This window comes from Sphaerodactylus townsendi, linkage group LG04, assembly GCF_021028975.2.
Source record: "Sphaerodactylus townsendi isolate TG3544 linkage group LG04, MPM_Stown_v2.3, whole genome shotgun sequence".
In the NCBI taxonomy this organism is placed as follows: Eukaryota; Metazoa; Chordata; class Lepidosauria; order Squamata; family Sphaerodactylidae; genus Sphaerodactylus; species Sphaerodactylus townsendi.
Genome location: NC_059428.1, coordinates 13,948,235 through 14,235,158, shown reverse-complemented (window position 1 = coordinate 14,235,158; position 286,924 = coordinate 13,948,235). Strand labels below are relative to the sequence as shown.

At 46.3% G+C, this 286,924-nt stretch overlaps 6 protein-coding genes across 16 annotated transcripts in view; 2 read left to right on the top strand and 4 right to left on the bottom strand.

Moving 5' to 3' along the window:
- Positions 1-9,722, top strand: part of ME3 (malic enzyme 3) — a 148,321-nt gene extending 138,599 nt beyond the window's left edge. Inside the window, 5 exon segments of the mRNA XM_048493278.1 lie at positions 382-487; positions 2,413-2,555; positions 5,466-5,639; positions 7,076-7,174; positions 9,037-9,722. Of these exon segments, the coding sequence (XP_048349235.1) occupies positions 382-487; positions 2,413-2,555; positions 5,466-5,639; positions 7,076-7,174; positions 9,037-9,198 (684 nt within the window). The 3' untranslated portion in view covers positions 9,199-9,722.
- A 22,583-nt stretch (positions 9,723-32,305) lies between these two features.
- Positions 32,306-70,579, bottom strand: CCDC81 (coiled-coil domain containing 81). 3 transcript variants are annotated; one of them, XM_048493263.1, is made up of 15 exons: positions 70,240-70,579; positions 66,916-66,977; positions 65,495-65,651; positions 60,810-61,066; positions 60,161-60,240; positions 59,078-59,169; positions 55,720-55,834; positions 51,459-51,567; positions 47,675-47,821; positions 39,750-39,857; positions 38,750-38,919; positions 38,021-38,099; positions 36,690-36,913; positions 33,854-33,979; positions 32,306-32,639 (listed from the first exon to the last, which is right to left on the bottom strand). In XM_048493263.1, the coding sequence occupies exons 1-15, from the start codon at positions 70,319-70,321 to the stop codon at positions 32,498-32,500; spliced, it is 1,950 nt and encodes a 649-aa protein (XP_048349220.1). In that variant the 5' UTR covers positions 70,322-70,579; the 3' UTR covers positions 32,306-32,497. The 3 variants fall into 3 exon arrangements, 2 of the variants coding, with proteins under 2 accessions (XP_048349220.1, XP_048349219.1); XM_048493262.1 differs by lacking the exon at positions 65,495-65,651 and adding an exon at positions 64,023-64,179; XR_007244249.1 differs by lacking the exon at positions 65,495-65,651 and adding an exon at positions 64,023-64,179 and having other exon boundaries at positions 32,502-32,639; positions 36,701-36,913.
- Positions 70,580-73,206: 2,627 nt separating this feature from the next.
- On the bottom strand, positions 73,207-81,857 carry HIKESHI (heat shock protein nuclear import factor hikeshi). The gene is made up of 5 exons (XM_048493276.1): positions 81,617-81,857; positions 79,046-79,283; positions 74,954-75,105; positions 74,281-74,399; positions 73,207-73,540 (listed from the first exon to the last, which is right to left on the bottom strand). The coding sequence occupies exons 1-5, from the start codon at positions 81,644-81,646 to the stop codon at positions 73,486-73,488; spliced, it is 594 nt and encodes a 197-aa protein (XP_048349233.1). The 5' UTR covers positions 81,647-81,857; the 3' UTR covers positions 73,207-73,485.
- Positions 81,858-83,445: 1,588 nt separating this feature from the next.
- EED (embryonic ectoderm development) lies at positions 83,446-99,309 on the bottom strand. The gene is made up of 12 exons (XM_048493264.1): positions 99,111-99,309; positions 94,711-94,863; positions 92,495-92,590; positions 91,347-91,412; positions 89,609-89,734; positions 89,439-89,520; positions 87,963-88,054; positions 86,632-86,765; positions 85,798-85,903; positions 85,358-85,516; positions 84,861-84,934; positions 83,446-83,799 (listed from the first exon to the last, which is right to left on the bottom strand). The coding sequence occupies exons 1-12, from the start codon at positions 99,282-99,284 to the stop codon at positions 83,673-83,675; spliced, it is 1,389 nt and encodes a 462-aa protein (XP_048349221.1). The 5' UTR covers positions 99,285-99,309; the 3' UTR covers positions 83,446-83,672.
- Positions 99,310-137,596: 38,287 nt separating this feature from the next.
- PICALM (phosphatidylinositol binding clathrin assembly protein) lies at positions 137,597-239,635 on the top strand. Of its 9 annotated transcripts, XM_048493256.1 has the most exons (23): positions 137,597-137,930; positions 175,965-176,107; positions 182,855-182,930; positions 183,482-183,584; positions 187,749-187,842; positions 188,325-188,436; positions 191,715-191,821; positions 195,082-195,123; positions 195,979-196,064; positions 200,149-200,272; positions 201,654-201,790; positions 203,683-203,783; positions 212,692-212,835; positions 215,160-215,243; positions 215,541-215,621; positions 218,816-218,923; positions 219,446-219,577; positions 219,683-219,713; positions 221,267-221,366; positions 226,257-226,316; positions 228,225-228,329; positions 235,545-235,648; positions 238,040-239,635. In XM_048493256.1, the coding sequence occupies exons 1-22, from the start codon at positions 137,801-137,803 to the stop codon at positions 235,635-235,637; spliced, it is 2,193 nt and encodes a 730-aa protein (XP_048349213.1). In that variant the 5' UTR covers positions 137,597-137,800; the 3' UTR covers positions 235,638-235,648; positions 238,040-239,635. The 9 variants fall into 9 exon arrangements, 5 of the variants coding, with proteins under 5 accessions (XP_048349213.1, XP_048349215.1, XP_048349214.1 ...); XR_007244245.1 differs by lacking the exons at positions 235,545-235,648; positions 238,040-239,635 and adding an exon at positions 222,930-222,944 and having other exon boundaries at positions 226,248-226,316; positions 228,225-228,289; XM_048493258.1 differs by lacking the exon at positions 215,160-215,243 and having other exon boundaries at positions 137,598-137,930.
- Positions 239,636-243,321: 3,686 nt separating this feature from the next.
- On the bottom strand, positions 243,322-267,804 carry CCDC83 (coiled-coil domain containing 83). The gene is made up of 11 exons (XM_048493265.1): positions 267,749-267,804; positions 265,126-265,279; positions 262,975-263,059; positions 260,849-261,017; positions 259,626-259,793; positions 256,627-256,718; positions 255,387-255,455; positions 251,110-251,231; positions 249,901-249,980; positions 246,495-246,739; positions 243,322-243,623 (listed from the first exon to the last, which is right to left on the bottom strand). Exons 2-11 carry the CDS (start codon positions 265,248-265,250, stop codon positions 243,447-243,449), a joined length of 1,332 nt encoding a protein of 443 aa, XP_048349222.1. The 5' UTR covers positions 265,251-265,279; positions 267,749-267,804; the 3' UTR covers positions 243,322-243,446.
- Between the last annotated feature and the right edge of the window lie 19,120 nt (positions 267,805-286,924).

Here is a 286,924-nt window from a genome sequence, read left to right as displayed (position 1 = left end):
TACGGCCCACGGGCCACATCCGGCCCACTGGATGACCCTGACTGGCCCCCCTGCCGTGCTGGGGAGCGCCTTTGAAAGCCCCGCAGAAGCCAGTTGCCTTGGCTGCCGGCTTCTGTGGGGCTTTCAAAAGCGCCTCGCCCCCCTGCCTTTTGGCCCGGCCCTCCACAATATTTTCTGTTTCTTATGCGGCCCCATGGAAAAAATAATTGCCCACCCCTGTTATAGAGCCATCGGGGGGGTGGGAGGTTTAAACATTTTAACAGCAAAGATCTATTGCTGGAGGAATGGACTCTTTAAATCCAGTGAAATAATGCTAGACAAAAGATGGGAAACAAAAAAAAGGTCCAAAAAGTACTTGCCTGCATTTTGTGTTTCTCGCAGGGCAGGAGTCACCTGAACCACGAGAAGGAGACGTTTGCCCACGACCACCCCAGCGTGAAAACCCTCGGAGAAGTGGTGCAGAAAATCAAACCGACAGCTCTGATTGGTAACTGTCCTTTCCTTCATTATCATTCTTGCGCCTTCCCTGTGATCCTTAGGCATGCTTTGGTTCAGTGACCGAACTTCTGGCTTGCATGCAGGAAGTCCCCGGTTCAATCCCCAACATCTCCAGTTAAAATGGTCAGGTGGTAGCTGATGCAGGAAGTCCCTGTTAGAAACTCTGGAGAGCCGTTCGCTAGTTAGATTGTTTCAGGTGAGTAGCTGTATTAGAAGAAGAAGAGTTTGGATCTATACCCTACTTTTTTCTCCTGTAAGGAGACTCAAGGTGGCTTACAAGCTCCTTTCCCTTCCTCTTTCCACAACAGACACCTTAAGAACATAAGAACAAGCCAGCTGGATCAGACCAGAGTCCATCTAGTCCAGCTCTCTGCTACTCGCAGTGGCCCACCAGGTGCCTTTGGGAGCTCACATGCAGGAGGTGAAAGCAATGGCCTTCTGCTGCTGTTGCTCCCGATCACCTGGTCTGTTAAGGCATTTGCAATCTCAGATCAAAGAGGATCAAGATTGGTAGCCATAAATTGACTTCTCCTCCATAAATCTGTCCAAGCCCCTTTTAAAGCTATCCAGGTTAGTGGCCATCACCACCTCCTGTGGCAGCATATTCCAAACACCAATCACACGTTGCGTGAAGAAGTGTTTCCTTTTATTAGTCCTAATTCTTCCCCCCAGCATTTTCAATGGATGCCCCCTGGTTCTAGTATTGTGAGAAAGAGAGAAAAATTTCTCTCTGTCAACATTTTCTACCCCATGCATAATTTTATAGACTTCAATCATATCCCCCCTCAGCCGTCTCCTCTCCAAACTAAAGAGTCCTTGTGAGGGGCTGAGAGTGTTCAGAGAAAGCTGTGACTAGCCCAAGGTCACACAGCAGGAATGTAGGAGTGCAGAAACACATCTGGTTCACCAGATAAGCCTCTGCCACTCAGGTGGAGCAATGGGGAATCAAACCTGGTTCTCCAGATTGGAATCCACCTGCTCTTAACCACTACACCACGCCGGCTCTCTTAATATGTAGTAGTACAGCAAGCCTGGAGTCCAAATACCCAGATATGAGGTAGAGCAAAGTGTACCTTAGCTCATAAAAGCTTATATGTTGGGAAATCGGGTTGGTCTTTAAGAAGCTACCAGACTCAGATTTTGTTCTGTTTGTCGGAGCAGACGACTGTGAATAGACCGAGGGTCAAAATAAAGCAGCCTCGTTCTGTTCCTGACAGTGGCAAAATGTTCAGTTCATTTTTCTGAAGAAGAAGAAGAGTTTGGATTTATATCCCCCCTTTCTCTCCTGTAGGAGACTCAAAGGGGCTTACAATCTCCTTGCCCTTCCCCCCTCACAACAAACACCCTGTGAGGTGGGTGGGGCTGAGAGAGCTCCGAGAAGCTGTGACTAGCCCAAGGTCACCCAGCTGGCAAGTGTGGGAGTGTACAGGCTAATCTGAATTCCCCAGATAAGCCTCCACAGCTCAGGCGGCAGAGCTGGGAATCAAACCCGGTTCCTTCAGATTAGATACACGAGCTCTTAACCTCCTATGCCACTGCTGCTCAGAGTACAAATTTCCTCATTCAGCTCAGAGTACAAATTTCCTCCTTCAGCTGAGGTTCTGGTGACCCATCCAATCATTACCGCCAAGACCAAGCAAACATCGGCAGGGAGAGGTCCCAGGAGTAGCGGTCAGAGTAGCAGACTAGAACCTGGGGCAGTTGCGTTCGGATCTCTGCTGTGCCAGGAAAGCTTGCCAGTTGACCTAGGATCTGTCAAAAATTGCTCAACCTCATCGGGTTCTCGTTGTGAGGATAAGACAGAGGAAGGGGGAATGATACGAGATGTCGGATTGCTCAAGGCCGTTATAGAAGCTGTTCTCTTGCAAACAGAAGATAGACTTCGACCATTTTGTCTACTTTGAATTGGAACAGGTGTCGCTGCCATTGGAGGAGCGTTCACCGACCAGATTTTGAAGGACATGGCAACGTTCAACAAGCGGCCCATCATTTTTGCTCTGAGTAACCCCACAAGCAAAGCGGAGTGCACCGCGGAGCAGTGCTACCACTTGACAGAGGTAAGGAAGGTGATATCCAATATGTGCCTCTTTCTGGTTCCACAGCTACAAAGACCTGCAAGTTGCTTCATACTCCCCTTAGTTTCTTATCACTCAGTTCTAATTTGCTGATATCTCCTTTGCCGTCAATATTCATGGCACAGAGATGGCAGAGAGATGGGTCCCAACCAGTGGTGGGATCCAAAAATTTTAGTAACAGGTTCCCATGGGGGTGGGATTCAAACTGTGGCGTAGCGCCAATGGGGCTTGGCGGAGCATGACAGGGCGTACGTGGGCATTCCTGGCTGGCTGGCAAGGACGCCGGGCCAACCGTCCTGGGTGGAAATCCACGCATGCAGGCTAGGCTGCCACGCATGCCGGTGCACCTCCTGCTAGACTGCTTCAAGTTCTCCGCGCTACTGCTGAGAGGAGGGGCGTAACTAAGGCAAAAATCACGTGGCAAAATCACCAATTAGTAACCCCCTCTCGGCACACACAAATAATTAGTAACCTACTCTCGGGAACCTGTGAGAACCTGCTGGATCCCACCTCTGGTCCAAACCCCAAGGAGCTTATAATGTAAATTTGAACAATGGGAAAGGCTTACAGAGAGGCACGGGATTGTGGAAATGAGCAAAGAAGTGGTTGAAGAGTTTGGATTTATATCTACCCTTTCTCTCCTGTAAGGAGACTCAAAGGGGCTTACAATCTCCTTTCCCTTCCCCCCTCACAACAAACACCCTGTGAGGTGGGTGGGGCTGAGAGAGCACAGAAGAACTGTGACTAGCCCAAGGTCACCCAGCTGGCATGTGTTAGAGTGCACAGACTAATCTGAATTCCCCAGATAAGCCTCCACAGCTCAAGTGGCAGAGCGGGGAATCAAACCCGGTTCCTCCAGATTAGAATGAACCTGCTCTTAACCAACACACCAGTGCTGCTCCTGCACTATGGGATCCACATGAGCACAACCAAAACCCTTTCTGCACAAATCCTTGAGAACGTTTCTACATCCTTTTCCACTGAAAGAACTAAGTGCAGTCAGCCGTGGTTTGGTGGAAGTGTCATTAGCGTGGTTAATTCTGAATACGGAATTGGGGGAAGGGGAGGACAAGGCAGGCATTAGGACCCCGCGGAGCAGTCTGCTACAAATAATGTCCAGGAAGAAGTGGCGGATGGATTTACAATTCTACTTACATCTTTCGGTGGGGGGAAAAGTATAAAATGTTATCAGTCCCCAACCCCCTTTGCAACAATTTGTGTCCGCATTCATCTTCTTCAAACGATTCCAGGCCACCATTTTGTGATTTTTGCCTTTTATTTTGAGTTTGTCGTGTGGAATTGCTGCTTCAGTGCTTCACAGCGGGGTGCTGCAATTCTCTGCACTTTCTACACTACCTCCTTCAAAATTATCCCCCCAAAACTGAAGAAACTCTGCCAAATGCTCCAAAAACAGGCGAGCGGCAAGGAGTGAGCTCACAAAATGGCGCCGATCAGGAAGTATAGGGAAGGTACAGAGGCATGGGAGACATCTTAAAGGGACCTCTCACGCAAAGGAAGACTTTTCAAAGACGTTTCAGCCGGAGAATCGTTTTAAAAGTGGATTCATTTAAAATATTTTGAGGCTGCAAATAAAACGTTTTGGGGTGAAAATAATGCAGGACTCCACAGAGGCACTTTTTATTTCCTGCCTTGAAACTTTTTGTTTATTTATGTATTTATTTATTGAATTTATACCCCACCCATCCCCGAAGGGCTCAGGGTGGCTAAACAACAATAAAATAGGATACATTTAAAAGCACAATAAATATTTTAAAAGACATCAAAACAACAACTTCAGCAATATCATTCATGATGGCGACTTAACCCCGACTATCCCCTGGGAGGCCAGTAATAATAGATGTTAGTAGATGTTAGCCCAGCCAGCTCTTTAAAAAATGCCCGGTGGAAGAGCTCCATCTTACAGACTCTGCAGAAAGAACTCAGATCGTGCAGGGCCCTGATCTCGCTTTGGAGCCCATTTCACCGGGGGGGGTGTGTGTGTGTGGGCAGGACCGAAAAGGCCCCGGCCCTTGTTGAGGTCAGCCAGACATTCTTCAGGCCGGGGATTACCAGCAGATTCTCCTCTGAAGAACGGAGGGACCTGATTGGGTGATACGGGGAAAGGCGGTCCCTAAGGTATGTGGTTTTAAAGTGTCAGTGCAGAAAGGGCCCAAGTTAGTTGAGGAGCCGTTTCATTAGGTACAGCTTCTGTTTACTTAGTACATTTTTACCAACCCTTCCTCCTGGGAGCTTAGGGTGACATCCTCTCTGTCATTTTATCCTCATGTGAGGTATGTTAGGCTGAGGAAGTCTGACCAGTCCAGAGTCACCCAGGAAGCTTATTTAGCAAAGATTTGCTTGCCACGGAGAGAGTGGAAAGTGAAAGCGGGGCTGGAGGAAATACTTCTGTACAAGAAAACTCGTTGCAGCAGACATTCGCCTCCACCACGCAGCAAATACTTTGTGCGTAATCGGCCTTTAAGAGCTATACCATGCCGGTTCTGGAGTGAAAAAGACGCTGTATGTTTACAGACAGGCAGAGTTTGAAATGGAGAGTTAGGTACCAGGTTTCATAAGTCCACCCCAATCCATTTATAACTTGATGCATTTTGATCTCATGTTCTTCTTGCTTCCATGATATTACAAAAGCATTGAACAGTGTGGCCGGATCACCTGAGTCCAGGTAATGAGAGAGCTGGCAAATCGGATGCAATTGAGAGAAAATGCTCATGGGCACTGTGCCAGCCTGCCGAACTCTTAACCTACTGTGAAAAAGCCAATGTCATTTCTTCTAGGTCTAGGACAAATGGATTCATACACACAATACACACACATGACTCACTAAAAAAAGTCTTCCTGATGCAAGCTGAATCTTCCTTGTTCTGCTGACAGGGCCGCGGTATATTTGCAAGTGGGAGCCCGTTCCCGAAAGTGACCCTGCCAAATGGGCAGACCTTCTTTCCTGGGCAAGGCAACAACGCCTACATCTTCCCCGGCGTCGCTCTGGGAGTCATCGCCTGTGGAGTCCGACACATCTCGGACGACATCTTTCTCCTCACCGCACAGGTTTGGGATTTTATATTCAGTGGCAGATTTTAGTGTGTAGTGAGTGGACATTGTCAACAACTGTGGTGTCTCAATGTCCTAGCAGTTCTTCCCAGAACACCTACTTGGTGCTTTCTCCCTTTTTCCCTTCCAATCTGAATCCAAAATCTTCTGTAAAAAGAGAGATCAGCTTAAATTCTAAGAGGCCATTTCACATGCTGCGCAAAGGCAAACCCAGGTTTATCATGGACCCAGGTTTATAAACCCAGGTTTATCACTTGTTAGAAAACTGTAGACAATCGGAGGGCAATTATACACTGCTGTTCTGGCCTGTGCTGAAGTGTGATTCTTTTCAGGGCAGAGCTTCTGTTATGGACGCCTTTTCCCCCCTCTCACACTCACTGCGCAGCAGATCTCATAATTATCGCTGTTTGTGAGAATGGGCAAAGAGTGGCCTTCTCCCCTGCTTTGCAGAAAAGATAAAATAAATAGCCCTGCATTGTTCTTTACTTAGAGTTTTTTGGCTCTGCCCTGCCTCTCTGATTCTACTTCCACCCTCCCCAATGATCCAGAGAGCTTTTAAAACTTTATTTCAACTTCAAGTATTTGTACCATATTAAATCTGTTGAAATAATAATAGATCTAATACAGGAATGCAGAAATACAAAGGAATATTGAAATAACAAGCCTCTCATTCCTCCCACAGCAACAGCAGCAGCTGTATATGTGTGTGTGGGTGCAGAATATCAGTTCAAGGACATGATCCCCTTCTTCAGCTGAGTGTATTCCAGGAAATTGCTTTGCCTCTTTCATTTGAGGAGGATTATTTTTGGAAAGGGGTTACAATATTGACACAATAGCAATTTAAAGGGCTTTAACAAAGTCAGCAATCTGGTAGCTACCAGGTGTGATGAGATGTGTGTCTTTAAGAGTGAGTTGATGGGCGGAGTTAAGAGAACCAGGAAAAGCAGTTAGAATTGAGAACACAGAAAGTTCAGCAGGCAAGCCTGCATCAAGCAGTGGGGTGCATCCTTGCATATAGACAGAGAAAACATGAGGATCCCCCACTACAGCTCCACTGCACAGCAAACAACCCCGAGGAAAGCATTCCATGGATTAGGGGCCAAAACTCCCTATGGCATTCACACTTTCTGTGTTGATGTTTAAAACTTCTTAGAAGGATACCTAAAATGTACACCTGTGAAGTAGCCCTCAGTTAAGGACAGGAGTTCTTATGTGAGGAGGGAGTCAAGATGTAACTGTGAATTTCACTGTAAAAAGATCAGCAAGAAATGGGAATACAGTGGTTAAGTGACAACGGTGCTAAAGAGTTTGAATGCGGAAGGTTTCAGAGTTATCCTACAAGCAGGGCCTGATACACATTCTTCCCAAAGAGAACCTTGATACTTCAGAAGGGCATCATCAATCAAGACGCTTTCTTTTCTCCCCACCTCTAGTCAATTGCTGAAGAGGTCACCAAAGAGAACCTTGCTGAAGGAAGATTGTATCCCCCATTGAGCACCATCCGAGATGTCTCCTTCAAAATTGCCGTTAAAGTAAGGATTCTTGGTTTTGGTAACCATTGTTAACAGACGTGTTCATAGAATCATAGAATCAGAAGGAGATGTAGAGGTGTGGTGTAGGGTTAGGGTTAAGTGGATTCTAATCTGGAGAACTGGGTTTGATTCCCCACTCCTCCACCTAAGTGGCAGAGGTTTATCTGGTGAATCGGATGTGTTTCCAAACTCCTATATTCCTGCTGGGTGACCTTGGGCTAGTCACAGTTCTTCGGAACTCTCCCAGCCCCACCTACCTCACAGCATGTATGTTGTGGGGAGAGGAAGGGAAAGGATTTTGTAAGCCACCTTGAGTCTCCTTACAGCAGAGAAAGGTGGGGTATAAATCCAAACTACTACTGCTCCTTCTTCTCACTTTATCTGGTGGGTATTGTAATTCCAAGAATCCATAATGCAGATCTTTCAGATTTGAGTCCTGTCCATGGAACTAAAGCAAAGGCAGTTACCCGAGGTAAGAAATCATGAGCTGAACTTGGAGCGGTAGCTGAAAGCATGCTGTTATGTACAGCAGTCAGTGGCTTTCCAGAGTGCTTAAATTTATTTTTTTTATCAGAGCCATTTATTTTTATCAGAGCCATCCTAATTTTATATTTATATTGTATTTTAATTGATTGTGCTCTTTATATTGTTCACCGCCCTGAGCCCTCCGGGGGAGGGCGGTCTATAAACCTAATTAATTAATTAATTAATTAATTAACTAATTAATTAATTAATTAATAGATAAATAAATAAATAAATATAAGCCAATGGCTGTACACTGCTATCCAGAAAACGGACCAAATAACACAACAGGCCAGTTGTTTGAACAGCTACATAACTACATGATGGAGAAAGGAGGGCAATTAGAAATGTGCATTTGGTAAAGCTGAAACAAACAAACAAACAAAAAAGGCTTTTTAAGCTGTAGCTAAAAGGCCCAAAATAAGTGTTCCATGAGTAACAGGCCCTTGGTTTCTTGTTACCAAAGCAGACTAGCTATTCTAGAAGCTTCTATAGCCCAGATTAAGCCCTGGAATGCTGGAGGAAAAGGTTCTCCAGTAACAAGGTCTCCGGGAAACTATATTTCTCTTGGGAGTCTTGAGTATCTTCTGTGCCACTGAAATCTTTCTCACGATGGCCGTACTGGGAGTTGCTAGGATCCTCTCATCCCTGCCAGGAGGGAGGGGAAGAAGTGGCTGCAGTGTAGAGAGGGATGGAGGTGAGGCCTGGGCTAAACTGGACCATGATTCAAAGAGGTTTGGGTTCAGCTCATAATTAGGCCCGACATTCCGACCTAGTCAAGTTCATCCTCCAAACTCCCCAGTTTCAAATTCATGTCGAATTACAAGTCTAAGCCCAGGGCTCTTGAAAGACAACAGGTATATTTAGAATATATAATCCTGTCAAGCAAAGTAACGAGCAGAAATGTGGATTGTATCTTTCAATAGTTATCTTTCAAAAGACCAGCCGTTTTACCTCAGAAGTTCGTAAACATAAGGAGAACTTTACTTTAACTGAGAGAGAAAACATATACAGTATATACATATCAACAAAGTATCACATATATATAGTTGCATGCATGGCTCATAGTTTGTTACAGTTTGGTTGCGATACAATATCTTTGTCAGAGCATATTTACATAGTATTTGGTTTACATCCGTACAGAGAACATCACTTTTTGCTTAGTCAGGCAGGCAGGCAGGCAGTGAGGCAGTGAGGGAACAGAACACTACCAACGGTTTTTAACTGTCACCTTTAGAATGTTCATGCAGCTTCCCAGAATTCCCTGCTGCTTCTGCTGCCACTGCATGCAAACAAGGCTGAATATTCCAACAACCACTGTCTTCTCCATCTCGTTTCAGATAGTTGACTATGCCTACAAACACGACTTGGCCTCCTGGTACCCAGAACCGGACGACAAAGAAGCCTTTGTTAGATCCCTCATTTACAGCCCTGATTACGACTCCTTTGCTATCGATAATTACAGGTGGCCCCAAGAAGCCATGGAGACTCAAAACATCTAAGGTTCTTTCCCCTTCCCCTTCGTCTTAAAGAAACTCTTCCGACGCTCACGTTTTGACCAGCGTGGGTGTAGACGAATCTTCAAGATTATAGACATAAACGGAGGGGTGAGCAAGAGCCCATCTTTCCTTTGCGTAGCTGCCTTTTTACCGATATGAGCCGGAGAACAGCACAAAATTGAACGGGGCCATTTGCTTTCCAAGGTAATGGAAAGACAGGCCTGGGCGTTGGGGGATCCCATTTTCAGCTTAAGCACTCCCACAAGTACTCTGCACTTCCGAAGAAGTTTTCCTTTACCCTTCCACCAGCCTGTCTCCCTCTCCAAAGGGACCACAGGCTGCCGAGCCCCTGCAAGTCTCCAGAAATATTGGGAAACCCCACGACCGATTGGCTGTGTAACAACACGTGACGACGTCTGCCGTTGTAGTCTGAAAGAAAGCAAGGCGAAATGCAGATGGTGCAGTGGGAAAGGAAAATGTATTAACCATTATGTGATTAAATGTATTAAAGTGCTAGTTTTCTTTTACTAGCCTCATAGTCAATTTTTACTTTCCCACTGCAGTACTGGCATTTGGCCTTTCACCTGGTGCAGCCCTCTGGTTTTTCCTGGAACTGTTGCCTAAGCCAGGGAATGAAGCATCCTGAGCAGCAGTGGCATAGGAGGTTAAGAGCTCGTGTATCTAATCTGGAGGAACCGGATTTGATTCCCAGCTCTGCCGCCTGAGCTGCGGAGGCTTATCTGGGGAATTCAGATTAGCCTGTGCACTCCCACACACGCCAGCTGGGTGACCTTGGGCTAGTCACACCTTCTCGGAGCTCTCTCAGCCCCACCCACCTCACAGGGTGTTTGTTGTGAGGGGAAAAAGGGCAAGGAGATTGTAAGCCTCTTTGAGTCTCCTGCAGGAGAGAAAGGGGGGATATAAATCCAACTCTTCTTCTTCTTCTTCTTCTTCTTCTTCTTCTTCTTCATCCTTGCTGGGGATTTTGCAATGGTTCACACCTGTCGTAGCAAATTTAGTGCTTCTTGGGTGACAGATGCACTGTGCAATCGCCACACCATGGATATTTGTAGGGTTTGCCTGGACTGGGGGGGGGGGGGGGCTGCCCTCCCACGAGTCCTGGGCTGTTGACCGCGGAGGGCCGGATGTCTGGCTCCTCGCTGGGTTTGTTTCCACCCCAGATGCTGGCAGTTTCGGTCGCCACTGGTCGGGCCACTCCGGCTGCTCTGATGACGTAACATCAGCTACCGGTGTCCACCAGGCCCTCTTGAACATATATCCCTTCTATGGCGAAGCCCAGGTATGGGCTGGAGCTCCCCGATAGGCGCCCCCACCGCTGCTATGCTGGTGGTGTGGACTGCCCCATGTTACTGCTGGGCCTGTAGCCTTATTGGGTCGGCAGCTGGCAAACGATGGGGCAAGAGAACTTCAACTGAGCGCAGCTGGCTCCGCAGGCAATTCCTGTGGGATGTTTTGTCCAGACCTGGAGATGTATGGGTCCCTTGCGCGGAGTCGGACACTGGGACGGCGCGAACAGTCCCTGTTCAGCGGGCAGAGGCATGGCAACACTAGCCCAATAGTCCCAGTAGGGATGGGCTCGCCACTGGGTTGGGGCGACAAGAACCCCGTGGGGGAACTTCTTAAAGGAGATAATAAGTGCATGCAGCGAAAGATGCCACGAGAGGGGGGGGGGTGGTTCTGGCAGGGCCTTGGTGTTTGGTCTGCTCTAGTACTCTCCTCCTTGAACCTGGTTGGGGAGAGATGCCCGGCGGGAGTTTCCCATCGGCAAAGTCAAGCTTTCTCCAGTGGAAGCCCTTCTGGCATCAGGGCACCGGGTCTTGGGCTGCCTCCTGGGGACCTCCTCCATCGGGTTGCAGGCCCCCCCTCACTGGCTGCCTGCACCCCGAAGTGTCCCGGACCCGCCGTGAAGCAAGCAACTCTGGGCTGTCCCCCGGTGGTGGAGAGTGCCGCGGCGAGGGAGGTTAGCTTGGTGAGCCGGGACCATGTCCCGGCAAGCTTTAAGCATGTCGCCAGTTCAGGATCCTTGCCTGCTGCACCTTCAGTGCGGAGGCATGCCTCTCTTTAGCGAAGCGCATGAGGAGCCTCCGCTCTGGCCCCTTCGCTTACCTGCCTTTGAGAGCTTCCTGAAGCCTGGGTTCACAACCGGCGTAGGGCTCTGGGTTTTCGGCCGGATGGTGGAGAAACTTGGGTTGGCTGGCCGGCATTGGGGACTTTGATAAATGCCTTATAGGCGCACTCAGAGGCGCAATCGTAAGGGTGACTTCTGGTGGTACAATCTGATCGCTGGGTTTGGCGAAGCATCGGCCGTAGTTGAGTTGCTGTGTAGGCTACCAGAGGCGGCTCCCCTGCTGGATGCATTGGTTGGCGAACTCGCTCTAGATCACAAATTGTGCAGGGCCTGAGCATGCTAAAGGTGGTCTTCCAGTCGCCCGGCAACCATAGGGTGATTCCCTTCAAGGGATTGCCTCCAGTACGCCTCACGTAATAGTATCCCACCGCCCGCATGGCTTTGGCGGATTCGGTGGAGGAGGCCAGCTCATAAGGTACTGAACCATCCATGCCATCCCTCCCGCTGCATCTGTGAAGTGGACGGGCACAACGCGGATATCGGCATCGCTCTCTCCCGCCAGGGTTTCCTTCTTAGCAGATCGCGATTAATATGCCTATGGTTTTGAAACCCGCATTACGTATTGGACGGAGGTGCGGTGGCTTCGGAAAATGAAGGCGGAGCAGTGGGGAGGGGGGCTACGGTCACGGGAGAATTTGAAGGAGGCGGAGCAGGAGCAGTAGCGGAAGGAGGACAGGAAGGCCCAATTTAGTGGATGAGAAAATTCCGGGCTGAAATTGAAGGTGAAAGATCGAAGGGAGGGCGCCCATAGCAAGGGAGCCATGGGTCTGCAGGCTGGATGGCTTACATAGCACCTGTTCCACGCTGGGGCAGTGACATCGGGCGCGCCATGCAGGCTCTGCAGCGCTAAGAGTGCCTGATGTTTTCCCCTAATCCTTGGTGATTCACCGTCTCCCTCGGGTACCATGGCCACCTGAGCTTCAATCTCTCAACCAGTTTGCGAGGCTCCCTCTTTACGGAGACTCCTGGCCGTGATTTCGCTAACGCCAGCTCAACGCAAGGTTTGTCATAAGCCCTGCTTTTGCAAGCTCCCATACCACCGTGTTCCGCTGGACGAGTCCTAGGACGCGAAGTTCTCTGGATGCGCTCGATCCAGAGGACAGGCGACACCAAACGGTGGTCCCTGGATGCGCCATCCAGCGACTTCGGGTACCGCTGCCCCTTTCCCAGCGACGGTGAGCAGGGTGAGGTCTGAGATTCCTCTGGTTTCGCACCAGCTTCAGGTCGCTGTCAGCGCAAGAACGGTGACGGTGACGCTGGAGATAACATCTGGTGGAGATCGCCAGCAGCTGGAGCTGGAGGTCCTGTTCCTGGCGAAGTCTCCGCTGGTTCCTGGGGTAACTTTATTGTGATTCTCATGGGGCGCAGTAGAGGGCGGGACGGGAGAGTCCGGGAGAGCGGGAGAGCTGAGAGCCGGGAGATCATCATGTGATGCATGACCTCACCCGGGCTGCTACTGCATGGAGAAGAGCGTAAGCGCCTGGGCCTAACTCCTCACCTGGGGCAGACTCACGGTCCCTTTGTCTGGGACGCCCGTGACTGAGCCAGGATAGTTCAAGACCCGTGACTCATATGGGGCTGAGGAGTAAAAGCGGTGCACTAGAAGGTCAGAGGGTCCGCTGGTCTCTCCAACGCTCTACTCACGGGTGCTGCTGGGTCAGTAGCAATACTACAACGTGTGAGGTGTGGGTGTAGTGGTTATATAAGTGGATTCTAATCTGGAGAACTGGGTTTGATTCCCCACTCCTCCACCTGCCAGAGGTTTATCTGGTGAATCAGATGTGTTTCCACATACCTATATTCCTGCTGGGTGACCTTGAGCTAGTCACAGTTCTTCGGAACTCTCTCGGCCCCACCTACCTCACAGAATGTATGTTGTGGGGAGAGGAAGGGAAAGGATTTTGTAAGCCACCTTGAGTTTCCTTACAGGAGAGAAAGGTGGGGTATAAATCCAAACTCCTCCTCCTTCTTACTTTATCTGGTGGGTATTGTAATCCCAAGAATCCATAATGCAAATATTTCAGATTTGAGTCCTGTCCAAGGAACTAAAAGAAAGGCAGTTACCCTAGCTGTAGGCAAGAAATCATGAGCTGAACTTGGAGTGGTAGCTGAAAGCATGCTGTTATGTATAGCAGTCAGTGACTTTCCAGAATGCTTAAATATAAGCCAATGGCTGTACACTGCTATCCAGAAAATAGACCAAATAACACAACAGGCCAGTTGTTTGAACAGCTACATAACTACATGATGGAGAAAGGAGGGTAATTAGAAATGTGCATTTGGTAAAGCTGAAACAAACAAACAAAAAAGGCTTTTTAAGCTGTAGCTAAAAGGCCCAAAATAAGTGTTCCATGAGTAACAGGCCCTTGGTTTCTTGTTACCAAAGCAGACTAGCTATTCTAGAAGCTTCTATGGCCCAGATTAAGCCCTGGAATGCTGGAGGAAAAGGTTCTCCAGTAACAAGGTCCCCAGGAAACTATATTTCTCTTGGGGGTCTTGAGTATCTGCTGTGCCACTGAAATCTTTCTCACGATGGCCGTACTGGGAGTTGCTAGGATCCTCTCATCCCTGCCATGAGGGAGGGGAAGAAGTGGCTGCAGTGTAGAGAGGGATGGAGGTGAGGCCTGGGCTAAACTGGACCATGATTCAAAGAGGTTTGGGTTCAGCTCATAATTAGGCCCGACATTCCAACCTAGTCAAGTTCATCCTCCAAACTCCCCAGTTTCAAACTCATGTCAAATTATGAGTCTAAGCCCAGGGCTCTTGAAGGGCAACAGGTATATTTAAAATATATAATCCTGCCAAGCAAAGTAACGAGCAGAAATGTGGATTGTGCGGCACGTCGAATTAGAATAGTTATCTTTCAAAAGACCAGCCATTTTACCTCAGAAGTTCATAAACATGAGGAGAACTTTAACTGAGAGAGAAAACATATACAGTATATACATATCAACAAAGTATCACATATATATAGTTGCATGCATGGCTCATCGTTTGTTACAGTTTGGTTGCGATACAATATCTTTGTCAGAGCATATTTACATAGTATTTGGTTTACATCAGTACAGAGAACATCTCTTCTTGCTTAGTCAGGCAGGCAGGCAGGCAGTGAGGCAGTGAGGGAACAGAACACTACCAACGGTTTTTAACTGTCAGCTTTAGAATGTTCATGCAGCTTCCCAGAATTCCCTGCTGCTTCTGCTGCCACTGCATGCAAACAAGGCTGAATATTCCAACAACCACTGTCTTCTCCATCTCGTTTCAGATAGTTGACTATGCCTACAAACACGACTTGGCCTCCTGGTACCCAGAACCGGACGACAAAGAAGCCTTTGTTAGATCCCTCATTTACAGCCCAGCCCTGATTACTTACCTCTTTGCTATCGATATAATTACAGGTGGCCCCAAAGAAGCCATGGAGACTCAAAACATCTACAGGTTCTTTCCCCTTCCCTTCTGGCCTTTAAAGAAACTCTTCCGACGGTTTCACGCTTCTTTGACCAGCGCGGGTGTAGGACGAATCTTCAAGATTATAGACATAAACGGAGGGGTGAGCAAGAGCCCATCTTTCCTTTGCGTGAAGCTGCCTCTTTACTACCGAGCGATATGAGCCGAGGAGAACAGCACAAAATTGAACAGGGGCCATTTGCTTTCCAAGGTAATGGAAAGACAGGCCTGGGCGTTGGGGGATCCCATTTTCAGCTTAAGCACTCCCAGCAAGTACTCTGCACTTCCGAAGAAGTTTTCCTTTACCCTTCCACCAGCCTGTCTTCCTCTCCAAAGGGGCCACAGGCTGCCGAGCCCCTGCCGTCTCCAGAAATACTGGGAAACCCCTCGACCGATTGGCTGTGTAACAACACGTGACAATGTCTGCCGTTATAGTCTGAAAGGCGAAATGCAGATGGTGCAGTGGGAAAGGAAAATTTATTAACCATTATGTGATTAAATGTGTTAAAGTGCTAGTTTTCTTTTACTAGCCTCATCGTCAATTTTTACTTTCCCACTGCAGTACAGGCGTTTGGCCTTTCACCTGGTGCAGCCCTCTGGTTTTTCCTGGGACTGTCGCCTAAGCCAGGGAACGAAGCATCCTTGCTGGGGATTTTGCAATGGTTCACACCTGTCATAGCAAATTTAGTGCTTCTTGGGTGACAAATGCACTGTGCAATCTCCAGACCATGCATATTTGTAGGGTTTGCCTGGATTTGGGGTGGGGGGTGGGGGGGGGGGCGGACAGCACTCCACCATGCTGTGTTTTATAGCAGGGTTTCAGATAAGTTTCTTACCTACAGTAGCAATCTAGCTATCCAAACCATCGTTATCATTCTAAATTACTGGTGTTCGCTGCACTTAGTTTATACTTCCAGTTTGTCATAAACTTAGGGGAGTCCTGTCTGATTTATATCCCCCAGTGTTTATCGGAGCTGGCAAGGTGCTCAAAGAATTATGTATAGAGCTCCACAAACTCACACCACGCATTCATCCAGGATAGCAGTTTGGGTGTGTGCAAATAGCACTCCTGATTTTATTATTTATTATTCATTACATTGTGAGACACTTTTCCCCATGAGGGCTCAGGGCAACGCACAACATAAAAACATAATGAATATGTTACAATCACATAAAAATTCGTATAATGAATAATACGGCACCATAACCATTTAAGGGGGGGACTGACAAAAACGATGCGCACAAACTCTGGACAGGAAAGGAAGGAAAGGGAAGACATTGTATTATCAAAGGATTTTTCTGACGCACTTGAATTATCGAAGACTTATTCTGAAGCACTGTATTAGTGAAGGCTTTCACGGGCAGAATCAACCGATTGTTGTGGGTTTTCCATGTTATGTGGCCATGGCCTAGTAGTTTTTGATCCTAATGTTTCGCCTGCATCTATGGCTGGTATCTTCAGAGGCATGTCACAGTGAGATGTGCCATGGAGAGAAACTCATCTTACCATGACATGCCTCTGACATACCAGCCATGGATGCGGGTGAAACTTTGGTAGCAAAAACTGCTAGATCTTGGCACCCAGCCTGGAAAACCCACAACAGGCAGTTTCTGAAGCATTCTTGATTCAGATAATTTTAGACGTTCGTTAGGTCATCTGAATACATGCAGGGAGGAGGGGGGCATGGCTCAATAGTGGAGTGCTTGGCATGCAGGAGGCTCCAAGTTCTATCCCCAGTAACTCCAGTTGAAAAGATTGGGTAGTAAGTGGCGTGAAAGATTTCTGCCTGAGACGTGGGAGAATCGTTGAATGGCCTACTACGCTGTCCTTGATGGACCAAGATCTCACACAGTATTAGGCAGCCTCAAGAGCAAAAAAAAAATGTGCTGTTTACTTGAATCTGGTTTTTAAAAATACAGGTGGTATTTATAATAAAATGTTCAGTTGGAACTAGTGATCCATCGGTGAAACTTGATGATGGTCATATGATGATGGAAGCCACGTGAACAAAGAATGTTGTGGGCGAGATGGCAGCAGTGAGAGGAGAAATTGCCCCTCCCAGAGGTGTAGCGAGGGGAATGGTGCCCTGGGCTAAAGGAGCAGCCTGGCAGGAAGGGGCTGAGGGGAGGGGTATGGCCAGCTGGTGTGCACCCAGGGACATGTGACCCCACGTGTCCCCATGAGCTCTCTGCCCCCGGCCCCTCCTCCTTCTTCCATCACTAGACCAGCATTACCAGAAGAAGGAGCAACTGCAGACACGGCTGTTGGTCCACTTTGGTTCTGTGATCCCAGGAATCAACTCCCTGGGAGTCAGAAAGGACAGCTGGGCGAAAGCAAACATGAAAAAAACAACCCACAAATGGATTGCTGGATCCTGCCAATCAATTTCAGTTTCAGGATACTGAAGAGCAAACTCCCTGCAATTCTCGTTACAATTGGGTTAAATTCTACCCTGTTTCCCCGAATATAAGACATCCCCTGAAAATAAGACGTAGTAGAGGTTTTGCTGAAGTGTGAAATATAAGGCATCCCCCGAAAGTAAGACGTAGCCAAGTTTTTGTTTGGAAGCATGCCCGACGAACAGAACACAGAAAAATAAGACATCCCCTGAAAATAAGACATCCCCTGAAAATAAGACATAGCGCATCTTTGGGAGCAAAAATTAATATAAGACACTGTCTTATTTTCGGGGAAACACGGTAGCAGCATCTGTGAAAGTGCAGGAGGGAGTCTTTTTTTTATTACGCACATTTATTACGCACATTTTTGTTGTGTTGTGTGGGTTTGCTATTTTTTGAGTTCTCACGCAGCAACGAGAGTGCGAAGGAAGGCAGCCGATGGCAGATGTTACAAAGTTTGGGATAGCAAAAGCCTTCGAAAACACATTCAGTTTATGCATTTTCCTCCCTGCCTGCAAGATTAATAGTTGCCTTGGATGACATGCAAAATTATGTAAATGGTTGGGATTTGTTTGTTTGTTTGCTCCGGACTCTCTGTGTATGAAATTGATATGCCAGAAATCAGTTACAGTAGACTGCATGAGCAAGTGGGCTAGTTAACATTCTTGAGGATTGGAGCCTTCTGTAAAGTTTTTTGACAGGGTGCAGTTATGTCCTAGTCCAGTGGTGGCGAACCTATGGCCAGAGGTGGCACTCAGAATCCTCTCTGTGGGCAGGCGCGCACAGAGTTCGTCATGTGGAGGGGTGGGGCGCGAAGAACTAAAACGCGATCCTTTACCTGGGAGTAAGCTTGGCTGCTGGCAATGGGGCTTGCTTCTGAGTAAACCCTCCTAGGGTCGTGATTCACCCATTCGAAGCATTGCACGGTTGCTTCACCAAGCTTACTCCCGAGTAACGCGCGCCTCAAAGCCAACCGTTTTTTTCTAAACTAGAACCTCGGTATTCGGTTAAATTGCTGTGTTAGCACTTTGTGAAAAATAAGTGGGTTTTGGGTTGCAATTTGGGCACTCGGTTTCGAAAAGGTTCACCATCACTGTCATAGTCTAAAATGTATTCAGACATATGACTGACATTGTAATCTGAAGGACCGCAGTTTTTTCTTACTGCCGCTTAGTTTTCTGGATAAAAGGCAACTCCCAAAGTATTTATTGCAGTGGTGGGATCCAAAAATTTTAGTAACAGGTTCCCATGGTGGTGGGATTCAAACTGTGGCGTAGCGCCAATGGGGCCAAAGGGCACTCTGGGGCGGCATTCCTGGCTGGGCTGTGGCAAGGACGCAGCCGCCAAGCTGCCGGTCCTTGGCAAGGGAACTAATGCACGCAGGCGCAGGCTGCCACGCACGCCGGTGCACCTCCTGCTAGACTGCTTCAAGTTCTGCGCGCTACTGCTGAGAGGAGGGGCGCAACTAAGGCAAAAATCACGTGGCAAAATCACCAATTAGTAACCCCTTCTCAGCACACACAAATAATTAGTAACCTACTCTCGGGAACCTGTGAGAACCTGCTGGATCCCACCTCTGATTTATTGACTTCATTTATACTCTCCTCAGTGGCTTACATGGTTCCCCAGGCCTACATTTATCCTTACAACAAGTCTGTGAGGTAGGTTATGCCAAGAATTTATTACTGGTCCGGAGTCACCCAGCGAGCTTCCATAGCAGAGTTGGGATTCAAACCTTCACATCCCATATGCTAGTCTTATATTCTAACCATTATATCACACTGCCCCCAAAGTGTGAGCATATATGCAAAATGTGAACTCTAAGGGCCTTTCCCTAGGCCAAATGTAGTCAGTCAGGCTACATTTAATACTGCTAATCCGTTCATCCACACAGACATTCAAAGACTATTGCAAAATCAGCATTCGCCATGAATATGTGATTGCATTAAACCAAATTCCACCAGTGACTTTTATCCTCTTTATTGCTGTGTATGTGGTAAATTGCTGACTCCATAATTTCATGATCGTGGAACCACAGGAGAATGCCATTTATCCAATTCTGCCAGTAAAAAAGTTTCCATCATTAATAAGGTTATTAATTCGTTCCAACAGAGAGTTGGACCAGACATTTCTACCTCGTATCCTTATAGATCATAGGTATCAAACTCGCGGTCCTCCAGATGTTATGGACTACAGTTCCCATCATCCCCTGCCAGCATGATGCTGCCAGCATGATGCTGGCAGGGGATGATGGGAACTGTAGTCCATAACATCTGGAGGGCTGTGACACCTGTGTTATAGATAAAGACACACCAATAATATTTGTAGGGAGTGCACCAGATGCCTGGGATACTAACTACTACCTGTATAGAGCTGTTTTGTTTTCTTTTTAATTGGATTTTCAGTTCAGGAAATCACATTCACAGTTCCCTTCTCAGATGCCAGTTCTCCCGTTGGCAAATGTCCTCTGGGCAGAAGGGTTCTGCTGCCACAGAAATAATAAAGGCAGCGAAGTGGAGATAGAGTCAAACTGTAGGCTGTAAAAGAAAAAAAAACCATCCATTTCCTTCTTCATGAACTCGAAAGCAGTCTGCGACCGATGAAATGGGAAAAATTGACAGCAAGCATCAGTTGCGTCATGATGAAGCTGACAAGCAAATCCTCACTGAAATTGTTTCTTGACAGGATACATGCTGGTGTTTCTTAAGTTTTGAGCAGTACTTATGGCCTGCTGCAGACTGAGGGAGCCAAAGGCAGTGGTGGAGGTGGTGGGACCCTACGCTGGCGGAATTTTGCCCCACCCCCCAGGTCATTCACCCTGGCGGGGGGTCAAATCCACCTGTGGGCAGCCAACATGGCCTCCTGGGACAATGCTGGCACAGTGGGGCGTTCTGGAGGCATGTTGAGGGAGCCAATGCTAGTCAGTTTCCACCCTGACACTGCCTCCTGGGACACTGGCACCTTTTGGGTGGCGCAAGCCAACGGGAGGGGGCTTTTGGCAGCAGCGAGGCTTTGTTTTTTGCCTTCCCTGCCGGTGAAAAGCCCTCTGGAGTTGGCAGGGCGCCGCCGTCCCTGATCACTCCAGGGCTCTGGATTGAGCTATTAGCAACTGTATATGCAGTGGCGTAGGAGGTTAAGAGCTCGTGTATCTAATCTGGAGGAACCGGGTTTGATTCCCAGCTCTGCCGCCTGAGCTGTGGAGGCTTATCTGGGGAATTCAGATTAGCCTGTGCACTCCCACACACGCCAGCTGGGTGACCTTGGGCTAATCACAGCTTCTCGGAGCTCTCTCAGCCCCACCTACCTCACAGGGTGTTTGTTGTGAGGGGGGAAGGGCAAGGAGATTGCAAGCCCCTTTGAGTCTCCTGCAGGAGAGAAAGGGGGGATATAAATCCAAACTCCTCCTCCTCCTCCTCCTCTTCTTCTTCTTCTTCTTCTTCTTCTTCTTCTTCTTCTTCTTCTTCTTCTTCTTCCTCCTCCTCTTCTTGGCATTTCAGAAAGTCAGTAATTTTTTACAAATAACCTGCCTGTGAACTATGAAACCTGATACTAATTCCAGCTTCAAGAAGGGCTCCCCACCCCGTTCCTGGCATACCTACTTGAAAGCCCCAAGAGTCATGCCGGTATGAGAATGGAAATGATCCGAACAACAATACCGCATTTCTGATATTTAATACAACCAATCTATAGCTACGCCCATCGGTTTGTGGCAAACAAATGTGACTGAGTTCTCAGTGGGAGTCTTTGCTGTCTAGGTCCTCTAGGACTATTATTTGGTTACTCACAACCTGTCGTGAAGTCTGTCTAAAATAATTGCATTTCCCTGACCCATATATGTTCAACTGTGTCTTTGCAGTACCTTATTATCAGCGGTGAGCATGAAAGGTATTTGCTTTGCAAAAGTGGGTCTTGGTCATCAGTCGTGTAACAGCACAAATTCACCAAACCTAGATCTTTCAAGATTACCCCAGATAAGAACATAAGAAAGATCAGACCAGAGTCCATCTAGTCCAGCACTCTGCTACTTGCAGTGGCCCACCAGATGCCTTCGGGAGCTCACATAGAGGATGTGAAAGCAGTGGCCTTCTGCTGCTGCTGCTCCCAAGCAATTGGTCTGCTAAGGCATTTGCAATCTCAGATCAAGGAGGATCAAGATTGGTAGCCATAGATCGACTTCTCCTCCATAAATCTGTCCAAGCCCCTTTTCAAGCTATCCAGGTTAGTGGCCATCAACCAGATCACTGTGGCTTGTGGAAATATCATAACCTCAGAGTCAGGGTTAGTTGTGTTATCTTGCTCATCTGAGCAGCAACCCACTGAAAGGGAAAATGGCGGTCGGAGGAAGAAGACTTGTTCTTCCGCTTGTCTACATGAGCCCTTTCAGTTGTTATATTATCGGTTCTCCAATCTTGCACAACCATAGACAGTGCCATACCCACTAGTCTTTCGATACATGCAGTCAGCGTTTTGTGTGAAAAGGGCAACATACATATTGACTACACATGAGCCCAAACCCTCAAGTAATCTGGGCTTCTGGGCTTATAAACCAAAAGTGAAGAACATATCTCTGGTTCACTCAAAATGGTGTCTGCGCATCTTGCGTGGCTCACACATCTTGCGTGGCTCACCGAAATGTTAAAGACTGACAAGGGCTCTGGTTTCAATATTTCCACAGCGCTGGGACAGAACCACTGTTCTCTGACAGCTAGGTCTGTGAAGGAAACATGAATCGTATGCATTTTGCTTCCATGCGCAGCTGAGTTGATTCTCTTTTGTTGCTCAAGCATGACTTGGCTGCAGTCACCGTTCACCTCTGGGCTACAGTGAGTTTTTTTCCCTTTAACATTTACCTCAGTGGAAGTAGAAAGATTTATTAGTCCGAACCATAAATCATTCATCCCACGTACTGTTGACTACGTCATACATTGCTTTGTTCTTGTGCCTTTAACAGCAGCCAGACATTCAACAATTAAATAATTGAACTTTTCTGCCATATTTTGATCTCCCTGCCAGGAAAATCTTTCCTTGTTCAGCACTAGGAAAGAAACACAGCCCTAAAATCACTCTCTGCAATTTAAAAAAAAATGGAGGTAAAGCTCACAATCACATTAACCTTTATTGGCATTAGGTATTAGACAGTGGTTATACACTATTATTAAATTGTTAAGTTTAAAATCATATATTACATCGATGGATTTTGCTTTCCAACTTGACAGTTCATTTATAAAGATATAAAACGGATTAAAAGGGTTTAGCCATTCAATTCTAAGACAAATTTGTAAAACAGATACCATATGACTAGATTTAAGATTCAACGCCAGGAAATATCTGGCACTTCCCGATTTAGTGCTATTTGCTAAAAGGATATATCCACTCCTCAGGCTCTGGAGAATTACTAGTTAAAACAACAGGATAATTAGATTTTCATAATATTGAAATAAATAAATAAATAACATTGAGCCTTTACATATACATTTTATAATAAACCCGAAGTGCCATGGCTGAAGAATATTACTCCTTTAAATATAGTTTATATTTGCATAATAACTGGTTTCATTCAACTTTGCGTTCAGTATCTTTGGCTAAGAAAAATTATCATATTATTGAATTTCAATACAAAAAGTTCCATTCATAAAGTTACACATCTCTTAGGTACATGACCTCCAACAAATAGCTGGCTAATCTCCCAAGCATATCAGGATCATTACTATTTAGTGATTTTATGGAGGTAAAGCTCCATCTTCTGGAACTATAGTATATCTCTAGTTGGCTTCATAATGAACTAAGTGCCTGCTTAAACTGAGCCACTCATTCTCCTCTACCAGGGCCAAACTAAATTTGATGGTGTCCTCACGGCCGGCACGAACATGCGGTTGCCACTTGAACATCATTTGAAAATGCTATGGGGTGCGCCTGACTCCATCCCCCCACAAAATGAAGTGCTGAAACGGATGCACACCACAAGCATTTCAATCCCTGAAAAGACATGACACGGGATCGAGGGGGACAAGACTGCTGCCCCCATGGTGTTTTTAAATGACTTTCAAAATGGCAGCAACGTGCTCACAGTAGTCCTGAGGATGTCGTGGCGTCAAATTTGGTCTGGAGCGAGCAGATAGTTGAGTTCAGTGGACACCATTGAGAGACTAGCGCGTGCATATGTGTGTTTTTATGCCGTAGCTGTAGTGGTTAAGAGCAGGTGACTAATCTGGAGAACCAGGTTTAATTCCCCACTCCATCTGAGTGGCGGACTCTTATCTGGTGAACTAGATTTGTTTCCCCATTCCTCCACATGAAGCCTGCTGGAGTTCCACATTGTTTTCCTCCCTTTGAGGTCCAAAAATATTTTATTTCCAGCCTGGAAGCTTTTTTTATTTGAAAACCCTTTTACAATTATTCATTCGTATGAAACGTTTTCAAAATGTTTTCCCCAGCTGCGCAGGCATATTTAAAACATTTTATCTTTCCAGCTGTGTTTTCCATGCCTCCATGCCGTCACTGAACTTTCCCCTCGCATCTCTGAGCTCACTCTGCCCCCCCTCTTCCTCTTTATTTTTTGTCAGTTTTGTGCTTTTTATTTAATTTTTGGTTAAATCTTCGACGTTTCGACTACACACAGCAACAGAGAATCATGCATCAAGTCTTCAAAGCATAGATTCTACAATTAACCAAAAAAAGAGAGAGAGAAATGGCAGCTGTGAAACGTTTCGAGAGGTGACTGCAGACAAACCGGGGGGATCAAAAACGTTTTGCAAATGTTCTGCAAATGTTTTAGGTGTCTTGTGCAAAAAGGACCCAGATCTTAAAACAGCATCCTTCTGTGTAGATGTGCGGAAGGTTGGTATCTTTCAGCTGTTAACAAAGGGAGCATTGCCGTGATAACCACAAGAGAACCTGCAGGCCCCTTTTAAGAGCTGGAGTCAGAAGGTTTCCCAAATAACACCCTTTCTAGCTGCTACCCAGAGCCTTGTGATCCAAGAAGACATAACTGAACATCACAATCAATCATTTCATATTTTTCCAGTGGTGGGATCCAAAAATTTTAGTAACGGGTTCCCATGGTGGTGGGATTTAAACTGTGGCGTAGCGCCAACGGGGCTGGGCAGGGCATGACGGGAGCATGGCCGGGCATTCTGGGGTGGGGCATTCCTGGGCGGGGCTGTGGCAAGGACGCAGCCGCTGCGCCGGTCCTTGGGCGGGAAACGAATGCACGCAGACGCAGGCTGCCACACACGCCGGTGCACCTCCTGCTCGACTGCTTCAAGTTCTGCGCGCTACTGCTGAGAGGAGGGGCGTAACTAAGGCAAAAATCACGTGGCAAAATCACCAATTAGTAACCCCCTCTCAGCACACACAAATAACTAGTAACCTACTCTCGGGAACCTGTGAGAACCTGCTGGATCCCACCTCTGTATTTTTCCTGAGTGGTCTTGACAGATGGCGTTTGCAACAGCGTAGGTTTTGCAAAGTCTGACCACAGTGAATGTATTGGCTGTTTTTTTACTGACTGGGGTAAAGGACACAAATGTCTGTAACACAATAGCACTGTGTACTTAGTATGTCTTTTTAGACTTGTTTGTGTGTGTAAATAAGTCTATTAAAATTCTGATGATAAAAATGCAATTATATTTTTTAAATGTTTATACCTTGGTTTCTTCCCTAATAGGGACTCGAAAAGACTTACAACAGCATTACGATCCCTTCATTTTAACCTGGTGATCCGCAAAGACATATCTGGACATCGCACAGGCATAGCTGCAACAGGGACATGTGGGGACATTTGCTCTGGGTGGCCCTTATTGCGTCACATGGGAGTGGAAAATTGCCCCCCACACTTCCGGGAAGGAACATAAGAACATAAGAACTAGCCTGCTGGATCAGACCAGAGTCCATCTAGTCCAGCATTCTGCTACTCGCAGTGGCCCACCAGGTGCCTTTGGGAGCTTACATGCAGGAGGTGAAAGCAATGGCCTTCTGCTGCTGCTGCTGCTCCTGAGCACCTGGTCTGCTAAGGCATTTGCAATCTGAGATCAAGGAGGATCAAGATTGGTAGCCATAGATTGACTTCTCCTCCATAAATCTGTCCAAGCCCTTTTTAAAGCTATCCAGGTTAGTGGCCATCACCACCTCCTGTGGCAGCATATTCCAAACACCAATCACACGCTATGGAAGAAGTGTTTCCTTTTATTAGTCCTAATTCCCCCCAGCATTTTCAATGTATGCCCCTGGTTCTAGTATTAGGAGAAGAGAGAAAAATTTCTCTCTGTCAACATTTTCTACCCCATGCATAATTTTATAGGCTTCAATCATATCCCCTCCCTCAGACGTTCCCTCTCCAAACTAAAGAGTCCCAAACGCTGCAGCCTCTCCTCATAAGGAAGGTGCTCCAACTCTTCAATCATCCTCGCTCAAGGTTCTCTCTCTGCACTTTTTTTTTTCTATCTCTTCGATATCCTTTTTTGAGATGTGGCTACCAGAACTGAACACAGTACTCCAAGGCGCGGTCGCATGCACTACTGCTTTTATACAAGGGCATGACAACCCTTGCAGTTTTTTTATCAACTCCTTTCCTAATCTTCCCCAGCATAGGGTTGGCCTTTTTTCACAGCTGCCATGCATTGAGTTGACATTCCCATGGAACTATCAACTAAGACTTCAAATCCCTTTCCTGGTCTGTGACTGATAGCACTGACCCCTGTAGCGCAGTATGTGAAGTTTGGATTTTTTGCCCCTATGTGCATCACTTTACATTTAGCTACATTGAACTGCATTTGCCATTTCTAGCCCACTCACCTAATTTATCAAGGTCCACTTGGAGCTCTTCGCAATCTTTTGTGGTTCTTACCACCCTACATAATTTGGTATCATCTGCAAACTTAGCCACCACACTACCCACCCCTACTTCCAGGTCATTTATGAATAAGTTAAAGAGCACTGGTCCCAAAACGCACCCATAGAGACCCCCTTTCCCTACATCTCTCCATTGTGAGAACTTCCCATTTATACCCACCCTTTGTTTCCTGTTCCTCAACCAGTTTTACTCCATAGGAGGTCTCCCCTCTTATTCCTTCATTGCTCAGTTTTCTCAACAGTCTCTGGTGAGGAACTTTGTCAAAAGCCTTTTGGAAATCCAAGTAGACAAGGTCCACTGGTTCCCCCTTATCCACATGTCTGTTTACACCCTCAAAGAACTCTAGTAAGTTTGTAAAGACAGGACTTTGCCTCTACAAAAGCCATGCTGACTCTTCCTCAGCAGGTCTTGCTTTTCTACATGTTTAATAATTTTATCTTTAATGATAGATTCTACTAATTTACCAGGAACAGATGTCAAACTGACTGGCCTGTAATTTCCTGGGTCCCCTAGACCCTTTCTTAAAGATTGGTGTGACATTGGCCATCTTCCAGTCTTCAGGGATGGAGGCAGATTTCAGGGATAAGTTGCATATTAATGTGAGAACATCAGCAATTTCATGTTTGAGCTCTTTAAGAACTCTTTGGATGAATGCAATCTGGGCCAGGGATTTGGTAGCATTTAGTTTATCAATGGCTGCCAGAACTTCTTCCTTGTCTACCACTATCTTCGCTTAGTTCCTCGGATTCACCTCCTAAGAAGCTTGGTTCAGGTGCAGGAATGTTCCTCACCTCCTCTTGGGTGAAGACAGATGCAAAGAATTCATTCAGCTTCTCTGCAATCTCCCTGTCATCTTTTAGCACACCTTTTGTTCCTTCATCATCTAACGGGCCTACTGCTTCCCTAGCTGGCATCCTGCTTTGATGTACTTTGAAGAACTGTTTGTTGCTAGTTTTGATGTTCGCAGCCATGCTCCTCATAATCCTTTTTTTTTGCCTCCCTTACAGCTAACTTGCTTCTCTTTGCCACCATTTGTGTTCTCTCTGGTATTCTTCATCAGTTAAGTTGGACTTCCATTTTCTAAAAGACATCTTTTTTTTCCTAATAATTTCCTCAACCTCCCTTGTTAACCATGGTGGCTTTCTTTTGACTGGGCTGCCTTTCCTAACCTCCAAGGAACACATTCCAGCTGAGCTTTTAAGACTGTGTTTTTTAAATAACCTCCAAGCACCTTGGACATTTTTGACTCTCTTGATTTTCCCTTTCAGCTTCCTGCGCACTATCCCCCCTCATCTTTGAGAAATTTCCCTTTCTGAAGGCGAATGTAATTACATTAATAGTTGTCACTTGTTCGCATGCAGAGATACTGAATCTGACAGCATTGTGGTTGCTGTTCCCTATAGGCTCAACAACACTGACTTCCCGCACCAGGTCCTGGGTCCCACATAGAATTAGATCTAGGATCACCTCTCCCCTGGTTGGTTCCACAACCATCTGCTCTAAGCCACAGTCATTTAGCATATCCAGGAATGTTCTCTCCTTACTATGACCTGAACATGCATTTTTCCAGTTTATGTGGGGATAGTTAAAATCGCCCATTACCACTATGTTTTTGCTTTTGTTGGCCTCTCTAATTTCTTTTTCCATCTCAGAATCCTTTTGTGCACTTTGGTCAGGGGGACGATAATATATTCCTACTGTTAAACTATGCTTCACCCCTGGTATTGATATCCACAGTGCTTCTGTAGAGGAATCAGCTCCCCCTGCATAGTCTATTTTATGTGACACTATGCTCTCTTTGATGTAGAGGGCCACCCCACCCCCAATTGGCCCTGTCCTATCCTTCCTGTAGAGCCTGTAACCTGGGATAACAGCATCCCACTGGTTCTCCTCATTCCACCATGTCTCTGTGATACCCACTATATCAATGTCCTCCTTCAAAACTCTGTACTCCAGCTCCCCCATTTTAGGTCGATGTTCCCTACTATTAGCATAGAGACACTTGTATACTCTGTCTCTGTCCCTAACCTGGGATTTATGTGTTTTGCCCTCTAGCCTTTTGTAGACACTATCACTTATCACATTGCTATGCTCCTCGCTTGTATGTGGTTGATTTAGAAAAACCTCCCTCTCTGTCTGCATCCCCATGGACTCTGTATTCCGAACCGAAGTCACCTCAGCTCCTGTCGGCTTTCCCCCAAAAGGAGGAGGGGCATGGCTGAGCCTGGGCCCGACGTGTGCACGCTGCCTGGGACGAGGACTGCACCCGTTGGCCAGCCTGGTGGGACGAGGACTGCACCCGTTGGCCGCCCTGGAGAGCGTTCCCCAGGCCGGCCGATGTCATGCCCAAACCCAGCCACACGCCTCCTCCTTCCCCCCTCCCCCCCAGGCCCAGCCACCAACTAAGGTAACTTGGGAGTGGGTGGGGCAGGGAGGCCATGGGGGGGGTGGAACATTTGGAATCTGCCCCAGGTTCCATTTTCCATAGCAATGCCACTGGGACATCGTGATCACAACGACCCTGTGAGGTAGGTTAGGTTGCAACTAACTGCTTGGTCCAAAGTCAGCTGGCAAGCTTTCTTGACTGAATGAGGAGTTGAACTGGGTTTCCCAGATTCTAGTCCAACATTGTATTTCCTACACCATGCTGCCACTTATGTCCGCTTCCAATGATCCTGTGCCTGTCGACCATCTTTGCACCAGCTTTTTTCAATGAATATATTGTTTAAAATTATTTTTTTAATATGCAGCCAGCTTACTTTCAGTCTTGCAGTGAAGATCCCTGTGCTTTGATGGCAGCTGCTGATGTTTTTAAAGAGCTGCACATTTTTAAAGAGCTGCATAGCCAATCAGATCTCCAGTAGCCAATCAGAAGCCTTGCTGGAAGGAAGTCCCGTCTGGCCCTGCCTACTTCCTGAAAACACTTGATGCCCAGAGAGGAATAAGCTGGCACCATGGTGCCCATATTGGGAACCGCTGCTCTGTGAACTGCTCCATTCCCTTCCCCGTAGCCACAAATCCCAGCTAGGTGACTTTGGGCAGTTACTCTCTTGCCTTAACCGACCTCACAGGGTCGTGGTGATACTAAAAGCAAGATGTGTGCTTAGTTCTGAGTTCCTTAGTTTTAAAAAATTGGAATGAATGAACCTGGACTTGCAAGCCTACAGCCCCTTCCGCACGTGCAGACTAATGCCCATTCAATCCACTTTTCACAATCGTTTGAAAGTGGATTTTGCTATTCCGCACAGTAATATCCAGCTTCAAAGTGGATTGAACGTGCATTATTCTGCACGTGCGGAAGGGGCCTGTTAGGGGATTACGCTTCTTTAGAAAGAGACGGCTAATATGTTTCTGCAGCCAGTTGGCACAAGCGACTGGATTTGTGCCTAATTAACCCATTTCTCTTCTTGCTGTGACTTTTTTTTTGGTCTGGAATTCCTGCACTCCCCGTCCCCTCCCTCTGTTAAGAGGCACGTCGTTTCTCTTTTCACGCCACTGTTTTCAAGCCCGGTCAACCCCTCTAGCTGGCCAGCTGCCGGCCGGGCCCGTTTCCAGGCTTTGCATTCAAGGAGCAGACAGCGCGGGCTGTTTTGCAGGATTGTGGAATGTTGTGATCGGTTTTCAATACAGGCCCATAAGGCTCTTTGTTTACTTCATGGCTCCCAATACCGGGAGGGCCACGCCACACAGCACGGGGTGGGATGAGAGAAGGAATGATAATAAGCAAACTGATTATGGATTGCAGATTAATTCTGGTCTTTGGATCTGCTCATTTCACCCCCTAAGAATGCATAAAGATTCCCCCATGCAATATCTATCTACCCTACCCCCAAAAATAAGTCCTAGCATGATTTTTTGGGATTTTTGGAGGATACTTGAAATATAAGCCCTACTCCAAAAATAAGCCCTAGTGATAGATTCCCTGGCGCAGCTGATCTGGTCACGTGGGGGGCACAAAATCATGGAAAAAAGATAAGACATCCCCTGAAAATAAGCCCAAACACATTTTTTGGAGCAAAAATTAATATAAGACCCTGTCTTATTTTCGGGGAAACACGGTATCTATCTATCTATCTATCTATCTATCTATCTATCTATCTATCTATCTATCTATCTATCTATCTATCTATCTATCTATCTATCTATCTATCTATCTATCTATCTATCTCTATGATACACACACACACATATTTCCTATATGCACACACATACCGCACATGATGGATCTATCCAAAGATTTCTGCTTGTTCCTTCCTGAGAAGGGGCAGGTGAGACGGATTGGATAGGCTCCATGTGGGTTTAATGTGGGAAGTCGTGGGAAGTTGACTGCCCGGGTAGTAGAGTTCAGAAGGTAGCTTGTTTCCATCTGTTTTCAAGAGGCTGGCCACCTCCAGTTGGTGGCTGGAGATCTGTGTTTGCAACTGATCTTCATGAACTAAATGAGCCCCCACCTTCCAGAATGCTAAGGCAGCCATATAAGTCTCCCAACATATCTCCAACAACTCCTTTGTTGTTTTAGAATCTGCTACTACAGAGGGTGCTTCTCCACCTCAAATTGACCCAGCAAGAAAGACGCATCAAGGCCCTTGTAATCCATTGCTCAGCGAACAAGCAGGTAACAGAGCTAGACTGGAAACATCAAAGAACATCCTAAACCAGCCCATGCTAATATGCTCTGCTGCCCCGGCTCTAAAATCTTTAGCTTGCAACGAAGCAAACAAGGGTGAAAACACTATAGCTCTTGACAACCAGACTTCGGGGTCAATAAACAACTGATCTTCAGGTTCCACCTGGAGAAAATGGCCATTTTGGAAGGTGACTTCTATGGCATTACACCCCATTCAAGCCCCTCCCCAAACCCCATCTTCAGGCTCCATCCCCCCCCCCCCCAAATGTCCAGGTGTTTCCTAACCTGGAGCTGCCAACCCTAGTCTCAGCAGTTAAGGTGAAACCAGCCGCAGTACGTGCCTTAAGGACAAAGGACGGGTGATAAATTTTTACCTGTCAGTAGAAATAACTGTCCTATGCATGCAGCAAGGATAACCACACAACCAAAACTGGTTCATCGGCACCTTATTTAAAAATCTTTTGGCTTGAAGGAAAGGCAAAAGACATTCATTAAGTGGGCCTTCACATAATTTGCATACAAGGATAATACGTAGCATCGAAAGGTCAGCCTGACCCGCAAGGGTATATATAGCCTCTCATCTATTTTTCACTGTTGGCTTCATTTACAAGTATGATTGTCAAAAGTTGATTCTTATTCTCTTTGAATTGTTCACCACCATGATGGCTCAAATGGGGGGGGGGGGGAGGTAGCATATAAATATTTAAAATAAATAAATAAAAAGTCTGTTTCTATAGAACAGGGGTCCTCAAACTGTGGCCCTCCAGATGTACATAGACTACAATTCCCATGAGCCCTACCACTTGGCCATGCTGGCAGGGGCTGATGGGAATTGTAGTCCATGAACATCTGGAGGGCCATAGTTTGAAGACCCCTGCTATAGAATAACAGTCTACCAATAAGATAAGGCACTGGTGTCAAACTCGCGGCCCTCCAGATGTTATGGACTACAGTTCCCAGCATCCCCTGCCAGCATGATGCCGGCAGGGGATGATGGGAACTATAGTCCATAACATCTGGAGGGCCGCGAGTTTGACACCTATGAATAAGGTAACAGAATTCATCTAGGGTTGCCTGTATTCATCTGGGGGTGTTGTCTGGAGAGGGCAGTGTTTGGGAGAGAAAAGAACCTAGAAATGATACAACACGATAGAGTCCACACTTTGAAGTTTTCCTCCAGGGGAACTGAGATCAGATAATTCCAGAATTTAAGATTCCACCTTGAAGATAGCAAGCCTACTTGTCTCCTTTATTAGACCAACCCCTAACCCTCCTCAAAAGCAGTGGTGTAGGAGGTTAAGAGCTTGTGTATCTAATCTGGAGGAACCGGGTTTGATTCCCAGCTCTGCCACCTGAGCTGTGGAGGCTTATCTGGGGAACTCAGATTAGCCTGTGCACTCCCACACACGCCAGCTGGGTGACCTTGGGCTAGTCACTGCTTCTCAGAGCTCTCTCAGCCCCACAGGGTGTTTGTTGTGAGGGGGGAGGGGCAAGGAGATTGTAAGCCCCTTTGAGTCTCCTGCAGGAGAGAAAGGGGGGATATAAATCCAAACTCTTCTTCTTCTTCTTCTTTAAACCATCTGTAATTTAATTTCATATTTAGCACCGAAGCAAACAACAAAGGTCATTCCCAGAGAACTTCCATTTTTTTTAATTCAACATAATTCTCCATAAAAATCTACCAAAAACAGAAGGACAAAAAAAAATCTTAAACCAGAAAGCGGCCAAAATGGCTACGGTGTGTCACAAGGGTCCAAACTGTAAGGACATCGTCCAGTTTTTGCAGGCTGAAAGGAGGCCGGACAGGAAGCAGGCAGGCAAATTTTCTTCAAACTACTAACCGGGCGCCGGGGATATATTTATTGTCGATCCATTCGTTGCCATCCCCGCTGTTGCCCAGACTCCTCTTGCATTGGTAGCAACGGCGAAACCTTGCGCATTGATCGAGTAGAAAGAGCTTGTCCCCGGCCCTGAAGTTTAAAGGGGCGAAAGGTTAAATGACCACAGGAATAAAAATATCAATGATATTTATCTCCCAATCCAGAAGTACCCATGACACCCGACGAGAATGGGGGGAAAGCTGTGGCTCAGTGGCTCTGTTTTGCATGCAAAAGGTGCCAGGTTAGATTCCCATCATTTAGGACTGGCATCCAAAAGCAAACCCCGGGGTCAAGAAGCTTTGGCTTGGTCGGGGGGGAGGGGTTGTGGATTTCCAGCCGCCGGTGTGGGAGGGGGTCACATTGGCGCCGACCTCCTCCGTCCACAGCCTGGGGGTCCACCTGGATTCGTCTCTTTCAATGGAGACCCAGTTGGCCCATATAACCCGGGTTGCATTTTTCCATTTTCGACAGGCCTGACGGTTGGCTCCCTTCCTCTCTAACACTGTCCTAGCCACGGTGATCCATGCAACGGTCACCTCCAGGCTAGACTACTGTAACTCGCTCTACACGGGCCTTCCCTTGCGTTTGATCCGTAAATTAAAACTGGTCCAACATGCGGCGGCTCGTCTGCTCACAGGGGGCGCCTTTCGAGAGCATATTCAACCTGTGTTGCGCCACCTGCATTGGCTCCCAGTTGAATTCCGAATCATCTTCAAGGTGTGGGTGTTGACCTTTAAGGCCTGGCGCGGCCTGGGACCCTCGTACCTTCGGAACCCCATTACCCCATATGTCCCAACTCGACCTCTGCGCTCAGCAGAGGCCAACTTACTGGAGGTCCCCGGCCCGTCAATGATGCAGCTGACCTCCACTCGAGCCAGTGCCTTTATGGCTCTGGCACTGGCCTGGTGGAACACTCTCCCTCCAGCTGTCCGGGCCCTGCGGGACCTTGGGGATTTCCTCAGGGCCTGTAAGACTGAGTTGTTCCACCGGGCCTTTGGAGAGACCGGCCGCTGAAGGTACCCCAGCCTCCCTCCTCCCCATGGGCCCAATACCATCAGGACCCATATTTTTCATTAGGAGGGCTTCGTAAGGGATCCGTGGGGCGATGTTTTAAGATGACTGTTGTTTTAAACTATATGTATGTTTTTAGTTGATGTTTTATTGTACACCGCCCTGAGCCCTCTGGGGATAGGGCAGTATATTAAATTAAATTAATAATAACAACAACAACAACAACAACAACAACAACAACAACAACAACAACAACAATAATAATATAGGGGGGGCTCTTCACTGTTCTTTACCGCTGAAAGAGTTTCTCTTCATAGTCCCGTTGCCTTTTCAGCCCTGCGCTCTTCCTCCAATCCTCCTTCATCGCTAAATTCATCTGGAAGATTTTCTCAAGCCGGGCTCCTTTTTCAGCAATCCACCTAGAAAAAGATTTGGGGGAGACGGGGAGAAGTTCAGATTCTGGCCGGCATCACTTTCCACAAGTAGATTCTTCCTTGGCACGTTATTTAAGAAAAAAACAGTTATGAGGGGACTCTCAAAGGTAACCATATTTAAGCATCCCATTTGTTCACTCCTCCTTCACTTCTGACACATACTTGTAGTGATGGGATCTTTTCTGCTAATTTGGTCCAAACCGGATAGAGGGCAGATGCGTTTATTTATGTGCCCTGCTTGTGAGATTGGAGGTTTCTTTTATACCAGTGGGGCAGGAATAAACAATGGAAGACATGAACTCTCATTCGTTGTTCACATTTCTATCCCAAATGTCCTCCAAGGCACACAGGGTGGGATCTAGGGATGAGAACATCTCATGAGAATGGCCATTTGACCCCACCAAAATAGAAAGTGATAACAAATCTGGGGTGCTGTGTGGTTTCCGGGCTGTATGGCCGTGTTCTAGCAGCATTCTCTCCTGCATCTGTGGCTCCACACAAACAAAGGATGACAATAAACAATCAAAAGGAACAAAGGCCAGACTACTTCTATTCAGATGCCTTCACCTATTGACCTTGCTATCTCAATTGTTACTCAAATGCTACACATCATTGTTACTCGCTTGCCAGGCCACTCCTATTCAGATGCCCTCACCTATTGACCTTGACTCACAGGTATATATGTCTTAACTTGCTTTCCTACTATCAAGATCCTCTCACCGAAGCATGCCAGCCACAGATGGCAGGCTTAAAGCGAAGCGTCAAGGGAGAGAATAAATGCTGCTAGAACACGGCCATACAGCCCAGAAACCACACAGCACCCCAGTGATTCCAGCCGTGAAAGCCTTCGACAATACATTGATAACTTGGAAAAAATATAAGGGCATTTTAAAGGTGGCCGATGCTCATAAAGAGGAAACAAGCACCTTGTGAGGTAGGGGGGATGAGAGAGTTCAGAGAGAACTGTGACCATCCCAAGATCACCCAGCAGGCTCCATGAGGGGGAGTGGGGAATCAAACCTGGTTATCCAGATTAGAGCCTTAACCACTACACCACGCTGGCTCTCGCAACACAACCCTTTAATCGTTCTACCACACTGCCTCCACCGCGCTTATCTACTCACAGCATCAGAACCAGAGGTGGGATCCAACCAGTTCTCACCACTTCTCTAGATGCCCTCACCCACTTCTCTAGAAGTGGTTAATACTAATTTTTCATTGAGGTGCGAGGAAGGGGATTTAGCTACTAAAGCAACCTCCCCTGCCCAAATGGGGACTGAGGAAGTGCGTGAGTCAAATGTGACAAGCGCCACTGTTTGAACTTCCCCACCTGACCGGAACCTGTTATTAAAATTTTTGGATCCCACCACTGATCAGAACCCAACAGGGAGAAAACTGCTTGGCCAAAACAGATCATAGGGAGTTAAGAGAGCAGAAGGCTCATTTCCCCTCACCTGAGCATGTCTTTTAACATCACACACATACCTTATTTTATACATGAATGAAACAAACTTCTGAACAACAAACGTGATTTCCCTACCCCTACCATATTTCATTGGGCCCATTGATCTGATCTAGGGGTCTGCAACCTGCGGCTCTTCAGATGTTATTTATTTATTTATTGTTTCGATTTATAAACTGCCCTATCCCCTGGGGGCTCTGGGCGGTGTACAACATTCACATATATAATTAATTAAATCGATAACAACAATAAATTACTAAAATCCATTAAAAGCTACTTAAAACCGTGGTTAATAGCACAACAAGGTGCCCTAATCCAATTCAATTAAGATCATCCCAGTAAAAAAGAAAGGAGGCCAGTTCAGGCTCCTTCTAGGAGGATAATAAGGTGGTAAAGTGCATCAGATGGTATGTGCAAAAAAAGCAGGGGAGGAAGGAGAGGGGAGGGGAAGGGGGGCCCCACTCAGCTGACTGGACACTCCAAAGTCCGCCCTCGGGCGGAACAACCTCGGTCTTACAGGCCCCATGGAAACTCACTCTAGGGTCCCAAGAGGGCCCGGACAGGGCTGGAGGAAGAGTGTTCCACCGGTGGCTGGGGCCAGGGCCGTAGAAGGTCCTGGCCTGGGTCTGCAGGAGGCCAGCCGCGATCATCGAGGGGCCAGGGAACCACCAGTAGTCTGGCCTCTGCTGGATCGCAGAGAGGCTTCTAGTAAGAGGGGGCATATGGGGTAATTCGGTCTCTCAGGATACGAGGGTCCCAGGTCGCTGTAGAAGGCCTTGAAGCAGTTAAACCCACACCTTTGAAGATGATCTCGGGAAATTCCACTGGGAGCCAATGCAGCTGGCTTAAATACACAGGTTGGATATGATCACAGAAGGCGCCCCCTGTGAGCAGACGCACCGCTGCATGTTGGACCAGTTTCAGTTTCCGAATCAGGCGCAAGGGAAGGCCCGTGTAGAGCGAGTTACAATAGTCAAGCCTGGAGGTGACCGTTGCATGTATCACAGTGGCCAGGTCTGCCTGAGAGAGGAAGGGGCCATGCTGGCAGGGGCTGATGGGGATTGTAGTCCATGAACATCTGGAGAGCCGCAGGTTGCAGACCCCTGATCTAGATACTATATTCCTAACCATCCCTCGCTTTCATTAGCAGACATTTTCCATGGTATCCAACCCCAGGTGACCTGCATATCTGCTAGAAAGAGCCCAGGTCAGCACAGTAAGTTCAATTCCTACTGTTTCCTTGCCCTCTCGATCATATCTGCTGCCTTCCTCTGATCTATCAGCTGGCTGAGGATCGCGGTCCGCTTGCGATGCGCTGCAGCCTGCAGCTGATGTCTGGAAAACTCCAGAGATCGCTTCCTTCTTTCCTCCATTTTCTCTTCGCTGTCGTACTTCCCGAAGACGGTCTCGCTCGAATTCGGCTCACAGCGGGGCAACTGCACCGGCTTCATCTTGACCTGTGTCCACATCCAGGAGAAAGTTTCAATCAGCAAGTCGCAGCATTGTGCACGAATTTTATGTCAGCAGTGGAACAAAGACGGTGGGAGATGTCCATCCGTGTCTTCCATTTCGTGCGAAGATTGAACATTTCGCCATATGCGTGTGGACTTGGAACCCAATCATGGCTTCTCAGCGTGTGCACACACAGTACATATGACACATATGCAGAGGTGGGATCCAGCAGGTTCTCACCAGTTCCCGAGAGTGGGTTACTAATTATTTGTGTGTGCCGAGAGGGGGTTACTAATTGGGTCCACTTTTCCATCTCCACGCCCTCGCCTCCCCGAGAGGCATCCTGCCTTTGAACGGGAAGATTCCATATAGCAATTGCGACTAATAATGTAACTCCCTGAACTGGGTGAATCCCTTTCAAGTGCTGCAATTCATTGATTCTCAGCCTTTCGTACCTTTTATCTCACCAGTCTCTACCAAAGAACGTGTGTGTTTCACCATTGCTGTGTTCAGATTTGTGAGTTGGGGCATTTTCTATAATGTGATGATGATTTAGCAATGACCTGGTGCAAAAAAATTTTTTGGGGTCAGTGGTGGGGTGGCACTGCCCATGGGGAGGCATCCAACCTAGGTTTTGCTCCAGGAGCTCCTTGCTTCTGCCTCTGCTGCCCTTTGCTGAGGGGGGGGTGGCTACGGTAACCCTGTTACTAAAATTTTTGGATCCCACCACTGCACATAGGTACATTGGAAAGTGTAAGTAGAGCAGTCGTAGAATTGCCTACTGGCCCCACCACCTTGAGGTTGCTCATTCATCAGGCATGGACATAGGTTTCACTCCTATGAATGGGAACACTAGAAAACCATGGTTCCCAATCACAGAGATGGATGTCGCTTCTGCAAGGCAACATTTTCCCATACATCAAGTGAGATATCTGCTAGCTTTGAATACAAATTGGGAGGAAACGGCAAACCTAATGTTTTCTTCCGTTCTTTTACCACTGAGAGAAGAGCCAGCCTTATAAACTAAATACCAACCCTCTGCCCCAATTAACCTGCAGTGGAAACATGCATCAAACAGCTGACTAATTACCCCCCACATCCTAAATTTTTACCTGCAAATCCAGGGCCTTCTTATAAGAATGCATTTCGGCCATCCTGTCCTTGATATACTTTGTTCTTTGGGCAGCTAACCTAGAAAATTAAAAGCACACCTTGTAGAGTGCTCAGCCACTCATTTCTGAGAAAACTGACTTCTGGTTGGTGTGAATACAGGAGGAGTTATCTTATTACTGAATAATCAGTTTGCTGACTGTTTCATACATTTCATCAGTATTTGCCAATAAAAATGCCAAATTAGTTTGCAGCTCAGAGAAGGATATATGTGCTTGGGTGCTGTGTGGTTTCCGGGCTGTATAGCCGTGTTCTCACAGCATTCTCTCCTGACGTTTCGCCTGCATCTGTGGCTGGCATCTTCAGAGGATCTGATCTCATCAGATCCTCTGAAGGCATACCAACCACCATAAATACCAGTAAAATGCTCCACAGTCTAATAAACCCCAGTGATTCCGGCCGTGAAAACCTTCGATAATATATGTGCTTGCTTGCATGAAAACATTCCTTCCTGTTGTGTGAACCTCCTTTGACTGCAGTTTAGAACGAAACAAAAATGCTGACATCTGGACACAAAGTCTTCATGCCGGCATGTTTCTCTGGAACGTAATGGTCACTCGTGTTCCCAAGGGCATCATCAGCCCTTAAAAGGTTGCATTCTTAACACTTTGAGAAGAGACGCATACAGGAACCACCAATCTCAGTTATCATCTTTCAAGTGTAAGACTTACTCTTCGGCTAACTGAACTTGCTCCAGGCGGTCCATGAGTTCCTGATCTTGCTTTCGCCTGGATTCTCTTGTGGTCTTCTGTGCCAATTGTTTCGCCAACTGTTGGGAATATTCCTCTTGCTTTTGTTGAGTGGTTGCACTAGATGGCCTGTGTTCAAAAATGTAGGATCTCTACAAGGCAAAAAATTGCCATGTTAAGTTAGTTGCAATGAACACAAGAAACTGGTTGTTGTGGGTTTTCCAGGCTGTGTGGCCGTGGTCCGGTAGATCTTTTTCCTAACATTTCACCTGCATCTGTGGCCGGTTTCACAGGGAAGTGTGTTACACACTGTGTCAGTGAGAAGGGAATGTTGAGTGGGGTATATATTGCCTACTCCTTTTATGTTCCATCCCAGTCTGAGGACAAAACAGCTCCCTAAAGTAATCAAAATGGACAAGACGACTCCACTTTAGTCAAGCACATGAAGTAAAAATTCTCAATCAGCAGATATACAGGAATAAAATAATAATAAAATAGTTTGTGCAAGCCCAAAGTATACATGTTGAACATGGTAACCATTGACAGTAGACAATTTATGCTAAGTCCGGAGTGTTTTGAAGGCAAGAGACGAACAGAAAGGGGTTTTCCATTGCCTGCCTCTGCCAACCTTGGAATTTCATGTTGGTCTCCCATCCAAGTACTAACCAGGGTAGATCCTGCTTAGCTTCTGAGAGCTGACGGCTATCCTGGCCCATCTAGCTCCAAGCTCTTCCTCCTAATAGTAAGCTAATTCAACACTGGCAGTGGGTGAAAAATGCATTCTCCCTGTTCAAGCCCTGGGTAATAGCACTAAATTTATCAATAAATTCTAATTCAGCAATTTCCCAAACGTCTCCACTGCTGTGTAGATGCAAGAGAGAGAGTGGAACTGAGCATTTTCCCATCTGTGGTAGAAACAAACAATCGGCTCTGCCTGGAAAAAATTGGAGCAGTCGGAATCTTGTGAAGCGCAAGACCTTACGCAAGCTTCTGGAGCTTTTTCATTCTTCCTGCTTCTTAGAGCTTCGGCAACCCCTAGATTAAACGCAGCGATTTCTTGGTCCTGCTCTCTTTTCGCCAAGGCTCTTAACTGTCATGAGAAATGGGAGAGAAAGTCAGTAAATGGGGTGTTGTGGATTTTCCGGGTTGTATGGCCGCGTTCCAGTACCATTTTCTCCTGACGTTTCGCCTGCATCTGTGGCCATACAGTGATTCTGGCCGTGAAAGCCTTCAACAATACAAAGTCAATAAATGTTTCAAAAACTTCAGGCATAAAAGGGTAAATTATTTGGATGAGCAATACAATTCTGCCCTATCCCAGGCTGAGTGGTCGTGTCCGCAGTGTAAGACAACATTCTCTTTAGCGACAGAATGAGTGTTGTGGTCTATGAGGGGAATACTGGGATTTTAAAAATTAATATGTGGATGCCCTTTTCCATTTTTCACCATATAGGTAGCTTTCAGTTCTTGGTTGTATGTCTTTAATGCATTTTTCAGCACCAGGGACCAGTAAGGATGACAATCACTGGAGCCCAGACCGTTTGTGACACCTCAAATAGACCCAATACTCCCCATCTAGCTATTGTAGTCGACCCACGTGGTCAGCGTAAGAACGAGACGAGACGCGGAGATAACATCTGGTGGAGATCGCCAGCAGCGGGAGCCCGGAGGTCCGTGTTCCTAGCGAGTCTCTCGTCTGCCGGTTCCTGGCACCTTTTATTGTTATTCTATCAGTGATAATAGGAGGAGGACGAGGGGAGTTCGGGGAGAGAGGCGGAGGCTGAGTGGAGATCATCATGTGCGATGCATGATCTCTCATCTGGCTTCACGTCTTGAGGAGAAGGAAGGCGTAAGCGTCTGAGACTAATCCTCACCTGGGGGCAAGACCATTGTCCCTGGGCCCGGTGATTAGACCAGGCAGTTCATGACCGGCGTGACTCATGTAGGGGGGGATGAGGAGTGGGGAGTCGCGACCAGCAAGGCCGTAGGTCCGTTGGCGTCCCAACGTTCTACCACGGTGCTGCTGGATCAACGGTGCGGCGGCTCGCTACATCTCCTCGCTTTTTTACATTTTAGAAAGAGGGGGACCGAAGATACTAAAGAAGCGATTCAAAGGGGCCAGCTTGTCTCCTCCGCCCGTCTGGTCAAAGCTGACCAAGCTGCTTAATGTAACATTAGAACTTGGCTGCGGGGTAAGGGGAAATTCGAAGGGGCTTCTTACACACGTTACAGGCAATATTAGACACGCGTGGAAGCGAAACAAAGATCCGATAACGAGGCACACAATTAAATAATGCAGAGCTGTACAATAGCACTCAACCATCCTCCCGGCAGCCAGCTCCAGAGAGCTGACCACCAATGGGGCAAAAACATCATACTTCAGATTAGATACAACTTCTTGCAGCTCACGTACTTTCATATGAATCAATTGGGAATTGTCAGAGAGGTTAAAAGCAACACATAATATTATGTACATTCTCACAACCTTGGTGATGCAACAACAGCAAATTAATCAATAGCGACACGATTATCTAAGGTAAACTGATGAAGTTCCTGCTGCTTTCGGAGGCCAGGGCATCCAGAGCGGTGGAGGTAGAGTTAGTAGATTTCGCCAGGACACAGGCCAAGAGCGACCGATAGTCTTAGTGTTACATGAAACAAGTCCAGGGACTCCCACAAGGGGAGTCGCAAGGGAAACATACTCCGCCTTGGCTAAGAGCAGCTGCGTCGCTCCGGCAAAGGGGAGTCGAGGGGAGGGGCGGAGCGGCACCCGGTACTTGGGCTCCCGAGGTGAAGCCACGGTGCAGAAGCAATGGTGAGGCGAGCAGTAGAGAGTCCCGGCAGGCAGATGAAGGCGGGAATGCAACAGCAACAAATCACGATAACCTACAAAATTAAGGCATGCAATGCTTCAATAATCAGTCGAGGGTCATGGTACTCAACAATTCCCTTGAATTAAACCAATGGGCATAAAGGGGCAAGGCATCAGACGTTGCGTGGAAGCGGCAATTATATACAAGACATGCATGTTTGGCAGATAGGCGACATCATATAAATGAAAACAATAAACATAGCTAAACGGTACATAGGCTAGATGTAAGGAAGGAAGGCAACCCGTGGTTGCATAATTGTCCAATGCATGGCTCTTGCTGTTTGACCTTCTACCAAAGCTACAGAGGCGATGGCGTTTGAGTCCATAGGTTTCTCAAAATGTAGGGAGAGCTACTGATAGTCTTTAGCATTGCAGGTTCGAAGTGACTCTCACGAGCAAGGTTGTGAGAAGAAGGCGTGTTCCAACAATTATTCAAGCGGCTGAAAACGAAAGCGGAGGAGAGTTCCAAGGGTTAATCTATCCAGGAATGTTCCTGGCTGCAATTCCAAGTTTCAGCCAGGGCTGACAGAGAGGGAGAGAGAATGGCGGCTGTAGATGAGGGAGCAGCGACACACAGCGTCAACCTTTGAGCCATAGCTGGCCCAGGCTGCCATTCCCCAGGGGGGGGGCAGCGAGATTCTGCGATCTCCGTGGAAGAATGGAGTACTGGTTCCAGAGAGGAGTCCCTCCCATCTTGGCCCAGGCTGGGGGGTGATCGGGCTCTCTCTCAACAGAGGCGTGAGGGTCCGAGGATCCTCCAGGGAGGCCCAGCTCCATCTCCGGGATAGGGCTGGCCTGGCATGGCAAGCTGGACTCCTGTATAGAAGAGAAAAAAACAAGCGGCAGCTTTTCCCCCAGGGGTTTTACTGAGTGCTAGCTGAGTTAATGGAAAGCTCGAGCCCCTGAGTGGAAGCCCGGGCAATTTTTTGATAGAGAATAGAGAAGAGTACTTTGGATATGGTCTGCTGGATGAGACCTTGATTGGGCAAAGAGGGGGGGGGAACTACTCCCCTTTCTTCCGTTTGTTTTGGCCAAGCTTTAAGTTGAGGCGCAGTTGGCCCATTCCGACTAACCATCACTTGCAACATTCAAGGCGTTAAGAGATACAAGGCAGAGAATTGCCCGAAGGCTTAGGAGAAGGGAGAGGTCATATCCAGGTGGGATGTTTGTTTTGTAAAACAATCCCAATCACCGTCTAAGGTGTGGGTTTTACTGCAAAACAGCTTGAACAGTGCACAATTATAGTCATATCGTATGCATAGCATCCTATAGGGAAAAGATATAGAGAAGATGCAAAGAAAACAGTTCCTGGGCTTGAGGTTTGATCACAGGAGCAAATTGAGAGGGGTTTGCAAAAAACCCGCTATCAGATCCTAGATCTAGAATTGGTAGCGTCAGCCCATTAGAAAGAGGGAGGGTGTGCAGAAAGGAAGGCGGGGGGGGGAAGGGTTTGGAGAGTCGGCTCTACAGCTACACCTCCATTAAGGGGACTTTGGCCGGTTTGGGCTTCGCTTCCTACCTTCACAGCGGAGGCTGTATGTAAGATAGAGTGTGGCTGAGAGACCCCCCCCTTGGCACTGTAATGACCTTTAGCCAGGGAGCGCTCAGCAGAAGAATGTGGGAGCATGAAAATGATTTTGGCTTCATATGTAAACTTGCGCCCGCGCCAATGTGGCGAGTGTAGGCTCAGATAGACCCGAGAAGGAAAAGGTTCTCAAGGAGAGGTTTGAAGAAAAGTTTTGAAGGTTTAAACTAAGATGGAAGCGGCAGAAGCGGAGTCCCATCGTTATTCTGGGAGATTTCTCCCTTGCGAGCTGTGTCCCGTTTAAAGCGGATGCTGTAATGAAGTGAAACCTTTCAAGGCATTGGCACACATAATCAGAAGGAGAAAAACTTTAGTTGAAGCACAAGAGCATAGCTTAGAAGCAATGGAAAAAAATCCCCCCTATGAGGGGAAAACTTTAGAGGTCTCTTGAAAGGGGGCAAGACGCCTGCAAGAACATACATGGGCATACAGAGCACATATATAAAATAGCGAGGGAGGATTGCAACTCTGATTTGAGATTTTGCTCTCTCTGAAGGTGCTGGCTTGATTTTCTTGCTGCCAACAGGAGGACTTTGAGCTTAGGGCTTTGCACAGGCTCAGAGGCTATGAGATCTGGTTTGAACCTTACAGCTGGAGAGGGCCAAGGGGGCTTCTTCTTCACGAAGGACTTTTGAGGCTTAAGGCCATTGTCGCGAGAACTATCTTCCCCTTTCCATGCCTCATTGTCCTGTAGATTGGCTATGGGGGGCATTCTGAGGAGGAGTTCAAAAGCGGCAGTCCTCTTCCGTCAGCATTTCTTTCTGTTGCAGTCCAGTGACTGTGGACTCTGCAGAGATTTTGAAATGGGTGCCATTCACAAGGAGCACTGGTGGAGGCATGAGAGTGACTTTGGAAGCAAGAAAGGGTTAGCAGAGCAGGAGAGTATAGAGCGTAGGAGGGGAGCAAGCTGGCAAGACCAGCCCCATGGTCTCCGTAGGGATGGGATCACTATACTGAGCTGGGGCAGCCCGAAGATCTCATGGGGGAGCTCCGGGGGAAGAGGTTTGAGGAGTCTTGGATCTTGGTTCTGGAGCTGCAGGGAGATGCCGAGGCGTGAGCCTCCCCAGCAGACGTTGAGAGCGCCCGGTCTTGGAGCTTTCCTGGGGTTTTAAGCCCTCTGGGGAGAGAGCCCTCCTCCGTCAGGGTTGTAGGCCCCGCCGCCGGGCAGCCTGCAATTCCTCCGGAGAATGTCCTGGCTTGCCTTAGTTGAGACACTTCGTCTCGGGGCTGTCTCACTTCTTGTGAGAGGCCCCGGCGGCTAGAAGGCTGGCTTTGATGAAGCGAAAGACCCGATATCCTGGCAAGCTTTGAGCATGTTGGCAGCCCAGCTCGGGGTTCCTTCCTAGGCCTGTGATAAGCCTTGCGGCACTCTCGGAGGCGTTCTCCTTGGCAAGGCGCTTAAGGAGTTCGCCCTGGGCCTCCCCTGCGTTGTCAACCTGCCTCTTGAGGGCCTCCTGGAGCCTGTTCACAAACTCAGCATAGAGACTCTTGAGGCTTCTGCAGATGCTAGAAAAACTTTGGGTTGGCTGTCCGGTATTAGGGACTTTCAAAAACGCATTGTAAAGAGAGCATTCAGAAGGCGACCGTGGGGTGGCCACCGGCAGGACAGTATCTGATTGTTGGGGTTACTGGAAGGCATCGAAGCCGTAAAGCTGTCTTGGCCCGGTGTAGGCGCGGGCTGAGGCGGCTGCCCTGCTAAAGCATTGCTGGTGGAACTTCGCTCTCCCAGATCACAAATTGTGCAGGGCTCAGGAGCATCACCCGGAGGTTGTTCTTCGATGCGTCCGGAACCGTGGTGATTCCTCGCGACCCGCCTCTAGCATGCCTCTCACATAGGGCCTGAGTGACTCCCACGTCCCGCGCCGGCTTTGCGGAGCTCGAGTGAGGATATTTATAGCAAAGAGGCGGTGCTTCGACAACCAGCTGATGCGCCACCCTCCCCTCAGTATCTGTGAAATGGGCCGGGGCACAATGCAAGAATCTACGAGCATCGTCTTCCGTCCAGGAGTTTCTTTTCTTCTGCAGATGGAAGTGGCTACAATGCGGCTCTGAGTTTTGAAACCAGCGCCATTCACGATGGCTAATGGCGGAGGAATGCAGTGGCTTCGGGAAAATGAAGAAGCGGAGCAGGGGGAGAGGGCGGCTGAGCGGCGGGAGAGTTTAGAAATGGAGTGGAAGGAGCAAAGGGGGGGGGCAGAAGGAGGACAAAGGCGTCCAATTTAGTGGATAGAAAATTCCGGGGTTGAAAGGGGTTGAAGGTGAAAGATCGAGAAAGGAGGGCGGCCTACAGCAAGGGAATACCATAGGTCTACTGCAGGCTGATGGCGACATAACATTGTCTCCACGTCAGTAGCAGTGACATCGGCTGGCGAGGCTCTGTCGCGAGAGAGTCGCCCGATGTTTTCCCAGTCCTTAAAGATTCCAATGTCCCCCCCTCCCCTGCAGGTACCATGGACACTGAGCTTCAAACTCCTCAACCAATTTAGCGCCCGGCTCCCTTCTCTTCACTGGGGGGACCCTGCCGCATTTTAAGCTAAGCGGCTTTCAGTTAGATCAAGCGTGCTTGTCATAAGCCCTGCTTTTGCAAGCTCCCATACTCACCACCACCCGGTGTTCCGTCCGGACCCGAGAGAGTGTCCTAGAGACAGGCGTGTCTCTGGATGCGCCCGATCCAGAGGACAAGGCCGATACGAAGCAGTGGTCCACTGGATCGCCGATCCAGCGGACTTCGGTTATCATGGCCCTTCCCAGGCTGACGGTGAGCAGGGGTGGAGGTTCGAGGATTCCCGAGGTTGCGGCGCACCAGCTTCATGATGCGACCCGCGTGGTCAGCGTAAGAAGCGAAGGCGAGAAGACGGAGATAACATCTGGTGGAGGGGGATAAGCCAGCAGGCGGGAGGAACCCGGAGGTCCGTGTTCCTAGCGAGTCTCGTCTGCCCGGTTCCTGGCTTTTACCTTTTATTGTTATTCTATCGGCTCCAGTGTAGGAGGGAGGGACGGGGAGTTCCGGAAGGCGGGGAGGCGGGAGATGGGAGGAGATCATCATGTGATGCATGATCTCTCATCTGGCCTACGTCTTGAGGAGGAGGGCGTGGCGTCTGGAGCCTAATCCTCACCTGGGGGCAAGACCATTGTCCCTAAGCCCGGTTGATTGAGCCAGGCAGATTCATGACCCGTGACTCATAAGGATGGGGGATGAGCAGTGGGGAGTGCCCGGGTGCGACCAGCAAGGCCGTAGGTCCGTTGGCGTCCCAACGTTCTACCACGGTGCTGCTGGGTCAGCAGTGCATTACTACAAGCTATCAAGTACATCTTGATCAACCTCCAAGGACATTTTCTGCATAAACATTATCTGGAAGGACAGGATAGATTGTAGGTACCTGAGGAGAACTTTGAGAGGAAGTCTGGTAAAAGGTCTGGAATCCATGCCCTGCGAGGAGAGACTTAGGGAGCTGAGGATGTTTAGTTTGGTGAAGAGAAGGTTAAGAGGTGGCATGATAGCCACGTTGAGATATTTGAAGGGATGTCATGTTGGTAAGGGAGCAAGAACTGAAAGAACTGAAAGGAAGCAAGACACAGTGGACTTTCTTGAAAGCAACCAAGAGAAGACACAGTCTACAGCAGTGATGGTGAACCTATGGCAAGGGTGCCAAAGGTGGCACTCGGAGCCCTCTCTGTGGACACGCACACATAGAGTTCGTCATGTGGGGGTGGAAAATCAGCCCCCCCCACCACACACACACACACCCATCTAGGCTGGCCTGGGCCACTGAGCACGGCGTTAATGCGCGCCGCGGTGATGAAGCAGGGAAGGGACTTAGCTGTGCAGGCTGGAGTGCCACCTGTGCTCCGGGTGCTCGGGTGGCGCTGCTGCCTGGGGGGGACGGGGCAGAGGGGCAGAAGATGCTAGAAGGCACCTGAAGGCGGATCGCTGCGCGTGGGACTTGCTGGATCCTACAGCAGGCTGGCCCCTGCTCGAGCGGGTGGGGCAGAAGAAGAGAGAGCTAACCAGTTTTTTTCTAAACTAAAACCTCGGCATTCAGGTTAAATTGCCGGGTTGGCACTATGCAATAAATAAGTGGGGTTTGGGTTGCAATTTGGGCACTCGGTCTCAAAAAGGTTCGCCATCACTGGTCGACAGCTGCAAACCTGCTCAAGACAAGCAAGTACTCTGACTTAGATAGACCCAAGGGAGGAGTTAGGGTCTTGATTCTCTCCAGTAATAAACCTACTGTAAGAACTGTTGAACCTGGTTTGTGTCTCCCCCACTCTGTCCTAGCCAAGGACAGGGCACCAAAACCAGATTCAGTTGGGGGGCAGAACATCTATCATCTGGAGATCAGAGGTAATCCCAGGAGATCTCCAGTCACCACCTGGAGATTGGCAACCCTAATGTCCATGATAGAAAAGGGTGGGATATAAATATATAGCTACTTCCCAATGCTAATACCTGCTCTTTCCGAAGAGAATCTTCACCTTTCAAAGCTTGATACTTTGCAAGGATCCTTTCCTCCTCTTTCTCTTTCCTCCTGTTCTCTTCCGTCAAGTAAAGAGGGATGTTCCTTTGCGCGCGCTGTAGGCACAGGTAGCACATTTCCTGAAAGCACATAGCACAGGAGACCCAGAGTTTGTGTTGGCAGTGGGAACAGACTGGATAGTTGCCAGGGCTGGCCTTATCATAAGAAAGCGCTTGCTCTCTCAGCCTTTAGGGGCAAAGTTAAAAAGTAGTCAACTTTTGTTTTCTTATGGTATTTTTACAACAATAAGCCATAAGAACATAAGAACTAGCCTGCTGGATCAGACCAGAGTCCATCTAGTCCAGCACTCTGCTACTCACAGTGGCCCACCAGGTGCCTTTGGGAGCTCACGGGCAGGATGTGAAAGCAATGGCCTTCTGCGGCTGTTGCTCCCGAGTACCTGGACTGTTAAGGCATTTGCAATCTCAGATCAAGGAGGATCAAGATTGGTAGCCATGAATCGACTTCTCCTCCATAAATCTGTCCAAGCCCTTTTTAAAGCTATCCAGGTTAGTGGCCATCACCACCTCCTGTGGCAGCATATTCCAAACACCAATCACACGTTGCGTGAAGAAGTGTTTCCTTTTATTAGTCCTAATTCTTCCCCCCAGTATTTTCAATTAATGCCCCTGGTTCTAGTATTGTGAGAAAGAGAGAAAAATTTCTCTCTGTCCACATTTTCTACCCCATGCATAATTTTATAGACTTCAATCATATCCCCCCTCAGACGTCTCCTCTCCAAACTAAAGAGTCCCAAATGCTGCAGCCTCTCCTCATAAGGAAGGTGCGCCAATCCTTCAATCATCCTCATTGCCCTTCTCTGCACTCTTTCTATCTCTTCAATATCCTTTTTGAGATGTGGCGACCAGAACTGAACACAGTACTCCAAGTGTGGTCGCACCACTGCTTTATATAAGGGCATGGCAATCCTTGCAGTTTTATTATTTATTCATTCATTCATTCATTCATTCATTCATTCATTCATTCATTCATTCATTCATTCATTCATTTATTTATTTTACTGCATTTGTATACCGCCCTCCCCGAAGGCTCAGGGCGGTTTCCAACAAAATAAAAATTTAAAACATCATATATATAAGTTAATTAAAATACATAAAATATTAGACTAGAGATGGCTTCAGCTATTCTATTCCCCCTTTTATGAACCCACGGGAGGCCAGATGTTCGCTTTTTATTGCAGTTGATATCATCCCAGCTGGCCAAATGCCTGGCGGAACAGGTCCGTTTTACAGGCCCTGCGGAAACTTTGTAAATCCACATGAGACCCTGATCTCACCTGGAAGCCTGTTCCACCAGGTAGTGAGGGCCAAGAGCCAGTAAAGCCCTGGCCCTTGTAGAGGCCAGCCCGGCGGATAAACCTTGGGGCCAGGGATCACCAGTAGGTCCACCTCCGATGAACGGAGGGGCCTAGAAGGGCGATATAGGGAGAGACAGTCCCTTAGATATGCAGGGCCAAGGCGCGAATGGCTTCAAAGGTCAAAACCAAAACTTTAAACATGACCCGGTACTCGATCGGCAGCCAGTGCAGTTGGTATAGGACTGGACTAATCCGGTCCCTTGCTGTTGCTCCGGAAAGGAGTCTGGCTGCCGCATTCTGTACGAATTCTGTACGAATTATCAACTCCTTTCCTAATTATCCCCAGCATAGTTTGCCAGAGTTAATTTGGGGGTACCGATGTGGATTTTCTGACACAAACATCAAAAGGTTTCAGGCCACCAGTGCTACTTGTGTTCTAATTAGGCCAGAAGCATAGCAAGGGGGGAAACGCCCGGTGAACCAGTGTGCCTCTGCCCCCGTCCCACCCCGGAACGCCCCCATCGCACCCCCGCCGCGCCCTCACCACACCCTTACAGGGGCGTGCACCTGGTGTGTCACGCACAACCACCACCCCGCCTCTTGGAGCTACACCTCTGAGTTAGGCCTTTGTGCCCCTTTGTGTAAACTGTGCCCACCTTTATAAAGCTGATGCTTTCGAAGTGAAATCTTTTGAATGGAAAAAGCCATCAAGGTGCAGTTGACAACGCACAGATGGGATCTGCCATTTCCTGCCTCGGCATAGTGACCCTGGGCTTCCTTGATGGTCTCCCATCCAAATACTAACCAGGGATAACCCTCTTAGCTTTCAGAGCCTGTTGAGGCCGGGGCCCTTGAGCTATCCAGGGGCTTTTCAGCACTCTCGTTTTCTTGCTTCTAACTTCCTGTTTCTTTGGGAGGTTTTCAGTTCCACACATGCTTTGCTCCCTCTACTGGTTGCTTCAATCTCCCACAGGTTAAAGACCAGCATATCTACTTGCAGATTTAAACAGCAGGCTATTATGCTTGATATAAACCAGCATATCAAATCAACCACTAGAGGGAGCAAAACATGAACTGGAAACCTCATCCGACAGGAACTTAAATGTCAGAAAAATGAACATTACTTTCCCTTCCTCTCCCCATAACAGAAACCTTGTGAGGTAGGTGGGGCTGAGAGAGTTCAGAGGGGACTGTGACTAGCCTAAGGTCACCCAACAGACTTCATGCGGAGGAGCGAGGAAACAAATCCAGTTCACTAGATAAGAGTCCACTGCTCATGTGGAGGAGTGGGGAATCAAACCCAGTTCTCCAGATTGGAGTCCACCTGCTCTTAACTACTACACCACGCCGGCTCTGTTAACACTATCCATTAAACAACAGAGGGGGGGGAAAATCCTGAGAAATAAACGCTTTTCTTTTTAAAAAGCCTAGAGCTGAACATTTCAAAATCTTTTCCTGGGCCTTCTAGAGACACGAGCAGCTCCCAACTGCTCCGGTTTAGAACTCCTATTCTGCAAATTTGTCCTCTCTTCTGGTGCCAACAACAGAGAGAGCAGTTGGGTACTTTTTATTCCCTAGAAGACAGCAGGACAGAGGTGGGCCCAGCAGTGCTGATTTGCAAATATGGCCCACGGACTGCCTGCCATCCAGTGGAATGGTCACCCCTGCAGCCACCAATATTCCCACATTTTTAAAAAATATCTTTATTCGATTAAAACAAAAAAAACATATTAACATATAACCAGTGGTGGGATCCAAAAATTTTAGTAACAGGTTCCCATGGTGGTGGGATTCAAACAGTGGCGTAGAACCAATGGAGCTGGGCGGGGCACAATGGGGGTGTGGCCTGGCATTCCGGGGCGGGGCATTCCTAGGCGGGGCTGTGGCAAGGACGCAGCCGTTGCACCGGTCCTTGGGCGGGAAACGAATGCACGCAGGTGCTGGCTGCCACGCACGCCGGTGCACCTCCTGCTGGACTGCTTCAAGTTCTGCGCGCTACTGCTGAGAGGAGGGGCGTAACTAAGGCAAAAATCATGTGGCAAAATCACCAATTAGTAACCCCCTCTCGGCACACACAAATAATTAGTAACCCACTCTCAGGAACCTTGTGAGAACCTGCTGGATCCCACCTCTGCATATAACAAACTTAAACATGTATTTATGGATCTCACATCAACTGAAGAATAATTGAAAAACTCCTATCTTATGTTGGTCTTCTGTCTTCTTTATCATATCTAAATGTGCTTTCTTCTATTCTCTCTGCACTTTTATCCACAAATTATTATCTTAACGACTTCCCCTCCATGGGCTGCCTGCCATCCAGCGGAACGGTCACCCCTGCAGCCACCATTATTCCCACATAAGTTGCTGGAAAATGAAAAAGAGCTACATAGTTATACCTGTCCTGCCCTACCATGATCTTGGCAAAGCGAGGAGGGAATCCGAGGTTGGAAGGCAGGAACGTGGGCTTCTTGTTCTGGCTTTAAATCGGAAACGGGTTCTGCTGTCCTAGAAAACAAAAAATGTGACCAGTGTGAGCGTATGGACCTCTAAAATAGTTTTAAGATAGTCTGACCTGGTGACACATTGGCAGAGAAAACAGCTGCTAAAGCTGCTGATTGGCTGGGAGCTAGGGGTGGCCGTTCTGGGTTGGGAAATAACTGGATAGTTTTGGGGCAGAGCCTGAGAGTGGGTTTGGGAATGAGAAGGCGGACCTTAATCTGGAGAGCCAGGTTTGTTCCCCCTCTCCTCTACACGAAACCTGCTGGGAGACCTTGGACTAGTCACAGTTCTCTCAGGACTCTCTCAGCCCCACGTACCTCACAAGGTACCTGTTGTGGAGGGAGGAAGAGAAAGGAGCTTGTAAGCCACTTTGAGACTCCTCACGATTGAGAAAAGCGGGGTATAAATTCAAACTCTCCTCTCTCTTCCAAGTGAACTGAATAATATCACCTGGTTACAAGTTGTAACAGCCGGAGATCTCCAGTCACCAACTGGAGATTGGTAACCCTACTGGGGGCTATCCATCGGAGAAAGACAGGCACCTTTCTCTCCTATGAGAACAGGAAGAAACCAGAGGTGGGATCCAAAAATTTTAGTAACAGGTTCCCATGGTGGTGGGATTCAAACTGTGGCGTAGCGCCAATGGGGCTGGGCGGGGCACGAGGGGGGCGGGGCATTCCTGGGTGGGGCTGTGGCAAGGACGCAGCTGCTGCGCCGGTCCTTGGGCGGGAAATGAATGCAGGCAGGCCGCCACGCTCGCCGGTGCACCTCCTGCTAGACTGCTTCAAGTTCTGCGCGCTACTGCTGAGAGGAGGGGCGTAACTAAGGCAAAAATCACGTGGCAAAATCACCAATTAGTAACCCCTTCTCGGCACACACAAATAATTAGTAACCTACTCTCGGGAACCTGTGAGAACCTGCTGGATCCCACCTCTGGAAGAAACTTGGGCTAACTACTAAAACAATGCAGATTTTATGATGGGGACATGGACAGGTGGGCAGAGATGGTGAAAGGTGGATGCCCAGAGTTTAGCAGAGGAACACGTACTTGGCACAGAAAAGGTCTCAGTTTCAATTTCTAGCCCAGGCAACCCCAGCCGTTTTGATCCCGCAGACACCTTTGGAATTATGATTCAGTGTGGTAGACAACTGGTAGCCACAGCCACAAAATGGTTGTTATGTAGGGAAGCTGTGGTAGTTTGCCATTGCCTTCCTCTGCAGACTCTTCCTTGGGGTTCTCCCCACCAAGCGCCTAGCTTTCAAGATCTGATGAGCTCAGAGTATGCCTCACCATTCCACATCCTGAGTCTAGTTGGAATTATACATCATTATTTCTGAGAACTTTTCCTGATGTTTCATTCCTCTTTCTCTTGTAACTGAAAGCACCTTTCCAGGAGATATTGACCTATCTCCCCCTGACCCATTTTCCCTCTGAAAACCACCACCTGCAAGTTGCTTTTACTTTCATTGGGAAAAGAGATTTTTAGCAAGCAAAGGAAAAGGAGAAAAGATACTGGCACAATTATTGCAAGAGCAACATCAGCTCTGGTGCCCAGTCGTCCAAAAGAAACTTGACTCCATGATACAACGTTGGGTCTCTCATCACTCGGGGAGGCCAAAGACGCATAAGGAGATCATTTCAATACAGAGAACGCCAAGTGATCAGCGCCAGTAATTGTATCTCCTAGTCTATCTTTGCCTGTCTATAGTGGATGCCATTCGGATGGGCTTCCTTTCAAATGAGGAAGCCTCGAATTTAACTCGGAATTGTCCCCATGGGTCCATCTCCTCCAGTTTCCCCTTCGTCTTACACAAAGGGACCCTTCCAATCAGAATAGAAGGCACTCCTCCATGCCTCTTTATATGCAACTCAGTTTTCTAGCCGCGTATGTCAGTCAGCACACTCCAAGAGGATAATGGCTGGTGTCCCATGCATCCCCAGCTAAGCCCTTAAAACATTTAAAAACTCATTTAGCAGAGAGGACGGTGACAGCTACTTGTCATCCGGAGGCAGGATCAAGTTCACTTGAATGGAGAACAAGAATTCCGCACCACACAAATACAACCAGAGACCAAAAAGAGCAACTGATACAAGAATGGACAATTGCAGGTCAACCACAAAATTCAGAACTGAAAGACGTGGGAAGGGCATTGCCCAAGAAACAATAGAGGAAATCTCAAAAGAAATAAGGAAAAGAAGACAAAACGAGGAGGAGATGCGACAGTTTGCACACAAAACGGAGAAGATGAAAATAATTTCTGCAAATCTGAATGGCCTAAACTCACCCTCTAAGTGCACAAGAATTTTTAAGCATTTTAAAAAGAAAAAAAATGTGTGTACAAGAAACTCATATTTAATAAGAACATGAACATATATTGGCATGTAAAAAGCTAGGGGTATGTGTATGTATCTTCTGCTCAAAATTGTGAAAAGAAGTTGCCAAATCTATATCTATCTATGCACGTATCTATATATAAGTAATTTGAGCTTGGAAGTATTTTGAGAATTAAAAGATCAGAAAAACAGATAAGATATTTGGTACTGAAGATCATTTTGCAGAAGGGCAAACACGTACATTGGCATCAATGTATGCTTCCTATTATGCAAAAGCTGTGTGTGTGTGAGGGGGGGTTAAAGCATTTTTTTCAAGTAGTAATAGATTTCAAGGAAGCAATATTAGATTAGATTTCAAGTATTATTAGATTTTGATCTTTGGAAATACGAATGGAGTTTTAGACCTGAAAAGGACAAATCTAAAAATGTTGAAAAGGGCAAACTCCCTAAAATTTATTTCAGTACATGGAAATGTTACAGCTAAAGAATGCCTGGAGGATATTACATCTACTTCACACGTGTTTCAGACAGACATCACTCTTATACAAGAATTGTACTGTGCTGGATTTCAAAAGCATTAATTACAGGTGTAGAAAAAGTAAAAAATCCTGACAAGGACCTCAGCAGATAATCCAATTGAACGAAATTGGAAAATGGGGGGATGGTAAAAAGAAGGCGGAGAATCATGATTTAGCCAAGAAGGACCCCTTCTTTGGCCTCCAGAGATGTATCAACTGTAACTCAATGAACAGGGTTTGACAGACCATTGATCTGTTAAGAAGCCACAGCAGTACTGCTTAGCACTATCACCACCCCCAAAAAACTACTGGTGTGAAGGAATGAACCAGTAGCACAAGGGGATTGGGTCTTCAGTTCTGCTCAAATGTTGTTTTGCAATATTCCTTCACCTAGGGTGGGAAAGTGTCACGTCAGCTGCATCTAAGTGGTTGTAGGGGCTAAATAATGCTTCTGTGACAGCTAAACTTGAGCAGTATCGAAAAAATTCGGGAAAATTCTGATTCAGATTGATTTGGCTATAAAATTATCTATATGACTGAATTAGCAGAATCCCCTTGGGGGGCTTGGATGTAAAGGGACCCTCTGGGGGTCCACCAGGGCCAGGGCTTTTACGCCTCCACCAGGGCCAGGGCTTTTATGGCCCTGGCCCCTGCCTGGTGGAATGCTCTCCCTCCAGCTGTCCGGGCCCTGCGGGACCTTAATGAGTTCCGCAGGGCCTGTAAGACTGAGCTATTCCACCGGGCCTTTGGGGAGACCAGCTGCTGATGTGGGTGCCCAAAATATTCTGAGAAACACTCTGAGACCCACTGTCCCTCTTTCTAAGAAGAGTTTTAATAGCTGGATGCCATCTATTTTAAATCTGAATTAGTTTTGATAATTGAATGCTGCATTTTAAGTCTTAATTTAATTTTGTATTTCGTTTTTATGGTTTGTTGATGTTGTACACCGCCCTGAGCCCTTCGGGGGAGGGCGGTATAAAAATGAAATAATAAACAAACAAACAAACAAACACTCATGAATCCATTTGAATGCCCGAATCGCAATTTGAATTCGGGCATTCAAATGGATTCGGTTCGGCTTGCATTCGGGGAGCTTGAATTTGGCCTGAATACAAGCCGAATTTGCCTAATTGGGCAATTCGGCTGTTTTGGCAATTCGGCTGTTTTGGCAATTCGGCCATGACCAACCTTCCACAAAGTCAATCACACCATGAAGCTCTCCACTGCCTCCTGAGGACCTGAGATGGATCACATGGGGTTAGACTAGGAAAAGGTTTACAGATGCCCTCAAAGGCACAGTCTCACCTCGGAGGGGATGTTTTGCCAAGGTTCTTCTCAAGCTCGTCTGTCAAACTGACCCCTGCCACTTTGGCTGGGGAAAGGGCTTGGCGGCAGAGGAGGCGCTTCGGTGAAAGGTTTTCTGTACAAAATAGAGAATAGGTTTTGTGAGAAATCCTCAAGGGAAGAGCAACCAATCAAGAGTTTTTGTCTAGCCCAGGGGTAGGGAACCTTTAACACTCAAAGAGCCATTTGGACCCGTTTTCCACAGGAAAAGAAAACACTTGGAGCCGCAAATAATTTTCGACATTTAAAATAAAGATAACACTGTATATATTGGGTTTTTTTTACCTTTTACTCCACTCATTCTAAAATGGATCGCCGCCCTGCCTTCGGCGGCCCCTACTGTGACGGCTTGCTTTGCCCCGCCAGCCCCCTCATAAACGCTCCACCCACCCCGGCTCACTTGCCATAAACACCTGCTTGGCTTGCCAGCCGACTCACTTGCCACGCCCGCTTACCTGCTTGCCCTGCCATACTCCTTGCCGCCAGCTTACCTGCTTGCCCTGCCAGCCAGCTCCTTGCCCGTAGCTTACCTGCTTGCCCCCGATCACTTGCCCGCCAGCTTACCGCCAGCACTTGCCCCTGATCACTTGCCAGCCAGCTTACCTGCTTGCCCTGCCGCCCGTACTTGCCAGCCAGCTTACCTGTCTCATGCCTTGCCAGCCGCTCCATTGCCGGCTTACCTGTACCTTGCCCAGCTCCTTAACTGCTTTGCCTTGGCTCAACGCCGTAACCAACTGCTTGCCCTGCCGCGGCTCAACGCCAGCTTACCTGCTTGCCCGTGCCCCTGTCCGGCTCGCGCCAGCCAGCTTACCTGCTTTTATTGCCCCGATCCTTGCCGCTCGGCACCTGCTTGCCCTGATCACTTGCCGTAAACATAGCGCTGCCGGCCGGCTCGCGCCCATTTCCATCCACCCTTACCTGCTTGCCACCTTGCCAGCCAGCTCGCGCCGCCCGGCTTCCACCTGCTTGCCTTGCCCCACTTGCCGTAACACCTGCCTTGCCCTGCCTTCCGCTCACTTGCCTGCTTACCTGCTTGCCTTACCCACCACATACCTGCTTGCCTGCCGCCCGGCTCACTTGCCCGCCAGCTTACCTGCTTTTCGCCCGGCTCACTTGCCGCCATATACCGCTTGCCCTGCCCATGCCTTCACATGCCGTAAACACCTGCTTCCGGCCTGCCCGCCATGCTCACTTGCCAGCCAGCTTACCTGTTTGCCTTGCCCCGCTCACTTGCCGTACATTACCTGTGCCCTGCCAGGCCAGACCTCTTGCCGGCCGACACCTGCTTGCCCTGCCTGCCCGCTCGCTTGCCGACACCTTGCCCTGCCCGGCTCACTTGCGTACCTGCGCCTGCCGACCGGCTCGCTTGCCCGCCAGCTTACCTGCTTGCCCTGCCGACTCCTTGTAGCCATTACCTTAACGCCCGGCTCCACTGTGCCCACCTGTACCTGTCTTCCGGCCGACTCTTGGCGCTTATTTCGCCATTACGACTCATATGCCCCATCGCCGGCTTACCTGCTTTGCCTTGCCCGACTCATATCTGCCATTTCGACGCTGTCACTTGTCACCCACCCATATTTCGGCGATTAAGCCCGTATTGCCGTGGCTGATTCGGCGCGCCTCGACACCCGATCGTATCGCCTTCATCCCCATATTTCGACTCTGTTTTCATTTCATTATATCGTTGCTGGTTTCTGGACTTGCCGGATCAACGGATATCGATCGGTCGGGTTCCGATTGGTCTAATATCAAATTAGCTCAAAGTTGTGAGGACAATCACCGAACGCGATGCCCTATTGATTGAAGGCGTTCTGGGATGGGGATTGAGATCTGGTGATTGGAATTAACGAGACGGAAGGACGTGGATGCTTTCCCCATGCCTCTGTCTGGATCATCCTGTACTACGTATCTAAAACAGCGCGCTTAATCGGCTGATGATGTCAGATGATTACATAGGCTCAAAGAAGAACTGAGAGTTAGCAATGATATTCTTTACTGAAGCTCTATGCAGGAATTTTGGCCCACAGGAATCCCACACACACTAATATATTCTAGTCTTTATGATCACAATAACCTGCTGATCTTCACCTTGCCCAGTTGCACAAAGACTGAACGCACCTCTCAGATTTAGAACAGAAAGCAAAAAGGTACGTTCAGCTATTGGAAATTCAGGAATTGCTCTGATAAATATATATGTTCTACAAAAGTATTGACTGCTAGGATTGCCAAGCACCGAGGAGTGGCTGGGGATCTCCCCACTACTGCAACGGATCCCCAGGCGACACCTGGAGAAAATGACTGTTTTGGGAAGTGGACTCTGCCGAAGAGAAGGAAATCCCTATAGAGAAGAAGCTGAAGGTCACAACATTCCTCCGTACTGATGGATCCTATTTTCAGTTTCCTTCCTAGATCTGGTTGAAGAGGCTTTTTGGAATCCCTGGGGACACATCCCAGAAAAACAGGATTGCCAATCTCCAAGGGGCACCTGGGGATTTCCCCACTACTACGACTGATATCCAGATGACAGAAATCTGTCCTCCTAGAAAAAATGGCTGCTTTGGAAAATGGACTCTATGGCCTTATATTCTGCTGAGGTCCCTTCCCTCTCTAAATCCCGCCCTCCCTCAGCTCCACCCCTAAAATTCCCATTTATTTATTTATTTATTTGTTTGTTTGTTTGTTTGTTTGTTTATTATATTTATTTATATACCGCCCTATCCTCTGAGGGCTCTGGGAAGTGAACATCAAATTAATATTACATAAGCAATATATAATTAATATAAATAACATCATTAAAAGCATAAAATTACAGCGTTCTACAAAAACCACTCTGCGTCCAGTATTAAAACTATAAATAAAACCCCTCCCAGAGAGGGGGACGGTAGATCCAGGTGTCACAGCTCCCAGAATGCTAAAAATGGAGAGGCAAAGAGGGCGCTCACCATCAATGGCTGGCCTCCCCAAAAGCTCTCCAAGATCCCGCAGGGCCCAGACAGTTGGAGGAAGAGTGTTCCACCAGGCAGGGGACAGGGCCGTAAAAGCCCTGGCCCGGGTGGAGGCCAGCCGTATCATTGAGGGGCTGGGAACCACCAGTAAATTGGCCTCTGCCGAACGCAGAGGCCGTGTAGGGACATATGGGGTAAGGCAGTCCCGAAGCTACGAGGGCCCCAGGCCATGCAAGGCCTTAAAGGTTAATACCATGTATTTCCCAACACACAGCTGGCAGCCCTACAGAAAAACCACTGATACAGGCCTACTTTTACCGCCCACTGATTACAGAACCACCAAAGAGCTTATGAAAACACAACTCCTGCATTACCTTTTTTGCTGTTCTCTTTATCTGTCCGCTCCTTTTCTTTGCTGGGCTTCTCGCCTTCTTCAGCAATCTTTTCCATCTCCTTCATCTCCATCCTGCCCCCAAAATAAACAAGGCAGAAATACTGAATGGCCTTTCATACAACACTGGAGACCGTGGAGCGACAGGGGGGCTGCCTTCAAAAATGGTTCAGCTGAATCCAAAATGCAGCGACCAACTCTGCCCTGAAAGCTGTGCACTAGGTACCCAAGAACAGGTGTTTCCCTTTAAGGTCTTATATGGTTTATGACATCCCAAATCAATACAGACTGTACTGTCGAACGCTTTCACGGCCAGATTCAACTGGTTGTGGTGGGTTTTCTAGGCTGTGTGGCCGGGGTCTGGTGGATCTTGTGGATCTTCCTAACATTTCGCTTGCATCTGTGGCTGGCATCTTCAGAGGTGTATCACAGTGGACACAGCGTGTAACAGACTTCCCTCTGTGACACACCTCTGAAGATGCCAGCCACAGATGCTGGCGAAACGTTAGGAACAAGATCCACCAGACCACGGCCACACTGCCCGGAAAACCCACCACAACCAATACAGACTGTTTTTTCATGTATTTGTTTACTGCTGCTGAAAGGACACTGTATGTGCAGAAATGGAAAGAATAAAAAATCCCAACAAAGGAAGATCAGATACAGAAAGCCAGATCATTCAGTAACAGCAAAATTAATGGGGCAGTTCCATTAAAGGGACAGTAATACGGAGAAATTTGCAGAAAACTGGAAGCCTTTTGCAGACTATCTATTGAAAAAATACAGTAGAAGAGAACGAATTGAAGGATCTGGGATTTAAAAGAAAACAGCAGATTTAAATCAAATTTATATAATTAATTAAAGATTTGCATTTTCCTGCATTTTTAATAGCTTGAGGGGCTTTTTTTGCTGTATATTTGTCATTTTAAGCTGCCTCGAATACGGCCTTGACGAGGCAGCCTAGAAATATTTTAAATAAATAAGATCCTGGCCGTATACACAACAGTTAACGCTTGCCCTTTTCCCACCATGCGAGAGATTCAAGCAATCTGACAAACACACTCACCTTGGAAACATGATGACATTTCGGGGAAACGGAACTGAAGCCTCCCTGCTCGATACCACCGAATCTCCCGTCCCTGGCCTCTACATGCAGAAAAAAAACACAAATCTCTTAGTGTGTATTCACTTACGGTGTTCACCCCTACAAAATTGTGGATAGTTTAGAGGACTTTAGAAGGAAATCTGACCAATCTATGGAGGAGAGGTTCTCCAACAGACTTTAGCCACCACGGCAAATCGTTCGGAGGTAGTGCCAGTATATTTTCAAATGGCAGAAGTTGAGCAGTCATTTAGCCCCCATGCCTTTCTTCTAGGCTTTCCAGATGCATCTGGTTGGTCTCTGTGTGAAACTGAGCAAATTGACTTTGGTGTGATCTGGCAAGACACCTTGCCTATGAGAGCCAGCGGGGTGTAGTGGTTCAAAGCAGGTGGATTTTAATCTGGAGAACCGAGTTTGATTCCCCACTCCTCCAACCTGAGTGGCGGAGGCTTATCTGGTGAACCAGATGTGTTTCCACACTCTTACATTCCTCTAAACACTTTACATTCCTCTAAACTCTAAACACTTTTATATGGTATATAAAACTTTGCCATGTCAGCAGCACAGATTTTGCGGTGTTCCCACACACCCAGGAGGAAAGGCACAAACTTACGTTGGAAAGCGCTTTGAGCAAATTCCCACTCCCATCTATGGCCTGAAGGAAGTCTTTGTAGAACTTCATTTTCACTCTGTTGTCCCGGATAACGAGGACGCCGATCCCCTTGAAAGTGAACTCCACGTTCTGCTTGTTGGCGATGGAACGCGAGAAAAACAAGAGGGTTTCGCGCACACATCCTTCCACGATCTCCCTGCTGAAGAGGCTCTCCAGGGATAGCACGATGAAATTCAGCTGTACAACTGGGATATCACCTGATGTTGAGGGTGGGAGGAAAAGACAAACAGTGGGGATAAATTATTTGTCTGGGACCCAGGACCTGATAGGAACACATTATGAAGATTCCAGTCCTGATAATAGAGTCCTCAACAACTCACATTTTGGTCAATGGACACCTTCGCCCAGAGGTGGGACCCAGCAGGTTCTCACAGGTTCCCGAGAGTAGGTTACTAATTATTTGTGTGTGCCGAGAGGGGGTTACTAATGGGTGATTTTGCCACGTGATTTTTGCCTTAGTTACGCCCCTCCTCCCAGCAGTGTAGGCGTACAGAACTGGCAAGCAGCTCTAGCAGGGCGTGGTAGTTTCTCCGCGCTTCTGCGTGCGATTCTGTTTCAGCCCAAGAACCGAAGCGCGCAGTGGCTCGGCGTCCTTGCCACAGCCCCGCTGCTCCAGGAATGCCCCAGCCCGGAATGCTGCCCGCCACGCCCACGTCCTGTCCCGTCCTCCTGAACTCCCATTGGCGCTATGCCACAGTTTGAATCCCACCACCATGGGAACCTGTTACTAAAATTTTTGGATCCCACCACTGCCTTAGCCTTGTTTTCAAGCTTTTTTTTTTTTTTTTTTTTTTGACTATTTTTTTTTTTTTTTTTTTTTTTTTTTTTTTTTCTTTGGAAATGCCCAGCTCACACCTGCTTCTACCATGAAGGCAGTGAAGTGGTTAAATGGGCAAGTGTTATTGGGACAACCCCAGGTTTCCCTCCCCCAGACATGCAGCAAACTGTTCTCCCATAGGTCTTGTTCACAAGTGCAGAAGAATGAGGTGGTGGAATAGACTGCACCATCGGAGGTCATGAAGGAATGCTCCCATACATACAAAACTAGCACAGCGAGAAAAGGAAGAAGGGCGTAAAACCTCTTGTTCATGGGGTGCTAGCTTTCTGCTTGCAAGAAAGGGAATATTATGCAAAGGAACACTGCCAATCTCTTAGTGGGGCCCTGCGGTTCTCCCAGAAACGCAATTGATCTCCAAACTACAAAGGACCATTCCCCTGGAGGAAACAGCAGCTTTGGACAGGGTGGATAAAAATCAAAGATTATTTTTTAAAAATTAATTTTTTAAAAATTAAATCAGATTGCTTGATTTAAATCGGATTTTTAAAAATAGAAGGCCTTTTGAGGGGGGGAAATCTATCTAAAGGTAGTTGAAATAGTTTTCTATTTAAGATACAATATAGTCCAAAGTTTATTCATCATGAAATAAGGATTAATTTTTAATTATGTAGCATGAGATTCATGCAGTGTTTAAGTCTGTTTTGGTAAATGAATTCCTTTAAACCAGCCACAATGACATGCACTTCCAGCGGTTTCTGTAAGATTATTTTCGGCAATTTTTCCATCTAGATTAGAAGATATCATCACACATGCTTGGTTTTGCAGTTTCAAATCTGTGAATTTGTGTCTGTAGAGATAAGATGCCTCTTCTTCACAGTGAAAACGTTATAAAATAAACATACGGAGTTGCAAAGAAGACCTTAATCCCTACCTTTTAAGTGGTAAACGTTACAAGCTCCTTTCCCTTCCTTTCCCCACCTTGAGTCCTCTTATAGGAGAGAAAGGTGGGGTATAAATCCAAACTCTTCTTCTATTACAACTGATCTCCAGGCAACAGAAACCAGTTCTCTTGGAGAAAATGGCGGCTTTGGAAGGCGGACTCCATGCCATTATAATCCACTGAAGTGCCTCCCCTCTCCAAATCCCACCTCCCTCAGGCTTCACCCCAGATCTCCAGGTATTTCCCAACCTAGAGCTCAGAACCTTAGAGTCATTTTGCTAAGACCAAGCCCACTTGCCCCGCTAGATGTCTATCATGGGCTGTGGACCTTTACATTCATATTTCTGCCTACTCTTCCCCAGAGTCCTATCTTGCCGTAGTCATTATTGCCTGGCTAATGTCTCATCTTATCCTTCTCCCTATAATGCCATCAATTCAAAGATTTAAAAACTAATAGAAGCTTTGGACATGCTCAGTCTCTCAGGTATTTCTGGTATTCTCACAATTTTCAGGTGATCAGCCATCCATATCATCCACAAAACTACATACAGGAAAGCTGAGCAATGTCTAGTCCCCTGCCGCTGCTAGACGACATGGAGGAAGTCAAATGCTGGTGAGTTGCCAAGAGCAACCCCCAGGTTTTGGCCTTTCCTTCAGGTATCAGACTGATTTGGGGGAAAAAACACAGAACATTTATGGGTAGACATTCATTTTCATACTTCCACCCTGGCAAAAAGAATAAATCAAAAGCATATAAAAAGTGGCATAGGAGGTTAAGAGCTCGTGTATCCAATCTGGAGGAACCGGGTTTGATTCCCAGCTCTGCTGCCTGAGCTGTGGAGGCTTATCTGGGGAATTCAGATTAGCCTGTGCACTCCCACACATGCCAGCTGAGTGACCTTAGGCTAGTCACAGTTTCTCGGAGCTCGCTCAGCCCCACCCACCTCACAGGGTGTTTGTTGTGAGGGGGGGAAGGGCAAGGAGATTGTAAGCCCCTTTGAGTCTCCTACAGGAGAGAAAGGGGGGATATAAATCCAAACTCTTCTTCTTCTATAAAAGGTTTGCATTTGTAGGTGTTGTTGACGACACAGGTACTGGTCAGTACGTGTTCATCACTGCTTTTTCCTGACTGAGCCTGAACCATGGCAGGCTCAGAACCATTTTGTTTGGTAGAACCGAGACCACAATAAAAAAAAAAGTATCATTCCTTTTAAAAGCATTCCCACCCACTGGCTATCTTTCCAATGATCAGTCTTTGTTCTGAGATCCAGCCATTCACGCAACTCTCGGTTGCCACCCTCAGTACCCACAAACCTCAGCCCTACAAAAACAGTTTTGCCCTTGTGTGTCTCGATGGTTGCTTAGCGATTCAAAGCATGCAGATAGCCAAACGTTCGCTGCAGACTTGGTCAGAGAGGAAAGCCAGACTTCTTACCAGGAGTGTGTATGTTGTTGTACTTCAATCCATGAGTCTGCGCAAGTTTTTCAGACAGGAGGAACACAGGCCTTTGGACGAGGATGTGCTTATTGGACCTGGTGTCAAGCTTTTGCCTTAAAAAGGAGAACGTCCCCAACCCCGGTATTGAGACACCCTGGAAAAGAGGATAATGTCAGATGGGGAACCCTGTTAGTTCTGAGCAGTAAATTAAAATAGGATCCCAATGGCAGAGTGTTGGTTCCAGGTTTTGAAGGACTCTGGGCAGAAAGTCCCTGGGCAGCTAAGGTTGCCAGCGTAGTGTAGTGGTTAAGAGCAGGTGGGTTCTAAATACCTGGAGATTTTGGGGGTGTGGCCTGAAGTGGGTGTGGTTTGGGGAGTGGCGGGATTTCAATGGGGTACATAAAGTTCACCTTCAAAGCATTCATTTTCTTCAGGGAATTGATCTCTGTTGTGCACTGGGTGACTTTGAGTCAGTCGCTTTTTCAGTCTCACTTGAGAGGATAAATTGGGCCCTGGTTTGCTGCTCTGAGCTCCTTGAAGGTAGGGTGAGACTCGGGGTTTTTAAGAAGATAGTAGTAAATATGGGATCCAGATTAACAAATTGTAAAAGATTTTTAAACACTAAGAATTAATAACTCCCGCGTTATAGCAAGGAAGTTAATTCAACGAATTATGCATGGGGTAGAAAATGTTGACAGAGAGAAATTTTTCTCTCTTTCTCACAATACTAGAACCAGGGGGCATTCATTGAAAATGCTGGGGGGAAGAATTAGGACTAATAAAAGGAAACACTTCTTCACGCAACGTGTGATTGGTGTTTTGGAATATGCTGCCACAGGAGGTGGTGATGGCCACTAACCTGGATAGCTTTAAAAGGGGCTTGGACAGATTTATGGAGGAGAAGTCGATTTATGGCTACCAATCTTGATCCTCTTTGATCTGAGATTGCAAATGCCTTAACAGACCAGGTGATTGGGAGCAACAGCCGCAGAAGGCCATTGCGTTCACATCCTACATGTGAGCTCCCAAAGGCACCTGGTGGGCCACTGCGAGTAGCAGAGAGCTGGACTAGATGGACTTTGGTCTGATCCAGCTGGCTTGTTCGTATGTTCTTATGTTCTTAACGAAAATTAAAACCAATGTAATATGGTAATGCGATGACTGTAAATGGTTTCATCCATGGTATGGAGTATATGGTTGTGTTATACTTATATGTACATATTAATAAAAAATTTAAATAATAATAAAAAGCATTCCCACCCACTGGCTATCTTTCCAATGATCAGTCTTTGTTCTGAGATCCAGCCATTCACGCAACTCTCGGTTGCCACCCTCATGGCCAACAAACCTCAGCCCTACAAAAACAGTTTTGCCCTTGTGTGTCTCGATGGTTGCTTAGCGATTCAAAGCTTGCAGATAGCCAAACGTTCGCCGCAGACTCGGTCAGAGAGGAAAGCCAGACTTCTTACCGGGAGTGTGTATGTTGTTATACTTCAATCCATGAGTCTGCGCAAGTTTTTCAGACAGGAGAAACACAGGCCTTTGGACGAGGATGTGCTTATTGGACCTGGTGTCAAGCTTTTGCCTTAAAAAGGAGAACGTCCCCAACCCTGGTATTGAGACACCCTGGAAAAGATCACAATGTCAGATGGGGAACCATGTTAGTTCAGAGTAGCAAATTAAAATAGGATCCCAATGGCAGAGTGTTGGTGCCAGGTTTTGAAGGACTCTGGGCGGAAAGTCCCTGGAGGCAGCTAAAGGTTATAGCAGTAAGAGTAGTGGTTAAAATTTGGTGGGTTCTAAATACCTGGAGATTTTGGGGGTGTGGCCTGAAGTGGGCGTGGTTTGGGGAGGGGAGGGGTTTCAATGGGGTACATAAAGTTCACCTTCAAAGCATTCATTTTCTTCAGGGAATTGATCTCTGGCACTTGATGCGCACCGGGTGACCTTGAGTCAGTCGCTTTTTCAGCATCACTTGAGAGGATAAATTGGACCCTGGTTTGCTGCCCTGAGCTCCTTGAAGGTATGGTGAGACTCAGGGTTTGCTGCCCTGAGCTCCTTGAAGGTAGGGTGAGACTCAGGGTTTGCTGCTCTGAGCTCCTTGAAGGTAGGGTGAGACTCAGGGTTTGCTGCCCTGAGCTCCTTGAAGGTAGGGTGAGACTCAGGGTTTGCTGCCCTGAGCTCCTTGAAGGTAGGGTGAGACTCAGGGTTTGCTGCCCTGAGCTCCTTGAAGGTAGGGTGAGACTCAGGGTTTGCTGCCCTGAGCTCCTTGAAGGTAAGGTGAGACTCAGGGTTTGCTTCCCTGAGCTCCTTGAAGGTAGGGTGAGACTCAGGGTTTGCTGCCCTGAGCTCCTTGAAGGTAGGGTGAGACTCAGGGTTTGCTGCTCTGAGCTCCTTGAAGGTAGGGTGAGACTCAGGGTTTGCTGCTCTGAGCTCCTTGAAGGTAGGGTGAGACTCAGGGTTTGCTGCTCTGAGCTCCTTGAAGGTAGGGTGAGACTCAGGGTTTGCTGCCTAGGCTCCCTTGAAATGAGGTGCTTGAGGACGCTCAGGGTTTGCTGCTCTGAGCTCCTTGAAGGTAGGGTGAGACTCAGGGTTTGCTGCTCTGAGCTCCTTGAAGGTAGGGTGAGACTCAGGGTTTGCTGCTCTGAGCTCCTTGAAGGTAGGGTGAGACTCAGGGGCATAGCTAGGGAAAATGGAGCCCCGGGCAGACTCCGAGTTTTCCACCCCACCCCATCTGCTGGGCCTAGTGGGGCGGGGCAAGGGGGGAAGGAGGAGGGGTGTGGACCACCCAGGGGATCTATCCCAACCCCGCCCCATGGAAGCTATGCCACTGGCGAGACTTTGAAATCTAATAAATAAAAAGGCAAGCAACGGGATGCACAAGTCTCACCCTATTCATGGAGAGTTGCTTTTCAACAAACTCAGAAACGGCATTCCAAATGTTAAAGACCTCTGAAACAGAAAAGGCATTCGGGTTTTATCAAGCATTACAGAACATCTTGTTCCTGTAAAAAGAGATGGAATTACTGTCTAGGACGGTGTTATCAGGAACCACTCTCTGCCTCTCCCCACGTATCTGATATCAGACTAATATTTTAGGAAATGGGGTTGATCCACCTCAATATCTAGGGTGTTGTGGGTTTTCTGGGTTGTATGGCCGTGTTCCAGTAGCATTTTCTCCTGACGTTTCGCCTGCATCTGTGGTTGGCATCTTCAGAGGATCTGATGGTAGTAAAGCAAGTGGAGTATATATACCTGTGGAATGTTCAGGGTGAGAGATAGAACCATTTGCATGGGTTAAGTGGAATCAGCCCATCCTCTGAAGATGCCAGCCACAGTTGCAGACGAAACATCAAGGGAAAACGCTACTGGAACACGGCTATACAACCTGGAAAATCCCACAACACCCTAGCGATTCCGGCCATGAAAGCCTTCAACAATACACCTCAATATCATTTTTTAAAATTTGATTTAGGGACATCCGAGTTTCGCCGAGCAAAATTGCACCTAATGCTTCCAGGCGCGCTTATTTTCGCCCAGATTTCGTGAACCACATGATTATAGGCACCTGAGTAATAGACTGCAAGAGCTGAGCTGCTCAGACAACTGAGATTGAAAACTGAAATAAGCAAGATAAACTTTGCAAGAGATTAGGCGTGACTCAAACAAGAACAGCGTTTACAAAGAATAGTGTATATGTCTAAGAAAGGGCTCCTCGGGTTACATCAGATTCCCCATTTAGCCATGCCAGTATCGGCGTGCTTATACATGAGCTGGGTTGTCAGAGATCTACGCCAGGACACTCCTAAATATGAGCTGGGAAAACTCACAGCTCCATTTTCTCGAGAGCCAGCATGGCGTGGGGTTTGAGAGTGGCGGACTCCACTCTTAACAGGATTGGATTCGCCACTTCTCCACCTGACCAGAGGACTCTGATCTGGTGAACGGGATTTGCCTCCCCCTTCTCCACATGAAGCCTGCTGGGTGACCTTGGGCTAGTCACAGTTCTCTCAGAACTCTCTTGGCCCCACCTACCCACAAGGTGTCTGTTGTGGGGAGAGAAAGGGAAGGGGTTTGTCAACCACTTTGAGGCTCCTTACGGCTGAGAAAAGCGGGTTATAAATCCAAACTCTCCTCTTCTTCTCTCTGTTCCAGGTGAATGGATCTCTGTTGCCTGGGGATTCATTGTAATAGCAAGCAAACTACAGCCACCACCTGGAGATTGGCAACCCTATTGGGGACTATGCAGGCACCTTTCTCTCCTATCAGAACAGGAAGAAACTTGTGCTAACTGCTTAAACAGGGCTGATCTCAGTTGCCTTTATCAAGATGGGGACAAGGATACATGGGCAGAGATAGAGCAAGACCAGGACCCATGGCTTAGCAGTAAAACACACACTACTGGTTTGATTCCCCACTTCCTCACATGAGCAGTGGACTCTAATCTGGTGAGCCATGTTTGTTTCCCTGCTCTTCCACATGTAGCCTGCTGGGTGACCTTGGGCTAGTCACAGTTCTTTGGAACTCTCTCAGCCCCACCTGCCTCACAAGGTGTCTGTTGTGAGGAGAGGAAGGGAAAGGAGCTTGTCAGCCCCCTTGAGTCTCTTTACCGGAGAGAAAGGTGGGGTATAAATCCAAACTTTTCTTTAAACTCTTCTTCATTGAATTAATACGATTTGAAAGGAATTCACTTCAGTTGGATTGTGCCCAAGGCAATCAGAATTCTTTGAGGGCAAGAGCTATGTGGCAACGAGGCATTTTTCTATTGAAAAACACACACACACATAGTTATCTTACCTCTTTTGGGGAGTCGGAGGATACTGGTGAATTTTGCCCAGTGGGGCTATAAGCAGCTGGGTAGAATTTTTCAGCAGAAAAAAAGTAGTCGAGAAGGGGGTTAAAGAGCTCACCTTCATGCTAAAAGCACCCTCAAATAGCTGCATTTGGAGAAGAAGAAATAGATGCAGAAAAGAAACCCAGAGTGGGGAGGGGGATTTCTCTAAGGACCCTTACGGTGGGCCTCACATCAACGACCCTCATTATTCCTACTTTTGGAAACTGAGACCTTTAAAAAGCAAGCGTAAAGATACACTCCTTTTCACTCAACATACCTTCAAAGCATTTCATGCTGTTAAGTATCTTTCTTTATCTTTATCTTTATTAACCTTTAATAGGCATAAAGCTGTTAAGTATCATTATGGACACGATCGTGAATGCCACTTTGCAGAGCAGAAAGAGGCAGATCTCTGCCCCAAGCAGCTTCCAAACTAAATGTCCTCCAGGACTAAAAGATCATGGAGAGGCGAAGGGCTGGCAGGAAGAGCACAGGGGCTACATGGCAAATGCTATAATGCGTCTCAGAGCATCATGACCATTTATTGCCAGTTCCTTTTTCAGAGCAGGGAAGCACAGGTTTGTAGCGCTACACATCACAAGACAGTACGGAAAGTAGGCCAGTGCTTGCCAGGAAAGCCACATTATCATAGCATCGATTACCTGGAAGTCTGCCCGGGGTCGTGCCGAGAGAACAGCTATCATTTGTATATAGCACAAAAGTAGCTCAGGGGAGAAGAAATGCAAAGATACGCTTGCAAACTCCCATTAAACAGAGTGAAATGATGGGCAGGCCAGGGAAGAGAGCGGCAACTTGGCATTCAGACTCTATTAGGAGCAGCAGTGGCGTAGGAGGTTAAGAGCTATATCTAATCTGGAAGAACCGGGTTTGATTCCCAGCTCTGCCGCCTGAGCTGTGGAGGCTTATCTGGGGAATTCAGATTAGCCTGTGCGCTCCCACACACGCCAGCTGGGTGACCTTGGGCTAGTCACAGCTTCTCGGAGCTCTCTCAGCCCCACCTACCTCACAGGGTGTTTGGTGTGAGGGGGGAAGGGCAAGGAGATTGTAAGCCCCTTTGAGTCTCCTGCAGGAGAGAAAGGGGGGATATAAATCCAAACTCTTCTTCTATTAGGGCACACCCTGCTTCCGAAAATGATTCCACCCATTCTCCCTCAGTGCCCTTCGTTCCATCCCGGGACCCCTACACAATGCCGTCCCTCTCCCTGTCCCCCCTGCTATTTTCCCTGGGCAGAAACATCTTGGTTTCCCCCTCTATGCTCTTTAAAGTACCATGTATATTAACGGTACTCTACAATAATCATTGCTGCTGCCTGGTTCGACCCCTGTTGTGAAGATGCAAACCTGCCTGGGATTGCTTACCTTCTGACGTGAGCTTGGAGAGGGTGAGAAACAGGCGCTTGCTACCTTCCTCTAGGATTGCAGTGTGGATGGTGTCCAGCATTTTCGCATCCTCGCCCTTCCCAGAGCATAAACCGGCGTTTTGCAGGAAGACTGCACTGCGTCAGGGAGGCTCGCCCAAGGAGAGAGGCTGCCTGTCACATCCCCGTGCCCGTTCACCTGGCTTTCAAGCACAGCTGGGGCAAAGCGCCCCCCATTGCCTTTGCCCCCTTTTTCTGCCCCTCCTCATCAATACCCAAAACGCACAGAAAGGGAAGGAAATGCGGCAATGCAGCAATCATTCAGAATGCAGACTCAAGCGGAGGGGCGGGGCCGTAAAGGGGAGGGGCGGGGCGTCTCTGGGACGCCGAACTCCCTCACAGTTACTAGGAGAGACGTCATAATAGGATCAACCCGCCCCTTCATGCTGGAATGCCCCGGAGGGCAGAAGCTCATTGGCTGGCATGGTGGGAAGAGATCAAAAACAGTGGGTGATTGGGAGGAGCAACAGCAAATCAGGAGGCGGCCCCAGCCGGGTTTGATGCTTTTGTTTTGAAGTCTTCGGAAGAGAGACGGCTGCTTAGATCAGATAGGAGAATCGTTCGCCTGCTCCATTCAACAAATAGTAAACAGACAAAGAAACGAGCAGAGGCGTGTAAGTGACATGACAAAATAGTAATGCTAATTAATAGTAGTTAATAATTAATTAATAATTAATAATGGTTATTAATAGCAACCTCTGGGCATCCTCTGCAGCATGGATGATGTGCATTTGCCCCAGAGGTTGCAGCAAGAGCAAAACTACTGGTATGCGGCCGGCTTGTTGCCGCATAAAGGAACGCAGCACTTTTCCACTGGACCCTGCAAGCAGATGGGCAGAGCTGAGCCTGGTTCAAATTATTTGCAGGTTGGTCTGTACAGGAAACAGGGCCTGCCTGCTTTGATGCGTTGGTGCATCTGGTCCTCTGTGGCAATGACAACCGCACAGTTATGTAGCTGTGCTGCAGAATGATTCTACTACAGGTTGCCATCCTCCAGGTAGGGGCTGGAGGGCTTCTGGGATTGCAACTATTATCCAGGTCCCAGAGAGATCTGTTCACTTAGAGCATAGGTGTCATATTCGCGGCCCTCCAGATGTTATGAACTACAGTTCCCATCATTCCCTGCCAGCATCGTGCTGGCAGAGGATTATGAGAACTGTAGTCCATAACATCTGGAGGGGGGGCGTGAGTTTGACACCTGTGACTTAGAGAATAGCCACTTGGATGGACTCTATAGCAGCGGTTCCCAATCTGGGGTATGTGTACCCGCAGGGGTATGTGCCAGAGCATTTGGGGGTATGTGAGAAAAAATGTTTGCTAATACGGAGGTACAATACAGAGCACATGGTTCCCACTACGCTATCTTCTGAGGTCTCTCGCCTCCCCAAACTCCTCCCGCCTCAGGCTCTGCCCCCAAAATCTCCAACCCAGAACTAGCAACTCTAATTTTATTACAGCCACGCGTACAAGTTACAGTGAATGAATGTAGTGTGTACGCTTGACAGTTCTTTGTGTGCTGAGAAAGCCTCGTGTTATATTCAACGCATGCCAAGCTGAATGCGTGATTCAGACCCCACATTTAGCCAAATACTGGTCCCTGGTTTCATTCCGAAAGTGAGCAAGTGTCAGCTCTCCAAAAAATAGATGGATGCATGTGCAGATAGGACACGTGTGTTAACAGATGCATGAGAACTAGGCTTGTAATGCACTGGATAGAGATGCTCTTGAAGACAGAAGGCCAAGCTACAGTTGGTGGAAATGTACAAAATGCATACATTTGTTGTTAGATGAGATACACTGCAGTAGCACCTTACAGACCAACAGGATTTGAGGGGTATAAGCTCAGGAAGGCCAGCAGGGAACTTTGACTCCTGAAAGGTCACACCCCAAAATCTGATAGGAGTTTGGATTCATACCCCACCTTTCTCTCCTGTAAGGAGACTCAAGGTGGCTTACAACCTCCTTCCTCTCCTCACAACAGACCCCTTGTGAGGTAGATACGGCTGAGAGAGTTTTGAGAGAACTGCGACTAGCCCAAGGTTGCCCAGCAGGAATGTAGGAGTGCGGAAACACATCTGGTTCAACAGAGAAGCCTCTGCCACTCAGGTTCTCCGGATTAGAATCCACCTGCTCTTAACCACTACACCACGCTGGCTCTCAAAGTGCTACTGGATTCAAATCTGGCTGTCCTGCAGACCAGCACAACTGCTCTTTGAAATTATCTTGTTACTAAGTTCTGAGCCTTACAACCATGAAAATAGATTCACCGGCCAATGCAATTCTGGGCTGTATCAATAGGAGCATAGTATCTAGATCGAGGGATGGAATTGTACCTCTCTATTCTGCATTGGTTAGATCTCACTTCCTGCTGCCCCAGAGATTAGGACACGGAGTAATGGATTCAAGGTGAAGGAAAAGAGATTCCACCTAAACATGAGGAAAAACCTCCTGACAATAGTAAGGTGCGGCCGCTCACGACAGTGGGAATGCACTACCTGGAGAGTGGTGGGAGTCTCCCTTTCTTTGGAGGTTTTGAAAGAGAGGCTGGATGGCCATCTGACAGGAGTGCTTTGATTGTGTGTTCCTGCATTGCAGGGGGTTGGACTTGATGACCCTTGGAGTCTCTTCTAACTCTATGATTCTATCTGATGAGATCAGGATGGCCTGAGACATCCATAAATTATTCCCACATAATTCAGGGGATGGTAGAAGCAAGCCACCAAGAATATCTGGCAAGCCAACCCCATCAACTAAGCTAAAACCAAAGTAACTACTAAACACCATGCTTTTTTTCCCCAAAGACACAGGCTTCTAACAAAATTTTATTTGCAAATTGTATACACATAATTCAGACCCAAAGGAATCAAAGAAGGCTTAAACAAGGAGCTTTCTTGTTTGTTTGTTTTCGGCCTTGAGGGCGCAACAGCAAAACTTTTATGTATGCCAAAAAATCCAATTGTTCTTGTCGCAGCTCAGCATTTTTAACAATAACAAAAGCTCCAACCTATAACAACCCACTTTCAAGCCCTTTAATTTTAAATGAAGTCCCAAAGGTGTGACAAAAACTGCATTTTCCAATCCGCTTGGGCTCGCGGGACGCCATCCAAGTTTTCTTAGTCAGTTCATTCCGTTTGATCTTTAGGACTCAATTGTTCTTACGGTGCGTGTCAAGCAGCTCAACTTAAGATTATGTTTTCCAAAAGAAAGGATTCTCAGTCAGTCGTCTTTGGAAATTCTCGTACCTGAAAGAATGAGGGGACACGGCTTAAGTTTTACTGTGCATCGCGCACTTTAAGCTTCCAGTTATGGTCAGATTTGGGGAGCAAACAACAAATCACACGTTATGGGCATGATCTTTCCCTTTCTGCTTGCACAGAGGGCATCTCCATAGGCTAGTTTTGCTGAGCCCCGAAAAACAGCAGCACTCTCTCCTTCCTGTTGTTTTGAATTTGCAGTAGACCTAATACCAAGCAAGAGGTGTGTGTTCATAAGTGTGTTTGTGGGAGGGGGCGCACGAGGGATGTGAAGAAGAGAAGGAGGAGTTTGGATTTATATCCCCCCTTTCTCTCCTGTAAGGAGACTCAAGGTGGCTTACAACCTCCTTTCCCTCCCTCCACCCACAACAGACACCTTGTGAGGAAGGTGGGGTGGAGAGAGTTGTGAGAGAACTGTGACTAGCCCAAGGTCACCCAGCAGGAATGCGGGAGTGCGGAAACACATCTGGTTCATCAGTTAAGCCTCTGCCACTCATGTGGAGGAGTGGGGAATCAGATCCGGTTCTCCAGGTTAGAATCCATCTGCTCTTAACCACACCACGCTGGCTCTCACTGGGAGCCAAGAGGGCAGTAGCCTGAAAAAGTCTGGGACCCGCTGATTTAGCATAAGATAAGATTTCTCTTTTTTTAACCAGTGAGTGCGGTTACTGTTCAGCCTTCCAGGAGACTCTGAATTGCTCACAATAACACATCTTTCTTTCCCTTACCACTTCAGAACTACTTTGGCAGGGATGAAAGCTTCAGAGGGGTTTGGAGTCATCTGGGCCTGCGTGACGGCAAACGACGAAGCAAAGTTATAAAAATTGTCTAGCATCTTTTGGGTGAACTGAAATGGAAAAAAGAAGAAGAGAAGTCACTGATTAGTGCGTGTGCAGCCGTCTCCGATGGTTTAAAAAAAGCATTTACATAAAAGTGGGGACCAACAATATAGTGAAGAGGCACTTCTTTGGAAAAAAAGCGAAGCATCGTTTTGATAGCTAAAGATGTGTTCCAAGCTGGTAAGGTGATTTCAGGAGCTCTGATAAGGTAGCAGGTTATTAATCAGACAGATAAACACAAAGAAAAAGCCAAGATATTAACAAGAGAGAGAAGATGTGTTCAGGCATCGTGGTAACTGAGGTTTGCATCAAACCTCAGTTACTTGTGAAATCTGAACAAAGACAATCCAACAAACTAGGGTCTGCCATTAAGCACCAAAGCGGGATGTCACACTAGTGTCTGGTTTTTTACTCTGTCTGATGACAAAATGAAGGAGGCGAGAATGATATTGTCAGCTGCTTTGAGTCCCACCCCTGGAAACAAGGGACGATTTTTAAAATCTAGGTCAACAAAGAGGCTGCTTTGCCAGCACTGGCCAAAAACAAAGGGTTTCCCAATTACCGCGGTGAACGAATCAACTGATGACACAGCAGCATTCGCCACGGGGGTTTGCTGAGCCAAGAGATCCAGCAGTTCCACGGAAATCCCAATCTGGGCTACTGAGGGCGTCTGAGGGAGATTCATGGTTCCAAAAGGATGCTGGCTGCCCTTCCCTAAAAAAAAAGAAGACGACACCACAGGTGTAATGTCTCTTAGTCGCAGCCAACACAGCAATCCCCAGACATGCTTGTAGGACGGCACAGAGTTTAATAAAAGCCTGGAGACACAAAGTCTCTAAACACAGGCAGAGAACAGGAACTACAAGAGAGCAACAACCAGCTCATAATAAAACACCAGGCTTAATAAACATCAGGGGGGCCAGGGGAAGAATCCTATTTAAAGGAACATACGTCACAACAGGTGGTTCTAATGCACCAACCCCGTCTCTTTAGTGCAGGCGTCTGCAACCTGCGGCTCTCCAGATGTTCACGGACTACAAACCCCATCAGCCCCTGCCAGCATGGCCAATTAAGACACCCGGGAAAGCCAACTGGGACACCCGGGAAAGCTCCTACTATCAGCACCGAAGGTGCCAAGGACTCAGTAAAAATCAGCGTCATGTAGCCATCACAATGTCAGGCTAAGATCTGGGTTATTCCAAGTTCAAATCCCCACTCTGCCATAGGAGCTTTCCCAATTGGCCATGCTGGCAGGGGCTGATGGGAATTGTAGTCCATGAACATCTGGAGAGCGGTAGGTTGCAGACTCCTGTTTTAGTGGAAGACCAGTCCTGAATGCATCCTAATAACACTAAACAGCAACTTTTAAAAAAATCACAACATTTCAAAACCACAATCTTTAGCAACAGTCAAAGGGGAAGCAGTAGAAGGAAAGAATGAAGGTGGCTTGGAGAAAGGAACTAAAATGTGCGAATGGAAACAGAAGAATGTGAGCAGTGGAAGGGGGCTCAGTGGAAGAGCTTCCGCTTTGCATGCAGAAGGCTCCAGGTTCAATCTCCGGCATCTCTATTTAAAGGACCAGGCAGTAAAGCAGTAGTGGCGAACCTATGGCACGGGTGCCAGAGGTGGCACTCAGAGCCTTCTCTGTGGGCACGCGCAGAGTTCGTCATGTGGGGGGGAAATCACCCCCCTATCAAGGCTGGCCTCGGCCGCTGGGCTTGATTATTAGCATTAAACCTAGTTTTGGGGAAGCAGTGTAGGTAACCCTGCTAAGTGCTGTTAAACCCCACTGATTTTCATGCAAAACACTAAAGCGTGATCCTTTACCTGGGAGTAAGCTCGGTTGCTGGCAATGGGGCTTGCTTACTGAGCCGAAACCCCTCATGGGGCCGTGATTCACACTTACATCCAAAGAGTTGCATGGTTGCTTCACAAAGCCAAAGCCCTCACGGTGACAGTGGTAGCAGAGCTTGTTTGGCACTCCAGATGTTATGGACTACAGGTTTACATCAGCCCCTACAATTGGCCATGCTGTCAGGGGCTGATGGGAGATATCAGAAATCCATCTTATCTGATGGGATGCTCCTGCCAGAATCAACGACTACCACCAAAGCTTACCTCCTGAGTAACGCATGCCTCGGAGCCAACCATTTTTTCTAAACTAAAACCTCAGTATTCAGGTTAAATTGCCGTGTTGGCACTTTGCGATAAATCAGCGGGGTTTGGGTTGCAATTTGGGCACTCGGTCTCAAAAAGGTTCGCCATCACTGCAGTAAAGGATGTGAAAGCCCCTCTAGCTGAGACTTTAGAGATCCCATAAGTCTGAGTAGAGTAGATAATACTGATATAATGGACGATCATTATAAGGCAGCCCTCTGTGTTCATGTGGTTTTAAAAGCTTCGTGTATTTGAGGCAAGTACAAATAATTTCTAAACACTAAATATCCCGGAAGGGCTTCAAGCAGCCAGAACGTTTTGTTCTGTAAACGCACACCCAATGGAATGTTTAGAAATTATTTGCTCTTGCTTCAAGTCCACAAACATTTGCTCCTCCTAGCTTAGCGCGGTCCTCTCAATTCCGAAGCAGCTCTCCAGGCCTGAGGCAAAGAAAGGTCTTTCCTGATACTATCAGCACTGAAGGTGCCAAGGACTCAGTAAAAATCAGCGTCACGTAGCCATCACAATGTCAGGCTAAGATCTGGGTTATTCCAAGTTCAAATCCCCACTCTGCCATAGGAGCTTTCCCGGGTGTCCTTAGGCCAGTCACACACTCTCAGGTCCCTTCCGCAGAATAATGCACTTTCAATCCACTTCCAATGCACTTTGCAGTTGGATTTTATTGTGCGGAATAGCAAAATCCACTTGCAAACAATTGTGAAAGTGGATTGAAAGTGCATTATTCTGCATGTGCGGAAGGGGCCTCAGACTAACCTACTTGGTGGCGTTGTTGTGAGGATGACACGTGAAGGTGAGGAGAATGTTGTCAGCCTCTTTGGGTCCTCACAAATCAAAGCGTGTGCTCTGCCGCTGAGAACCGTAGTCCCTCCCACTGAGAGTGAATGGACGCCATCGGAAGCCACAGAGCCAAGTATTTGGGCTGTAATAATTTAATCACATAATACACCATCAGCACACACCTTTGTCACGAGTTGCAACTTGCAGAACTGGGGAAACACAATTTTTGATGGCGTAATAGCATGTGTTTTACAGGACTCAATGTGACGGCGGAAAACCTCAAGGGATCCCCTTCTCTAAACGGTTCTGCAACTGCAAATCAGGATGCCTAGATACCATTTGGCATTTCTTTATTGACGGTAAGAAATGCGGCTCAAGAGAAACGCATTATTAAATATATCCAAAAGTGGAGCCCTGCTACAAAACAAGATTCTGTGGCCAGATTATGAGCAGCTACTGATCCAAGCGTGACTTTGGCAGTTGCAAAAAAAATTTTCTATGGCATTTAACGACACTGTTTCTTAGATTTTAATTGTTCAGAGTATATTTATCATTGTATATAAGTTTTATGAAACTGTAATTTTTATTGGGTATTCTGCCACAGATATTATGTTGTTTCTAAATGTACCTTTTCCCTTTTGCTAGTGACTTGTTGGTCTACAAGCACTGAATTTAAAATATGCAAATAAAATCAGGTGGAACATTTTTTTTGATTAACTGAAAGTTTAGTTAAACAGTACTGCCATATTTGTTGCTCCTTTGATTAGTAGTTTGGAGATAACTTTCCAATAAGTTTTGGGTGATTTCCGCAGGGCCTGCAAGACTGAGTTGTTCCACCGGGCCTTTGGAGAAACCAGCCGCTGAGTGTGCCCCCCCCCCCCCCGTTCCATATGGGTCTTTGTTCCATGTAAGTCCCTAATATCATCAGGTTTTATCATCCCCCCCTCTCCTTTTTTTTTCTTGGGAGGGATTTAGTTTATGACTAAGCACTGACTTTCGTGGGATGCCTAGGTTAGGAATTATTCGCTGTTTTAAATGATATGATAACTATATTTTAATGATTTTATGTATATTGTTTATGTTGTACACCGCCCAGAGCCCTCTGGGGATGGGGCGGTATATTAAATCGAATGAATGAATGAATGAATGAATGAATGAATGAATGAATTTTTAAAAGCCCAAAAGATTAGCAAGGAGAACTTAATTTCTATTTAGATAAAACATTTCCAGTAAGATTTAGGGTAAGCGATTGAGGCAAAGGTTTGGGCAAAGGATGGAAGTCTATGTTAATTAAAAGTGTCAATGTATGTAATGGTGCCTTATTTGTTAATTCATATGGATGTAAATAGGAATTCAAAACTGTTTTAATTTTAATTATTCAATAAGAGATTTGCTTTCAAAAAATATGGAAATAAAAATGTGTATGACTGCAGAGAAGGCGATCCCAGGCTACTGGTTTTTCTTGGAAGCACGTCATTGTGGCCATAGAATAGCACCTGCCTCTTTAATACCACGGCGAAAGCACACCAGGTCAATCACCCAAACCAAACCACCTTTTCCCCCCTATGTGTTTGAACAGATGTGTAAAAAAGACCAAACTACTTCCAAGGTTCCAACTCCTAAAACAAAGCATAGCTCTCTCTGAGAAAGGAGCAGTAGAACGGAATGGCAAAAGAGAATGATCCGCCCCCGCTCTTACCAGATTTCAGGTTGGAAATTTTGAAGATGGCACTCGGTTTCTCATTTGTAACAAATCCCAGCAGCTGCCACACGGCCACCCCGGTCTCGTCGGGGTAGCAGAAGTAGACCGACCCGCCCATGCCCTTGGGAAAAGGCACGGTCCCCAGCATGAAGACCACCACATGGTTGATGCTTTCGTAGTTGGGCAAATCGAAGACAAACTTGTCTTGTGCTACCTGCTGAGCAGCTGTTTGCACCTACAAAAGGAAAGGTGGTCATTGTCCGTGAGCTTCTGCCACATTCACAAGCCAAATCACAATCTTTTCCAGACAGTTGAGCAAAAGAGATGAAAAGTACATCTCGAGGTGCACATGCTGCCAAGCACTCACCACGGAAAATGAAGACATCTGGGAAGTCCTCATATCCTCATTCTAATCGGACTCAAAGCTATAATTCTGGAATATTTTGCTATCACTCAGCGACAGAGTTACCAGCCCCTCCCCTCACTGGACTGACCATGTCAGACAGGGCTAAAATGCTGTGCAGAAGGCCACTAAAAAGGCTTGGGGTTGGCAACATGGCTAGCACTGCTCTAAACACAGAAATATGTTTTTTAAAAATAAAGTATGACTGTGATACATTGCAAAGGGTGGGTCACACAGCCATTCCTCCCCAATTTATGGACTAGGTCTATAATAAATTGCATGCATTCAACAAAAACAGAGCAACAGTTAAAACGAACATGCTACTTTTGAGCTACCTTGCTCTGCACATGATCCCACCCTGCCATTTAAAAAACACACAGTAATCCAGTTTGAAACGTCAGCCCAGTCTGAATATGCCATTTTGCAAGGGATGAGCGAAAATACCAGCAGTGACCAGACTACAGTATTAAAAACTGGGTGCTAAAAATCCAGATGTGCAGCTATGGTAGTGGGTAATCTAAATCAAAGTCACATGTATCAAATGGAATAAGTTCATGTATGACTGGTGGCAGTGGTGGGATCCAAAAATTTTAGTAACAGGTTCCCATGGTGGTGGGATTCAAACTGTGGCGTAGCGCCAATGGAGCTGGGTGGGCATGACGGGGCCTTGCCGGGCATTCTGGGGATGGGGCATTCCTGGAAGGGCAAGACTCCATTGCCGTGCCGGTCCCTGGCGGGAAACTAATGTTAACGAAGCACAGGCTGCCACACATCGCCGATGCACCTCCTGCTAGGACTGTTTCCAAGTTCTGGCGCTACTACCGGGTTGAGAGAGGGAATACGTACTGGCAAAAAAAAATCACGTGGCAAAATCACCCATTAGTAACCCCCTCTCGGCACACACAAATAATTAGTAACCTACTCTCGGGAACCTGTGAGAACCTGCTGGATCCCACCTCTGGCTGGAGGGGATCAAATATATTAGCAGCCCAGTGTCAGTCTAGCACTCTATGCTCTCTCCCGTGAGAAAAGAATGTTCCCATGAATGAAAGGCACCACATGTAGGCTTTGCCTGAATCATCTGTCTACCAAGACACAGAAATAAGCAGCCTTTGACTTGCCTCTCACATACAGCTAGGGTTGCCAGGTCTCCCCGACTCTGGCAAGTATGGGAAAGTATGGTGGTCGGACCCAGTTTAGGAAACATGTGTAATGTATCATTGAAGGTCTTCATTGGCAGAACCAACTAGCTGTTGTGGGTTTTCCGGGCTGTGTGGCTGTGGTGTGGTAGCATTTGCTCCTAATGTTTCACCATGTCATGGTGAAATGTGCCATGGAGAGAAGCACATCTCACTGTGACATGCCTCTGAAGACGCCAGCCATAAATATGGACGAAACGTTAAAAGCAAAAAACCACCAGACCACGAACACACTGTCCAGAAAGCCAACAACACCAAACTCGCGGAAATTTGGGGACGGAGCCTGGGGAGGTTTGGCACCTCGGTGGGTCACAATACCAAGGAATCCATGAATTGATATTGGTAACGTGGAGATGAACTGCAATTTCAGGGGAGGCCAGCATCCCTACTGCATGCCCAGTCCGACGTTAAAAACAGTGCATCATGCTCCAGTGGGAATGTTGTGCAAAGCCGAGGGGCGGCTCCCGTCCCCAAAATCTTGCTGGCCTCTGAGGTGTTGTTGGACAAAACTCTGGCTCTTCCATCACAGACCGACACGGCTCCCCTCTGAAAGTGGCTTTGCTGCGGAACAGCTGACAGAAATGCGGATTACAAAAACCACATTGTGCGTTTGGGATGTTTTTGGCTGCTTTTCTCCTGGACCTCACAGGAACTTCTAGATTTAAAATTGGGGTCCGCAACCTGCGGCTCTCCAGATGTTCATGGACTACAATTCATGGCCATGCTGGCAGGGGCTGATGGGAATTGTAGTCCATGAACACCTGCAGAGCCGCAGGTTGCAGACCCGTATGAATCTAGAACAACCCACCCCTCCCCAAAGAAGGTCCCCCCCTCGACCCTTACAGGCTGCCATGGGAACCCCCTCTTCTTCTCCCTCTGCAGCCACCAACGGTTTCCAAGGACCCGGGCGCTCTCGTTTCCAAGGAGACCACCCACCCACCCGTTCGGTCCTCTGCGGCCACTCACCAGCCGCCCAGCCACCAAGCAGCCAAACATGGCACCGCCCCCTCAAGGACCCTCGCGGGCGCTTCTCCCCGGTAGCCTCCGACCCCTCGCCCAGGCGAGCCCCTTCGCACCCTCCCTCACCCCGCCCCTCTCCCAGAAATACATCCGGGGCAGGCGGAGGAAAGGGATCGCCACGGCCGGGCGGGCTTTTTGTAAAGGGCTCCGGCCTATATCGCGGGAGAAGACGGCACATCCCAGAATGCACCGCGGCCCCAGCCCCGCAACCACCTTACACTTCCGGTCTCAAACGAAGGCTTTCCCCTGCATCATAGAGACTGTGCTAGAGTGGCACGCAAATAAAACTCTCTCGCACCATCATTCATAATACCTCCTTGGCTGTTTGTTAACAAGTGACAAATTTCAGCAGTCTAATCTTTTGTTATGACTAAAAAAAACACACACCAGGAAAAGCAGCGTTTTGGTCCTCAGAAGATTAAAAATTTTATTGAAGCATCAGCTTTCATAAGTTACATATGGCGAAGTTAACTCCAGCCCACATACTCAGTCCTTACAGAACAATCTGAAGGCACGTTAGAATATCCCACTGTCAACATTAGACATCAGGCAACCAGATGATACATCATACCCTTCACCTCAAGTAAGGATGCTTGTTACAAATGTTCAATAAGCTGAATCTCATAAAGTTTTTCTTAACCAGGTTCAACTATGAAATCCTTCTGCACGCAACACTTACTGTGGGAGTGGACAAGCAAGGAGAGGGATTGTATGGAGTGTGCGTACTGCACAATTGCTTGTTTCCCTTATTGTCCTCCACTGCACAGATATGCCCTCAAAACAGCTCTAATCGTAGCTAGAACCACCAGAGCTGTTTATACAACAAAGCTGCTTTAAAATGGTTTTGTCAGAGTAGGTAGTTCAATAGGGTGAGCTATTATGCGTGCAGTTCTGGAGCCTCCATTCTTTCAAGGATGGTATACAAAAATGTAACCTCATTGATCCACAGGAGAGGGTCTTTGGGATAACTTTCTGAGATTCAAATCCTAACATAGGAAATTTGTTGTAAATTGAAATTCACAAGGGTTGGGCTATATTATGATTACCAGTTACCATATATACATGATATTTATATATATTTGCTTATTTCAGGAGGGGCCTTGGAAGGCTATACGAGGTTAATCAAAAATCCGGCAGGTTAACTAAAAGAAGAAGAGTTTGGATTTATATCCCCCCTTTCTCTCCTGTAGGAAACTCAAAGGGGCCTTGCCCTTCCCCCCTCACAACAAACACCCTGTGAGGTGGGTGGGGCTGAGAGAGCTCCGAAAAGCTGTGACTAGCCCAAGGTCACCCAGCTGGCGTGTTTGGGGGGCGGGTGCACAGGCTAATCTGAATTCCCCAGATAAGCCTCCACAGCTCAAGTGGCTGAGCGGGGAATCAAACCCGGTTCCTCCAGATTGGAATGCACCTGCTCTTAACCACTACGCCACTGCCCCACCTTACTTTTTTGCAACTTTGAATTGCTTGTAACTAAAATTTGTTTATGTAAAATCATGTACTTATTTCTGATTTGATATAATGTTGGATGAAGAAATGCATTTATGAAGTGTATGAAAACACATGATTTACTGTAAACTTTCAATTACAAATTGATTATTTTGTTAACATATACCACGTGGTTGTGGTGATAGCCTTTTGGATACTAACTGCAATTTTACTCGGTATCTCTGCAGTCGCCCCAAAAGGACATGGTGATAACAAAACATCACAAAGGGAAAAAACTCTACAGATTGCCAAGGATTCGCGCTGAATTTAAAATGGACAAGAAACCAAACTTTTACAAAAATATTTTTATTAAAAAGCAGCAGATTCCAAACAGGACGATTCTACCAAAACCAAAATGTAAACATGGCTAGTTTCAGGGGATCAGCGGGCAGGGGGAGACTACTGAAAGCAGTTACGGCACTAGCGAGACAACTAACATTCTTGACACAAAAAGCAATATATATATATTTATAAATATATATATAGACTCGTTTTGTACTTTGCAGTTCCAAGTCGGTCACCGCAGCCTGTCCCAGCGCCAGATACTGGCATCGTCACACACAGCTATGAGGATACTGCTGTCTCTGCTGAAGCTGGTTTGTCGGATTGCAGCAGCGCACTTTGGATGGGTGAGAGTTGTACACCTGTAGCAAAAATTAAGACTGAAAATTAGGTCTGTATTTCTCATCATTCACCCTCTCGGTTAACAGCATAGTTACAGGAAAGGTGGGCAGTACAGGACACTACAGGCACAGGCCAGAGCTTCACCAGGTATCTGTGTATTGTCCAGAGATGGACTTTTCTCACCTGCTTTTCACAAGTCTGAATTTTTAACCTGCTAGTACATAACTCTCATTTTTCCCAGCTACACAAAGGCACAGTTCAGATACCACGAAAAACCATGACCTGCTTTAAAATATGGCTACCTTGTAACTCCCTAGAGGCTCAATGACTAAAGTTAAACTGAGGCTGTTGTACTCTGGTCATATTACAAGTCGCTAGAAAAGACAATAATGCTAGGAAAAGTTGAAGACAGTAGAAAGAAGACCCAACATGGGATTAATTTACTCGATCAAGGAAGCCACAGCCCTCAAGTTAGCAAGAACTGAAAAAGGCTGTTAATAACAGGACATTTTGGAGGTCATTAATTCATAGGGTCACCTTGTCAGAAGCGATTTGACAGAACTTCATATGAACACACATAGAGAGCTTGTAAAACTAGGATTCAGCTCACAATCAGACAAATTGTGGTTGGCCAGTGAGGGGGAGCTCACCACCTCCCTAGGCAGCCAATTCCACAGCTAAACTATATTTTTCCTGAAGGCCAGCAGTACCTTTCTACCTGCAATTTATACCCATTATCATGAGAGTCCTATCCTCTGCTACCAACAGGAACAGCTCCCTGCCCTCCTCTAAGTGACAGCCTTTCAAATAGGACTACTCAGCTTCCAGTAGAGGCTACAGAAAAACCGCAATAATTGAATGAAAGGAAGAAGAAATCACTGCTTGGGAGATTTGCATCTGTCTGTCCATTCTCCGAGTTAAATGAAAAACTAGTTTATGCAAACTAAGCTTCTGAGTGACTCATACTCCCTTACACAGTGGGTTCTTCGGGGGGGAGGAGCTGTGAACTTTTTTCAATATACCTTTGCCTATTAGGGTCTTTGCCATGCCCTGCACAAGAGCAAACTAGTCAAATACTCACTTGGCCTTATGAGGATCTTCTATTTCTAAGTCCCAAACGTAAAGTTTGCCAACTTGATTGCCCAGTGCCAGCATCTGTAGTTGTACAAAAGACAAGCTGACACACTTAAGTGGAAAACAGGAGCATTTAGACAATCTAAAAATTAAATTTGTAACATCATACGCTGCATGCACACAGAGGTGTTATCAATACTCTTCCTCCTCAGGAAAACTTTTTAAAATAATTATTTAAATTTTAAACAATTCCAGTGGATAGCCGTGTTGTTCGGAAACAGCAGGCTGAGTCCAGTGCACCTTTTAAGACCAACTAAGTTTTATTCCAATTTTAAAATTATTCACAGTACGCGATAACAAGTACGTTCGCCAAATTGGTGGGGGGGAAAAGAAGGAATTAAATATGAAGCAAGACTTGTGTCCTTACATTGACATTATTTACCCTACTCAGAACCCCTTCTTGCCTAGGGCAGGTCTGACAGAAACAAATGCCCAGTCTCTTACCTTTTGCCAAAAGTCCATCGAAAACCTCATATACCAAATATCGCACTGACTGTAATCAAATCGGCCTAAAATGGTCACATTAGATTCACTGGCCTTAATTTTATCTATATTGTCTTCCATTTTGCCAGGCTTCCAACACACAATGGCGTTTTCGCAGGACTGTGGACAAACGAGAGGGGAAAAAACGCTGTACAATCCATGAAACACTCAAACTTATCAATCCTGTAAACCACAAAGAAACATTTGTGATATATGGACTGCTGGGTTCATCAGACAATCAATCACATTTTGAGAAAAACAGTAAAAAGCAGTAGAAAGAGGCCATCCCATCCATTCCCCAAATGCTCTTGCCCTACCAGTTAAATGGCTTTTTTTGGCTTTTTTCTTCTATAAAACAAAGAAATGTAAACAACACTGTTCAAAAACTGAAGTCATCGTACCTTGGAAAGTATCAGATCCCCCAACCATCGTACACAGTCTACATAATTCCTATGTATATCTCTGGTAGAAAAGTCAGGAAAATGGATTTTTTGAGACACAAACGGCCTGTGGAGAAGAAAATTGCAAATCCGATCAGCAAAAACAGGGAGGGAACAACTGCTATGCCTTGAGATGCAACAACAGGCCAAATAAACATAAGTCTCCCAGTAACAGACTGTCTTTAAGTAGCTATTCTGTTTCAGATACATCAGAACTATGCTGCAGTTTTTTAAAAATATCCCAATGAATTGGCTGAATGGTGCTGCCTACTTTCACCAGCCTCTCTGTGCCAAACTTAAAAATCAGAGGTTCCTCCTTCCCAAGACACACGAACCACCCAACCATGGATTTTGCTATTCCGCACAGCTTCAAAGAGCACTGAAAGCAGTTTGAAAGTGCATTATTCTGCATGTGCAGAATGAGCCATAGTGCCAGAAGAAATCCACCAGTTCAGTCTGCTAATCAGAAATCATTTGCCCCATCCTATAATCCTCCAGGATATAATCCACTGAATATCTAAGGAAGGAGATTCCCTGCCCACTAACAGCACTCTGTCCAACTGTTGAGCTGACTTTATAGTTCAAATAAATCAGAAAACCTCTTGTGGCATTTAGAGACCATACTTCCCGTGATCTAGCTAGATCCATCCCCTTTTCTCGCCCTCACCTTTAAAAGGGATTATTTTAAAAAAGAAAATCAAAGACAATTTCAGATAATATTGACATCCAATTTCAGTAAACATCAGGAAATATTGGGGGGAACACAACATCGTATTAGGACAACACTGCCCAAACCTGTTGGTTTTATTGGGGTTGTACTCATAGGATTCCTTGATTGCATTCATCATTCTCTTTGAGTTGATTCGCCAGAGCTTGAGGGAGTGGTCCATACCACAAGACATGATTTTCTCACCAAGGAGATCGTAATCCTACGTATAAGAGCACACACAAACAATATGGTTGGAATGTTTTGCATCCAAATTTAAAAATGTAACCAACACCTGGCATGGCCATGGTGATCCATGTAATGGTCACCTCCAGGTTAGATTACTGTAACCCGCTCTAAGCAGGCCTGCCCTTGAGACTGATTTGGAAACTGAAACTGGTCCAGAACGCAAGGACAACCGTGAGAGAGTATATAACACGGGCTGCCAGTTGAATTCTGAGTCATGTTCAAGGTTTTGGTTTTGACCTCTACGGCCTTGAGAGGTCTGGGGCTCTTGTATCTTTGGAACTGCATCACTCCATATTGCCTGTGGAGGACACTCCGGTCCTCTGACAGCAATCTTGTGGTGGTCCCTGGCCCCAAGGATGTTAGGTGGGTCACAACCAGAGCCAGGACCATTTCTGCCTGGTGGAACTCTCTGTCAGCTGACATCAAGGCGCTGCGAAACCTCAAACAGTTCCACAGGGCCTGTAGTGCAGAGATGTTCCACCAAGCTTTCAGTTGAGGCCACCCGCTAGTCTGATGCCGCCTGCCAGCCTCCCAACTATGAAGCACCAACGCGCATATTAAATTTGCATTTCTCCCCTCTTTCTATGCTCCCCCAAGCTCGGACAGTTTCAATCAAGATGGGGAGGATGTGTCATCAGGATATTCTGCTATTTTATCCACCAGTCTATGACAGTCTACTTATTATATACTTAATGTTTTAAATATGTATGTATGCTGCCTGGAGCTCGACCCTGGTGGAGAAGGGTGGGATATAAATTTATTTATTTATTTATTTATTTATTTAATGGGTTTTATACCCAGCTTCAACCCCTAAGGGCTCTGCACTGCATAGTTACATCTACAAACTCCATACAAACAACAAAACCCTTGCTAAAATTAAAACACAGCGATAAAACTGACAGAGACGGCGTCACGCAATAAAACCCAATTAAAACCCTCCCAAAGAGGGGGGAGCAGAATGAAGAATTAATTAAATTACATTAAAATAAAATAAAACACTGAGCCCTTTCCTCCCTTCTCAACTACATCTGGAATAAACTGTACAATTACACAAAGAGGAATGTGTTTACTGGACTTTACATATTTTGTTTCTGGTCATATATAATTCTTTCGGCAAGTCATGGGGAGTGAAATAAATGTTTTTAAACTGCTGGGACAGTTTCCGACTTACTGCGCTCAAAACTTCATCCCGGTGCCCTTCTACTCCTCCAAATATTGCAACCAGCGTATCAGTCTGGATGTTCCACAGTCGCAGCGCATGATCTAGCAAAAACAAACAAACTAGATTTCAGTGTTTCTTTATGCCCTGAAACTAAAGTAATAACCAACAGAAAAAGCCCATGCTACCATGACCTATTAGTTTACCCTATAACAAAAAAACAAGATATGTCAGGGAGAGACACAACATGTGAAAATGTATCATACTGTGTCCAGTTCTGGTCGCCGCATCTCAAAAAGGATATTGAGGAGATAGAAAAAAAGAGGGAGTGCTCCAGAGAAGGGAACCTTGAGGATGATCTAGAGGGACCCTGGAGCACCTTCCCTATGAGGAGAGGCTGCAGCGTTTGGGACTCTTTAGTTTGGAGAGGAGACGGCTGAGGGGGGATATGATTGAAGTCTATAACATTATGCATGGGGTAGAACATGTGGACAGAGATAAATTTTTCTCTCTTTCTCACAATACTAGAACCAGGGGGCATTCGTTGAAAACGCTGGGGGGAAGAATTAGGACTAATAAAAGGAAACACTTCTTCACGCAACGTGTGATTGGTGTTTGGAATATGCTGCCACAGGAGGTGGTGATGGACACTAACCTGGATAGCTTTAAAAGGGGCTTGGACAGATTTATGGAGGAGAAGTCGATGGATGGCTACCAATCCTGATCCTCTTTGATTTGAGATTGCAAATGCCTTAACAGTCCAGGTGCTCGGGAGCAACAGCTGCAGAAGGCCATTGCTTTCACATTCTGCATGTGGGCTCCCAAAGGCACCTGATGGGCCACTGCGAGTAGCAGAGAGCTGTACTAGATGGACTCTGGTCTGATCCAGCTGGCTTGTTCTTATGTTCTAATGTTCTTTATAGGACAGGAAATGCCTTCTGCAAGAGAGCAAGTCGTCACAAGACAGCAAGGTGTCACAAGGTGTCTGCTGAGGGAACAGGAAGGGAAGGAGTTCATAAGCTCCTTTCGAGTCTCCTTACAGGAAGGAAAGGGGGGTATAAATCCAAACAAGTTTTTTTTTTTAATTTATGTTGTCATAGCCCACCTTCCTCACAAGGACTCAAGGTAAATTACAGATAATGTCGGTACAATCGACAAAATGGGACACACAAAGGCATTAGGATTTTAGAAGTCTGGAACCACCAGAAAAAAACTAACAAATAGTGTACATATTAACATCCCTTGGTCTCGATTGTTGTTAGAATGAGCCAGACAAATTACTTCACCAACTAGAACAGCCATGCACCACCACCCACATAATTGAGAAAAAGCTATCAATTCGCCAATTTTTTTTACCTGAAATGTGTGGCTTGGAGTACTTTCTGCAATACTTTTTTGCAACAATATTCATGGTTTTTACCCACCCTCTGGGTTTTGAACAGAGTTCAACCATCTATGGAATATCACAAAAGAAACCATTTCTCATACCTTTGCTTACAGACAGAAGAAGATTTGGATCCCTTGGGTGAAATTTCAGTTCATTGATAGCATTTCCGTGGCCCACGTAGTGCTGCAATAGAATTGAGAGACAAGGGGTTTACTCTCAATGTGTTTTTAGTTTAAAAAAATCCGCTCCCCTGTAAGCCAGTCAAACTCACCTTTATGCACTGCATCGTTATAGGATTAATTATTCTAATAATGCCTCTGGAGCCAGCCACAGACAGCAGCGGATGGCTTGTGTTGCTATCGTAGGTCCACGCACAAGTATAAAAGTTTTCATCTGCCTGATGCGTAAAGTCAAGGACTATACAAACAGCTGGAAACTTCCTGTCGGCCAATCAAGCGTTTAACATTTTTGAATTTGCTGGTGTACGGGAGAAAAGTCATAATTCAATACAAGTAATCATCTCAAATAAATTCCACAAGTAATTCTGCATGTGTCACAAAAAGGAAAAAAAAATAAGCCAGCTAAGAGAGATGAATGGGGAGTACATCAAAGTATTTATTTACTAGGTTTCAATCCTGCCCTTCTCCAGCACAAATCTATATGTGGTCCTGGACATTCTGGAGCTCAAAATAGAGACCCTACAACTGTGAAATAGAAAGAAAGCCAAGAGGGCTGTGAGTGACTATTATGGGTCAGGCAAACAGGATGGGTGTGACAGCTAACCTGATGTAAGGAATCAGCAAGGACCAGACTTAAAGTAACTTTAGCAGTTCTTTAATTCTTAAACTTCCATGATGCACAATACAGGAAGATACGGGTCTGACCTTCCCCAGATATGTAGCTAGCTTTTAAAGGGCTGCTATACTTCTCCCAAAAGCATAAAGATGAACGAAATCCCAGAACAAAACGTTGGTTCTCATAGGGACAGAAAGCAAGATTTCACACAGACAGAAAGCAAAGTTAACGATAACAGCAGTCCTGGGCACACAGCCCAGCCAGAGGAATCCTCCCAAGGTCGAGCTGCTTGACTGAAATTAAAACACAACCTTACACCTGACAAGAAATGTGGTGCAGGTACAAATCAGAAATTAGAAAATTAAGAGATAATTTCTGCTAGTCAGAGGAGCTATGGCTGTGCCCTTGGAAATATTCCCTTGCTTATCCTATCCTTTCTCTTGTGCTTTCTCTCTCTCTAAAGTGCAAAAAGGGCAGGCAAGATACCCTAAGCACAGTCCTCAATCACCTGTGAGCCTGGACAAAGACCAGAGCCCCTCCTGTATGCAGGTCTTCCCTTGCCAACTCAGGAGCACCAAAGCCTCCAAGGAGAACTCTGGAGAACATCATAGCATTCAACTAGGTAGCTCCATCTAAAGGTACATCTTCCCTTCATTGGTTGATGGCCTGGCTTTTTTAACAACATTCTCATATAAAAGAGAGAAGTACTAGAAAAGGTAAGCGTAAGAATACAGATAAAATAAAGGTAAGCTAAGGATTAGGGAAGAACATGATAGTATAAGGGAACTTGTAGGCTAAGTTCAGGCAAGGTATATTAAATCAAGGTTGCCTGTTACAGAAATTCTGTTCTCAAATTCTTTATTACCAATCTGATAAACTCTAAATGAAACCTAAACTCTTCTCCACTGCCCAACTGAAGAGGAATACAAAATATTTCACTAGGGTATGCAGATGTAATGGCGACTGCCCAAGTAGATAATAATCTATACAAAAACAACTGGAACATTTAAAGAAGATTTCAACTTTAAGAAGAATGCTACTACAGGTCGTTACTTCTAACCACAACTGTTAACGAATGACCAAAATGGGCCTGCTGGGATCTGAAAGACAACATCTGGTATGCAAGAACAAGTTTTATTAAGAAACCATCAAGCAAAGAAATTGCCGAATCCCTTCAGAAACCAGTCCCAGAGGTATGTTAGAAAAAAAGATACATCAGCATCTACGTAAGACTGCAGCAATCGGATCTCTCCTTGGGAATGACATTCATATAATGTAACCTGAAGGAGGAGAATACAAAAGAGGTTAGATTCATATACTGGACACAGGTCGGCTATAGGTGCCAGGTACAAAACATGGCCAGTCTAAAGGACAGCCACACTGGCAGAGGGGCCAAAGGCAGCTGAGGAAACATCCATCACCGAACAGAGACATACTCTCTCCAGCCACTCAGACCTGGATGTAAGGCACCACTCACTGCATGGCTACACTGGTGTCTAAGCAGACGTGGGCATGAAGAAGTGGGAGGGGCTGGGACATTCTTGGGGATGGAGCCAACTTTAATTGACTTCCACCTGGACTTGAGAGCCAGGAATGCAGCAGCGCAGGCCTCGGACTCATGCTGCCCAGAAGAGTGGGGTAACTCCATTCAGCACTATGGAAGGCTTTTCAGGCGGCCAGGGTTTTGGTTTTTTTACCTCCTCCATGCACCACCTGGAGGTCCTCTGTAAGTGGCCTGGCAGCATGGTAGCAGCATTGTCCCCAACTATCAGAGCCCTGTGGATTGGGCTGCCTGTCACTTTAAATCAATACTTTGTAGACTACAGCACAATATGGCTCTAGAAGGAAGGAATTAATGTACCCTCATCGACTGGAAGATTATCTTGGTCAGCTCTAAGAGCAAACTCTCTCTTCAGTAAGGTTTAACCTGATGCCAACTGCTGTTTCGGAAGGCACGTTTACTAACATCCCCTACGCTGCACAATTTTGTCACTGTGGTACAAAATCCCAATTGAAAAACACACACATTCTTTTCACACAACAGTTAAGAATAAAACCCTTTCCCACTCTGATTTTCAAAAGTTTGGCTATTTATTGTTTCTTAAGGGCCAGAATGTTCTATCATTCTCAAACTCTGACATCATCATTTTATTTTATTTTATTTTATTTTATGTGACTGCCCGAATTTTCCTGCCCTGTCTGTTCCTCGTGTTACGCCCAATGGCTGATGGAAACCAACTTTAAACAAAAATATCCAATAACAACATAATATTTTTAAACATTACGGCAAGGCTATACGTCCTTAGAAAGCAAACAAATGGCTTGGGAATGAAAGAGGGTGGAGTTTTAATACACCACTCACCCTGTTGCTGCCCACCGTGGCAAACACAAGAGGGTCCCCTTCCTTGCTGTGCCAATTGAACTGAACTCCAAACAACAGCGCTGACCAGTGAAATTCCTATGGGAAAGGGAAAGCATAACTGAGATGAAGATTCACATCACAAGCAAAGTATGACCAGCATTAAGCAATTCCAGGAACAAAAATTTCCCAAAGTCTCTGTAACTCTTTATGGATTGGACCGTGGAGGCTGGATGATGACAAGGAAAAGGGACCACTGCTGAAAACAGATTTCTTGTATCAAATTCTCTGCCTCTCATGGTGATCACATGCAGTGACATGTTTTGTTTTTCAAACAGTATAATGCCCCCCCCCCAACCTATATTCTTAAAATAAAAAGAGCGAGGCTGCTTTAGAAGCTGTAAACAATATAACCCCAACCACCACCACTCATGCATCCTTTCCAGGAAAGAACAAACATCTCTCACAGATCTTAAGGCAGGGAACTTCCAAACTTTCCCCAGCAATCTTTTTCAAATAACATGAAGTTATTGTTAATCATCAAGTAAGAATCCTTATTGTTAATCATCAAGTAAGAATCCTTATCCAAAGATATACTTTGCCCTCCTGAGTGGCTACATACAGGGATCATACAGGGATCCATATTTTAGTTTTTCTATATTGGTGGTTACCTTTTTTGGAAGTCTGAAGCTAAAAAAACAAAGGCTCCACACCCTTCAATTTCCTGTTAACTGTGAAAATATATAATCCTATTTCTTTCCTGTTACATAAACTCTTTGAAATAATAACTCCATCAAGGCACATTTTAAACAGGTATTTCGGTAATCAATTTATGACCAACCAGACATGCTCCTTAAAAGGAGCACTCTTCCTTAAAGCAGTGGTTCTCAACCTTCCTAATGCTGCAACCCTTTAATACAGTTCCTCATGTTGTGGTGACCCCCAACCCTAACATTTATCCATTTTACATATGAAGAACACTGATGCAGAGAGTCTTAGGTGACCCTTGTGAAAGGGTCATTCGATTCCCAAAGAACCAGGGGGCATTCATTGAAAAATGCTAAAGGAATTAGGACTAAAAGGAAATACTCTTCTGCCAATAAGGCGGATTGGTGTGTGGAATATTGGTGTTTGGAATATGCTGCCACAGGAGGTGGTGATGGCCACTAACCTGGATAGCTTGAAAAAGGGCTTGGACAGATTTATGGAGGAGAAGTCGATCTATGGCTACCAATCTTGATCCTCCTTGATCTCAGACTGCAAATGCCTTAGCAGACCAGGTGCTCAGGAGCAGCAGCAGCAGCAGGCCATTGCTTTCACATCCTGCAGGTGAGCTCCCAAAGGCACCCAGGGCCACTGCGAGTAGCAGAGTGCTGGACGAGATGGACTCTGGTCTGATCCAGCAGGCTAGTTCTTATGGGTCCTGACCCACAGGTTGAGAACCACTGCCTTAAAGCAAGACCAACACAACATGTTCTATTTCAAGTTCTGTGACTGCCTCCAAGCTTTGGAACAATCTCCCCTCAGAGATTCACTGGTCCCCACCTTTAAGGGCTTAGGTTAACTAATAAAGACTCTCGGCACCCAGGCATTTGATTAGTCTTCCTGGATGCTTCCTCTGTGATGGTGCTTGTTGGGGTGGGGGGCAGGGTTGGGATTTTAACTTTTGTATGCTGCAGGGTTTTAATGGGGATGTTTTAATGTTGCAGCCGCCCGCAGATCTTGCATTTAATAAATAAATATGTAGTGGGACGTGAAAAACCTTTATTCCAAACATTAATGACTCAAATTTCTTCTAACAAGTTACTGCTTTTCTCCCGCACACCTCCAAAATGTACTTAAGATGTGGACACAGCAACTTGTCCGGGTAAAATAATTGGGCATGGCTATTGATGCATATGTGTGAAAATCTGTTACGGTCACAGCGCTCCACCCCCTGTTTCAGAGTTATGCCCCTCCTCAATAGAAGCTTCTGGCCACCACCACTTTCTTAAAGCCCGGCTTCAGAATGATCACAGCCATCTAATGGGCTGCTGCAAGAAACAAAATGGGGAACTCGATGCATTCTGGGTCTGATCTGATCTAGCACATCTCTAGTACATCACAGAATACGAACAAAAATCTACCAGCCTTTTTCAAAAAACAGTAGTAAAACCCTTTTCTTTCAAACACTGATACACAAAAGCAGAGGTCTCGTGGATTTTCACAGTACAAATTACCTTGAGGCTGTTGACACACTTAAAGGAATATTTGCATTTTTTCGATTTCCATTTTCCCTTTCCCCAGCTTTTCCTTCCTGGAGCATTGGGGGTGTTCGTGGGGGTGTCGGGGCGTTCCGTGTTAGTACCACTCTCGATACTAACAGCATCATCCTAAGAACACACATACAGTTAACAGAAGACTCAGATTAAAAACAAACTCCGGCACAGAAGAATTTCCCCACTTATTGGAAACTAGTTCATTATAAAGTGTTACAGGAAGTTAAAAGAGTATTCTATTGATGCGGAGTGCCATGTCAAGTGGCTACAAAGCTACTAGGATTAGACGATTCAAATTCCTGTAATAAGGAGCCAATTTCAGGTTCTCACAATCTCACAAACTTTCATACACAGCTAAGAATCTGCTGATGTCTTCTAAAACCAAAGGAAATACGTTGTGAAACGCTTCAAAAAATTGTGGTCCACTCAAAGAGGCCATCTAAAGAACATGCAGAGAGAAGACATAATAGCAGGGTAGTGGCATTTCTAGACAGAGCACAAAGGTTCTAACCACAGAAAGAGGCTATCACACTACAGAAAACCGTGCCCCTTCAGTGTTCACACAATCTTTCTTGCACCTCATTACTGACCAGCTAAATACATAAGTTAACATGAGCTCGGGGGCAGTCTTCTTTTTATCTAGTACGTTTGTATCCCTCCATCCCATAAAGGAGTTCAGAGAAGTGTACAGGCTTCGTTCATTCCATTGTATCTACCTGCAAAGGAGGCTACGCTGACAAGAGGAAAGCTGAATGGCTGAAGGTCATCCACTGAGAATCATGGCAGAGTGGGGATCCTGAGTCCAAGATTCTGATTACTATACTGTGTCAAATTTACCTTCAAAATATCCTAAGGCAAGCGCACCCCAGAAAAGGCACTGCCAGCCCCTTATGAATGCATACGACTGCCTATTTAGTCAGGGACCTTTTTATGATAAAGAATTATGCACACAAAATCCAACACACAAAAATCAAGGCACAAATGTATGCATCATTAATCCCTCCAATCTATTACTTGTAACTCTGAAAAAACGTACCATTTTTTAATCCTAATATTTACTTCCTCATAATTTTGCCGGATTGGGAGTTGATACATATCATCTTGTAATGTATTATTTTTGACACTAGAGCAATTTCCCAAATCTTTTTAAAAAACATTCTGCTAATACTTATGCATGCTCTTTCTTCCAGTAAACAGCAGTACAAATTATACGGGCAACTCTGCCAGGTAGAGGCCAGCACAGAAAACAAAGAGCTGTGTTTTTATCCGATACTGATCTAATTTGATAGCAAGATGGGACTTTTGCCCCCTTGGGGACCCAGAGTTGGATGGAGAGGTGGACAGAAATGTTTCAAATAAATAAAATTTGCAGGCGACACAGAGCGGTCTCAATGGGCATAAGAAGTGGTCCAGAAGGGACTGTTTCACAGTCTGCCACAGGAGGTGGTGATGGCCACTAACCTGGATAGCTTCAAAAAGGGCTTGGACAGATTTATGGAGAAGTCGATCTATGGCTACCAGTCTTGATCCTCCTTGATCTCAGATTGCAAATACCTTAGCAGACCAGGTGGTCAGGAGCAGCAGCAGCAGAAGGCCATTGCTTTCACATCCTGCCTGTGAGCTCCCAAAGGCAGCTGGTGGGCCACTGCGAGTAGCAGAGTGCTGGACTAGATGGACTCTGGTCTGATCCAGCAGGGTAGTTCTTATGTTCACATGACCACTGGGGAATTGAAATCTGGATGTCCTTTTCTGATCTGAGTACTTGCTTGGAAGTCCCACCATATTCAATGTCGCTTACTTTCAAATGGACAAGTTAAAATCTGACCCGCGACCACCCCAAGTTCAAATCCCTAGAAAGTTCAGAGTGACCTGAGAGCAGCCATCTTCTCCAAGCCTAAACTACCTCATAGGATGGCTGTGAAGCCAGAACCCTATGTGCTAGTCCTGAAATCACTTGGGGAAAGCACAAGTAAAAATGGTATTTATATTTTATATATATACACACACAGTGGTGGGATTATTATTAATTAGGTTTGTATTTCTCTCCGATGGGGCCCCAAAGCAGCACACAACTTTCTCCTCTCTTCCACTTTATCCTCACAACAACTTTGTGAGGGCAGTTGGCAAAGGAAGAACCATATAAGCCTGCCAGCCCTGAACTCCTTGGAGCAAGAGGGTGGTGAAAAAAACCCCAAAGATAAATCTAGCTACACCAGAAGTCGCAAGCAAGAAATCAGAAGGAGACTGAGACTGGAAAGACAATACTGTTAGGAAACACTGAATGCAGCAAGAAAAGAGGAAGGCCCAACATGAGGTAGAGTGACTCAATAAAGCAAGACATAGCCCACAGTTCGCAAAACCTGAGCAAGGCTGTCAATTATAAAACGTATTAAGGTTGCTAATTCATATGCTGGAAACCACTTCACAGCACGTGGCACACGCACACAGAAGAAATCAAATCTGATATCTCTATAGAACAGTGTTTCCCAACCTTTTCGACATCGTGGTACCCTTGACCTCGCTCTTCATATCTCAGGGTACCCTGAGGTTCATTTGATTTTCTTGCATTTTTAGGGTTTTTTTCCCGCTTTTTTGCCCAGGTGGGGAGTGGCAAGCAGGGGGAGGGGAGGGAAAGCAGAATTGACAGTCAAGGATGTTTGTTTGCCCAAATTCTAAATGGATTGGGGGGACAAAAGGAGAGCCCGGCTTAAATCTACCCCCCCCCCAATCCACAATCAATTTAGGCAAATAAACAATGTTGTTTTCAGTGTTGTTTAAAGGGGATCACTAGAAGTCGTCCCCCCCCTTCTCAAAAAAATCCATTTGTTCCGTGGCAGCCGTAGCATTGTCATGGTACCCCTGGGACGTGCTCATGGTACCCCAGGGTACCACGGAACCCTGGTTGAGAATCACTGCTCTAGAAGCTAAAATTATTCAACCAAGGCTATTGGTCACAAAATGACAAGACATGAGTCCCTGGAAAAGACAATAAAGCTGGGAAAAGTTGAAGGAAGCAGGAAAAGAGGAAGACCCAACATCAGATGGATGGACTCTATAAAGGAAGCCATGGTCCTCAGTTTGCAAGACCTGAGCAACGTTTTGGAGGACATGGGTTCACAGGGTTGCCATAAGTCGGAAGGCACTTAATGGCACTTCGGCACAGAGATCAAATCCAGCCTGAAGCTAAAATGCCTAAACTGAGACAAGATGGGCAGACATTATTCAGGAAGCCACAGCTCTGTCTGCAATAAGGCAGCAGGGAAAGACGAAGACTCGTGAGATTAATTGAATCAATCAAGGAAGCTACGGCCCTAATTCTGAAAGACCTGAGGGTGGCTGTTAACAAGAGGATGTTTTGGAGGACACTGATTCATAGGGTCGCCATGAGTCGGAAGCCACCTGACCAAGGTTCCCACAAAGAGACCAAATCCAGCCTGAATGGTCCCCAGAAACTAAAATGCCTAAATTGAGGTTATCATTCTTTGTTCATGTTATAAGAACACAATAATTCTAGGAAAAGGCAGTGGCAGGCAGAGGGCGGGCAAATAGGCGGTGGGAAGACCCGATGTGAGATGGGTGGACTCTATTCAGGAAGCTACAACCAGCGCTAGGTAGTGGTTAAGAGTAGGTGGATTCTAACCTGGAGAACCAGGTTGATCACCTCCATGTGTCAGAGGCGATCTGGTGAACTAGATGTTTGACTCACATTCCCGTTGGGTGACCATGTAATAATAGTAATCTCAGACCCACCGCCTGGCCAAGTTATCTATTGTGGGGAGAGAAGGGGGAATGAGCTTGTAAGCCCCCTTGAGTCTCCTTGCAGGAGGGAAAGGTGGGGCATGAATCCAAATTCTTATTCTTCTTCAATCTGCAATAAGACAGAAGGAAAAGAGGAAGACCCAACATGAGATGGACTGACTCTATGAAGGAAGCCACGGCCCTCAGTTTGCAAGACCTGAGCAACGTTTTGGAGGACATGGGTTCGTAAGATCGCCATAAGTCGGAAGCCACTTGACGGCACTTCACATAGAGAGATCGAATCCAGCCTGAAGCTAAAACGCCTGAACTGAACTATCATAAAACAATAAATGATTGTGGGGACCAAGACAAGTAAATGGGTGGGCTCTATCCAGGAAGCTCTCAGACTGCAAGACCGACGGGCGTTGCGGAGGACATGAACCCACAAAGCCGCCCTGAGGTCCCAAGAGAGGCAAGCGAGGTGTCCTCATAACCGCCCATGAACTTCATCTTCTTCTCCTCCCGCCAAGCGAGAGGCCTCCCAGGCAGCCCCGCCCACCCGTTGCTAGGCGACGCGCTAGGCCCGAAGCCTGCCCTCCACTTCCCCTCAGCGGCCTCCTCACATTCTCGTCCCCCGATAGGTCCCCGGGGTTGCTGTTCTCGTCGCTGCTCAGCTTCTGCTTCTTGGCCGGCATCTCCGCAGCGGCGGCGGCCTCTCCGCGGCCTCCTCTTCTCCGCTCAGACATCTTCCCCACCCCCCATCCCCGGGCGCTGCCGTAAAGCGCCGGACGCGGCATGGAGGAGACTCACGAAGCCGCTCGTCCGGCGAGGCGCATGCGTGGAACCGGGCAACAGGGCGGGGCGGTTCTGCTGCCTCTTTAGCCACACCGCCGTGAAGTGCGACCGGGCGGTGTCGTAAAACGAAGCCACGCTGCTGAAAAACGAAGAAAAGGGCTGCATTTGGCGGAATGATGTTGTTCCGCCGTTAGGGGGCGGACGTTGCTGGGGGATGTTGGGGGGTCGGGATGGACGTTTTGCACGCGAGGAAGCCCTATTGAATTCCTTGTGCTTACTCTCCCAGTAAACAAGCTTGGGTTTACATTGCTTATACCTAGGATTCTGGACACCCTTACTAGGGAGTAAAACACATTGTTCTTAGTGGGATTTACTACTGAGTATAATCCACATACGGCTGGCCAGTAGCAACAAAACGAGCCTAGTGGCTCTCTGGCTTTTATTTTTAAAAATAATTTTTAAATTAATTTTAACAATATATTTAACAGACATAGAAAAAAAGATACAAACCGAAAAGAATTCAAAACAGATAGAAACAGAGCAAAAAATAAACACGGTACATCTACCCAAGACTGCCCAAGAATGTCACATTGGGATCCATTATTAATGCGTTAATAAAATGATCACCTAATGGATCCCAATGTGACATTCTAATATTATCACATTCTAATAACCGTCAGGAAATCTTTAAATCAGTGTCTTCTGTCCACCAGCTCTAAATCGCCTTTACTGGCCCATCTCTTCTATCTGAATCACCATCAAATTAATAATCCTCAAATTGTTTTTATTTTTACATGATAGATTCAGCATCATATAAGAAGTCAAGTTCCCATCTCTTGTCAAATTCATGTTTTGCTATCTACTTACTAGATTTGTTAGTTTGGCCATTATAGCATATTCTCTAATTTTATCTTCCCAAATTTCCATAGTAAGATCTTTATCGGATTTCCAACAGGATGCAGTTGATACTCTTGCTGTAGTTAGTAAGTAAGAGCCAATATAATTCATTAAGCTTCTTAGGAAAGTTTTCCAGTAAGATACCCAATAACATTGTTTTTGCAATAAAGGGGAAATTTATTTTATTTTATTTATTATTTGATTTTCAGATAAATCACCTCTTATCCCAAAATGCTCCAGGGCGGAACAATATAAAAGCATATATAAACATAAATATATAAAAGTTTAAAATTTTCATTCTAAAACAGTATCCCACGAACCCATATGCAACCCTCCCAAGAAGAGTGATGGGTCCCGATGATGTTAGGGACCCTATACAGCAGGGGGAGGATGAAAGCAGGGCACCCTCATTTAAATGTAATTACTTTTTCTATTTTCATATGTACCTCTATCCAACACTTTTTTAAAAATTTACAGGTCCACCACATATGGAAAAAGGACCCGACCTCTTCTAGCTTTTAAAAAATTGATCCTGCGTAAACTGGAGAATCAAAAACTAATTTATGAAGTATTGTCGAAGGCTTTCACGGCCGGATTCAACTGGTTCTGGTGGGAGTTGTGGAAGTTGCTGGTTCAGGATCTTGTTCCTACTGATTAAGCTTGTATTCGTGGCTGGCATCTTCAGAGGTGTATCACAGAGGGAATGTGTGTAACAGACTTCCCTCTGTGATACACCTCTGAAGATGCCAGCCACAGATGCTGGCAAAACGTTAGGAACAAGATCCACCAGACCACGGCCACACAGCCTGGAAAGCCCATCAGAACTAATTTATGAAATGTTACCTCCACCGTGCTGATGAATTCCTAGTATAGGCTGCCCACAATAAAAAGGTTGGGAGATGTAACAAAGGGTTAAAGCAAAATGTCATCAAAACCAAAGTGGGTGAGGACGACTCTCAAAGCTGTGGTTATAAGAGGCAAAACAGGACTAGCATTAAATCCCATTGTGGAAAGCAGATCCAGTTACAAAGTTATAGGAGTGTAGCTGAACTTCGTGCGGGCGGGGAGGGGTGGCATATTAAATCTAACAAAATAAAACTAAATCTCTGAAATCATTAATTCTCTTACCAACGTTCATTGGTTTCTGATATGCCCAATTTCTGCTTGCAGGGAGTCTTCCTGCAAACGAATGGAAACTGGAATCCACCACCTGAAGCCTGAGTCAGTACGGTTAATTCTGCCAGCTCAACTTCTTGCATGAATGGACAAAGGTTATAGATAAGGTGTTGAGAGGGGGAAGTTAGTATCATAATTAGGATTGCTGATATCCAGATGGCACCTGAAAATCTCTCGCTTTTACAGTCTACCGTCTCCTTTGGAGAAAATGGCTGGTTCGAAGGATGAACTTTATGGCATTGTACTATGCTTTCTTTCCAAACACTGCCCTTCCCAGGCTACACTTATGAACTCTCCAAATACTTCCCCACCCACATAATGTTGGTCATAACAACTGAGAGGGCAAAAAATGTATTTGACAGACTATAATTGTATGTTGTTTAATTATGTTGTTCACCGCCCTGAGCCCTTTGGGGGTAGGGCGGTATAAAAAACTCAAAAATAAATAAATAAATAAATATAAAAGGGGGATGTTGTTCACAACTTTGTTTTTTAATGCTCACCCTAAGGCAGTGGTGGGATCCAAAAATTTTAACAACAGGTTCCGATGGTGGTGGGATTCAAACAGTGGCGCCGCCGCACACTCGCACCTCCAGTCCCTATCGGGCAGGGAGGTTGCTTTAGTAACCCCTTCTCGGCACTCAGAAAAAATTAGTAACCACTTCTAGAGAAGTGGTGAGAACTGGTAGGATCCCACCTCTGACCTAAGGCCTGTGTCTTCCACACATGCAGAATAATGCACTTTCAATCCACTTTCAATCCACTTTGAAGCTGTATTTTGTGTGGAATAGCAAAATCCACTTTGAAACAATTGTGAAAGTGGACTGAATGTGTATTATTCTGCATGCGCAGAAGGGTCCATCACCACCACCAAAAAACCCTCCCTCTTCTAAGGACATACCCAGAACAGACTGAAACTGTAGCACAACAGAACTGGAATTAGCAAACTGAACTGTGCCAGGTGCGTGCCAACGTTTAAAGTGAACCCATGTCATAAACATTATAATGACCTAGCTGTAACCACACAGAATATTGGCACACCCTTCTCTGAATTATCATCTTTCATTTTACAAAAATGTATACTTCCAATCTTTTTGGTTATGAAGAGATACGAGGAAAGGAACAGGCAATATTCTACCCATGACAAACATATGGAATTTATTAATGTATTTATTTTGGATTGCAGTCAGCTTGGCGGGAGGGGGGAGCTTAGTAGTTATTTTTGTTTCTTATGAAAATTGGATTTGATTGTATTAGTGGTCGTAATAAATTTAGGCAGCCTATGTGTTGGTTTTCTGTTTTGCATTAACTTCCCATGCTTTCTGCCCTGTATTTATTTGTTTGTGATTTCTTTAGCTTATAGCCCACCTTTCTCACCAAGTCTCAAGGAGGATTACAGGGTAAAGAAAGAAGTGAAAAATGTAATCATACAACATAAGACATCCAGTGAATTATGCAATAGAACGGGGAATCCAAAAATACAAACAACTGTGAACTGCCTATGGCAGGGTATTCTGTGAGCAACGCAGAATATGGGATTACAAGGTATAAAACAATGAACTAAAAGGTAGATAATGGATTATAACAGTAGATGATACCAATACTGATAGATGATACCAACAGGAATTACTACGGGGGACTACTGATTTATTCCCATATGAAGATGTCCTTCCAGACTACTACTACTACTACTACTACTACTACTACTATTATCATCATCATCATCATCATCATCATCATCATCATCATCATCATCAATCAATCAATCAATCAATTAATTAAATTTAGTATACCGCCCTATCCCCGAAGGGCTCAGGGCGGTGTACAGATAAAACATCAGCTAAAAACATACATATAATTAAAACAACAGTCATCTCTTAAAGCATCGCCCGCGCCCTTATGAAACTCTCCTAATGCGAAATAATGGGTCCTGATGGTATTAGGGCCCATGGGGGTAAAGAGGAGGGGGCAGGGCACCCTCAGCAGCCAGTCTCTCCAAAGGCCTGGTGGAACAACTCAGTCTTACAGGCCCTGTGGAAATCCCCAAGGTCCCGCAGGGCCCTGACAGCTGGAGGGAGTATTCCATCTGAGTACAGTTATGATTCCACTATAAGAACCATCTTGAAGATTTTAGGCCTTTGGGTCTCTTCCTGACCTCTGTCAGGCCATTCCACAAGGTGGGGGCCTCCACAGAGAATGCATATGAATGGGCAGCTGCTGATTTACCCATTTGCAAGGCAAAAACTTCACAAGATTTCTGTTGTGGTGGAGCGTGATAGAAGAGACAGTTCCACAAGTATGAGCGTGCCTGGGCATAAAGAGCTTTCTGTGTAAAAATCAATATCTTCAATCGAACCCAGTAACTGACTGGCACCCAGTGGACCTATCGCAAGATGGGCATGACATGGGTGTTCTCTAGAACATGATAGAAACTGAGCTGCCGCTGGAGATTTCCAGCCTCCAAGCAGAGTCTGGGAATGTCTTAGAATTACAACTGATCTCCAGACTACCGAGGCCAATGCCTTTGGAGGAAAAAGCTGAGTTGGGGGATAGACCCCGTGGCATCATGCCCCGCTGAAGTCTCCATGTAGGCTCCACCCCGACATCTGCAGGAATTTCCCACCATGGAGTTCAGCATAAATTAAGCACTGTCAACTCCTATATGAACTCATGCTTTGCTTCTGTTGCCCCGGATGGGTAGCACTTCAAAAAAGGGCCTTCTTGGTCCTGGCACCAAAATTTGGGAACTTCTTCTCTGGGAAAAGCTGTCTTTCTCCATCTATCCTGGGCCATTTATGGGCCATTTATGTGCTCGTGGTTCCCTTCACATTGAGCGTACTTTCCCTTTGAGTTGGATTCTCGGTTACACACGTTTCCCCCTCTCCAGAAATCACTCGCCTTCAGGTTTAGAGAATCCCTGCAGTTTCTGAATGCTCTGTAAAATGTGACTTTACCTCACTCTTCGCAGGGAAAGCGAAGGAGATCAGCATGTATTTAGCTTCCTTTGAGTTTTTTTCGCTCCTCCCTGCCTTCCACCGCCAATCCCACAGGAGTTCCTTTTCAGGCCACCGTTTCGGAAGGATCGAAAGGGCTTAATTTTTTTTAAAATCATGCAAAATTTTCAAGAAATTGACACGGTCTAGCAAACTAACCCTAGATCAGTGATGGAGAATCTTTTAGAAACCGAGTGCCAGGGACGGAGCAAGGGGAAACAGCACCCGGGGGCCCTGCCATGCCCCTGTCTGCCCTGCCCTGTCTTGGAATACTGCAGGAATGCCCTGAAACACTGCCACCATGCCCCCAGAATGCCCTTGCCACGCCCCCACAGGGGTGCGCTCCCAGTGGATCGTTCACCCCTCAAGTGCACGAGCAGCAGTGGCGTAGGAGGTTAAGAGCTCGTGTATCTAATCTGGAGGAACCAGGTTTGATTCTCCGCTCTGCTGCTTGAGCTGTGGAGGCTTATCTGGGGAATTCAGATTAGCCTGTGCACTCCCACACATGCCAGCTGGGTGACCTTGGGCTAGTCACAGCTTCTCGGAGCTCTCTCAGCCCCACCTACCTCACAGGGTGTTTGTTGTGAGGGGGGAAGGGCAAGGAGATTGTAAGCCCCTTTGAGTCTCCTTCAGGAGAGAAAGGGGGGATATAAATCCAAACTACTCCTCCTCCTCCTCCTCCGCCTCCCTCCCTCCCTCCTCCTCCTCCCCCTCCCTCCCTCCTCCTCCTCCTCTTCTTCTTCTTCTTCTTCTTCTTCTTCTTCTTCTTCTTCTTCTTCTTCTTCTTCTTCTTCTTCTTCTTCTTCTTCTTCTTCTTCTTCTTCTTCACCCCTTTGGTGCAATGTCACTGCCAAGTGCCCAAACTGGGGTGTGCCCACAAAGAGGGCTTTGAGTGCTACCTCTGGCACGCGTGCCATAGATTCGCCACCACTGCCCTAGACCAAAGACCAAAGATGATGGGGTGGGAGGGGGAGGCAGCAGGAAACCTCCCTAAATGGAGGTTGCGTGGAAACAACAAGAAAGCAGCAGGGGGACAATCAAAAGTTCAGCTTGGGACACTTCACAGGAGGAGAATCTCTGTGTAAACAGAAAAGCACAGGGAAACCCCACTGTGACGCAAACAGCCACGGGGTAACTGGTGCATGCATAAAGGGCCCTGGTCTTCTAGCTGCAGGTGAAGACTTTTTAATTTTGTTTGGCAACCCCCACACTAACTGTTATTGCCTTTCTCCCTGGTTGTTTTGCTACATGTGTCCATATGTTTTATCAAATTGTTTAAATATTTTATAAACACTTATCATTTTAAGAGCTGTTTTAACGTCTTCTCTTTTTTTTAAAGTTCTGATGTTCACTGCCTAGGGGGCTCTACCTGGGCAGAAAGGCGGCGCAGGCAGGTTTGACATCATTAATTCATTAAAGAATGCTCGTTTGTGGTTGGGACTACCTTTCCAGATCCTAATCTGAAACTTCTATTTGGATTTTTTAAAAATCTTTTTTTTTTTAAAGAGCAGTCTGAAGTTGCCAGGAAAAATACCCTCCGGCTGCAAAGGAAGAGGCATATATGCCTTAAATAGGAATTTTTTTTTTCACATCTTGAATGAGTAATTTTGGAAACATCTGGACACTTAAAAAAAATCATCGTTGATGTTTCCTTTTTTTCGCTCCAGGCACATTATAACACCCACACACTTTCCTAACGGGATATGAATGCTACTGGTTAGGAGTCAGTGCTTTTAACCACAAAGCTCTTTGTGTTCTGCGGCTCCCTTGCAAAAGCTTTTAAACAGGAACAAAACGATGGGGGTTCCCTGTCCGTTCAGATCAAAGCGGCTGCCCTGTACCAAATGCGACGGATTCGATCCTGTCCGCTGAGGGTGACCCGATTTGGACCTCTCGTTCAAGATTCTGAGAACTCCACAGCATTTCAAAATACAGATTTTGCTATCGACCAATTTGGTGAAATGGACCCAACTGCGTTCCAAGGAGCTTGGCTGCATTTTTGTAGCGTGCATCTCCCTAGCACGCCATACTCAGAGACCCAAAGGAATTTTAATTTGCAGATATAAAAGCTGAAGCCACTGTTCAGTCACACTTGGGTATGACCAAGGATGCATCTACGTTGGAGCATAAAAATGCATCCCAGTTAAGCCTGGGGCGTAAAAATGCATCCCAGTTAAGCTAGGTAGGGTCTGAAGATCTCCTACAATTAAAGCTGAGTGTAAAAATGCATCCCAGTTAAGGGAATAAAAATGCATCCCAGTTAAGCCCGGGGTGTAAGAATGCATCCCAGTGAAGCTAGGTAGGATCTCCTACAATTAAAGATCTCCTACAATTAAAGCCGAGTGTAAAAATGCATCCCAGTTAAGCCCGGGGCGTAAAAATGCATCCCAGTTAAGCTAGGTAAGGTCTGAAGATCTCCTACAATTAAAGCTGAGTGTAAAAATGCATCCCAGTTAAGCTTGCCAACCTTCTACATCAGCGATTCTCAACATGGGGGTCGAACGACCCTTTCACAGGGGTCGCCTAAGACTCTCTGCAACAGTGTTCTCCATCTGTAAAATGGATAAATGTTAGGGTTGAGGGCAGAGGTGGGATCCAACCAGTTCTCACCACTTCTCTAGAAATGGTTACTAATTTTTTCCGAGAAGGGGTTACTAAAGCAACCTCCCTGCCCAATAGGGACTGGAGTGTGTGCGGCGGCACCAGTGTGTGCGGCGGCGCCACTGTTTGAATCCCACCACCATCAGAACCTGTTATTAAAAATTTTGGATCCCACCACTGGGTTGGGGGGTCACCACAACATGAGGAACTGTATTAAAGGGTCGCGGCATTAGGAAGGTTGAGAACTGTTCTAGGTAGGGTCTGAAGATCTCCTACAATTACAGCTTATCTCCAGACTACAGAGATTCGTTTCCCTAAAGGACACGGCAGCTTTGGCAGGTGGACTTTATGGTATACTATAGAGTTTAGGAAAAACTGAAATCCCAGAGGTACATCACATCCCTGCTGAGCTCCTCCCCCTAACTCTAGCCTCCCCAGACTCCACCCCCAAGTCTCCAGGAATTTCCCAACCTGCAGTTGGCAACCTTAACCCCAGTCATACTAGGAGATTGAAGCATGGAGGGACAGGTGGAAATAGCTTTCATAAACTATGGTTGCAAAACTTCCAGTGAGGCCTTAGAAATCAGTCCATGTTGGGGGGAAAATGACAGCTTTGGAGGGTAGATCCTATGGCAGTGGTGGCGAACCTTTGGCACTCCAGATGTTATGGACTACAATTCCCAATTGGCCATGCTGGCAGGGGCTGATAGGAATTGTAGTTCATAACATCTGGAGTGCCAAAGGTTCGCCACCACGGTCCTATGGCATTATAACCCAAAGAGATTCCTCCTCACCCCAAAGCCCACCCTCCGCCAGCTCTACAATCAAAATCACCCAGAATTTTCCAACACAGAGTTGGCAACTTTGCCACAATCCCCTGTTCTTGCTTTGTTCATGGCTTCTATCACTGGCCTTTATCCCACCTCACCCCGTCTACACCATTGACAGTGATTTTGGCATGCCTTGCTGTTTCCTGGCCCTTCTTTTCCTAGCGGAGCTGTCCAGCTTTATAAAGAAGCTTTTTATGATATGGAGGCAAAGAACATCATCAGGTAAATAAAATCCCAGACACGGTAAGACACGGCAAGACACCTTTCCACACAGACACTTTAAAACGTTTTCAGGAAATAAAACGTTTCCTCCAAGGAGTTCCACGTAGTTTTTACCCAAAATGTTTTATTTCCAGTCTGAAAACATTTTAAATGCATCCTCTTTTCTAGCCATTCCTTTGCTGAAACATATTGGCCCCTTCTGCACATGCAAAATAATGCGTTTTCAAACCACTTTCACAAATGTTTGCAAGTGGATTTTGCTATTCCTCACAGCTTCAAAGAGCACTGAAAGCAGTTTGAAATGCATTATTCTGCATGTGCGGAATGAGCCATTCAGAATGTTTTGACTGGCTGTGTGATCGCTTTAAAACATTTCCCATATATCTCTGCAATCCTTGGACTTCCTCCTTGGCCCCATTTTCTGAACTCGCTCCATTCCATCTCGCCTGTTTATTTTTGTCAGTTCCGAGTTTTTTGGGGGGGAGGATGAAATCTACAAAGCATCGAGCCATGGCGAATTGCAGAATGAAGGGTTGAAATATAGAAACGTCAAATCGACAAAGAATTTTAAAAGATCAGAAAAATCACAAAATGGCACAAAATGTGTAGACAAATTGCGGGGGGGGGGGAGTTTTGTAAACATTTTGGTGACTTGTGTGGGACGTAAGATTGTCTATTTGGAGTTCTTCAGTGCCATCTATGTGTCTCTGGAAAGCCGTTATTTGTTCACCACCATAAGAAGTTTATATGAAATGATAGGAGAGACTGATGTACCTGCTGAGAACGGCTGGGAAAGAAGTTAGCGGCCTGAATCATCTGAGAAAATGATGCAACCCAAATCAAGAAAAGACCAGCTTCCTGTCTTTGCAACGTTTGCCTGCTTTTCACAGAAACTCACAAAGCCTTGCGGGGACAATCAAAAGGGAGTTTGCTGCTGTAACACTTCCTGTGGTTCCAAAGTATTTGGACAATGCTGGGGGGAAAATGCTGCTGTTAATAACAGTGAAACGGCACCCAGCAAACAACACAGGGATTTCTTTTGAGTGCTCGCAGATGGAGGGTTGTGGCGAACATGGGATGGTTTGATTCGGCATAACGAACAGTTGCAAGCTATGGAGTCAATGATGAGCCCTCTGTGGATCACTGCTAGCCATGTTTATTGGGGTCAGAACTGAGTCAGGCAAAAGGATGACTGCTTGTCTAGGCTTTGCATTGTATAGTGTTGCTGAGCTTAGATGTCTGGTGCCTGCTATACTCTGCCTCAGAAAAAGATGCCAGTATGTATGGTCAGTTGAAGTGAACAGTCAAGAAAATTGTATGCTTCCGCACTAGAATATAGTCCCGGGCTAATATGAGAATTATTCATTTTCACATGCTGCCTTTGTCAAACCCACTATTTTGTGCATTATTGAACATTCATTCATTCATTCATTCATTCATTCATTCATTCATTCATTCATTCATTCATTCATTCATTCACTTACTTACTTACTTACTTACTTACTTACTTATTCTTAAGCTTTTATACCGCCCTATCCCCGAGGGGCTCTGGGCGGTGTACAGCATATAAATGTAATACAGTATAGGATAGTTAAAACATTTAAAAGCAGCGATAAAAACAATGAAAATTAACTCTAATAAATATGCAATAAATACTAATAAAAATATGAATGGCATTCAGCATTCTGTTTTCAAAATCCTCTCCCCAAAAGGGGGGATGGCGAGTCTCATTGGATGGCAAACGGCCCAGGTGTCGGGGGCCGAGAGAAGGGGGGCACCATCAGCGGCTGGCTCCTCCAAAGGCCCGGCGGAACAGCTCCGTCTTACAGGCCATGCGGAACTCACCAAGGTCCCGCAGGGCCCGGACAGTTGGAGGGAGAGCGTTCCACGAGGCCGGGCCAGAGCTGTAAAGCTGTAAACATGGTACTTTGATAATTAAACTAAATGCCAAACTGTATTTTTTACTTTCAACCGCATGCAGAATGTTCCCCAAGAAACATGATTTGAAAAAAAAACACACAGAGAGAATAACCATAATTTGTCTAATTTGGTACCATTTTGATCGCAACACGATTTTCAACTATGTTTCAGATTAGTTTCATCTCCTTTGAAACAGTGGGAACAAAGTCTGGGGCAGAGGCGGAGGTGGAGCACTCATGGGGACATGTGGTGTCACATGTCCCTGGGCGCACGCTAGCAGGTCACTTGGGGGGTGGAGAATTGTCCCCATACCCCTCCTCTCGGCCCTGCCAGGCTGCTCCTTCAACCGACAGAGCCTCTGCTGGCCAAAGGAGAAACCTGGCTGGGCCTCCACCAGACACCCCTCAGCCCTGCCCTACCAGGCTTTTCCTTCAGCCGGCAGACCCTCCACTGACCAAAGGAGCAGCCTGACTGGGTGACTGCTGGAGCAGCTAAGCAAGATGCAAGGGTGCGGGGCAGTGGGGGGGGGCACCTGGAGCCTGTGTTGCCCTGGGTCAGAGGCATAGCAAGGGGGGAAAGTGCCCAGTGCACTGGTGCGTCCTCCGCCCCTGCCACGCCAACATCTGCCCCATCCCCAACCCGGAATGCCCCCGCCACACCCCCACAGGGCTGCACGCCCGGTGTATCATGTGCCCCCTGTCCCCTTGGAGCTACGCCTCTGCCCTGGGAGTTCTTCCCCGCCACCGTGTCTCTGGTCTGAGACCTATAGAAGAGAATATTAATAAAATAACTTAGCTCAGTGGTGGCGAACCTTTGGCACTCCAGATGTTATGGACTACAATTCCCATCAGCCCCTGCCAGCATGGCCAATTGGCAGGGGCTGATGGGAAAGGTTCGCCACCACGGACTTAGCTAATACAGTGGCATAAGTTGAATAAACGCATCCAAAATAGAGCTAGATGGAAAAATTACGCGGGATGGTGGAATTTGGCAAAGGCTTTTTTATTTTACTGTTAGCTTTGGTGGAAATGACCCAGCTGGGCAGCTGATTCCTTGCTTCGTTCATAATTTAGTGCCGTTGAAATCATCATCGGAGGGCTCCAGAAGACTCAGCCGCTTGAACACAAAGGTGCAATACTAATCAAAAACGATTCCCTTTAAAGTACACTGAAGTCGATGTGCTTAGAAGGGTGTTACTCCGGACTGCCCTGTAAATCTGGCACACGTGAGTGTTATCCCTCAGATCCTGCGCCAAGAAGTAATTATCATCGTTTACATTTTTATGCAACCATTGAAGCACAATGTGGCATACATTGGTTCCCAGGCACTGACCAGCTCTAGATACACTTATGCAACCCTCAGGAACTAAATTAAGGACTTTTATCACCTTGTATGAGGTAATTTAAATGTGTTGTGCGTGAAATGTCAATTGGAAAGGGAGAAGTAAATTTAGTTTGACTGGCATGGTTACTGAAATCATTTAGGGCTGTCAGACCCCAGTGAGAGCGTGGGATCTCTGGATCCAGGGAGCCTCCCTCTGGTGCCGATCAACTGACAAGCAAAGAACTTACAATCGGGAAAATTAGGCCTAGTTCTATGTTGCCGACAATCCAGCAGTATCAATTCTGGTATGGACCAGAAGTCATGTCACTGTGGTATCGCTGACTGAGGGATGCTTTGGTAGTTGGGTAAAAATTCTATGGTTTAAAAAATGACGTTTATTATCATAGAGTTTTTGCCCAAATGCTAGGGGGTCTCCATGTTGCTGGTGATGTGATGACATCACTTCTGGTACATCACCAGAAGTGATGTCACTGTATTGACAGAAACGCAGGCCTAGACCTAGTTTTCCTGCCTGTGAATTCTTCTTCTTCTTCTTCTTCTTCTTCTTCTTCTTCTTCTTCTTCTTCTTCTTCTTCTTCTTCTTCTTCTTCTTCTTCTTCTTCTTCTTCTTCTTCTTCTTCCTCTTCCTCTTCCTCTTCCTCTTCCTCTTCCTCTTCCTCTTCTCCTTCTCCTCCTCCTCCTCCTCCTCCTCCTCCTTCTCCTTCTCCTTCTCCTTCTCCTTCTCACCAGTTCCCGAGAGTGGGTTACTAATTATTTGTGTGTTCCGAGAGGGGGTTACTAATTGGGTCTGCTTTTCCGTTAGAAATTTCACTAGCTCCAAAAATCATAAAGTCCTGTTGTTTCCTATGTGGCTGGTTAGCGAAGGTAGAAAACAGGATAATTCTCCCCATTGGGCTGTTTTAAAAACATGTTTTAGAAATATGGTCAAGTTCCTTGTTTAAGGAAAGTATCCTTCTTTTGATTTCTAGAAACAAAATTAAGTATTTGAAAGTATTAAGTATTTGACAGCCAGTCAATTAGAGGAGAAGTAGTTGTTTCTGTTGGCAGTAGAAGATAGGACTTGCTATAATGAGTTTAAATTAAGGACAGAAAGATACCAGCTGGAAATTAGGAACTTTTAAAGAGTTTTTTACAGTAACAGAGAAATTATTAATGCCCCGCCCCCGGAATGCCCACCCCCGCCCCCATCGTGCCCCACCCAGCCCCATTGGCACTACGCCACTGTTTGAATCCCCCCACCATGGGAACCTGTTACTAAAATTTTTTGGATCCCACCACTGCCTGGACCTCTCGTATACCATAGCGTTTGACCTCCAAAGTGTCATTTCCTCCAGAGGAATGGGTCTCTGTTGCCAGGTGACCAACTTTAATTCAGGCCCCACCTGGAGGCTCACACTCCTGCGAAGCTGTGACCCCATCTTACAAGCATCCCCTGCGAAACACAGGCCGACAGTTTGAGTCACCCTTTTAGGGATTTGGTGCATTTAACAGCCCAACAGGATAATAACAACAGCATAATAGTTGCAAAGGACTTGGCAGCACACCACAAAGCTCCGCGATGGACCATGAAGCACAGATGTGGTTATCGTAGCTGAGCTCCACCAAACCACAAAGTCTGACTGCTCAAACTAGCCGTGTTCTGACTTAAGGCAGTGGGCCCTGACGGTATTCCTGGATCTTTAAATATGGGTCGCCAGGCCTACTTATCAAACATTAGTCTCACTAAACACAGTAAACATAAACTTGACTGTGAAGGGGAAATTTTACCAGATGTAGCCATCAGGCCTGAAGAAAAAAGTCCCATTTCTTTAAGAGACTTCGCAGGATGTTATCTACCAGGGGATGGTATTCCTCCTCCTCCTCCTCCTCCTCCTCCTCCTCCTCCACTTCTCTCGATCGAGTGCAATGTCTGGTTGCAGGCCTGTAACTTTCAGAACCGCATTGATGGTATCTTGCCATTGTTGCTTTGTTCGTCCACGTGGCTGCTGACCAGCAACCTCAATGTGATAGACGATGCTGGTGACAGTGTCCAGGGCTGCTCGCTAGACATGGCCGAACCAGTGCAGGCGCCTCTCTCTCATTTTTGCCTTGATGGGCGTGATGAAGAAAAAAGTCCCATTTCTTTAAGAGACTTCACGGGATGTTATCTACCAGGGGATGGTATTTACCGCCATTCTCTAAAAAACTTCAGATGCCAATTCTACATATATGAAGCCTCTCTTAAAGGGATGGAACATTCCCTCCCTCTCTTTAAATCCAGCCTCTCTTTAAATACCTCCAAAGAAGGAGATTCCACCACACTCCGAGGTAGTGCATTCCACTGTCGAACAGCCCTGACAGTCAGGAAGTTCTTCCTAATGTTTAGATGGAATCTCTTTTCCTTCATCTTGAACCCGTTACTCCTGATCCTAGCCTCTGGAGCGGCAGAAAATGTACTTATTAGCTAAGCTACGTTACTAATATTCTCTTCTATGGGCCTCAGACTTTGTTCCCACTGTTTCCAAGAAGATGAAACTCATCTGAAACGTAGGTGAAAATCATGTTGCAATCAAAATGGTACCAGATTAGACAAATTATAATTATCCTCTCTCTCTGGGTGTGCTTTTTTCAAAATCATGTTTCTTAGGGGGACATTCTGCATACAGTTGCTAACTCTGGGTTGGGAGATTTGGTTTGCTAGTAAACCATCACAGGAGAAAGTGGCAAAGGCACGGGAGTTGTCTTGAGGTCCAAAAGTGGTATGGTTCTTCTGCCATCCTCCCTGCCAGAAACCTGGAGTGATTTATGTGCTTCGATGTTAAGAGCAGTTTGCCCAGCGCTGGAATGCAGCTATTCCTGTGGAAGGAAGCATGACAGACGTCCTGTGCATGCCAATAATATTGCACAACTGTATTTGGGAAGGGAAACTGAGAATACTTTATCTGGTTAAAGCTACAGAACAAAACAAAAAAAAGAAGGGGGAGCAACCCAGGGATTAAAAACAAAACCCACCTCTATTGCAAGCTAAAAGAAACTCCTCTGACGTGGTTTTGTAAGGGCCATCACCAGCAGAAATCCCCGTAGCAACCTATCCTTCTTAATTTCGAAAAGGACGATGGAAATCAAGCCAATCATAGCTCAAAAAATTCAGCACAGCATCGCTTATTGCTAAAATGTCAAATGGGAGAAGGGGGTACAGGCACATGGTCACAGGAGCAGTGATCAATTCAAGAAACCCCTAGGACAGGGGTCCCCAATGTGTAGATGTAACCCCCATGCTCAGAATGGGTTGACCCAGTAAGGGGTGGAGACTGCAAGAGGCTGCAGAGCTCATGTAGTTTGGAGGAGACAAGGCTACCAGACTCGGACCTTGAATTGTATAAGCCCTTAACACCTTGTTAAGGGGTTTTTTTATGTTTGTAATGGGTGAGAATTCTCCTGGAAACCTTCATCATGTTGAATGAATCCTGTTCATCAAGCCCTTGGAGTCTTCAGGAGCCAACCCACTTGCAGGAAGAAATGGACTTGGCATGACAAGACTGTAACTAGAAGGATTTGAAATGAAACCTGAACAGGACCTTGAAGTGTGATGTTAAATGTTGATGTTTGATGTTATATGTTAAGAAGTAAACCATTTTGTTTTGTTTTTTAAATTGGTTGTTGCAAACTCATTCCAAGTTCTGCCCCACAGAACCTACAGATATAGGTTACATAGACTTGTCCACATCTGCAAGGTGTGCAGTAAACTCCTGCAGAAATGGGGGAATTCCACTTAACACATGCAAACTACACTTGCAAACTTCGCCTTTAACACTTTTAACAATTCGCAAACGGTTCTTTCTCCCACCCTGGGTATTTCACAGGTATATATACTCTACTTGCTTTACTACCACCACCAGATCCTCTGAAGATGCCAGCCACAAATGCAGGCGAAACGTCAGGAGACAATACTACTGGAACAGAGCCGTACAACCTGGAAAATCCACAACGTCCTAAGCACAATTTGGCTCCTCCTACTTTTCCCGCCTGGCAGCTGGAATCCCAACAGCCCAATGAAATTCAAAACTTTCCCCCAAGGTTCAATTGTAGCCTAGACTAGGGGTGTCAATCTCCAAGTAGGACCTAGAGGTCCCCTGAGATCAGAGGTGGGATACAACCAGTTCTCATCACTTCTCTAGAAGTGGTTACTTAAGCAACCTCCCTGCCCAATAGGGACTGGAGGTGCGTGTGTGTGGCGGCGCCACTGTTTGAATCCCACCACCATCGGAAACTGTTATTAAAATTTTTGGATCCCACCACTGCCTGAGATTATAGTTCACCCCAGACTACAGAGATTATGCACAGGCCTCTACTTTACAGCAAGGGTGAATGTACGTAAAGGCAAAACATTTTTATAGAGATATTTCCCCAAGCCCCGCTTTCATGTTCCAGTTTCCCTGTGCCAAGCAACACCACTTTAAGCACAAGTTTAATTTCCTTTGCCACCAGAGCAGTGGTGATTTGCCAATGAGCACAACTTTGCCCTAGATATCTTTCCTCCGCTCATCTGGTTCCCCCACAAAACGCACCATTTCTAAAACTGGCAGAGGGTTACATCTCTCCTGCCCCTCTACAATGACATGTATAGATGTTTTCAGTCTGAGGTTCCAGGGACATGGCTATTCTTAGCAGCTCCAATGTTTTGCCCCAGTGCCTTTGATCTCAGACTGTGAGAAAGCAATGACTCCCCCCCCCCCCAATTCTCCAAAGGAAAAAAATATCATGTGAACATATTTGCGATCCCCGTCTGGGTCATTTTTCTTTCTTACTAATGAAAGCACAGCTAAGAGTAACTCATTTCTGAATGACAGATTTAAAGGTGCCTCCTCTAAAAGTAAGCCCTGAAAAGACTGTGGGTAAAATTTTATAAATGACACCCTTGCCTGCACAGTACACCCTAGATATCAGTAGGAGCACTTTATATTCAGGACTTATCGTTCCCCGCCAGCATGCACAATTGGTCATGCTGAAGGCCAATGGGAATTGTAGTCCATAACATTCGATAAAGGTCTCGGCCACCACTGCCCTAGATCTTGAGTGTGACAGAAATGAGGGGGCCGGGAATAATCACCTACCTAGACTCTCCCCACTCATCTGTTATTCTTCAAGGTGATGCAGAATAACCTCGTATAGCCTTTGAACCAAATGCAGCCCATGAAAAGATTTGCTCTGTTGTGTGCAGGACAGTCCCCGACACATCTGTGCCTATATCAAGAGAGAATAACATGCCGTCAAATTGCAACTGACCTTGGGCCAATCACAGTTCTCTCAGAACTCTCTCAGCCCCACCTACCTCACAAGGCGTCCATTGTGGGGAGAGGAAGGGAAGGAATTGCTTTGAGATTCCTTAAGGTTGAGAAAACCAGGGTACAAATGGCATACATTGAAAATGCTGGGGGGTGGGGGGGGGGAGAATTAGGACTAATAAAAGGAAACATTTCTTCACGCAACGTGTGATTGGTGTTTGGAATGTGCTGCCACAGGAGGTGGTGATGGCCACTCACCTGGATAGCTTTAAAAAGGGCTTGGGCAGATTTATGGAGGAGAAGTCGATCTATGGCTACCAATCTTGATCCTCCTTGATCTGAGATTGCAAATGCCTTAGCAGACCAGGTGCTTGGGAGCAACAGCCGCAGAAGGCCCTTGCTTTCACCTCCTGCATGTGAGCTCCCAAAGGCACCTGGTGGGCCACTGCGAGTAGCAGAATGCTGGACTAGATGGACTCTGGTCTGATCCAGCAGGCTCGTTCTTATGTTCTTATGTTCTTAAAGCTCTTCTTCTTCTAGTTTTCCAACTCCTCAGGCCAGCCCTGTTGTGTTCTAAACTAGGCACGTCTCCACCTTCCAACCATGTCTATTAGAAAAAGATGACTTAACAATTGAGAACCGACATCTCGGCATGTGCAGAAATCGAAAGAGACAGTCACAGTGTCTGGCTGCCTCCCTCAGGTACATGCCACCCAGGTTTCCATTCCCAAAAGTCAAGTGTTCAAACAGGCAACAGATCAGCTTAGCTAAGCAAAGTAGATTAGCACGTCTCTCTCTTCAGCCTCGGAAATTAAAGTTGCTTCATCCTGAAAGGTGAGTGTTCCAAAAACCCATGGATTTGTTAGGCCTCAGCTAATACCACCCTAGCTCTAAAGCAGACAGACAATTTAGGAATGGAGGGGCTTGGAATTAGGTTTTTTGGTGTGTGTTTAATGATAGAGTTGCATGTTGCTGGAAGCCGAACAAGAGGGGAGCTGCAAGCCTAGGCATACTGATTTGGAATTAAACTCTGCTGAAACCAGTGGGATTTGCATCTGAGTCGGCTGCAAAGTCGCAGCCGGATTCATGCTTAGTGGAGGGTAAATCCCATTAACTCATTAGAGGGTTGGTGGTGGCGGGAAGGGGCGGTTGTCAAGTTGCAAGCCGCCTATGGCCACCCTGTAGGGGTTTCAGGCAAGAGACGTTCAGGGGTGGTTAGCAATGATTTGCCTCTGCGTAGCAACCTAGTGACGGTCTCCCATCCAAGTATTAATCTGGACTGACCCTGCTTTGCTTCCGAGATCTGACAAGGGCCATTTACACACTCGTGGTCTCCTTCTCGTTGAACGTATGTTCCCTCTGAGTTAGATTCTCCATAATGCACATATTTTTCCCTTCTCCGGAACTCATTACGCCTCAGATAAGAGAATCTCCATGGTTTCCCAAACCTTTGAAAACTCAACTTTTCCCCTCTCTTCACAGGAAAGCCAAGGGGGATGGCATGCATTTGGCTTGCGCAGAGTTTTCTTGCTTCTCCCTGTCTCGTGCTAACAAGGGCCACCTCTTCCGGCTAAGAGTGGAGTTCTGCAGGGCCTGTAAGACTGAGCTGTTCCGCCGGGCCTTTGGGGAGGCTGGCCGCTCATGGCCCCCCCTCCTTTATAACATCAGTGGATCCTGCCGTCTCCCTTCCCCCTTTTTCTTTTAGGGGATCTGATTGTAGGTGCCATCTGTTATACTGATTTAGTGTGCTGCGTTTTAATGGGGTGGGGTTTATTTTATATAGAGCCAAATTAATTAATATTTAACTGATTTTAGCCCTTGATTTTATTGTGCTCTATTTATGTTTGTTGTTCACCGCCCTGAGCCCTTCGGGGGAGGGCGGTATATAAATATAATTAATTAATTAATAAGATTAAGAATTAAAGAGGAGAAAAAACACACTCAAAAGGAGGAAAGAAAATAAAAGGTGGGGGAGAAAAAGCGTTCCGCAGGATACAGTTTCAGCCCCACCCAACTCTCTGTATCTTCTCAGTTGGTAAAGCCTCCACCCGCTTACACAGACAGGGAGGAACGTAGAAGCAAAATAAACTAAAGCATTAATATCTTGAAAATGAAAATGAAACAAGTCAAACTGAAACAAAGCAATTCCCTTGCAGCCGAGCACTCCTTGCAGAAGCCTGTGCCCCCTCCACGGGAGCCAGAACTGCCCCCTCTTCCAGAAAATTAATGAATTCAAGAAAGAGAAGATTAAAAGAACAACAAACATTAAAGAAATGCACACAGAAGGGGGAAAAAGACCCCCTTTCCCCCCACAGGGGCAGGGGTCCCCCTTCTTCTCTTATTCTGTTTGGAAGGCAGGGCTAGCACAGTGCAAGAATGGGATAAGTGGAGAAAAAAGAGACTTAGGAGCTCTATCCCAGCAGAGGGAAACTCCAGAAGAGGCTAGGCTGGGACAGAGGTGTAGCTCCAAGGGAACAGGGGCACGACGCACCGGGCAAGCACCCCTGAGGGGGCGTGGCGAGGGCTTCCAAGGGCGTTCTGGGGTGGGGGCGTCCAGGGCGGGGTGGGCTTGGGCGTGGCAGGGGTGGAGGACGCACCAGTGTACCGGGTGCTTTCCCACTTTGCTACACCTCTGGGCTGGGAGGAAGGGACTTGGGGGAGTGTAAACAGGAACCTGCAGTGACAGAGGGAGGAGAGCCAACAGTTTTAATGTCGCCCCCTCTCTGCCTGCTGCTTGGGGCAGCTGCCCTTCTAGATTTAACCCCGCTGACTCCACTGCTGAACTACTCTTATTGTAAATGTTTTCCCCCAATGCCCAGCTGGTATCTTTCCACATGTAATTTAAACCGATTAGTGCAAGTCCCGTCCTTCAGTTCTGCTGGTGTAACCCCCATGCTCAGAATGGGTTGACCCAGAAAGGGGTGGCGACTCAAAGCAGCAAGAGGCTGCAGAGCTCATGTAGTTTGGAGGAGACGAGGCTATCAGACTCGGACCTTGGTTTGTATAAGCCTTTAACACCTTGTTAAGGGTTTTTGTGGTTGTAATGGGTGAGAGTTCTCCTGGAAACCTTCATCCTGTTGAAGCCTGTTCACCAAGCCCCTGGAGTCTTCAGGAGCCAACCCACTTGCAAAGAAGAATTTGGACTTGGCAATATCAGTAGACTGTAAATATAAGGACTTGAAAATGCAACCTGAACAGGACCTTGACGTGTGATATTCAATGTTGATGTTATATGTTAAGAAAGTAAACCATTTTGTTTTTTTAAAAAAATTTGTTGTTGCAAACTCATTCCAAGTTCTGCCCCACCGGACCCACAGATAGAGGTTACACTGGCAGAGTGGTCCAAATCCTTGCTGGGTTTCCCTGTGCTTGTTTGTGATCCAGGCAGTTTCCCAGCAGAAAAAGGCCCATTATTGTGGCATCCGGGGAAGTGTTTAGCAGCCTTCTTCATCCGTACCTTAAAATCCATTGTTCCCTTCTGGCAGTGACGTCAGTGTACCAATGTATCTATATATCAATGTCTCAATATATCAGTGAATCAATGGACCTGGGATGCTGGGTGGTTTCCGAAGATCTGAAGATGCCAGCCACAGATGCAGGCGAAACGTCGGGAGAGAATGCTGCTAGAACACGGCCAGACAGCCCGGAAACCACGCAGCACCCCAGTGATTCCGGCCGTGAAGGCCTTCGACAATACAAATCAATAGATCAATGTTACGTTTATTTAAAATATGTTGAGTAAGTTTTGTGCCCCCCCCCCCGCCCCCCCAAGCCCACCAAGCAGGCTTTAGGTAAAGAGCACTAGAGGTCATATGTGAGGGAAGGAAGGGGCACATATTTATATTTATATTTTATTAAATTTATGTCCCACCCTTCCCAACCAATGTCAGGCTTAGGGCGGCATGTGCCGCAGGACACTGATCCATGCAGAACAGTACAACTTCTCCACGTTAATTACCCATGCAAATTTTGTAGGCGTGAAAACACCCACAAGCAACACGTCATGGCAACAGTACAAACCCAGGTGCAATTGGTATCTGCTGAGAGCCAGCGTGGTGTAGTGGTTCAGAGCAGGTGGATTCTAGTCTGGAGAACCAGGTTTGATTCCCCACTCCTCCACCTGAGTGGCAGAGGCTGATCTGGTGAACCAGATGTGTTTCCATACTCCTACATTCCTGCTAGGTGACCTTGGGCCAGTCAAAGTTCTCTCACAACTCTCTCGGCCCCACCTACCTCACAAGGTGTCTGTTGTGGGGAGAGGAAGGGAAAGGAGCTTGTAAGCCACCTTGAGTCTCTTTACAGGGGAGAAAGTTGGGTTATAAATCCAAACGTCTGCTGCTACTCCCTGCCTCCTGCTCCTGCTCCTGCTCCTGCTCCTGCTCCTGCTCCTGCTCCTCCTCTTCTTCTTCTTCTTCTTCTTCTTCTTCTTCTTCTTCTTCTTCTTCTTCTTCTTCTTCTTCTTCTTCTTCTTCTTCTTCTTCTTCTTCTTCTTCTTCTTCTTCTTCTTCTTCTTCTTCTTCTTCTTCTCTTCTTCTTCTTCTTCTTCTTCTTCTTCTTCTTCTTCTTCTTCTTCTTCTTCTTCTTCTTCTTCTTCTTCTGCTGCTGCTGCTTCTTCTTCTTCTTCTTCTTCTGCTTCTGCTTCTGCTTCTGCTTCTTCTTCTGCTTCTTCCTCTTTCTCTTCTTCTTCCTCTTCCTCTTCTCCTTCTCCTCCTCCTCCTCCTCCTCTAATAATGTATAAAAAACCAACAGTTACCCCCAATCTTTCTCTCCTTCCTCCATGTTTAATTCTACTCTGTAAGGCCAGGATTATACATTCTGCTTTGGGGCTCTGTAGTGGTGTACAGGAATGGTGTCATTGATTTATTGGCCTCTTAAGGGAAATGCTTCATGCCAAGATTGCTAACAGCAATTGACATTATATACTGTACAACCTTGTAAAGATCATGTGCAGGTTCAATAGCACAGCATTTTTTCAAACTGTAACTTCCCAGGGATTTGCAAGTGTGACAATGATGAATATCGTGGTTTTCGCTGTTGTCGTAGTTGTATGTTTTGCTGAAGCGAGCTCTCCAGATAATAGTTTCTGCAAGACTTACATTCCCAGCTCCATCACTGTCAAGACTAGTGATGTACAAACAGCTCTGGAGGAGAGACAGAGGAAGGAAACCAGCAGAGGCAAGATAGACTCACCTGGAAAACAGCATGGTATGGGGGTTAGAGCAGGGCTGCCAAACATGATCCAACCTCTTGAAAAGGCTTATCTGGCCCACAAGCCAGCTCAACCACCCACCCACCGTGCTCCAAATCTGGATTGGCAAGGCTGTTGTGGGCTGGCCATTCCAGGCATCCCCAAACTGCCAGCAGAGGTAGCTCCCCACTCCAAGAGTTAATCTGAGTCGGGGAGGTCTCTCTTTGCTCACAAATCCAGACATGCTCCCGTTCCAGTTTGTCAATATCCTTCTTGAATTGCAGTGCCCAGGACTGTACACCATGTTCCAGGTGAGGTCTAATCAATTCAGAATAGAGAGATACAATTACATCCCTTGATCTAGTCCCTGTACTCTTATTTATGCAGCCCAGAATCGCATTGGCTTTCTTGGCCGCCGCATCACACTGCTGGCTGCAATGCCGTACGGAGGTATGATCAGTGGTGGGATTCAGCAGATTCGCACCATTTTGGCAGAACCGGTTGTTAAAATGGTGCTTGTAAACAATGAGTTGCTAAATTATTTGAATCCTGCCACCAGAACCAGTTGTTAAATTACTTGAATCCCACCACTGGGTATGATGCCGGAGAACCCTCCCTCCAAAGTATCCATTTTCTTCAGGGGGACTGATCTCTGTAGACTAGAGATAGATGGGCTATAATTCTAGGGGATCTCCAGGTCCTACTAGTGGCTTATGTTTCTGTCTCTGATCACTGACCTACTCAATGAATTCTAGGTGAGCCAACCAGCTGCAGAAAGCATGCAGTGTCACAGGAAACTGCCCCAACCATTGGGCACTTTGCAGCCCTGTCTCCTTTAGTCTGTGGTGGGATCCAAAAATTTTAGTAACAGGTTCCCATGGTGGTGGGATTCAAACTGTGGCATAGCGCCAATGGGGCTGGGCGGGGCACGACGAGGGAGTGGCCGGGCATTCCGGGGGCAGGGCATTCCTGGGCGGGACTGTGGCAAGGACGCAGCCGCTGCGCCGGTCCTTGGGCGGGAAATGAATGCACGCAGGTGCAGGCTGCCACGCATGCCGGTGCACCTCCTGCTAGACTGCTTCAAGTTCTGCGTGCTATTGCTGAGAGGAGGGGCGTAACTAAGGCAAAAATCACGTGGCAAAATCACCAATTAGTAACCCCCTCTCGGCACACACAAATAATTAGTAACCTACTCTTGGGAACCTGTGAGAACCTGCTGGATCCCACCTCTGCCTTTAGTGGAAGTGAGTGATGTGTTGCTTTGCATCTGGAAGGTTATAGAGTATTATGCTCCTAACACCTTCTGGAAAAATGAAATCATGAAGCGAGCAAAAAATACGGAAAGAAAGGAGAAAACCAGTGATCAAAGTGGAAAACCAAGTCCATCTGTTCCACCCTAACCACCTTAGGGGATAGTCTAAGGCAGTGATGGCGAACCTTTTCGAGACCAAGTGCCCAAATTGCAACCCCAAACCCACTTATTTATCGCAAAGTGCCAACATGGCAATTTAACTTGAATACTGAGGTTTTAGTTTTGAAAAAACGGTTGGCTCCGAGGTGTGTGTTACTCAGGAGTAAGCTTGGTGGTAGTCGGTGGCTTTGCTTTGAAGCAATCATGCAACTCTTCCAACGGGTGAATCACGACCCTAGGAGGGTTTACTCAGAAGCAAGCCCCATTGCCAGCAACTGAGCTTCCTCCCAGGTAAAGGATCGTGCTTTAGTTCTTCACATGAAAATCAGTGAAGTTTAACAGCGCTTAACAGGGTTACCTACACTGCTTCCCCAAAACTAGGTCTTAGGTTTAATACTAATAATCGAGCCCAGAGGCCCAGGCCAGGCTAGATGTGTGGGGGCGGGGGGCACTCTGTGCGTACCCACAGAGAGGGCTCTGAGTGCCACCTCTGGCTCCCGTGCCATAGGTTCGCCACCACTGGTCTAAGGTCTGCAGGGAGGCTGTGAGGATGCCCGGGGAAGGGAAAACCTTGCTTTCCCCCCAGAACTCTCTCCCTATTCAGTGTCCTTGCATCTATTCCTCCCTTCGATTTCTTCTGGCTCCTTTCCTTTTTTCCTCTCTTGGCTCTCCTGGCCTCTCTCTTTCCTCTTCTTCCCAAATCTGCCTTACCGTCCCTCCAAATTTGGGCCGCGCATTGTCAGATTGGAACAGCAACTCAAAATGCCATCCATGGGATGGCTGTAAATAAGCAAACATTTTATTTTCCCTCCTCCTCTTTCCTGATCGTTATTATTTTTATTTTTAAAAAGTCTGGCGTGGCAACCTTGTTATGCAGATTGCGGTTTATGAAATTCTGGTCAGTTTTTTAAATGTTTCAACGTGAGTTCAGGAGCCGACACCACTTTTCCACTCTCTCTCATTTTATTTTAATTTTAGAGGATTTTATGCATCTCCACCCTCAACTTTATAAAAAAAACACCCCTTACTGTACTTGGCCCTAAAGTACAGATCTTTTGATTTGCACTCAGCAGCCCATGTTCAGAATTATATATAAGGTAAGTAGATAAACACTCTAATATTCTTTTTTGAGCTACAAAAAGAAACCAGCTAAGAACTAGATGAGAAACTGAATAACTGTGGTCATATTTTTTTTCTGACTCGTAAACTTCTTTTAATAGCTGTCACAATGGGTGGAGATTAGGAACATTTTACTGGATAAGAACTGTTTCCTCTGTTCGCAATCCTGTCGGGGAAAACGGGCAGAGGAAGGGATCAGACGCCTTTCCCCTATCACTGCTATTCTGATTCAGAACATACACGCACAGCACTTGTTAACAAAATCTTAAAATACTTTGGAGACTCGCTTTTGGATCCCCAACATCTTATCTAGTGTGATCCCATGCTGGCACATAGGAAACATGATAGAGGTTCATAAAATGGTGAGTGTTAGGCAGACAAAGGGACCTTTTTCTTCATCTCTCACAAGACTTAAAGCTGGAGGTTATGCAATTAAACTGGCAGGTAGCCTCAGGAAAGACACACAAATATTTTTCCCTATCCAGTGAGCAATTGCCTTGCAGAACTGGCTCTCACCAAATGTGGCTGTTGGCTCAATGGGCATTTCTGCATGCGCTACTTATCCTGTGGCCGTTTGCTTTGCAGTTGAATTTCCACGTGGTCTTTTGCTTGCATAGCGAATTTTGATCCTTCGAAGTGTCCCTAGTCGAACTACTCCTCCAACAATTCCCCCTCTCACCACTTCCTTGTTGTTTCCAGGCAACTTCCATTTGGGGAGGTCGTCTGACACCTTGAGCCTGAGCCTGAGCTTCCCTTGAAGTTCCATCCACAAGGAAAACATTGAAGTGGCTTTTTGCTTTATGCTCTACATTATCCTGAAAACGTGCTTGAAATGTGCTTGGGAAACGTTTCAGAAAGGGCAGGGTGCCACACCGGTCGGAAGCCCAGCAGAAATAAAACTGATACGACATCCCAGTGTGCACCGCCCAATGAGGGGTGGCATGCAAGGGAGGGGAGGGGGCCCGGCATCTGGACATGGCCCACCCACCCTAGCGGAGGGAGAGGAAGGGGAGGGAGTGAGGGGTGTCATGCAAGGGAGGGGAGGGAAGGGGCATCTGGACATGGCCCACCCACCTTAACAGAGGGAGGGGGAGGAGAAGAAGTGAGGGGTGTCATGCAAGGGGAGGGAGTGAGGGATGTCTTGCAAGGGAGGGGAGGGGGCCCACCATCTGGACATGGCCCACCCACCCTAGCGGAGGGAGGGGGAGGGGAAGGAGTGAGGGGTGTCATGCAAGGGAAGGGGAGGGAGTGAGGGGTGGCATGCAAGGGAGGGGAGGGAAGGGGAGAGGGTCCGCCATCTGGACATGGCCCACCCACCCTAGGGGAGGAAGGGGAAGGGAGTGAGGGGTGTCATGCAAGGGAGGGGAGGGGAGGGGGTCCGCCATCTGGACATGGCCCACCCACCCTAGCGGAGGGAGGGGGAGGGGAAGGAGTGAGGGGTGTCATGCAAGGGAAGGGGAGGGAGTGAGGGAGGTTATCTGACTTTTTTTGGGTTGCTGTCTTTGGTCTGGCATTACTTTACTAAACCGTGTCATTTCATGTCAGTTTCAAGGATCTATCGCTGCAGAGCTAGACTTTCAGCATTAGAAAAAAGCCCTTCTGATTGTTCTGAAATAGTGACTTGAACAGTAGAAAGAACTGCTGGAGTGAGGGTGGGGGAAGCTGGGGAGAATCGAGAAAACAACAGCAAAAACACAATACCCCTGTCTGGCTCTAATATCGAGAAAACCCCAAGATAGTTTCATGCATATGGATCTTCTTTGCTTTCCCTGCAAGGGGCAAGAAACAGTCGCACTTCCAGAGCTTTCGCAAACCGTGGGGATTCTCTGATCTGAGAACGCGGTGCGTTCTGGAGAGAGGGAAACATGTGCATAACGGAGAACCCAACCCAAAGGGAATGTATGCTCAATGTGAAAGGAACCACAAGTGTGTAAATGGCCATTAATTCAAGTCCAAATTGCACAAGATGTTGCAACTGTATGTTTGGAACTCCATATGTGTTATTTGGCCTTTGAAAAGCAGGGGCAAAACAGGAGTGAGTGGTCAAGGCGACATCTCTAGCAGAAGGGTTAATTCTACTCCCACTCCCACCCTTTTTGCTTCTTGAAAAAGTCCTGTCTCCCTGCTGCACAAAGTTCTGTTGGGAAAAAAGACAGACATCTCCACCAGACAGACATAGAACCAGGGGGCATATATTGAAAATGCTGGGGGGAAGAATTAGGACTAGGAGGTGGTGATGGCTACTAACCTAGATAGCTTTAAAAGGGGCTTGGACAGATTTATGGAGGAGAAGTCGATCTATGGCTACCAATCTTGATCCTCCTTGATCTGAGGTTGCAAATGCCTTAGCAGACCAGGTGCTCGGGAACAGCAGCCGCAGAAGGCCATTGCTTTCACATCCTGCCTGTGAGCTCCCAAAGGCACCTGGTGGGCCACTGTGAGTAGCAGAGTGCTGGACTAGATGGACTCTGGTCTGATCCAGCTGGCTTGTTCTTATGTTCTTATCTGGAGTGGAGCCTGTCCCTTTTTTTTTCTAATTGAGATTAAAAGCAGTCATTTTGTTGCTTTCAGGAGAGTTAACCCTGTGTTACACCAGCATTGTTGCCTCAATCCATATAATCTCTGCCCCATTCCTCATCCAGCCCCCCTCCACCACAAGCTGCTTTTTGAAGCTGAATTAACAAGTTTGGAGTTCTGATCTCAGAACTGGCTCTCAGTTAAAAACAGATTAGACAAATTCACAGAGGACCGGTGTGTCAAAAGCGCTGAAAGCGACAAACTGCAGACAGAAGATGGCTTCTCTTCAAATCAGAATTCTGGCCTTTTGGTCTGATCGGATAGGTTTTGGGGGCTCCCCCCCCCATTTGAACAAGTTTATTAACGTCATGTGTTTCACTATCGTTTTACTGTGATCCAACTGGTCTGTTTTGAAGGAATGCTCCGTTTACCCTGTGACAAGGCCAAAGTACTCAGTTATGTCGGTTCTATTTTTCAAAAATGGTTTTGGTTAAAATTTCTTTCATCTGCCAATAATTATATTGTTTTAATGTTCTCTTTCCCATGAACTTGGGACACTTTGTACGTCTGCTGATGACCAAGACAGCCTGGCCTGTCTTCAGTTATGTCAGTTGGAATAAAGAAGACCTTTGGCAACACTGTTTTTAATCTCTTTATAATACACTGTAGAAGATTCAGAACCAGTAAGTAAATCTATAGCATCGAACTAGCCAAGCTTTGGAAAACACCGAATCTACCTTCTCTTACGGATTGGTATTCAAAATTATGGATTTATATGGACTTAGATATATTAACTGGACAACTGCAACACAAAGACACTCAAAATCATTGGAAACCAGTGAAGGACTTTTTTGAGACAAACTTTCAAGAAAACTAGAAGATCAGCGTCAAATGGTTTTGTTGTGTGTATATATGTTTATTCCTTTCCTGCATTACCAATTTGGTACAAGGCATGTAAATAAAGAAAAAAATTAATTAGTTATAAGAATTAACAAGTTATGATAAGATAGGCTAGTATTGAGTATATGATTTAACTTAGAGAAATATATCAACGATCGGACGAAGTTCAAGTCTAAAGGTTGTAAGTAAGGTTTGTAGATTAAGACAATTCCCAAGTAGGGGAATATATTATAAATTTTTTCTTAACTGTTTATTTTAAACAACACTGTAACCGTAGATGCTGATGTAAAATTTGTAAACTCAATAAATATTATTTTTTTAAAAAAGAAGATTTATCTTTGGTCATCATAGTGGTGAACCATAGTAATGAACCATACTATGCCATCTTTGCTCTGTGGTAGTCATAACTTATCAGAGAATAAAAGTACAAGCCTCAAAACTATCTACTGGCTTCAAAACAATAGTTGGGAGTTGCAGTGAAGAAGAGTTTGGATTTATATCCTGCCTTTCCCTCCTATCAGGAGACTCAAGGCAGCTTACGAACTATTTTCCCTTCCTCTCCCCACAACAGACTCCTTGTGAAGTACATGGGGCTGAGAGAGTTCAGAGAGAACTGTGACTAGCCCAAGGTCACCCAGCAGGAATGTAGAAGTGCAGAGACAAATCCAGTTCACCAGATAAGTGTCCTCGTTCTCCAGACTAGAATCTACCTGCTCTTAATCACTACACCTCGCTGGCTCTCAAAAATGTGTCAAAAATGAAGGGAATGTCCAGGCTTACGTTGGGTCCAAAAACCCATCCAGTATTCTACAAACAATGTAATCTAAGGTTGCTTATGGCAGGTGCAGCTCATCAAGAAATGAAGACAGGAGTCCCAAAACTGGCCACCCTCCTCAGGATGAAGATGGGACAAAGGCATTGCACAGATAGGGAGAGTGGAAAATATACCCCTCCTTTATGACCAAAAAGGGGATTAAGAACTTCCTTATGCTATCAGAGTCTTCCGCACATGCAAAATAATGCATTTTCAAACCACTTTCACATCTGTTTGCAAGCGGATTTTGCTATTCCGCACAGCTTCAGAGAGCACTGAAAGCAGTTTGAAAGTGCATTATTCTGCATGTGCGGAATGAGACAGAGTGTTGGTGTTTATTTTGCCATCAAGTCACAGCTTCTAGTGGGGTTTTCAAGGCAAGAAACACACAGTGATGGCTTGCCATTGCCTGCCTCTGCTTAGTCACCTCGGACTTCCCCTGTGAGGTGGGTGGGGCTGAGAGAGCTCCGAAGAACTGTGACTAGCCCAAGGTCACCCAGCTGGCATGTGTTGGAGTGCACAAGCTAATCTGGTTCCCCAGAGAAGCCTCCCCAGCTCAAACTCAGTTCTCCAGATTAGTGCGCACCTGTTCTTAACCACTACACCAGGTTGGCTCTCAAAGCATCCATTCTCTCCAGGAAACTGATGTTTGGAGTCTGGAAATCAGCTGAAATTTTGCCCCATGTGGAGGGACTCTAACTGGAGGTGAAACGGCTTTTCTGGAGGTGAAATGGCTCTAGCTCAAATGTACAGGCAACTTACAAAAGAAATATTTGTTCTGATGGGGCATATAGCATTTAGCCCTCTTTCCCTGTACCCTGGTCTTGATCCAAAGCCAAGCTCTGCGTTGCTATTTAGAAAGGAAGAAATGCTTAGGAACTCTGTTGATAAAATTCCCCAGCCTCTCATGCGATTTGCCTCTAAGAGAACACCCAGCGTGCTGCTTCCTTTCTGCTCCCCACCCATAACTGCCTTTCCAGACAAAGCCCGTTGCTGGATGCATTCATGTTGCTGCAGCTATTTTATAAGAATGTGCTGATCTGTCGTGAGACGGGGAAGCATCTGTTCATTTTTCTTAAGTTTTTAAAAATAGAAATTTAGGGTCAGTTTAACAGCAACGTGTGCTTAGGAAGCAAATGCGTGACCAGCTGACACAGGATAAACGAACGCAAAATACAGCAAGGAAAAATAAGACTTCCACATCGTTAGATCTGGTGAGGGTGGGCAGTTTGTGGGGTATCAGGTGGTTATTCTTGGTGTGAGGAATTCCGTGAAATTCCCTGAAAAGTACCGGCACATCCGTAGTCCTGCAGAAACTTTGGCTGTCATAGATGTCTCATAGGCTCCTTCCGCACATGCAGAATAAGGCACTTTGAAGCTGTGCAGAATACAAAATCCACTTTTAAACAAGTGTAAAAGTGCGTTGAAAGTGCATTATTCTGCATGTGCAGAAGGGGTCTTAGCTTCCCCCTCACCCACAGAACCCTAGTTTGTGTTGTTCCATGCCTTGCCAAGATTGGATTGGACACCACTTCTAGGTCCCTCTTTTTTCTTATCTTCCTGCATTTTTTTAGTGTGTGGTTTCTGCTTCATTCCAGCATCGCTTCTGAGTTCAAGCAGCTCTATTTATAGCCTCCTTTTTCTTCCATTGTTGACCCAAGGTGGCATTTCCCAGGATCCCGTGATGAGTTTGTGGCTCAGGGGGATTTCAACCCTGGCGATCCAAGACTGATGCTCTAACCTTTATCCTTCTCTTGCTGTCTAGTTGCTGTAGGGATAAAATGTAGGGCATGTTCCCACTCTCAGCTCTTTGGAGAAGCAGTGACATAAAAAGTATGTGTGTACTGAAATGTAATGGGGGTAGAAGCACATCCTACAGTTTAATGGCTCTCTCCTTAATTTGCAAAGTGCTTTTCAGTCTAATAATTGCACTGTCACTCACAAGAACTTTATCAATAGGGTTGCCAGCTCCAGGTTGGGAAACACCTAGAGAAGTGATGGCGAACCTTTTTGAGACCGAGTGCCCAAATAGCAACCCAAAACCTACTTATTTACCGCAAAGTGCCAAAGCAAGAATTTAACCTGAATAACTCTTGAGCAGGGGCCAGCCTGCTGTAGCCTCCAGCAAGTCCCACATGAGCCACTCTGCGCCCCTCTAGCATCTCTGCTGCCTCTGCACACACACACACACCCCGGGCAGCACAGGCACCAAGCCCTCCAGCCGAGTCCTCCCTGCTCGCTGAGGTACACGCACATCAAGTCCAGAGGCCCAGGCCAGCCTAGATGTGTGGGTGGGGGCAATCCCCCCCCCACATGACGAACTCTGTGCGTGCGTGCCCACAGAGAGGGCTCTGATTCCACCTCTGGCACCACCACTGACCTAGAGATTTTGTGAAGTCTGAGAAGGGCAGGGTTGAGAAACGGCCTTGATACAATATAATGCCAAAGAGTCCACCCTCCAAAGCAATCATGTTATCTAGGGGAACAGATCCAGAATTAGTTAATTCTGAGAAATCTCCAATCCCACCTTGAGGCCAGCAACCCTACATATCTGGGAGTTCACTAATATTTGCATTTTACAAATAAAGCACGAAAAGGCTGAGAAGGCGACTAGACCTGGCCAGAACCACACAGACTGTAGCAGATCTGTGATCTGGGCACTGCACTGCACTGGCTGCCAGTTGAATTCTGGATCATCTTCAAGGTTTTGATGTTATCCTTTAAGGCCTTTGTTACCACGCTGCCTGGGTAACTTTATTTCCCCAGAACTGCCAGCTCTCAACAGCGCAGAGGAACAGAAACAGGACCCAACACAGCGAGAATATTAAGAAATAAAAATGAGTTTATTGAGATGCTGACCTATGTGTCAGTACCTCCACACCATGGCAACTGGAACTGCCTAGCAGCTGTGGCAACACCCTAGAAATTATTAATTTTCCAGCCCCGGAGTCCGAGGGAAATATAAAACAGCCGCACCATTCATTTACAGATACATAGCAGTCAATTAGAGTCCGGAGGGCAGTCCCTTCCTGAATCTTGAAGGCAGAAACGGGCTTTGGTATGACGAGGCATTGCATGGAAGAAATACGAGTCTTTGCTTTTGGGGCCAGTAATCGAAACCTAACCTAAGGCACCCTTATCTGCCTGCTGGTGGGATTAGGCAGATTGAGGTGCTTCTTCTGGGGTCCCTTTTGTCAACGTCCATCCATGGTTTTAGCAAATGAAAGGGACATGCCCAGATGAAGCAGGGGTGGATTCCTGCCTTGAGCAAAGGAGGTTCCATGCAGACACACAATGCAAGATAGCTTATAATCTTTATCTTTCACTCTTAAATTACAGCAGTAAGGTTCCTAAATTTTAACTTTGGCTACAGAAATAAAACATAGTTCCATCTTTATCTAAAAGCAAGATCAGAAATGGAATAAAATCACTTCTGACTCCGCTATCACCTTGAACGGACAGGGACCTTCGTATCTTCAGGACTGCATCTCCCCATACTGCTCACGGAGGGCATTTTTCTCCTCCAGTAGTAACTTTCTGGTGATTCCTGGCCCCAAGGTGAGGGTGGGGAACAGTCTGCAGTGGGCATTCGGCCTCAGAGACAGCTGTGAGGGCGAGGGAAGTCACTGAATTGCCAGTTTTGTTATCCCAACTGGGTTATGATTGCGACGATGTCCTGTAGCTCATACCGAAGAGCTGCCTGCAGAGATCAGCTGGGAAAGCACGCTTGCCTGAGAATTTATTAGGCATTGAAGAAGAAAAGCCAAGGAACATAATAAGACATGGGAGATGAGCAGGAGCCAACAAAGTAATCTGGAAACAGGCTTGGGCCTGGCTACAGCAACAGCTGAGGATAATAGATAATAAGGGCAGATTTTTATTCCATTTTTCTGTGAACAGATGGGAGCCAAGCAAGGATCTGCCTGGAAAGTTCTAGAAGGGTCTGTTTCAGTAGCATCTTAATTTTTTCCAAGGCACCGACCACCCACATGTCGTCATCCAGATGTCCCGAGAAAACTTTCCAACAGTTTCATCCTTTGTTGTACAGTTTTCGGCATCAAGCAATGAAATGCCCCCCCTCCCCTTTTTCAACACGTCAGGACCACAAAAATGTGCACGCAAAAATAAGTCACTTAAAGGCAACGTTGGATCGCTTAAACTCCTAGTGGGATGACTCACGCCCTGCAAGTCTACATGCAATGGTTATGGTTACACGCTCATCATGTGGTATGTATTAGAGCTTGTATATAGTTTTAATGTGATTGTTTAGCCCGTCTTGATGGTCCTGGGACTTTAAAAGAAGACTCCAGCATGAAGCGGGGTGGGGAAATAAAATTCTTTCACACTGCCTCCCAAGGATTTAATAAGGATTTGGGATTCTTCAAGTGTTAATTACATAAGTAAAACTAGGAAAGTTCATGTGGTGGAAATGTGGCCACAATGAAGACTTTGAATCAAACTCAGTTCCCAAAAGAGTTTGAATCAAACTCAGTTCCCAAAACTCAGTTCCCAAAAGGGGCTGATTTAAGCTTGAACTGTGGCTTATAGGGGCAAGGCGGCTTCCTCCCCGTGCCATTTTCGAACCTGAAAGGGCCCCAGAGCCCTACTGAGGAAACTTAAATGTACTGATGGGCTACATGTAGGTTTCCCCAACACGGCAAACAGAAGAGTTGGTTTTTATACCTTGTTTTTTCTCAAACTTTAAAGAGTCTCAAAGTGGTTTACAATCACAATCCCTTCCTTTCCCCACACCAGACACCTTGTGAGGTAGACGGGGCTAAGAGAGTTGCAAGAAAACTACAACAGGCCCAAGGTCACCCAGTGGGCTTCAAGTGAAGGAGTGGGGAAATAAACCCATTTCACCAGATAAGAGTCCACCACTCATGTGGAAGAGTGGGAAATAAAATCTGGTTATCCAGATGTTTGCTCTCTGAGTCATTTTATGTTGGCAAATAGTGCAGTGGGGCTGGCTTAAACCCTTTCCTCCCACGGATGGTCATTCTGATCCAAATCAAGTTCCAACATGTCAGTTTCCCCGTTCGGACAATAACTCACTTGATGCGTTCAAGAATTTTATTGAAGATATGAGAAAGACAGCAAAACGCTGTTCTGGCGAATTGGCGCCAGAACAGTTGATAATATGATGCAGCAATTCCCAACCCCTCGCATTGTTACCGCCAGGAAAATAAACAAAATATTTTCCTGAAGTCAGGTTGCCTGGCTACACTGGCTCCATGCCCGGATGCGGAGACTTGTGTGGTTCAGAAGCCTTCATAAGGTTCACAAAGAACGTATTTGTATGTTTGCACCAATGCTACATGATTTCCCTTGTGTTTGTGTCATTCTAGGATGCAATAAAAGCCCTTTTAGTTGAGTTTATGCCTGCAGTTTAGGATTTTAGCTTAACAAGGTTCTTCAGCTAGGTTAAGGTTCTACTAGTTTTAAGCGAGCCCTGCCAATAGGTATATGTACAGTCTTGCCTAAAAGTATAAGTATGTGTGTTTGTCCTTAAGGTTTCCCTAATGTTTAAGTTAGAAATGTTATTTTTGAAATTTGTGTCTGATAGTAAAAGCAATAGCCAGTTAAGGTCTGATATTAAGGGACAAGGAAGTTGGCTCTGGAATGTAGCTCACACCAACGCCCAGCCGACCCTTTGATAAGGACAACGACCCTCTTTGGATTTACAAATCGAATCTGCTGCCAGCACCCAAAGGTCACCCAGCCGTTGGAAGACGTGCAGGAACCACCATTGGACAGTTTGAACTTTCCTTTTGTTACAGCAAAGCAAGGCGGGAGCCTTAGGGCATCACTGAAAGGTGCAGCCACCTGATAGGAGATAGCTGGGTGTGGCAGTAAGCCCATCTGGATTTTGCGGACAATAGACGCTATCTGCTTTCCCTTTAGGACCATTGCAAAATCCCGCGGGAAGACGCCTGGCAGTGAGATTTGGGTTTCCCATTCAGAAAAGTGTAATTGTATCCTGTTTGTAAACTGTTTGGTTTCATGATTGGTGTTCTGGGTGAGGGACTTGCCCCCTCTCCTCCCCTTTGCCCCTTTTGAAGTTTGGGAATAAAAGTTCTTGCACTGCGTTGCAAGAGGGCAATTCTCTCCTGACCGAGCTGTGACCACCACCTGCAATAAAATCCTTTTGCTTTGAAGAAACGCCTGCTTCCTGCGCCTCATTAAGTTGCTGAGCTGAAATCACTTATTGTTACCTGGCAAATCGCGGTAACAACATGTGAACCAATACAGCAGAAACAGTCCAATCTGAAGTCTTGACCCAGCTCAGAGCTTCAAGGCCAAGGAAACAGATAAGCCGCACCTGCAAACGCTAAAGCTCTCCCCGGCAATTCCCTCCTCCCAGCAATAGCATCCTGATACAACACCTCTGGCAAGAGTTCCCAGCATGGAACTCTGGACACAGGTCTATTGACAAGTCCACCTCATATAAATCAGTGCTCAGTTTTGCACGGTCTCAAGTATTTGTTTTTCAATTAGAATCTCCATGGACCAATGTTAAATTTACAAACCACTGTATGTATTCAGAATTAATTGTGACAGAGTCTTTAGTGTGCACACTTGCTTAAGAATGTAAAACTGTTGCATCAGGTCAAAGTCTATCTAGCAAATAGGTGCTGGCGGGAAATCAGTTTGTGGTCAACCAGGGACCCACAGTCTTCCTTATGTTAAGTAGACATTCTATATACGTTAAGATGACGTAATCAGAGCACTGGGGGGAACAACCAAACCTGAATGAAGGCAACAAAACCCCAAAGGAAGTTCCCCAATACCGTTGTAATTGCAGTGATTGGAAAATACAACACTCAGCAATTCTGTTTATAGATACAATCCAAAGGGTAATCAGTTCATGCAACGGGGGGGGGGGGGGGTGACTTGCTATTGCTTATCTCACCTTATGCTGAACTTGCTTTAACATTTTGACTATCTAACTAGTGGGAAAAGTCTCACACTCACGCTGAATCCATTTATTATCTTTTGGACTGGCTCATTCTCTGATTGCATTAATTACATATGAAGTAGGGCCTTTATTGACATTCCAGAGTATCTAATAAAGTGAGCTGCCACTCATGAAAGTTAATGCTAATTTTTTAAAGGGCTTGGGAAACAAGGAGAGGGGGGAACTGCCTGATCCTCCAGATCCTCCACGTGGGGTTCAGCTAGCTGAGCCCCGCATAGAGAACTATGGTCCCTTCTGTTTCTCAAAAAGGGGGAGAAAGAGCCTGATCCTGCAGATGTTGTCTCACAATTGGCCCGCCACCAACAGCTGTCTAGAGCCCGCTGTATCACTTAACACAACAAGCTTTGCTGTTAATTTCAGTATAAACTTCCATTATTATGCTTCAGCAGTAGATTCAGACAACCAGGAACCTCCAAGGACTAGCAGGAGGGCATTTTATTTCCCCCTCCCTCACTATTTCTTCTTTCCCTTGCCTGAAAGCCACCATAGTCTCTCTCTTCTTATCTGTTTCCTTCTCTCTTTCCCACCCAACAGCCAACTACCTTTACTGGCCCATCTGTGTTCAGTCCCACCTGCCCAGCCCAGCCTATACCTAAGAATATCACACTTGTGTGATGTGAGCTGCTTAACCAAGTCCACTTGCATAGTAGGGAACCTTCAAGGAATTGGGGGAGAACATCACTTTCTTCTGTATCCCACTCCTTCACATTATTTTTCCTTTCCCTCCTCCTGGCAACCTCCATGTATTCTTCCCTTTCCCTGCTTCATTCATTCCTTCTCAGCTATCTGCCAGACTACCTTTTAACAGCCTCCCACCTTCAGCTATATTTATTACTTATTTAATTCATTTATATACCACCCTTTTCCACAGTGGGGACCAAAGCACCTTACATTATTCTCTTTTCTTCCTTTTCATCCTCACAGCCCTGTGAGGTAGGTTAGGCTACTTTTGGTAGAAAAACAGTAAGACAGAAAGTTATGTCAGAGCGTATTATATGACCCCTTCCTGGAGAAGTGATGATGATATAAAGCCGCTGATATTAGGGAAAAGAGATGTAAAATTATGCATCAATTACTTTTAAGCCTACTGAGTCTTACTAGGATTTATCGAACTGTACTGTACAAGTCCCTTCTGGTTTTATGGTGAAATTAAAACTGATTATTTTATACATCTGGTGGTAAAAGTGTCCAAAAAAAGGATTTTGGAAGATGGTTGCCAAGGTGGTTTCTGTGCAGTTGGACATAAAAAGTCCAAGGAAAAGTAGTTATTCTTGCTTTTGTAATATCAGTTCCAGAGGACTGCCCATAGCCCTTTATATACTTACAACTAAGTCAACATCTGCCAAGGCTGGAAAATCCAAGATGCTCCCTGAGGAGGTTTGGACAAAAGAAATCTAGGTTTTAATACCAGCAGAGATGAAATAATGTAAAGGAAATGACTCAGAAATTGAGTTTAGTTCCTACTGGAATAGAAGCGTCACCATTAATAAAAAAAAGTTTTAAAACTGAAATGGTTCCCTAATACAGAGCCCTACGGGGATGGGGCGGTATAATAAATCGAAATAAATAAATAAATAAATAAATAAATAAATTTTGTGAAATTGGAGGTGTTGTAATACTCAGGAACTGTATGTATTGTGGCAGTTTCCCATATTATGTATTTTATTATTATATATTATTATTAGTAATTATTATTATTATGGGAAAAATAATAAGTCAACCAACAGGTAGGCGCTGCCTCCCCAAGTGGCGGGAAAACAGCGTGGCTAAAATTCTCCTTACAAACCAAACAGCCCTTGGAAGGCACTTCCCTCCCCGTCCCGCACTGGTGACGTAAGGCCGCCGCCGCTGCTCACGAGAGCACGAACACCGGGAAAGGGGGCGGGGAGAAAGGTCACGCGACGGCTTTCGTCACCACCCTCGTCCTCGCTGCGCGCACAGAGAAGGGAGCGGCGGCGGGAGGTCACGTGGCACGGGCGTCACGCGGGAGGGCGCGGCGTATCACGTGGCAGGGGGAGGCGGGGAAGGACGCCCCGAGCCCGCCTTATGGGAGGCAGCCTCGCCGTCACGTGATCCAAAGAGCCGAGGCGGCGCTGGGAGGGCGGGGCGCCGTCGGCCGCCATTTTCCTGCGGCGGGGCGGCCAGCTGTGTGTGTGAGGCGGCGCCGGAGGAGGAGGGACCGACCCTTCCCGGGTGACGGGCCCGGTTCTTCCCCAGGGCGGCAGGTCCAGGCCCGGCAGGCGGGGTGGGGTCCAACCGGGGCCGCCCTCTCCTTTCCTTCCCATCCCTTCCCCAGGCGAGCATCATCATCGGCGGCGGCTGCCGGGCTCCGAGTCGGGCACCATGTCTGGGCAGAGCATCACCGACCGCATCACGGCGGCGCAGCACAGCGTGACCGGCTCGGCCGTCTCCAAGACCGTCTGCAAGGCCACCACGCACGAGGTGATGGGCCCCAAGAAGAAGCACCTGGACTGTGAGTCGCCACGAGCCTCTTCGGGCCCCGTTTCCTCCTCTTCCTCCGAGCAGGTTTTCTCTCCCCCCCCTTGGAAGACTCCCCCCTCCCCCCCTCTATCTCATGTAATTACCTGCAGCGTCCTCCGCCCCCTCTAAGCCCTGTTCTGACGTTCCCGTGAACGCGTGTACACTTGGGTCCTACTGACCTTAATGGATTTCCCTACACGGAAAACGAATTCATTTATAGCCATTGCTGTGTGGAATCCACTTTTAAAGGGAAAGCTGGCACGAGTCGGGCAATCCTTACGTTACAGGCACCCTATAGGCATCTGGAAACCTAGGTGCTGGTTTCCCGGTGCGCATGTTGGCTCTTTTCTATGTTGTACTCTGTGGTTAAATGTGAGCAGGGTGTTGATATTAGCTGCGTGTGCCTGTCAAATGATTCGTATATTTCTTCTAATTCGTCTAATTTCTTCTATTCTATACAAAACGTATGGTTTAAATCCCGCAGTTCCTTTATGAATTCATTTAAAACCATCACTTATTTTATTTGTTCATTTAAACTCTACACGTACTTTATTAATTCGTCTGTAGTTCCCCTTCCTCAGACGGATTACCGAAACTGTTTCCAAATCTGTTTACAAACTCTCGACGAGCAAGCTGTGCCACTTCCAGTTAATCAACACACAGCTTCCTTTTACACATTTATCCAGAAATAAATTCAAAGTTTCCGTTTTCAGCCGAATAATTGTGTGCTGTTTGCTTTGAGCAGATGCAGGATATGTCTGTTTGTCCATGTTAACCTATGAACCAGGCACTTTCTCCTTCCATTCCTTGGGAAGAGAGTCAATAAGTCCTGTTACAGCTTACTTTTAGACTTGTCTTGGGGGTAAATTCTTTTTTGCTTAGTGGAGCTGATAACTTAGTAAGTCATCTTAGGTTTGCAGTCATATGGTGCCAACCTACATGAGTTTATTCCATTCTCCTTAAGGTAGGGAGAGAGGTAATTGGGCTCAGTGGCAGTTAATAGGTGTAAACAGGTGATGTGGAAGAACTCAACCTGAGACCTTGGAGAACAGTCAGAGGCCATAGTATTGGTGCATGTAGACCAACAGTTTGGTTCAGTAAAAGACATCTTTAAAGTGAATCTAGAGCAGTGATGGCGAACCTATGGCACGGGTGCCAGAGGTGGCACTCAGAGCCCTCTCTGTGGGCACGCGCAAACAGAGTCACCCCCCCCTCCACATCTAGGCTGGCCTGGACCACTAGACTCGATTATTAGCATTAAACCTAAGACCTTGTTTTGGGGAGGCAGTGTAGGTGACCCTGTTAAGCTCTGTTAAACCCCACTGGTTTTCATGCGAAGAACTAAAGCGCGATCCTTTACCTGGAAGTAAGCTCAGTTGCTGGCAATGGGGTTTGCTTCTGACTAGACCCTCCTAGGGTCGTGATTCACCTGTTGGAAGAGTTCAAAGCCAAGCCACCGACTACCACCAAGCTTACTCCCGAGTAACGCATGCCTCAGAGCCAACCATTTTTCTAAACTAAAACCTTAGTATTCAGGTTAAATTGCCGTGTTGGCACTTTGTGATTAATAAGTGGGTTTTGGATTGCAATTTGGGCACTCGGTCTCGAAAAGGTTCGCCATCACTGATCTAGAGTCTTTCTGTTAGATTTTTCCTCAGCTTATTTGGAATTGAGTTCACTCTCCAGTAGTTCCTGCAAGTTTACACCCAAGCTGTTTAGTTAGCCTCTAAGGTTGCAATCCTAAATTATGCTTTTCTGGGTATAAGTTCCATGGACCTCTGGATAGATCTGCTTAGTACTGTTCCCTAAACTATCACATACTACCTTCCCCAACCCAGTTATCTTTTTTCCCCCTGTTTTTGAGACCCCTGTCCAAAGGATGGCCACAGATTTTCAGAGGGTTTTGCCCTTCAGTTTTTTTGGTTCCTCTTCCTCCTTTCTTCCTTCTGTTTTACTTATTAATTTTTTTAACCCCCTTCTTTCATATCCTAGCATAGCATGCTAACTGTTGCACCACGTTGGCCTTGTTACTGGGAATATTTTAACAGTATACATAAAACATAAAAACTCAGTGACTGAATTTGGGCCATCACTGTAGGAGTGACATCTAATTTAGTCACATACAGGCAGAACTGCGTGCATTCGTCAGACTTGCTCTCAGGAACATAAACTTATGATTGGATGCAGTTTTCTTTATTTTAAAACTTGCTTCTAATTGCCAGAGCAAGTTTTGTCCTGAGCTCTGAGTGGCTCACGACAACTTCCAATAATTGCACAGTGTCCGGTGGAAGGCCAGCAGTTAGAAAACACTTCTAATCTCTCACATTCTGCTTATTGATGTGGTTCTGTCCCTCTTCCTGTGTATCCTTCATCCCGCCCTTATAAGTGGTCTGACCTTGATCTGTTTTCCTCTCTTCCATTTCCTTTTGATGTCCTGTTGTTTTAATAAATTTCCAATCCCCTAAAGTTTTTAACAGACTTTGGGGGAGAGGGGAACACATACCAATTGTGCGTATATTCAGTTTTGAGTGGCAACATTTAGGCTTCCTTGGCAGGGTTTAAAAAACATGTTACGGTGTAGGTTGCCGTGATTATTATTGACGTTAAAGGATATCAGACTAGTGTGGTGACTTTCTAGGAAAAACTGTCTGACTAGCGTGCTTTCATGCTAGCTTAAGAATGTTCTTTTCTGTGTGGGACTAGAGAAGCCAGGAGTGAGATGTGTATTGAACTCTTTCTGTAGAAACCTTCCACTACTTGCAGAGAAATGATGTTTCTGCTTTGGTCCAATGCTGGGGTGTTCTGTTAGTTTTCTTCATCTGTTGGTCTGTTAAAGCCCTGGGCTCTTCTTTAGAGGTTTTTGTGATGTGTGGGTGGAGGGGGCCGAGGAGTATGTTAGTAACTTTTTCTCCACGTGACCTGACTCCAGAAAACAAATTGTCAAGCTTGTTCCTTTTGTGTGTGTCAGAGTCATTGGAAGTCACAGAACTTGTTCGTGGTCTGACTTGGTGTTTGTGTGTGGGGTGGGGTGTTAAGGATTGCAAGACATAACTGTTTTGGAACGGCTTGGTGAATCAACTATGTTTGTACTTGGGATCTGTCACGGAACTGCTCCCAGGGATAATTGTCAATCTGTTGCAAGCATAGTGTAGACTTGTGTGTGTATTGCTTGGCTGGTTTGTGTAGGTAATCAGAAGGAGCGCACGTTGTTAGTTTCTAAATATGAAGCGGTATTCAGCTGGTGATAACAAATCAGGCTACAGGGTATAAAGATTATGGAAAGCTACTCAGATGATTTTGCTTTCCAGTAGGGGAGGAAAATAGTCTCTTGGTTCCCTTCCAATGCATAAGCTCTGTTTTGCTATCGCTTATAAATAGTGCTTATAAAAACGACTGCAGAAATAATTCAGATTTTTCCTTGCCGTGAACTTGACCGTTTCATTGGCTTATTTCGATTTAGCATTACCTGAGTTCACAACTGTACATAATATCAGAAGCTTGTCTGATCAACCTTCTTTGTTAAAATACAATGTGTTGTCACCTTTTGCGTTGAGATCGGGGGGGGGGGAGGGATAAGAGAGAAATGAAGACATTTACTTCGGACGACACAAGTTCAGCTTTACAAAGATAGGCAGGCTAGATCTCTTGCAGCCAAAAAAGTTTTGAAGCTGTGGGATTGGAGGCCTCAAGGAGAAACATCTGGGCTGTAAATTCTGCAATATATGCTTCAGAAGTCTGACTTTCTATAGTTCCTACTGCAGTTCATTTGTTTGTTCTGTGAGCAGCATGTGGGTGCTAAATGGTTAATCCCTTCAACCAGCAACATTCATTCAATGCTAGAAGTACCTAATGCTTTCTCTACCGTACTCTGCTGTGTCTGGAATCCTGGCATTGAAGAATCCCTACACTCCAGTCTCTTGTAACCCGATGCAACTCATTTTCCTTCTTCTCCAGATCTCTCAACACGTTCGGCTGTGGAGTAAAAAGTACTGTGCATTCAGAGTATGCTGGAATTGCCTTGTGTCTCGGTTATAATTGCTTTGTGGCTTGGGATGGGAGGTAGAAGATCTAATTTTGGAGGTGGGGGGAGAGAATCTCTTGCTGAGAGAGTCTGGCAGAGACAATTGCTCTGGCAGGGCCCGTGCTGCTGCTTTCACAAGGCTTCTTGCAATTTAGGCCAGGGCTGAATTGTATAATTTGGATGCTGATGTAGAAATCTGGAAGAGCTGTATAACTTGAGACCTCTCACACTTTGTACTGCATTACCCATAAAGCAGCTGTGAATTTTTAGACTGATAGCTGGTTTTTTTGCTTGCTGATGCATCTTTCCTAAAAGAAGAGGAGGAGGAGGAGTTTGGATTTATATCTCCCCTTTCTCTCCTGTAGGAGACTCAAATGGGCTTACAATCTCCTTGCCCTTCCCCCCCTCACAACAAGCACCCTGTGAGGTAGGTGGGGCTGAGAGAGCTCCGAAAAGCTGTGACTTGCCTAAGGTCACCCAGCTGGGGTGTGTGGGAGCGCACAGGCTAATCTGAATTCCCCAGATAAGCCTCCACAACTCAAGCGGCAGAGCTGGGAATCAAACCCGGTTCCTCCAGATCAGAGTCACCTGCTCTTAGCCACTACGCCACTGCTGCTGTAAAAGCTAATGCATGTCTGGGGTTATCAGTTTTGGGTGGCTGAACAAATAGTTCAGAAGCAAGAATTCAGAAGCAAGAATCATCCAGCACAGAGTTCGTGCAGAAGAATGTCTCATAGGCAGCATCTGTAGGAGGGGTGCGTGTAAAAGACTGCCAAGTCACAGCCAACTTACAGTGACCCCTTATGCATAGGTGTCAAACTACGATTCCCATCAGCCCATGCCAGCAGGGCAAATTGGCCATGCTAGCAGGGGCTGCTGGGAATTGTAGTCCATGAACATCTGGAGGGCCTGTGTTTGACACCTATGTCTTATGGGATTTGCAAACCAAGAGATTAACAGTGGTGGTTTGCCATTGCCTTCCTCCCCACAGCAACCTGGGGCTTCCCTGTTGGACTCCTATCCAAATACTAAGCTGCTTATCTTCCTAGGTCTGATAAAGATCGGGCTAACAGATATGTGGTGGCTTTGAAGTGGTCATGTTTTCCTTCAGGGCTGTTAGATCAGAACCTGAATTTTTGAGGGTTTTTTGCCCTGGAGGTGGGGTGGGGGGGAAATCAGCTCCTAGATAGCATTGCTTATTCCTGCGCAAAATAATGGTGCTTCCACACGTGCCGAATAATGTGCTTTTAATTCGCTTTCAGTGTGCTTTGCAAGTGGATTTTACTGTGTAAAATGGCAAAGTGCGCTTGCAAACTATTTCTGAAGTGCTTGGTAAAGTGGATTATTCAGTGTGCCCAGAATTACAGCTAACACGGGAGTATAAGATCAATGTATTCTTAAGTATCACCACAATAGAAAACAAAATGTTTTATGTTCTGTGATAGCTTATCTCAGTGTAAAGGCATTTGGAAGAAACATAAGTGTCGTGCAACTGTAGCGCATTTTTGTGTCCTTGGCTATTGATAATGCAAGAAAGGTAGCTGTGGAGTTGAGGCGACTGTGCTCAGTAATGCTGAAATGCACGGCTGCCTAGGAAGGGAGTTGTTGATGTGCACTTATCTCTGCTCCCCTAACAATATCTTCAGGCTTGCCAGTCTGCAGGTAGCTTCCTTGGCACAAAATGTGGATCAAAATGTTCTTTTACATTTAAAGTTTAAAGCGTCTTGCCTGCTGTTTGTCTGTTCTGATGGGCAGCAGGAGAGAGTTGTCTCCTGTTGGCGGCTACAAAAAGCCGAATTCTTTGTAATTCTGCTCTCAAATTTGTATTTACCAATTTTATAAATGATCATCGTGCATCCATTTTAAACTGTGTTGGATATCTAGAAGAAGAGGAAGAGGAGTTTGGATTTATATCCCCCCTTTCTCTCCTGTAGGAGACTCAAAGGGGCTTACAATCTCCTTAAGAACATAAGAACAAGCCAGCTGGATCAGACCAAAGTCCATCTAGTCCAGCTCTCTGCTACTCGCAGTGGCCCACCAGGTGCCTTGGGGAGCTCACATGTAGGATGTGAACGCAATGGCCTTCTGCGGCTGTTGCTCCCGATTACCTGGTCTGTTGAGGCATTTGCAATCTCAGATCAAGGAGGATCAAGATTGGTAGCCATAAATCGACTTCTCCTCCATAAATCTGTCCAAGCCCCTTTTAAAGCTATCCAGGTTAGTGGCCATTACCATCACCACCTCCTGTGGCAGCATATTCCAAACACCAATCACACGTTGCGTGAAGAAGTGTTTCCTTTTATTAGTTCTAATTCTCCCCCCCCAGCATTTTCAATGGATGCCCCCTGGTTCTAGTATTGTGAGAATATATATATCCTTGCCCTTCCCCTCTCACAACAAACACCCTGTGAGGTAGGTGGGGCTGAGAGAGCTCCGAGAAGCTGTGACTAGTCCAAGGTCACCCAGCTGGCGTGTGTGGGAGTGCACAGGCTAATCTGAATTCCCCAGATAAGCCTCCACAGCTCAGGCGGCAGAGCTGGGAATCAAACCCGGTTCCTCCAGATTAGATACACGAGCTCTTAACCTCCTACGCCACTGCTGCTCTACATGGGTAGCATTTTTAAAATGCTGTCAGGTCTCAGCTAACTTAGAGTACCTCCCCTCCATAGGGTATTCCATCAAGAGATGTATTGTGTGTGTGTGGGGTGTGTGTGTGTCATTGCCTGCACGTAGCAGCCCTGGACGTCCTTGGTGGTCTCCTATCTGAGTACGTAACAGGGCCAACCTGACTTAGCTTCCAAGGTCTTGCTAGCCCGGACTATCCAGCTCAGGGCACCCGTATAGTGTAGTGTAGGAATGTAGGGGTAGAGTCTGATTTGGAATCGGGGTTTAGTTCCATTTAAAAATCTTGCTTGTTGGAGCAAAAATGAGTAGTGCTAGGGAATCCCTTCAACAGACTTCCATTTGCTTTATTTGGAAACCTGTTTCTGAGAGTGCTCCTGCTCACCTACCCATGCATGCTGTTCCCAACCGCTGTATTATGTGTGCAGCAACGGCTGAAAGTCTTAAGCCAGCAAGATGACGCAACGATTGACGGAAAGCAGGAATGCTTGAAGACACATGTCCCTTGGGGAGATTCCATTTGGAAGCTTTCCGGTTTCATGCATCTGCTGATTCTGAATTGTCCTTCTCCTTGCAGGGGCAGCCTCTCCTGTTGCCGGGGAAATTGAAACCTGGCTGGCATTATAACTGCCAGGCTGGAACACATCCATCAGCTCTGAAGTGTCAGAAATAATTGTTTGTGTTTATAGTATTCCCCGAGCAGGGCAACTTCAGGGTTGGATTGTCGTTTGTGACACTTTGATCAAACTAGTACTGATTCTGATCTTAATTGTAACGCTTGGCTACGGTTGAACTGCACTCTGTGTCCCATTGCAAAAGGCAGTCTGGCCCTGTAGCGCAGGAGACCTGAACTTGGCTGAGGTTATGGAAGAAGTGTTTGAGTTGAACTTAAGCTGTGGACTAGTTGGAACAGAGTAAGTCACTGCCAGCCTCTGTTTCACATCTGTGTAATGGGGAAAAATGGACATAACTGACAAACTAATTTTGTGGATCTAGTGTGACTGGGATTCTTACAAGCTCTAGCTCACAGGTGTCAAACTAGATATGGACTACAGTTCCCATCATCCGCAGGGGATGATGAGAACTGTAGTCCATAACATCTGGAGGGCTGCGAGTTTGACACCTATGCTTCTAGCTGATGCACTCAAAACTTTTCTATACTGCACTCAAGATTGGGAAAACAAGGGGCTATGTTACTTCATAACAGAATCCCTCCCCCTCCTCTTACGAGCATTTATTAAGACCTGTTACATGTAAGGTTTTGTAAGGTTTCAAGTACCAAATGGGAATAATTTACAAGCCTTTCTTTTTTTCCTTGTCTGTGCTTAAGAGCAAACTGTTTGTTTTCTTTTTTTTACAGCTGCCAGGCTCTTCCTGGTTTCTTCTTTCCAATGGTATTTCACCTTCGTTTACCTTAAGCTTTCTAGTCTGATCTCAGGAACACCGTAAAATTAGCTATTTATCAGGAATAAGCTGCCCTGTATCAAATTCTTCTCTCCGCTGTGCAGCATTGTGCATAAGAAACATAATCAGAAATCCAGAGTTTGTGTCCGAGTCAAAAGACTAGAACTTTTGCATATCCCTTTTCTGACAATAGAGGAAAATGCTGCAGTTTTAGTATAGTATTATGTTTGTTTGGCTGCAGGTTCCAGATAAATGGGTTACATCGCAGAAATATTTTCACTCAGGAGTCTGTTCTCCTATTCGTGACTGTTTGGGTCCAGGCCATTGTTTGAGGTATGGACAATGCTGGGCAGAACTTACTGTTTACAGTGAAAAGGAAAAAAGGACTTTGCTTAGGTTGGCAGCTTCTTAGCTAGCTTAAAATGCCACCCCCACCCCCCAAAACCCCCTAAGTTGTAGTTAGAATTCCAATAAGAAATAGAAATGGCTTCCAAATGTTCTCTTGGTTTCAGATCACTCTTTCGTAATCCTTGTTTGTTGTTACTGGTGGAAGTAAATTGCCAGTGATGCAATCATATGGCTATCACACCAATAAGTTTAATGCATGCCACTTGATAAATAGCGTGAATGATCTGGAGCTTCTAGACCTCTTGGGGGTTGACTGTTGAATAGCTGATGCCTTAACTATGGGGCATTTTCCTGTGCATGTAGACTATTGGACTTTTCCTGGCCGCACCTTAGCTCCTACAAATTGCTCAATAGTGTTGATATCCTGAACAAGTGGCGCTTTAACGGTGGGTGTAACTGGATCAAGTTTCTCAAGATCTGTTTTCTCCATAACTGATATCTCAAGGTTGTGATAAATTCCAATAGCTGTTTTGCTGCCACCTCAGAAGATCAAATTCCACATGGTTAGCCATTTCATGTTAAGTGCCAGGGGCACAAAGGAGGCCCTCCAAGGAGAATCTTACCGTGTAGGTAGGTTCATGTAGGAATGAGTGCAGTATTCTGGGCCCAGACCATGGCGGGCACCCGCATTTAAAACTACTGGGAAACCATTTGGATGCCAGTGAAGTACTTTGAATGCATCACATAGAGCTCATGGGGAATTGGCTGCCGGTGTGTGTGTGTGTGTGTGTGTGTATGTTCCAGTTAAGCAAATGTGTTGGATACTGAAACTTTTTGCTCTACCCACCTCCTCCTCTGAAGATATCCATAGCAACCAAATCTCACCATCTTGGGAACGCCATCGCAACAACCCCCATGCCTTTGGTGTAGTGACTCTACTTGTTGGAGAGCTAAACATGGCAAACAGTCCTCTTAGATCAGGGGTCTGCAACCTGTGGCTCTCCAGATGTTCATGGACTGCGATTCCCATCAACCCATTAATGGGAATTGCAGTCCATGAATATCTGGAGAGCCGCAGATTGCAGACCCCCGTCTTAGATAGTACAAGTCAGTAATTTTTCAGTCGATGTAATAAAAAGAACAAAATCTCAACTACAGTTTGTGAAATAAATGCCGGATAGATTTATCCAAAGGTTCAGGTCTATAATTATTCAAGTAAAGACCTGCGTTGTTCTAAAATTGGTTTCCCCTAAGATACATGGACAGATTAACATAATGGTAATGTTCTGGTGAATCTGAATCTGAACAAAGAGTGGAGCCATAGAACAGTTAAGAAGATGCTTAAATCTGCTCCTACTTTTTGACGGACCAGTTAAAACTTTAAACTGCCTTCAGATTTTGTAAGCTTATTAATTCCATCAGTCTCTCTAAGGGAGGGGCTGTGGCTCAGTGCGAAAGCATCTGTGGCATTCAGGAGACCCGGGTTCAACCCCCAGGACCTGCAGTTAAAGGGATCAGGATTTAAGCAAGTGACAGACCCTGATACAAGACTCTGGAGAACTGCTTCTAGCATGAGCAGGCAGCAGTGACCTTGATAGCCAGTGGTTCATTTCTGAGTAAGGCAACATCATATGTTCCAGGTGGATCTGTCCTGCATGAACTTGAATCCCATATGCACTTCAGCTCCTGTAGAGATATCATCCACATTGCGGTAACAAGAGAATTCGCTGAAGTGAGTGTGCCCTTTTCAAAGAACTTTCTCGAAGGTTCAGATTTTATTCCCAAAGTTCATCAGCTGTGGGAACATAAGAAGAGTCCAGTTGGGTCAGACCTGTGGTCCCTCTAGTCTTGCATTCTGCCGCACACAGTTTCTCTGGAGGGCCACGACAGAGCATAGTGGCTGAGGCTTTCTTCTGGCACTGGGATTGTGGGGTTGTCTGTCTCTGAATGTGGAGGTTCCCTTTAGTCACTATGGCTGGTAGACATGAACAAACCTGACCTCCATAAATCTATCCAGTATCCTTTTAAAGCTTTCTATGCCTACAGCAATCACCACATCCTTTTCCATGCCTAATACAGAGTCTTTTAGATTTTAATGTCTTTATCATGTTCTCTTTTCGAACAGTCACTACACATGTCACAAATTTATTTCTGTAGCTTCCTTGTTTTTGCTCTGGGGGGAGGGGGCTTTTTGAAGCTAGGCTGTTTCCCACTAGGTACTCAGAGAGGTAGGACTTCCCACTTTCTGTCTCCCAGACCCAAACTTGTGACTCAGTTTTATTCCTGCCTTGCATGGGGAGGGCAGCCACGATAGATCTCTGCAGTGGATTTTAACCTCCATTTTACTTCTGTTTCCTGCTGAACCTGGTCAAATACTTTCAGCTCTTTTTTTCTACTAGTTATAACTTATTTTTCAGATTATCCTTTGTGTCTGCCCTTTTCTGTCCTTTCTGTTGCTTCTCTAGCCTCCCTTCTGAAAATGGAGAGTTCCATGGAGTAGTGAGGAACAAATAAGGCCACAAAGAAGGTTTATTCCTTATCCTCACTCTCTATAGAGATGTTGCAGGTGCCATTGGTGGATGCCCCCATAGTAGCATTGCAATCCACAGATCTTTTGTCTCTCTTAACCCCGCCCATCAACAGCCTTAAAGGCACAGAGCTGATATTTTCTTCCCCATTCACTTTGGTTCTGCACACACACAGACACTCTCTGTTGTCGTTGCAAGAGAAGAGAGATTTGTTTTAAAATAGAGTCTTGCCTGAAATTTAGTTTTAAAAGTCCTCTCAGCCATCAGGAAGAGCAGAAGCAAAGCAGGAGAAATTAGGTGGAGCCAGAAAGATACTTGCTTGAACTGTTCCTTGCAAAAGCCCTCTTTGTTGTTAAAAGATCGACCTCTCAATATGTGCACTTTTGAGAAGCAGGAAGGAGCTGGAAGCATGGAGAGAAGGCTAAGGGGAAAGACTCCAGGGCACCTGGCAACTGAAACTGTACTGGGGGAGGAGAGACTGAACACAGACATTAGACAGAGATTTGGGGGGAGGGGGCTCCCTCCCACTAGATATATAAATCTCTGGATCTCTTGATCAGTGTACTTAGGGAAACAGGAAGGAACTGACAGCATGAAGGGAGGAGGTGAGGGAAAAGGCATCCAAAAAGTTCTGCAATGGCGTGGGAAGGCTGGCCATGGCCAGAGGGAAGAGGTGCAGGGCAAAACTGTGCCCACTGGCAAATCTGTTCTGCTCTGACGGCGAAGCAAGATTTAAATCGTGCTGTAAGTGGTTTTGCTTGCCGTGAAGAGAGTGGAAAGTGAAATGGGGGCTCCAGAAAATACGCCCGTACAAGAAATCTTGCTGCAGCGAACACTGGCGTCCACTACACAGCAAAGACCTTGTGCGTAATTGGCCTCAGAGATGTAATTCATTATGACTAATCCACTTTCAGAATAACATGGTTGATTTCTGTATTCTGAACTAAGCCATGAATATTAAGTTGTTAAATATTAAGATGAATGCAGAAATTAATTGGAGCAGTAGACTGTAACCTAGCTATCCGTTACCTGTGTTAATTTTACTGCAAGTAAATTCTTCTCACAACTTAGCAACACTTTCAGTGCAACTCTGTGCCGAGTTACTCCAATCTAAGCCCACTGAAATAAACTGACTTAGAGTGGAATTACTCTCCTTTGGTTTGTATTGCCTGTATTGTAAAAGATGGGTGCCTGAATTCATTATTCTGGTAATAACTATGGAGGCTGGTCAACTATCAGCAATTCTAATTACCAACTCAGTAAATAACATGAAGTGACAAATTTGACAGAACGCTTTACTTGACTAGACATTCTTTGCATTCGCTTTCTTCTTCCAAGCGCCACAGGGGATAGATTTTCCCATTTCTCCCCTACTGTTGTGGCCCTTCTCTGCCCCATAGCCTCCACGAAGCTTCTCAACTTCCATTGGTCACAAAGGGCTGGTCGAGGGAGGCAGAAAAGATACAGCTTTACAAAGATGAAACAAAAATATTAAATCTGTGAGCTGTTTGGTTTGTGTGTGGTGACTGAGTTCCAGCTGTGTGTGTTTTTTGATTGTCTTTGGTTTTTGCATGTAAAGCTGGGATAGAAATACATTAAATAATTTTAACTCAGATCTCCTTTCATCTGTCGTAAAACTCAACGAGACTTCCCTAGGAAGTCAAATGCCCAGCTACTGACCAGACCCTGGCATTTCTTGGTTTTGCATAGGTTGCTGGATCGTGTGCCTTCGATCTACCTGAGTTGTGTGCCTTCGATCTACCTGATTGTGTGCCTTCGATCTACCTGATCGTGTGCCTTGTCATCTACCTGAGTTGTCTAGTTAGCAGTTCTTGCTTTATGTTCCACGTGTTTAGTTATTAGCAAAGACTAGATAGCCTTAATGGGGTCATCATTGGCCTGGCCCAAATTTTATGCACACTGCATTGCATTTTCACCTTTTAATGACAGCCGAACATGTCCAGCCTCGTAGCTTGAACAATTCTTTTAGTCACTTTGCTTTATAAACGTTCACTCTCGTTTCCTCCTTATTTGACTTCTTGCATTAGACTGTGGCAGACACAAAAAAGCCTAGAATATTTAGTTAGTGTCAAAATATTGGGATTTTTCCCTTCCACCCTGCACTGTTGTGAGAACTTTGCGTCAAGTAGTGTTTAACCTCACATCGCTTCTCAGCAAACTTTTAACTAGCAGAGTCCTGCTTTAGCCCTAAAACCACATTTGGATAGAAGGCTTTGAGTCCAAGCCAAAACGACCTTTTGTATGTCTTAATTTGTTGGGTATGAAGTATACACTGCAGAAAAGCTGTCTCGATCCATATAAAATCCTGTATCTTAGCCTAGCCCTTGTGTCCGAGATTAAAGGTGATTTCATTATTAAAGATACCGGGAACTTTCTGCTATGCTAAGTCTGCCCTCACGAATTTATGTGTGACCTGAAACAATCCGGTAAAATATTTGATAAGCTTGTAATGTTTAACTTTAGACTGATAAGATGACTCCAAGCTTTGCTGACCTGGCTAAACCAGCTTTAGAGCTGGTTTCAGTTTTTAGTTTGAACTGCCTGCCCACACCAGGCTCCAGTGTAAAACAGTTACTACTTTTGCATACAAATACTACTTTTGCATAGAAATACTTTTGGTCTTCAATGGAACACACTGCATTTCTAATTTGGGAGCCTTCCCCCCCTCCCCCCCCCCCAAGGCATGGCACACTGGAGTCAAGGAGTTCTTAAATAGTCCAACTATCAGACTCTCCATTTTTAGATATTCAGGTCACTGCTGGCCAAATATGACTCCTAAGGAATAGCATTCCTATTCTTATGAGCTTAAACTTGTTTGGTGTAGAAAGTGAGGTGTTGACACATGGCGCGTATCCCCTTAGAATTCAATGGAAGAGGCGATGGTTTATCCAAATTGTTCTTTCACAATATCTGTAGACTGTTGTACGTCATGAAGGGCTGTACACCCTAACAGATTTTCCTGTAGTTTTATTGGGGGGCAGGGAGATCTCATCGGGGATTGTTCCCAACACAGTAATGATCTGAAGTGAAAAACCACCCCGGTTACAGGGTGCATAGCTTTCTAGGATTGCTTTTCTACCACAAACACTTTTTTATTTGCAGAAAGTCAACCAAGTAGTAACTGTGGTTTGGTAACATGCTTTACTACTGTACAGGTGACAAGGTCCCAAGGTGACAAGGTTCTAGTGCTACTGTTCTTGGCATTCCGCTGTTTCAACAAACATGAGAACATAAGAACTAGCCTGCTGGATCAGACCAGAGTCCATCTAGTCCAGCACTCTGCTACTTGCAGTGGCCCACCAGGTGCCTTTGGGAGCTCACATGCAGGATGTGAAAGCAGTGGCCTTCTGCTGCTGCTGCTGCTGAGCACCTGGTCTGCTAAGGGATTTGCAATCTGAGAAGGAGGATCAAGATTGGTAGCCATAGATCAACTTCTCCTCCATAAATCTGTCCAAGCCCTTTTTAAAGCTATCCAGGTTAGTGGCCATCACCACCTCCTGTGGCAGCATCACCACCTCCTGTGGCAGTATATCCTGTGGCATACAATTGGGGTAAATAATTCACCCCAAGTGGTGTTTAATTATGGATATGCTGTAGGAAGATTTCTGACTTATGCAAGCTGAGGGAATTCATACCTATACTAGGAAATTAATTGCAAATTCCTGACTGTCCAGTTCGATAAATCAGTGGGCGCTTCATGCTCGGCACAGTTCTTATTTGTTAGTTGAGGCATTTCTGTGGGGGAAAACATGGTTTTCTGTAAACTGCCAAGTCCAAGACTTGTCTCAACTAGCTCTTGATTTCACCTGCATAGTAGGGCTGAAGGTTTTTTTTACCTGCAAAGCGATCTCTAATCTGGGTAGTATTTTAAGAAAACCTCTCCAGCACCTGCTACTTAAGCTTCTATTCCCAGAGTTGGCAAATAGATAGGTACAAGTTGGTCTACGTGGCAGCTGTCTCCTGTTAACTTGCCAGTAATTTCCACATCAGGAGGGAGGATATTTGATGTAACTATCACATTTGAAAATAGTAACATGATTCTCAGGTATGTCATTTTGTCTTCCCTAATCATAATTATCTGGAAAAGCAACTACAGCAATTGCCGCACACGGACCTTCATAAGCTCAGCAAAGAAGACTGCCAATCTTGATATTCCTTTGGGTGCTTTCTGAATCAGTCTGGAGAATTCGTAGACTGAATCCGTCTAGACGATTCTAGGCTTTTGAGATAAATCCAGGATTGTTCAGGTTGCAACACACCTTATCTCTTAGGTGTCTTCCAGTTCGAATGAGCAGATTCCCACCCGTAGGTTTTCAGAAGCCAAGTTTAGGTTCTGACGACTAGGAGAAATCTGTTTTGAAGTTTCTCATATCTGAAGTAGAAATCTGAACAAATCACTCGTTCATGATGAGCCGTATAGTTCTGCAACATATAAATATTGGCTCTTATGAGAAATTGTAGTACATAATGCTGCTCTCCTTTTCAGGGAGTTGAGTAAATGCAATCCCATCAACTCCAGAAAAGGCCCTAACATTGTCTGTGGGCACTGAGGATCTGTGCCTATGGAAGCACCTCCCGTATTTTCAGGAAAGCCTCCCCAAATTCAGGCAGATGGCTTAATATAAAGAGGTTCCTTGTAGACGATTGGTTAGGAATTGGAGCAGAAAAGTTTCCCTGTTTGCCAGGATGTTACCCTTAATCTTTGCCCCATTTTTTTTTAATTCTGTGAGCGTTAATGGAGCATTCCTGTACAATCAGATAGTTTGACCTTAGGATGTTCTCCCATGTAACCATTAAGCATTAAAACTCAATATAGAATCATTCCCAATGAAACGTATTTACACTTTATGTAGAGATGATAGCAAAAGTGCATTATTTGGTTTGTTGGGCGTATGACACAGGGTAGGGACCAATAGGCAGGGCATGACATATAACAAACATAGGAATGAGTGCAGACTCTCCTTAAGAGTTCTTGCACTTTGATATCATTTGTCGTAATTGGGGAATGCTTTGCATACACCCACACTGTGAAACCCAGTTCCTTGTTTACTCTTCCCCTTTTCTTCAACCCATCCATTATCCTTCACCTGTATGTCACTCTAAATAATGCCTGTACAAATAAGCTTCAGTTGACTGAGGATCTATATGTTTAATTCTTTGTTCAGCTTTAGCCATGTGTGTTGTTTCTGCCAAAAATAATTCTAAGTAATCACTGGAGTGTTGTGGGTTTTCCTTGTTGTATGGCTGTGTTCCAGTAGCATTTTCTCTTGATGTTTCACCTGCATGTGTGGCTGGCATCTACTGGAACATGGCCATACAACCCGGAAAACCCACAACACTCCAGTGATTCTGGCCATGAAAGCTTTTGACAATACAATTCTAAGTAACTTTGAATATTCAGTATTGAGCTATGAACAAAGAGTGTGGTATACCAGTAAAAAAAACAGCTGTGAGGAAACCTCTGGACCAATGCTGTTGGTAATTCCAGAGGGGTAGCCCCATTATAGCACCTTATAAGTCTAGTGGCCCCTTAAAGGTGGATAATGGAATGTTTCAGGGCAATGGAAGCATTCTTGTTTGATAGATGGTATCAAAATCTGTTAGTTGAAAGATGTGGGAGTTACTTGTGTCGCTTAATTAGGAGAATTAATAAAGTATGTCTTAAACTTAGACAACAGGTGACCTTGGTTAGTACTGCTCAGAAGGCAGTGGGAAACCACTTCTGATCATCTCTCAACTTGAAAACCCTATAATGACAATCAAAGAGAACAACAAAAAAGGAAGAAGTAATCTGTTCCACAAGATCCAAGAAGGGAAATTAAAGCACTGTTTGGGGTGCTGAAAGTTCAACGCATAAATATATTAACTGAACAGGGCAGAATAAGGAAAAGATGACAACAATACCCGGAAAAACTGCCCTTCAAAACCTTAATCAGACTATGCCAACAATGTCCCACAGGCTGGAAGTGCTCAGTGTACATTCTGATTCTGAAAAAAAGGAGATGTCAAAGACTACAGCCTCTATTGTGGCCATTGTATTAATTTCTCATGTTAGTAAAGTGTTGTTGAAAATCTTATGAAGACTGTTGCCATATGTGGAATGAGAAATGCCAGATGTTCAAGCAAGATTCTGAAAAGGAAGAGGCATTGGGAATCATTGTGCAAGCATACGCAGATTACTGGAGCCTACAAGAGAATTTCAGAAGAAAATAATCTTGTTTTGCATGGATTACAAGCTTTTGTCTGTGTAGATCGTGAAAAGCTATGGCTTATTTTAAAATAAATGGGTGTGCCACCTCAATCTTTTGATTGTTTTGAAGTGCAATCTGTATTTTGGACAGAGGCTGCTGTTAGGGTAGAATATAGAGAAACAGAATTATTTCCAATTGGCAAGGTGTCACACAAGAATGTTTCCACGTCTGTTCCATCTGCATGCAAAACACATCATAAGGAAAGGTGGATCCGATTTTACAGATACTGTGTGGATGGCCAAAAAAGACAAATGAGTGGGCTCTAGCTCAAATCAAGCGTGAACTCTCCCTAGAAGCTAAAATGGCTGAGGTGAGGCTGTTGCACTTCAGTCACATTATGAAAAGACAAGAATAATGCTAAGAAAAGTTGAAGGGAGCAGGAAAGTCCTAACATGAGAAGAAGAGTTGGATTTATATCCCCCCTTTCTCTCCTATAGGAGACTCAAAGGGGCTCACAAACTCCTTTCCCTTCCCCCCCCACAACAAACACCCTGTGAGGTAGGTGGGGCTGAGAGAGCTCCCAAAAGCTGTGACTAGCCCAAGGTCACCCAGCTGGCGTGTGTGGGAGTGCACAGGCTAATCTGAATTCCCCAGATAAGCCTCCATAGCTCAGGCAGCGGAGCAGGGAGTCAAACCCTGTTCCTCCAGATTAGAGTACACCTGCTCATAACCATTATGCCACTGAAATGGATTGAGTCTATACAGTAAGCCACTGTAGTCATGTTGCAAGACCGAAGCAAGGCTGTTAACTATAGGACATTGTGGAGGATTTCAAGTGACGGGGCTGCCACAAGTTGGAAGCAACTTGATAACACTTCACACATGCAAACACACACATGTCTGCCCTGGCAGGCCTGTGATTGGGGAGCACGGTATTGAGCTTCTTCAGCCTGTCAGTTTCTAAGCTTTAACAGTTTAGGAGTCAACCTATCCGGCTTCCTTAACATACTTAGTCCACTCAGTATACATAGGTGTCAAACTCGCGGCCCTCCAGATGTTATGGACTACAGTTCCCATCACCCCCTGCCAGCATAATGCTGGCAGGGGATGATGGGAACTGTAGTCCATAACATCTGGAGGGCCGCGAGTTTGATACCTGTGCAGTATAAGAATTCTCTGGAAATATCTTGAGTGAAGAAATGAGTGGGCATTGTATTCATAACTGTATTATGGTGATTGATTATATTTATGTAGATGATAGTTGAATGTCTTGGCTGTTCGTCTGTGTATACGTAAGAACAAGTTCCACGGAACTCAGTGGAACTGTCCTCTGAGTAGACCTGCCTGGGATCAGGGTGTTAATGTATTTTCAGCCTTAAATGACCTGACCTTTCAGCTTGCCTAGATTCCCAGTACTTGTTTCCTTTTTACTATTGCATATTTTTTTCCCTGTTTGACTACCTTCCTTAATATACTGCGAACATCTTGATAATAACTTCATTTCCAAAGAAATTTTTGGCAGGGTTTCCCATCTGTCTGCGGTCATTTACCCCAAACCATTGAGCCGCAGGAAGCAACTCTTGGGTGAGAGCTAAGCTAATAGATCCCTTCACCGTTGACCCTTAGCTATGGGATATCTGAAAGCATGACAGGAATTTGTTCCTTGCTGAAAAGGACACAGATTTTGAAAAGCGGCAAATGAGTAATATGGGAAAACTGCTTCTGTAAACCCCATGGTATTTCTCACCAGTTTTTCTCTGCATCTTCTTAGACTTCACAGCTTTGTAGTTCAGAAATTTGCAGCAGTATATGCAATAAGCCTCTGGGCCCCACTCAGTTTTTAAAATCTTGCATAGGAGGACAGTGGAAGTTTTGCTCTGGCCACAGCAGTAACTAACTAAATAAGTATATTTTGATTTAATTCTTGATGGCTATGAAGAACAAACTGCAGTACCAAACAACCCTGTTCTAAAGTAACTTGCAGCTGTTGAAGGGCGCAAATTTGGTTGATACTCCTTGAAATCTTGTTTCTAGGTGATACCTGAACAACTTGGTGTCATATTGATTTTCTTTATTAAAACATTTGTATCCTGTCTTCCCTTGTAATTCAAGGCAACAATGCAAGGAGGATGTTAAATACTTTCAGTTAACTGGATGTTGTGGGTTTTCTGGGCTGGTCATGGCCTGGTAGCTTTTGCTCTGTCATCTTCAGAGGTGTGTCAGAGAGAGGAATGCATCTTACCCTGACATGCCTCTGAATGTTCCAGCCGTAGATAAAGGTAAAACATTAGGAGCAAAAACTACCAGACCACAGCCACTCAGCCTGGAAAACCCACAACAGCTAGGTTATTCTAGCTGTGAAAGTCTTCAACAGTACATTTTCAGTTAAAAAAATTTTTAAACCCAAAACTCTCCTTCATCTCCCCTTTAAAAGATGCCTGCTGTTCAGACCCCCCCCCCCTTCAAAAACCCTGGTAAACAAATGGGCCTTGCGGTACTTCCTGGGGTGGTGGTGGTAGTGGTGGGGGTAAAACACAGAGCTGGAGACCCAATGGGAAAGATCCAAGCTGTGGCTAATGGTAGTAGTCTGTGATAGAAGAACTGAAACTACCCAGTTCCTTAGCAGAGAAAACACATCAGAGTTATATAAAAAGGAGTTTTAATAAAGCTCTAAATATAAAAACTCAGGCTACAAAAATATATTTACAAAAGAAGAGGAAGACAAAATAGTCGTGTGCTAAAAAGCACTGGCAAGCAAACAAGCTTGCACAATAAGTAAACAAAGGAAAAATTGCAGCAACCCTGCCAGTGTTGATGGGAATTGTAGTCCACGAACATCTGGAGCACCATAGGTTGGCTACCCCTGAGCTTCATCATAATATACAGCATTGAAGGTCACCCTCCATCAACCAATTAACTGCCCAGCTGCCCTACATCAACATACAGTAAAAAAAAATGGTGCAACTATCTTGCTCCTGCAATTACTTACGTAAGGGATGCCAAATATTCTAACAGGCTGCCCATCCTAAATGATGGGACGAGATGCCTGACAGTTGAAGCTGGCATACAGTGACCTATGGAAAGAGGCGATCCTTCAGAGCGAAGGGAGAAGATGGACCCACCACACAATCTGTCTCTTTCTGCTGTTGGACAACGAGGCATTCTTTACTGTGCAACTAACGCACCATTGATCCAAAACCAACAAGTCAAACGTTAAAGCCAGTGCCATCCTTTCTCACTTTGACTGCATCGTTCCTGGTTGCTATCGGTTAAATGCTTTTCCAGATTGACTAGCCTCTTAATTTTGTGTGTGTGTTCAGTGAAAGCAAAAGTGATTGCTTCCTGGCTGCATGTACTAAAGCTGCTTTGGCTTGTATTTAAATCCATTCCCTGTTCTCTAGGTTTAAAGCAACTCAACGTTATTTCAAAGGATGAAAAAAATGGGGGGGGGGGGTATAAGAGGCTTACGAAGCCGCTGTAACTGCCCTGCTTATTCTCTGCTGTCAAGGACCTGTCCAAATCTTTCCTGGAAAATACTTGGGCTTTGGTTGACCTCTAGAGCAAATCTATGCAAAGCCGGCACACCCTCCCCTACAGTGCCTTTGGAGAATTCCTAATGCAGGGCAGTCGCAGCTCATCCTTATCTCTTTTATGGAACTTCTGTATGGAACCTGCAGTTTCCAGCACCCAGATGGGTGGTTTGTGCGGGGAGAGGAAGGATGGAGACCTTGTGGGAAACCATAGAAACATGGATTTGGAAGGGATTTCCAGGGCCATCTAGTCCAACCCCCTGCAAAACGTAAGAAAACTCATAATTATCTCCCACTCGTTACCCCCCACTGACCCCTGCTCACTTCAGTCTCATCTCACATAGCTCTTCTGAATTTGGGCCCCCACAGCTTAAGACAAGCTGGGGATGCATTTTGATTTAAAAGGTACTGGGTTTCCTCTCCGTCAAAGATGGCAGCCCCTAGTCTGCGGGAGGAAATAGCAAGCTGGTATTTTTCTCTGTCTCCTTGAGGTAATCTAAAGAGAGAGAAGAAGAGTTTTGGATTTATATCCCCCCTTTCTCTCCTGCAGGAGACTCAAAGGGACCTACAATCTCCTTGCCCTTCCCCTCTCACAACAAACACCCTGTGAGGTAGGTGGGGCTGAGAGAGCTCCAAGAAGCTGTGACTAGCCCAAGGTCACCCAGCTGGCGTGTGTGGGAGTGTACAGGCTAATCTGAATTCCCCAGATAAACCTCCACAACTCAGGCAGTAGAGCGGAGAATCAAACCCGGTTCCTCCAGATTAGATACACAAACTCTTAACCTCCTATGCCACTGCTGCTCTCAATATGAAGGTGAGGTTTGTCCGGCTGCGGGCGAGATCCCAGCGGCCGGACCAGTCAGACCTCCATGCGCGACGCTCAACCGAGCGGGCGACGGGGAACAAGCCGGGGAACAAGCCGAGGCGCCCAAAGCGGGGCTGGCCGAGGCGGCGACGCGGCGATCGGCCGGAGCCCTTCCCCAGCGCATTTGCCGGGCGCCCCGTCGGAGGCGCCCCGCGGCGGGTCCGGAACGCTCGGAAAACCCAGAAGTGCGCCGGGCCGAGAGGCCAGGGCGGGCCCGATGCCCAGCTGAGACGGCTGAGCACGGCCGAGAGGGGCATCAGCTGGGAAGAGGGAGGTCCCAGCGGCCGTAGCCTATTTAGAGGAGGCAGTTCGGACGCCCGGGAGCTGCCGCTGCAGCGGGGATCCGGGAAGGGCGTGGGTTATTCCAAGCTGGGAAACCGGGCAACGGGTCCGTTCAACGCTGGCTGGGGACGGAGTCAAGGGGGGTAGCTTGGCTCAGGGCACAGCTGAGAGCCCTGTGAAGCAACAGGGCTAGGCGGAACGCGGATGCGGAGCCTTGCCGTCAGTGAAGTAACGGCGGCAGGCTCAAGGTGGTGGGAGGTCTAGGCGCCGAGAGGGAACGGCGGCAGACCCAGGGCAGCCAGAGATTCTGATTCATAAGGGGCCAGAGGGAGGTCCCGGCGTGGGCTGCCTTTCTTGACAGGCGCCCTGTGGGCAAAATCATTTCTTGGCCCTCCGGGCCAACTGGATAAGACCACCCCTGGGGAAGACAGCTCCCAGGGCAGGGAGGGAGGGACGGGCCCACCGCCGGGGGAGCCCCGGGAGGAAGGGGACGCGCCACAAGGTTCTAGTCCACATTTATTTTTTATCTGCAGAATTTATATCTTCTCTTTTCTGCCTTATTAAGGCCGTCGCGGTGCCTAACAATTAAAAACGGAAAACTAAAAATATACACCATGAAACCAAGATTGAAATACACACGAAACACAAAGTTGGCTATTAAGAATTAAGGGAGGAAGGAGGAGTCCTTCCTGAGGAAATTCTAGATGAAACAAAGGCTTCACCTGAAGAAGAGGAGTTTGGATTTTCTCTCCTCCTTTTCCCTCCGGGAAGGAGACTCAACAGGGTTTACAAACTCATTTACTTTCCCCTTCCTGCGAAGGACTCCTTGTGCGGTGAGTGGGGCTAAGAGAGTTCCAAGAGAACTTGTGACCAGCCCAAGGTCACCCAGCAAACTTCATGTGTAGGAACAGGGAAAACAAACCAACAAACCTGGTTCTCCAGATAATAAACCATCACTCATGTGCAGTCTTCCAAGACTTTGGGCCAGGCCTGGTTTAAATGGCTTGGCTTTAAAATTTGTTTCTATTTCATTAGGTATTCTTGACACAGAAATTGAGTTTTTAAAATAGATTACTTCCGATATAACTGTCATGGTCAGGAAAGTTAGCCAGAGCTGATGACCCGGAATCCAAAGAGAAAGCGGCAGAATTCTTCCGAGGTTTTTTCTTTCATCAAAGACATTGATAACGCCGAATAGCTATAACGAGTGGCTTTTTGAGAGGTGAAATACCGGACCGAGGCACATACCTACCTGCAGTACGATCACCAAAACGTGATGTTACCTCCAACTCAGCGGCTTCATTGCGATGTGAGGTTCTTGCGATCACCTCCCTCAGGTGGCTCAGCGCTTGCAGCATAATAGACTTGTTATTACTGAAGGTGTCACGAGACTGCTCTTTTGCTGCCAATACAGCAAACGCAGCTGCCTTCTTGGAACGCGCAGCACGGTTATTTACACCCCACAGCTGGCTGCTGGCTTCCAGCAAGTTGCAAGTGACAATGTGTCAGCCTCCCCACTGGGTCATGCGAGCAGCTGTTGTACTGTCATGCCGAGTCATTCTTTGTGATGGTGGAGAAAGTGCCATCAGGTCTCGGCTAACTTTCAGAGACCCTGTCAGATTTTTGAAACGAGGCGTTTGGAGGTGGTTTTCCATTGCCAACTGACTGGCCCAGGGTCACCCAGCAGGCTACATTAGGAGGAGTGGAGAATCGAACCCGGTTCTCCAGGTTGGAGCTTTCTGCTTTTAACCGCTGCATGACACTGGCTATCGGAGTCATCCTTTAGTTGGTGAAGTATCGCTGTGTGTCCCAGCAGCTGCATACCTGAGTGCAATGAAGCTGCCTATTGAATCAGAATATCAGTCCACCAAGGTCAATATTGTCTCCTTTGACTGGTAATAGCTCTCCAAGGTCTCAGGCTTAGGTTTTTCACATCACCTACTGCCTGACCCTTTTACCTGGACATTTTGGGGATTGAATCTGGGATCTTATGCATTCTAATCCCCTGAGACACAGCCCCTCTGTGTCTTCAAACAGACAAAGCAAGTATGCACAAAAGCTGGTGGCTTTCAGTGTCTCTGCCACACAGGTCAAACAGGGAGGCTCGTTGGCTGTGATATAGTGCATGGATGGGCATGATGTACTCCCGCATAATTGCTTGCAAGGCTGATTTGATTCTCAAGGAGCAGCGGTCCTTTTGAGAACTGTTCAGCAGTTCCTCCAAACGTTCTGGCCTGGCCTGCCTCCCTCTGTATGGGGCTATTCGACACACGACAGTGACTAGCCCAAGGTCACCCAGCAGGCTTCATAGGAAGGAGCGGGGAGTTCTCCAGATGAGAGTCTGCTACTCTTATCACTACACCCACTGATACCTGCAAATAATTTCCATTATACTTTAAAAAAAATTTTTATTGTATCATTTGAATTTTACAGTTTATAGTAATTTCCTTCTTCATACATTTTCAAACAATATTTTCCCCCTTTTCTCCCTCCCCCCATTACTTCTTCTTCATAGTTTTGTCACACAAACAGCAGTAAGTTCATTCTCTGTAGCCTCTTCTCCCGTATTTCTTCATTGACTCGAGCTTCTTTCATCCAGTCCATGTATATTATCCATATCTTCAAAATTTCATTCTGTTTATCTTGCCACGTCTTATTTTTGGTTAGTATATCGAAAATATCAAGTGTCACTTGTTCCCAGATATATTCTAACCCTTTCTGAAGTGTCCATTTTTTCTTTTCTTTCCAGCCCAAGGCTATTGTTGCATGGGCTGCTTTAATCATTATTTTATACATATAACTATGTTGTTTATCCACCCTTCTGTCTTCCATTACACCCATGAACATTAAGACATTATTTAAATCAATATTTATCTTCACCAGTTTCTCGATAATTTCCATTATACAAGTGCCCTCCTGGGCTGTTCCATTCTGCTGCAGTTCTGGTTCCTTTATAAAAATGCAGCATGATCCTTTTGCATGGCATGATACTACAGTCATCAGCAAGGATTGTATTATAGTCACTCGGAGCTGTACTTGGAATGGCCAGTTACTTCTACACTAATTGGCATTGTGGCATGGGTAACCCTACACATTACCCTGGTATGTTGTCCTTGGTAGAATCTCTTCCAAACGTGTCTTCCTCTCAGTTCATGGAAAGATTGCCACAGCAAGGTAATTAAACCTGTAACATTTTTGGTTTAATCTCAGTCAATCAATTCAGCCTTTAATGGCATATAATTTAATCTCAGTCAAGTGTGGGATAGTTGCTGATGTGGCTTTACCTCAAACTTAACCATGAAGTCTATCGCCTTTAGCCAAATTTCATCTCACAGCTGCTTCCTCCTTGTCAAGTAGCCAACATTCATCCTTGGAATTCACAATTTGGTGTTAGAATCTCGAGCATCTTTATTTATCTTCTTTAGCATGTCAGGCTACCCCACTATCAAAAAGCAGTGCCCTTGTTTGGGCGGGGGGGGGGGGGGGGGCCCAAATATTTTACGTACCATGATGAAATTTGGCCTGGTGGGCCACTGTGAGTAGCAGAAAGCTGGACTAGATGGACTCTGGTCTGATCCAGCTGGCTTTTTCTTATGTTCTTATAAATTTCCAGGAACCGTGGCCACCTGGTGCTTAGAATTTGCTGCATTCTGCCTGTTGTGATGAAGGTCATATAGTACTCCTTAGGGCAGGCATTAAAATTATAACAGGGCAAATGTAAGGTGTTCTTAATATGTGAGTCAGAAAGGTGTTCAGGCATGAATTCCTATAGCATTTTTACCAAGTTGGTTCTTGTGTGTGTGTTCCACTGGCCCAAGGCGCTTTGTACGGGCAGAAGCTGCTCCGCTGGCACAAGAGATTAACAGTGGTTTGCAGTGGTTTTTCCATTCCACTTTTCTCTAACGTCTTCCTACCCACTGGCCCTGCCTTCATGGCGCTCACTAGCAGATGTTTAGGAAAGGCGTGACAGGTTGATGTCCACTCATGGTGCCTTACGGTCCTGCATAGGTGCTAAGCCGCTAAATAGCTAATGAAAGGTTGAACTTAATACATTAATTATTCCATGGAAATATTTGGGTGACCTCTAATGGATACACACAACAGAGCTCTCTTATACTTGGCCAGAGTTTTGGTCTGTGAATACCAGCATTGTTCTACTTAGACCGGCAGTGTCCTCAGTGGTATTTTCATATGACCTACCACCTGATTCTTTTTAACAGAAGAAGCTAGGGATTTAAGGAGTTTGGATTTCTACCCTTCCTTTCTTTCCTGTAAGGAGTCTCAAAAGTGGCTTGCAAACACCTTCCCTTCATCTCCCCACAACAGACACCTTGTGAGGTAGATGGGGCCGAGAGAGTTCCGAGACAGAACTGTGACTAGCCCAAGGTCATCCAGCAACCTTCATGCACAGGATCAAATCTAGTTCACCAGATAAGAGTCAGCTGCTCTTGTGCAGCAATGGGGGAATCAAACTCCAGTTTAGAGTCCACTTGTTCTTAACCTCTACACCAGGGGTCGGGAACCTGCGGCTCGCGAGCCGCATGCGGCTCTTCCGCCGCTGTTCTGCGGCTCCATGAGCGGAGCCGCCGTCTTTCGGCCTCGCCTGCAGGAAGCAGGGCGGGTATTACCTGTAGCCCGGCACGGGCGAGGTCACCGCCGACATCGTCTTTGGCTCCTCGCCTCGGCCAAGCTTCGCGGGTGGGAGTGCCCGGCGGCCGGGCAGGCCGAGCCGTTTTCGCCCGCCTGCAGGAAGCAGGGCGGGCACATCAGTGGCTTAAGCTCCCACGAAGCCAGAGGCTGCACGCCTTTTTCCTCCTCAGAAGTCCCTCTGGGAGAGAAAGGGCTGAAGCCTTGGTGCCTGGCGGTTGGCTTGCTTTTTTTAAACGGAGAAAGGTCCTTTCAGCTTAAAAGAGCAAGCTCCATATGCTGTTTAGGCTGCAACTTCTCCTCTTCAGGAAGTCCCTCTGGGAGAGAGGCCAGCCTTGTCGCTAAGCGAGGGCTTGCTTTTTTTTAAACGGAGAAAGGTCCTCAGCTTAAAAGAGCAAGCCCATAGCTGGGTTTAGAGCTGCAACGCCTTCTCCCTCTCTCAGGAAGTCCCTCTGGGAGAGCGGGCTGGAAGCTCTGCCTCAGCACTCCTCCTGCCACAGGAGCCGGAGCGCCAAGGACCTCCGCCCCACACAGAGAAGAAGGCTCAGCCCCCTGCTCCATGGGGCAGAGAGGGGAATGGCGGTGGTGGCCTGTTCGGTGCCACTCTTCTGCTCTCCTGCTGTGGGAGCCTCCTGCCCCAGAAAAACTGCCCCACTCCATGGGGCAGAGGGGGGATGGCAGCCTCCACATTTTTTTCACACACACTCCCTGATCCCCTGTGCCACGGCCACCCCCCAAAGCACCATCAGAACTGCTGGATTTTCAGGGTAAGTGGTGGCGCCGCTGGGGGCGGGGCTGAAAACTCCCGAGGTCAGCCTCGGCGAAGCTTTACCCAGGCTACGCCTCTGCAGGGCACATCTCTAGCCCCGCGTGGGAGGGTGTGTAAGCTGGGGAGAGGAGGGAGGGCGAGGCAGCAAGCTCATGGGGAGCTGGACGGGGCAAGCTGAAAGTGGGTGGGTGGGGGGTGAGCCAAATGGCTCTTTGGTGGTGAGCCAAATTTGGTGGTGAGCCAAATGGCTCTTTGAGGGGAAAAGGTTCCCGACCCCTGCTCTACACCGTGCTGGCTCTTCTGCATGCCAGGCTGGGACCTTCTGCAAGCTAAGCAGATGCTGTGCTATGGAGGTGTTGCCCATCCCTGGACGTTGTGGTGTATCACAGGGGAAGAGGCGGTGCTGCTGCTGGTAACTAAACTGCAGCATTCTTCACCATGTGAAGACTCACAGCTGACTTTGAGAGAAGACCTATGTAGAGTGCATTATAGTGGTCTAGTTTCAGTGTTCCCGCGGCATGGATCCTTGCAGCGTTCACGTTCTCTTGAATCCAAAGCTAATTTCATACTTGGCGAAGGAGACCCGTTCAGGTTTTAAGACTGAAGGCTTTCATTTGCATTTACATTTCTCAGATATTACCCTCCTTTCTTCTAAGGAGCTGAGGGCAGTGTGCATGAGCTGTTTGATTTTGTTACTTACTGGGTTGGACTGAGAATGTGGCTGACCTATGGTTTTAGGGCTGCTTGGTCAAGGTTCTAACCTAACCCATTGCATTAGAATAATAAGTCTTGTCTGGAAGCTCTAATGAAATCCTTTGCCACCAACATAAGAACATAAGAACTAGCCTGCTGGATCAGACCAGAGTCCATCTAGTTCAGCACTCTGCTACTCACTCTGCTACTCGCAGTGGCCCACCAGGTACCTTTGGGAGCTCACGTGCAGGAGGTGAAAGCAATGGCCTGCTGCTGCTGCTGCTCCTGAGCACCTGGTCTGCTAAGGCATTTGCAATCTCAGATCAAGGAGGATCAACCTGGCTAATTCCAACACTGGCAAAAAAAAGAAAAAAGATGAATAAGATGTATTATTGTCATGTATTATTGTCATCCAGCATGGTATAGTGCAGTGATGGCGAACCTATGGCACGGGTGCCAGAGTTGGCACTCGGAGCCCTCTCTGTGGGCACACGTACACAGAGTTCGTCATGTGGAGGGAGGAAAATCACACACACCCCACACACACATCTAGGCTGGCTTGGGCCACTGAGCACTGAGCACGACATGCGCGCACCACAGTGAGCAGGGAAAACTCGGCTGGCGGGCCTGGTGCCTGTGCTCTGGGTGGCTGCTGCCCGAGGGGGGGGGGGCACAGAGGAGGCAGAGATGCTACAGAGGCACAGAGCACTGCGCGCGGGACTTGCTGGAGGCTAGAGCAGGCTGGTCCGGGGCAGAGGAAGAGGACAGAGGAAGGTGGGGCGGAAGAAGAGGGAGCAAACTGTTTTTTCCTAAACTAAAACCTCAGCATTCAGGTTAAATTGCCAGGTGGGCACTTTGCAATAAATAAGTGGGGTTTGGGTTGCAATTTGGGCACTCGGTCTCAAAAAGGTTCGCCATCACTGGTATAGTGGTTAAGAACAGGAGGACTCTAATCTGAAGAATCGGATTTAATTCCCCACTCCTCCACATGAGTGACAGGCTCTTCTCTGGTGAACCAGGTTTGTTTCCCCACTCCTACGCATGAAGTCTGCTGAGTGACCTTGGGCCAGGCACAGTTCTTTCAGAACTGTCTGAGCCTCACCCAGCTCACAGGGTGTCTGTTGTGGGGAGAGGAAGGGAAAGGAATTTGTAGGCTGCCTTGAGTGTCCTTAAAGGAGAGCAAGGTGGGGGTGTAAATTGAAACTCTTCCCATCTTATTCATCTTTTTTCTTTTTTTTGCCAGTGTTGAAATTAGCCAGGATTTTTGTGAAAGCCTTTTTGGGGGGAGGGGGTGTGTGTTGTTTGCTCTTGTGAACTAACTGGCTTTTTAGATGCATGCATTTAGTTCATAACAGGATGGCATCGTCAGCAAATGGAAATACATTTGATAAGGGTAACAATGGGATGTCATAGTCCACATGCCTGAACTGCTTTGGAAAGCGGCTCTTAAGGTCATTTATTTGCCCAAGAAAGACACCAGTTACCAACAGTCAGCTAGCTCATGAGTTGTAGTCTGCAGTCCTGGTAAACTCAGAGTTGTTCATTTACCCCATCTTTCCATGACTCTCTGTGGCTTACACTTCTGTCGTTGGTGCTGCTTTTTGGTGCCTGTCAAAATAAATTGCTGAAATTGCTGTTATGGTTGAATTGGGGGGGGGGGGGAGGAATGGGGGTCTTTTGTGTCTTCCAGCAACTTCTCTGCTCAGACTTTATTTGTCTTCTCTAGAAACGGTGCACACAAAACACAATGCAGATGATGTATGAAAAACACACACAATTAAATAGCCCGTAGCTCAAAGTTTACTGTAAAAGAACGAAGCTCTTTTTTTAGAGCGACACAGTACTTTGAACTTTGTTTAAGCACAGCATTCTTGTAGACATCTCTTCTGGAAGAACTGGAATGCTCTTGTTGCCCTTTGAACAACTGCATCCCTTGAACTATTTGTCAGGCTGATCTATCCTCCTTCACATTCAAACTGTAAAAAAAAATCAGGGTGGAACCAAATGAATCGGGTTAATAAGTGTTAAGGCCCAGATGGAAAGGCAGAGGAAGAGTCATAAGGAAGCTCAGATAGACCGGCCTTTGTTCTTCATTAATATGAAGCTTAATTACATGGCTGTCCCAAGTTCTGCATTGCAAATCAGTTGACAGATTTAAAAACTGCATTGTTTCCTGCTATTCTGCTGCTAGCCTTGAATGGCTAATACTGTGTAAGGAACTGTAGCGCCCCCCCCCCCCCAGTACCTCACTCCTGGATATCCAGTGCCATTTGGCTTCTGTGTGCTCACCCCCACCCCCTCCGCAAATCACTTGCATATGTTCCTTCCAACTTTTCTTTGCAAAGCCGTGGGAGTGGAAAGTGCTGTGAAGTCATAGCTGGCTTATGGTGACCACATAGAATTTTCAAAGCAAGAGAAAATTAGAAGAAGAAGAAGAGTTTGGATCTATATGCCCCCCTTTCTCTTCTGTAAGGAGATTCGAGGTGGCCTACAATCTCCTTTCCCTTCCCCCCCCCCCACAACAAACACCCTGTGAGGTGGGTGGGGCTGAGAGCGCTCCAAAGAACTGTGACTAGCCCAGGGTTACTTGTGTTGTAGTGCACAAGCTAATCTGATTCACCAGATAAGCCCCCACAACTCAAGTGGCATGGTGGGGAATCAAACCCAGTTCTCCAGATTAGAATGCACCTGCTCTTAACCACTACACCACGCTGCCATTTGCCATTGCAGTGGGAACTAGAAATGCTCTTTCGATTGAAGCGTCCTGTTGGTCAACAGGTGGCTTCAGAGGGCAACTTGATGGAAGGTCATATTTGTCCCCTGCCCTTCAGCCTCACTTCCCAAAATAATCTGCCACCAAACTCTGTTGGCAGAGGCATGTCTCCATCCACCCCATTCTCTCAATTAAACGTGGCGCTGGAGTGTAGCTCTCAAGGTCTACGGTTAGCCCTGTGATTTGCAGTTGCTGAACTCACGCTGACTGATTGCGTTGTTCCCTGCCATCTTTGTGGTGATTTGAACCGGGGAGTAATATAGTGGTTAACGTACTGGAGACATGAGTTCAGTCCCCCACATGGCCACTACCCTTACTGGGCGCTTTTGGACCTGTTGCTCATTGTAAGAATAAAATGGAGGAGGCGGGTGTCTGTGTCTACAATCCTGAGCTCCTTGAAGCGATTGGTGTTTGCAACATGCTGCCACAGGAGGGGGTGATGGCCACTAACCTGGATAGCTTTAAAAGGGGCTTGGACAGATATATGGAGGAGAAGTCTATCTAGGGCTACCAGTCTTGATCCTCCTTGATCTGAGATTGCAAATGCCTTAGCAGACCAGGTGCTCGGGAGCAGCAGCAGCAGCAGAAGGCCATTGCTTTCACATCCTGCATGTGAGCTCCCAAAGGCACCTGGTGGGCCACTGCGAGCAGCAGAGTGCTGGACTAGATGGACTCTGGTCTGATCCAGCAGGCTCGCTCTTATGTTCTTAAGGAAGCTTAGATTAAAAACAACCGTCTCACAAGCTACTCTGTGGGTTGAATTGCTGGAAAGGAGGGTTAGGCTTGATCAGTAGAGATTACTCCAAAAATATTTATTGCATCTAACAGCAATACAATAGCAGAACTGGGTTTGTGAGCTATGCGGAGCCAGTAAATGTAAGTTAAATATCTCCCGCCGCCACCCACATTGTCTGACCTTTTTGCCCAATTCTGCCAAATGAATCACAATATGGAATTGCTGATATGTTCCCAGAGGGCCAGCTTGAAATCAGGACGGAATTATAATGTCTGAGATATGGAAGGTTGCTTCAGAGAGGCACAGTATTATTGCAAACAGTGCATAGCTAAGAACAAGATGTCTGCGTGGAATCACTTGTTACAAGAACATAAGAAAGCAGAGGAAAGGTTTGCCTGATGTTTCGTCCAAGATTGTGGCTCTCTTTTTTTAGATGTGTCTACAATGCATGCAATGCATCCTCTTCAGTAGTGGTGTAGGAGGTTAAGAGCTCGTGTATTTAATCTGGAGGAACCGGGTTTGATTCCCAGCTCTGCCGCCTGAGCTGTGGAGGCTTATCTGGGGAATTCAGATTGGCCTGTGCACTCCCACACATGCCAGCTGGGTGACCTTGGGCTAGTCACAGCTTCTCGGAGCTCTCTCAGCCCCACCTACCTCACAGCGTGTTTGTTGTGAGGGGGGAAGGGCAAGGAGATTGTAAGCCCCGTTGAGTCTCCTGCAGGAGAGAAAGGGGGGATATAAATCCAAACTCCTCCTCCTCCTCCTCCTCCTCCTCCTCCTCCTCCTCCTCCTCCTCTTCTTCTTCTTCTGAATTGACCATGAGCCAGCTGCCAGGATATCTGGCCCACAGGGGGCTCGAACTCCTGACCGTGTGAGTGGCAGTGCAAGCACTTAACCACTACGCCACGCAGCTCTTCGAGGATGAGGTAGACAAGCTTCAATTGAACGCTGAATTCTCCATGGCTTTTTCCAGGATTGTTAGGTGATTTGGTTTAACTGAATCACCATCCCTACTCCTGAGTACCTTCAGTTAACACTGTCAGACGACGGCCAAGCGTAGTTCCTGTTTCCCTTGAAACTTAATCCTAAATGCACCTCCAAATGACGATCCGAAGGCCTTGTACCTGTTTCCTGAAATGGTTACTTAAGTTCCTAAGAATTATTGGCTTAACCATTTTAAAGAATGTGTTGACATGAGGCTGCGCCCAACCATTTCATCATATCGAGTTTTCCCTCCCTTTCCTCCTGCAAGGTTTAGGAAAATGATACTACTCAAGTGATACTACACTTCGGAGAGTAGGTGCAGGGTAGTTCACGTCTTTGGCTTGGGTTCAGATACTTGCGGCAACTTTTAACGTGACAAAGTAGAGGAGTGGAACTACACACAGACACCATGTTAGACCACCTGATGGTGGGCAGAGTTATGTAGTCCATCTTGGTGTCCAGGTCTAAACCTCTGCAAGGTTTCTCCATGTAGAATTTGAACGGCAGTAGAATCCCAGCATCCTCAACAGGGGTGGAAAGTCCAAATAGATGGGAGATTTAATTGCTGCTGGCGTCATTGTGTTACGTGCCCCTGCAATGCGAGCTGGTTTGCTTGAAACCGTCCAAAGGTGAGGCACGCACACGCGCAGCTTCCTTTCCAAGGAACATTCGGTGGGAGTTTTCAAAACAGTGCAATGATGGGGAATGAAAGGGAACATTGTATGTAGAGAAATCTGGAGACTTCCATGAAAACACAGAAAAATATGCAGACACCAGCCACAGGACTAATAGCTTTGGCTCGCCCGATGTGGTCCTTTGTAGGTGCGAATGATGTAAACCACATAGCTGTGAACTACAGAGCTGAAGCTACCACGGGCTTCAAACCACCTCACCCTGTTTTACAAATTCTCATATTATGGAGGCAGCACAGAAGTAAAACTCTGTGTTCAGCTTAAGTCTTAAATTCTCGCTTTTTAAATTCCTGAAACAATATTTGCATAACAGCTGTATTTTTTTAAAAAAAAACATATTCTTAACAGTGGTTGGACTTGTTCCAATTTGTTTTTGTTCACGGAGTGGAAGCCAGCATTTAGTCATGAAAGCGGAGGACAGGGAGCTATTTGGGTTAGCTAAGGAAACGTTGAATACCTTTCCAGTGAGCTTTTTTGAAGGGGTCATTCCTAAAACTGCGTTTACGAAAGTTGTGTGTAATGTTGAAGTTTCGGGGATTGGCTTCACATTTTCTAAAGACCGTTTGTTGTAACCTTCTCTCTTCCAGGGCCGCCCCCCCCCCCCCTTCCTGGGTTCTATAACAGTAAAGCCATTAAACTAAAGCTTGGCGGCACAGTTAGCTTAGATGACTGTGATGCCGCTTTAACATTTCTAATCTGCTAAATCACTTAAGTATTTCTGTGGCTGCCAAGCACAAGTCTGTAACTTTGAAGAAAATCTTATTGTAGCTGAGTCTGATTCTTACTAACGGGCAGACGCTTTAACTGACGTGTTGCCTCGCCTCTGCTTGTGGGGTTGCAATTTGTAGGCGCTGGGACATGCAGCTGAGCTTAAGCCACCACACACGTTAAAAGGCACCAGGTCAGTGGTGGGATTCTAAACGATCAATCACCGGTTCGCGCCCTCCCCTGGCTGCGTGTCCCTGCCGTGCCCCCACAGCCGTCCTCTTACCTGGCTTCTGCACCCCGACCCCCCCTTTCCGATGTTTGTTTATTTATTTATTGTTTAGATTTCATAGACCGCCTAATCTCCGAAGGGCTCGAGGCGGTTTGCAGAAAAATATCAGTTCGATCCAATAACAACAGTTAAAATACAGTTAAACCCCCATTAAAACTCAAGCAGCGCATCAAGTCCTAAAACAGCCAGCTGAAACACATAGTACTGGCGCCCGAACCTAAGGCTGGGCGGGGAACAACGTCCAAGATGGTCAAGAAATACGCCGTATCAGGATGGTAACAAACGGCAGGGGGCTCATAATGGGGCAGCCAATCCGCAGCCGGCCTCTTTGAAGGCCCGGTTGGGGGAGGCGGGGGGGGGCAAGGGAAGGTGGCAGCTGTGGGGGGGGGGGCTGCCTGTTGATCAGGCCATACTCCTCTGGGCCGGAATCACGTTGCGCATGCAGCCTTCATGGGAGGGGGATTCCAGGCGGATGGCTACTGGTTCGGCAGAACTGGTGAGAACCGGCTGAATCCCACCTCTGGTTGATGTCATATCACAACATTTACTAGGCAGGCTGCGTTCCTGGAGTGGCGTGCCTTTGCCTTCCCAAATTGCCTACACCGGGTACTCATTTTATCGATCTCAGAAGGATGGAAGGCAGAGTCAACCTTGAGCTGGCTACCTGAAACCCACTTCGTCATGAGCAAAGCTTGGACTGCAATACTGCAGGTTACCATTCTGTGTCCCGGGGCTCTTACTGCATGCATTAGGCCGGCATTAATATTCAGAACACCAGTACCATCACGTTGAGTGCTTGCCTCTGGAAAAGCTGACTTTGAAATGGCTCTCAAAGTTGTACACAATAGTATTCGGGTCTAAGGCTGGAAGAGAGCCGGGAACTCACATGGGTCCCTCTTTTGCCGTTACCAGGGTGCAGATCTTGCATGTTTGTGGAGGGTTTGGTTCAGATCTAGGTGGAATCTCTTGATCCAGTCCACTCGCTCTACGCGGGCCTTCCCTTGCGTTCGATCCGGAGACTGAAACTGGTTCAACATGTGGCGGCGTGCCTGCTCACAGGCAGCGCCAGTTGGGACCACATCCAGCCTGTGCTGCGCCAGCTACATTGGCTCCCAGTAGAGTTCCGGATCGTCTTCAAGGTGTTGGTATTGACCTTTAAGGCCTTATGCGGCCTGGGGCCCTCGTATCTTCGAGACCGCATCACCCCATATGTCCCGACATGGCCTCTTCGTTCAGTGGAGGCCAATTTACTGGTGGTCCCTGGCCCCTCGATGATGCGGCTGGCCTCCACACGGGCCAGGGCCTTTACGGCTCTGGCCCCGGCCTGGTGGAACGCTCTTCCACCAGCTGTCCGGGCCCTGCGGGACCTTAGTGAGTTCCGCAGGGCCTGTAAGACGGAGCTGTTCCGCCGGGCCTTTGGAGGGACCAGCCGCTGATGGTGCCCCCTCCCCCCCCCTTCCCTGGTCTACCTTTGGAACTGTACCATCTGACGGGATCGGCCGTTCCTCTCTTGGGGGAAGGATTTATTGTCAGGTTATGGGGCGCCACCTACACCCATATTTATACTTGGAACTTTATTTAAGAGTTTACACTTAGTTAGTCCTCACTGCTTTTATAGATTTTATCTAATTTATGATGGTTTTACGACTGTATTCACTGTATGTTGTGCACCGCCCGGAGCCCCTCGGGGACGGGGCGGTATAAAAGCTGAAAGTATAAATAAAAATAAATAAAATTTCTCTTCCAGGGCAAGGAGTTTGCCAGTCCAAAGCTTTTCCCCAGTTGGTCTGTGGGTTCAGCCTGTCTGAGAAAAAAACACCTTTGAATGGTTTGGTTGAACATTCTTTGCTCCTTGAGAATTGGTTGAATCAGGAATGGTGTTTCCCTTCAGTCATAGTCCTTTATGGCTTGGGGGCTTAGCAGTGTGAAACGGGCCTTGCTGTCAACAGGGTTTTGAGCCACTGAACCATTTCTATGGATGTTAGTATTTCTGACTGTGGGGTGCGGTTTCTCTCCCTTTCTTGCTGCAGCCCCAGATGCCCCTATTGGAAGTCTTCCTTCTGTCAGGAACGGCATCTCCGGGGACATCTGGGCTACAGCAGAAGAGCTGATGCAAGAGAGTCCATTGAAACAAGTTTTTAACAGAAACCGCAGATTGATCTCCTAAGGGAACTCTTAAAAGTTGTCTGCAGGACTGTGAGGTTTCCTGGCTTTCCCTTCCAGCCTTTCCCTTTCAACTCGAGGAAGTTCATAGCTGTGATCATAGGGTCCACATGGAGTAATAACCATGTGGGCCGGAAGGCTGTAGGGAGATAAGTGATCTCTTCCTCCTCTTCAGTCACCAGAGCTGCGCTCACGCAGAAGAGGCGGGAGAAAGTAATTTTGCCCTACTTCATCCTGCCAGTCGACATGGCTTTTGCTTCATGTGGGTCCTTTGATCCTCCCACCCCCCACCCCCTGAATAAAGGCAGATTCCGCACGGGCCAAAAACAGCGGTGTGAACCCTTTTACATCATTTCAAACCATTTTACACCATTTTCACACCACTGTTTTGGTCCGTGCGGAATCCGCCAAAGTTTTCCAGGGATGAATAGTACTCCTGGGGTGAGGGAGAAGGTAGGGCAGTGGTGGCAAACCTATGGCACTCCAGATGTTCGTGGACTACAATTCCCATCGACCCCTGCCAGCATGGCCAATTGGGATGATGGGAATTGTAGTCCGTGAACATCTGGAGTGCCATAGGTTCGCCACCACAGAGGTAGGGGAAGTTCAGTGACCACCTGTGCCAGGTTGTTCGGGGAAAAAGTATTTCCTGATACAAGGTTGTTAAGATAGCAGATACTGGCTGGGATCCAGCAGTCCGCAAGGTGAATGCGAACCGGCTTAAAAGCAGCTCTGCTTGTGCAAGACATCGTGCGACGCCTAGCATTATCCTCCTCATATTTTATAGCAGCCCAGAATTGCTTTGTGCATTATCTTGCGCAAGCTGAAAAAACGATTTGTGGTACTCTGTGTTTAATTTAGCGCACGGGGTGTTGTGAAGTTTTTCCACCGTCCGGCTTGCGCAAGAGCCCATAACGTGTGCAGAAGTCTTCGATCGATCTTAACTGCTTGCTTCATAGGCACTTCTATATCCGCAGAATAATCAGTTAAGAACATAAGAACGAGCCTGCTGGATCAGACCAGAGTCCATCTCGTCCAGCACTCTGCTACCCGCAGTGGCCCACCAGGTGCCATTGGGAGCTCACATGCAGGAGGTGAAAGCAATGGCCTGCTGCTGCTGCTGCTGCTCCCGAGCACCTGGTCTGCTAAGGCATTTGCAATCTGAGATCAAGGAGGATCAAGATTGGTAGCCATAGATCGACTTCTCCTCCATAAATCTGTCCAAGCCCTTTTTAAAGCTATCCAGGTTAGCGGCCATCACCATCTCCTGTGGCAGCATATTCCAAACACCAATCACATGTTGCGTGAAGAAGTGTTTCCTTTTATTAGTCCTAATTCTTCCCCCCAGCATTTTCAATGAATGCCCCCTGTTGGTCGCACTAGCACATTGCTGCCCAAGTGGCGTCTTGTAATCCTCTACAAAAGCAGACGTCATAAAATGATTATTTTCTGGCCTTTGAGCATATGCTCAGAACGGCTGGATGTGGTGCGACACTTGCCTCGAGCCAATATTGTACCTTGAGGTCAGTCCAACTATTGCAGGGGCTGCAGATTTCACTGAGTCGGAGTCTCGCAACCCACTGGCAAGAGATACGACTTGCTTTTGGGTTTGGGAATCACTATTTTGATTGCAGAATGTATCAGCAGGAAACAGAAAAACGCAAGCGAGGAGAAGCCCCCTGTCTTTCCCCACCCCCTGTCGCTAATCAAATGGATATGTCATTTTCTAAAATGCCAATAAATCTTCTTTTGTGTTGCAGATTTGATACAGTGCACAAACGAGATGAATGTGAACATCCCGCAGTTGGCGGACAGCTTGTTTGAGAGGACGACAAACAGCAGCTGGGTGGTGGTGTTCAAGTCGCTCATCACGACCCACCATCTAATGGTGTACGGCAATGAGGTAACTGACCACTGCAAGCCGCACATTCTTTGTGTGAGTGATTTCCTCATTGTGACCTGTGGGGTGTTCTCTGTCAGTGAGAATGTCCGAGTCTGACGGGTGAAAGCGATTCTGCACATTCCTTGGCAAACAAAGCACCTCAATATGAGTCACTCTGTAACTCTGTAAATGTCAGAAACGCAGGGGACGGTTGGTGAAGAAATGTGGGTGATTGAAGTCTCAAAAAGTCAGCAGACATCCTGGCCGGCATTCTTCATAATGTTTTCCTTTCACAAAGACGGGAAGGGCAGCCGTATCGGATAAATATTCAGAAGGAGTCGCTTCTTTATAAAGAAATGTTGCTCAAAAGACATCACTGCTTTACGTGGGAGCTAAGTGAGCCCCGAAGGACTGAGCGGGCGAGAAATGTAATGCTGTCTGCCAAGGAATAAGATCATTCCATCCCTGCTGGTACATAATAGACGAAACGTATTTCCCTGGCCCTCTGAATCTGAAGTAACTTGACCACAGCCTTTTATGTTTTCTTTGGTATCTTAATTTATTTCATTGAGAGAAACTGTACACTGCTTCTTCAGGCGGCTCACGGCTAAAACAATAAAACAAAAGCAACCGAGTGAGTAAAAGCAGATCACTGTGATAAAAAAACTATTCAGTGAAACAAGCCGAGCAAAAATCCAAACAAAACACACACCCAAGCCAGGACATAAAAGTACATACAGCAGAATAGTATGAAATGATAAAAAGAGTTCTCAGCCTACGAGTGGGCCATAAAATGACTTTAAAAGATGGAACCCCTTTGTTAAAAGCCTGTGTAAAGAGAAATATTTTGGCCTGGTGCCTGTAGGAAAGTACGGTGCGTGCCAGGTGAGCCTTGAGAAGATTGGTGCCGAAAGAGAAAGGGGTGTTCTTTGAAGGTGAAATCAGCACCTGGCATCTGAAGAGCCTTGTGTACATGGCCAGGTGCTTCCCCATAAACTCTGACATTTCCCCAACTTTCTCCTTTTGACAACACTGCCTTCTGTCCTCCAGTGGTCACTTCTAAGATTTCTTTAGGTTAGAAGAAAAGTTTGGATTTATATCCGTCTTTTTTTTCCCCTGTAAGGAGACTCAAAGGAACTTAAAATCTCCTCTTCCCCCCCCCCCCACTCACAACAAACACCCTGTGAGGTGGGTGGGGCTAAGGGAGCTCCGAAGAACTGTGACTAGCCCAAGGTCACCCAACTAGCATGTGTTGGAGTGCACAAGATAATTTGGTTCCCCAGATAAGTCTCCACAGCTCAAGTGGCAGAGCAGGGAATCAAACCCGGTTCTCTAGATTAGAGCGTCCCTGCTCTTAACCACTACACCCCGCTGGCTCTCAAGTTAAGTAAATGGAGCACATTTGCATTGAGTTGGGCCTCTGGTCAGAGTAGCTGTGATCTTTCCTGCTCTGGTGAGGTAGTGCCGTCTTCCCACCTGTGCCTAAAATCTTTTTAAAGGGGAAGTTTCACAGATGGCAGCAGTACCTTTATGTGTAAGACATAACCACTCTCCTTGGCCTCCTCTTGAATAGCAGTGGAGCAGAGCTGGCATGGAAGGCCTGCTCACTGGGCTGAAACTCTCTGTATGGAGCAGACTTTTTATTTAAACTGGCCTGGAAAAGCTAAAAAAAACCCCTGCCCTGTAAATGTTGTTTGAGCCAGACTGGAGAAACGTCATCAGACATATCGAAGGCTTTCATGGCCGGAATCACTTGGGTGCTGTGTGGTTTCCGGGCTGTATGGCCGTGTTCTAGCAGCATTCTCTCCTGACGTTTCGCCTGCATCTGTGGCTGGCATCTTTAGAGGATCTGCATCTGTGGCTGGCATCTTCAGAGGTGTATCACAGAGAGAAGTTTCTATTCAGATGAATTCACCTATTGACCTTGCTATCTTCATTGTTACTCACATTCTACAGACTTCTTTGTGACTCACATGCCAGGCTACTCTATTCGGATGGCCTCACCTTTTGACCTCACAGTATATATACTCCACTTGCTTTCCATTCCTACTATCAGATCCTCTGAAGATGCCAGCCACAGATGCAGGCGAAACGTCAGGAGAGAATGCTGCTAGAACACGGCCATACAGCCCGGAAACCACACAGCACCCAAGTCATCAGACATGTTGGCGAAACACCATCTTAAAGCATTGGGTGTTCCTCCCCCTCCCTTCAGCCACATTTCCTGTAGCACCTTAAAGATTTCCAGGTTATGAGTTTTCAAGAAACCAAGCAAAGAAATGACTGTTGTAATCTTACACCCTTGGGAAAGTTGGCGGGTCTCAAAGGCGCTACTGAACTTGAACCTTGTTCTCTTTCTGCAGGCCAGTATGGCCACCCCGGCTGAAACAGTGTGTGGGTTTTTCTTTAGAAAGGAGGAAAATCTTCAACCTGTGTATTACTTATGTACACTCTCCCACACGCCAGCTGGGTGACCTTGGGCTAGTCACAGTTCTTCGGAGCTCTCTCAGCCCCACCCACCTCACAGGGTGTTTGTTGTGAGGTGGGGAAGGGAAAGGAGTTTGTAAGCCCCTTTGAGTCTCCTATAGGAGAGAAAGGGGGATATAAATCCAACTCTTCTTCTTTCTTCCTCTAAATAACTCCATGCCCTATTTGAAGTGGCATCCTTTAGTTTTCCACGTCTGTGCCACTTGTAATCTTTCCCGTGGGTGTTCTAGAACTTGTGACCCCCAGTGGCTCCGGTTTCCAAAACTGTGCTTTGTTGACAGTTTCTCTGCGCTTCCATTACGGGTGTGGTGATACCTGTAAGAATAAAGGGAGAGAAGTTCTTTTTATGTTCCAGTCAGACGCTGTTAGCTCTGCCTCCGGATATCACAAAAGTTCGCTTCCTGTGGGGAGGGAATACATTTGCATAGTACTGCGTTCCTTCCCCTATTCCTGGTACTTCACCTTCCAGGATCTGCTTCTAAGGACTGCTCTTTGCCTTGTGTTCTGCCATCACAGAGGCCTCCTTCATCTCTTCTTTTTTCTTTTGGCCCTTGAGGGTTTGATCAGTGCAGCAGAAGGAAGTTGTGGCTGCCCAAGGCTGAGGAATGAATGGGTCTGATGTGAGTCATCTGAAGTGTCACTTCCCTCATGCTTAAATTTGTTTACTGTTTGGCCAAACATCTAAAGTGGCCAGCCTTTAATGCACATAATCCCATTCATTGTTCTGAGTAGGCAGTTGAATTGATCTAGCCTTATTTCAAAAGGCATTCAGAATATTTTTTAAATGCCTTCTGGTTTTTCAAACTTCCCGTCCACCTTGTGTTGGGCTTTGCAAGTAGTGTCTATTGTCAGGCCCAGGGGTCTGCAACCTGCGGCTCTCCAGATGTTCATGGACTACAATTCCCATCAGCTGGCGGGCTGGTGGGATTTGTAGTTCATGAACATCTGGAGAGCCACAGGTTGCAGACCCCTGGTCTGGCTGATGTGGCTTTTCTGGGTGGCGGGACTGTGGACTTGCGGCTGCGGCTGGGGGCTGACGAGGGGAGTGGTCCGGCGGGCGCTGTCGCCATGGGCAACCGGGGCATGGAGGAGCTGATCCCGCTGGTCAACAAGCTGCAGGACGCATTCAGCTCCATCGGGCAGAGCTGCCACCTCGACCTGCCGCACCAATCTTGATTCTCCTTGATCTCAGATTGCAAATGCCTTAGCAGACCAGGTGCTCAGGAGCAGCAGAAGGCCACTGCTTTCACATCCTGCATGTGAGCTCCCAAAGGCACTTGGTGGGCCACTGCGAGTAGCAGAGTGCTGGACTAGATGGACTCTGGTCTGATCCAGCAGGCTAGTTCTTATGTTCTTATGTTGGTAGTTTTTGCTCCTAATATTTCACCTTCATCTATGGCTGGCATCTTCAGAGGCATGCCATGGTTAGGTATGTTTCTTTCCATGATACTGTGCCGTTGAGAGAATTTACTGTGACATCCCTCTTGAAAATACCAGCCATAGATGCAGGCAAAATGTTAGTAGCGAAAACTACCAGGCCTCAGCCACATGTCCTGGAAAATCCACAACAGCTAGTTCATTCTGGTCGTGAGAGCTTTCAACAATACACTATCTACCCTCCACTGTTCGAAGTGCGATTTGCTAGTCAAGCTATCATTGATAAAAAGGTGCGTGAAAGTGAGTTCCCGATCCAAGATCAAGCTTGAGCTGCCCCTAAAATTAAAATGTTTAAACGGAGGCTGTTGTACTTTCTTCACATGGGACGACGAGAGGCCCTGGAAAAGACAATCATGCTAGGAAAAGTTGAAGGCAGCAGGAAAAGAAGACGAAACAACGTGAAATGGATTGGCTCAGTCAAGCAAACCATGGCCTTCAGTTTGTGAGACCTGAGCAAGGTTGTTAACGATACGATGTTCTAAAGGATATTGAGTCGTAGGGTCACCGTGAGTCAGAAGCAACTTGACATCAGGTGAAACATTAGGAGCAAAAACTGCCAGGCCGCGGGCACACGCACAAGAAGTAACTGTGCTTCTAGCTGGTGTCACAATTGCACTTAACTTACCAAACCCTTAAGTGTTCTGCTATTCTGAATTGGTTAGACCTCACGTGGAATATTGTGCACAGTTCTGGGCACCACAATTCAAGAAGGATATTGGCAAGCTGGAACGTGTCCAGAGGAGGGCAACAAAAATGGTAAAAGGTCTGGAGTCCGTTCCCTACGAAGAGAGGCTTAGGGAGCTGGGGATGTTTAGTCTGGAGAAGCGAAGGTTAAGGGGGGACATGATACCTATGTTTAAATATTTGAAGGGATGCCATGTTGGTGAGGGAGACTCAAGGTGGCCTACAAGTTCCAAAGAACTGCGACTCGCTCAAGGCCACCCAAGCAGGATTGTAGGAGAGCGGAAACACATCTAGTTCACCAGATAAGCCTCTGCCACTCAGGTGGAGGAGTGGGGAATCAAACCTGATTTTCCAGATTAGAATCCACCTGCTCTTAACCACTACACCACAGTTTGATCTCTAGTTCCTCTTCCGTTTGCAGTTTGATCTCTAGTTCCTCTTCCTTTTCTGAATCCAGCTTGAACCTCGGGCATTTCCCTTGCCACATTTAGTGACAGTCTGTTATAAGACAACCATGCCAGGTATAGCTTCCTTAATCTCTGCAGTGAATCCATGCTATACTCCAGAATCTATTCTTCCCCAGTGGCCTTTCTTGATGGCTGCCAGTGCTTGGGGTTACCTTTTCCTCTTCCTTGCGTGAACTCTCCTCCATCTATAAGTTGCTCTAAGAATGCTGAAGAGTGGGGAACTGGTGTTTGTCATCAGCCTGAGAAATAAGGTCTATTGGAAGCTGGTGCATCTTTTTTTTTCTCCCGTGACTTTGGTGATAAGATGGGCTGGCTTGACCTTGGCCTTCAACCCCCCCCCCCCCCCAGCTCCAGCCAACTTGCTTCCCTTCTCAGAGCTCTGTTCCAGTCGCTCTGAGGCTGCAGAAAAGGGGGAAGGACATCCAGTCATCAGTCAGAGGAGTAAAAGCAGGGGCAGATCTGTAACATCCTGGTGGGCTGCTGCTGTAGAGGCCACTGCCTGTTCCATAAGAACATAAGAACAAGCCAGCTGGATCAGACCAGAGTCCATCTAGTCCAGCTCTCTGCTACTCGCAGTGGCCCACCAGGTGTGTGAGTTCCAGAGTTCCCCTTGCCCTGAACTGTGGCTGGTAAGGAGAAGGAGTAGTGCTGGCTTTTGTCACATGAAGGTGGATGGGGTCCCTTTGCGGGGCTGCCTTGGCCTTCCCATTCATTCCTGAGTGAAGCTCCATAGACTAGTTCCAGTGCATTCGTCTAAGCAAGACTACCAAATCTGCCCGACTGAATTGTTGTGTAAATTCCATCCTGTCTCTTCTTTTACTATGGAATGTCTTGTCTTTTTTGTTTTCAAAGTCTGTGTATTTATTTGGAGAAGTTCTACGGCACATCTCTAGGGAACCTGTTCAAAGCGGCTGACAGAATAAGACAGAATACCTGTGAGACCACCTTCCTCGTACCTTCGGGACCGCATTACCCCATATGTCCCAATTCGGCCTCTACGTTCAGCAGAGGCCAATCTACTGGAGGTCCCTGGCCCCTCAATGATGCGGCTGGCCTCCACTCAGGCCAGGGCCTTTACGGCTCTGGCTCCGGCCTGGTGGAACACTCTTCCTCCACCTGTCCGGGTTCTGCGGGATCTCGGCGATTTGTTCCACCAGGCCTTTGGAGAGACCAGCCGCTGAGTGTGCCCCCCTTTATTCCTCTCTGCTATATAGGGGTCCTTAACATTATCGGGTCCCACTGTCTTCCCCCCTCTTCTCTGGGAGGGTTTAGGTTTTAAGTAAGGGTTTCGTGGAATGCCTGTACTAAGAAATAACTGCTGTTTTAAATGGGATTTATAGTGATGGAGCGTAGATATTATAATTTTGATTCGCTCCTCTAGCTAATATATTATGATGTTTTATGTATCATGTTTTATGTTGTACACCGCCCAGAGCCCCTTCGGGATGGGGCGGTATATTAAGTTAAATAAATAAAATAAAAATAACGCATACTGCTTTGGGAGTCTGTGGGAAAAACAATATAAATATGACAAAACAGCTGTAAACCGAAGGGTTTGTGCTGGCCATATAATGGCTCATATAGCTTATGATGCTCCTAACATACTTTGCTTTCTTCTTCTGTCACGATGATGAACAAACATTCTTGAAGGTACGTTTAGCTCCTGACAAATAACTGATCTTATTCCTTTCAGCGTTTCATCCAGTATCTGGCTTCCAGAAACACATTGTTCAACTTGAGCAATTTCTTGGACAAAAGCGGATTGCAAGGTACGTTTGGTTTCTTTCGAAGGCTGTACCCTCCTGGAAGGTGTTTCTGTAGCATCATTGTAACCTCAGGACTAAGTTGTTGCTTCAAGAAGTTCCATCCTTCTCTTGGAGATCTTTCCACTTGCTTTTAAATTTTTGCACCTTGATGTCTTCTAGAATACACTAAATTTGAGGGTGAAGTCCCTTCCCTTCCATATATAGCATTACTACCTCTCCTAGAATTTGTTGTAATTTGTGCTTAAGTTAAGTATAGGAGCCCACCAAGACCGAGTCAACTCTTTTGAGTTTCCACCCATGCAGGGTGGGTGGCAGGAAGCAGGTGGAGAGAGCTGTGCCAGTTCAAATTTGGCATAAGGCAACAGGAAGGACAGTTTTTCTAAAGCTGTACTTAAGACTCTGATTATAGATGTTTCAGCACTTCTAATGGCCTCGAAACTGACGCTCAAGAATTGAAAAGTGGAACTTTTTTAACGCGGCTGCTTTTAACGTTTGCTCATTACCCTTCGCGCGAAAGCGAGCTAACCTTTTCTTCTTGGCCTTTTCTCCTCCAGGGTACGATATGTCCACATTTATCAGGCGTTATAGCAGGTATCTGAATGAAAAAGCAGTTTCTTATAGACAAGTAGCGTTCGACTTCACAAAAGTAAAACGAGGGTAAGAGCTGCTCTAAAGTCTCGCTTTCCGTCTCTGTGTGTTGTTCCAGTAACTCTTGTGGAATTTGTGTGTGGCTTTGTAAAATAGTAGTAATGATAATATATTGAATAGCAGGAAGTGCTGATTCCGAAGGCATGCAGGATCTACTTTGTGGTCAGATGACTTTGCTGCTCAGTTGTTTTGTGTATTTGCATACACACACTAATTTCCTTTTGGGAAAACAAGTGCCGTGTAAGTTAGTTTACTAAAGCATACGTTTCAAACTGAATTTTGGATGTTCTTCATAGCAAATCTTACCAGAATGTGCACACTCTCCAAATTCAGGTTCTTGTTATCTTTTTTTTTCTTCAAGCCACTGCTTCAAGAAAGGCAGCAGAGGCTTTTGAATGGATGGTTGAAAGAAGAAGGTAGTTTGCCAGGAGGTCTCTTGATTAAGAATTTTTACGCTAGGGCTTCTTAAAATTATGTGCTGGAGAAATTCAAACTCAAGGAAGAGACTTAAGAAGGCATTTCTAAAAGCTCTCTACCAGCTCTAGCTGTTGAAATGCCTTTTTTCCAAGAGTTTGGAGAGAAATGGGAACTGTATTTTTTATTGGAGACTGAATCGATTATGTGAGATCAATAATAATAGTAAGGTTATCAATTTGTGAATAATTAAAATACAAGTAATTGATTATCAGATGCTTATCGCTGTTTTGGAACAAAAAGTTAGAAGGCAATGCATTTTTAAATTATAGAATGTTCTATTTAAATGATATTAGTGTTACAGTTTTAAGGTCCAGTGTATTAGAATGTACCCAACTTAGGAGTAGCTGTATCTCTTTTCCTTTTTTGTCCTTTTCTTGTTTATATTTCCTTTTTTATGTTTGTGATTCTCATTTGAAAAAATTAATGAAACATTTTTTTAAAAAAAAATGCTTTTATTCGTTTGAAAGTTCAGATCCTCTCTTTCTTTCCTTCTCCCCAACTTGATAGGAATACTATCCGGAATAACTGGGTATACTTCCCATGGTGGGATTCAAACTGTGGCATAGTGCCAATGGGGCTGGGGGGGCATGACGGGGGCGTGGCCGGCATTCCGGGGGTGGGGCATTCCTGGGCGGGGCTGTGGCAAGGACGCAGCTGCTGCGCTGGTCCTTGGGCGGGAAACAAATGCACGCAGGCGCATGCTGCCATGCACGCCGGTGCACCTCTTGCTAGACTGCTTCAAGTTCTGCGCCCTACTGCTGAGAGGAGGGGTGTAACTAAGACAAAAATCATGTGGCAAAATCACCAATTAGTAACCCCCTCTCGGCACACACAAATAATTAGTAACCTACTCTCAGGAACCTGTGAGAACCTGCTGTATCCCACCTCTGCATACTGCCCATAGAGCTACCGTTCTTTTGTCCAGTCACAGGTTCAACTGAGTTTGTTGGCTTGCATACAGTATTGGTGTATTCTACCTCAGATGCTGTCTGTATTAAAGTAAAACATATCCGTTCCAGTGGAAGACTGGCAGCTCCCAAATTTTCCTTTCCCAGAAAGTCTAGTTGAAGCCAGCGCACAGTACAGGTTCCTTTAAAGGAACATACTTTAAGAAATGCTTTGAGGGAAGTTAAAAGCTTTTTTTTTTCTCATTACAAAGCACTTTACAAACTATCCAGAGGGCCATGTTATCCATAAAAGCAGGATATAAAATAACGATTAGGTTTGTTTCCGTTATGTACCTCCTGAGGTGAAATAATCCCCAAGTGACTTTTTTTAGATAAAGTACTGCATCTTGTGCTGAGAGAAGTTTATAGATTTTTTTTTCATTAATTGATATTAGTTTCCAAGTAAAATAACAATACAAACTTATCTATTAACGTTGCACCAATTACTCAGCGTATTGCATCTGTGTATCACATGCTATAACCATCATTTCATAATCTTCCACTATATACCTCCACATAATATTCCTTTTAAAGAGGTATACTTCTGTCTATTTAACAGACACTCAAAATAATAAGAAAAAATCAAAATGAATAGAAACATACAAAACAAAACATCTATTGTGGCTTCCAGTTAAAGCTCGTTTTATCCTCATGTACAACCATATAACCATTAATAAATCAGTTAGCTGTTTTCTAGCATTGGAAGTAGTTTAACATATTTCCAAATTCAGAATTAATTTGGAGGTAGTCGTTAAATGGTCGCCAAACATTTACATTATTGTTCACATTTCATTTTTTAAATAAGTTTGAAAGCTAATCAAGGCAAACAAAGTCAAGTAGTAGAAACATCCGGTCCTTTATCAGCCATGCAGTCTTCTTCTATTTTTTTTTAATCGGGATTCTGGCTGCCGTGACCATATATAAAAGTAGGTTTTTATTTTGTCTATTAACAGAAGTATCCACCATGTTTAACAAGAAAAGCTCTGGTTGGAAATTCAAATTAATTCCTAATATTTTCCTAATGTTGTAAATTCTTAACCAGAAATCTTTAGCTACGTCACAGTTCCACCACATATGACAGTGGTGGCGAACCTATGGCACGGGTGCCAGAGGTGGCACTCAGAGCCTTCTCTGTGGGCACGCGTGCACAGAGTTCGTCATGTGGGGGGGGGGGGAATTGCCCCCCAGACACACAAACATCTAGGCTGGCCTGGGCCGCTGGACTTGATGTGCGTGCACCTCAGTGAGCATGGAGGACTCGGCTGGCAGGCCTGGTGCCTGTGCTCCAGGTGGCTGCTGCCTGGGAGGGGGTGGGGCAGAGACGGCAGAGATGCTAGAGAGGCGCAGAGCGGCGCATGTGGGACTTGCTGGAGGCTACACCAGCCTGGCCCCTGCTTGAGGGGGTTATTCAGATTAAATTGTCGCATTGGCACTTTGCGATAAATAAGTGGGTTTTGGGTTGCAATTTGGGCACTCAGTCTCGAAAAGGTTCACCATCACTGACATATGATATGTGGTGCCGTTTTCTTTCTGGCACCTCCAACATTGAGAGGATACTCCTTCATACATCAGGGCTAATTTACTTGGGCACAGATACCACCTGTGCATCGTCTTGTAGAACTTTTCTTTCAATCTAATGCATTGAGTAAACTTTAAATCTTTCCAGGCCTTTTCCCAGGATTCAAATTGTATTGTTTTATTAATATCCTGCGCCCATCTAATCATGCAAATTTTGATTTGTTCCAGCTCCAATTCTTTTTGTATTAGAATTTTATATAGTTTGCTTATTGTTCCTTTTCCCCTTTAATATTTTCCGTATCCCTAATTCTTCCATTTTGAATCCTCCTTCCTTATCTAGATAGATACATAGATAGAGAGGTTTATAGAGCTGATGTTGATGTTCTGTCCATCAGAAAAAGAATATTGAAAGCAGCAGTGTTAAAACTTTTTGAAAAATCATCCTGGTAACTACAGGAATTCTACCATTTCTCGATGTTTTTCTTTAGGTAATGGGTTTTAATGCAGAAAAAAAATCCGTCAGAAGTTATCTAAAGAGTTTGAAATCAGCAAATGTTGTACTAAATTAAAGGATCTTAATGTTGGTGTTTTATATTTCAAGTTGCTTGCTTGCTTTTGAAACTTTCGGTGATGGTTCTGGAAATGCAGCATTCTGCAGGAAAAAACCCCAACTTCCTAAAGATAGCTAAGATAAATATGCAAATTTATGCCGAGCAAGTTTCAGCAGGCAGCAAGCTTTGTAGCTGTCGAGAGTCCAAATCTGGCTTGTGCTTTGAAATCCTGTAGTAGAAAAACTCTTGCAGAATACAAGGGCTCTCCTTTCAGCCGGCCCTCCACAATCCTACAGGCTGCGTTATCCAGGCAAAGGGCTGGACAGAATGGGACCATTAATATATAAACAGTTCGTTTGTTCGTTTGTTCGTTCGTTCATTTGATAAATCACTCTACCACCAAAGGGCTCAGAGCAGTGTACAGATCAGACAGAACAATAAAGTACAAATACAAAAAACAAACCGAATAACCCCATTAAAATCAATTATTACAATAAAATCAGTAGCAGCAATACAACACAACCTGCTTATAATTGGATAGATGGCGTCCGGACCTAAGACCTGGGAGGGGACTGGCAGACTGTTAAAGATGAAGACAGAGGATACATAGAGCATTTGCAGAGCTGGTAGGGTCACGCTGCCTTTCCTGATTCTTGATTTCCCCCGTTTCTCCATGTTAGGGCGGATGGAGTGATGAGGACAATGAATACAGAGAAACTCCTAAAAACAGTACCAATTATACAAAACCAAATGGATGCTCTTCTGGATTTCAATGTAAGTGGTTCGTTGCAGTGGCTAAACCGGGGAAAGGCTGCCTTTATGGGCTGAGCGAACGATCTTTCAACTTAAGTTTCATGCCTCCCTTGCTGAGGGCTCCCATTCACGATTACTTCACCGGTAGTAATTTCTCCAGTACTCATACTGAGATTGAGCATTTAAGAAATCACTGATTTTGCACCTCCTTGCATGTTGTACATCTACTGTGTGGTTCCTTTCTGGATGTGTATTGAACTTTGGCTGCCCAACAGGAAGTGGATTTTTTCGTTACAGCACTGGCTACGCATCAAAAGCTTATGATCGATTTCTGTTAAATCATGGCCGTGTGCGTGCGTGCGTGCGTGCGTGCGTGCGTGCGTGCGTGCGTGCGTGCGTGCGTGCATGTGTGTGTGTTGCGTAGGGTTCTGAAAAGAGATAACTGTGGAGATAACTGTGGGAGTTTTCCCCGTTCTGCTAACTTCCTTTCATGTTCTCAACAGGTCAACAGCAACGAACTTACAAACGGTGTAATTAATGCTGCCTTCATGCTTCTCTTCAAAGATGCCATCAGACTCTTCGCAGCATATAATGAAGGGATTATTAACCTGCTGGGTAAATATTTATTCTCCTCTTGTCACGTCTGTTCCTCCTTAGTAAGCAAGACAGCAGTGTCGTCTTGGAAGTGCCACCAAGGCAGTTTTGAGGAGTTCTTTTTAAGCCTCTGTGTCTCTTTACATGTAAACAGAAACAGGCAGGTTGCCTGAACACCAAGCTGGGTCTGTATTTCGAGATGAAAAATTACAACACTGTTCCTTAAGCTGTAATCTTCTTTATGTCCGATTACCCAAGTAACCAAACTGCAAAGCCGGCAGTCGTCTTCATTTTATTGAAAGGAGGTGACTTTTTTTGTCACTGAGCAACTTCCATTTCAGTCTTCAGGGATGTGGTCACAACGTGATTCAGACTGGGAGTCCGAGTTTCCCTTTTAATTCTGAGTAGCTTTCCAGACCTCCAGAAAAGTGTAGTGCAGACAAAGTGTTGCTTGTGGCCCATTCTCTCCCCCGCTGAAAGGTTAATACTGTTCTCAGTCTCCGACAGGAATTTTATCTGGTAAACACTTTTTCTGACAGAGATAAATTTAAGCTACTAAATTTTTGCATGTAACTTGCATGTTACCTGCAGAGAAGCTAGTCAGCAGAAGGATCGGCACCAGAGGTGGGATCCAGCAGGTTCTCACTGGTTCCCAAGAGTAGGTTACTAATTATTTGTGTGTGCCGAGAGGGGGTTACTAATTGGTGATTTTGCCACGTGATTTTTGCCTTAGTTACGCCCCTCCTCTCAGCAGTAGCGCGCAGAACTTGAAGCAGTCTAGCAGGACGTGGCAGCCTGCACCTGGGTGCATTTGTTTCCCGCCCAAGGACCGATGCAGCGGCTGCGTCCTTGCCACAGCCCCGCCCAGGAATGCCCCGCCCCCGGAATGCCCAGCCACACCCCCGTCGTGCCTCTCCCAGCCCATTGGCGCTACGCCACAGTTTGAATCCCACCACCATGGGAACCCGTTACTAAAATTTTTGGATCCCACCACTGATCGGCACCCTTTACTAATAGTAGGAGTACCAAACAGAGGGGGCTAGGTAAGTCAAGCAAGTTAGACCTGGGTAGCTCATACTAAAAATGATTTCTCTAAAATCAGGACAGGGGGTCATATTTTATGTGTTTAAATACAGAAAACTCATTTTTCTGGTACACATTTTATGACTTTCCCCCTACAAGACATGATACCAACATCTAGTGATAAACCGTCACAGAATGGAAGACTTCCGACTTCTTCCACACCAAGTGTAGTTAATCTTAGTTTACAACTTGCTCCTAAAAAAATGAAGAATCAAATTTTAATTGCTAACCCTAAAAGATGCACATTTTCCTCTAATATAGCTGAATCTTTAATCCTCTACTCTTCAAAACCACAAATCATCTGTTCATTTTTTTTGTTTTATGCAATTAATGCCCATATAGGGTTTTTAGTTATAAATACATTTCGATAGATTCTTCCCTCTGATCAATGAAGTAAGTGGTGCCATCTCTGCCAGCTTCACCAGCTTCACTAACCAATCTTCAGCTTTAGGGATAAATGAGTTTTTCCACTTTTGCACATATAATATCATTGCTTCTGGTGTTAGGTAAATATAAAAACAAATTTCCATTTTTATCCCCTGGACTGCCTGTCCATTAATCCCAAAAGATACGCCACTGGTTTCATTTGTATATTAGTTATTTTAAATCTTCTGGATTAATGTATGAATTTTAATCTGAATATTTTGGCTTCCTTACTAGTTCACCAAAGATGGTGAAATGACTCCTGAAGGTGTTCACATTTCCAACACGGATTCGAAACATTTTTTTTTTTGCATTTCTTCCAATTTCTCTGGTGATACATACCATCAATAGATCAAATTATAAAAATTCTCTTTCAAGCTAGAACTTAAAGTAAATTTTACTTTAACTACATATTCCCCCATTGTTCCATTTGTATGTTATATCTAAAGTCCATAGCCTGTTTTGTCATGCGATCTTTCACATGCTTTCCTTCTGTTTCATACCTCAACAAAAGTGTATGCATCTTAGCTATAACATGATCATTGTTTGTACATGGAGACTGTTCTGATTCAGTTTTATAATAATCAAGACCATTCGCTTTTCATCAGCTTCAAATTGTTATAACAGTTGTGCATAAAAGAATTTGTCCCTTTTGTTAGTAACAGTTCTATCAATTAACTTTGTGGAAAATCTACTATATCACAAAATGTTATCCACTCATTTACAAATATTTTTTCCTGTCTGTACAATGCTTCTTGTGGTGAAAGGCACATAGGTGCTCTTTCACATAGTCTAGGTTTGTATTTATTCCATATTCCCAGAATGGCACACTTAACATCATGATTATCGGAGCCCTTTTCAACTTTAACTTAGTTGTATTGTAAATATAAACACAAGAAAAAATTGACTTCACTGAAGTTTTGATACGTTAAGACATTCCTCGCATAACATGCTTTTATTTTCATTACTTATAGTTCACTTTTCTTTTATTGGGACTCAAGGTAGATTTGCACAGTCTATGCCAATACAATTACTAGGATGGAGTATTCAGTGAACAATGAAATAGGATTAGGGTCAGTGGTGGGATCCCAAAATTTTAGTAACAGGTTCCCATGGTGGTGGGATTCAAACTGTGGCCTAGCGCCAATGGGGATGGGCGAGGCACGACAGGGGCGTGGTCAGGCATTCCGGTAACGGGGCATTCCTGGGCGGGGCTGTGGCAAGAAAACAGCCGCTGCACCGGTCCTTGGGTGGGAAACGAATGCACACAGGCGCAGGTTGCCACGCACACCGGTGCACCTCTTGCTAGACTGCTTCAAGTTCTGCGCACTACTGCTGAGAGGAGGGGCACCAATTAGTAACCCCCTCTCGGCACACACAAATAATTAGTAACCTACTCTCGGGAACCTGTGAGAACCTGCTGGATCCCACCTCTGATTAGGGTTGTAGATGTCACCTGGTCATTGCACTAAACCTTAAATGCAGTGTTTGCTGAAGGTGGATTTCATCTTGTCATTGCAATACCTGGGGGAAAATTTAAAGGTTAGTTTCATTTTATGTTTCAACTCAGTCATCACCATTCAATTTGCAACTGTTGTTTGCATTTAATCTGCACAGTCAACACAAAAAGAGACTTAGTTCGATCTCTCGCTACAGCAAAGAATGCTCGCAAAGGTTATCTGCTTGCTTCCTCGCAAACATCCTTGATCTCCCAGCTGCCTGAATACCTTACTGTTGTGTGCTGTAAACAGGAAATAATCTTGACTCCCGCCTTCAATTCTGTTGTTCCACAGAAAAATACTTTGACATGAAAAAGAACCAGTGCAAAGAAGGCCTCGACATATACAAGAAGTTCCTGACTAGAATGACGAGGATTTCCGAATTTCTCAAAGTCGCAGAGGTAAAAATTGATTATCTGCAGGGAGCGATCATTGCTTAGGTCATGCGGAGGTGGCTGTTACGGCCGTAACCTGGACAATAAAAACAACACAGCACTCAAGTCCCTGGAGCTGCTGAGATCTAGGTTCAGATCCAAGGACTCATTCATACCCCTTGGTCATCAGTCTCGGCATGGGAAGGGGCTGTGTGAACGATTCACACAGGTCACCTGTGTGCCAGTGATGATGATTCATTTAAATGATAAGCCAGGAGGTGCATCACGTGGATGAATCTTTGATTCATGATGCCTGAATCAGCGATGCATCAACGCACACCTAAGTACTGAATCAACTTGCATGTTGTGCTGTGCAGCTGCAAAACGGCGCTGCAGTTCCGTGCTTGGAAATCTTTTTGTCCTAATTGGAACTGTAATGATACGCACTATCAAAGCGCGTGTCTCCTCTCCATTGCTTTGTCGTCGTGCGATTAAAGCAGCCTAATAGTGTTACTGCTTTGCATTAGCGAAAACTCACCTGATTCATATTCACTGGTAGAATTATGTTAAGTGATGATGGTGCCTGCGCTTCCATCTATTTTTAGGTTTCGATGTCTGGATGGTGAAGGCACAGATAGGAGAGGGTAGGGTGGGATCTGGGTGACGGTATGCAGTAAAGACCCTATAGCAGAGTAGCACAATACACTGGAACGCAGTAGGAAGAGAGTGGGGACGATGATCAGGTGCCTGGAGGCCACTCTCTATAACAGGGGTAGGGAACCTGCGGCTCTCCAGATGTTCAGGAACTACAATTCCCATCAGCCTCTGTCAGCATGGCCGGTGGCCATGGTAGAGATGGGGTAATTCCTGGCTATCTGGAATTCTCTAATATCAGTGAGCTTCCGATACCAGGGACCAGAACCCCATCGCTTCGCCGCATATGGCCACCCGCCGCCGCAGGGGCTGATGGGAATTGTAGTTCCTGAACATCTGGAGAGCCGCAGGTTCCCTACCCCTGCTCTATAACATTGATGGCGAACCTTTTCGAGACCGAGTGCCCAAATTGCAACCCAAAACACACTTATTTATCGCAAAGTGCCAACACGGCAATTTAACTTGAATACTGAGGTTTTAGTTTATAAAAAACAGTTGGCTCTGAGGCTCTGAGTAACTGTACGTTACTGTACGTTACTCAGGAGTAAGCTTGGTGGTAGACGGTGGCTTTGCTTTGAAGCAACCGCGCAACTCTTCCAATGGCTGAATCACAACCCAAGAGGGTTTACTCAGAAGTAAGCCCCATTGCCAGCAACTGAGTTTACTCCCAGGTAAAGGATCGTCCTTTAGTTCTTCCCAATGCTTAACAGGGTTACCTACACTGCTTCCCCAAAACTAGGTCTTAGGTTTAATGCTAATAATTGAGCCCAGCAGCCCAGGCCAGCCTAGATGTGTGGGAGGCACTCTGTTTGTGCGTGCCCACAGAGAGGGCTCTGAGTGCCACCTCTGGCACCTGTGCCATAGGTTCGCCACTACTGCTCTATAAGGAAAGGCCGAGGGACTTGGGAATGTTCAATTTGGAGAAGAGGAGGCGGGCGGGACGGGGGGGCATGATTTCCCCCTTTAGGTATTTGAAGGGCTGTCACTTAGAGAGGGCGGGGCACTGTTCTTGTTGGCAGCAGAAGATAGGACACACAAACTGGGTTTAAATTACAGGTGGAAAGGTACCCCTTGGACTTCTGGAAGAATTTTTTTTTAACAGTAAGAGTAGCTCATCAATGGAATTGACCGTGTAGGGCATAGGTGTTAAACTCGTGCCCCTCCAGATGTTATGGACTACATCATGATGGGAATGATGGGAACTGTAGTCCATAACATCTGGAGGGCCACGAGTTTGACACCTGTGGTGTAGGGTAAGCTCCCCCCATGCTGGCTGTCTTCAGGCAGCAGCTGGATAATCATTAGTGTGGTCCTGCATTGAGTGGAGGGTTGGACTAGATGGCCTCTATGGACCTTTCCCGCTCTATGATTTTGTGATTCTGTGGCCTAGTCTATTGACAGTGGCGTTCATCTTCCTTGCACAAAGCCTGCTCAGTGATAATCCATGATAATCCACATCCCCCTCAGTGACTTTCTGAGATGGGGGGGAGGGGGGATCAGTGATAAAGGAATGAAATCTTCCATCCGCCTTTCTCCCGCCGCCTTCTCTTTCTCACAGACCGCGTTGAATAACAAGAACATTGATGTTTTCATTGACATCAGCTGGAGAGTGTGTGCAAGTTTGCATCTTGGCCAAGATTACAGTCCCAAACATTTTAACTTACCTTTAGGGGTTCAACAGGAAATCTGCTTTATTAATGTGACTCTGCATATGGCCTTTTCAGACCCGTAGGGGTCAGGCGAGTGACTGACTCTCAGGGAGCGAAGCACGATCGAGGCCAACGACGATCGCTGTAGTTCTTCTCTCTTGTCTTTGAGACAGATTGTGCTTTCTCAGAATTTGGCCCAAAACGCAGTGGCGTATGCAGTGGTGGGATCCAAAAATGTTAGTAACAGGTTCCCATGGTGGTGGGATTCAGACTGTGGCGTAACTAACTTTCAATAGGGGCGCTGGGCGGTGCACGATAAGGGGGCGTGGCGGCATCTCCTGGGTGGCAGGACGACTACGCCACGTCCTTAAGCGGGAAATCCAATTTTATACAGTGGCAGGCTGCCAGGGACGCCGATGCGCCTCCTGCTAGGCTGCTTGTCAGAAGTTCTGCCATATGCTACTGCTGAGAGGAGGGGCGTAACTAAGGCAAAAATCACGTGGCAAAATCACCAATTAGTAACCCCCTCTCGGCACACACAAATAATTAGTAACCTACTCTCGGGAACCTGTGAGAACCTGCTGGATCCCACCTCTGGGCGTATGGTGCCGTCTTGGGCCAGGTTAAGGACATCAGAAAGAGCCTGCTGGATCAGGCCAGAGTCCAGCTCTGCTACTCGCAGTGGCCCACCAGATGCCTTTGGGAGCTCACATTATTATTGAAGGTTATTAAAGGAAAAGCTTCACAGGCTGAGTTCTCTGCAAACCCCCACTGTTCACTTCTTATTGAAAAAATGACTTCTTCTGAGCAGTCATTATTTCAGTAATCATCGTATTTTGACCTAGACCCTGCTTTATATGAACCTCCATAGATGGCTTTTCCTTACTTTCTTGATATTGCCTTCAGCGTGCTTTCGTCATCCTGTCTTTAGCTGAACACGATTAAAAGGCCTGCATCTTATTAAAATCTTTTTTGTTGTTACAGCAAGTGGGGATAGACAGAGGAGACATACCAGATCTTTCTCAGGTAGATAACTTTACACGTTTGTTGTTGACGTATGCATTTTCAGGCTTTTGTAATCAGAAGGGTTGGGTGCTGTTCTCTAATGGGTTGCTGTTGTTCATCCAAGTGGGGCTGGGGTGCCTTCATCCACCCGCCCTCAAAACTTCAGGCCCAGATATTTTCAGTTTATATTTTATTTCACCGTTAACGATGCTTGGCGATAAACTTTGGTAAAAAGCTTCTACTTCAAAGCTCTGGGTTTTTGATCTGTGTTAAGTTCTGGAGGCAGATTTTCCCTATACAACATTTGTACTCCGTTGACTTCTTGCCAGCCACCTGGTCTCCATAGATGAGCGCAAATCATCCATTTTAATTTTCACTGGCCAACTTCGATAGTGCTTTAACATGTTCCCTATAGCTGTGTTTGAGTTGAATTCCTTGGAATGTAGAAGAACTGTATGATGTAAGCGGCCTTTTTCCTTGGAGACCTTTCCCTTAATTCTCATAGTTTCCAGAATCAGTTGTTTATTGAAACAGATGCATACCGGCCAGCTGTGCTTAATATAATACACTTCTGAACAATAGTCCTTTAACCATGATAGGAAACTGCAGGGAAGTTCCCTGCCCCTGAGCGGAACTGAGCTGTCTGCGAGAGCTCCCCCTGCTGGGCGACCACCCAATCTGCTTGGCACCAATACGGTGTCTGTGCAGCCGTGCGGCTTACGGGGGACATTGCTTCGGAACTAGGAGCAATTAAGAGTTGGCTGTGTTCACCTGCTTGTCGCTGAATTCTGTTTTAAGCTGTGAAGCTGGTGCCTGGGACATTGGACATTTTCTGGCCGTTAACATCCGAAGCGTCACTGATCCTTTGTTTTGCAGGCCCCAAGCAGTCTTCTGGATGCTTTGGAACAGCACTTGGCGTCTTTGGAAGGAAAGAAAATCAAAGATTCCACTCACGCAAGCAGGTGAGCTTTGTCCTTGGCAGTGAAGACTATACAACGCATCTGAAGGTTCCTGAAATATGCTTTGTTTATGTCTTCGAATAACGGAACCAAGCACATGTTTTGTAGAATTAAGCCGAAGGTTTTTTTCTTCCTTAATGGTAGCATTTTGTGCTTCAGACGAGAAATGTCTGTTTGAAAGCTCCCTCATAAAATTCCCTGCACGTGCTATAACAATGATAGCGAACCTTTTCGAAACCGAGTGCCCAAATTGCAATCCAAAACCCACTTATTTATCGCAAAGTGCCAACACAGCAATTTAACCTGAATACTGAGGTTTTAGTTTAGAAAAAACAGTTGGCTCTGAGGCGTGTGTTACTCAGGAGTAAGCTTGGTGGTAGTCGGTGGATTTGTCTGAAGCAACTGTGCAACTCTTCCAACGGGTGAATCATGACCCTAGGAGGGTTTACTCAGAAGCAAGCCCCATTGCCAGCAACCAAGCTTACTCCCAGGTAAAGGATCGCGCTTTAGTTCTTTGCATGAAAATCAGTGGGGTTTAACAGCGCTTAGCAGGGTTACCTACACTGCTTCCCCAAAACTAGGTCTTAGGTTTAATGCGTAATAATTGAGCTCCAGCGGCTTCCAGGCCAGCCTAGATGTTATTGTGTGATGGAAGTTTCCCTACCACATGACGAACTCTGTTTGCGCGTGCCCACAGAGAGGGCTCTGAGTGCCACCTCTGGCACCCGTGCCATAGGTTTGCCACCACTGTGCTATAACATATACAGTAAGCTGCTTGGCCAAACCCTTCTCTTTGTTTGCTGGGAGATCTGTGGGAATCATTTATGCATACAGTGCCATGCTGTAGCCAGAAGGCATGCAATCCAGGAAAAAAATGAATATGCAGCAGTAAGGTGGCTCCTGACAAAATGGGATAGCTGTTGAAAATCTTGTGCAGTCGTGGCTTCCGTGTAGGGAGCTGATTGGGTTGACTATAAATGTGTAATAATTGCTTCTGTGCCATAGTGTTTCCGTTCATGTTTCAGGTAACACGTTTTCCACTAGGATGCAGCTGCCTTTTGATGAGGTATCGAGTTTGGTGTAGTACTTGTTGCTAGGAACTGCAGCAATGTTGAAAAGAGCAGAGATGCTTGAACTCTGTGTTAAAGGCTTTTTGCCAGTGAAGCACAGTGTGCAATTTGCAATCAAGGGAATCACCATGGAACACTTCACACTGTCGCTGTAGATGAGTTGAAACAATTCTCTGGTCCCTCTTTACTGGAGAGCTCTGATATCGTATCTTAATATGGGCAGGCCTCCTAGAATCACAGAGTTGGAAGAGACCCCAAGGGCCATCAAGTCCAACCCCCTGCAATGCAGGAACACACAGTCAAAGCACTCCTGACAGATGGCCATCCAGCCTCTCTTTCAAAACCTCCAAAGAAGGGGACTCCACCACACTCTGAGGTAGTGCATTCCACTGTTGAACAGCCCTGACGGTCAGGAAGTTTTTTCCTGATGTTTGTGTCAAATCTCTTTTCCTCAACCTTGAACCCATTCCTCCTGGTCCTCGTCTCTGGAGCCGCAGAAAACAAGCTTGCTCCCTCACCAGCATGACATCCCTTCAGATATCTCAACATGGCTATCATGCCACCTCTTAACCTTCTCTTCACCAAACTAAACATTCCCAGCTCCCCAAGTCTCTCCTCGTAAGGCATGGACTCCATACCTTTGACCATTTTGGTTGCCCTCCTTTGGACCTGTTCCAGCTTGTCAATATCCTTCTTGAACTGCGGTGCCCAGAACTGTCACGTGGACCAAGGAAGCAACCCACTGGGGCTCGCCCACCAGTATAAGGGAGCTCATTCCTGGAGAAAACTCCAAGCATGCAGGATATTGTGGAATAGCAAACTGAGCTACCAAAGAGCCAGGGAAGCCCAAAGAAGGGGCAGAAACGGGGCTCCACCCGTCCGCAGCCGTCAGATCTTAGGAGTTGAGGAGCAGAGCCCAAGTGCAAAGCCGGACCGTGTAAACTGTTGAGCTGAGGGGAAGCCAGCAGATTATCAGGCTGCTTCCCTTTTAGCTTTGGGAAGTGGGTGATTGAGAATCTCTAGCCAGCTTCTGCTGCCCTTGGAATTTCCCATCGTGTCAAGCAGCTGAGAGTCAGGGTTGACAACAGGAAAACATCCCGGAGCTGTTCTAAACAAAGAAGAAACTGTGCCCAGTCTTTCTGTAGTTCCGGCAGCGCTAGGCAGATTCCTTTGCATTTCTGTCAAGGTCAAATTCCTAGAAGAGTTGAAGAGCAGTTGGTTTTTATAGCCTGCTTTTGCTCTACCTTTATGCTGTCTCGAAGCAGCTTACAGTCATCTTCCCTTTCCCTCCCCGCAGCAAAGAATTTACGAGGTAGGTGGGGCTGAGAGAGTTCTGAGAGAACCGCAACTTGCCCAAGGTCACCCAGCAGGAATGTAGGAGTGCGGAAACACATCTGGTTCACCAGATAAGCCTCTGCCACTCGGGTGGAGGAGCGGGGAATCAAACCCGATTCTCCAGATTAGAATCCACCTGCTCTGAACAACCACACCAGCTTTGGCTGTTTCATCTCTCCCTTTTGTTGGCCTCAGCAGTGGCGTAGGAGGTTAAGAGCTCGTGTATCTAATCTGGAGGAACCGGGTTTGATTCCCAGCTCTGCCGCCTGAGCTGTGGAGGCTTATCTGGGGAATTCAGATTAGCCTGTGCACTCCCACACACGCCAGCTGGGTGACCTTGGGCAAGTCGCAGCTTCTCGGAGCTCTCTCAGCCCCACCTACCTCACAGGGTGTTTGTTGTGAGGGGGGAAGGGCAAGGAGATTGTAAGCCCCTTTGAGTCTCCTGCAGGAGAGAAAGGGGGGATATAAATCCAAACTCCTCCTCCTCCTCCTCTCCTCCTCCTCCTCCTCCTCCTCATTTGCTCAACAAACATTTGTCCCTTTCTGCACCCTTGGACTGTCGATCATTGGTATTACAAGCTCCTCGCTCATTAGTTTTGTAACCGTGCTGTCTGCCTTCTAGTTTCTGGAAGGATGGAGCTGTTTAGCAGAGCAGAGCAGAGTAGAAAATTGCAGAGCAGCGCAGGTGAACACACATGGGTCTGGTCTTGCCTTCGGTTAATTTGTAGAAAAGGTGGAAAGTAATACAGTCTTTAATGTTTACCTTGAAGGTTAATGAACATAGCTGTATCCTTTGGGGCTTATTAACCCAATTTAAACAAGTGTCAAGGTTAAGTGGCCATAGGCTAGCTCAGGGAGATCACCCATCTTTAATACCCTAAAAGTCTTGAAAGTCGCTCTCTGCTTGTAACAACTCAGTTTGCACCTCATCCCAGTGGGGTTAATTCTCTTGTGCCAATAAATTCAACCCTGAATTCAGAGAATTAAAGCAAGTGCAGCTGTGGTGGATTTGCTAGCATCTCAAGTGATAAAGAAATAATCAGCAACTTTGTGCTGGGGGGGCGTGTCTTTCACAGTAGGGAAATGAAACCCCGGTGGTCTTGAAACATGTTCTCTATTGGAAAACCCTCTATGTACAACCACCTTTAATGGTTTTGAGAAAAGTGGTTAGATTGTATTGTCTTTTTCTAAAGGAACCAGAAGATTCTAAAGCATAGGTGTCAAATTTGCGGCCCTCCAGATGTTATGGACTACAGCTCCCATCATCCCCTGCCAGCATCATGCTGGCAGGGGATGATGGGAACTGTAGTCCATAACATCTGGAGGGCCACGAATTTGACACCTGTGCTCTAAAGGACTGTTCGACAGTGGGATGCACTACCTCGGAGGGTGGTGGAGTCTCCTTCTTGGGAGGTTTTTAAACAGAGGCTGGATGGCCATCTGTCAGGAGTGCTTTGATTGTTTGTTCCTGCATTGCGAAGGGTTGGACTTGATGGCCCTTGGAGGTCTCTTTCGACTCTGTAATTCTGTGGTTTGCTATGTCATGCCCACAGAGGTCAAACAGCGTAACTGGCTTGTGCGTTCCTCAAAGCTAGGGAAAAGGAAGCCAAACCTCGCTGAGCATCTTTTCCTGTCACGTCATGTGCGTAACCACCAGGTTTCCTGCTGTCATCCTTTCCTAGGGCAACTACCCTTTCCAATGCCGTCTCTTCCCTTGCAAGCACCGGCCTGTCACTCACCAAAGTAGATGAAAGGGAAAAACAAGCCGCGCTAGAAGAAGAACAGGCACGCTTAAAAGCTTTAAAGGTAGGTCGTTGTTCCCTTCTGGATCGTCTCATCATAGAGATTTCAGAAAAGACAAATCATTTACCATTTCCAACATGCTACTGGACTCAAATCTAGAAGAGAAGAAGAAGAGTTTGGATTTACATCCCCCCCTTTCTCTCCTGCAGTAGACTCAAAGGGGCTTACAATCTCCTTGCCTTTCCCCCCTCACAATAAACACCCTGTGAGGTGAGTGGGGCTGAGAGAGCTCCGAGAAGCTGTGACTAGCCCAAGGTCACCCAGCTGGCGTGTGTGGGAGTGCACAGGCTAATCTGAATTCCCCAGATAAGCCCCCGCAGCTCAGGCGGCAGAGCGGGGAATCAAACCCGGTTCCTCCAGATTAGATACACAAGCTTTTAACCTCCTACACCTCCTAAATCTAGCTCTTTAACTGTCAGTATGCAGTCGGAGCGAGATTTGAGTCCAGTTAACACCTTAGAGATAAACAGGATTTTCTGGGTGTAAGCTTTTGAAAGTGTCTTCATCGGATACAAGTTAGAATAGAGATCCTACTTTATTGATGTTTCTTATTCCTTGCAAAGGACGTCCCTTCCGAGTGATGGGGCATCCTTTGTCAAGTGACTGATTTATCATCCCAGAGATGCACCTTTTAAACCCTGCATTTGTTTGCTGAAATCTGTCTGTTCCACTGGACTTTGTTCTGCTCAGCCGTCATGTGACCAGCTGGAATGTGTCCAGAGGAGGGCAACCAAAAATGGTAAAAGGTCTGGAATCCACACCCTACGAGGAGAGGCTTAGGGAGCTGGGGATGTTTAGTCTGGAGAAGCGAAGGTTAAGGGGGGATATGATAGCTATATTTAAATATTTGAAATGATGCCATGTTGAAGAGGGAGCAAGCTTGTTTTCTGCTGCCTCTGAGACTAGGACATGGAGTAAAGGATTCAAGGTGCAGGAAAAGAAATTCCATCTAAATATCAGACAGACCTTCCTGACCAGTGGTTCTCAACCTGTGGGTCTGGACACCTTTGGGGGTCAAACGACCATTTCACAGGGGTCGCCTAAGACTCTCTGCATCAGTGTTCTCCATCTATAAAATGGATAAATGTTAGGGTTGGGGGTCAACATGAGGAACTGTATTAAAGGGTTGCAGCATTAGGAAGGTTGAGAACCACTGTTCCTGACCCTCAAGGCTGTTCAACAGTGGAATTCACTTCCTTGGAGAGTTGTGGAGTCTCCTTCTTTGGAGGTTTTTAAACACAGGCTAGATGAACATATGTCGGGAATGTTTTGATTGTGAGTTCCTGCATTGCAGGGGGTTGGACTTGATGGCCCTTGGGGTCTCTTCCAACTCTATGATTCTTGTTTCCGGGTTTCTAACACCAACTCTGTTTCATGCCAACAGGAACAGCGTCTAAAAGAACTTGCAAAGAAACCTCATACCTCCTTAACAACTGCCTCCTCCCCGGTGTCCAATGCAGCAGGAAGCATTATGACTACACCAGCCATTGACATTTTTTCCACACCTAGTTCTTCAAACTGGTATGTCTTTGCTATCCACTCCTCTTTGGCAAAGGTTGCTTCTAGCCAGAAGGCATCTTAAAGATGCCACAGTCCCATAAAGATTGTTTTGAAATTGTGTAATTCTTTGGCTGTAAGACAGAAATAAGGCTTGCAGGTTAGCGTCAAGGGAGAATAAACCGAGCATTTTGGATGAATAAACAAGAAAGAAGAAGAGGAGTTTGGATTTATATCCCCCCTTTCTCTCCTGCAAGGAGATGCAAAGGGGCTTGCAATCTCCTTTCCCTCCCCCCTCCCCCCCGACAACAAACACCCTGTGAGGTAGGTGAGGCTGAGTGAGTTCAGAGAGAACTAACTCTGGCCACTAACCTGGATAGCTTAAAAAAGGGCTTGGACAGATTTATGGAGGAGAAGTCGATCTATGGCTACCAATCTTGATCCTCCTTGATCTCAGATTGCAAATGCCTTAGCAGACCAGGTGCTCAGGAACAGCAGCAGCAGCAGCAGGCCATTGCTTTCACATCCTGCATGTGAGCTCCCAAACGCACCTGGTGGGCCACTGCGAGAAGCAGAGTGCTGGACTAGATGGACTCTGGTCTGATCCAGCAGGCTAGTTCTTATGTTCTTATGTTCTAACTGTGACTAGCTCAAGGTCACCCAGCTGGCATGTGTTGGAGTGCACAAGCTAATCTGATTGACCAGATAAGCCTCCTCAGCTCAAGTGGCAGAGCGGGGAATCAAACCCGGTTCTCCAGATTAGAGTGCACCTGCTCTTAACCACTACACCATGCTGACTCTCAAATACAGAAAACGACTTGATATGCAGCAATCACCTACAGTACACACGGATTATTGGAGTCTGGTAATCTGTGACATGTAACATTATTGACCATGGGAGGACCCGAATTTAGGACACTCATTCGTATGGACACTCACAAGATATTGCAGATTTCTGAATGATCTTGAAGACTGGGATTTGTAATTCAGTATAGCCTGGCATCTAGAGATGGCTTATTAACATTTGACATTGCCTTACATAGAATCTACCTGTAGTTCATGTTGTCCACTCTGATCGGCAGAAGTTCTGCAGGATACTGTGTGGAGAACTGCTTTATCCAGAAACTGTTACCTAAGATTCCTTAAATAGATAACTCAGGAAACAAACCTAGGGCTTACTTAGAATCATAGAGTTGGAAGAGACCCCCACGGCCATCAAATCCACCTCCCTGCAATGCAGGAACACACAATCAAAGCTCTCCTGACAAATGGCCATCCAGCCTCCCTTTAAAAACCTCCTAAGGAGGAGACTCCACCACACTCCAGGGTAGTGCATTCCACTGTCAACAGCCTTTACTGTCAGGAAGTTCTCCCTGATGTTTAGGTGGAATCTCTTTTCCTTCACTTTGAACCCGTGACTCCTGGTCCTAGTCTCTGGAGCAGCAGAAAGCTTGCTCCCTCCCCAACACGACCTTGGGCCAGCTAAATGAACCTTGGGCCAACTAAATGAGTGTTTCCTTGAGTTATCCCTGGTGCACTTCCTCACACTGCAGAATGTCCTGTAACTTTTTAAGCATGTAAACATTCATAATTCTCCTGAGTGTGTTTCTCCCATTTCCATCTTGGTGACAGAAAGACACTGAAGCCATGCTTCTAACTGGGCATTTTTAGCTCCAGCAAACATGCAACTCTTATGGCTGGTAGGAGTGCGGCGGGATGGCCTACAATAAAAAGGTGACCTCTTGAGAAGCCATAATTTGTATCTAGTACCGCATTCTGTGCTCTTTCTGTATAAGAACATCACATACATAACCTTGAGCGCAATGGGTATTGCAGTTTGAAGGTCTGGGTAAGTTTCACGGCAGGCTGGTGTTCTTGGAATCCTGTCTGATCATTGCGTTTGTCTCTTTCTCTAGCACATCAAAGTTGCCAAATGACCTGCTTGACCTGCAGCCAACATTTCACCCATCTGTGCATCCTATGTCTTCTGCACCCCAAGTGGGAGGGACCTGGGCAGGTAAGCCAATGGGAACCTTTCCCTGAAGTAGCTGGTTATAACGCTGTATCTCTAGAGCAAGTGATGAGACAACGCTTTTTGAGAATTCGAGTGCCCAAACTGCGTCCCAAAAGGAAACTCACTTTATTTATTGCAAAGTGCCAACATGTAGCAAATTTAACCTGAATACTGAGTGTTTTAGTATAGAAAGTGCGGTGGCTTTGCTTTGAAGCAACCCGTGCAACAGCCAGAACGGGTGAATCCGCGACGCATCTAGGAGGGTTTACTCAGAAGCAAAGCCCCATTGCCAGCAAACGAGCTTTACTCCCAGGTAAAGGATCACGCTTTAGTTCTTCCCATGAAAATCAGTAGGGTTTAACAGTGCTTAACAGGGTTACCTACACTGCTTCCCCAAAACTAGGTCTTAGGTTTAATGCTAATAATGTCCCTGAAATAATTACACTATTATCACATGATGAACTCTGTGCACGCGTGGCCACAGAGAGGGCTCTGAGTTTCATCTCTGGCACTATATATATATATTGAGCAGGCACAGATATGGGAACATATAGGAATATGTGTTATTTGGAGACATTTAGGTAGTCCTCCTTTGTCAGTGTGTTTCCCAAGGTGGGAGCGGCAGCTGAAAGTATTTCTGTAATCCTCAAAAGTCTAATTTGCAAATAGGGGCAGAATCAGGAGGTTCCTTGTTTAACAAAGAACTCTGAAGTTGCTACACTGTCTCTGATTCAAGGAAATCAGATCCAAGTATGTGAATCTTACTCCTTTACATTTACCCGATCTCCCCGATTTAATTAGATTACACTACTTGTTGGACAATCCCGATCCTTCTCTCTGTATGATAGTGGCAGACTTTCTCCTGGAAATTACTAAACGCCAGTAGATTTCCTTCAACCTAGCATTTATTTCCTGTACTGTATATGCTTTTTAATCTGTTTTTTAAATTGTTGTTGTACTGTTGTCTATGCCAATAAAGGCTTGCTAAAAAAAAGAAAGAAAAAAACTCCTGGAGTTGTGAGGATAGCTTTTGTTTGCACTCTGTCCGAGGTGGGGAATGTTGTAGTCCAAAAACTCTGACGAGGCCTTAATTCTATGCTGACATTGCAGCATAGAAAGGAAGTCACTGCGCAACCCCTTGTCTGGTAAAACGCCTGCCTCTCTTGAGTTTCAGGGGGCAGAATAAACCGCCAACCGACAGCAAGCCTGTCTGGTAACCTCATATCTTTTAGACATGGAAGTATTGTTTTCCTGAGGCCTGGGCAATAGGCTGTTGGTTTGTTGTACTGCTGTTTTCTGCCCCATTATGTGATTGTTCTGATTTGTTGTCTATACCTCCTGCCTTGGTCTATTCAGATTGTTTCAAGATTCCTCATGACCTCAAAATCATTTCCTTCCATGTATCCCTGTTTCCCAACTATGGTTGTCAGGTAGCTATGTGTCGGCTATCCCACCGCTTAGGGTGGCCCCTTATCTGCATGGCACCAATAACAGTGACGGTGTACCCTTGTGCCTTACAGGGAACAGTGGTTGTATCCCATCTTGAACTACAAGGAAAAGTGGGATGTAAACTTTTTAATTTTTAAAATATCAGGAAGCATCACTTTTACAACTCTCCCCCAAAGTTCTGGGGATTTGAAGCGGAATGTGATGCTAGAAACTACAGCCCTTTCTGCCTTGACATCATATAGTCAACTTGAGGCTTTCTGTGCATGGATAACTAGGTCCTGCAATTCGAATCCTTCCAGTATAAAGAGATTGGACTTCAACGGAAACATCTTTAGCAGTGGGACTTGAGAGTTTTTGGCAGCTCGCAACATCCCATCATTTAGTATCTGCATGTCACATCCTTTCTAGAAAGTAAATCTAGACGAGCAGCAGTGGCGTAGTGGCTAAAAGCAGGTGCACTCTGATCTGAAGGAACTGGGTTTGATTCCCAGCTCTGCCGCTTGAGTTGTGGAGGCTTATCTGGGGAATTCAGATTAGCCTGTGCACTCCCACACACGCCAGCTGGGTGACCTTGGGCTAGTCACAGCTTCTCGGAGCTCTCTCAGCCCCACCCACCTCACAGGGTGTTTGTTGTGAGGGGGGAAGGGCAAGGAGATTGTAAGCCCCTTTGAGTCTCCTACAGGAGAGAAAGGGGGGATATAAATCCAAACTCTTCTTCTTCTTCTTTTTCTAAATTAATCTGGGAGTTCACAGGCTTTTTATACATATGAAGATCCTTTCCCTGGAGAGCTTGCTATATTACCCATTTTTCATTTTGCATATATCATTAGTTCAGATTCCTCTAAAATTTCATGGTACTTAGGAGGTGTTTAGAGCTTCTACTTAACATCCGACGGTCAGCCAAATGTGCTGTATATATAGAAACTGGACAGAAAGCTGCTGTTCTTTGAGAAATTGCCCCAGGTGAAAAGACAGTTTGGAATTCTTTTATCTTAAAAGTAAAAAATTCCAAGATTTTGGAAATCTCAAAGCGGAGGAATTGCTTTGCAAATACAAAAAGGACTTTGACTTACCACAAAAGACCGTTTGGAATAGCTTTTATAGAACTATAGAATCATAGAATTGGAAGAGACCCCAAGGGCCATCAAGTCCAACCCCCTGCCATGCAGGAACACACAATCAAAGCACGCCTGACAGATGGCCATCCAGCCTCTCTTTCAAAACCTCCACCACACTCCGAGGCAGTGCATTCCCCTGTCAAACAGCCCTTACGGTCAGGAAGTTTTTCCTGATGTTTAGTTGGAATCTCTTTTCCTTCACCTTGAACCCATTACTCCTGGTCCTGGTCTCTGGAGCAGCAGAAAACAAGCTTGCTCCTTTCGGTGCTGTTATCCCCCGGATTAAAATAGAGCACTGGCAACTGCATTTTGATTGTCTTTAGATGTGACCCGGGAGGCAGGGAAGAGAAGGACCTTGTGTTTCGAACTTCTGGTGGCCATCGTTTTCCAGCAAATTTGTGATCAAACTCTGACACGTGCATTCTTCAGTGATAGGATGGTCAGCCTCAAGATGTACAGAGCCTGCTGCTATGCAGGGCAGCCAATGGGGGAAATAACATCGGTCCCTTTTCGAATATGTTTTACCAACAGGTCACGAGGCACCTGTTTGCATTGGATCGCGATTCCTTGAATTGCAGCTTCGGCATTAAGGGGGAGGGGGAGGAGGAGTTTGGATTTATATCCCCCCTTTTTCTCCTGCAGGAGACTCAAAGGGGCTTACAATCTCCTTGCCCTTCCCCCCTCACAACAAACACCCTGTGAGGTAGGTGGGGCTGAGAGAGCTCCGAGAAGCTGTGACTAGCCAAAGGTCACCCAGCTGGCGTGTGTGGGAGTGTACAGGCTAATCTGAATTCCCCAGATAAGCCTCCACAGCTCAGGTGGCAGAGCAGGGAATCAAACCCGGTTCCTCCAGATTAGAGTCACCTTCTGCCTCTTGAACAACCTGCCTTGTGCTTGGAGGCGTCCATTATCCTAGATCTGTGAATATGTGAATTCCTTTCGGCTACAGAATAACCTTGTGGTTTATTGAAGGGGCCAAGGCCAAGAGGGCAGGCGTATTCGTGGGGCGGTGGGGGCGGTTCCTTTCTCTCTCCTGCGGCGGCAGAGTTAGCAGCCAAATTGGCTTGTTTTGTCACCAGCGCTTCTCCAGCACGGAAGAAGCTGTTGCTGGGGGTTGCCCAGAAAAGAATCGCATAATCCTGCAACTGGGTTGTGTTTTTTCCAGGAAAGCCACATTTCGGGCTTTTCTGTTAATCTGTCATTTGGTAAAAGGCTCGTCTCTTTTTTTTTCCTTTCCTTTTTTTTTTAAAAAAAGAGAAAACCTCTTTACAACAGTTAGCGTTTAATGGCCTTGACTTTTCAACCGAGCAGAGGCTTAAAGGGTCAGCCATGTTGGCTGCTGCCACTGACTCCTTTGCGCTCCTCCTCCCTAAGGTGAACAGGCGGCTGTAGGTTCACGTGGAGTTTTTCCTTTAAGCCCCTTCTGCTGTTCACTCCCTGTTCTGCGCACAGAGTCGAGGAGTGGGGGCACATAATGGGAGAACTCCAATGAAGCTTCTGTTGCTGTTTGCAGAAATGAGTGTTTGTGTGAGACTAGTGGCGTTGTTTGCATCTGCCTACAGTAAAAATGTTGTTAACGGGTACCTAGTTAATATCAGCAGAGTTTAAAGCGGAGTCACTCTAGTAAGATGAGAAGATCTGAAGTCTTCTTGCACTCACTGCAACCTTCTATTACCTTTGGAAAAGAATACTCTCCACTCAAGATGTTCTTTCCATAGGAAGGTTTTTACTTCAGCAGTTGGAAGGTTACACAAGTCTGTTCTAGACAAGACTATTATATTATACAGAACTCTTCAGCAATAACAAAGTTCAACACACAGAACTTAATTTATGGAGGAGGAGAAGTCGATCTATGGCTACCAATCTTGATCCTCCTTGATCTCAGATTGCAAATGCCTTAGCAGACCAGGTGCTCAGGAGCAGGAGCAGCAGCAGAAGACCATTGCTTTCACATCCTGCACTTGAGCTCCCAAAGGCACCTGGTGGGCCACTGCGAGTAGCAGAGTGCTGGACTAGATGGACTCTGGTCTGATCCAGCAGGCTAGTTCTTATGTTCTTAGGTAACTCAGACTCTATCTCAACAAAGCATATACAATGCATACATCAGGGATACTTTCCCCACCCACGCAACAGCTTTTCATTGGTCTAGAATTACAGTTGAATTCACCAATCATGTTAAAGGTTAATCTTTGCTACTTTTTGCCCCCAGAGTGACTGTCTCCATCCTCCGGGGTTTTGCAAACCTCTGTTAACTCAGAAGATGACCTCTTTGTGAACTTTTACTCTCTTTTTTATATATCATGACAGCTAAGTGGCACGCTGACCCTTGTTGCCTTCTCTGTAGGGACAGCAGTCAATAGTGTGGCAAAACTTGGAATCCCAGCAATGGATGCCGAGAGCTGCAGCTCGGTTTCCTCTTAATGCTTTACGGTTGCAGAGAACGAGGTCATAGGTCCCAGCTGCAGTGGAAGGCTAGTTAAATAGTGACCACCTCTCCCAGCTGTGCTGCTCAACAAAGTTTTTGTGGGGGTGGAAAGTTCATCAAGCTGCATGCGACTCAAGGTGACCCCGTAGGGCAGGGGTCTTCAAACTGTGGCCCTCCAGATGTTCATGGACTACAATTCCTATCAGCCCCTGCCAGCATGGCCAAGTGGTAGGGCTCATGGGAATTGTAGTCTATGAACATCTGGAGGGCCACAGTTTGAGGACCCCTGCCATAGGGCATAGGTGTCAAACTCGCAGCCCTCCAGATGTTATGGACTACAGTTCCCATCACCCCCACCAGCATCATGCTGGCAGGGGATGATGGAAACTGTTGTCCATAACATCTGGAGGGCCGCGAGTTTGACACCTGTGCAGTCCTCCAGATGCTATGGACTACAGTTCCCATAATCCCCTGCCAGTTTGACACCTGTGCCGTAGAATTTTCAAGGCAAGAGCCGAACAGAGGTGATTTGACATTAGTCTACCTCTGCATAGAAATCTTGGCATTCCTTGGTGGTCTTCCATTCAGGAGTTAACCTCCTTTGCTTCCGAGATCTGGCGAGGTAGTGCTAGTTTGGGCCATCCAGGTCAGGGCAGTGGAAATTTTTACTGCAAGTTGAAGGGTAGCGTACACACTTCCCTATTCTATCATCACAACAACCCTGTGAGGTCATCGAGGCTGAGTGTTTGACTCGCCACAGATCGCTCAGGAAGGTTTGCGGCAGAATGAGGACTTGGACAGAGGTCTTCCGGACCCTGGTTCGAACTCTGATTCTTCCATTTGTCTCCCTTTACTCACAAGAGAGAACACAACGAATGAGCCCAGTTGGGGATCTTTAGATCTGGGGCAGGGGCGAGGTCAGGGTTGAGCTCTGCTTAACTAGTTCCCCATCCCCCACTCTACATGGTTCTCTGCTTGGGACTGTGTGGACAACTGAAATTGGTGTTTGGAATGTGCTGCCACAGGAGGTGGTACTGGCCACTAACCTGGATAGCTGTAAAAGGGGCTTGATCAGATTTATAGAGGAGAAGTCGATCTATGGCTACCAATCTTGATCCTCCTTGATCTGAGGTTGCAAATGCCTTAGCAGACCAGGTGCTCGGGAGCAGCAGCAGAAAGCCATTGCTTTCACATCCTGCATGTGAGCTCCCAAAGGCACCTGATGGGCCATTGCAAGTAGCAGAGTGCTGGACTAGATGGACTCTGGTCTGATCCAGCAAGCTCTTTCTTAAGTTTGTTTGTTTGTTTGTTTGATATACGGCCCTACCCCCGAAGGGCTCTGCACAGTGAACAACATAATGTTACAACATATACAATTAAAAACCATTAAAATAAACACAGCGGTAAATATAATTAAACCGCGTGAGCAATAAAACCCTTATTAAAACCCTCCCAAAGAGGGGAGAAGGAAAAATGGGTCCCATGGATAGTAAAGGGACCCCAAGCACAGGAGAATAAAGGGGCACATTATCCACCTTTAAGGGGCCACTAGACTTATATGAGATGCTTGCTGCCCAACGTGTTCAGTGAGATTCTTACAGGAGCATGTTACAGCTTGACTGCCCAGACGGTTCTTTGCCTGTCACAGCAGTTTGCAGACTGCTAGGTATTCTGTCAGGCATGTCTTCAGCCACAAGAAAACAGCCTCGTAAAGACCAGTGTAGACCTAGAACTGGTGTGTCTGCCTTGTGACTTAATACCTACAGCTTTTCCTGTCAATTTTCAGCCGGAGTGTGCAATGTTTTAGGCGTGCTATTTCAGCATGCACATCAACAACCGTACTGATTGCTGGGTTTGTGTGTCACAACACAAATGCTTACCAGAGGCGGTAATCAGTAGGTGGGGAAATCCAGAACGAGGACATGGGCACGCCCTACCATCCCCAGGGGCAACTGGTATTCCTTGAGGAACTTTCCCTCCATCCTCCTTTCTTGTTTTAGTGCTAAATCAACCATGGCAAGAAACTGCCCCATCTCTGCATCCTAAACCATGTGAGTTTTAAATTGCAATTGGTGTAACACAATTGCTGTGGCACGTTTATGTGCAGTCAAACACAAGAGAGTAATTAGGAGTTTTCCTACCGGTTGATTTTGTGAGCGTACGCGAAGGAAGGCCTGAAGAAAGTATATCTCAAGGTGAAAGGTTTTCAGCTCACTGGTGTCAAGGGGGATTCTGAGGTCCAAAAACCAGCGCGGTGCAAGATTAAAATGCCTTCGAGAGAAAATGCCTGTTGGCAGGAATCCAACTTGATCGATGCAGATAAATCGGTAAAGTGCAAACACAAAAGCAACCAACTAAACACAAAGCACAAAACCCTGGCTGTATACAACAACATCAAACTGCAAATGAGTATAAATGTGTATTTACATTACATGAGTAAACACAGTGAATACAGATGTGGCAAACAATGCAAACCCAGCTCTTCCTTACAGGCTAACTTGCGTGCCAGCCAGTTCTTGGTTTCATAAACCCAAGCACTTAGGGCTGGCTGGCGTGCGAGTTGGGGCCACTAAATTACAAAATGCTGTACAGCAAAAATACACTGGCATTCGGTAGTTGACTGCCTCTGAAAATGGAGGCTCCCTTGAGTCACCAGGGCTGGTAAACACTGATAGATCTCTCCTCCATGAACCTGTCAAACGGACCATGTGTATGACCATTGCTACATCCTCCGGTAGCAAATTCCACATTTTAATCAGTCTCTTATGTAAAGAAATCTTTCTTTTTGTCCATCCTGAATCTGCTACCCATCAGCTTCCTTGGGTGGTCTTGAGTTTTAGTGTTTTCAGAGGGGAAAGCGTATTTTCTCTCCACACTGTGCATAATCGTGCCCCCTCGTAGGAGTCTCTTCTCTAAAATGAACAGTCCCAGACTCTTGAGCCTTTCTTCATATGAAATGGGCTGCCAGCCCCTGAGAGCCAGCGTAGTGTAGTGGTTAAGAGCAGGTGCGCTCTAATCTGGAGAACTGGATTTGATTCCCCGCTCTGCCAGTTGAGCTGCGGAGGCTCATCTGGTGACCCAGATTAGCTTGTGCACTCCAACTCATGCCAGCTGGGTGACCTTGGGCTAGTCCAGGGGTCTGCAACCTGCGGCTCTCCCGATGTTCATGGACTACAAATCCCATCAACCCCTGCTAACTGGCCATGCTGGCAGGGGCTGATGGGAATTGTAGTCCATGAACATCTGGAGAGCCTCAGGTTGCAGGCTCCTGGGCTAGTCACAGTTCTCTCAGAACTCTCAGCCCCACCTACTTTACAAGGGGTCTGTTGTGGGGAGAGGAAGGGCAAGGAGATTGTAAGCCCTTTTGAGTCTCCTTACAGGAGAGAAAGGGGAGATCTAAATCCAAACTCTAATTATGGTTCCAGGAATAGCAATGGGCAGAGCAATACGCACATGCTAAAGAAGTGGACAGCGGTTCCATGAAAATGAGTAAATACCTGGGAACTCATTCTGGATTCTCTTGGATTGGACTCTCTTGTACAACTCGTTTCAGACTAGTGCATCTTCTCTGTGTAGAGACTCTTATTTTTTTTTAATCAGGAAGGGTTTGCATTCTTTGCCAGCTTCCCAGCGTCTGTATTCGGTGTGTTTACTCATATGATTTAAATACACATTTATACATGTTTACAGTTTGATACTATTATACAGCCAGCATTTTGGGCTTTGTGTTCAAGAATCCAACGTGGAGCATGCTTAATAGCTGCTTCTCAGTTCTGCAAAGCGGTCTGATTGCATTCAGGTCCCCAGGTGTTGTTCTTCCTCTTAAACTTCTTGTGCTGCTCAGGCTCTTCTCTTTACTAATGTGTCAGACTAACTCTGTTTCCTCCTCCTCCTCTTCTCCTCTGCTTGGGTTGCGCAGATCCCTTCACTCCCACCGCGGATGCCGTTGACGATGCCGTTCCGAGCCTAAATCCTTTCCTCGCAAAATCTAGCGATCACCTCTCTGTCTCCTCTGACGTACCTCCTTTCACTACTAGGACACCTACTCATGAGATGTTTGTTGGTAAAGTACTTTCTGACTAGTGCTCTCCCTCCTGCCTTTCTTTCTGATCCCTTTAGATGTGGGTTTTCTGAGCTCTTTGGTCAGGTAGTTTTAGCTCCTAACGTTTCACCCACGTGTCACAGCAAGATGTGGTTCTCTCCGTGGCACAGAAACACCTCTTGCTGTGACATGCCTCTGAAGATGCCGGCAGCAGATGTGGGCGAAACGTTAGGACCCACGGCCACGCAGTCCGGAAGGTCCACAACAGCCAGTTCGTTCTGGCCGCAAAAGCCTTTGACACAACGTCTTCAGGACAAATCTGGGGTTTCCAAAAGATGCTTTCTTGTTACCCGGCGGAACCTTATTCGTTTTAGCTGACTGTCTTTGGTAATTGTCAGACTACTGCGCGATTCCCAATTGCAGTGAAGATACCAGCTTGCTCAACGTAAAGGTCCGCACATTGGTAATTACCCTGCTTCCCCGAATATAAGACATCCCCTGAAAATAAGACGTAGTAGAGGTTTTGCTGAAGTGTGAAATATAAGGCATCCCCTGAAAGTAAGATGTAGCAAAGTTTTTGTTTGGAAGCATGCCCGACAAACAGAACACAGAAAAATAAGACATCCCCTGAAAATAAGACATAGCACATATTTGGGAGCAAAAATTAATATAAGACACTGTCTTATTTTTTGGGAAACATGGTAGTAGAAATTTAGATCTAGCAACTTCTCAAGAGAAGGGAAACTTTACATTCTGTCCTATTGCAGGTGTCCTGGTATATTTATTTATATTTATTATTTAGGTTTATATACCGCCTTATCCCGAAAGGGCTCAGGGCAGTGTACAACACAAATGTCCCCACAAAAATAACCCAACCCAACCCCAAAACAGGTGAAGGAAATGGCAATACAAATAAATAATTTACAGATAATAAATACACAACTCCATTTGCTATAAGCTAAAAATCCATTAAAGCAACAGTTAGCACAATAAAACGGCGTCCAGCAAATATCTGAATTGAAATTTAAAACCCTCCCCAAGAGGGAAGAACGGTGGATCCCATTGATGTCCCATTCAAAAAGAAAATGCTGGGGGGAAGAATTAGGACTAATAAAAGGAAACACTTCTTCACGCAACGTGTGATTGGTGTTTGGAATATGCTGCCACAGGAGGTGGTGATGGCCACTCACCTGGATAGCTTTAAAAGGGGCTTGGACAGATTTATGGAGGAGAAGTCGATTTATGGCTACCAATCTTGATCTTCTTTGATCTGAGATTGCAAATGCCTTAACAGTCCAGGTGCTCGGGAGCAACAGCCGCAGAAGGCCATTGCTTTCACATCCTGCATGTGAGCTCCCAAAGCCACCTGGTGGGCCACTGCGAGTAGCAGAGTGCTGGACTAGATGGACTCTGGTCTGATCCAGCTGGCTTGTTCTTATGTTCTTGTGTTCTTATGATGTTAGGGGACCCCTGATAGTAAAACGGGAGGGGGCACTGCACTCAGCGGCTGGTCTCTCCAAAGGCCCGGTGGAGCAACTCAGTCATACAGGCCCTGTGGAACTCTCCAAGATCCTGCAGGGCCCGGACAGTTGGAGGAAGAGTGTTCCACCAGGCCGGGGCCAGAGCCATAAAAGCCCTGGCCCATGTGGAGGCCAGCCGCATCATTGAGGGGCCAGGAACCACCAGCAAGTTAGCCTCTGCAGAGTGCAGAGGCCGAGTAGGGACGTATGGGGTAATGCAGTCCCGAAGGTACCGAGGGCACTGCAGGCACTGATGGAGCCCCAAGCACTTTGTAAGCCCCTCCAGCACTTTCATTACACCAAAGCATCTTCCTTTTCTTTTCAAATGGGAGTCGTCAGCTCCATTATTAAGCACTTATCTGAATGACAGAAGGTAGGACTTGCTGTTCCCTGCACAGCAGGCTGTTGGCAACAACCGGTAGACCCTCCTGTGACCTGGACGCATCCAGACGCAGAGGCGTATCTAGGGAAAATGTAGCCTGGTGCAAAATCTGAGTTCACCCCTTCTCCTTCCTTAACCCTCCCCCACCACGACCAAACAATACTTTTTTGCACCAGGTGTTGAAGCCAGTGTATGGATTCAGGGGGAAGGAGAAGGGGTGTGGGGGGCGATTTTCCGGGGGGGGGGGGGGCCACAACTAAATGGCCACAGCCCGGGGACATTTAACACCCTGGGTGGTATGCCACTGTCCAGATGTAGATGCTTAGTCTCATTAAAACTCAGGTTTAGTCCCACATACAGCAGAGTGTCCTTCCAGAAGCATAGAATCCCAAAGCTACAGTCTCCGGCAGTGACTTGGAATTTAACTCTTTCTGGTTTTCTAGATCGCTTCAACCCATTTATCGAGTCAAACCCCTTTGTGGCAACCAAATATGCATCTACTGTCCAGCTCTGTCACTTTACTTCAGGTATAACATGAATGCCTTGAAGGTTTTACACTAGCTGATCTTTTCAAAGGTGTAAAACGAGGCATTTGGCTTAAAAATAATTATGGTAGACGTGATACATGGCTGGGTTTTGTGCCTTTTAGGTGCTGCAAAACTTTCCCTATTTAGAATCTGTCTTCTAGACTGCCTGTTTGTGTTTTGAGTACCTGTAGATGTCGCTTCCGAGCGCTTAACTGAGCAAACTTGAGTATTTCCAGTTCTGTCTTTTCTGTGTAACGTTCCTTCTTTGCTCTTCTACTTCATATGCCTTTTTATCAGATTCTTTTTGTGGTCCACAAGCTTATCCTAACGCTTCCCATTTCCTCAGTGAGCCCTCAACCGTAGCTGGTCTATTTGGAGGTAGGTGAAACCCTCTCAAAGCCCAGGAACCAATTACGGTTGTTGTTGGGTTTTTTGGGGGGAAGGGGGGGGGGGGCGGAAGGGCAGGGGGCTTTTGATAGCAATAACATTCCTCTAAGCTTGGGTTTTTTATCTTAGTCGCCAGTATAATGAAGTTTCATAAATCCCAAGTAATGAATCTCAGTCTGTTGACATGGTTTCATAGCTACTAACAGCTTAACCCAAGGATCCCCAACATTATGCCCACGGGCGCTGTGGCACCCGCTAACACCTTTTCTGGTGCCTGCCAGGTGTTTTTAGGCAGTAGGCGGGGCCAAGTGGACCTTTTGCCCAGCAAGCCTTCTTATCTACTTGAGATTTGATTGGCTGTGCAGATTTTTTAAAAAAAGATTCCTTTGGCAGCAGCTGCTACCACAGCACAAGAATCTTTATTATGTGACTGAAATTAGGCTGTGGTGGCCATTTTGTGGCTGGTTGTTCCTCCTGCAGCAGCCATTTTGTGGCTGCCATTTTGTGGCTGCGCCCACTATGGTGTGTCAGAATTCCAAACGTGCCTGCAGACTCAAAAGAGGTTTGGGGCTGCCTGGGTTAGCCTCTCCTGAAAGCCTGTGCATAAAAGACAATATTCATTTTTTTTTCTTGACTTACATTCTCCTAATGCAGGGGTCTTCAAACTATGGCCCTCCAGATGTTCATGGACTACAATTCCCATCAGCCCTGCCACTTGGCCATGATGGCAGGGGCTGATGGGAATTGTAGTCCATGAACATCTGGAGGGCCATAGTTTGAAAACCCCTGTCCTAATGGTTTGGAACCCCCATCATCATCCTTCACCGTTGTTAATGCTTTAAAAAGTTTACACAAATTAAAATGTTTTAGGACATCCATCCAGATGTTCACGGACAAGTTTTAACAACATGTCCTTGACCAATATCCAATCTTTTGATCATCACTTTTCATTGTGGATGCCTGTCCTTTCAGTTGTGCTATCATGGTCATGGGAACCACTAGATTGAAAGAAGCAGCGATAGGGTAGGATGGTCAGAGTTTGTGCTTCTAAAACCCCCTAACAGTAAGACCTGTGTTGAACTTTCTACTCAGTAACTTGGAAGCCTTCGCATAGGTTTAAGAAAAAGCTGGCTTCAAAAAGAGTACCTTGAACTTCCAATTCCATATAAAGTTGTCCTCTCACCTGTAACACACCTGTGCTGAAGGAGAACGTTGTGGGAGTTATTGGACTCACCGGCTTTGTTTCTGTGTGTCTTTCCCACCACTGAAATCAGCCAAAGGTCTGAAAAGCTTCTGTTGCTCGACATTTTTGTGTGTGTGTAATGGGGCCTCTGCTGCCTCATTGCTCGGGTAACTCCCAGATCTGTCAAGGAATATAGGACCCTGTTCTCAGTCAGATCAAAGGCTACCTAATCCAGCTTTAATTTGTGGTATCATACTTACCACTTGGCATATGCATTTCCAGTCCTTTGCGGTTATTATCCGTTTCTGGATCGTAATACTTTCCATTCCATTTTTCTCTATTCCCAATACTCCTTCTAGTATAGTAAAATCCAGTGCTTTTTTTGTTTAAAAAGAAAAGGGGCCAGTATCCATACATGAGGTTGCATTTCCACCAGTCCCCCCCACCCCCACCCAAGGCTTGGGAGGGAATCCCATAAAGGTGCTGGTACTCAGTGCTAGTGAATACCACCACAAAAAAGCCCCGGTAAAATCCGCTTACCAATGTAGTGACATGCAGTCTAAAGGAAGAGCTTTAATTTCTTTGTGGTTGTACATGTGACTTTAGTACACAGGCCATGGAAAAGTGGCAGCATTTGTATTTGAAGTGCAGCATTGATGTCCTGCCAATTTGTTTATGACACTGATGCGAACAAATGAGCATTATTAATGTTCAAGTGTTGTCAAGTCGCTTTGACTTGGCAAATATTTCTTTACTGCTGTAGCTTTTTGTTCTTTTGTACGAGGTGCTCGGTTTTATCAAAAGACTCACGAATAAAAATGGTCGGCAGAATTACAAATGCACGCAGCATTGGAATGAAAGCGGAATCGCGTGACTTGCGTCCGGCCTGTTCGCAAGCACTCTGTCCCAGCTTCTGAATTAAATAGATGAGATGATGTAGAGCATTGGTACTCACTCGATGGCTCAGGAGTGACATATGCCTCTGAAGATATGCCTCTTGTGACTCTTCTGAGTGTGATACCTGCTATATGTTTTGGTGAAGTGGGCAAGGCCTCTGCTGCGTAGGTGTCTGAAAGGTGATTTCCACCTGGCAGCTGCCACAGAGGAACAAGTCACCTGTGAGCCTACCGGAGGGGCAGGTCTCATGCCAGGGACGCGACTCTTTTGATTGATAGTTGTAAACCTGGCTCTCCATAATATACCACCAGTGGAGGTTTTAACATGTAAGTTTCAAAGCTTTGCTGAAATATTTGTGGTTTAGTGACACAAGCACAAGGAAAGTGTCTGGATTGGGTAGGGAGAGTAAGATACACCAGTTCTACTGGAGGCGGAGGACATCTTGATGGGTGTTTCCCAACCCGTTCTCAGGGAGGCAGGAATTTGAACCTTGTCACTTCCTGGGAACTGCCTGGGTGCCCATCTTGACCTCCAGTTTAATTCTTGCCTCACCAAAGAGAGCAGCTCCTTTACAAGGCTCTGCAGAATCTTTATTCAGCCTCATGGTGACAAAATACTATAATTCATTCCAGCCTGTGTCACTTTCACACGTGCCGAATAATGCGCTTTCAGTGCACTTTAGTGATTGTTTGCGAGAGGATTTTGTTGTTTCGTGTAGTAAAATCCAGCTGCAAAGTGCATAGCATATGGATTGTTCAGCATGCGGGAAAGGCTCTTGGTCTGAAGGATTCTGCCTTCTCTGGTTTAGCAGATGAACCAGGAAAGACTTGATAACATCACACATCTATAGCTAAGCGCATGCACACCTCTCTTCTGTAGGCACGTGAAAATGCAAAGCTGAACCTACCACTTCTTGCGTCATGAACTTCTCCTTCCAGATGAAATTAGAAGCTGCTGCTACGGAGGAGAACTTCTCAAGAGCTCTCAGTCATTATCTGAACACACCTACAAATCTGCTGTAGCCATAGAGCTTCTGCCTCGGTGGAGGTTGAGAGATCTTGTCCTGTGCACTAGCATATCTGACTCTGTCTTCATCTCTTTGTAGGTTTCACTCCATCTCCTGTTGCCCAACCCCAATCTTCTGCAGGCCTTAACGTTGACTTTGAGTCTGTGTTTGGAAACAAAACTTCAAACATGCCAGTGGATTCTCTCGGTAGGTCTCTTTAAATTACCGGTGGCGAAAGAGAAACATTTTTGCTCTGTGCTCATATCCCTCTGAGTCTGCCCGAAACCAGCATTTTGGATTCTTGAGTATCTAATAAAGGCAGTCCTATTTCATTGTGGAACAAATTTCTGTGAACTAGAGTTGTGTTTTTAAAATATATGAGGTGGGATCGTTCATAGAAGTTTTTTGCCAGAATAAATGTTGCGGTCTTCAAGATGCATCAAGGCACTAGACTGCTTTTGTTGCGGCACATCGGAGTTGTGCGCGTTCCAGTTTGTATTTCGGGATCTCGGCTGCCATATATTCAGCACGTCTGTTTCATCGTGACAGAATTCCACTGGGTAACAGTAGCCTGGCTTTGGAATAGAAACAGCATAATGTCTTCTATGGTTACTGCAGCTGTACCATATTGTATAGAATAGATCTAAAAATATAGAAGGCTGTGTGCTGCGATGCCTTGACAATGGGTTCTGTTGCTCCCAATGCTTTCTTTTTCTTTTTTTTTTTAAGGGTTTGATGAATTAGGCGGACTTCTAAAACCAACAGTGGCTTCTCAAAACCAGAGTCTTCCGGTTACCATTGGACCTCCTAACAAATTAGTATCAGATGATCTGGATTCATCTTTAGCTAATCTTGTAGGCAGTGAGTAATGTTTTTTTTTTGTAGATCACTTTCAGAGCCAGTTCTTAATATTTTTATTGTATTAATTGAGGGACTGCTTCTAATTATTTCCTTATTTCATAACAGATTTGGGCATTGGAAATGGAACAGCGAAAAAGTGAGTGTTTTCCGAAATCCATGGGGCAGGGTAGATTTAATTTAAATCAAATAGATTTAAATCACTAGTCAGTAATAGAGGTGTGCACATTTTTTCCTGAATGAATGAATGAATGAATGAATGAATGAATGAATGAATGAATGAATGAATGAATGAATGAATGAATGAATGAATGAATGAATGAATGAATGAATGAATGAATGAATGAATATTAGTTTTGTAGTTATATGAAAAATTACTGATTTGGTTATAGTATTAGAAATAGATAGTTCACCTCACAGTAATTTCATAATTATCCATGTCTAGTTTCTTTCAGGTCTTGCATTTCTTTATTGCAGTGTTTGTGTTTTGCATCTATGCCTGCCTTACCCATAGGTAGAGGAACTTCATTAAAACATTCCCAAACTGGGTCTTTTTTTTTTTACAGCCTGCTGCCAATATAGATTTTTTTTTCCTTCAGGGATAGAATAATATGATAAACCTTAAGCTATACACACAAAGATTCCAAAAGTTTTGCAATATTCTGCTCAAACTATTTCACTTTAATTTTTTACTTCTAGCCCCTCCTTCCTCACTCTTAGCTCCCTGTGCAGATCAGTTATACTCCAAACAATCTTCTGTTCATTGAACTTCTTCAGACTTAGCACTTAAGAAGTAAGGGGTTGATCTGTGCACATAGGTTTGCAAAGAAACAATGAGATTAAGGTCTTCTCAACTCTCTGTGTTTATTTTACAATCCTTTTGCTTCGAAGGACAGGCAGACACAAATTCAGTTTTTAGAACGGCAAAACTAAGCATCTATGATATCATCTTCTAAATAGAAAAATAGCCCCAAATAGTCTTATAGAACGCTCTGGAAGAGCATGACATTGTGAATGGATTAATGGAATTTATTTACCAAAAAATTTGAACATTGCATGAAAATATAGCCTTATGCTACATAATTAAAAGCGAATCCTTAATAATGTATCTTAAGCAGAAACTATCTTTAGACAGTGTGTTTCTCCCCAGAAAGCATTTTATTTTTTTTATAAAAATGTTTTAAATTTTAAAAATCAATTTTTCAAAAAAATCATTGCTTTTCATCCACCTTAACTACACAAACCCTGTGCTTTTTACCCCTTCAGGCAGTGGTGGGATTCATCAGGTTCACATCACTTCGGCAGAACCGGTTGTTAAAATTGTGCTTGTAAACAACCGGTTGTTACATTATTTGAATCCCACCACTGCCTTCAGGCCTGTTTGCTCTAGAGTGGCTCTCTTCCTGTTTGCTCTAGAGTGGCTCTCTTCCACCAGCCTATTTGAGGCCTCGGCCAGATTTCCACTGTGGGATTTAATGTGGAAGGGCATAAAGTGTTTCTGCTTTTTAGATAGCTACCCCCTGAATCAGTTTTTCAAAGATTTTGAGTCCTGCAGGGGTACAGGATATATATTTTTTTAAATCTCATTGTGATCTTTTCCTAAACTTGCATGCTTTTTAAAAAATCACGGCTGCAAGAAAGGCCACTTGCAACAAATTATTGAGCGGTAACGTTTTGAACCTTTATCCAAAGTGACGTAAACTGGACGCAGCCAGGAGAGAAGAGGCTGACGGGAGGTTCCAACTGGCAGCCCAAAGTCGCGCCGACAACAGCATGGAATGCCCCGACAATGGTGAGCTACTATCGCAGCTGTGGAGGGGACGGCAGCCATTGCGAAAGTGTAGGAAGCGGTCACAGTCTTTCAGAGAAAGATAAAAGTCTGTGAGACACTGTTGGAATCCAACATAACGGCAGGGTGTTTGTTCTGTATTAGCCACTGCATGTAAGTTGGATCTGCATAAAAGAGGCAGTCACGTATGAGGGTCAGAAATCCAAGAACTCAGTTGGAGCCCATTGCTCCACCGTTGCAAGCGGGTAAGAGCGGTGGACTCCTTATCTGGTGAACTGGATTTGTTTCCCCGTTCCTGCACATAAAGCCTACTGGGTAACCTTTGGACAAGTCACAGTTCTCTTTGGACATTCTTAGCCTCACCTACCTCGACATAGGGTATCTGTGTGGGGAGAGGAAGGGAAGGAGTTTGTAAGCTCCTTTGAGATGCCCCCACGATTGAGAAAAGTGTATTCCCAAAGTCTTTTTAAAGCTAGAAAAGGTTAGTCCTTTTCACCTCCTGGCTCTGTGTTTTGCAGTTTGGTCCTCTTTCAACGCTTTGCCTTTCATTTAGATAAGGGATCCCTAATGTCAGTTCCGTGGCCCCTACTGTGCAGTCAGCACCTTTTGTGGATCCTGCCAGGTGTTTTGGGGATGCGGGCGGGACAAAGTAGGGCTTTTACCAGCATGGCTTCTGATTGGCTATTGAAGATTTGACTGGATGTGCACATTTTAAAAAATGTTGCTTTGGTAGCAGTTGCCACCACAGGCCAAGGATCTATACGTTGCCACTGATGTTACACTGTGGCAATCATTTTGTGGCTGACTCCACCTCACAATTTTGTTGCTGCACCCACCAGCCCAGAGGTGGAGCTACCAGGGGGAGGAGGGGGGTGTTGCACCAGGCGCACGCCGGGTGTGTGAGGAAAATTGCCCCCATGCTCCACAGCGCCCCCACGCCACACACCTTTGTGAAACAGTGCAGGCTGGAGAAGCGGCCTGTTCCCTTCAGGCTGAAAACCTTGCGAGCCCCAGGGTCCCATGGGAAGTGTAGTTCCCACCAGGCCGTTTTCAGCCTGAAGGGAACAGGCTGCAGAAGCGGCCTGTTCCCTTCAGGCTGAAAACGGCCTGGTGGGAACTACACTTCCCATGGGACCCTGGGGCTCGCACTAAGGTAAAGTGGTGGGGGGGAATACAGAGTGCGCACTGGACGCACTCTGGCCCAGCTATGCCTCTGCACCAACCTGTGTCAGAATTCCAGATACGCCTCCAGGCTAAAAGCGGTCGGGGATCCCTGATTTAGAGGATTTCAGTCTTCTCCAAGGCAATACTTTATTGGAAGACCTGTACACAAAATGGTGCCCAAACATACAGGAATCCAGAAGCTGTACGTCCAGGCCCATCAACCTTGTCCGGGGCCCATTATGGGCTGTTTTGCCGAAACGGCATCACAAGAATCCGTATTTCAGGGTTGATGACAAATTCTCTTGTGAACTAAAAATGCTATGTGTGTGTATTCTGTTTGAAGTGCTCATTTCTAATCCAGTGTTATTGCATTGTGTAATTGTTCTTCCGGGGGAAAAACAGAATGGCATGCATTTTCCTGTCGTGAAGTTATTATTACAAAACTTCCTTCCGGCCTCTCTATTTTTCCTTTCCTTTTTTTTGCAATCAGATTGGCATGTGATTAACTACGGGTGCAGCAGAATCAATCTCATAATCCTCCCGCTACTCCACATTTTTCCCCCCTTACATTCCGATCTTTTGGCATGACGGAAACCTCGAGCCGCTTCTAGCATATCCGAGTCCCATGGTGTCCTGCGGTCCTCTTGACTCCAATGACAGCATGGAGACAAACACTTCAGATTTTTTTTTCCTCGCTTTGAGCTCTGCCATTTGCTACTGGAGAGCTGTGTGTCTGTACCGTATACTGCCTTTAAAGGAAAAAAATTGCATTTGGCGAATAAATCAGATTAAAGGCGTGTGTGTGTGTGTGTGTGAATAACTGCATGAAACCTCACAAGGCTTCTGTTAAACTTCGCACTCGATCCACTATTGACAGACGTGATTTTTCAAATAGGGAGAGACCAATATATCCCAAAACACTGGAGCACAGTGAAAAATCCCCGTAGTTTGGTTTCACTCCCAAAGTGTCAACGGTCACTTCAGAACTGTTCTTCTTAAAAGGTGACCATGCAAAAAAAATGGGGATAATGGTGGTCAGAATGAAGACGGGCCCCTTTGAAAGGCATCAATGATAAATCCACCCGTTTTCTCACAAGTGTTAATATAATAAGAGCTAAAGAAATGGAGCTGTAAAGGTTTTTTTTTTTTGTATATTCCAAAGGTAAGGTGAGTTGTTTGGCTATGACTGGCCTTTTTAAATCCGTTATCTTAGTATGTGTGAGATACCTATTCCCCATCTGTATATTTGTGGATATAGCAGTGATGGCGAACCTATGGCAGGGGTGCCAGAGGTGGCACTCGGAGCCTTCTCTATGGGCACGTGCACAGAGTTTGTCATGTGGGGAAGGAAAATCACCCCCACCATTACACATCTAGGCTGGCCTGGGCCACTGAGCGACGTCGCGTGCACCGTGATGAGCAGGGGACGCTTCGGCTGGCCAGGCCTGGTGCCTGTGCTCCGGGGTGGCTGCTGCCGGGGGGTGGGGGTGGTGGTGCAGAGGAGGCAGAGATGCTGGAGAGACACAGAGCGGTGCGCATGGGACTTGCTGGAGGCTAGAGCAGGCTGGCCCTGCTCAAGCAGGTGGGGCGGAGGAAGAGGGAGCCAACCGGTTTTTTCTAAACTAAACCTCAGCATTCAGGTTAAATTGCCAGGTTGGCACTTTGCGATAATCAAGTGGGGTTTGGGTTGCAATTTGGGCAGTCGGCCTCAAAAAGGTTCGCCATCACTGGGATCTAGCATATTATGACTGAATTTCTTTGCAGCAGGGTTTAATTCCTTGTGCTCTTATTATAGTGACACGTTTCCCTAAGAACCAGCTTTGCTGGTGTGACTATTGGTCTTTCCCTGTGCTCTTTTCATTGTCGGGTCAAGCCAAAGCCAGCGGCTGAGCATACGAATCTCCACACGTACATGCAAAATGTTTCGCTTTAGCTGTGTGGATACTAATCGCTGTCTTGTCTCATTGAGCGTGGTGGCCCATGAGAAGATGGCTTCCATTGTGTGGTGGACACCAAGAATTCATAGCAACCATCTTTTTAATCTTGTTTTAAGAGCTGCCTGGTTCTAGCCTCACCCCTAGCTTTGCTTTCAGAGGTTATTTGTGCAGAAAATAGCCGCTGTTGGTAATGCTCTTATATGTCTGCCTGCATGGGAGAAATTCCCAATAAGATGCACACTTGTATTCTTCTCTGTCCTTCTGTTATCTTGTAGGGATTCTCCTGCTATGTATTAGTTGTGTTGTAGGTTACTGGCCTGGTTAGGAGATCCTGCCCTGGGTAGCCCCAGGCTAGCCTGATCTCCCCAGATCTCAGAAACTAAACAGGGTTGGCCCTGATTATTCTTTGGATGGGCGACTTTCAGGAAATACCGGAGTAGCGGCACCAAGGCAAACCACCTCTGAACAAAGGCAAACCACCTCTAAACGTCTCTCACCTTGAAAACCCTATGGCCATGGTGGCGAACCTTTGGCACTCCAGATGTTATGGACTACAATTCCCATCAGCCCCTGCCAGCATGGCCGAGGGCTGATGGGAATTGTAGTCCATAACTGTCGTGCAAAACCGCCATAAGTCATCGCATATGATTTGGTGTCACAAAAACAGCAAGGATACAAAAAAAGGGAGTTATTCCTTTTGAGGGGAGTTATTGTTCCTTTGTTAGGGGATTTCAGATAAAGTGGCCGATGTCCAGCTTTACGTTCCTTCTCTGGAGAAGGAGGAATTAAGTACTTTCAGTCACAGTCCTAAATCATGGCCTAGCGGAGAGTCGCACATAACCCCAACTCAGCCCCTTACCTGTCATTTCTGGTGATTGTATTCTTGACTGCAAAGGTCACGTTTGAAGGTTAAGGGTGGAAGTTGTGAGGATTGTACTGATTTGTATTTGTCTTCCACCCTCCTCCTTGAAACACAGAGCTTCTGGCATACTCTGTGAGCTGTATACCTGCTGAGTATACAGGTATATGCTGTATACATGTATACTTCCAGACCGTGGTGATTGTCGGAAGTCAGTCAATGGGGCATCAATAAGTGAGAGGTATCTGTGTTAGAATCAAGAACCAGCATAGTGTAGTGGTTAAGAGCAGGTGGATTCTAATCTGGAGAACCGGGGTTGATTCCCCACTTCTCCACCTGAGTGGCAGAATCTTATCTGGTGAACCGGATGTGTTTCTTCACTCCTACGTTCCTGCTGGGTGACCTTGGACTAGTCATAGTTCTTCGGAACTCCCTCAGCCCCACCTACCTCACGAGGTGCCTGTTGAGGGGAGAGGAAGGGAAAGAAGCTTGTAAGCCACGTTGAGTCTCCTTCCAGGAGAGAAAGGTGGGGTATGAATCCAAACTCCTCCTCCTCCTCCTCCTCCTCCTCCTCCTCCTCCTCCTCTTCTTCTTCTTCTTCTTCGGTAGGGAAGTCCTCCAGCTTACCTGTTTTGAGGTGCTTATGTTCATCTTGCCAGTTGAGCTTCCTTGGGCACTGTGATATGCCAGTATCCTGCCCTGGATCAAATTGGAGGCCATCAACACTGTTGCCTCAGTTTACTTTTGCAGTTAGTGTTTCGCTAGAAGAGCACTGTCGACTTGCCTGTGAGGATGGCACTGTAGGCTTTGCAGTAGGATGCGACTTGTGCTTTATTTACCAAGCCAGTGTCTGGCTCGGGCAGCCAAGGCAATTCATGACTGTTTGACAGAAGCCCTTTTCCGTGTAGTTTATCACTGTTTTTCCCCCACTAGGCGCCACCCGTAATGGCCTATCCTGCCACGACGCCAACAGGAGTGATGAGCTACGGAATGGTGAGTAAATTCTGGTATTTAATTAATTAATTAATTAATTAATTAATTAATTAATATACCTCCCCATCTCCGAAGGGCTCTGGGCGGTGTACAGCATAAAACAGTATATATAAAAACAACATAAATACAATTTCCATAAATACACTTAAAACAGTAATTGTTTCCCTAAAAGTCAAGGCACGAAGCCTTACTTAAACTAAAACTTAAACTTAACCTTCCTAAAAAAAAAGGGGGGGGGGGGAAGGTAATGGGTCCTGATGACATTGAAGACCCAAAGAATAATGGGGGGGGGGGGGGGCACACTCAGCAACTGGTCTCTTCAAAGGCCCGGTGGAACAACTCAGTCTTACAGGCCCTGCGGAAATCGCCAAGGTCCCAGACAGCTGAAGGGCGAGGAGTGTTCCACCAGGCAGGGAGGCCAAACGTGAAGGCCCTGGCCCGGGTGGAGGACCAGCTTGGCATCATCGAGGGGCCAGGGATCTCCAGTAAGTTGGCCTCTGCGAGTTCCAGAGGGATAGAACCGGGATATATGGGGTAATGCGGTCCCAAAGATACGAAGGTCCCAGGCCGCGTAAGGCCTTAAAGGTCAAAACCCACACCTTGGGTTAGGTCAAAGCCATTGTGTGTGTGTGGGGGGGGGGGCATGGATTTTATCTTGGGTTGTGCATGAGTGCTCTCAGCCTCAACCCTGGAAAGTATTTGGAGACTTTCAAGGAATACCAGGGATGTGACACAGAGGCAGGCCGCGGCCAGAGGCGTATCTTGGGAAAATGTACCCCGGTGCAAAATCTGAGTGTGTTTCTCCCCGCCCCGCCCCCACTGCATTGTACGGGCAGCCGCCCTCCTCCCCCCCCCCCACGACCAAACATTTTTTTACACCAGATCTTAAAGTTAGTGTATGAACCCGGAGGGGGGGGGAGGAGGGGTGTGAGGGCTGATTTTCTGCCCCCACGTGACTCAATGGCCGCCGCCCGGGGACATTGACCCCATATGTCCCCCCCTAGAGTTGCTCACGCCCTGGCTCTGCGACAAACCCGGTGTCGCGAAGGTTTCTTGCCTTGAAAACTCTCTATAGACAGCACTTTACGGAAGACTAAGTATCAGTTGTTTCTTTTATGTATAGATAATATGTATTGATGTATGTATTGATGTAACAAACCTTATTCAACCTCAATTATTAAGGAAGAAATATTAGATTTAAGTAACAAAGACGAAGTATATAGATACGATTGATTAGTTTATACGTATCTCATGTCATCTAGTTAGAATTTAATATACAAATCTCTTTCTGTATAAAAAACAGCAACAAGTATATATACTAAATAGATAGGTCAAAATTGAACTGAATTAAATGTATTAGATTATATGGTATCCTAGCTGGAAGTATATTATTTTAAAAATTGTAATGCATAAGTTAGAATGAGTTGCTTTTAAATGGATTGATTTTTTTCATGTAATAACTTTTATGTAAAAACTTATATGTAACAATTTCTGTTAATCCTGCAATAACTGAAATTCAAATTGTCAATCTTTCTTATCCAATAAAATTATCAATTAAAAAAAAACTGTATGGGGTAGCCACAAGTCAGCTGTGACTGACAGCAAAAAAAAAAAAACCTATGGCATCACTAGCCAATGGGGGAGAGTAAAGAGGTAAATCTGGGAAACGTCTATTCGTGACCCAGACAGTTTTGAGAGATGGAGCCAGAATTTTCCTGTACCTTTAAAAGGACAGTTTTTGCAAGTGGCCTTAAATGTGGAAACTGTTGATGTTCCCTGCATTCTTTGCTCTGCAGAACTGCCACCTAAATAAACCCGCAGGCCTTTTTTGTGTTTAGGACTGCTCGCCTCTTTGGGCTTTCGAATACCTGGCGTCAAATGTAATTCTGTTCTGTTCTTGATTTTTAGCCGTCCCAAATGGGAGGAGTACCTGTAATGACACAGCCAACCTTAATATACAGCCAACCTGTCATGAGACCTCCAAATCCTTTTGGTCCTGTGTCAGGAGCCCAGGTGAGTGTGGAACCAGTCTAGAAAGTCTAGACTGCAGACGGGCTCTTGGCAAGTGTGGTGTGCATGCCTGAATCACTGTGCCTTCGTAATGTGTGTTGCCTCTGTTGGGTGACAGCCAGCAGAGGTGTGCATAGCGAGCTTTGGGCAATAAGAGGCATGGAAAGACCAACCGGGATTGGATGGAAGAGGGGGATGGGCCAGGACGAAGCCTTGTTGAAGCAATCTTTGAAGAGAGGCAGGAAAGAGCAGGGGAAAACAGCAGATGAGCTTTGGCGGGCTACAGATGGGCAGGGAAGACCGGGGAGGCAGGCAATAACTGGTCCTTTGCAATATCTGCAAACAAGCAGCATAAGGGCAGCCTTCTAATAACAAACGTGTTAAGCTGTTGTGTTTAAGTTCTACACATTTATCAGACTGGAGAAGAGGGGGCTGAGAGAGTCCTGATTGTTCTCTTTTAAGTTTTTATTGAAAGACTGAAACGGAGGACAGCAGCAAGCTGTTCCTATTGGCGACCGAGGAAAGGACTCGCAACAACAGGTATAATTTACTAGCGAAAAGGTACCGGCTGGACATTAGGAAAAATAGCGAGAGTAGTTCAGCGGTGCAATTGGCTGCCTACAGAGGGGGTGAGCTCTCCTCACGGACAGTCTTCAAGCAGCAGTTAGGCAGAGTATCAGGGATACTCTAGGCCCGTGGTGGCGAACCTTTGGCACTCCAGATGTTATGGACTACATTTCCCATCAGCCCCTGCCAGCATGATTTAGCAATTGGCTTCATGCTTGCCGATGGGAGACTTGTCCACAACATCTGAGTGCCGTTCACTAAGCGTCGAAGATCGTTAAGTGAGAAGGGTTGGAATGTAAGGCATCCCCTGAAAGTAAGACATAGCAAAGTTTTTGTTTGGAAGCATGCCCGACGAACAGAACACAGAAATATAAGACATCCCCTGAAAATAAGACGTAGCGCATCTTTGGGAGCAAAAATTAATATAAGACACTGTCTTATATTCGGGGAAACACGGTAGATGCCTCTGTGGCTCCTTCCAACTCTGTGATTCCATGGAAGGGATTTGTGGGGGGGGGGGGGCATAAGCAGTATAAGAGAGTTGTGGGGGTGGGGAGAGGTTAACTTTTCTGGAAGCTTGTCTGTCATCCCTCAATGTCATCCCCTAGTAGCACTTCTGTGTAACAAGCGTCAGGGACTTGTGTAGAGGCACTGAGGCACGGAGCGCACGCATGTTAGAAAACGAGACCAGCCTGTCGGTCATCACCATGTGCATGCCTCACAAAAAAGATGCACACGCGATCATCAGTGTTTTTTGTACGGGGGATTTCATCCTTTCCAAACAGACCCTGACCTTGCCTGCAAGAGGGCTCAGAAGCTTGATTCTGGTAGAAAGCGGCTTGCTTGTTCTGGGCAGTCCGTTTTTAGGTAGGGCGGTTGTAGAACGGGAGTCCTTTGGTTTGGGGCTCTTGTCTTGCTTCCCCCATAGCAAGTGGACTTGGAAACTTTCCGGAACGGTAGGTGACTTAATCGTTGAAAGTCTGCTGTGCCTGAGAGTATTTGAAAGTCAAACCTTTGGCCACTCCACTAAGCCTTTCGAAACTGCAGAATATCACTTTGCCAAAGCTGAGGCTCCATTTTCTTTCTTTGCTGGCACAGGTCAAGTCACCCGCTGTTGCGGAACTTCAGTTCGAACGTGACTTGAGCATGGAATATTCCATGAAGTGGCCCCCTTGGTAAAATGAATGGAGGTGGATTGGAGGATCGCATCCGTTGATATGCTATGTCATGAGGTGACAGCCGCCCCTGACTCAGCCCAGCCCCAATGAAGCCCGGTGCTTGACTCGTCCAGCGTGGTATAGTGGTTAAGAGCAGGTGGATTCCAATAAGGAGAGCCGGGTTTGATTCCCCACTCCCCCACCTGAGTGGCAGAGGCTTATCTGGTGAACTGGATGTGTTTCCGCACTCCTACATCCCTGCTGGGTGACCTTGGGCTAGTCACAGTTCTGTCAGAACTCTCTCAGCCCCACCTACCTCAAAGTGTGTGTTGTGAGGAGAGGAAGGGAAAGGAGTTTGTAAGCCACCTTGAGTCTCCTTACAGGAAAGAAAGGTAGGGTATAAATCCAAACTCTTCTTCTTTATGCAAGGGAGGCAGCTGGGAGCCAGGCAATGGCAGGGAGGGGAGGTGGTCAGAAGACAAGGTAGAACTTGTACGTGGGGAAGGTCAAGGTGGAAGGAGCTAAGAGGCAGTCATGAGCAGGCAGGCAGCAGGAGGCAGTGCCAGGGAAGGCTTCCTTTTTCTTTTATAGCACTCCCATTGGGGCAAATAAAAGGGGATTGCATATAGGCCAGGTGGAACTGGGGCCAAGGAATTCCATAAAAGGTGCCACGTCCTGCCAGGGAAGGACTGATCTAGAAGGAGAGAGAGAAAAGGCCAGTCCAGTGAAAGCAGAGGACCAGGCTGCCAGAAACCCCTCCCCTTTCCACTTCTGAAGCTAGAATGGGCCTCCTCACTTCCTTTCATCTGGGGAACCCACAGAGGGCAGAGAGCTGCTCTCCGGACAGGGGAGCCTCACATGTTAGTGAGCTGTCAAGAAAACCATAGATTCACTGAAACCTATGGGTGGAGGAAGGTGAGAGAGAGCATGTGTATCGATGCGACTTTCACCTCCAGGTTGTACTGTAACTCACTCTACACCGGCCTGCTCTTGAGACTAATTTGGAAGCAGTCACTAGTCCAGAAAAGTTGAGACCTCAATAAAATGTAAACAAAAGAACCGCACATAAGTATAATGTGTACATGTGACAAACACAAATATCCCAGTGTGTATCAAATATAACCGTGTCCCATCAACACCTTAAAAATGTAATCAGAGATGTTCTGCCAGGTGCATGGTTGAGATAGCAAGAGTTACTTCGTTGTTGACCTGTCTATCTTTATCTTTACTTTCCTCTGTAGCCCTTTCTTTATGTTCATTTTTATTTTTGCGTTGCTTTATTAATTTTATGTTGATTTAAACTCCTTAGACTGGGTTGATGTTTTATTGGGTTCTTCTTTCCTTGGTTAATCCCCAGGTATCAGAACGTCAAGGATACTATTATTTGTGGTTTTTAATGTACATGCAATTTAAGTGTTTAATGTGTTACGTTGTTAACTGCCCTGAGCCGACCCTGGTCGGTAGGGGGTGGGATAGAAGCCCAGTACATACATATGTACATACATACGTACATATACATACACACATACACACATAACCATTCCACATGTAGTATGGGACAGTATCAAAAATACCACTGGATACACATTTTAAGATTACATAAACCTGAAGGTTACGTAAATTGCATAAGCAGAAATTTATGTGTGGTCATTGTGTTTACATTTTTTAGAGGTCTTAACTCTTGTTTAGGTTTTTTTTCCCTTTCTTTCTTAGAAGAAGAAGAGGAAGAGTTTGAATTAATCCCCCCCCCCCTTCTCTCCTGTAAAGAGACTCAAGACAGCTTACAAACTCCTTCCCCTTCCTCTCCTTAAGAAATAGTACATCAGGGTAGAATTTTAGCTCTTCGAAGCTTTTCAAAGGCATGGATTTCTGCCATGCCTGCTTTTCTCCCCGTGCCCATTGGCATTCCTAAGTGATAGGATTCCAGATCTTGCCCCCGCTTCCCTTTTTTGCCCAAAGGACCCAATGGGCAGAGAAACTGGTTTCCTCTGGAAAGGGCAGCCTTCAGGCAGTCTGCTGCTGGATCAAGTGAGCTGCCATTCCTCCTCAAGCTGGGTCCCGTTCCACTAATGGCAAATTTATGAGCCTTCTGGAGAGAGGAACAAAGGCCCGTTGTGGGCACCCTTTGGCTGTCGTGAGTCCTGGCAGCGTCCTGGCCTCCCGTCTGCCTCCCGGTCCTTCATACTAGATGCATTGTGTCCTTGGCATCCTGCTGCCGGGCTCTGAGTGGCTTTCTTGGGGTGGGGGGTGTGACCTGTTGGTGTTGGCAGACCTTGCCCTGGGTGGGCTGCACGAGCGCGAACGCTTGCCACGCAAAACGAACCGGACGTGTTGGAAAACCAACATGCGTGGGTGAGCTTTGACTTCCGTGCGCTGCCAAGGAGGTGAAAGAGGCCATTCATAGCCCTTTCCCCTCCCCACCCTCTGTTTTTCCATCACTTCACCCGTGCAATTTACAGCCCCTTGGCTTTTGTGTACCTGCTTGTTCATCTCAAAGCACACGGCGCTAGAAACACTGCTTCCTCGGTCGTCTTCAGACTGTGGGTTCTCATACTTGTTTGAACCAAACCTGGGCTTTAACGCTGCAGTTGCAAGCAGAGAGCAATGTGTTAAGTCCAGTTTTCTGATATTCTTTCCTTTCTTGTTGCTTTAGTTGCTTAGACTCCCAACAAGCCAGATGCTGTTTTGAGGACTGAAGGGTAGGAAGGAGTTCCTTACTGATGGCAATAGCAGTTAAGGACCTCTAGCTAGTATTTAATCAGGAAGAAGAAGAGTTCAGATGTATATCCCACCTTTCTCTTCTGCAAGGAGTCCGATGGTGGCTTACAAGTTCCTTTCCCTTCTCTCCCCACAATAGACACCTTGTGTGACAGGTGGGGCGGAGAGAGTTCAAAGAGAACTGTGACTAACCCAAGGTCACCCAGCAGGAATGCAGGAGTGTGCAAACACATTTGGTTCACCAGATAAGCCTCTGCCACTCAGGTGGAAAAGTGGGGAATCAAACCCGGTTCTCCAGATTAGAATCCACCTTCTCTTAACCACTACACCATGCTGGCTCTCCAGGAGCCTTCTTGCCACTTGGAATCTCCAGGTAGGGGCAGTTTTGAGGGCTAGATCTCATAATTTGCCCTCCATGTGAGAGGCACTTGAAAACACCTTTATATGGTGACCTTCCTGTGTACTGCCTCACTACATGGATAGACCGTTGCCCCTTTGCCCATCTGTAGTTTGCTAGCTATTAGGTTTTTTTTAGCCCAGGTAACTTAGAGGTGAGGGCTAACGCATGCTGTCGGTCGGCATGGATGGCTGACTCCAGGGAGGTCGTTTCAGGCAGCCTCTACGTGGCAACGTTGTCATGAGAATTTGTCCTAAGATCTTGCTCTGCTCTGTGTACAATTCTCTCTGCACAGACCTGTACCCTACAGCTCATGTTGTAGGACTGAAAATACGTTTGTGATCAAGCAGTTGGGTTTGTGGGTTGACCACAATAACTTGAAGCTCAGAATGCATCTGTGTTGAAAAAAATTGCCAGTTGGGCTTTCTGGTGGCAGGGCGGAATAGATTTCTTCCCATTTGGGGGTGTTTCAAGCCTCTGATTGAGATCTTTGAGGATGGAGGACTGGCGGGAGACGGAATGGGGAACATCTCAGATCCAAATATGTGACCTTAGGTGTCATTGACATGTGAAGATGCTCTCTGTTGTGGTTACCCCCCACCCCAATGTTATTGTCATGGTAACTGAACTCCCCTTGGAGGGAAAAAACACACCCCACTTTTCTGTGTGGGGAAGAAGTAATAGCGATGCTTTTGTTTTATTGGGGTTTTCATGCAAGACACATCAGGCAGCAGGCTATTGTGGGTTTTCTGGGCTATGTGGCCTGGTCATTTTTGCTCCTGACAATTCACCTGCATCTGTGGCTGGCATCTTCAGAGGCATGGGACCGTGAGCTGCGTTTCTGTCCATGGCACAGAAGATCACTAGATGAACAGCAGTTGTGGGTAAGTGCAACACTGTTCTTGGGTGTTGTGGGTTTTCCGGGTTGTATGGCCGTGTTCCAGTAGCATTTTCTTCTGTTGTTCCGCCTGCATCTGTGGTTGGATGATCCTCTGAAGATGCCAGCCACAGATGCAGGCGGAACGTCAGGAGAGAATGCTGCTAGAACACGGCCATACAGCCTGGAAACCACACAGCACTCCAGTGATTCCGGCTGTGAAAGCCTTCGACAACACTGTTCTTTCTCTCCGTGGCACAGGGAGAAACCCATCTTGATGTGCTTTCCCTCTGAAGATACCAGCCACAGGTTAGAGCAGAACACTAGGAGCTAAAAATCGCCAGACCACATCTACGCAACCCGGAAAACCCAAAACAGCTTGTTGATTCCAGTCCCAAAAGCCTTCAAACCATACATTGAACAGTAGGCAGCTATTTGTGTCCTAGACCTTCTAGAGCAGGGGTCTGCAACCTGCGGCTCTCCAGATGTTAATGGACTACAAATCCCATCAGCCCCTGGGATTTTTAGTCCATGAACATCTGGAGAGCCGCAGGTTGCAGACCCCTGTGCTAGGACCGCAGTTCTCGATGCACTGCTTCCTGAGGCTGTATATTCAGAGATAACTGATAATGCCCAGTGAAAGCCACAAGAGCAAAAATGGCCATAGAAAGTAAAAAGAGGGGTGGGTGGCTAAGTTGGCTAGCCAAAGCAGAATTAGCAGTAGACTTAGCAATAGCAATCTGCCAAGCAGACTTAGCAGTAGCAAGCAGACGTAGCAGTAGCAAACTTAGCAGTAGCAAGCAGACTTAGCAGTAGCAAGCAGACGTAGCAGTAGCGAACTTAGCAGTAGCAAGCAGACGTAGCAGTAGCGAACTTAGCAGTAGCAAGCAGACGTAGCAGTAGCAAACTTAGCAGTAGCAAGCAGACTTAGCAGTAGCAATATGCAGTACTGCTGTCCATGCGTGCACTTTCCTTTGCCTTGGGATGGATGTTCTCCTAGCCTGCTGCAGGGGGGGGGGGACCAGCAGTGATGTGGGGTGGGCTCTGTGCCACAGCCAGTCCTGAGCCACATGTGCCCAGGCCACCCAGCGGCTCACGCTGATCATTAAACGAAAGGGCTGGATGCCGAAAAGCTGACTTCAGATCTGGCTTCCGCCAGCCGAACCGCACGCCGTCGTGTCCAATTGGGATCTGCCTTTCCTACATGTTGTGAGGGTCTTTCACGCCGCTGACTTGAAGTACCAGTGACGTTATTGGCCAGGTGCTCACTCGCGCTGTGGATATCGCCCTCACTTCCGCACCTGTCGTGTACCATTTCGGCAAGGGTCTTGGTGTCGCATGCCGTATAACTGCCTTCTCTCTTTCCCCCCTACCCCCTTTTTAACCAGTCGCGACTTCCCTTTCTGAAGTCCTCCTTCCTCTCACCACATCTTCCGCCTTCATGTTTCTGCCATTCTGAGGACTTCTTTTTCTCTCTCCTTCTCGGCCATCTTCTCTGCCAGCTGCCTGCCGCTTCCAGCCCGTCCACTCAGAGGCCTCACAGCGCTTCCGGACAGGATCCTTTGGCAGAGGTCTCCCTCCAGGATTTCTTGTAAAATCAACTTAGGTATTGCATGCCAACTCTGGGGGCGCTGGCAGCTTGAATTTGCCATACAAGGCGGCTCAGAAGGGCCACAGCTGCCTTGTATGTTTTCCACTTCAGTCGTAACCATGTTCATTCTGACATTGAAACGCTACGTTTGGAGGCTCCGTGAATTCCTTGCATGCGGGTTGACTTCAGAGTCCTGGTATGGGACGCAGCAGTTTGAGTAGAGTCCTGGCAACTGTGTTTTGATTCATGTAGGACTTTTAATGGTGGAAGAAAAAAACCCCAGAAGACCATCCTGTTGAAAACAGCTTCTCTGTTTAGAGATTTTGGGTGGGTGTGGCTGGGGAAATGGGCTTCTGTAAATCGGTTGGTTGGTTCCCGAGAAGGCATTCCCGAGTGGAAATTTCCTATTTTCCCTAAAATGCTCTTGGGGGACTGGGACCCTCCCCCCTGCCCTCAACATCACGAGGGTGTTGCTTTTGTATTGACGTTATCTTTCCTCACTGAGACTCAAGGCAGTTTGTGTAGCGCAAGTCAAGTCCTGCAGGGCCCGGGTCTCTCTAGAGCAGGGGTCTTCAAACTATGGCCCTCCAGATGTTCATGGACTACAATTCCCATCAGTCCCTGCCAGCATGGCCAAGTGGTAGGACTCATGGGAATTGTAGTCTATGAACATCTGGAGGGCCATAGTTTGAAGACCCCTGCTCTAGAGTCTAGACAGAGGTGTTCTACTGGGTTGGGCCACAGTATAGTGTAGGCCAGAGTTCCCCTTTACCAGTGCAATTTTCTGATCCATTACATTACAGTAGAGTCCTTTGTAACTTCAGCTGACCTTTATTAGGCATACCCACAAGAAATCAAACAAAGTACAAAACGTCAAAAATCTACACAGTTCTTAAAACAAAACTTGAGACCATTCTTGATCACCTCTAACAAAAATTCAGCTGTTTTTCCAGTTATCCCACAGTCACTATTATTCAGCAGGTGAATAGTCTTTGTATGCTCAGAACAAGGTCGGGGGTCTGCAACCTGCGGCTCTCCAGATGTTCATGAACTACAATTCCCATCAGTCCCTCCCAACATGAGCATTGCCTATACTGGCAAGGGCTGATGGGAATTGTCGTTCAAGAACATCTGGAGGGCCATGAGTTTGACACCTGTGGTCTAGGTAATGCAAACATTGGACAAGAATACATAATGTGCTCAAGGGTCTCACCTTTCCTGACAATACACACGGGTTCTATCATGGGTCGGGATGTTTAACTGCCGACCCTTGAGAATGACAGAGGGGAATACATTGCATCTAGTCCGAGTGATGATCCATCTCTGCTTGGTCTCCAGTAGTTGGGATAAATATTTAGTTGTCAAGCTAATTTCAGGCTAGATTCCAAAGTGCAAAGGGGAATGAGATGTCCTAGCTACACTCAGCAGCAACTAGAGCCCTTTGCATTTCTTGCTCTGAGATCTATTATTTTTCCTCTTAGACCTTTCAAGAGTCCCAACGCTTTTCTCCCAGTCCCTCAAAAAACCCCAACCCTCAGAACCACATGTTCTGCCAAAGAGAACATCCGCAGGCCCTGCCTCTGGATCCCGTAGCCAGAACGTGCACAGAACAGATGCGCAATTCAGGGCGCAGTTGCGTAATTCATTCCTGTCCCTTTGCCTGAATCCCAGCCGGCGAAAAGCACCTTCAGCTCTGTTGTGGAATTTGTGCTTTTGCTTTCATGAGGTCCCAGCTTCTGTCTCGCAACTAGGAGGACCTCGGGAAGCAGGACTGGAAAAGACCTCTGCCAGACCCTGGCTGCCGTTGTTGAAGTAGAAAAGACTGTGCTGTAAGAGGGCCAATGGTTTGATTCACTATGGGCACTTCCGCACAGGCAGAATAATGCACTTTCAACCCACTTCCCCTGCACTTTGCAGTTGGATTTTACTGTGCGGAATAGCAGAATCCACTTTCAAACAATTGTGAAAGTGGATTGAAAGTGCATTATTCTGCCCGTGCGGAAGCGCCCTACGAGACAACTTTGTGAATACAGTACGTAGGTATGATCAGCTGTGAGCTTAGATGTCAGCTGCTAGTGACAGGTTTCCAGGGGAGAGGGCTTGGTGCTTTGAGGTTGAGGTGCCTTCGATTAATCACCGTCAAGAACCTGGAATAAAAATCACTAATCGATTGAATGGGGCAAGGTCAGGGTTCTTCTTTCCTGCACTGAGGCTGTGGCAGTGTTGCTACACTGAAGGCCAGGGTCCCCAACGTTTTTGAGCCCGCAGGCACCTTTTGAATGTGGGAACAGCAACAAAATGGCTGCTGCAAGAGGCGGAGCCAGCCACAGAATTATTGCCACGGGCGGTGCAGAAGGAGTTCGTGGCGCACAGAGAGATAACGCTCATGTCATCTTGTCTCCCTAGATACAGTTCATGTAACCGTGCCAGATGGAGGGGGTGAGAACCGTTCCGGAAAGACCTCACGCTCAGCGGCTGACTCTTCCTTCCAGCCACATCAAAACCGATGTCTCTTAAGCTCTCCTCTTCCTTTAGACCAATCCAGAAAAAAAAAATCACAAAAGGCCCGCAAGAGTGGCGGGAGGTGCCACTCCGGGGGAAACCCCTGCCGCACAGAGGATAAAGCCGAGAATTGTCACAGTTTGGTGTAGGTTCTTTATTTTCTCTTTTCTTTCTCCCCCTCTGGTGACTTAACATGTTGGTAAGCTTTCTGGCCACCCTTTTTCATAACCGCCATCGAGAACACACACGTACACGCAAAAGAAGCCTCTTGTCCCGCCAAGGAGGATAACAGCGTGCACTCAGAGCTGTTGTTCGGAACGAAGAGCTGAGCACACCCTTTCACCGTTAACTCCCGACGACTTTTCTCTAGGGGATCAAATCCCGACTCTTAATTCTACAGCTTTTCCTCTTCCATCATCCTCAATATTAGACTCAATAATGAAACGTTTAACTTAAAAACAACAACACAAGAATTATATATTCTGTTTGCATAGACATTCCTTTATGTATTATTTGTATTTATTTATGGTTATCGATTTAAGTAACAATGGTATCACAAAGCCTCCTGCGTGGGGAAAAACGTGTCTGTGGATGTATACAGTATGTCTCCTCCTAGGGTTTCTCCCCTCCCCTTTTATATCCACAAGAACGATTCGGAGTGCATCCTCACCCACCGAAACACACCCAGATGCACGGAGTACGTTCCCGGGGTCTGAAAATACCGATTGTCGCGCCTCCCTGGGAATTGGAGGTGTCGTCCTCATAAACTGTCGATTCCACTACGGATTTGGGGGGGGGGAGCAGCCGACCGGCTTGGAGGGGCACCGGATTGCTCAGCAAGGCGGCGGCGGCGGCTTCAGGAGCGAACTTTTTCCTTGCTTTGTGCTTGGCATGTAATTATCTTACACTTGACATAACGGCCTTTCCACAATGAATGTGAGGAATTGCTTTCACTTTAAAGACTTTCCTTCTTCTCAGTACAAACAAAACTTTTTGAGGTATTATTGGAGGGGGGGAGGGGGTCTGGGAGAGGCGACGAAGGCCTTGATTCTTCCCTACATTTGGCCATTGATCATGTACTGTGGAATCGATTAAAGTCTAAAAGGGAAATAGCATCTTGAAGGACTCAGTCCCTCGGGAAGTTCCCCTGCGTGGTTCTCCGGTTAAATTGCAGGGGAGAGGCGGAGCAGGAAATTCTTCCCGGTGCTCTCTTAATTGTGTAGGTATCCTAGGGTTTGGTTTTTTTTGCAGAATTAGAAGCAGCGCTGTTGACCAGCGCTTCCGTGTAAATACATCATTCCGGTTTGGGGTGGCAAAACGGGGCCTTAAGAAGGGTAAGTCGAAGGCATGAAAGCAATTCTGTACATGAACTTAAGCATACTTGCTGCATTGTCTCCGCAGATTCTATTTTTGTTTAAAATGTTGAAATGTATGTTAGCAAAAAAAAAAAAGTGGATTTTCAAATAAAAATGCAGCTTCCACAAACTCTTGGTTAGGGTATGGAGGTCTGAAATGGTCATTCATTTGCTTTCTAAGCAAGCTTCCTGCTTTTGATGGAGGAAACAAAGTCTTCGGGGTGGGTGTGACCTCGCTGAGAAGTACACATCTTGCCTTTTTAAATTTGCTTTCCTCTTTAGAGAGCCGGCGTAGTGTAGTGGTTAAGATCAGGTGGATTCCAAATCTGAAGAACCGGGTTCCATTCCCCACTCCTCCACCTGAGTGGCAGGGGCTTATCTGGTGAACCAGATGCGTTCCTGCACTTCTACATTCCTGCTGGGTGACCTTGGGCTAGTCACAGTTCTTCGGAATTCTCTCAGCCCCATCCACCTCACAAGGGGTCTGTTATGTTGGGAGGAAGGGAAAGGAGCTTTCATAGCATTTTCAAAGCAAGAGACTTGGAGAGGTGGTTTGCCATCACCTGTCTTCATGTGGGCTGAGGGAACTATGGCTGGCCCACAGACACCCAGTGGCCTTCACGTGGAAGAGTGGGGAATCCAACCCGGTTCTTCAGGTTAGAGCCTGCTGCTTTTAACCACTGCACCACGCGCTAGCTCTGAGTCGACCTTTAGCTGGGAAAGTATTGTTCGGAGAGTTTCCTGCTTCATAAAAAGGGTGTTGCGGTAATGCACATTTGCCAACGAGGTAGAAGTTTCCATAGTAGCATGCAACTGCATTCTTTGCAGATATTAATAATTAATAAACTGGGAGTGATTGGACAGAGCGCATTTACTGTTAAAGGTCCTGCCATCGGTAGCTACTCCTTTCATATTTCAACTACCAAGGTAAAAACTTATAATGGTATTTCTCAAGGTTTATTTTTTAAAAAGTCACTTCACCCTATATTTCATCGTTCTTCAAAATTCTTAAATTTACACAAGTGTACACAAAATTTTGCAACTGACAATGTAATGTTAGGATCTGTTCCCTGAAGAAACCATCTTAAAGTATATGTTTGTTGTTATTTCCAGCAAGTCTGTTTAATATTGGACCTAATACAGCCGTGTTTACCCGAAAATAAGACAGTGTCTTATATTAATTTTTGCTCCCAAAGATGCGCTATGTCTTATTTTCAGGGGATGTCTTATTTTTCCGCTCCACAGACGCATGCTCTGGTGTTCTGTTCGACGGGCATGCTTCCAAACAAAAACTTTGCTACGTCTTATTTTCAGGGGATGTCTTATTTTCGGGGAAACAGGGTATGTCTTTGCGAGGCTAACGTGCCCCAATTAATCGTGCCTTTAAAGCTAGCAACTACAACATGGAAAATATTAAATCAGCACTTTTTAAAAAATTTAAAAATCCTTCCAGGGGAAAATTTGAGCAGCCGCCAAGTTCCTGCCAATGACTATTACCTTTAAAAATTTACATAGTTTATGCACGAGTGGTGGCCTTTTCACCCACGAGTCCCGATACATCATAAGACCTGATACTGTCCTTGATAAACTCCTACACCACACAGATTACAGATGATAGGATTGTGCCCTAAAATCTCTCTTCTCCCCGCTTCCCCCATGGATCTTGGCAGGAGCACTCGAAGGCTGCAAGCTGTTGTGAGCCATTTTGATTGCTTTTAACAAAGGAGATTATACAGCTCTCGTGTTTGGGATTTTCCTTCGGGCCCACACGGCTCCCTTGAGTTGATCTGGGCGATCGTTTGGGAGCTCTTTGCCACTCGGCTTGGGTCACGGCCTCCCCTGCTGTGGGGATAATACTGAGTTTTGAGGGTTCGTGGTAAAGTTGCTGAGAAGAATTTTGAATCTTCTGGAAGAGCTTTACCATCTGGCAAAGTTTTGTACATGGAGCTCGGGGAAGCCAAATCTTTTCCCGAGGAAGAAAAAAAATGTAGAACCACCAGTTTAAATAGTAAATCAGCTCTTGCAGTTCTTGCAAATGTTAATTTGGTGTATCAGTGAAGAGGGAAGAAGAGTTTGTAGTTAATACTCCCTCCTTTCTCTTCGGTAAGGAGAATCAAGGTGGCTTGCAAGCTCCTTTTCCCACAACAGACACCTTGTGAGGTAGCTAGGGCCGAGAGAGTTCTGAGAGAACTGTGACTAGGCCAAAGTCACCGAGCAAGAATGTAGGAGTGCGGAAATGCATCTGGTTCACCAGATAAGCCTCTGCCACTCAGGTGGAGGAGTGGGGAATCAAACCCAGTTCTCCAGATTAGAATCCACCTGCTCTTAACTACACCACGCAGACTCTAATTTGGAGTACCGGGTTCGATTGCCACTACTCCACATGCAGCCTGCTACTGCGCCAGTGTCCTCGGGACCCACTCATAGTTCCCTCTCTGGAAAGTGAACTCTCTCTATTCCCCATCTGCTTCGCTTACAAGATGCTTGTTGCTGCAGGAAGGTGGGCTGTAAAGTTTCACTTTCGAGACTCCTTACAGGAACTAGCAGGGGTATAGTGGTTAAGAGCAAGTGGACTCTAATCTGTAGAACCGGGAATGATTCCCTACTCCTCCACCTGAGTGGCAGATTCTTATCTGGTGAGCTGGGTTTGTTGTACCCACTTCTACACATGAAGCCTCCTGGGAGACCTTGGGCCGGTCACAGTTCTCTCAGAACTCTCTCAGCTCACATGCAGGCAGGCATTGGCAAATCACCTCTGCATGTCTGTTGCCTTGAAAGCCCTATAGGGCAGGGGTGGCCAACCTATAATTCCCATCAGCCCCTGCCAGCATGGCCAATTGGCCATGCTGGCAGGGGCTGATGGGAATTGTAGTCCTTGAACATCTGGGGTGCCATAGGTTGGCCACCCCTGCCCTTTAGGGTCACCACAGATCAGCTGTGACGACATCCCATAGACACAAACGCAAGATGCACTGTGTAAATAAAGATTGGGTGCCATCAAGTTGCAACCAGCTCACTGCTGATCCCAAGACTGTGGACTTTTCAAGGCAAGAGACGAACAGAGGTAATTTGCCATCGTCTTCCTCTGCATAGCAGCCTTCATCTTGCTTGCTCACCTCCCATCCATACTGACTACGATTGACTCTGCTTTGCCTCCGAGCTCTGGCAAGATCACACTAAACTGAACTATATAAGAGAGGCAGAATAGTGCAGTGGTTAAAGCATTGATCTCACCTCATCCCATAGAATAGAGTTGTCCAACTCTGGCGCTTCAGATGTTCATGGACTACAATTCCCATCAGCCCCTGCTGGCATGGGCAATTGGCTGGTGGGAACTGTAGTCCATGGACATCTGAAGCGCCAGAGCTGGATACCTCTGCCATAGGAGCTTACTACCGTGTTTCCCCGAATATAAGACAGTGTCTTATATTAATTTTTGCTCCCAAAGATGTGCTATGTCGTATTTTCAGGGGATGTCTTATTTTTCCTGTGTTCTGTTCGTCCGGCATGCTTCCAATCAAAAACTTTGCTATGTCTTACTTTCAGGGGATGCCTTATATTTCGCACTTCAGCAAAACCTCTACTAGGTCTTATTTTTAGGGGATGTCTGATATTAGGGGAAACAGGGTAGGTGACCTTGGTCCAGTCACACCTTCAGCCTATCTTACCTCACAGGGCTGTTGTGATGATAACACAGAAAAGGAGAGAACGACGTCAGCCATTTTGGGTCCCCATTGGGGAGAAAAATAGAATATACATAAAGTAAACAAACAAGAGCAGGATAAGAGTTATTCGGGTTGCCGCGAATTATAACAATACATGATACACATCCTTATTACTCCATCCAATTTAATTTTTCAATATAAGCCGACGGCCACAGTCACATACAAACTGCACCTGAACGACTTGACGCTCACTTTAAAAACAAACAAACACGGGGATCTCTGCCTTAAGTCTCAAGGAAATACAGACTTGATCATCCGGTAGGTGATGTGGTGGGTTGCTTCGGCGTTGCCGTATTTCTCTTCGAGCCAGGTAAGGCTCGGCATTTCTTTAGCGTCTTCGTGGAGAGGCTTGGCTCTGCCAACCAGGCTCATGAGCTTCACCTCCAAAGGCCCCGCTTCTGTGTATTCCTGGAGTTCACAGTGAAGGAAAAAGCAAATTCCTTGGTCGCAAACCCTCTTGGAGTGCCTGATGTGGGACGCTTTGAGTCTCAAAAGCTTTCATCTCCCCCCAAAAGCTTGTTGGTTTGTGACGTGTGGACAGCTACCGCCTGAAACTCTTGGGCCCCTTCCGCACATGCAGAATAACACACTTCCTCCCCTCCCCCATTTAAAATAAATATTGAAAATAATTCAGTTGCAATAATCAAAGTCAAAAGTAAGAAAAGAGCCAGAAAAAGAAAATTACATGCATGTACCCTGTTTCCCCGGAAATAAGATCTACCCCAAAAATTAGTTCTAGCATGATTTTTTGGGATTTTTGGAGGAGTCTTGAAATATAAGCTCTGGTTACAGATTTCCCGGCACAGCTGATCTGGTTGCGGGGGGGGGGGGGGGGGAAAATCATGGGGGAGGAAATAAGACATCCCCTGAAAACAAGCCCTAACGCATCTTTTGGAGTGAAAATTAATATAAGACCCTATCTTATTTTCGAGGAAACACGGTATTTAAAGCAACAAAAGAAAAACCGAGAAAATCAAAATTATATTATTTTCTTCTCAACGCTATTCTCTTTAGGATGAGACTAACTTCTCCTTGGCTCTGTTCTTAAACATATATATTTTTTTAAAAACTTATTCTCCAGTCTTATATTTTCTAACTGATGTCTCCTAACAAAGTAGTTCATTAACCACATAGCTGTTTAATATGTGCATATTCTTTTAACCAACCAAATCAAATTAGTATAAGATTCTAAATCCATTTTCTTAGACTAATCTTATTTAGAATCAGAATAATGCACTTTCAGTCCACTTTTACACAGACGTCCCTCTGTGATACACCTCTGAAGATGCCAGCCACAGATGCAGGCAAAACCTTAGGAACAAGATCTATCAGACCACGGCCACACAGCCCGGAAAACCCACCACAACCAGTTTAATCCGGCTGTGAAAGCCTTCGACAATACACTTTTACAATTGTTTCCAAGGGTATTTTGCTATTCCTCACAGTAAAAGCCAGCTGCAAAGTGGATTGGAACTGCATTATTCTGCATGTGCGAAAAGGGAGGCCTCTAGAATGAGGTCAGAAAGAGCCTTCACATACAGCCAAGTCAAGTCCAGCTAGACATGGTGGGAGACCACAGTTCATGACTGGCCTCTTAACAGCTGGGGGCATCCCCAGTTGGTAAAGGTTTAACCTTTCTACCCCTTTTCCCCACTTCACTGTTGACCTTTAAGAAAATGGTCTTCTACTTTCATTTGTAGATAGATAGATAGATAGATAGATAGATAGATAGATAGATAGATAGATAGATAGATAGATAGATAGATAGATAGATAGATAGATAGATAGATAGATAGATAGATAGATAGATAATTCTTTACAAAGTGATAATAGGGCAGGAACCTTGGTTTTGATTTGCAGAACCATTCAAGGGTGCATTTGTCTCCTTTGGCTGAGGTGTGTGGTGTTTTAAGACTACTGGCAAATAAAAATGGGACTTCTGTATTTGCTCTGCAGGTAGGTGAGCTTGAATGTAAGGCGGTTCCCTTTGAAAGGGGGAGGGGCTATAGAAAAAAAATTCTGCACAAGACTAACTTATGTGCAGATTTATGCAAGCACCCTACCCCAGTCACGTGTGGGAGAAAATCCCTGTCTTTTAGGCAACAGGGTATTTTCCACACGGAAAAACCCCATTTTTCATTCTGAGCAGCGCAACAGAGGTGCATTATACGCTCAAGCAGTGTGTGTGTGTGTGTGTGGGTGTGGTGTGGTGTGGTGTGGTGTGTGTGTGTTTCTCAATTTCATGCCATGCATGGAACATACTATGTTCCTTTTTTAAAAAAAACCTCTGAACAGCTAGTGGAGATTGCATCCCCTGGGTGGCAGGGAATATCCCTCTGGCAAGCCACTTGCCTACATCCATGTGGTTCATCGCTAAAGCTCAGCCAGGGGGCTTCTCACTTAGAATCATGGGATCATAAGAGTTGGACGAGGCCCCAAGGGCCGTCAAGTCCAAACCCCTGCCATGCAGGAGCAAATGATCAAAGTACTCCTGACAGATGGCCATCCAGTGTCTCTTTAAAAACCTCCAAGACTCCACCACACTCCAAACAGCCCTTACCATCAGGAAGTTTTTTTCCTGATGTTTAGGTGGAATCTCTTTTCCTCCACCTTGAGCCCATTACTCCCGGTCCTAGTCTCTGGAGCAGCAGAAAACAGACAAGTGTCTGGACAGTGCCTTTGGGCACTAACAGCCCTCCGCCCCCCCGCCCCCCCAGCAGTGGCAATGCGCCAATTCTTGCTCTGGTGCTGAAAAGATGCTGCACCATGCCACCCACCTAGTGGTGGGATCCCAAAAAAATAGTAACAGGTTCCCATGGTGGTGGGATTCAAACAGTGGCGTAGCGCCAATGGGCGGGCGGGCCACGACGGGGGCAGGGCATTGCTGGGTTGGGCTGTGGCAAGGACGCAGCCGCTGCGCCGGTCCTTGGGCGGAAAACGAATGCACGCAGGCGCAGGCTGCCATGTACACTAGACTGCTAGACTGCTTCAAGTTCTGTGCGCTACTGCTGAAGAGCGGAGGAGGGGCGTAATTAAGGCAAAAATCACCAATTAGTAACCCTTTCTTGGCACACACAAATAATTAGTAACCTACTCTCGGGAATCTGTGAGAACCTGATGGATTCCACCTCTGCACTCACCAACTGTAAATTGGGCAGTGGAAACTCGATACTCCCAGCCCTCAAAACAGGGTGGTTGCTTTTCAAAGCTCACCTCTCAGCTGCACCTGATGTCATCCTATGGCCAGGAGAAGGGGGGGGGGGGCAAGCTCTTTCTTACCTTGAAGTCTGCTGTGTCTTCGTACAGGAGTGGAGGAAGGAACTCGGAGGTCGACTGCCCTCGCAGGTACACCAGTTCAGAAGGACTCTCAAGCTGTTTCTCTCTTTCATCTCCTTCCTCTCCTTCCTCTCTCTCCCCGGCCACCTCTGTGGCAAGGACGACTTCAGAGGGAGAGAAACTGATCGGCTCAGGCTGATGTATCTTGCAGTGCAGCAAGGGAAACATCTGGGAGGATGCTCCTTGTTCTGCAGGGATGGAAAAAGTAACCTGTCTGAAGTAGTGAAATCGTAGACCATGGAAGGGACCATACAGGCTATCTAAGCCAGCAGGGTGTAGTAGTTAAGTGCAGGTGTGCTCTAATCTGGAGAACCGAGTTTGACTCCCCGCTCTGCCACTTGAGCTTTGGAGGCTGATCTGGTGAACCAGATTAGCTTGTGCACTCCAACACACGCCAGCTGGGTGACCTTGGGCTAGTCACAGTTCTTCAGAGCTACCTCAGCCCTACCCACCTCACAGGGTGTTTGTTGGAGGGAGAGAAGGGAAAGGAGATTGTAAGCCCCTTTGAGTCTCCTTACAGGAGAAAAAGGGGATATAAATCCAAACTCTTCTTCTTCTTAATCCAACCTCCTGCTCAATGTAGGAACAGCCTAGAGCATCCCTGGCTAGTATTCATCCAGTGCTGCTTGGAGACTGCCAAAGCATTGAGTTCTTCTGTCCAACAGTTCAGGTTCCTTTGCCTCTGCTCATCCCCCAAAACAGGAAAAGGAATGGGAGATACGTGCAGAAATAAGGAACCTTCACAAGCACATGGACAATTTCAACAGGAAGGAAGAAACCATGAAAATGAACAGAATTTGGCTGCCAGTGTTGAAAAACTCTAGAATCAAGACAGTGACTGATCAGCTCCACACAAACACAGGACAACTATAGACAATGGCAATCAAAGGGAACAAAGACCAGGATAGTTCTATTCAGATGCATTCACCTATTGACCTTGCTATCTTCATTGTTACTCCCATGATACAGACTTCTCTGTGACTCACATGCCAGGCTACTCTATTCAGATGGCCTCACCTTTTGACCTCACAGTATATATACTCCACTTGCTTTCCATTCCTACCATCAAATCCTCTGAAGATGCCAGCCACAGATGCAGGCGAAACATCAGGAGAGAATGCTGCTAGAACACGGCCATACAGCCCGGAAACCACACAGCACCCCAATAAGGAACCTTTTTCCTAAACATGCTGACCATTACATTTGTATTTATTTATTTATATCCTGCTTTTCTCCCCCAGTGGAACACTCAACGCAGCTGAGAATGCGTTCTGCCTGCCTCTGTTTTCTAACAACAACCCTGTGAGGTAGGCCAGGCTGAGAGTATGTGACAGGCCCAGGGTCACCCTGCAAGGTTCCATGGCTAGAAGCGGGAATTTTGAACCCGGGTCATTCAGGGCTCTAGTCTGCTGTGCTGTCCGCTGCATCGCACTGGCTCTCGACCTCGTTCCAGAGGCGGTGTTTTTCAGCTTGTCTGTCATGCAGTGCCCCCCCCCCCAAAAGAAGCTGCCTCAACAATCAGTCACTACTTCTCATTTCTCTCCTATGCATCTCTTGGTGATCGTTTATCTGCCTCTCCAGGGCTGCAAAGTCCAGGTGAACCAAAAGCCTAAATTACTGGCTCAGAAGTAAAGAATCGCAGAGCTGGAAGAGACCCCATCAAGTCCAATCCCCTGCCTTGCAGGAACACGCAATCAAAAAAGCACGCGTTTGTCTTGTCCCAAGTTTAATCTTTGGCATTTCCTATTAAAAGGACCAGGCCGTAGATGATGAGACAGACCTCTGCCCGGGATCCTAGAGAGCAGCTGCCAGTCTGAGTGTGCAGTGCTGATTCTGAGGGATCAATGGTCTGTGCTTTGTGCGTTCATGTGTGGGGACGCCCATACCACAGTGAGGGGAGAAGTCAGCTTTACTCACCCCCATTATCCATCTGAAGTTAAAATGAGACTTCCTGTAACTTTTAGTAGAGGAGAGACCACGCTGACAAGAAGCACAGCTTGTGTTGTTGGAACTAATTTGTCCCTGATTTGGGTAGCATATGGCCCCTTCCGCACATGTAGAAGAAGAAGGAGAAGAGTTTGGATTTATATCCCCCCTTTCTCTCCTGTAGGAGACTCAAAGGGGCTTACAATCTCCTTGCCCTTCCCCCCTCACAACAAACACCCTGTGAGGTAGGTGGGGCTGAGAGAGCTCCGAAGAACTGTGACTAGCCCAAGGTCACCCAGCTAGCGTGTGTGGGAGTGCACAGGCTAATCTGAATTCCCCAGATAAACCTCCACAGCTCAGGCAGCAGAGCGGAGAATCAAACCCGGTTCGTCCAGATTAGATACACGAGCTCTTAACCTCCTACGCCACTGCTGCTCCTATGTAGAATAATGCACATTCAATCCACTTTCACAATAGTTTGAAAGTGGATTTTGCTCTTCTGCACAATAAAATCCAGCTTCAAAGTGCATTGAAACAGGATTGAAAGTGCATTATTCTGCATGTGTAAAAAGGACCAGATACTTCATGCCTATACGGATTTCTAACCCCCTCCCCACCCTGGACTGTGAGACTGTTGGAAGCTGGTGGTGGCAGGGGTCACTGTTGGATACAGCAAATGTCTAATGCACAAAGGAACTGAGAAGAAGACCCAGAAGGGGATGAGCAAGGGATCAACTAGAGGGTTAGTGACTCTCTGTTCTTTTCATGTCACTTCTTGCCTGTACTTAGACTGAGACTCTCAGTTCTAATATCCTGTGTATTCTCGGAAGTTAGTCGCAGAAACTCTTCCCAGCTAGCTTTCTGTCCGATCCTAAATGCAGTTCCTAATAAATGTTTACCTTTTGCCCTTCTTAACATGCGTTACCCGCTTCTCTGGGTGGTGAAACCCAACAGTTATGCCGGGCTTATCTAGGGAGGTAGCACTAGATCATAAGAACATAAGAACATAAGAACAAGCCAGCTGGATCAGACCAGAGTCCATCTAGTCCAGCTCTCTGCTACTCGCAGTGGCCCACCAGGTGCCTTTGGGAGCTCACAAGCAGGATGTGAAAGCAATGGCCTGCTGCTGCTGCTGCTCCTGAGCACCTGGACTGTTAAGGCATTTGCAATCTCAGATCAAGAAGGATCAAGATTGGTAGCCATAGATCGACTTCTCCTCCATAAATCTGTCCAAGCCCTTTTTAAAGCTATCCAGGTGAGTGGCCATCACCACCTCCTGTGGCAGCATATTCTAAACACCAATCACACGTTGCGTGAAGAAGTGTTTCCTTTTATTAGTCCTAATTCTTCCCCCCAGCATTTTCAATGTATGCTCCCTGGTTCTAGATCATTTGCAAGATAACTCTAGTAGTAAAAGAATTACCTGGCAGCTCCTTGGATTCCATGCTTTCCAATTCTTCTTCTGTAAGCTGCAGGCCAGCAATCTGGGTAAGGAATATGTTTCTAGAAAATTAAAAGGAGGAAAAAAAGCAACATCGTATTAACTTCTTCTGGAGAGGAGCTGGTAATCAGACAGGGCCTTCTCAATGGTGGCACCGTGCATATGGAATCCCCTCTCTACAGAAGTCTTCTGGTTGCCCCACCTGGTCTGTTCAAGGTGCCGGGGAAAGTGTTTCTATTCTCTCATGGTTTTATCTGATTATTTTAGCTTGAAAGGGGATTTATTCCCGCACTCGCAGGGCAGATCTAAACAAGCCCTCAGTTTGCAAGACCTAAGTCAGGTTGTTAACTGGCTGTTTTGGAGGACATTGATTCATGAGTCAGAAACAACTTGATGGCACTGAATTTCCCTTCAAAGTTCGGTGGCTTGCTCTTCTTGCCCTCCTTCCCATCATCCCTCGTATTTCACTGGAGACCGCGATACCCCATTCATGCCCTCTACTCGAAGGCTCTCTGCATTCAGTGCAGGAGGCCAATTTGCTGGTGGTTCCTGGCCCCTCTATGATGCGGCTGGCCTCCACACGGGTCAGGACCTTTACAGCCCTGGCCCCGGCCTGGTGGAACACTCTTCCTCCAGCTGTCCGGGCCCTGCGGGACCTTGGTAAGTTCCGCAGGGCCTGTAAGACTGAGTTGTTCCGCCTGAGACCTTTGGAGATCTCCAATTACAAGCCTGAAAATGTCGCTGAGGCCCCCCCCCCTTACATATCTGATTTACCATCTTATGCTACCCTCTTAGAGGGGAGTCTGACCGTTCCCTCTCCTTAGGGAGGCCTCTAAATTAAATTGGGTTTTGGGACGCCTGATATCTTGTACTGACCGCTGCTTTGAATGGATTTTATTGGTTTTAGTAATTGCACTGATTGTAATGGTAAATTGTACACATGTGGATATTGTTGTGCACCGCCCAGAGCCCTTCGGTGATGGGGCGGTCTACAAATCCAATTAATTAATTAATCTCCCCTCTTCTTTATTAAATTTCTCGCCTGCCCAATTTGCTTTAGGCCTAACGGGCCAATTTGGCTCTTGGGTCGTCAGTACACTGTCTTTTGCTCGGGTTACTTGGTTTGTTGGTACTGGGCATTTAAATACATTTCGCTTCAAGATAACGCACGTCGCAGAGCGCCCTCTTTACCTGGGTATTCTTAGGTAGCGCAGTCTACGATTGTAGAGTTTCTTGATGAGATAGATATTTTCCTCTTCCAGGGCGTGAGCAGAAGCTTCCAATTCATTCACTTCCTTCCTGTAAATTGCAACCTGCCAAGAAAAGTAAGACTTTGCAATGAAGTCCTTGTTTGACTACATCTTATCTGTTCGGGCAGTGATGGCGAACCTTTTCGAGACCCAGTGCCCAAATTGCAACCCAAAAACCACTTATTTATTGCAAAGTGCCAACCCGGCAATTTAACCTGAATACTGAGGTTTTAGTTTAGGAAAAATGGTTGGCTCCAAGGCACACGTTACTCAGGAGCAGCAGAAGCCCCTTGCTTTCACATCCTGCACGTGAGCTCCCAAAGGCACCTGATGGGCCACTGCGAGTAGCAGAGTGCTGGACTAGATGGACTCTGGTCTGATCCAGCAGGCTCTTTCTTATGTTCTTATGAGTAAGCTTGGTGAAGCAACCGTGCAACGCTTCCAATGGGCGAATCACGATCCTAGGAGGGTTTACTCAGAAACAAGCCCCAGCAACCGAGCTTACACCCAGGTAAAGGATCATGCCCAGGCCAGCCTAGATGTGTGTGTGTGTGTGTGGGGGGGTGATTTTCCACCCCCCTCCCACATTATGAACTCTGTGCATGCGTGCCCACAGAGAAGGCTCTGAGTGCCACCTCTGGCACCGGTGCCATAGGTTCGCCACCACTGTGTTAGGCCCCCGGCTGCCCCACAGTTATTGACACGGACTGGTCTCTGGCTGAACTTCTGTACGCTAATCCGACGCTCTGGCGCGCCTCTCCTCACCCGGTGGGCATAACTGACGGTTCTTACAATTGGGACCAACTTTGGATTTCTTTCATTAGACAAAAAGTTCGATTGCAAGCTGGCAGACAAGGGCTGGCTTGCAACGGTGTTTCCTCGCCTGCATGTTCCAACTCGAAAGTGGGTCGTGAAAGCAGGGCAATGGGACTTTGCAATTTTTATTGGTTTATGCATGTTTGTTTATTTATTTATTTGTATATTTATTTATTATATTTATATACCGCCCTCCCCAAAGGCTCAGGGCGGTGTCCATCAATAGTAAAACAGCTTAAAACATCATATATAATTTATATAAAATACATAAAATAACAAGATTCTAGATGGCTTCAGCCCCTCCCTCCCCCTTTATATACCCACGGGAGGCCAGCTGTTCTTATGGTGGAGTTGACATCATCCCGTCTGGCCAAATGCCTGGCGGAACAGGTCCGTTTTACAGGCCCTGCGGAAACTTTGTAAGTCTCGCAGGGCCCTGATCTCACCTGGAAGCCTGTTCCACCAGGTAGGGGCCAGAGCCGTGAAGGCCCTGGCCCTTGTAGAGGCCAGCCGGATCGCCTTGGGGCCAGGGATCACCAGTAGGTCCGCCTCCGATGAGTAGAGGGGCCTAGAAGGGCGGTATAGGGAGAGACGGTCCCTCAGGTAAGCAGGGCCTATTTTCTATTTCTATTTTCTCCCCAGTGGGTGATTATGCTGAGTGACCTGGACATGTGGTCACTGTACTAGAAATATCCGGAAACACTCAGTGCACTGTCGGAGGCTGGAATCAACTGGCTGTTATGGGCTTTCTGAGTTTTGCGGCCACAGTCTGCTAGTTTGTATGCCAGGCATCTTCAGAATCAAGGAGAGGTGTGTAGGAAACACATCTTGCTGTGATATTCCACAGTAGATGCCAGCTGTAGATGCAAGTGGAACATTAGGAGCAAAACTATCAGGCCATGGACACGCGGGCCAGAAAATCCACAACAGCCAGTTAGTAGGAGCAAGAGGAGGAGGTGGTGGTGGTGGTGGTTTTTCTATTCTGTTTTTCTCTCCCCTTAAGGAGACTCAAAGCGGCTTATAATCACCTTCTCCTCTACTTGCCACAATGGACACTTTGTGAGGTAGGTGGGGCTGAGAGAGTTCTGGTCCAAGGTTAATACCCAGCAAGCATCATGAGGAAAAGTGGAGAAACAAACTCAGTTCACCAGATTAGAGTCTGCCGCTCCTGTAGAGGAGTGGGGAATCAAATCCAGATTAGAGCCCACTGCTCCTAGCCACTCTAACCTCTTGAGCTTACAGGGGGGAAAAGCCGCAGAATACAAAAAGCCCTGAGCTTTCCTAAGAGTTCAAAATTGGCTTATTAGCTCTTAACCGCTACGTCACGCTGGCTCTATTAACACTAGAGCAAGGGATGAAAATTTCCATTACAGAAGTTTTGATATATTTATGCATTTCTATTTATGTACTGATATTCCGCTGTCCTCCCTCAGCCTGGGGAGAATTCCGTGGCTCCTCCTGTAACAGGGGGCACCCTGTGAGGCAGGCTTTTGTAATGAGCTTGTGAACTGCGTCAACCAGTAAGCTTCCGGTGGTGGACAGGCTGACAGGCGGGACTCAAACCTGGGGGTCCCCAAAGTCGTAGTCTGCCGCTCCGTCTGCTATACCACATTGGCTCTCCTTTACAGATCGCACATTCAGAGCCTCTACGATGATATTATTATTATTATTATTATACACATAACAACACAGCACAAGTGTCTGGAATTCATCTCTGAATATCGAGTCCTTCCCAAGGACCTAGGATATTAGAGGTATTTGCGTAGAATGTGTGCAGTTCCTAGAAGTGCTGCTTTCTGCAGCATGTGGACTGATGTTCTGTCCAAGTTTAGCGGCTTTCCAGATGCTTTTTTTTCAAGATTTCTTAGGATTCCTCCTAGAGCACCGACTACTAGTGGGATTACTGTTGTTCTCCTTTCTGCCACGCCTGTCGTTCCAACTTTCAATTTGTAGGTCCCTTGTATTTTGTGGATCTTTTTCCAGTGCTTCTTTGTCCTCACCACCCTGCTGTCAACTGGCACAGCAAACATCTATGATCCAAACATGCTTTTTTCTCTATCACTGTTATGTCTGGGGTGTTTATTGTGCCAGGTGTTTCCTTCGATTTTATCCTTGTAATTCCTAAAGTCCTAGATTATTTTGCTTCTTCATTTTCTGTGGTCTTCATGTGCTTGTGCTCGTACCAGGTCTTGCTACAGGGCAGGCCGTACTTTTTGCAAAGGTTCCAGTGCACCATTGCTGCTAGCCTATTGTGACGTTCAAGATAGTCAGTTTGGGCTATTTTCTTACAACAGCAGATGATGTGCTCCACGGTTTCATCACCCTCTTTGCAGAGACGGCACTTTGGGTTATTATTATTATTATTATTATTATTATTATTATTATTATTATTATTATTATTATTATTATTATTATTATTATTATTATTATTATTATTATTGTAGATTTCACAGCTGCCAGATCTTTAGCTGGTTGTTGGCCTTCATTACAATTCGAGCCTCACCCAGAGGCCTAGGAAGTTGTAATGTATCGGCGTAGTATTCGTGCGGATCCCAGCAGGGCTGCCTTCTGAATTTATTATTATTATCATCATCATCATCATCATCATCATCATCATCATCATCATCATCATCATCATTATTATTATTAATTAAGCTTGTACACCGCCCTCCCCCGGAGGGCTCAGGGTGGTTCACAACACAAATATACAAATACAATTAAATATAGTACCCATCTCCGTTAAAAATACAGTGCTCAATTTACAACAGTATATTACATTACAGAAGGTAACAGATGGCGTCTGACAGCTTAAAACTCCCCTAAGAGGGGACAGCAGGGCTCCCGTTGTCAAAAACGGGGGGGCGTGTACATAGATATGGCCCTGTACAAGGGACCGTTCCATGAGTGGGTGAAATTACACATTAGGGTTTGCCAGCTTTGACCTAGAAAACTCCCGGAGATCTTGGGGTGGTAACTGGGATAGCAGAGATTGGAGGGGGATAGAGCTTGGTTGGGATGTAACGCCAGAGTCCACCACAATAGCTGTCTGAGCAGCACAGAAATAAGCCAATGAAAAATGGCTCCTCCCACTGTATTTTTTTCAGTCCCAGTTATTCTGTAGCAGGAAAGCAAAAAAACCCACAGTCCTACATTCGGTGCATGGGCTTCCATTGGAAAACCTAGGTGTGGCCTTTCACACTTGTGTATGTGTACCATGTGCTGTCCAGTCACTTCCAGTTTACAACAGCCCTATGAATTAATGGCCTCCCGAATGTCCTGTCGGTAGCGGCCTTGCTCAGGTCTTGCAAAAGGAGGGTGGCTCTCTGTGGCTACGGAATCAACCCCTCTCATGTTGGGTCTGCCTTTTCCCTTCCTGCTTTCACCTTCTCCTCTCAAACTTACCTCTTCCTTTAGCCATTCATATTCTTTGATCTCCCGGCAGCTGATTTTGTCAATGTGCTTAACGGCATTCTGAAGAAAGAAAAGGTGGAAACTTGGCTGACGGTGAAATCCTTGGCATTGAGGGATTTGATACAAGGAGGAGGAGGAGACGAAGAAGAAGAAGAAGAAGAAGAAGTATCACACGTGACGGTGACGAAGACGAAGACAAGATCGGTAAAGATTTAAAGATCTAAGACTAAGACTTAAGACTTAAGACTTAAGATCTAAGACGACCAAGACAAGGCGAAGGCGAGGCGAAGAGGCGAGCGAAGAGCGAGGCGAGAGCGAAGAAACTGAGAGCGAAAGGCGAAAACGAAGAAACGAAGCGAAAGCGAAGAGCGAAGAAGAGCGAAGAAGAAGAAGAAGAAAGAAGAAGAAGAAGAAGAAGAAGAAGTAAGAAGAAGAGAAAGAAGAAGAAGAAAAGAAGAAGAAGAAGAAGAAGAAGAAGAAGAAGAAGAAGAAGAAGAAGAAGAAGAAGAAGAAGAAGAAGAAGAAGAAGAAGAAGAAGAAGAAGAAGAAGAAGAAGAAGAAGAAGGGTCACCCAGTTGGCATGTGTTGGAGTGCACAGGCTGATCTAGTTCCCCAGATAAGCCTCCACAGCTCAAGTGGCAGAGCGGGGAATCAAACCCGGTTCTCCAGATTAGAATGCACCTGCTCTTAACCACTACTTTGGTGACAAAAGCGTGCCCACCATAGAGACAGTTGGAAACTTTGGGCAAACCTCCTTTTTCTTATTCGTAACATTTTTATGCCGTTGATTTTGCACAAGAACTATCCGGCAGCTTAAAACAACATGTTACTTCTCTGGGGGTAAAAAAAAATAACTTGCCAGTTGTTATACAAGGCTGTGCTGATTTCCACCAGTTCCCCTCTACCAGTGGTGTACCCACAGGAAATGGTGTCTGGGGCAAGTACTGATTGTGCACCCCCCAAATTGAGGTGGGCTGGCAGATGAATGGCATGAGATTGGGCGGGCAGGCAAGCGAGGGTGTAGCGAGCTTACCTTTAGTATGGGGCACTTTAGTATGGCGCATTTACCTTTAGTAAAGGGACTACCATTCCTCCTTTACAGGAAGAACCCAAGAAGTGCACAAGGAAGAGAGTTTTCTCCTTCCCCGTGCTGCAACTTAGGGGCACTGGCGTGAGCATGTCCACAGTTCAGAAAAAAGACCAAGATTTCAAAGCAAAAAAAAAAAGATACCTCAGTAGCCCATTCTTTCTTCAGTTCCATTTGCTTCAGTGTATATTTGTCAATTTTTTGCTTTGTTTCTTCCAGAGCAATTCTGAAAAATTCTTGGGGGCGGGGGGATAATAACAAAAGGAGGGAGAAAAGGCACAAAGGAAGATCATAGAATCATAGAGTTGGAAGAGACTAGAAGGGCCATCAAGTCCAACCTCCTGCAATGCAGGAACACACCGTCAAAGCACTCCTGACATATGTTCATCCAGCCTCTCTTTAAAAACCTCCAAAGAAGGAGACTCCACCACTCTCCGAGGCAGATGTAGAATTATTTTTGTCCTACAGCACATGTGGATAAAGATCCCTTACTGTTCTCATAAACAATTTTTTAATGGATTTGTTGGACAATAACAATTTTTGCTGGTATATAATAGAATGCCAGTTTTTCCCCAGTAATGAGAATATGGTCCCATCTTAATACTGTAGCAATCGTTTTTGGGCGTTTCCCCACTCACCATGATCCCCCCTATGCCGCGCACCCGGGCGTCCCCACGACCCCGCACTCTGCGCGGGGTCATCAAAAGGTGGCCTTTGCAAGAGCGCCAGGGATGCTCGACAGCAGCAGAGTTGGGGCGGCTGCGCTGTTGCCGCCCCTCTTGTGGGGAGTGCCGGGGGACCCCGCGCTACTCTCCTCAAGTAGCGCGGGGCTTAAGGTAAGTGGGGAAAGGCCCTTTGTTCTCCTTTCTCAAATCATGTGCCATTTGTGTTGTGGAGTTTGATTGTACTTAAAGGATTACCTCTTTCCATATTGCCCAGCCCACCAGTTAACATCTGCCTCACAAACCTTCACCTTTTCTTTGTATTATTGCTCTTTCCAGGTATATTCTTCTTTAATTGTTTGTTCATTAAAGTTCCTTCAGTTAAATTGTTTATTAATAGCCTCACCAACAGCACAAACAATTGTCGATGGAGGTTTAAGTAAACCATGTGAGATTCAGAGAGGAAAAAGGTTGCCCACTGTCTCCTTTCCCTGTTGATACTAGTTCTGGGTGTACTGAATAGAGACATAAGACTTAATGAGAGGATTGCGGGGGTGGGGGCAGTGGTGGGATCCAAAAATTTTAGTAACAGGTTCCCTCACCAGCCCCCCCTCAGCAAAGGGGGCAGGGGCGTACCTAGGCAAACCTGAGCCCTGGGCAAAACCTGAGTTGGATGCCCCTCCCATGGGCAGCCACCCCAACACGACCCCCCCCCCAAATATTTTGCACTACGTCATTACTAAATCATTGTCACATTATAGAAAATGCCCCAAATCACAAATCTGAACACAGCAACGGTGAAACACACAGGTTCTTTGATAGAGACTGGTGAGATAAAAGGTACGAAAGGCTGAGAATCAATGAATTGCTGTACCTGAAAGGGATTGACCCAGTTCAGGGAGTTACATTATTAGTCGCAATTGCTATATGGAACCTTCACGTTCAAAGGCAGTGTGCCTCTCGGGGAGGCGAGGGCGTGGAGATGGAAAAGCGGACCCTATTAGTAACCCACTCTCGGGAACTGGTGAGAACCTGCTGGATTCCACCTCTGGGCGGGGGTTTATAAATTAAGAAAGGGTCTTATAAATTCTGTAGCTCCATGGGATCCCCAGATTCCGCAATGAGGCTGACATCCCTATTTTCCAGGCTGAGTAACCTTCATTGAGTCTTAAGCGGATTCCGCACGGGCCAAAAACAGCGGCGTGAAAACAGTGTGAAATGGTTTAAAATGGCGTAAAAGGGTTTACATCGTTTTCACACCACTGTTTTTGGTCCAAGCAGAATCCGCCTAAGTGAGAAAGCTAAGCTGTGAGTAAATTAAATAAATAAAAGTCGACAACTTCCCAAAAGGGTTTCGTTTCAAACTCTTTTAAAAGTTTAACTTCCAAGTACAATTCAGGCTTAAAAAAAATTGCAAGCTTTAACAAGAGAAGAGCTTTTTCAGAGATGTGAAGATGCCCCACTTCTTGTGGGGTGTGGAAACCCCCCCCCCCCACACACACACACTTTTTCTTCTGGTCCAAACAGGCTGTGCAAGTTAAAAAATATTATTTTATTTAAAGTGTTTTTACCCAACCTTTCCGTCACCAATATTCGAAGAGGCTTACACAGTCTAATAAAACCCCAGTGGTGTGCCACCACAAAACAGCACATGGGCTTTTGTGGCCCAGGCACTGACATTTCCCCTGCCCACCCCCCACTCCCCACCCCACCAGCATCCTTCCAACCCCCCCCACCACAATTTTTTTCTCCTCTGAGCGATGCCAACCGGCAACCCCCTGGGGGTGGAGGATTCCCTGGCATTAACCCTGACCCCAGTATGTTGCCAGCCAACACCACTTGGAGGAGAAAAGGTTTGTTGGTGAGGGTTTTTGCAATGATGGTGGTGAGGGTTTCTGTTGGTGAGGGTTTTTGCAATGATGGTGGTGAGGGTTTTTGTTGGTGAGGGTTTTTGCAATGATGGTGGTGAGGGTTTTTGTTGGTGAGGGTTTTTGCGATGATGGTGGTGAGGATTTTTTTGTTGGTGAGGGTTTTTGCAATGATGGTGGTGCAGTGGCGGTGGCAGTGGGAAGAGGCAAGGGAGTGGGGGGAGAGGGGTCGGGGAGGCAAAATGTGCCCTCACATGATCCGGGCAAATGGTCCCTGTGTCGTCTGCCCCCTCGGCCCCCCCAAGTTTTGCCAATGTGAAACCCAACAATAACCAATGATATCCATCAAAATCCCATATAGCACAATAAAATACAATAAGTACAATAGAAACCCGGAAGAACTGTATGACCAGAGGCATTAAGTGAGATGAAAGAAATGTATATGTACACCTTGGGAAGGAATGTCTTTCTCAAACCATGTTTGGCTCTTTCTATTGTCCCCAATTAAAAAAAAACTATTGTACTGCTGCTGTTTGCCCCCCCCCCCCCCGCTTCCCCTAATGAACTGACAGGGCTGCTTGCAGGTTGAAATAGTAGGCTAAGAGTAGCATACCTATCATTTCCTCTAGGTCTGCCCTTAGTTTCAGGATATCTTGCTCGAGGACCTGGATTTGTTGGGCGTGGTCACCGCTCCCCGTCCTCTTGTATTCTAACCAGTAGTCTATCTCTGCCTGTTTCACTTGAAGCTTTTGCTCAAATTGATTGATCTGAGAGCGCATGTCTGTCGGATAACAATAAGCCATGGGTTTGGTAAGATGGCAGCATTCGTAACGGGCTGTGCTAGAGTTGTCAGGTCCAGCAAGACTTCTGATTGGTTGGGCAGATTTTTAGGAATGTTGCTTTGGCAGCACAGCACAAGAATTTACACTGTGCTCCTGAAGTTAAGCATAAGCATAAGCATTTTATTGTCATTGTGCACGCACAACGAAATTTACAGCAGCATTCCTCGATGCACACAATTTCAGACTCATACCCCATCCTCACTTTCCCCTTCCTCCACCCATCCCTACACAGCCCCAAACACATCAACACGAAGCCACGGAGTTCAGCATAGCCACAGCTCTAGAGGAGAAGCTGTCTCTAAGCCTCTTTGTCCTAGTTTTGATAGACCTGTATCGTCTGCTGGATGGTAACAGTTCAAAAAGAGAGCGTGCTGGATGAGACGGGTCTCTCAGAATATTTTGGGCTTTCTTTAAGCTTCGGGAATTATAGAGTTCTTCCAAGGAGGGGAGAGGGCAGCCGATAATCCTCTGTGCAGTAGTGATCACCCTTTGGAGCGCCTTCCTATCTGCCACTGTTTAACTGGAGAACCATACACAGATGCAGTAGGTTAAGACACAGCGGTAAAAGGACACCAGGAGTTTTCCATTCAGTTGTTGTTTCCTTAACAGTCTCAGATAGTACAGTCTTTGCTGGGCCTTCTTAACCACCGCGGCAGTCTGTACGCCCCTGGTCAAGTCCTCTTTAATCATGACGCCCAGAAATTTAAAACTAGCCAAGTTAAGCTCTGGCAATCGTTTTGTGGCTGGCAGCCATTTTGTTGCTGCACCCACCATGGGATATCAGAATTCCAAAGGGGCCCACAGAGTCAAAAAGGTTGGGGACCCTAGGTTTGGAAGTTAAGCAGGGCCAGCTGTGGCTAGTTCTTGACCAGGAGGCCATCAAGGAAGGTTGTGATTCCTATGAAAAGGAAGGCAGTTGCAAACCACACCTGAGCATCTCTTGCCTGACAGGGTTGCCAGTTGGGACTCCCCTCCCCCCCAATGCGTGACTTGCCTTTGATCAGTTTTTCCTGGTCCTTAATGTACTGCCACTTCTCTTTCATGGCCTTCTCCACATCATCCCGGGTCACAACCTCAATCTTCTCTAGTTCTTTCTCTTGCTCTTTCAAGGTGGCTAGGAGGGCCCTGATGTGCCCGGCCTGTTCTGCCTTTAGGTCCTCATTCTGGGGCGGGGGGGTGGGGGGGTGGGGGGGAGGAAAACACAAAATTTTTGACCGGTCCTGTTGGTTTTGATTCACATTCCGCCTTTGCCAATGCCACCTTCCAGAGAGCTCACAAAAACGGTGCAAAGCAAATCCAACCCTATGAAACCATTGGAAAACTGTTTGGGAGCCACAGTTCCGATAATTCAGCAGACCACTCTGTATCCTCCTTGTACTTGACTTCTCACGTCTGTCTGTGTGAAAATCAGTTTTCAAAACTCCTTCACAGTCACGGAGGGATGCCAGCAGTGGTGGGATTCTAATAATTTAACAACTGGTTCCCCCCCCTCTCACCCCCTTCCCACTGCTCACCTGCTGCAGAGGAACTTCTTGTGTGTGGGGGGGGGTTTGCCCCCCCCCTCGCTCCCTTCCCACCGCTTACTTACCTGCTGCGGAGGAACTTCTTGTGTGTGTGTGTGTGGGGGGGCAACGGGGCCTTGCTGCTGCTGCTGCTGCTCTGAAAGCCCCCTCACTCCTCTGGGAGAGGGGGAGAGGGGCGATGTGGCTTTTAGCTGCAAGACACCTGGCTGCTCCAGGCTCTGAAAGCCATTTTTAACAACCGGTTCGCCAAACTCAACAAAAAAGAAAAGGTACTGGTTCTACTGAACCGGTATGAACCGGCTGAATCCCACCACTGGATGCCAGCCTCAGGTAGAACCTGGGGATCCCCATGGAATGACAGCTCATCTCCAGATTATAGCAATCAGTTCCCCTGGCGAAAATGTCTGCTTTGGAGAGTGGATTCCCTGCCCTCCCCAGGCTCCATCCCAAATCTCCAGAAGTTTCCTAACCTGGATCTCGCAATCCTACCCCCATCCTCCAGGTGGCTGGAAGAGAACTGGCTTCCCTACAGTCACAATTGTGCAAAACGAAACACATTTCAAGGCTAAACAATTGTCCTCCTCACTGCCTCAGTCCAAGCTGTCTACCTGCTTCTTGTTGCTTCCCAAATAGCTCTGCCTTGTCATGCCCCCACAGAGGCTTTTGTTATTTCCCCATTAAACTTAGTTTCCCCATAGTTAGCATGGTTTTAGTTCATTGTTAAGACTCCTAAGGGAGGGCATTTTAGTTAGCCCCTGTCCCTTTAAGACATTTCCCAATAGGCAGTTTCCTTTCTTTATCTAGCAATCCCCTGTTTTAGTTCCAGCCAGCCAGTCAGAGTGAGGTGCCAAGGGTAGTTGGAGACCGGAATATTTGTGACGTACATATTAGTATATGGTGGTCCATAGAGCACAAGTTAAGTTTAACAGTAAGTAGAACTAGACAAAGACTGAAAGAACTGAAAGGAAGCAAGACACAGTGGACTTTCTTGAAAGCTGCCAAGAGAAGACACAGTCTACAGCTTCAAACCTGCTCAAGACAATCAAGTACTCTGATTAGATAGACCCAATGGAGGAGTTAGGCCGTTCCTGATTCTCTCAAGTAATAAACCTATTATAAGAACTGTTGAACCTGGCTTGTGTCTCCCCCACTCTGTCCTAGCCAAGTACAGGGCACCAAAAACAGATTCACTTGGGGAGCAGAACATGCCTCAATGCTTCTTGCTTTATTTTGCTTTATTTTTCAAAACGTAATCTTCTTTCATTAACATTGAAACCATGCCCAGTAGTCCTCTTTCATTATCATTGAAACCATGCCCAGAGAAAATGAGGAAGCGATTGACGGAAGGGTCAGCCAATCATAACCCTTCCGGCCCAGTTCTTCACCCTATCCCAACTGTATGTCATTTCTTCAAAAGGTTCAGCATGCTTTGTTCTGTGGTGGAGGAATATACAATCTATTATCATATGTATGTGGAACAGAGTATTGTCCAATATCATCTGTAATTGGGCCCTAAGGCTACCTAACGGAGCGGGAACTTTGTCAATCATAATTCCATCCCCTTAGTAGCTTTAAGCAGAGATACTAGTTCACTTACTCTTTGGAGGCATCTCTCATTTATATCTTCTAAGCGTTTGATTTCGACTAGAAGCTGATCGATTATCTCTTCTTTTATCTGAATTCTGGAGAGAAATAAATGCATGGGAGGAGCTAATGTAAAGTCCAGTAGATTGACACTAGACCAAAGATGCTACCAAAAAAAAAAGAGAGAGACAGCAAGCAACCCCCTCAGATGGAGGTTGTACAGAAAGGAGAAGGAAATGAGAGGTGAAGAAGAAGAAGACTTTATTTACAGTCAATGACCAAATATATTACAAATCTCCAAAATATCTACAACAAAACAAGAATGCAGATCTCTCTCCCGTATTCCAGCACTATCCATCTATATATCATTATACTTTGTAGACACACCAAACAGCATAAAATTACTAGACAAAACAAAAATATCTAAGGGGGATGCCATATTCAGATCATTTTTTTCTTTTTCATAATGAATAGACAGAATTTTGCTACCCATTTAGTAATATTCTCCTTCTTATCTTGTAATAGTTTTTCACAACAAACTTTATCAGAACAATATGTCATCTTGTGTAGTAGATGTGACAGGCATTTTTTCCTTGCCTCCTCATAAAGGGGACACTTTAATAACATGTGCTCCATAGTTTCTACAGAATTCAGAGAGCAAGAACATAACCTTGTAGCATAAGGTATCTTTTGGTATTTCCCTTCTAAGACAGCAGAAGGTAAATGTGCACTTCTTGCAAGAGTAAAAGCTCTCCTTAGATCTTTATTATCCAGATAAGTTAAATAAGGAGCAGGGGCAGTGGTATATTTATGTGTATACTATAGAGGAAAATCTGAATATCTTGCCAGATCAAACTGTCGTGATACATCTTTGGGAAATGAGAGGTGGGCAACATCACAGCAGGAGAATCCCAACGTAAACAAAAAAACTGAAGGAAAAACCCACTGTGAAGCAAAGAGCCACAGGGTAAGCATGGCATGCATAAATGGCCCAAAAGACTCATATCTTCATTCCTATTCTTGCCTGACAAAGAGAGTTTTGATTCTCAAAAGCTTATTCCCTGAAAATATTGTTGGTTTCTAAAGTGCTGCTGAACTCAGATCTAACTATTACATTATGAAGGTTCCCGTTCAGCACAGGGTTCAATTTCTAATTTTAAAAGGCCCTCTTAAACATTACAGTCTTGCATAACTTGCATCATGACAGAAATATGCTGTTAGGTGAGTGGTGGCGAACCTATGGCACAGGTGCCAGAGGTGGCACTCAGAGGCCTCTCTGTGGGCACTCGCACACAGAGTTCATCATGTGGGAGGGGGGTGGAAAATCGCACACACCCCACACACACACATCTAGGCTGACCTGGGCATGATCCTTTACCTGGGAGTAAACTCAGTTGCTGACAATGGGGCTTGCTTCTGAGTAAATCCTCCTAGGATCGTGATTCACCCATTTGAAGCGTTGCACGGTTGCTTCACCAAGCTTACTCCTGAGTAATGCGTGCCCCGGAGCCAACCATTTTTTCTAAACTAAAATCTCAGTATTCTGGTTAAATTGCCATGTTGGCACTTTGCGATAAATAAGTGGGTTTTGGGTTGCAATTTGGGCACTCGGTCTCGAAAAGGTTCGCCATCACTGTGTTAGGTGATTTAGCCTGGATATAATCTTATACACACTAGCCCAAGTCCTGTTGGAAGAAGATCATGATACAAAAGAATGAAGAAATCTTAAGGTCAGTGCAAGGTTGTTAACCTCCAGGGGAGTCCTGGACACCTCCTAGAACCGTGCTGGCGAACCTTTGGCACTCCAGATGTTCATGGACTACAATTCCCATCAGCCCCTGCCAGCATGGCTAATTGGCCATGCTGGCAGGGGCTGATGGGAATTGTAGTACATTACATCTGGAGTGCCAAAGGTTCGCCACCACTGTCCTAGAATAATAACTAATTTCCACTCCTCTTCCTTGGCAAAATTGCTGCTTTGGAGAGTGGACTATATGGTATTGTAACCCACTGAGGATCCTCTCCTCCTCGATCCCCGCCCCCCCTGCCCCCCCGACTCTATCCACAAATATCCAGGAATTTCTCAATCCAAAATTGGATCCTCTCTCCCGCCTATTAGTCAAGCATGTGGTGAGATGTTGAAATTCCTGCATTTTATACATACTGATATTCCAATAGAGCTTCTGGGAAATATGTCCGAGCTTCCTTGGGCTGTTGCGATGCTTTTTTCTTCTTCTTCTCTTTCTTGTCTTGTTTGTTCTTGTCTTGTTTCTTCTTGCCCTTTGCCATGGTTTACTGCTTTGTAAAATGAAACAGGTCTGGGAGAAACACAGACAATAGTCATCTTCTATGTCATGTAAATTGCTATCAGTGCACCTGGAGTGAAAAGCCATGATCTTCTCTGCACACGGCTAAATGAAACCTTTTCCAAAATGGAGTAATAATAATCTGTTAATGCTTTCAAAATGCAAGATGCTATACCATCTTGGCTGCACTTTCCCTTAGCAGTTCTGGAAGGGATTCCAATGTATGGAAAACTATGATTGAATCATCTAAGAACAAGCCAGCTGGATCAGACCAGAGTCCATCTAGTCCAGCTCTCTGCTACTCGCAGTGGCCTACCAGGTGCCATTGGGAGATCACATGCAGGATGTGAAAGCAATGGCCTTCTGCGGCTGTTGCTCCCGAGCACCTGGACTGTTAAGGCATTTGCAATCTCAGGTCAAAGAGGATCAAGATTGGTAGCCATAGATCGACTTCTCCTCCATAAATCTGTCCAAGCCCCTTTTAAAGCTATCCAGGTTAGTGGCCATCTTTTTATGGACATTTAATGACTCTGAGCTTTGCCTGTTAAAGCTTTAGTAGAGATATTGATTGAGGCAAAATTTAATCAAAGGAGCTGAGAGATAAAGGCACCCTTATGTATTTTCTAGGGCTATGAAATGCTGAAGGCAGTCTTTTTTTTCTAATTGTGGACTTATGATTAACATGTAGTGAAGATCTTTGACCCATACGCAGGACCAAATATGCTTTATATTCCAGGTTATGACTCTGGCAAAAGGCACAAATGTGGGGGTATTTATTTATTTCATTTTTGAAAAGCATCCAAATGTGGCCTACAATTTCAGTTCACACAATTCAACAAATTAAACCAAATTAGTATTTTACACACACACACACACACACACACACACACACACACACACACACACACACACACACACACACACACACACACACACACACACACACACACACACCAATAGTTTAAGCAGTCCTCTCCCTGATCCTTAAAACTTTTCTGCCATTGCTGCTAGGTTATAAAAGCACTCTTCATAAATGCTGTGGTGCCCAGGAACCAGGGAGGAAATTTCTTACCTTCCCTCAAAGGGTTTCATCCCATCAACATCAATTAAAAGCTGGGGGGCAGCTTTCTGAGAACCCCCACCCCATGGAACATTTTTCAATTTAATTTTGGATGCACCTTGCTTGTTTTTTTTCAATTCTTCGAACGCCCCAAGGTACAAATGTAACCTGAACAGCAGTACAAAATAAATAAAATACTTTTGTGCACCACGAACCCGGGCTCACTAAATGAGGACTGAAGGGTGTTTCCTGTTCTGCAAAAGCCATCAGAAATCCAAGAGCCGTGCCAAAAAATGGTCCCACCAGGTTTGGGGTGAAATCAGTGGGTTAGATTGACAGCCCCAATTTCTCCAACTTCCAAGGAGGGCTGGCGAGCTCCAGCACTTTGAACTGATTCCAGACAACAGAAGTCAGTCCCTCTGAAGAAAATGACTGTTTGGGGGCAAGGGTTTTAAAGCATTACATCATACTGAGGTTCCTCCCCTCCCCAAATTCTGCCTTCCCCAGGCTCCATTCCCAAGTCTCAAAAGAAGTTCTCAACCCCGAGCTGGCAGCAACCTTGGAGCAACTTTGCACAGGGTTTGCCTTGCCCATCTTACTTTTAGAAGCAAAAATGAGAGGGAACTGGGGGCTTATATTTGGAGTCCACATTTGTAACCAGACAGAGTGACCCACCACAAGTCTCCTGAATGGTTTGACATACTTCCTTATACCTGTCATCGGGTAGGACAGTGGCAGGGGATGGGGGAATAGAAGAAGAAGAAGAAGAAGAAGAAGGAGGAGGAGGAGGAGGAGGAGTTTGGATTTATATCCCCCCTTTCTCTCCTGCAGGAGACTCAAAGGGGCTGACAATCTCCTTGCCCTTCCCCCCTCACAACAAACACCCCGTGGGGTAGGTGGGACTGAGAGAGCTCCGAGAAGCTGTGACTAGCCCAAGTTCACCCAGCTGGCGTGTGTGGGAGTGCACAGGCTAATCTGAATTCCCCAGATAAGCCTCCACAACTCAGGCGGCAGAGCTGGGAATCAAACCCAGTTCCTCCAGATTAGATACACGAGCTCTTAACCTCCTACGCCACTGCTGCCAGATCTAGATTGAGAAACTACTGAAGATATGGGGGTTCAGCCTGGAGGGACGCAGTCCTCAGTGGGGGGCAGGGGATGGGGCGGTATAAAAGTTTAAGCAATAAAAATAGGGCCCACCCTCCGAAGCATCCATTTTCTCCAGGAGAACTGATTTTTTTTGTAGTCTGGAGATGAACTGCAATTCCAGGGGATGTCCAGGTCTCACCTGGAGGCTGGCACCCCCACCCACTGCCAGTTCCTGATGCACAAAAACCTCCCACCCGTAGGGCTCAAACAGCACGACAGAGTGCTCTGGCTCACGCTTGCTATCCCTCCTCCCAGGCCTGCTCCCTTCCTACCTGCACCGGCCTCCAGGTGCCTTCCAGCTACAAACACTCTCTCGGTTACCATGGCAACACTAACAAGATGGCCACTTGCAGGTCAGGGGGGGGTCTTGCTGCAGCCTTCACTCCTCCTCAGAAAAAGGGGGTTTGTCAACCTCCCACCCCCTAGCAAAAGCTCTGCCGTACCTTTTTATTAGAAATAGTCTAGTGTCTGATTTGTAGGTTGGCCTAAATTGAGAAAATGTTTGCACAACTTTTGGCTTTGGGCTCTTTTTCTTCAGAGCTGCTTTGCGCTATCTGCCTAGCTCTTATGGGCCAATATCTCCATCTTGTGTCTCAGTGTGGGAATGACAGCAGCTTTAAAAAGCGAAATGTGTCCACGTGGAAAAGCCACCATCGACTCAAATCACTTTTGTTTAAAAAAAAAAACCCCACCACATTTTAGGGCCATCTGTCATTCATCTGCATTTGAGCTGCTAAACAAATTTGATCTCATACACAGGTGTCAAACTCGTGGCCCTCCAGATGTTACGGACTACAGTTCCCATCATCCCCTGCCAGCATGATGCTTGCAGGGGATGATGGGAAATGTAGTCTGTAACATCTGGAGGGCCACGAGTTTGACACCTGTGCCGTAGAATATTGAAAGGTTGCTAGGTTTTCTCCCCCCTGCGCCTTTAACCGCAGCTGAGCACACAGAAATATGCAGAGAAATTATACAACCTGGAGATGAATTGGGAAAAGGCTGCAGCTGTGTGTGACCCGTTGTCGTTAGCAATAGCCCAAATATAGCAAACCCGCACAAGAACATGGAAGAAGTTGCCTTATACGGGATCAGACCTTGGTCCATCAAGATCAATATTGTATACCAGTGATGGCGAACCTTTTCGAGACCAAGTGCCCAAATTGCAACCCCAAACCCACTTATGTATCGCAAAGTGCCAACACGGCAATTTAACCTGAATACTGAGGTTTTAGTTTAGAAAAAAAGGTTGGCTCCGAGGCACGAGTTACTCGGAAGTAAGCTTGGTGGTAGTCAGTGGCTTTGCTTTGAAGCAACTGTGCAACTCTTCAAACAGGTGAATCATGACTCTAGGAGGGTTTACTCAGAAACAAGCCCCATTGCCGGCAACCGAGCTTACTCCCAGGTATCGCACTTAAGTTCTTCGCATGAAAATCAGTGGGGTTTAATAGCACTTAACAGGGTTACCTACACTGCCTCCCCAAAACTAGGTCTTAGGTTCAATGCTAATAATCGAGCCCAGTGGCCCAGGCCAGCCTAAATGTGTGTGTGTGGGGGGGGGGGGACTCTGCGCTTGCCCACAGAGAGCGCTCTGAGTGCCACCACTGTTGTATACTCAGATTGGCAGAATAGAGATGCCAGTTTCCAGGTGGGACCTGGGGATCTCCTAGAATTACTGCTCATCTCTAGACTACAGACACCAGTTGCCCTGGAGAAAATGGATGCTTTAGATTAGAAGGGGGATTGCTTGGCACAGTACCCCGCTGAAGTCCCTGGCTTCCCTAGGTTCCGCCCTCAAATATCCAGGAGTTTCCCAGCCTGGATCTAGCTACCTATGGCAGAGGCCCTCTAGGCAGTGGTGGGATCCAAACATTTTAGTAAAAGCATGGTGGTGGGATTCAAACTGTGGCATAGCACCAATGGGGCTGGGTGGGGCACGACGGGGGTGTGGCAGGGCATTCCTGGGCAAGGCTGTGGCAAGGACGCAGCCGCTGCGCCAGTCCTTGGGCGGGAAATGAATGCACGCAGGCGCAGGCTGCCATGCATGCCGGTGCACCTCCTGCTAGACTGCTTCAAGTTCTGCGCGCTACTGCTGAGAGGAGGGGCGTAACTAAGGCAAAAATCAGGTGGCAAAATCACCCATTAGTAACCCCCTCTCGGCACACACAAATAATTAGTCACCTACTCTCGGGAACGTGTGAGAACCTGCTGGATCCCACCTCTGCCTCTAGGGTCTGAGGCAGAGGTCTTTCACATCACCTACTGCCTGGTCCTTTTAACTGAAGATGCTGGGAATAGAACCCAGGCCATTCTGCATGCAAAGCGGACACTCTTCCGTTCGCAAAACATTGGAAGACATCCCAGCTACCCTCTCTGATGGACTGGTACACCAAATTGTGGACTTATATGGACTTAGATCTATTGACTGGGAAACTGCAACTTAAGGACACACAATAAGGTCACCATTGAAAGATTTTTGGGGGGACAATATTTCAAGTATCTTAAATTAACTGTTATGCGTGTAATATTGTAAAACTCACATGCCTTTCTTTCTTATATTACTTGAAGATTGATTTTTATACTGTATGTAAGAATCAACTCAACATAATAGGCTAGTATGTAGTAGGGAGTAGGGAGCAGTAGGGAGTAGTAGTAGGGAGCAGCAGTGGCGTAGTGGCTAAGAGCAAGTGCACTCTGATCTGGAGGAACCAGGTTTGATTCCCAGCTCTGCTGCTTGAGCTGTGGAGGCTTATCTGGAGAACCAGATTAGTTTGTGCACTCCCACACATGCCAGCTGGATGACCTTGGGCTAGTCACAGTTCTTCTGAGCTCTCTCAGCCCCACCCACCTCACAGGGTGTTTGTTGTGAGGGGGGAAGGGCAAGGAGATTGTAAGCCCCTTTGAGTCTCCTACAGGAGAGAAAGGGGGGATATAAATCCAAATTCTTCTTCTTCTTCTAGTAGTCGATATCTGATTTAAGTTCTGTGACTTGTTATAACGATTGGTTGAAGTCTCAGTTGATTGAAATATGATGAGTTAATACATTAAGACAACTCCCAAGTAGGGGTAAGCGTTATGTACTTAATTGCATATTTTAAATGTTATTTGAATTCTTTTTTTTGTATGTAATTTATAAACTTGGAAAATTCAATAAATATAAATTTTTAAAAAGCACTCTTCCAACTGAGCCACAGTCCCTGCTTGATGTTAAAAGAAAGGGACTACATGCCCCTCTGTGAAGTAACCTACAATTTAATAATTTTAAAACTGTATTGTCGAAGGCTTTCACGGCCGGAATCACTTGGGTGCTGTGTGGTTTCCGGCTGTATGATCCTCTGAAGATGCCAGCCACAGATGCAGGCGAAACGTCAGGAGAGAATGCTGCTAGAACACGGCCATACAGCCCAGAAACCACACAGCGCCCAAATTTTAAAACTACTGTTCCTTGGTAGGAGAAAATTCCAAAAGGGAAACTGGAATAGTTTGTTGCTGCAAAAAATAAATGTGAGTCTCGCAGTGCCTCAAACAGAAACAAGGTTTTATTATTTTTATTAATTGTTCTATTTATTAATAATATCTTGTCTACCTTACAGCGGCTGCAAGACTCCTCTATGTTTTTGTTAGGTGGAAATATTGTTTTAATTAAAAAAACCAATATTACAATATTACAATAACATACCACACAAGCCCGTGTTCATGTGGTGTAGTGGCTAAGAACGGAAGACTCTAATCTGGAGAATGGTGGGTGACTTTGGGCTAGTCACAGTTCTTTCAATACTCTCTAAGTTCTACCTACCTCACAAGCAGAGGTGGGATCCAGCAGGTTCTCACAGGTTCCCGAGAGTAGGTTACTAATTATTTGTGTGTGCCGAGAGGGGGTTACTAATTGGTGATTTTGCCACGCGATTTTTGCCTTAGTTACGCCCCTCCTCTCAGCAGTAGCGCGCAGAACTTGAAGCAGTCTAGCAGGAGGTGCACCGGCGTGCGTGGCAGCCTGCGCCTGCGTGCATTCGTTTCCTTAAGTGACGGCGCAGCATGGCCTGCGTCCTTTGCCACAGCCCCACCCAGGAATGCCCCTACCCCTCTAGGAATGCCCGGCCACGCCCCCGTCGTGCCCCTCCCAGCACCATTGGTGCTACGCCACAGTTTGAATCCCACCACCATGAGAACCTGTTACTAAAATTTTTGGATCCCACCCAGAGGCGTTCCTCCCATTGGGCAAAGTGGGCAGTTGCCCAGGGCGCCACCTTGTGGGGGGCACCAAAAATGCAGGTGGGATTTTTTTTGAATTTTCAGTGTTTTTTCTGTTTTTGGCCTGCAGGAGGCGCAGTTTTTAGGCTAGCAGCACCAACTCTTTTCTAGAAAGGAGGATTTTCAAGGGGAGACTATCCTGATGATGATATCACCCAAGTTTGGTACTGGAGTTTGGAACTTTAGGGAGTCCAAAGATATGGACTCCCATAGGGAGTGTCCCCATCCCCCATTGTTTCCAATGGGAGCTAATAGGAGATGGGGGCTACACCTTTAAGGGTCCAAGTAACTTTGAAAACCTTCTGAACCAAACTTCACCAAACATGGGTGGTATCATCAGTAGGGGCTCATGAAGATACTCTGAAATTTTGGCGCTGCTATCTTAATAATTGCACCCCTGACAGCAGGCAAACCCTAAATTTCCCCAGATTCTCCTTTTAAATCCACCCCCTACCTGCCAATGCCTGTTTTCTTTATTTCTTTCTTTTATTCTTTCAATGCCTAATAAAGGTGGTTGTTGTTGTTGGGGGCGGCATCAAACTCAGGTTTTGCCCAGGGCTCCAGTTTGCCTAGGTACGCCACTGATCCCACCACTGCTCACAAGGTGTCTATTGTGGGGAAGGGGATTGTAAATCACTTTGAGACTCTTTATAGAGGAGTGACTGAAGCCAATTAGACCAATTACTCCCAATTAAGCCCCGCTGCCCTACACTACGGTAATCTTGTCTAGTCTTGTGAGGGGGGAAGGGCAAGGAGATTGTCAGCCCCTTTGAGTCTCCTTACAGGAGAGAAAGGGGGGATAGAAATCCAAACTCTTCTTCTTCTTCTTCTTCTTCTTCTTCTTCTTCTTCTTCTTCTTCTTCTTCTTCTTCTTCTTCTTCTTCTTCTTCTTCTTCTTCTTCTTCTTCTTCTTCTTCTTCTTCTTCTTCTTCTTCTTCTTCTTCTTCTTCTTCTTCTTCTTCTTCTTCTTCTTCTTCTTCTTCTTCTTCTTGTCAAGTACCAACAATAACACATGCAACCCTCCTCACTTTCTTAACTCACTGAGGTGGGCGAACCTGGTTTGCCAGATTTTTGCCACGTTTTTCCCTGAGGGACTGAGCTGCATTAGATATGGTAGCTTATGATGAAACAGAAGCATTTTACCTCTGCCCTATAGCTTTCCCAAAAGGTAAAAGATGCCCATTATTTTAAACTTTCTAGCAAACCCCTTAATAAGGTGTACTAAATGTCAGAACTCCCCTGCGTTGACAATGAAACAGACAAACTTGAAAAGTTCAGAGCTTTATTGCAAGTGTCAGGAAAGAAACAGAAGCCTGTTCTGAGGCTCAGGCTCCCAGGACAGTGGTATTATAGAATGTACCCCCCCCCCCCCCGCCACGTGTGAAACCCTCAGTAGAACTTTCCCTGAAACAACTTTCCAGACCGTTAAGGTTATAGTCGGCTGATAAGACAGCTGTGGAAAAGACAGAGCAGAAACAACATTGCATAGCTGACAATCACAGTTCCCCATAGCTGCCATCCTGACACTAAATAATATTGTTAGATTTCAAATAAAACAGAAGCAAGGTTTAACAAAGAGGAGATGGGAAATAGGAGATAAGTAACTTGGAGGAGAGGAAACAATAAAACAGGAGAAATATATATACAAAAGAGCTTTGGCAGAGACTAATCAGGTTTTGGTTTCAGGCACAGGTTAATAAGTTTATTTAGTTCCAGCTTGCTTAGATATTATTCATATTTCTCAGATGGTGCAGTTATTTCAGGTTTCAGATGTTGGAACTAGCTAATGGATAGTAAGTGTACTATGACTTTTAAGCACACATTTTGCTTAAAAGACTCACATGACTTTTAAGCACGCATTTTGATTGCTTCTATTCTACCATAGAGATATAAAGTCTATAATAGATTTTGTTTATATTTCTATGATTCTACAGACCTTATCTGTGAACCGAAAATGTTCCAATTGGGCCCCACAGCTCCTAAGGTCGAACATGTCCTTTCAGGTAGGGAAAAGTGGGGTATAAAAACCAACTCTTCTTCAAACACATGCACCCACTGAGGCAAATACTGCCCCATAGTGGCCTTTCTGAGGCCAGAAAACAGTATAGAGGCGGAGGTTGAAGCCCCTTCCAATTTACTGTGGTGCCAGTCTGAATTGGGGATCCATGCAGGTATGCCAATAGGCCTGGGGAAAAAAATCCTATCCCTTTAAGAGAGCTGTAATGTAGAAACAGGCAGGTGGGGCATTTCATACCATGGAGGTAAATCACATTACTGATAAATAACATCCCATTAAGCCTCTTGTAAAGTGGCTGGACATTATTTTCCTTCACCCCACACCCACATGAGTAGGAATGAGTTCCCTTAAATTTGACACCTGACTGCCTCAGCTAAAGAGCAGCTGGAGGAAAGACAGTGTGTATTACCAATTAGAACTGTGGCCATCTTTGGAATGTCAGGAACATCTGGTGGGCATTATTACAAAATGGCTGCCATAGCTCGAATCCCCACTTGAAATTTGCACGCAGATCCAAACCTGTTCGTTGTGAAACCGTGTCCTCTTCATTTGCCCAGGTTTCTCACCTCCCCACCAAATGCGAGAAAGCACACAGCAGACACCACCCAGTTGCCCAGAACTCTTAGCTTAATCCCACACTACCAGGGCGAATGAGCTCACTTAGCCCGGTCTCCCCTGATTGGCTGGTGTGCCTTGATGGGGTGGGACCTTTTCCCACGGCGGAAACATACATTGTAGGGGCGTGATCAAAAAAACCAGCGTGTAAAAGTTTAACGTTTAACTGTGCAAACGGATTTAGCATGCGTTACCTGTGCTCAAACCAATTAAACAAATTCAAAGTTAAGCACATTTGACTGTTTAGCGCGTTTAGCGTCCCCTTCTGCTGCTGGCTGATTGCAAAGTGGAAAGCAGGAAACCAAAGAAAGGGAAAGTGCTCGCGTGCGCATCGCAGCGCTGATTGGTTGCCTGAATTCCGCGTCACACTCCAGGGCGAGAAACGAGTCAGGGTTTCAACCCTCATCCCTCCCCTCGGATCAGCTCTGAACCGTGTTAATGGGGCCTATGCCACTTGCAACCAGGTCCTGCCGGAACGCGGTTTAACGGGGAGAACGAGTGCCAGAAACAGAATCTGCCATGCAAGCAATGGGGAGGTTGTCCCTCAAACCTGGTTAGTTTGTGTTCTGAAACCTGGCTAAGACGGTAGTGGGGATTCGACCATAGGAGGCAAGCCCAATTACAAAATGTTTCAAGGTTTCAAGCCAAACATCTCGCTAGGATGGAGACAGCATTTTCCAAACAGGTTCTTTCTGCAAAGGTAAAAGCAATACCTCCTAGTCCAGTGGTGACGAACCTATGGCACGGGTGCCAGAGGTGGCATTCAGGGCCCTTTCTGTGGGCACGCATGCACAGAGTTTATTGTGGGGGGGGGCGGAAAATCACCCCCAAACACACACCTAGGCTGGCCTGGGCATGATCCTTTACCTGGGAGTAAGCTCAGTTGCTGGCAATGGGGCTTGCTTCTGAGTAAACCCTCCTAGGGTGGTGATTCACCCATTCGAAGCTTCACCAAGCTTACTCCCGAGTAACATGCGCCTCGGAGCCAGCTGTTTTTTCTAACCTAAAACCTCGGCATTGAGGTTAAATTGCTGTGTTGGCACTTTGCGATAAATAAGTGGGGTTTGGGTCGCAATTTGGGCACTCGGTCTCGAAAAGGTTCGCCATCATTGGCCTAATCTTGTTCTTCACCAATGAGTATAATCTCCTTGTAACTGTCAGAACGTGTGCAAATGTTTAGATGGGCAAAATCTAAATGACAGTTGTACCCTCCTCCAAATGGGTGCCGTGTGCAGTATTGGTGCTGTGTGCACAGTATTGGTGCTAAGTGCACAGAGGGGCTTTCCCCACTGACAGAGTTGAACTGGTTTCTACCTAGGTTCGTCTCAGTGAATCCCCACTGCCACCGAGCTCAACATTGTTTTGTCTCAGTTTCCCCTCCTCAGAACTGCGACATCCTTGTCGCAGTTATGAACTACACTTTTCTGCTGGAACAAGGTCGATACCGCTTCGAGGCTTCGAAGTGGGGAAGCATCAAAACGACACCTCATCCGTTCAACCAATCATGAGCCGCTTTTGTGGCATATGCAGAATGGGAGAGTCGTGCCGGGCAGAAAGCGCATGTAACTGTAAACTGTAAAAAAAAAAAAGAATGCTCCCGTTTCCCGCCGTAACACAAGCGCCAATCACGATCAAGGAGTGAAACAGGCACCAAGATGATTCCGCCCACTTAGCTCGGTTCCAGGGGGCCAACTCAGTTGCTGTGGGGAGAGCCTGGAATCACCCTCCTCTGAAGGGAACCGAGTCGACCTTAGCTCCCTTCTGTAGTGGGGAAAGCCCCAGAGTTTATATACATGTTCACAGACATGTATATAGTTAGCACAGACAACAGAGAGGTGTGTGCCTGGAAACACCTGTGGTCTGGCGGAGCACTTTGTTAGTTGATAGCAATAAATAGAACTGCACTGGTGACTGTGTGTCTGTCAGTTCTTTCTACATTGCATCCTACAAGGTAGTCTACGAGTAACCGCTGCTTCAACAGTAACATGCTGTGAAGCTAGCGGCCACATCTACAGTTTGATCCAGGCAATCTTCATACTCAAGTCCAGTGGCTCTGTCCCTGCAGCTTTGTAAACTGATGCTGTTATAGCTACAGCTGCTCAGAGATGGAGAGTGTGTCTGTAGACATTTCCACCAGGTCACTGACTTAACAAACTATGCACTTAAAGGGTGGGGCTGATCCCATATCTAACCCATCAGTGGGAATTGGCAGTTATGGCTGTAATCATCTTTTCACGCTGGCTTTTTGTATTGCCAGTTAATCCTCAGAAGTTTACAGTGGCTCAGCTGCCAGAGTAATAATGCCATGATGGGGGTTTAGGGCCCTACTACAAAAATTACAAGCTCTGACTGCTCCAGGGACAATTTCTGCATTTAAATTGGGCATAGTCAGCTTACAGCTTCAATGTGTTCCTGCCAGACTTCATTACTAGCTTGGCTTATTATTACAAACCCTTTTGAGATATTTCCTATAGGGTGTGTGAATTATGACAGGCACAACTGCAGGATATCCAAATGCATGGGACAACAATGATTATTCTGACATGACTGTACCACTTACAACTGTAGATGAAGACTCACCAGGCTAGATGGGGTTGAGGGGAAATCCCAATACACAGAAAACTAAAATGTCAGGGAGAATGTTTCTAACTTAGGGGCTTTCCGCACTGACAGAGTTGTACTGGTTTCTATCTAGGTTCACCTCAGTGTATCCGCACTGCAACTGAGCTCAACATTGTTTTGTCTCAGCCCCCCCCCCCCCTCAGAACTGCAACATCCCTATCGCAGTTATGAACTGCACCTTTCTGCTGGAACAAGGTCGATACCGCTTCAAAGCTTTGAAGTGCGGACTCATCGAAACGACACCTCATCCGTTCAACCAATCAGGAGCCGCTTTTGTGGCATGCGCAGAACGGGAGAGTCATGGCGGGCATGTAACTGTAAACTGTAAAAACTGTAAAAAAAAAGAATTCTCCCGTTTCCCGTGGTAACACAAGCTCCAATCACGATCGAGGAGCGAAACAGGCACCAAGATGATCCCGCCCACTTAGCTTGGTTCCAGGGGGCCAAGTAAGTTGCTGTGTGGACAGCCTGGAATCACCCCCCACTGAAGGGAACCAAGTCGACCTTAGCTCCCTTCTGTAGTGTGGAAAGCCCCTTAGTTTTGTGCCTGACACCTTGCATTCTATTTGCAGTGGTGTTTTGTGTACGGGTAGCATTTGCAACCTGAAATGGTTCAGTCCAGACACAGGTTAATATATGTAGTGGGAACTTGGCTAAAAGATGTAGGAAGAACTGTTGTATGGACTTAGATTGCACTGAAGGCCCCATGTTTATAAACCCCAAGGGACTGATGTTTCAAAGGAAATGCTTTAAGTAGACATCACAACACTGTCACAACCAAAAGGACCAGAGATCTGTTTTCCAAGTGGTAATGTCTAAGTCATTTATTAAACTACCCTGATCAAAATCTGTTTTGCAGCTTGACTGGTGCTACCACATTCTCTGGAAAGATCTCCTCCTACAACATCAATATTTGCCGAAGGATAATTTCACTTTGCGAGAGGAGGAGGCCTCTGTTTACATTGGTATTCCGAACTAAGGATTAACTTACTGACAAGAGAGCAAGATCATCGTCAGTTTGGCTAAAGTATTCTACTGTACGAATAGATGGTGGGCAGGCTGCTGTCCTGGGACTTGGGTCAACTCCCATGAGCTTTTCATTTATTTGGCCCTTACTTGTAAGACGCTCAACCTTCAGCTATCGTGAGTCAGAACTGGTAGGCCCTTTCCACACAAACCTTTTAAAACATTTTGAGGCAGGAAATAAAATGTTTTCTCCATGGAGTTCAGAACTGTTTTTTTTCCTCCTTTGGTTCTGAAAATGTTTTATTTCCATCCTCAAAATGTTTTCAGCGAATCTCCCTTTAAAAAACAATTCCTGAGGATGAAACGTTTTCAAAATGGTGTCACTGCTGTGCGATCAATTTAAGACGTTTTCCACACCTCTCTGCTTTCCCTGAGCTTTCTCCTTGGTGCCATTTTTTGAGCTCACTCTCTGTTCCCTCTCACCTGCTTATTTGATCATTTCAGTGAGGTTATTTAAACCATTTTTGGGGGAGGTAATCTTTGAGAAATCAGTTATGCAAAGTTTGGAGAATTGCAGCTCAAATATGTGAAGCAGGAAAACATCGATTAAAAAGGGGGAAAACTCGTAATGGCCGCCATGAATTGTTTCGAGGGGGTGAGTGTGGACATACATTATGGTATGGAGGGTTGGGGAGATTTGTGTGGAAAGGGCCATAAATAGAGGCAATCAACAGATCTACGTTCAAGTGGGCTCTTAGCTCAGTGATAGAGTATCTGATTGCTTGCAGGGTCCCATGTTCTCTGGACCCTGCCTGGATCATGAGCCTAGACCAGGGGTCTGCCACCAATCGGCTATGCTGGCAGGGGCTGGTGGGAACTGTAGTCCATGAACATCTGGAGAGCCGCGGGTTGCAGACCCCTGTCCTAGGCCATTAATAAATTAATTATTTGTTTTATTTATTTATTTTTTAGTTTTATATACTGTCCTCCCCTGGGCAGTGCACAACATATAAATCGAAGTAGAGCACAGTCTAAAACATAACAAATACAACTATAATAACATATATATGGCTCTATAGGATTAAATAGTTAAAACCTCTATTACAGTGATGGCGAACCTTTGGCACTCCAGATGTTATGGACTACAATTCCCATCAGCCCCTACTAGCATGGCCAATTGGCCATGCTGGTAGGGGCTGATGGGAATTGTAGTCCATAACATCTGGAGTGCCAAAGGTTCGCCACCATGGCTCTATTAAAACACAGCGTTACAGTATATAATGTCTCGCGTCCGGCAGCTAAAACCCTCCCGAGAGCGGAGTGGTAGGTCTCTCAGATGTTATGAGGACCATCAGAGAGGGCAGATACCCAAAAGGGGGGCATGCAGCATCAGCATGCATTTATGCATTTATTACTTACCCCACAGTTGATTCTCTAACTTTGCTTTGCAGGAAGGTTTCCCCAGGGTTTTTTGTTTACACAGGTCGCCCTCCTGTGAAGTGTCTCTAGCCAATCCGATCCACCATTTTGCCCACCCACGTACCTCCTTGCTGGGCCAATGCAACCTCCATTTGGGAAAGGTGCCTGCCGCCTTTTGTAGTTGTTGCCGTCTTTGGTCTAGCCCAGGGGTAGGGAACCTGCAGCTCTCCAGATGTTCAGGAACTACAATTCCCATCAGCCTCTGTCAGCATGGCCAATTGGCCATGCTGGTAGGGGCTGATGGGAATTGTAGTTCCTGAACATCTGGAGAGCTGCAGGTTCCCTACCCCTGGTCTAGTCTTACCTCACTAAACCAGTCTCATCAATTTCATTAGGTTCATCGCTCCAGCGATAGACCAGCACTGTTTAAAAAAAAGAGAGCCTCTTCTACACATTCTGAAATGATGGTTCAAAGAGTGAGAGGAACGTCTGTGGTCTGCCTGAGGGAAGGCAGGGTGCAATGAGAAAATCTGAGGAAAGCTAAATGCACAGCATCTCCTTCACTTTCCCTGCAAAGGGAGTGAAAAAGTCACACTTCAAGAGTTTTCCCAAACCACAGGGATTCTTGGATCTGACAGCGGGGCAAATGCTGAAGAGGGGAACACGTGTGTGTAACTGAGAATCCAACCCAAGAGAATGTATTCTCAAAGCAAAGGTGTATAAGGCCCTAGTCATGTGTATAAGGCCCTAGTCGTGCTGTCTCAAAATAACTTACCTCACTGGATGATTGTGAGGATAAAATGGAGGGGCTGGGAACAATGAGCTAGGGTTGCCAGCCAACTGCAGGAAAAAAGTACACCTTAGAATGTTTCCCAGAATCCTCTGTAACAGTTATGGAAAACTTGTGTCAGTGGCTCCCAAATTTGACTCTACTCGCCATCCAAAATAAACAAACGAGGGAACAAGCCAATGGCTGGTATGTTGCCCATTAACTAGGTGACATATACTGGGCTAGGCCTGCAAACAGATGACTCAGAGCAAAGTAGCTCAGGTGTTAGGTTAAACCACTTATTGACAAAAGAATGATAAATCAAATACAACGTGCAGCTCACTGAGAGTCATGAGAACAACTGCATTCTAGAGATTCCAGCCTCTGGAAGAGGCATCGATACACCCCCCCAATTTTCTCACTTTAAGGAAGTTGAAGTAACTCATTCGAGCACTGATCGTCCCCTCGCCCTTTGCGAAAGTCGATACCTCAACTTTGCCTTTTGTTCTGCTGCATTTCACCATAACTAAAAGCTGATGTTCCAAACAATATTGCTAACAGATAAGGTGACCTGCCAACACAGGTGTGCCAACTCCAGCTTGGGCAAATTGCTGGACATTTAGCAGGGAGCGATGCTTAGAGAGGGCGGAGTTTAAGAAGTTCAGGTAGGTGGGTAGGGATGTGACAACATGAAGGTTGACAACTCTGGTTTTCAAAATTCCTGAACATTTGGAGGTTGTGCTTAGGAAGGGAAGGGTTTGGGGGGGAAAGGGGGACTTTAGCAGCGCGCGATGCCATAGAGCAGTGATGGCGAACCTTTTCGAGACCGAGTGCCCAAACTGCAACCCAAAACCCACTTATTTATCGCAAAGTGCCAACCCGGCATTTTAACCTGAATGCTGAGGTTTTAGTTTAGAAAAACGGTTGGCTCTGAGGCATGCGTTACTCAGGAGTAAGCTTGGTGGTAGTCAGTGGCTTTGCTTTGAAGCAACCATGCAACTCTTCCAACAGGTGAATCATGACCCTAGGAGAGTTTACTCAGTAGCAAGCCCCATTGCCAGCAACTGAGCTTACTCCCAGGTAAATGATCATGCTTTAGTTCTTCGCATGAAAATCAGTGGGGTTTAACAGCGCTTAACAAGGTTACCTACACTGCCTCCCCAAAACTAGGTCTTAGGTTTAATGCTAATAGAGCCCAGCGGCCCAGGCCAGCCTAGATGTGTGTGTGTGTGGGGGGGACTCTGTTTGTGCGTGCCCACAGAGAGGGCTCTGAGTGCCACCTATGGCACCCGTGCCATAGGTTCGCCATCACTGCCATAGAGTCCACCCTTCAAAGAAGCCATTTCCTCCAGAAAAACTGGTTTCTGTCATCTGAAAATGAGTTGTAACTCCAGGGAATTTCCAAGGAATACCAGGGGTGGGATGGAAAGGCAGGCAGCAAAAAACCACCTCTGAACATCTGTGACCTTGAGAATCCTATGGGGTCAACAGCTGATGGCACTTTCCACCAATGGCGTAGCGCCCAGCGGACAGGGGCAGGCACCTTGCACTGGGCACGCACTAGTGCAGGGGCGTGGCAGGGGCGTTCCAGGGCAGGGCGGGGCGCAGGGCACACATGTACTTTGGGCGCAGCTCCCCGTCACGATGGCTCTGTTTTCCACCACGCACACCGACCACGTACCCTGAGGTACAGTTCTCAGTCATTAAGAACCTTGCTTGTTATTTTGTGATATTTCGATGCGTCCAGATACTGATAGAAGAACTGAAATTACCCAGTTCTTTAGCAGAGTAAAACTCAACAAAGTCATTTTTAAAAAAGGAATTATCCTTTGTTAGGATTCTGGTGATAAAAAGTTTGACTCCAAAATATATTTGACAAAAGAGGAAGACAAAAAAAGTCACGTGCAAAATGCATAAATAAGCAAAGAAGCTTACATAATAATCAGACAACAAAAACTGCATCAATAACACAGCATAAGGAGGAGGAGGTGGCGAAGAGTTGGATTTATATCCCCCCTTTCTACCCTGTGGAAGACTCAAAGGGGCTTACAAGCTCCTTGCCCTTCCCCCCTCACAACAAACACCCTGTGAGGTAGGTGTGGCTGAGAGAGCTCAGAAGAACTGTGACTAGCCCAAGGTTACCCAGCTGGCGTGTGTTGGAGTGCACAGGCTAATCTGAATTCCCCAGATAAGCCTCCACAGCTCAAGCAGCAGAGCGGGGAATCAAACCTGGTTCCTCCAGATTAGAGCACACCTGCTCTTAACCACTATGCCACTGCTGCTGCTAGAGAGGGTAAAGAGGGTGGAAGAAAAGGGACGGAGCATACAAAGCTACACCATTATATGCAGGCAATGAAGGTGACCCCAAATCAACCCATTAACAGCTCACCTGCCCTGTATTAACAGAAACCACCAAATGGTGCAACTGTCTTTACTCCTGCAAGAACTTATAGGAAGAATCACAAATATTCAAAGATGACACAAATATTCCACAAATATAGGAAGAATCACAAATATAGGAAGATGACAAATATTCAAGCAGATACAACAACTGCAGTTGCCGTTGTAATTTTTTAAAGGACCATGACAGCTGCCACGTTTCTGCATGTTCGAATGGGAAAAGGGGGTGACCAGGGTTCTGCGCGATCCCAGATTTCTTCCCCTTTAATTAAAGAAAAGAGTTTTGGTCTGTTCAGAATCCTCAGGGCAGGAACTTTACCTTGTAGGAGTGGCGAGTGCTCGAGCTGTTGAGCAAACAATACATGTCTCTACAAATTAAACCAGCAAGAAGAAACCTTGCTGGATCAGAGCAAAGGTCTACCGAGTTTCCTGCTTCCAACAGTGGTCTGGCAGACGCTTCCTTGAAGCACCCAGACAGGACATAAAGACATCAGCTGTCCACTGTTCCTTGCTCCCCACCATTATCAGATATTAAGTGGTATACTGCCTCTGTACATGCAGGATCTAGTCTGCCGTGTCTAAAGATACAGGTCCATCTTTTCCAGTCGGGGCAATCCCTTAAAATATCTTTGCTTACAAATGCCAAACAATAGTTTTAACACAAGTCGTGACTGCTTGGAAGTGGGAACAATTTATCAAATTAATAAACTCATAATAGGTATTGTTTTCAGAGTAGGGGTGCCAGCCTCCAGGTGAAACCTGGGGATCCCCTGGAATAATGCTCATCTCCAGACCCAACCTGAGTTGGATTGTTGGATTGACTCTATCAAGGAAGCTGCGACTTTGCAAGGCCTGAGCAGTTAATGTTATTTGTTTCTTTGACTTTTTGGAGGACATCGATTCACAAGGTCGCCATGATTCAAAAGTGACTTGATGGCACTTCATAAGAACATAAGAAAGAGCCTGCTGGATCAGACCAGAGTCCATCTAGTCCAGTGATGGTGAACCTTTTCGAGACCGCAAAGTGCCAACACGGCAATTTAACCTGAATGCTGAGATTTTAGTTTAGAAAAAACAGCTGGCTCTGAGGCGCATGTTACTCAGGAGTAAGCTTGGTGAAGCAATCGTGCAACGCTTTGAATGGGTGAATCACCACCCTAGGAGGGTTTACTCAGAAGAAAGCCCCATTGCCAGCAACTGAGCTTACTCCCAGGTAAAGGATCATGCCCAGGCCAGCCTAGGTGTGTGTGTGTGTGTGGGGGGGGGGTGATTTTCTGCCTCCCCCCACATGATAAACTCTGTGCATGCGTGCCCAAAGAAAGGGCTCTGAATGCCACCTCTGGCACCCGTACCATAGGTTCGCCACCACTGATCTAGTCCAGCACTCTGCTACTTGCAGTGGCCCACCAGGTGCCTTGGGGAGCTCACATGCAGACTGTGAAAGCAATGGCCTTCTGCTGCTCCTGCTGCTGCTGCTGCTCCTGAGCACCTGGTCTGCTAAGCCATTTGCAACCTCAGATCAAGGAGGATCAAGATTGGTAGCCAAAGATCAACTTCTCCTTCATACGTTTTGTAAGTTGCCTGGGGCAGGTTCCTGGAGAGGTGGCACATTTGTAAACAAACAAGCAAACCCAAAGAAATAAACAAATGTTCTTCTTGTTATTGTTATTATTATTAATAATATGCAAGAATTAGGACAGGTAAAAACTGATGGGAACATTGTCTAGAGCAAGTCATTTAGAATGAGAAGGTCAAGATCTTGTGAGACTTTCAAATCCAAGCAGACAGTGTTGGCACGTAGAATCATAGAGTTGGAAGAGACCCGAAGGGCCATCAAGTCCAACCCTCTGCAATGCAGGAACACCCAATCAAAGCCCTCCTGACAGATGGCCATCCAGCCTCTCTTTAAAAATCTCCAAAGAAGGAGACTCCACCACTCTCCGAGGCAGTGAATTCCACTGTCGAACAGCCCTGATGGTCAGGAAGTTCTTCCTAATGTTTAGGTGGAATCTCTGTTCCTTCAACTTGAATCCATTACTTCGTGTCCTAGGCTCTGAGGCAGCAGAAAACAAGCCTGCTCCCTCTTCAACATGACACCCCTTCAAATATTTAAACATGGCTGCCATGTCACCCTTTAATCTACACTTCTCCAGACTAAACATCCCCAGCTCCCTAAGCCTCTCTTCATAGGGCATGGGCTCCATAATACACTGGACATCACAGTGTAGGAGTGGCGAGTGCTCAAGCTATTGAGCAAACAATACATGTTTTGGCGTAGGAGGTTAAGAGCTCGTGTATCTAATCTGGAGGAACTGGGTTTGATTCCCAGCTCTGCCGCCTGAGCTGTGGAGGCTTATCTGGGGAATTCAGGTTAGCCTGTGCACTCCCACACACGCCAGCTGGGTGACCTTGGGCTAGTCACAGCTTCTCGGAGCTCTCTCAGCCCCACCCACCTCCCAGGGTGTTTGTTGTGAGGGGGGAAGGGCAAGGAGATTGTCAGCCCCTTTGAGTCTCCTACAGGAGAGAAAGGGGGGATATAAATCCAAACTCTTCTTCTTCTTCATCGAGGACAAAAAAGCGAACATCATCGGCATGGCAATACCTGGTGACAGCAGCGTCGTTGAAAAAGAACATGAGAAGGCCACTAAATACCATGACTTGAAAATCAAGATATAGCAACTATGCAACAAACCAGCTGAGGTCGTCCCAGTGGAATTCGCCACCCTGGGCGCCATTCTGAAAACACTAGAGCTGCACTTGAAACATCTTCAAATCAACTAAATCAACGTCTTTCAGATTCAGAAGGTAGCCCTGCTGGGATCCGCATGAATACTCCGCTGATACATTACAACTTCCTAGGCCTCTCGGTGAGGCTTGAATTATAATGAAGGCCAACAACCAGCTAAAGAACTGGCAGCTGTGACATTAGAAACAATAATAGCCAACAATGTATTGCTGAAGGCTTTCCCGGCTGGAATCGCCAGGATGTTGTGGGTTTTCTGGGTTGTATGGCCGTGTTTCAATCAATAGTGTTTTCTCCTGATCCTCTAGAGATGCCAGCCACAGGTGCAGGTGAAACACCAGGAGAAAATACTACTGGAACACGGCCATACAAACTAAAAAACCCACATCATCTTAACAATAGCCAATACTTCGTCTGTTTGGATTTGAATGTCCCACAAGATCTTGACCTTCTCATCTTCCGTGACTTTCTCCGGATGATGTTCCCACCAGTTTTTAGCTGACCTAACAATGCAATTCTTGCATAAATTCCAGTGGATAATTTTGGCCACTGAGTTGTGATTCTGTTTGTCCTCCTTCTGGGCGATCTTTGTGCAGCAGCTGAGTACACGAGCTACAGCTTCATCGACTTCCTTGCACAATCTTCACTTTGGATCATCTGAGGATTTTTCCGTTCGGCCCTTGATTGTGTTTGTTGTAATGGCCTGTTCTTTAGTGGCTAAAATCAGTGATTCAATTTCCTTTTTCAGAGCTCCAGTCATTAACCACAGTTGTGTGTACTAAAGAACTGGCAGCCGGGGTATGGGTTTTTACTCTCTCTTTTCTCCTGTAAGGAGACTCAAAGGGATTTACAATTTCCTTTCTCTCCCCTGCCCCCACAACAAATACCCTGTGAGGTGAGAGGGCTGAGAGAGCTCCAAAGAACTGTGACTAGCCCCAGGTGACTCAGCTGGCATGTGTTGGAGTGCACAAGCTAATCTAGTTCACCAGATAAGCTTCCACAGCTCAAGTGGCAGAGCGGGGAATCAAACCCGGTTCTCCAGATTAGAACCCACCTGCTCTTAACCACTACACCACGCTGGCTCCTACAGTGTGATGAGGATGAAATTGTAATGAAGGGCCAAGCACCAGCTAAAGAACTGGCAGCTATTAAACAACCATTAACATAGAAACCACGTAACCCACTAGGCAGCCAAATTAAGTTTGGTATTTCTTATATATATAATAAGGAACAATGCTCATCACATACAATAATATAATTCACTGTTGTATCATCACATGAATTATTTTTCTCTTTTTCATGCAATAGTCTAAACTTAAACATTTTCTCTTTTTTCATTCAATAGTCTAAACTTAAACATCCCTTCAAAGGTGTTTCCACATTCATACAAATCCAAGTTCTTGCAATTGATATTAAAGTTCAGTCATAAATATTGCAGTCTTCAATTCATTGCTGGCAGGAATATCCATTGACAGATTACCTATAGAACACCTCATGGACAAGTAAATGGCAAATTGGCACTGATGAAGGCACCGAAGAGCGCAATTTCGTGCGATGCGTTCCTGCCAGCAATGAATTGAAGACTGCAATATTTATGACTGAACTTTAATATCAATTGCAAGAACTTGGATTTGTATGAATGTGGA

Coding starts and splice junctions, on each gene's coding strand:
- CCDC81 (XM_048493263.1), bottom strand. CDS start 70,321: ATGCTGGACACCATCCACACTGCAATCCTAGAGGAAGGTAGCAAGCGC. Junction 59,170..60,160: donor AATGTCATCATGTTTCCAAG/GTGAGTGTGTTT, acceptor TTTTGGGGGCAG/GATGGAGATGAAGGAGATGG. Junction 38,100..38,749: donor CAAGTTCAGTTAGCCGAAGA/GTAAGTCTTACA, acceptor TTAATTTTCTAG/GTTAGCTGCCCAAAGAACAA.
- HIKESHI (XM_048493276.1), bottom strand. CDS start 81,646: ATGTTTGGCTGCTTGGTGGCTGGGCGGCTG. Junction 79,284..81,616: donor GCTTGGTGGCTGGGCGGCTG/GTGAGTGGCCGC, acceptor TTCCTTTTGTAG/GTGCAAACAGCTGCTCAGCA. Junction 73,541..74,280: donor GCCAAAGTAGTTCTGAAGTG/GTAAGGGAAAGA, acceptor TCATTCTTTCAG/GTACGAGAATTTCCAAAGAC.
- EED (XM_048493264.1), bottom strand. CDS start 99,284: ATGCCGCGTCCGGCGCTTTACGGCAGCGCCCGGGGATGGGGGGTGGGG. Junction 94,864..99,110: donor ACCTATCGGGGGACGAGAAT/GTGAGGAGGCCG, acceptor GTGTGTTCTTAG/GATGATGCTGTTAGTATCGA. Junction 91,413..92,494: donor CCACGGTGGGCAGCAACAGG/GTGAGTGGTGTA, acceptor CTCCTCCTTCAG/GTTACATTATATGAATGTCA.
- PICALM (XM_048493256.1), top strand. CDS start 137,801: ATGTCTGGGCAGAGCATCACCGACCGCATCACGGCGGCGCAGCACAGC. Junction 195,124..195,978: donor ACATACCAGATCTTTCTCAG/GTAGATAACTTT, acceptor TTTGTTTTGCAG/GCCCCAAGCAGTCTTCTGGA. Junction 218,924..219,445: donor CATGCCAGTGGATTCTCTCG/GTAGGTCTCTTT, acceptor TTTTTTTTTAAG/GGTTTGATGAATTAGGCGGA.
- CCDC83 (XM_048493265.1), bottom strand. CDS start 265,250: ATGGCAAAGGGCAAGAAGAAACAAGACAAGAACAAACAAGACAAGAAA. Junction 263,060..265,125: donor GAAGCTCTATTGGAATATCA/GTATGTATAAAA, acceptor ATTTCTCTCCAG/AATTCAGATAAAAGAAGAGA. Junction 246,740..249,900: donor GGAATCCAAGGAGCTGCCAG/GTAATTCTTTTA, acceptor CCATCCCTGCAG/AACAAGGAGCATCCTCCCAG.